Source organism: Electrophorus electricus, chromosome 12 (assembly GCF_013358815.1).
Source record: "Electrophorus electricus isolate fEleEle1 chromosome 12, fEleEle1.pri, whole genome shotgun sequence".
Lineage (NCBI taxonomy): Eukaryota > Metazoa > Chordata > Actinopteri > Gymnotiformes > Gymnotidae > Electrophorus > Electrophorus electricus.
Genome location: NC_049546.1, coordinates 4,427,213 through 4,654,712, shown reverse-complemented (window position 1 = coordinate 4,654,712; position 227,500 = coordinate 4,427,213). Strand labels below are relative to the sequence as shown.

General features: G+C 41.3%; 16 protein-coding genes and 1 non-coding gene across 41 annotated transcripts in view; 8 read left to right on the top strand and 9 right to left on the bottom strand.

Annotated features, from left to right (window-relative positions):
• The first annotated feature begins 12,710 nt into the window (after positions 1 to 12,710).
• On the top strand, positions 12,711 to 22,991 carry slu7 (SLU7 homolog, splicing factor). Of its 3 annotated transcripts, none has more exons than XM_027016686.2 (15): positions 12,711 to 12,780; positions 18,491 to 18,676; positions 18,821 to 18,974; positions 19,059 to 19,139; positions 19,291 to 19,455; positions 19,584 to 19,652; positions 20,384 to 20,515; positions 20,733 to 20,830; positions 21,041 to 21,108; positions 21,226 to 21,365; positions 21,458 to 21,619; positions 21,730 to 21,834; positions 21,979 to 22,050; positions 22,184 to 22,297; positions 22,500 to 22,991. In XM_027016686.2, exons 2-15 carry the CDS (start codon positions 18,522 to 18,524, stop codon positions 22,677 to 22,679), a joined length of 1,695 nt encoding a protein of 564 aa, XP_026872487.2. In that variant the 5' UTR covers positions 12,711 to 12,780; positions 18,491 to 18,521; the 3' UTR covers positions 22,680 to 22,991. The 3 variants fall into 3 exon arrangements, with proteins under 3 accessions (XP_026872487.2, XP_026872486.2, XP_026872488.2); XM_027016685.2 differs by lacking the exon at positions 12,711 to 12,780 and adding an exon at positions 17,827 to 18,120; XM_027016687.2 differs by lacking the exon at positions 12,711 to 12,780 and adding an exon at positions 17,827 to 18,120 and having other exon boundaries at positions 18,461 to 18,676.
• A 95-nt stretch (positions 22,992 to 23,086) lies between these two features.
• On the top strand, positions 23,087 to 34,913 carry nocta (nocturnin a). Of its 4 annotated transcripts, none has more exons than XM_027016689.2 (5): positions 23,087 to 23,645; positions 23,940 to 24,193; positions 24,452 to 24,559; positions 31,220 to 31,477; positions 31,903 to 34,913. In XM_027016689.2, exons 1-5 carry the CDS (start codon positions 23,611 to 23,613, stop codon positions 32,763 to 32,765), a joined length of 1,518 nt encoding a protein of 505 aa, XP_026872490.2. In that variant the 5' UTR covers positions 23,087 to 23,610; the 3' UTR covers positions 32,766 to 34,913. The 4 variants fall into 4 exon arrangements, with proteins under 4 accessions (XP_026872490.2, XP_026872493.2, XP_026872491.2 ...); XM_027016692.2 differs by having other exon boundaries at positions 23,497 to 23,645; positions 24,008 to 24,193; XM_027016690.2 differs by having other exon boundaries at positions 23,556 to 23,645; positions 24,049 to 24,193.
• Positions 34,603 to 44,275, bottom strand: elf2a (E74-like factor 2a (ets domain transcription factor)). 3 transcript variants are annotated; one of them, XM_027016681.2, is made up of 9 exons: positions 43,900 to 44,275; positions 41,915 to 42,048; positions 41,496 to 41,691; positions 37,572 to 37,664; positions 37,083 to 37,187; positions 36,822 to 36,902; positions 36,538 to 36,730; positions 36,102 to 36,380; positions 34,607 to 36,004 (listed from the first exon to the last, which is right to left on the bottom strand). In XM_027016681.2, the coding sequence occupies exons 2-9, from the start codon at positions 41,987 to 41,989 to the stop codon at positions 35,494 to 35,496; spliced, it is 1,533 nt and encodes a 510-aa protein (XP_026872482.1). In that variant the 5' UTR covers positions 41,990 to 42,048; positions 43,900 to 44,275; the 3' UTR covers positions 34,607 to 35,493. The 3 variants fall into 3 exon arrangements, with proteins under 3 accessions (XP_026872484.1, XP_026872482.1, XP_026872483.1); XM_027016682.2 differs by lacking the exon at positions 43,900 to 44,275 and adding an exon at positions 42,756 to 42,786; XM_027016683.2 differs by lacking the exons at positions 41,496 to 41,691; positions 41,915 to 42,048; positions 43,900 to 44,275 and adding an exon at positions 39,700 to 40,316 and having other exon boundaries at positions 34,603 to 36,004.
• Positions 44,276 to 48,351: 4,076 nt separating this feature from the next.
• Positions 48,352 to 54,290, bottom strand: si:ch211-235e9.8 (uncharacterized protein LOC100002196 homolog). Of its 2 annotated transcripts, none has more exons than XM_027016717.2 (4): positions 54,155 to 54,290; positions 51,926 to 52,026; positions 51,721 to 51,826; positions 48,352 to 48,847 (listed from the first exon to the last, which is right to left on the bottom strand). In XM_027016717.2, the coding sequence occupies exons 1-4, from the start codon at positions 54,237 to 54,239 to the stop codon at positions 48,444 to 48,446; spliced, it is 696 nt and encodes a 231-aa protein (XP_026872518.2). In that variant the 5' UTR covers positions 54,240 to 54,290; the 3' UTR covers positions 48,352 to 48,443. The 2 variants fall into 2 exon arrangements, with proteins under 2 accessions (XP_026872518.2, XP_026872519.2); XM_027016718.2 differs by having other exon boundaries at positions 51,926 to 52,023.
• A 1,073-nt stretch (positions 54,291 to 55,363) lies between these two features.
• ndufc1 (NADH:ubiquinone oxidoreductase subunit C1) lies at positions 55,364 to 57,085 on the bottom strand. The gene is made up of 4 exons (XM_027016713.2): positions 56,920 to 57,085; positions 55,885 to 55,988; positions 55,716 to 55,788; positions 55,364 to 55,482 (listed from the first exon to the last, which is right to left on the bottom strand). The coding sequence occupies exons 1-3, from the start codon at positions 56,963 to 56,965 to the stop codon at positions 55,729 to 55,731; spliced, it is 210 nt and encodes a 69-aa protein (XP_026872514.1). The 5' UTR covers positions 56,966 to 57,085; the 3' UTR covers positions 55,364 to 55,482; positions 55,716 to 55,728.
• A 406-nt stretch (positions 57,086 to 57,491) lies between these two features.
• naa15a (N-alpha-acetyltransferase 15, NatA auxiliary subunit a) lies at positions 57,492 to 65,251 on the top strand. 3 transcript variants are annotated; one of them, XM_027016673.2, is made up of 20 exons: positions 57,492 to 57,701; positions 59,807 to 59,891; positions 59,995 to 60,099; positions 60,319 to 60,476; positions 60,584 to 60,718; positions 60,910 to 61,063; positions 61,157 to 61,276; positions 61,370 to 61,465; positions 61,581 to 61,687; positions 61,801 to 61,873; positions 62,186 to 62,355; positions 62,507 to 62,659; positions 62,768 to 62,896; positions 63,075 to 63,288; positions 63,437 to 63,630; positions 63,825 to 63,933; positions 64,026 to 64,124; positions 64,329 to 64,469; positions 64,720 to 64,817; positions 64,982 to 65,251. In XM_027016673.2, the coding sequence occupies exons 1-20, from the start codon at positions 57,648 to 57,650 to the stop codon at positions 65,186 to 65,188; spliced, it is 2,601 nt and encodes an 866-aa protein (XP_026872474.2). In that variant the 5' UTR covers positions 57,492 to 57,647; the 3' UTR covers positions 65,189 to 65,251. The 3 variants fall into 3 exon arrangements, with proteins under 3 accessions (XP_026872474.2, XP_026872473.2, XP_026872475.2); XM_027016672.2 differs by having other exon boundaries at positions 64,326 to 64,469; XM_027016674.2 differs by lacking the exons at positions 57,492 to 57,701; positions 59,807 to 59,891; positions 59,995 to 60,099 and having other exon boundaries at positions 60,385 to 60,496; positions 64,326 to 64,469.
• A 911-nt stretch (positions 65,252 to 66,162) lies between these two features.
• Positions 66,163 to 71,557, bottom strand: mlsl (malate synthase-like). The gene is made up of 15 exons (XM_027016677.2): positions 71,304 to 71,557; positions 70,878 to 71,015; positions 70,280 to 70,498; positions 70,036 to 70,126; positions 69,814 to 69,890; positions 69,566 to 69,676; positions 69,287 to 69,346; positions 69,042 to 69,198; positions 68,742 to 68,940; positions 68,294 to 68,372; positions 68,007 to 68,099; positions 67,565 to 67,637; positions 67,040 to 67,107; positions 66,827 to 66,957; positions 66,163 to 66,703 (listed from the first exon to the last, which is right to left on the bottom strand). Exons 1-15 carry the CDS (start codon positions 71,307 to 71,309, stop codon positions 66,535 to 66,537), a joined length of 1,671 nt encoding a protein of 556 aa, XP_026872478.2. The 5' UTR covers positions 71,310 to 71,557; the 3' UTR covers positions 66,163 to 66,534.
• A 164-nt stretch (positions 71,558 to 71,721) lies between these two features.
• rab33ba (RAB33B, member RAS oncogene family a) lies at positions 71,722 to 75,414 on the top strand. 2 transcript variants are annotated; one of them, XM_027016679.2, is made up of 3 exons: positions 71,722 to 71,840; positions 72,100 to 72,295; positions 73,063 to 75,414. In XM_027016679.2, exons 1-3 carry the CDS (start codon positions 71,818 to 71,820, stop codon positions 73,552 to 73,554), a joined length of 711 nt encoding a protein of 236 aa, XP_026872480.1. In that variant the 5' UTR covers positions 71,722 to 71,817; the 3' UTR covers positions 73,555 to 75,414. The 2 variants fall into 2 exon arrangements, with proteins under 2 accessions (XP_026872480.1, XP_026872479.1); XM_027016678.2 differs by having other exon boundaries at positions 71,743 to 72,295.
• Positions 75,415 to 75,698: 284 nt separating this feature from the next.
• Positions 75,699 to 78,528, bottom strand: zgc:113425 (uncharacterized protein LOC541425 homolog). The gene is made up of 7 exons (XM_027016680.2): positions 78,437 to 78,528; positions 77,930 to 78,128; positions 77,693 to 77,752; positions 77,335 to 77,466; positions 76,539 to 76,685; positions 76,399 to 76,459; positions 75,699 to 76,122 (listed from the first exon to the last, which is right to left on the bottom strand). Exons 2-7 carry the CDS (start codon positions 78,092 to 78,094, stop codon positions 76,013 to 76,015), a joined length of 675 nt encoding a protein of 224 aa, XP_026872481.2. The 5' UTR covers positions 78,095 to 78,128; positions 78,437 to 78,528; the 3' UTR covers positions 75,699 to 76,012.
• A 780-nt stretch (positions 78,529 to 79,308) lies between these two features.
• On the bottom strand, positions 79,309 to 85,033 carry setd7 (SET domain containing 7, histone lysine methyltransferase). Of its 7 annotated transcripts, none has more exons than XM_027016733.2 (9): positions 84,769 to 85,033; positions 83,708 to 83,812; positions 83,547 to 83,605; positions 82,962 to 83,163; positions 82,651 to 82,840; positions 82,306 to 82,387; positions 81,473 to 81,590; positions 80,524 to 80,681; positions 79,309 to 79,779 (listed from the first exon to the last, which is right to left on the bottom strand). In XM_027016733.2, the coding sequence occupies exons 1-9, from the start codon at positions 84,844 to 84,846 to the stop codon at positions 79,575 to 79,577; spliced, it is 1,197 nt and encodes a 398-aa protein (XP_026872534.2). In that variant the 5' UTR covers positions 84,847 to 85,033; the 3' UTR covers positions 79,309 to 79,574. The 7 variants fall into 7 exon arrangements, with proteins under 7 accessions (XP_026872534.2, XP_026872535.2, XP_026872536.2 ...); XM_027016734.2 differs by having other exon boundaries at positions 84,773 to 85,032; XM_027016735.2 differs by having other exon boundaries at positions 84,807 to 85,031.
• A 3,079-nt stretch (positions 85,034 to 88,112) lies between these two features.
• Positions 88,113 to 90,252, top strand: scocb (short coiled-coil protein b). 2 transcript variants are annotated; one of them, XM_027016714.2, is made up of 4 exons: positions 88,113 to 88,205; positions 88,996 to 89,065; positions 89,199 to 89,276; positions 89,400 to 90,252. In XM_027016714.2, exons 2-4 carry the CDS (start codon positions 89,047 to 89,049, stop codon positions 89,540 to 89,542), a joined length of 240 nt encoding a protein of 79 aa, XP_026872515.1. In that variant the 5' UTR covers positions 88,113 to 88,205; positions 88,996 to 89,046; the 3' UTR covers positions 89,543 to 90,252. The 2 variants fall into 2 exon arrangements, with proteins under 2 accessions (XP_026872515.1, XP_026872517.1); XM_027016716.2 differs by having other exon boundaries at positions 88,196 to 88,285.
• A 299-nt stretch (positions 90,253 to 90,551) lies between these two features.
• On the bottom strand, positions 90,552 to 108,317 carry zgc:154054 (Glyco_transf_54 domain-containing protein). Its single transcript, XM_027016671.2, has 16 exons — positions 108,253 to 108,317; positions 107,377 to 108,067; positions 105,076 to 105,240; positions 104,885 to 105,007; positions 103,947 to 104,080; positions 101,795 to 101,841; positions 101,259 to 101,372; positions 100,677 to 100,752; positions 100,474 to 100,588; positions 99,708 to 99,838; positions 99,420 to 99,527; positions 98,906 to 99,099; positions 95,318 to 95,396; positions 94,691 to 94,766; positions 93,886 to 93,998; positions 90,552 to 91,763 (listed from the first exon to the last, which is right to left on the bottom strand). The coding sequence occupies exons 2-16, from the start codon at positions 107,462 to 107,464 to the stop codon at positions 91,746 to 91,748; spliced, it is 1,581 nt and encodes a 526-aa protein (XP_026872472.2). The 5' UTR covers positions 107,465 to 108,067; positions 108,253 to 108,317; the 3' UTR covers positions 90,552 to 91,745.
• A 3,887-nt stretch (positions 108,318 to 112,204) lies between these two features.
• On the bottom strand, positions 112,205 to 118,657 carry mmp17b (matrix metallopeptidase 17b). 2 transcript variants are annotated; one of them, XM_035532404.1, is made up of 12 exons: positions 118,620 to 118,654; positions 117,371 to 117,662; positions 116,616 to 116,748; positions 116,332 to 116,485; positions 115,908 to 116,016; positions 115,550 to 115,727; positions 115,290 to 115,466; positions 114,712 to 114,820; positions 114,406 to 114,479; positions 114,079 to 114,228; positions 113,559 to 113,801; positions 112,205 to 113,375 (listed from the first exon to the last, which is right to left on the bottom strand). In XM_035532404.1, the coding sequence occupies exons 2-12, from the start codon at positions 117,518 to 117,520 to the stop codon at positions 113,023 to 113,025; spliced, it is 1,830 nt and encodes a 609-aa protein (XP_035388297.1). In that variant the 5' UTR covers positions 117,521 to 117,662; positions 118,620 to 118,654; the 3' UTR covers positions 112,205 to 113,022. The 2 variants fall into 2 exon arrangements, with proteins under 2 accessions (XP_035388297.1, XP_035388296.1); XM_035532403.1 differs by having other exon boundaries at positions 117,371 to 118,657.
• Positions 118,658 to 120,234: 1,577 nt separating this feature from the next.
• trnaa-ugc lies at positions 120,235 to 120,306 on the bottom strand. Its single transcript has one exon. It is a non-coding gene; the product is annotated as a tRNA-Ala (tRNA).
• A 131-nt stretch (positions 120,307 to 120,437) lies between these two features.
• Positions 120,438 to 127,606, top strand: simc1 (SUMO interacting motifs containing 1). Of its 3 annotated transcripts, XM_027016666.2 has the most exons (10): positions 120,438 to 120,927; positions 121,885 to 123,267; positions 123,977 to 124,230; positions 124,525 to 124,594; positions 124,722 to 124,879; positions 124,998 to 125,093; positions 125,354 to 125,485; positions 126,779 to 126,935; positions 127,103 to 127,187; positions 127,348 to 127,606. In XM_027016666.2, the coding sequence occupies exons 1-10, from the start codon at positions 120,802 to 120,804 to the stop codon at positions 127,557 to 127,559; spliced, it is 2,673 nt and encodes an 890-aa protein (XP_026872467.2). In that variant the 5' UTR covers positions 120,438 to 120,801; the 3' UTR covers positions 127,560 to 127,606. The 3 variants fall into 3 exon arrangements, with proteins under 3 accessions (XP_026872467.2, XP_026872469.2, XP_026872468.2); XM_027016668.2 differs by lacking the exon at positions 120,438 to 120,927 and having other exon boundaries at positions 122,029 to 122,078; XM_027016667.2 differs by lacking the exon at positions 120,438 to 120,927 and having other exon boundaries at positions 122,219 to 122,294.
• Positions 127,607 to 128,005: 399 nt separating this feature from the next.
• cnot6b (CCR4-NOT transcription complex, subunit 6b) lies at positions 128,006 to 135,937 on the top strand. Of its 2 annotated transcripts, none has more exons than XM_027016732.2 (12): positions 128,006 to 128,216; positions 129,689 to 129,810; positions 129,999 to 130,185; positions 130,547 to 130,632; positions 130,712 to 130,816; positions 131,108 to 131,176; positions 131,349 to 131,506; positions 131,798 to 131,952; positions 132,139 to 132,293; positions 132,546 to 132,779; positions 133,461 to 133,663; positions 134,155 to 135,937. In XM_027016732.2, exons 2-12 carry the CDS (start codon positions 129,699 to 129,701, stop codon positions 134,365 to 134,367), a joined length of 1,677 nt encoding a protein of 558 aa, XP_026872533.2. In that variant the 5' UTR covers positions 128,006 to 128,216; positions 129,689 to 129,698; the 3' UTR covers positions 134,368 to 135,937. The 2 variants fall into 2 exon arrangements, with proteins under 2 accessions (XP_026872533.2, XP_026872532.2); XM_027016731.2 differs by lacking the exon at positions 128,006 to 128,216 and adding an exon at positions 128,241 to 128,520.
• Positions 135,938 to 178,120: 42,183 nt separating this feature from the next.
• Positions 178,121 to 227,500, top strand: part of LOC113581513 (A disintegrin and metalloproteinase with thrombospondin motifs 2-like) — a 122,305-nt gene continuing 72,925 nt past the window's right edge. For all 3 annotated transcript variants that reach the window (XM_035532142.1, XM_035532143.1, XM_027016711.2), the window contains exons 1-2: positions 178,121 to 178,381; positions 179,917 to 180,305. In XM_035532142.1, coding sequence (XP_035388035.1) covers positions 178,297 to 178,381; positions 179,917 to 180,305 — 474 coding nt within the window. In that variant the 5' untranslated portion in view covers positions 178,121 to 178,296. The remainder of the gene's footprint in view (positions 178,382 to 179,916; positions 180,306 to 227,500) is intronic.

Genomic DNA, 227,500 nt, shown 5'->3' with positions numbered 1-227,500 from the left:
AGACTATTGCAAGAAACGGCACTTTATCCTTGGCCATCAGGGTCAACGTAAGAGGTTGATAATTTGGTCTAGATATACAGTATATGTTCCAGTGAACCTGTGGTCATAAAGGCGAAGTTAAAAATAAACTATTCATTAGCTGACCACTGTAGAAAAGAAAGGTTTTTTCCTCAATTGATACTCCATAATCCATTGATTTCTTAATCAGATTTGGTACATCTCTGGTACAGCAGACAACATAAAAAGGTGAAGACAAATGTTGCAAGGCACACCACTTTCCTGAAGATGTTGCTGGGTGGAGCAGTGGACTAGCCTGGGCACATTAGGTTTGAGACATGGCTCACAGCTGTGGAATGCCATATAAAATCCCCCCAAGTCTGGGTCCAGTCTCCATATAACACATGTTCCCAAAACACTTAGATGTTGTTAATTATTACATCCTGTTCAAAATCCTCTTAGCTTTTCGAACTAGATCACAAAACCAAGGATTGACTGATGTGAGCTGTCAAATTAAATGATCATTTCGAGTCTTCCTTTCATTGCCCACATCTTAAAGAACATTCAGAACTTAAGATGATATGCAAATCATGATCATATACATGCAAAGCTAAAGAATTGTCCTTATCACATCTTCACAGGAAGTGCACTAATTAAGATAATAAGTGTAGTACTGTCCACTAACCAGGCCTGCCATCTCTGTTAATGTGCAACTAGACCAAAATATTAATTTACCTAAAATAGAAAATCTAGCTGGTGTGAAGGATTTAGCAACCTGTTCTAATAACTTACTTAACTAATCGTCACTACCTTTTAAACAAAAAGAGGAAATTGTTCCACACAAGTAAAGGATTGTGATTCACATAGCCTTGTGAAACACAGAAAAGATTAAATATTTTTATTTGCCCAGTGGCATTAACTTTTATTGCAATGCCGTTAGATGCAACTGTATGTCAGTGTAACAGCCAAGTCAGGTTAAATATATTAGTGCAACAAAACCGAGGACTTCAGGTTAAAAGAATGGATGTCAAGAAAAGCAAATTATAGTAAACTGTTGAATCAGATCTCTTGTTTGTAGAACTTTTTTTTTTTAATTTAAGACAATAAATAACAGTACCAAAGACATGAGGCATGAATGAATTATAATGCAGTCTGGAACAGAATGAAAACGTTGCATGTAAGTGTATTCCTAGATACAGAATTAGAGAACTGGGGTCCAGCAGCCTGATCTCTTGAAGAAATGTGCTGTTATTAGTGTGTCTACAGGATCAACATTTCAGCAGCTGGGTTGAGCAGAGAGCAGGAAAAACACCAGCATATGCTGTGCAGACCAAAGGATGGAGAACCACTAGGTGATAGTCTGGAAGCAAGACGAGAGCTGTGGGGTGTCGAAGATGATGACATCTTGTTTCAGTGCCTGTCGGAGTGATGTAAGGCTCTCCACCTGAAGAGCTCTCTTCCTTATTTCCTGTTTATGGTACAGAGGAATCAGACAGGAGATGGTGTGAGTATTATTAACAATTTCATGCTGGGTTAATAATTTCTGAGCTGATGCTTTGAATGCTCAATTATCCCCCTTCCCCAACATTATTTAAATTCATGAGTTAAAGGTTTAACTCTCTTACTGTGCCTTTAATGTTTTCTTCAGGTAACCACTGCTGATCAGTTATATAAAATTTTGTTCCATTACAGTGTTGATGAGTGACCTAAATAATCTAAAACATATTCAGCCTGGTATTTTGTTTATACAATATTGTATGGAAATTATTATTCAAAATGTGTGAATCCAAATACAGAACACATTTCTTAAGTTTCTATGCCAGCTGGTATAGTATGTTGTTCACATCCTGTCCCTCTCTCTTTCTTTCACACAGATACAGTCACACACACACACACACACACACACACACACACACACAAATACACACACATACTCACCCATACCCTCATTGTCAAACATTCTTTCTAACACCCACTAACAATCTTGGACTTACAAAGCCAGACACCAAAACCTCAATTACTGTAGCAAACCCTCCCAGACCAGTGGTACAAATATTGGCATCACTTCCCTGTGTGTTTAACTGAAGCTGTTTGTGTTGGTGTGATTCCTGTCCAGAATCTGAAATGTCCCTAGTTATATGTGCCCCTCTGTGGCTACATGGTGTGTGTCACCCTGTGTTCTGCTGTTGATGAATCCCCCCTCCTCCATGGTAAATATAGCCTCGTCCCACCTTATTATCATGGCTGGCATGGTATGACCAAGCCGTCATGGGGCTAAATATATCACTTGAATAAATACCCTCAGGCGCAATGTGAGGTCGGTGACCGTCTGTGAAAACCTGAGTTTCAATTCACTGGAAATAAAAATTATGTGGTGAGCTGGTTTGCGTAAGAGTGAAGTGAAAGGGAGAAATAAATCCAGTGCGTGTGCAGCTCTGGCTGATTTTTGGTGGGTCTGTGGTGACCAGTTATGGTACTACTGGACAGTCTACTGCTCTGGCTCAGGCAGTAGAATAGGGTAGAGGTCCCTTTAAGAAGGCGGACACAGAAAATGGTTATTAAGAAAACCACAGAACATAAGAACAGGACAGATGTCATATCTCCCCAAAGAAGGACGTTCCCAGGAAAGAGAGCAGTGATGTGATGCCTTTAGAGGAAGCAGACCTTGAAATAATGACACAAAACCTTATTCTGGGTTCTGAGTGTCTTCACTTCCTGCAGAAACAATAACAAACTGACAAAGGCCTATCTTCTTACTTTTATTTTCTTTCCAAAATTACAGAGTATGAGGGAATTTAATGAGTAAGTCTATATGAGCAACTGTACAGTGTGGTAATGTAACAGACACAGAGAGAGACACAGGAGGAAGAAAGAGAGAGACCACTGTGCCTTTGAGCTTTCAACACTTTACAGAGATAATGCAATCCTTTATGGCTGAGTGTAACGGCGTGTGCTGTTACCAGTCATATGCAGTCACGTTACAAGAATGCATGCTACTGCATCACCACTATAGGTGACTAATGTAAATCATGGCCTTTCTTCCATTCATAGTTTCCAGGCCTGTAAAACTCTTATGTCATATGTATATAAAATGTTCCATCGAAGTGTAAGATACTCAACTGCTATTTAAAGAATGGCAATCATTTATAAAAGTTACCATCCAATATGATCTGTGAGCTACAGAACAACACTGATAAATGTCTCACATACCACTGTGTAGCGCGCTGCGTTTTTGCACAGAATGTCAAGCCCTTCTCATTCTTTGTGTAGGCGCAGGTGTCATCGGTAAGATACCACACAGCATATTCAGCACTGATGGGTGATATCATCAAAGAAAGGGAGTGGACATCCAGCTTAAAAAGGCTGTTTATTTTTTCAGGAGCAAAAGGAGATACGAAGCAGAAATGGGTACATCACGCTTTCCATGCCAATGCTTTCCCCTACCAATGTTTGTTGTAAAACACTGGGTACTTATAAGAATAGCTGAGAAGCATGCCAAGCAAAGCCAGCGAATTAGCTTTTTCTCTGAGGGTGAATGTAGTTGGTGTTGATAGTTGAACTCTGCTGGAATCTGACTATAGCTGAACTGCACCATACCAGATTAGATGACAGTGGCCGATACATTATAATGTAGCAAAAACTTTTGTTAGATTTTCAGTGGTGTGGAATGAAACATGTTGCTTTTTGTTCTGTTGTCCCTGGCTAAATATGCACATGTGAAAAATGGATTTGTATATAAAAGATGTTTCATCAGACAGTTTTATGGAAGTCTTAAGGCTACTGCAAAACATAAGAAAAACATTTCCTAAAAGTATTGTACCAGGCACAGGACTTCTGACTTTTTTCACACGTTTACTTAAATTTACATTTTACACAAAGGCGTTCCTGAGGAAGTATTCTACCACTTTAGACTTCACTGTAACTGTAGGAAAATGGACAGGCCTAGCGCAGGACGTTCAGTGGAGAAACCATGAACAGTGTAAGCTAACCCAGGGATCCAAATGTGTGCCTGGGAACCCATCTCCTGTGACCACTCTCTGATGGCTTTTTCAATGGCATCTATGAACACCATTGATCTGGAAATTTGAAAAAGAGACAGTGTTTTCACACACAATGATGTCTTTGTCCACACATGGTATGTCTGCTTGACTCTGTGTTTTTATCTCATACTGTAAAAACGTTATAATGTTCGAGTGGGAGTAGCAGAGCACCGAGAGTGGCCTTGACCTTGCAGTTATGTGGGGCTGAGAGGGGAATCCCCAGCCTAAGCTGTTTCCAATGAGATGGACTCTCACTCTCCATATGTAACTGTCAAAACCTCTGTGGTCCAATAGTTATATCAGACCCCTTTGCATTTGCAAACCCAAGTATAGTAAAGTTAAGAACCCTTTGGCAGTATTTCACTATCACATGCACATCATAAATTAGAAAGAAATATAGCGCTATCTATCCCACTCTACCTTTGTCCCAAAGCGGCTGATAACACTGGGGTGATTCAAACTCTACACATGCTCTCCCTTTGGCAATGTTTCAGTCTCGGTTGACATTCTTTCCATTCCTTTCCATTCCATTCTATAATCCTGCTCTAGAGTACATCTCAGAATCTTGGTAGCTCAGACTGACAGACGTGTTTTGGTCATTGCATCACCCAGTACCACATCCAGAAATGTTCTGAATGCACTTCAGGATAGGAAACTAAGAAGCATACTGAACCTACTGCTAACAATTTCCAGTCTCAGTTGATCAGTCATTTTGATTTAGCCTAACATCAAAGATATAATAGCCAGGGTCCTGTGTGACAAATATGAGACTGTTATCTTCATAATTCATTCATTCTTATCTGAGACGTTTGATGAGATAATGAAAACCCATTGGCTGGCTAAATCTTTGGTGCGATGATGTAACCACAGCGCAACGCTCCCGGTGCCTGCGCCACCTGCTGGTTCAGCACCTATACTGCACGTCGGCGCACCTCCCCCACGTTGAGGAATGTGCATGGCCTCGCCTGACCGTTTGTTATGGCATGAGGGTTGCCTGGTGACTCAACACATCCGGAGGGGCGACATTCGTGCGTTTCCTAATGCTCGCCACGTACCAGGTGTACCTGAGACACAGGTAGACTGAGTCCGAGCTGGCTGGTTCATGTTGCTGCCTGCCAGTCACCTGCGGAACAAGACCTTATATGGTCTGTTCCCTGAAGCGTAACACGCAGCTGTGGGGTCAGGTTTCCTCCATTGAACAAATGAGGCGCGTTTGCCTGTGTATAGGCTTAGTATTGTGCGTATGTGTAAAGAAGAGTACCCCAACTAACAAAAATACGAAACAGGGACGTCGTTTGGTGCTAGGACGTGACTTCACAATTGGCAGTTGAAGCCGAGGCAGTTCTGCCTCTGTCTACGGATAAATGGATTTTCTTTAACTGATGGGCATTCTTGAATTGTTTCCTCATAGGAAAACACTGATTGCACGTTAGCTTAAACGGGCCTGCGCACCAAAAGAGAATATTAATATTTCTTTCCATTCCCTTGATTTCCCCGAGCCAAATGAAGTCATGGGTCCAAAGCGATCATTTCCACGTGTTTTCACCGTGCTATCTTCTCGATAAGGCGTAGGGGACGCAGTAGGAGTTTGTTTCCATCTGCCTCTCCCCTGCAATGTTGTCAGACGAGCCAGGAAGTCAAATGCCGGCTCCGAAGGGTGTAGCTGCGAACGCGGGCGGGCAGGAGACGAAGAGTTTGTTGGAGAAAATAAGTGTAAACTTTTCCACGACACTAGTAGGTCACACCATGCCGCTTTGCTGCATGCTGTCAGACTGTCTGCTTTCGTGTGGTGCTAAAATCAGGAAGAACAGTTCGAAATGTGTTACATTGTATTCACTATACGAAAGACATCCATCACTTATTTAAGAGAAATGTATTCCTACTAGTAAAGTAGTGACTAATCCTGATTATGCAACTACATCACATTTAATTTAGTCTGCATGTTTTAGAGTAAGATACCAAAAAATAAGTCAGAAGGATGTATTTAGAAGAAGTGTGCTGTCTGTTATTGCACAGCATGTCAAGCCTATCATCCATCAATAGCAGTGATGTTTGTATTTTAATTATTCGTTTGTGTCCACTAGGTGGCAGTCAAAGTATTTCACATCTATGTATCAGACCAGTTTGGCAAAAATCAACCTATTGGCAGCTTGAAGATTTTTTTTCGTTGAAATGTTCGTTGAAATGTTAAACAACACTTTGAAGTCAGCAATCTATCTGTAATAACACCGAAATTTAAAAATGTATACAACATGCAAACATTTTACAAATGTTCTAGATGCATGTAATGTACAAAATACCAATCAGACAGAAAAAAAACACGGTGCATGACTGTTGGTGAACAATTACCTTTAATTGGGCAAAACTGTAAAAAAAATAGCACATGGTAATCTTATTAATAGAAAATATACCTGCAGTTTGTATTTCGGGGAGTACTGGGGAATATATCTTTTCTCATTCTTGTATGTTTTAACTGCCATATGTGTATATATCGCCGTATATTGCCTTTTACTTATGTCATATTTTAACATAAGCATTTAGAGATGTCTCCAAATTCAAGAATGTCTGCATTATATGTGAAACAAAATACAACCTTACAGTAATAATAATATTGGGTGTGAATCTCAAGTGCTGATACTAATCCTGAGTTTGTATATTTCCATTTTCCCTTAATGCTGTGGGCTCATAGTGTCTTCAGACTGCAAATATACCTGTGTGTCCTAAAACTGAATATCCAACTGACATGCCTGAGTTTCATCAGAAGTTAATGAGGCAGTTAATGTTTGTGTTAAAAGAAAACAATGGTGAGCCATGCTAGCATATATCAATTAGAAACTAACACACCATAGATAAACTCAGAAATGTTTACAGAGTTAATTGGAAAAAATTGCATAATCTCTTTAGTCTTCTGCAAATTTCTTCTGCATCTCAGTAAATGTAATATTTTTCCAAATCAGAGTTTAACCCCATATTTGGATTATGTTTAATGTGTACCCTCAGGAGGTGGAACTAAAGTGAAGTTGTGTCAGACAGCTTAGAAACAAGGAAGTAAAAGCAAAGAATGTGTGTTTTATGCATTGCTGTTTTTGAATACTGATATTGGCCTCGGTGTAGGTGTTTTTGGCCTTGGTCTTTGGTATATTTTGTCTTGCAAACTTACTACCACCACAGACTACAGTGGTAAAGGAGTTATATCTACTACCATTTCATGCTCTTCTGCCCCCAGTGGGAGGCAAATTTGGTGACCGTTTGTGACAGCAGTGTGGAGCGGGAGAATTTGGGCTTGCATTCACCCCTGTGGGAATGTAATACATGCTTTCCAAATAGCTTGAATCCAGGGCTGGGAGGCTTTTTGCTTCAGATTTAAGCATCTGGTTTGCTGAATTGCTGAATCCCACGGAGGTTTGATGTAGTGATGTGGAGACAGACGGCTCCTGATGTCGCGGTTGTGGGGCAGACTGAGCATGGGGAGGCACAGCATAGGGCAGGTACTGGGGTGCATACAATCCTGGACCATGGAGGGAGGGGTATGGAGCAGCAGTTGGGGGATACATACCTGAGTGAGACATAGCATGCTGTGGTATGAGAACTTCGACGTATTGGCCCATTTCTGGATCAAACAACATCTTTCTTAAAGGCTGCACTGGTACTTCAATATAGAAATACTTTCCAGTTTCAGGATCTAGAAGCACACGACGAGGGCTTTGTCCATACCCAAGCCCACTGGCATTCTCTGGGTACAATACACCACCACCTCCAGGACCATCACCTCCATAATCATGGCCAAAAGCTGGAGGAATATCCTCTGTATTGAAGAACTGAGACCCAGCTATATTGGGTGAACGGCTGTGCTCACGATAAGGTGCACCACTTGCAGTTTGTGGTGAACGGAGATTAGCTGAACGTCTGTCCATTTGCTGGGAGGGAGGTGGCTGTTGCTCATCACCATGAGATTGTGTGACTGGGGCAGGGCAGGTATGCGAACGATGCAGGGGCTGAATCTTGGCAGGGGCCTTGGGTACGGTTGTCTTTGGTGAGACTGATGGGTAATTTAAGGGGTGTCCATCTGGTCTGCATTGATGAGGACAGACCTGAGCTTGTGGTGGCCCTCCTGGATACGAAAGCACCTGTCCTGGTGAGTGAGAGGCTGGTGGTGTTCGATTTTGTGAGCCATGGTAGGTATGACCCAGAAGTAGGTGGGAAGTTGTGCAGCAGCATGAAGAATGTTTGCTGGTGGGATGATATCTGTTCAGCCGTCTTGGGGACAAATCGGAAAGCAACAAAGGGCTAAAACTTTCTCGCTCATCATAACTTGGGGGATCATCTGATGCATAGAACTGAAAGTCATCCTTGTGCAGTTGGTTTTTAGATGATGCCATTTCAGGCTGTGCGTAGGTATGGGCTTGTGATGCTACTGCAATGACAGGCTGACTGGTTAGACAACTGGCTGCGGTCACGTGTTCTTCATTAACATTCAAGTTCTCTTGCTGCTCGTTGCTGGTGTACAGCACTGAAGTGTTAGATTCCTGCTGAATGTCTGTAGCTACTGATGATGCTGATTTCTGTACAAAAATTGATGTCAGTGGGAGAGATACAGCCGACACAGATAATTTTTTGGTATTGCTTAGTGCAGCTTCAGTTGATTGCACCTGGTGTAATCGTGTTGCAGGCATCTCATTCTTCTTATCACACTTTGGTTGCTGTTTGAAAACAGATGACGTTGGCGTAATGTCTGTTTTGGGAACGTCACTTGATATTGACCTAATTTCTGCAAATGGCTGTTTATAGCTTAGTTTAGGGGGCACAGATGGTTTTGGTCTGTCATTGGATATTGACCTCACTTGTATGGGTAACTCAACCTCTTTGGATGTGGTCACAGGTACTACTTGACTTTTTGTATTGTTAGAATGTGAGCTCACTGCTGCTTTGTTTGATGTTTCAAGTAAAGCTGAAATTTTTGTCACTGAGGTGGCATGAGTTGTCAGCTTCTTCTCTTCTTCCTTTGAAGGTGATGCTTGAGTTGCACTAGGACTCAGTCTCAGTTCCTTAGATTCTGTAGAGCTCCTACTCAGTGAAGCACCTTGGCTGATCTGTAGGGTGCTGTCAGTGGATGAATTGTGTTCACAGGACAAAGCCTCTGCATCTTTTTTAAATTTTGGCAATTTACTTGAGGTCCCCTCTGATGCACAGGTCTGCAAAGGCACTTCCAGCTTGTTAATGTGCGTAGGGGTGGCACTGGAAGCTTCGTTCGGGACATCACACACCCCAATATCAGCTTGCATTCCTTTTTCTTTCAGCAGCATGGACACAGAGTGACTACTGCTCTTCATATCAGATAAAACAGGACTTACTGGCTTCTGTGTAGACTTCGATATACTATCCTGCAGAAATACTAAAGTTGATGTTTCCTTACTTGCAGGTCTAGGAGGCATCTCTAAATTTGAACTCTGTTCGCAATGATCATAAGATTTTGATATGCTGTTGCATTTATCAGGTACAGAAGGTATATTTATTTCACAGTCTTTAGTTGTTTTTTGCTGTGACTCCAACATTGTCTTGACTTCAACATTTGGCTTGACACTTATTTCTTTTAAATCTGTATCACCGTTCATCTCTATATGCACTCGTGATATCTCTGATTTGTCAACAGAATGTGTCTCTTCTTGCTGGCTGGTTGGTTTATTGCAAGATTCTTGTTTGTTCTTCCTGCTGATAGCTTTGCATTCAATATGCAAGGCATGTGGGTTTTGTAGTTGTGTTTCTTTCTGTTGTTGAGTAACTGGATCCTCTATATTGGTAGTATTTGGGGCTGTGAAGGATAGCTTGTAGGTGTTCTTTACCAGTTTCCTTACATCCCTAACTTTATGTATAACAGATTTTGGCCTGTTTGTTTCATTATTGTCTTCATTCTCCACATCTGAAATAAGTCCCATTTGCTCTTCAGTTGTTTCTTCTATCTGAGACTCACATTTTGGGTCTCTGGACATTTCCATATCAGGGGAAAGAGAAACCTTCGGGGATAGCTTCTTTTTGTCTTGGCTGTTGCAAGGCTTTAGAGTGATTTCCGGTGTTTTTGATAAGAACATCCTTCTGCTATCCTGTTGTTTTGGGTTTTCTGTAGTCACAGGGTGCCCCTTGTCTCTGTTTGACATTCTGTTCTGCATGCTTGCAGCTTTGCTGGCATCAGAGTTTGTGTTCCTGGCAGGAGCATTTGCTGAGTCACTGCTGTACTTTTCTCCCACATTACTAGTTTTAGAACCCTTCTCACGTTTATCTAAAACGTGCTTTTTAGGAGTATTGTTTTCAAAAGGATCAGCCTTTCTGGGGGTCATCTTATCCTTCACTGACATTTTGCCCTGAAATGGCCCCACTCCAGTATTACTGTAAGTAGGTATAAAGTTGGCTTTGAAGTATGGTTTTGGGAGAACCTTGGGAGGACGGCTCTTTTTCTGAACACGGGGATTTCTTTCATCTCTTCCAGCACTGTCTCCTGAAGACAGGCTGCATTCAGAAGGTAGGCTAGAATTTAAAATTTGATTTTCTGTGTGCGTTGGTGCTCCTGCAGGGAGAGTTTCTGTCTGCTTCTTTTTATCCTCTGATGGACTTGAACTTTCACTTTTTGAGGATTCTTTGGTAGGAGTCTCCATCTTCTTTGAAAGGACACTCTTGATGATGGTGGAAGCCATTTTAGTCTTGGTTGAGGTTTCATCCAAAGATGCAGACTTCTGCAGCATTTTCCTATCTGTTTGAATTTCCATTTCACCTTCTTGCAGATCCTCCTGCACTCCTGCAGGGGTGCTATGCTGGCGAACAAGAGAGACCCTTGAGCACCTCTGTACAGTTGGTAAATTCAGAACATTGTCTGCTTTCTCAGCGGACTTCGGTTCATCAGTATTGCGTCTCTTAAGCTGGATCTGCCTTTTGGGAACTGTCCTCCTTCCTCTTCTGAATTCCTCCATACTCTCCACTGCTACATCTACACATTCAAAACTTCCCATCTCAAAACGTTTTGCTGGGTCTAGCATACCATGGGGCAAAAAAGAGGACGTATGACAGAAATCTTTCCCATGTAATGCTGAGCCATGCAAATCTGCATAGGACATCCATGTAACAGCTCCTGGACTCTCCATTGTAGATGGCTGTGAGACATTTGTAGATGACCTTTGGCTTGAGTTGTAGACATCCAAGTAATCTCCCTGAGGGCTGGGAAGGCTCCGGAGGCCAAGGTCTGTGAACCGCTTCACCTCGTTGTCCGCCTCATCTGACTCACTTCCCATACTGGAAGTCTCGCTAGTGCATTCTGAAGGAAGATTGCCAGCACTGCTATGGTTGCTCTGAAAAGCTGATTGAACCCTCCTGGCGCAACTCTTATCCTTTATTTGCAAACTCTGTGCTCTGAGAAGACTCTGCTGCGGTGTTGTCAGGGAAGACTCAAAATAACAGCGAGCTGGAATTCCAGACTTTGGGTCTGGGCTTAATGAAGCAGGGCCGTGGCTTGCAGGGCCTTTTCTATTCCTGGCACTGACTGACAGCTCAACCTGTTCCCCTCTGTAACTACACTCTGCTCCATTCTGTGCTCCCTTCTCCTTTGCTGCCTTCTCTTCACTCCACCCCTTGTTCCTTGGCTGCCTTTCGCATCCTCTGTTATTGTCACTATGGAAAACATTGGGGCTTTCCCTACATTTCACAGGCATATCGCCAAGCCTCTCTTCTCTACCTACTGATTCTCTCGCCAACATTTCTGGTGCACTACAGTTGTCCTTACCTTCCGACGAGTCTATTTCTCTATCTGCCATTTCTTTAGATGTGTGGCATGTGTTTACAGAATTTGATGCTTCATATGTAATTAAATCTGATGTGTTCGTATTTATCCTTTCCCTGCTTTCTTCCATTTGTAAGACGGATAATTTTGTGTCCGGTACTTCAGACGCAGAATTTGTTCTTGTCTGAATTTGAATAAGAGCTACTGAAGTACCATCTATAGATTTGTCCACGGCAAGGCTTTTGAAGGACTCCTTGCATTCAGTGTCCTCAAAATGGCCACCATCATCAATAGGTGAACCTGAAGGAAAATTCACCTTGGCATTCACTACAGTTGAAAGGGTACTCCTTGCCTGTTCCACTGGAATGTGGGGTTCTAGTACTGGGACGTGGTCACTAAATTGATCAGGTGATCTTTGATCTCTGATTTCAGGAGAAGACACTGAGTCTCTTGGTAAAGTAGCTGATGAGGGTCTTGACATGCTACCCGGTGTTGATGAGAGAGTTGAGGTAGGGGAGATGGAGAGATTTTTAGTCACATTTGTCAGAAGGTTAGTTAAAGTAGAAGAGGAATTCTCAGCACATCTTATTCCTTCTGCATCAGGAGATTGTGATAATTTTTGGTGAAGTGAAACCACTCTGTCTGTTATTCCTTCAATTTGAAGAGACTTTGGGTTTTGTGATGGGCTGCTGCATGATCTTGTTTTAATTTCAGGAGAACAGAAAACAGATCTGGGTCCTGGCGAAGGAGCTGTAGGCATGGATTCAAGTGTAATATTTTGTATGCTCTCTGGTGTGGCCGTAATGCTCCTTGACTCAGGTGTGAAGCATACTTTTGAATCAGACGAGGAAAGAGAACCTTGGAAGTTTGTGTGTGTTAGTGTATAATCATCTGTGATTTCAGGTGTGGACCAGTTTTCAAGTTCAGGCGAATTATTTTTTCTTCCCAAATCTGGTGAAGGGCTGATCGTGTAACCCACAGGTGAGTGCATTATTATTATTGAGGGCTCTGAGTGAACAGCCACTGAAGAATCAGCAAACGAGCTGAACTCACTAACCTTGTGTGATGCATCAGTTCTTTCTGTCATGTCCGACAAGAGGGACAGTTTTGTGTGATCAGGAGAGGCTTCTACTCTTGAATCAGGGGAATCAGTAAGGGTCTGAGGCACAGATGAGAGATTGATTTCTGTGTTATCCTCAGCAGTAAGAGTAGGTGATGGTACAGTGTAAGAGTCTTCCAAGCCTAGTAGCCTGGCCTTGTCATCAGTTTGAGCAGTTGACTGCAAGTTCATCAGTTCAGATGAAGAATCTCCTAAAGTGTCTTTTGGCTCCATTATGGCATCTGTTTCAAAAGGGATATCATTGTGTACGGGTGAAGAAAAAAATCCTCTAGAGTCAGGGGTTATGGCTGTTATTGAACAATTAGGTGTTGAAAGACATCTCTGAGCAGAAGTAAAGTCACCGTCTTCAGGGAAGAAATTAGCCAGATCTGTGGAACAGTCCCCTTTTTCTGTTTCTTGAATAAGTGAGAGGTGTTCTGTAGGTGAACAACAAATACCTCCAGTCTCAGATAAGACCTTTTCATCTTTTTCCTCAGGATAAGCTACCACATCATTATCATCACAGGAAGCTTCTGGTGTAGCAAACTCTATATCTTTCTCTTTAAGTAAGTCCTGTAAGGACCTATCTGAAGACTCAGATGTGATTGTGTGATCTTGTTTTTCTGAAAATGTGCTCTCTTGCAGTTTATATTGGGTGCTAATTTCTCTTAGCTGAGATGGGATCATGTCAGTCTCCTCTGTGATACTCCTGTTTTCAGACAAGAGATGAAGGTTCATTGACTCCTGACTTGAATCAGTTACTCTAATATTAGAGTCTCTAAATTCAGACATTGACATTATTTGCTGCTGGGCAGATGAATCTGTATTTTCAACTTTATACCCTGGGCTCATGGCCAGAGACAAATGCAATTCTTTCTGGTTCTCTGTCTGTGAGGGATCACTGTTATCTACATTGGTTGGTATGCGTGAAGGAAGTGCAGTTTTGTCATTTGACAAGATTAAGTCAGTTTGTGGTGAGCTTGGATCCTCAGACGCATCGCTTATGTCACTCCGCGGCTCCGAGCTGTGGGCAGTACGATAGGATCCTGATGAATCGTTGACATCTTCAGATGCCAAGTGCTCATCCAAATCCCTTTTCAGAAATGAGGCAGATGTCGGGCTGCTGGAGAGAGAAGGTGACTCACAGTCATCCCCAAAAATGTCACAAAGGCAAGTTGTTTCAGATATTGCACTTCGAGTGTTTGGGATACTGGTGATGTCAAAGATCTCCACGCGGTCGGGCCCGTCCCGATGCCGCAGGCTGAAGCTGTGCGGGGAGCTGCAGAGGAATGAGTAGCTGTCCCCCTCTAGAACCCAGCTTTCCATTGCTTGAATCCAAGCACACGGATGAGTTTCCTAGCTGGTGGTTGTCTGTGCCTTTGGTCTAAAAATGCAGTAATGCACCATCTTTGCCACTCAAGAGCCATAGGAGGTTTTCAGACCTGAAAAGATCATAAGCAAATAGCCTTGAAAGAAGTGTATTTGAGTTATTGCATATTTTGAGGGTGATTCAAATTAAGCTGTGTCACTGAATAGATAACGTGATTTAAGCATTAACATTCTTATAATAATAATAATAATAATAATAATAATAATATTTTCTTTAAATCATTTCGAAAGGTTCACACTTGGGTTACCATATGTTTTAAAACATTAGTAAGCAAAATATGAGTGTGTGTGTGTGTGTGTGTGTGTGTGTGTGTGTGTGTGTGTGTGTGTGTGTGTGTGTGTGTATGTGTGTATATATATATATATATATATATATATATAATATAAAAGCACGCTTTAATCCTGCATTTATTATATAAAACTAAGGTTTTTTAACACGGTAAATGACAATTTACACTGATGGTCATACATGCCAACCAATGTTCACCCCAAGAAAAGACTGGATACGATTTCATGATAAATTAAGCTGTCTATGATGAGAGTTGAGATTACCTTATTTTCTAATTCAATTTTATCAACTTATTCAGCTAACTATATTAAATACATACTTGCCTTTTGCTGCTATATTATGTAAGACCATTTTGAATGGAATAGCACACCCACCACTCCAGAGAAATTTTACAAGAGAGAGATATGTACCGTACCTTCGGGTGAACGTGAGGCTCCAACAGGGGGGTCTGCGCTCTTGTGTGGTGCAGTGATCCTTCATCAAGTCATGCCACTCAATGTGGAGATAGGTCCAGCCCCCTTAGCAAACAACCATAAAACATTATCAGAATCACCACTTCAGTGTCTGTCTGCACTGGTGGAGCCCAGCTATTTCAGACTGACACCACTTAAACCAAGTGGAACGTGGAACAGTGTTGAGGCTTCCTTCCACTGACGTGTGCACACAAAAAAAAAGGCTTGATGAACCTGACCTGATTTATTTATTTATTTATTTATTTTTTAATGGGGTTTGGCCATATCTCTCAGCCCATGCCAAGCTTAAGAGAATGTTACAGCTAGCAGCAGGTGCTTCTTCAGGCCAGATACTGCATGTTGCAGGAATCTGACACGGAGCACTAACAAAGTCACAGGGCCTTACTAATTTTAGATCCAGGCTAGCAGCAGGGCTCATTTGCTTATACTTCAAAGGGACAAGATCACACAAACAACATCTCATTAAAGGGTGAACCAGCATTTTACCATGTTTATGATTTTATATTGAGGAATCGGGTATTGGAAACTACTATATAATATGCGGGAGTGATTATTCTTTTAAATTATCCCATGGCAATAGCTTTGGCTATGCAGGTAATTTGATTCAAGACTAAAGACAACTATGCAATTTAGAAAGAGTATATACATGTGATCTAGGCTAAATGTCTGTATTCACCTCTTTTCTCTCTATCTCATCTGTATTTCTTTTAAATGTCTGTATTACAATATGTCTACAAATATAATATACTAAATGTAATAAGAGTATAAGGAAGGCATGGTAAATAATGTTATATAATGCAACTTGCACAAATAGCATTATTTAACACTACAGACTCAAACAGCTAGTAGGTAAATTATTTAAAGCTATTCAGGAATTAGTCAAGTACTTAAGGACTTCAGTCTCTTGTACACTGTTGTCTTGATAGCTGAAACATGAGAGAACCTGATCTTAAGCCACATCTAGTGTTTCTTGGCCTTGTTTGAGATGGTGTGTGTTTTTGCAGTGCTGCACTCGTTTACAGTAAGGTTTGCAACAGTGTGCTGACAAAGTTTTGGATGGCTAATAAACAGGTTGTAAAAGACAAATTATTAAAACACATTACAGGCCCCAAGTGGAGCAAAGTATATAGAGAGAATGGAAGAGGAAATCCCCAAGCCAGAAACATGAGTCCTGCGTTATCTCTATTCTGAATGCCTCTATGTACAGTATTTAGATATTCTATTTTTGACCGGTTAAAAATGCCTCACAGATAAAACAGGCCTGCATGGTAGGTTTTGTTTTTTGCTTGTTTGTGGTATAATGCCCTACCTTCATCCATCCAACACTCAAAATGTACGCTTTGTCCTTAAGCTTTACCTTTGGAGATTTATATAAAATAGAGTGAATTATACATGAATACACACAACATTAAACTTAGCATTTAGTTTCTGTGTGTGCACACTGACTTCTGGAGATTTTCTGGCTTGGTATATGTGAAAGACACATGTTTAAGACATACCAAGGTACAAAGTCTCCTTGTCTAAAAATGTCACAGCTTACCACTATCTACAAAATAAGACAGAAGTGTGGAGATCATAGATCAGTGAGGAGCAAAGTATGTGTGCTTATAATTAGCCTGCCAAAAAATATTTTATGTTGTTTAATGTGAAATGGAAGGGCATTTCCTCTGATAAAAATTCTGTATCAGTACTACTCCAGGGCATGAACATGTGTATTAGGATGGCCAGAGAGTTCAAAAACAGCAAATCACCAGCTACACACCTGACCAAAGGATTTGAGACTCGCACGAATTTTGGTTTTCACAAAGTTTGCTGTTTCTGTTTTTATGGCAGCAATTTGCATTAACTCTAGATTGTGAAAAGTGATCAGATGAATTGCAATTAATTGCAAAGTCATTCCTTGCCATGAAAATTAACTTAATCACAAAACCTACTGCATTCTAGCCACTGCATTTCAGCCCTGCCACAAAATGGCCTGCTAACATAATTTCAGTGACAACGCAAGCTGATCAACCATCTATTGAATCATCAAGAACTTCAAGGAGAGATGTTCAATTGCAGTGGAAGAAGGCTTCAGGGTACCCAAGAAAGTCCTTCTCCTAAATAGGATGCAGCTACGGGATCGGGTCACCACCAGCGCAGAGCTGGCTTGGGAATGGCAGAAGGCAGGTGTGAGTGCTGCACAGTGAGGCGAAGGCCTTTGGAGGATGGCTTGGTGTCAAGAAGGGCAGCAAAAAAGCCACTTCTCTCCAAGAAAAACCTCAAGGCCAGACTGACATTCTGCAGGAAGTATCGGGATTGGCCTGCAGAGGACTGGGGTAAAGTTCTTTTCTCTGAAGCCCCCTTCAGACTGTTTGGAAAATCTGGACAAATGATTGTCCGGAGAAGAAAAGGTGAGCACTACCACGAGTCCTGTGTCATGCCAACAGTGAGGCATCCTGAGACGATTCATGTGTGGGGTTGCTTCTCATCCAAGGGAGTGGGTTTGCTCAAAATTTTGCATAAGAACACTGCTGTGAATAAGGAATGGTATCAAAACATCCTCCAAGAGCAACTTCTTAAAAAGTCTTAAACGTCTTAAAAAGAAGGGCCAACACTGTAAATATTTAAGTCTTTGCTTAAACTGGATGTATTTGTCAATTATAAATTAAACTTGATGTGCTTATAATTGTATTTCACTATACCATATATACAGCTGACAAGGATCTAAAAAAAACTTTGTGAAAACCAACATTTCTATCAGTCTCATCTTTTGGCCACGACTGTAAAAACGCTATACTCATGTAGAAATTCCATTTTATGTCTCTGTGATAATCACGTAAGCCATGTTAATTTAGCTCCAGTGGTGTTTGCCAGTATATTTCAAAAGAAACGTTATAGCCAACCCTGGCCATTAGAGTCTAAAACCCAAGGGACTTTTATTGAAGCAAATCTAATGGTAAGGAACCTATCCGGAAGTGCGTAGAGCTTCTCAGGTATTACATGCTTGTAAACAACTAGAGTGCTAGAGTTTAAAGCGTATCGTGGTTGTTTGTTCATTACAGAAGTCAAGTCGCTAGCTACGTTTTAAGGTATGTTGTCGGCTCCAAAACCTCTCTGTCGTTAAAGGAAAACGGATGGATAGAGTCGCTATAGAAACTTAACCTAGCTAGCTAGCTTTAGCTAACGCTAGGCTTGCTGTAACGTAATGGCGAGCAGCTCCGTTTGGGTTAGCTAATCTTGTTCGTTCGCTACTTGGTAACCATATCTAGCGGTCGTCTTTACATTATAAAACAGTTCGTCTGTTTAATATTTAGCTTGTAGCAATCGGGCTAAAGTGCAAATTGTCTTCGAAATTAGCTAAATGACCAAAAGTTAAGTAGGCCCAGTTAACTCGGCTAACTAAGTAATGTTTGGTGTTTGTATTTCAAGTTTAATCGTTGCCCCCACTGTTGTGGCCAGACCTGTGTGATTCACCTGCGCCCTTAAAGCAATGTCTAACGAAGCTGAAAAGGAGACGGGTCAGGAAGGGGTGATGGACCTGGAGGAGCCCAAGAAAATGACAAGAGAAGACTGGAGGAAGAAGAAAGAGCTCGAGGAACAACGAAAATTGGGAAACGCTCCAGCTGAGGTCGACGAAGAGGGAAAGTAAGTTGATAAGAGCTAACTGACTGAAGCCAGTTTTCCCTGAAGCTAGAATCGAGTTAACATGTAGTGGAATGGAGATTTTAAAGCATTTAATCCAGATGAGCCTCATATTCATTCCTGTTCGTGCTCTCATCTTACTTTTAGGGACATCAACCCTCACATTCCGCAGTATATTGCATCTGTCCCATGGTACATTGATCCCTCAAAGAGACCTACGCTAAAGCATCAAAGACCTCAAGCAGAGAAACAGTACAACTTCTCAGCTATTGGAGAGTGGTATAAGAGGGGTGTTCAGGATGTAAGCATCTCTCTGTAATCTTTCTGTAATTCACAGCAATAAAGTCTTAGGTTAGGATTAAATGTTACATCATCTGTTCTTTAGAAACCTGTTAGCACAAAGTTCAGAAAAGGGGCCTGTGAGAATTGTGGTGCCATGACCCATAAGAAGAAGGACTGTCTTGAGGTAAAGGAAAACTTGATAATGGCATCATTGGTATCTGTTTTTACTACTGTTATTGTTTGTCCAGTTATATTGTAATTCAGGCAAGATCAGAGGAATGGACCTCAGGTGAATAGGATGACTAAATTATGTTTTCATCATGTTGAATCCTCAGCGGCCTAGAAAGGTCGGGGCCAAGTTTTCTGGTACTGAAATTGCCCAAGATGAGCACCAACAGATTCAGCTTTCTCTGGACTATGATGGCAAGAGAGACCGTTGGAATGGCTATGATCCAGACGAACACATGCGCATTGTGGAGGAGTATTCAAAAGTTGACCTGGTAAATCCCTCGATTGTATTATAATGATATCAAGACATGCCAAAGGGTTCATCTGGCCAGTGTACCATTGTGGGCTGTTGTAGAGGATCTGTTTTGATGCACTCGTTTTTGTCCTTTCTTCATCACAGGCCAAACGCACTTTAAAAGCTCAGAGGCTCCAGGAGGAGTTGGCCACAGGCAAGCTGGTGGATCAAACAGTAAGTACAGTTGAGTTTAATTTTATTTTTACTTTATTAATTTTCTTCAAATTCACTTAAATTCAAATTCAATAATAAGTTGAGATTCTGAAATCCATTTCATGAGCTATACTTCTGTCTTGTTTCTGATAATGGCATGAGATCTAATGCATTTGTATGTATGTATGATGATGACGATCATGATATTGGTAACTGATGTTCATAATTACTTAAACAACTTGTCATATTGAGTTACATTAACAATTTTTAAAGGGATATTAAAGCAGTAGTGAAAATAAAGGAGCATTAGAAAACATGAGTAACATTCCTGCAGGAGAAGTAATAGTAGTAGCTGTTTATAAAGCAACTTTTAAAAGATTTTAGCTACCACTAGCCTTGTCAAATAATTAACATATGACATGCTGTATATTATTTTTAGAATTTTTGTTGGAAACTTGAAACTTTCTTCGAAGAAGCTATAAAAATGTTTGTTTAATGTTACCACCAGGTTTCTGTCCTCTGTTAGAAGCCATTGAGAATGCTGATGAAGAAAATTGGATTTTTAATACTCGTTTATTCAACAGGAGCATTGCAGAGACAATTGTTCACCTACTTTGCTAACAGTTCGAGGTTGTCTGACCCTGATCTTGGTTATTGGTGGTGGTTATTGACCTCTGCCTCTGAGATGGAGAACAGAGCAGGGTGGGCGTGTGTTTCTCCTGAGTGAGGCTGATTCCTGTTCACTCACGCAGGAGAGAGAGCACAACAGTGAGGATGAGGATGAGGATAAATACGCGGATGATATCGACATGCCCGGCCAGAACTTTGACTCCAAGAGACGCATCACTGTGAGGAATCTGAGAATCAGGGAGGACATTGCTAAGGTAAGCACCTCTTCTGTCCTGTTTTGAAGCTCTTTAGCACAGAAAAACACATTTCACTTAATGTTTGAGTTTACTTGCTTTCTTTAGAAATTGAAAAGTCGTCATTTTAAATATTTTATAATTTCATTAAATTGTAGTCAATGTGTGACATGAAGGTCCGTATTCAGGAAGTGCTTGGTCAGAATTTCTCCTGTCTAATATGTTGCTTATATTGCAGTACCTCAGAAATCTGGACCCAAATTCAGCTTACTACGACCCAAAGACCCGAGCCATGAGAGAAAACCCTTATTCCAACACTGGCAAAAACCCAGAAGAGTAGGTTTGCCTCCTCTGCTTCATTTCCTGCATGCAAAGAAAGAGAACAGAGCCTTAGCTGTTTAACTAAATATGATCATAGTGCAAGCTGTGATATTTTGGATGTATGCATGCCTAAGCTGACACACAGGCAGCTCAGCATGGTGAAATGAACGCTTAAACACATTGCATATGCTGTGCCCATTCTGACCAGACTATTGCTTTTGGCAGGGTGGGTTATGCTGGAGACAACTTTGCCCGCTACACTGGGGACACAATCAGCATGGCACAGACACAACGTAAGTCTTTGCAGCCAAACAGCATCTGCCATAAACACACTCTTCTCTGAATTTATAATGGTTTTGCGTCATCCTGACCTTGGACCTGACCTTGGACCTTGCCTTCTCCCTCTGCAGTGTTTGCCTGGGAAGCATACGAGAGGGGCACGGACGTGCACCTGCAGGCTGACCCCACCAAACTTGAGCTGCTGCACCAGTCGTACAAGGTCAAGAAAGAGGACTTCAAGGGCCAGCAAAAAGAAAGCATCCTGGAAAAGGTACGTCCCACACGGGCCCCATCTCCCTTACTCCCTTCGATGCCCCTCTGTGGGTTTGCTGTGACCTGCTATGCGCTCTCTCCCTCCTGCAGTATGGTGGGCAGCAGCATTTGGAGGTGCCTCCACGTGAGCTACTGCTGGCACAGACGGAGGACTATGTGGAGTACTCGCGACACGGTGCGGTCATTAAGGGGCAGGAGAAAGCCATCGCCCGCTCCAAGTACGAGGAAGACGTCCTGATCAACAACCACACTGTAAGTGCCTGGAACTGAAAGGCAGTAAAATATATAATATTATTGCTGTTTTATTTTGCCTGTATGAGTAGACTGATGGATAAATTCTCTATGAATGTTTTGCTTTTTAGTGTATCTGGGGCTCTTACTGGAAAGATGGCATTTGGGGCTATAAATGCTGCCATTCACTGGTCAAACAGAGTTATTGCACTGGAGAAGCTGGCAAGAAGACAACGGTAAGGTTATTTTGAAAGCGTTTGGATAAGATGATGCAGTTAAATGTCCCTTCACTAGCTTTGTTCAGTAAAGTTTCACAGTCTGTTTTGACAATGAAGCTTTTCACCACAGGCCGAAAGCCATAACAGATATTTGCTTTTCAGAGCTCATGTGTTCCTTTCGAGGAAGGGTTAGAAGATGAGTTGAAAGAGGAGGTGCCAAAGACACTTTTAGAGGTACACACTTAATCTGGCTTACCTCTTCTGCTTCTGTTTGTTTTTGTTTTTAACTCTTTCAATTATTTCTCAATTGCACCAGCCCTGCTTTTGTATGGTGTTCTTTTTCTTGACCTGTGGCATTTTCCCGCAGTTGCACCAAGAAAAGATAAAAGAGAAGAAGAAGAAGAATAAGAAACATAAGAAGAAGGGTGGTGACAGCAGCGATGAGGAAGATGACTCTAAGAAGAAAGAGAAACTGAAGAAGGTGGTTTTCCACACCGTTGTGTCCCAAGTGTTCATCTTACTGTGCCGACTGCGTTGTATTACAATTGCTATTCATTCATGGGGTGGGAGGAGTATAACCGTCTTTGTCTTGTGATTGTTGTATTATTGACATGAAGACACCGTGTTTTATAGCTTGTGTTTGATTGATTGATAGATAAAGGTAACACTGGTCTGTTTGTCAGGCTCTGGATGCAGAGGAATATCGGCTAAAGCAGGTGGCAGAGATGATGCAGGTGGATGAGAGGAAGAGGCCATACCACAGCCTGAAGGAGGTGCGGGAGCCGACCGAGGAGGAGATGGAGGCCTTCCGTATGAAGCGCAGTCGACCCGATGACCCTATGGCCTCCTTCCTCAGCCAGTGATGGGGAGGCAGCCCAGGGCTTTAGCCTTGATTTTTCTTTCTTTTTTTTGTGACCTCTACATTCTTGGCCCTTGCTGCATAAGTTACATAAGTTAACTGGCCAATCTAGCCAGTTCATGTAAGGAAAACGTTTTGGATTTCATCCAAATTAGCTAAGTGAGCTGAGTCCTTTTTCGGTTTTAGTGTGACGGTATGTGATTAGCAGTCCTACAGAAACCTGTAAATAGTGCTTTGCTAAATGAACCGTGGTAATTTGATGTTTTCATCTCTCCTTGTATCTTTTTGTAATAATATAAAAATCTTTATCCATGTATTGCTTTTTTTGTTTGGTTTTTTTTTAGGGTTTTTTTTTTTTGTCATACTTCCAGTTTAATACAGTGGGTGTTTTATTTTAATATTAATTCATTGTTTTAGATAACGTGCTTAAAAATATTGAAAAGTATTTGACAACTATTGCAGGTCAACCATTTTAATTTTGAAAGTGCATATTTATTGTCAGGTATTTAACATGCGTATTTACGCACACATTTAAAAATAAGGGTGTGTTTGAACATATTTTCTTGGTATTAGTGCTACGTTCATCTTGAGTGGGCGTTGTGCGTTTTTCATTCATTGATGCAAAAAGTGAATACAGTAACGAGTAGCTGTCAGGCTGTCGAACCGCTTTCGCCAGAACCAGTTTTGTTTCGCAGAAGGCCGCTGGCTTACCAGCGCAAGACGGATAGATTGTAGAGCGCTGTCAGCAGAGAAATGTGAACAACTGGGATTTATGCAGTTCTACGAAACCCCTCCCCCTGAATCTGTTCTCTTACTTCATGTCTAAAGCATCTGGCAGAGGCGTCAAAACAGGGTCGATGCTGGTGCTTGTTCCGTGGGAGAGAGACAAGAGCTTGCGTACCGTTTTTGTACATTTTAAATTTTATTGAGAGTAAATGGGTTCCTTCATCGCGCCCAAAGAAAACCGATGGTGAGTTCTTTGGCCAGTACATACGCGCTATTAAGTTATTAATTGCAGCTGTTATAATTCGGTCGCTCCCTTTTTCTTCAGTTTTGGAGCCGTAGCCAAAATGACTAAAGACAGAAAATTCAAAAGTCGTTCTTGAAACAATGTACAAAAAAAATATGAAAAGTTTAAAAGATATTTTTAAAGCATGTAGTGTTCGTCGTGCTACTATATAACTCAATTAAAAACGTTTGTTCTTGCGGACTATATTCAAATACCGCAGCCTGCAGTTTCTTACATGAGGTTTTGCTGTCACAGCTGCACCATTCCTCGGGTCTTGCTGGCCATATGCTTGCTGTCTCTCTCTGTGCTAAATGTGAATTCAGCCATAAAGAAAGGACACAACTTCACCATTCATTCATCCCAGCTCACCTGCAGTTTGCCGGGGCCGCAGGGCCCTCCTGGTGGCCCCGGGCCCCCAGGGCCCTGTGGTAGCATAGGCCGGATGGGCCTACCCGGCAGTGATGGACAGGATGGCAAGGATGGGGAAAAGGGTCAGAAGGGAGAGCAAGGTAATTAACTGCTAATTTCTGTTTATCATTTAGATGGGTGACATTTCCTGCTCTACCACATCTAACTCAACTTTTACTGTAATTTTTTAATTAGTCATGATTTCATTGGGCCATGTAAGAGCATGAGCAGCATAAAAATTCCCAGTGCATGGGAATCCCAGGATTGCCATTAAGAGACCCCATAGCAAAATGAATAACTCCAGATTCCAATTCCAACAGCAAATCATCTTTTCTTTTTTTTCTTTTTTTTAATCACAGGGGAACAAGGTCAGCTGGGCAACCCTGGAAAACCTGGACCAAAGGGCCGCCAAGGAGTTGTAGGAAGGGCAGGGCCAAGGGGCCTGAAGGGTGTACGGGGGGCAGCAGGTGCACGGGGGGCAGGAGGGATGAAAGGGGAAATGGGAGACATGGGGGAGGCAGGCACCCCTGGTGGCTGTGATTGTGGGGTGCAGGCACGGTCTGCCTTCTCTGTAGCTATTACCAAGAGCTACCCAAAGGAGCGCATGCCCATACGCTTTAACCGCATCTTAATGAACGAGGGAGGGCATTACAACGCTAGCAGCGGCAAGTTTACCTGTGCAGTCCCAGGTGTATACTTCTTTACCTATGACATCACGCTGGCTAATAAACACCTGGCAATTGGGCTTGTGCACAATGGACAGTACAAGATAAGGACTTTTGATGCCAACACAGGAAACCATGACATAGCATCAGGGTCGACTGTGCTCCGGCTGCAGAGGGGAGACCAAGTCTGGCTTCAGATCTTCTACTCTGAACAGAATGGGCTGTTCTTTGATCCATTCTGGACTGACAGTCTCTTCACAGGATTCCTCATCTACGCAGACCAGGTTACGTTAAGTCAGTTGAACATAAGTACCAGTTCAGGCTCCTCCTGATCTCCTGATGGAATTCTTGGTGGAACTTTCTGTGGCCAAAGTCAAGACATAGTTTCTTTTCAAATATGGTGTTTATAATGCCGGGGCTTCTAGTTCTCTTCTTTTGAAACTATATATCTATCTATCTATATATCTGAAGAAGATTCTCGGTGAGTAACTGCAGTGTACTCTACTAAGAGATGTAGAGGTTTTCAAAATTGTACTAAAGTACATTTTCCAGAGAAACGGAATGTTTCAGACAGAGGTCCTTCATCGGCTGTGCAAGCAAAGTACTTCTGAATTAGCAGTAGAAGGAGCTAGTTTATATACAAAAAAGTAAATGTTTAAATGATAACATTCATTCTAGGGGGTTCCTAACCCTAACCACATATGGCAGCAATGAAATAAGGAAACTCAGTTGTCCTCTATACTCTTGGAACTTTAGAACCCTGTGCAATGAATGCTATGATCTTAATGACATCGGTCTCAAGAGTCATATGTGTGTCTGTCCTACTAGTCACGGTACATTGCCTGTAAGATTTTATTCCCGCGAAGATATTGTAGTTCTTCGTGGTAACTTGGTACACCGGCTGTCTTGTTCTTTGGGAGAACGGATGTAACGGATGTAAACGTCACCGATTGATGGAAGTGATTCCAACCCCCCCCAAGTGCTAAAGCGCATTCGTTGTTATTACGCCTGACGTTATTACGCCTGACGTAATAACAATGACAGGTCTCGCCACCTACACGTAAAGCATGCGGCGTCGTTATATTTGGGCTAAACCATTCACCCTTCGTGTAGAATGAGGGTATCTGTTTTTACATTTTGCATTCAGTATTCGTGTGTAAGCTTATTTGTGGCATGGCTAAAACATATATACGACAAGACGGGTCTAAATTATCAGAGGGGGAGCGGATGAGCTGATTTCTTTAGCCCTATCTTGATCGTATATTTCAATATCCGTCCGTCCTCCCCTATTCGTAAATGGTTTATCTTAACAAATGACGAATCATTGCAGGTTGGTAGTAGAAGAGTCTGTATTCATGGTCGGAATGTAACAGACGAACTTTAAATGCAGATATTTTTTCTGAGTTTTGCGTTTATTGTGGACTAACCGAACTGCCATTTGACGGTCGGGTGTTTTCTGTATCTTATAATTATGCCATGTAAGATTTTAGTTTAGTTCATCTTCGGTCTCGAACACTTTCGGATTGTGTTACAATGTATCCGGCAAGGCGCTGTTCTTCGTTGATTCAGAGGGATTTCGCCACAATTTGTCTGTCATCTCTGAAGACTTCACCAAAAAAGTCTGAACAGTGGAGGAATACAGTTGCTCCGGTTTTAAAACGCTGTCATTCTACTTGTGGAGACCTGGCGGTCTGTTCACAAATTAAGACAAGTAGTTCATCGCCAGGCCTCAACTCCGTAGAAGGTATGTCATGTCTAATGGGTGGTTCGCTGCCATTATTGTGTATTATATCAACAGTGTTCGGGTATTTCCCTAACTTTACAGCTTTGGTGGCAGTATCCAACAGTAAATAAATAGCGTCATTTGGAAATGTAAGAATGGTCTGTATTTTATTTACGAGACGTGATGACAGTATCCTGACTTCTAAACGTTGATATAAGCGAGTCATCTTTGATTAATCTATATGCCCGTCTATCACCCTAGTCACATTTTTGTTGTACGAGGTCTACATCTGCAGTTACTGAGCCTAATAATCTCGTAATGTAGCCCCATGCTTTGTTTATTTCTTATGAATTTAAGATATCACAGACGTGTCTGTGTAAAAGGCCCTCTGCAAGAAGACATAGCAGTGCTAAATAACAAATGCTGAAAACATTGTTTGATTCTGTTTTTAAACCTGTGTCTGCGCGGTAGTCTATTTCAGTGAAATTAACTGTAAACCTTTCACAACTGTCGAACTGTATTTTCTGTTGTGTCCTTCAAAGGCAATTTGGTATTGCGCAACTTTTCACCCCCAAGAACCAAAAGGTCGTTGTACCTGTGAATCAACTGTTCTATCCAACATAGATGCCCATATTTAGCTGGAGTACAGTCGTGGCCAAAGGTTTTGACTGACACTGAAATTTTGGTTTTCACAAAATGTAATGCCTTTTTTTTTTTAAATAGATCCTTTTGTCAGATGTTTATATGGTATGGTGACGTACAATTATAAGCAGGTCAAGGTTTTTGGTTTTTTTTTGTTTTGTTTTTCACTTATTATTGACAAATGCATCTAGTTTAAGACTTAATATTTGCAGTGTTGACCCTTCTTTTTTAAGACTTCTGCAATTCACCTTGGCATGCTGGATATCCGCTTCTGGTTAACATCTTGGTTAACTGATGGCAACCCATTCTTACCTAATCATTGCTTGGAGTTGCGTACAGTTTCTGTATTTGCTTGTCCTCCCTCTTTGAGGATTGGCCACAGGTTCTCATTGGGATTGAGATCTGGGGAGTTTCCTGGCCATGGACCCAAAATTTCAATATTTTGTTGACTGAGCCACTTGGTTATGACGTTTGCCTTGTGAAAGGATGCTGTGTCATGCTGGAAAAAGTATTGGTCATCACCATATTGCTCCTGGATCATTGGGAGAAGTTGCTCTTGGAGGATGTTTTGATACCATTCCTTATTCATTGCAGTGTTCTTAGGCAAAACTTTGAGCAAACCCACACATTTTCCAAACAGTCTGAAGGGGGCTTCAGAGAAAATCACTTTACCCCAGGCCTCTGCAGGCTAATCCCTATACTTCTTGCAGAATGTCAGTCTGGCCTTGAGGTTTTTCTTGGAGAGAAGTGGCTTCTTGCTGCCATTCTTGACACCAAGCCATCCTCCAAAGGCCTTCACCTGACTATGCATGGAGATGCACTCACACCTGCCTTCTGCCATTTCCAAGCAAGCTCTGCACTGGTGGTGACCCGATCCCATAGCTGAATCCTCGTTAGGAGATGGTCCTGGTGCTTGCTTGACTTTCTTGGGTGCCTTGAAGCCTTCTTCACTGCAACTGAACCTCTCTCCTTGAAGTTCTTGATGACTTGATAAGCAGTACCTAAATCAACCATCTTACAAGCAACAATTTCCTTGCCTATGACACCCTTTTGCTGCAATGATGACTGCACATGTTTCCTTGGAGGTAACCATGGTTAACAGAAGAAAACTTCCACCACCCTTTTAAAGCAACCAGTCTGCTCTTCTAATCAGCATGACAGGGTGATATCAGATGCCTTGTCCTCATTAACACTTTCTCCTGTGCTAACGAGATCACTGAAATGATGTTAACAGGCCATTTTGTGGCAGGGCTGTAACGCAGTAAGTTTTGTGATTAAGTTAATTTTCATGGCAAGGAATGACTTTGCAATTAATTGCAATTCATCTGATCAGTCCTCACAATGTAGAGTTAATGCAAATTGCCGCCATAAAACTGAAGCAGCAAACTTTAAGAAAACCAAAATTTGTGCTAGTCTCAACTTTTGGCCACGACTGTAGACATAATCCCCTGTGCTTGAGAGTGTGGTTGCTTACGGCGGGTGATCCTATACTAGGTTCTCTAGATATGGGTAGGTATTGTGAAATGCAAGCAAAGAAAAAAATAGCATTCAGTGATCAATTAGGTCTAGCAACAAGTAAGCAGCACTAATGGTAATCAATGTGCATGCACAATGGAGGAAGGCTTTAGATGGACTTCAGATCTATGAGGATCCCAGCGTGGTTGGGACCTAGCCTGAACACCCTTGACACTGCTCTCTTGTTCAGGAAGGCAGTTCAGGCCGCATCCTATGTGCAGTTAATGCTTCAGGCTTGGCGTTACACAAGTAAAGTGTAGATCTATAAGACAGATTCCTGTAGGATTTAATGTACCGATCACTTTTTAATAAATTTGATTTAGGAACGATAGTGTAATATCTGTTAATATCCCTGTAACGGTGACTGTGGTGACTGCTTCTGTTCTAGAGTATTGTCATAGTTTTCCTTTGAAAAGTCCAGATCCTGATGAATAGTAAAAAAGTAAATAAATAAAAAGTTAATAAGCTTATACCTTTGTTGAGGTTTGTATTGATGCTACTGAGTAAAAATATAGATCCAAAGCATTTTGTTTTCGCTTGTCGTGGTAGCATGTGCTGCATGTAGCTGGTGTAAAATCTTACAGTGATTAACGCGGTGTGTTAAGTGGAGAGGTCACTGTCTTGTGAAGATGGGTTTAACCCCACCCTGTAGCAGACCTGAGCATGACACACCCAGTGTGCCTCCTGAAAGGTTCATGATCAGAATCATGAAATTTTGCAGTGCTTTGCTGACTCAGTCTAGGACTGAAATCTGATCATCTTTGTTATGGACTATGATCCTTGTAACATACAACTTAACGAAATAATGAATATGAGTGAGATTTAGAGATAAAATATTTAATTCCTCCATGATTTAAGATCAGATTTAACAGATGAAACTTGACTTTCTTTCTCATAAAATAGAATTTTTATTAATTCACTCAATTGCAGAACATCTGTGTATTGACAGTGTGTTTGGGATCATAGCTTCAGTATCACACTTGAGCCACATCAACTTCAAATATGCCTTGATGCATTTTGTGGTCTGTAGGAAACCAAATATTTTTAGCTTTAGTTCTTTCATTTTGCTGATGCATCGTTTTATTCTGCTTTGCAGTGGTTAATAGTCAGTAAATTATCAGATTATTGAATTAGATTCCAGAACAGTGAAGCGCACTTTTCTCCTCATGGATTCAATTACGACAGTCATCTTCATCTAGTTTGTGTGTCTGTGTGCGCATGTGTGTATTTGAGTGAGTGTATTTGGTCCCTCGTGTTTTTTCATTTTCATAATGAGCTATTGTTCTCAGTGAATGATTATGGATGCTCACCAACAGTAGTCTATTCAGGAACCCTCTGTGTAGGAACACACATACATACATACCCATACACACACATCTGAATCTATATACACTGGAACCATTGCATGCGCTCGCTCTCTCTCTCATTATCTACCTCTCTCTCTCTGTCTCTCTGGAGCTACTACTGAACCCATTCTCACACTCAAATCCACAAATTCACTGACTAGACAACAAAGTCCAACTGGATTCGACAGGACTGGACTGAGTCTGAGAGAAGCCAGTTGTTTTCATCTTATGTTTTTTTCCTTTATACCTTCAATTGCTGACCAGCAAGGATATTTGTCCAAACAAGTACAAAGAGGTAATGTGAAAGACATGTAAAGAAAAACTGGACTGGAGGTGGGAAGGAAATCTGAAGCTCTCTCTGGTGGGAATCGGGTTCTGAATGATAAATTCCGTTGTCTCTGTTGTTTGTTTACTAAGGGATCAAAGGGAAGTGAGAGAAAGAGCACTATGAAAATGAGTGAACGAAAGTAGACAAACATTAACTCAGCAAAGTCAAAGGGTTGCAAAATAGTGCTGTGCTGGTCATTTGAGCTAGACTTGGCTGTATTAGCTATATTTAATGTAAACATGCATAATTTATATGAAATCTAAGAATTCTTGTCTTCTTGTATTGTTTCTAGGTATATATTTGATATGACATTTCTGTATCCTATTGGCATGTGCTCAGGACAAAAGCCTTGTAATTTTTGGTTGTAATTTTGCTTGCCATCAGAATGTACAAGCACCTACCACATGTGCTCGAATGCCCAAATAGTCTCAATCTCTTTCTCTCAATTATTTTTTTCTTTCTTTCTCTCAATTTTTCACTGTCTCTCATGCACTAAGGTGACTAATACTGAGTTAATCCTTTTTATCAGACTTAGCATCTGATACAGACACAATGATACAAGAGCCATGAGACGATCCCTGAGACATCACTGTCTTGCCTCACTCACACTCACTCAGTTGCTTAGACACTCACACATGTGAATTTCATTATCAGATCTACTAGAGTGTTGAGAGAAATTGTGCATCTTTTAAACCTTTTTATATTAACCCACGGAACTCTAATTTGTGTTATCCACATATACTGAATAAAGGGCCATTTGAAAATGTTACGGCAAAATGAAATCTTCACAGCAAACTGCAGAAACTACAGAAACCTCTGTATTTGAGTGTAGTCAGTGGTGTGTGTGTGTGTGTGTGTGTGTGTGTGAGAGAGAGAGTGTAGTCATTGTGCACGTGTGTGTTTTGCAGTGTGTCCAATGGGCATTGGCAGCAGTAGGCTCTTCAGCACTCTGGCTCAGTCTCTGAGCAGAACACCGCAGGAACACGCACACATGGACGCCGAGGAGTGTGAGCCTGAGCAAGCTGACCCGGACGTGCTCCTGCGTCAGTGTGGGGAGGTCCTGAGGAGCCGGCCCCCACGGCCGCACAGAGACTTCATCCAGACCAGTGCTGGAAGCCCACACCACTTGCGCGTCCGCGTCATGCAGTGGAATATTCTAGCACAAGGTATTGGAGGAGTTCCTTCTGTTCGTGGTATTAAAGTGATACGTTAGTGGTATTTTTCTGTTAGATTTGTTCCACCTGCCTGACCTAGATATTTTGTATTATAAGCTTGTATCTAGTCTGTTAAGTATTTTAATTTTGCGGTGGTTGTTCTGGTGCTGGCATTTGATTGCCTTGCACAAATGTAATGTTTTTTTTTCCTGTTCCCACCTTAATTAATAACCAAATGAACAAGCTCTTTATAAATAAGTAATGAAGAACACTAACATGTGACGTACTCCATGGCCAGGATTGGGGAAACCCAGCCCTAGGGAACAGAACTGCAGTACTGAGGGCAGTGATTTGTAAGCAGTAAGAGCAATAACAATGCTACTCTTTGTCATAGCTACTGTTACTTCAGCTTTATTCATCAACATTTGAACTTGCAGCTCTAGGTGAGGGCAAGGACGCCTTTGTGTGCTGCCCAGTGGAAGCACTGAACTGGTCTGAGAGGAAGTACCTCATCCTGGAGGAGATCCTGACCTACAGACCAGACATCCTGTGCTTGCAAGAGGTGGACCACTACTATGACACCTTCCTGCCAGTGCTGTCCAGCCTAGGCTACCAGGGCAGCTTCTGCCCCAAGCCGTGCTCACCGTGCCTGGACGTGCGTGACAACAACGGCCCAGACGGCTGTGCGCTGTTCTTCAGTCGCCGGCGCTTCCAGCTGCTCCGTGTCAGTCACCTGCGCCTCGCCGCCGTCATGATCAAGACCAACCAGGTGGCCATTGTGGCAACACTGCAGTGCAGGGCCACGGGCCGGGTTTTCTGCGTGGCCGTCACCCACCTGAAGGCACGGAGCGGCTGGGAGGCCTTCCGTGGGGCCCAGGGCTCGCACCTCCTCCAGCAGCTGAAGGCCATCAGCGAGTATGGGTGTGAGGAGCGGACAGAGGGGGCAGAAGGTGTGCCGTTGGTGGTGTGTGGGGACTTCAACGCAGAGCCTGGGGAGGAGGTGTACCAGCGGTTCATGGCCTCACCGCTGGGGCTGGATAGCGCCTACCGACGGCTAAGTGCGGATGGTAGCACGGAGCCGGCCTACACCAGCTGGAAGATCCGTCCAAGTGGAGAGAGCCGCTCCACACTCGACTACATCTGGTATTCAAGCAACAGCCTAAGTGTGGATGGCGTGCTGACCATGCCCAGTGAGGAGCAGATTGGCCCAAACCGCCTGCCCTCATACCACTACCCCTCTGACCACCTCTCATTGGTCTGTGACCTCAGCCTCATCCAGGAACCCCATAGGCTCATGTAGCTGTCAATCAATGCAGATCACTCCAGTTGGGTTTCATAGCAGCTCAGGACATTCTCTGTGTCGTTGTGTGCAAATGCTTAAATTTGCATGAAAGAATGTGAAAGTGAATGCTTCATGTTACAGCACAATTATAGCCCTTGTCCTAACAGGCATGAAAGAACCTCAGATGCATGAAGATAGAGACTGAACATGTGTCGCTGTCACTAAAGATGTGCAATATTCTATAATTTATTCAGCAAAGATGAAAGATATGATCTCAGGAAGGCAGACCTAAGAGGGGAAGCTGTTCCAGGTATCCTACCTGCTATATGTCCATTTGTTTCACTGTAATTGCTTATTGCATGTCACTCACTGGTACTGCAAAGCTGCTTCATTATTTTAGAAATATATCTTCTGTCTCTTTAATGATATCATTTTTTAAACTGGTCCATAATGCCTTCTAAAATTACACATGGCCCATGGTAGGCATCTAGGGTCTGTTTACCATCACATATCTTACCCGTGTTTTGTTGTTTCTGGCCCCTTATAATAAGCCACCAGCTTGGCAAGGTGCATGTGAAGCAGAACCCTGTGGGGGGGGTAATCTCTGCAGTAGTCCGCATCCTTATGTCCAGGCAAACCGCAAAGTTGTACTCGTGTTCCTGTCTGGCGGCAGGGTTCGATCCAGACATTGCAAAATTGTTTAAAGCTCTGTTAAATCTACAGCACTAAAACAAACAACTACTACTAATCTGTTTAATTAGACATGCAGTTTGATCATGCTACATTCATTTATCAAACAATATCGCATTGTTAAAATCCAGATTTTTCTGCATATTCCTTTAGCCCATGTCCTTCATGCTGTTCTGAACACATGCCCTCTGAAAGAGACAGGAATCTTCATTCTGCAGATTAGCAATGTGAATTGCTGACCCCATAATCCAGTTATGGACTCACTCACTCTGAGCTCTCAGTGTTTCTTGGAGAGATGTCTTGTGTACAGTACCTCTGTAGATTTACACAAATTTACGAAGGAAACCCCCAAGCAATAATATAAGCAGCCAGATCTGTTGCTGAGTGGAAGTGGGCTTCTTGTATTAGGTGCTCAAGTACTGCACAGCCAATAGTACTGAATGCAGTCCCATACATAATGGTAAGGTGGAGCTCATTTTGACGTGACGACACACTGCGCTGTTAGCGCACCGTGAAAGGACAGGAGCTCCAGTAGCTGTGGCCCTGCTCCTCCTTGTATGGACCTACCTGTGCAATTAGCCGTAGGCATTAAAAGCTGAAGGTAGCCAGACAGCAAAAAAGCAAATTTCTGTGAGAACAGAACCTCCTAAAAACATGCTTGTGGCAAAACTGTGAGTTTCCTGGCCTCTAGGGAGAGCACATGGATATGACAGTGGCTGGTGAGTGAAGGATGTGGAGGCACCAGCAATCTGTGAGTCTGTCCCCAACTATTAATTTCCATAAATACAAATCACGTCTATGAACACATCTGCATAATGGAGTTTCCTAAATGATGATGAATATGGCATAACCAAGAACTGGTTACCTAGTTCATGGATCTGGACAAGATCCACTCCTATAGCTTTTATGTCTGCTAATACAAAGAAAATTGTTACATCTATGCACATGATTACAAAAGGTATGAGAAAACACAACTTTGTCATCTGGGGGCATTAGTCAGATGCACAGATAAAATGCCAAACTTTGGTTGGTTGTTAAATGGCAGGGTTTAGGAACCCCAAGAACGGATGAGCAGCAGCACGGCCTGAGGAGGGTTGGCCACTGGCAGGTTTCACACGAGACGTTCAGTTAGGGAGGGGAACAAAACAAAAAACCAGAAAGTCCATCTGTTTGCATAATCATGTCCTCTATATTTAAATCTACTTGAGTACAAGTTTGGATAGGAGTACAACAAAATATATGCTTCAAATATTGAATATTCAATATAGCTTAATCCAAACAGAGACACGCTTTATCTCCCTTTTGTTTTTTTACACAAGGGTGAAATAACGAGAAAGACATGGGTAACAGGTGCAGTGAGGGTAAATGCACCAAAAAGGAAAGGCATCTAAGTGCAGACAGTGAAATGATTAAGGGCTGTGACATTTTATCAGCCTTCTAACGACACGGCTGCTTTTCAAACTGTAAAAAAAAAAACAAAACACTGCTGGGTAGAAAATATCAAAACAAGTTATTTTTCATATTTACACAAGGAAAAAAGTACAATCAGATTCCTACAATTTTGAATCTGGGGATGAATAATCTTGTCTGACGTTTTGTTCGGGATGAATATCCAGTCGGCTTATGTACAGAGTCCCCTCCACTGCTGAGGCTGAACTGATGAAGGCTGGAGCGCTCTCCCTGCACGCTCAGTTTCAGTCCGTACGTAGCACCAGATATAGCACACTGCCATAACCTCACAGTTCAGGTGGTCTGCCGCATTTACAAAGAGGTGAAGGGAAAAAAAAAACAAAACCTACAAGTATTTAAAAAAACCAAAACAAAACATATTCAGGCAGAAGACTGATTAATATCACTCATAGTGTTGTGGCATGTAATCTGTAGTGCTGGTATCATCACTGAAGTCTTCAACCTGATGACCAGATTTGCAATGATAAAAGGCCACCTGGACTTTCTGTGGTGCATATCTCCAAATACAAAAAGAGAACTCACAATCTCCCCCTAATTTTCATGCATTACTGAAGAGAGGAAGCTGTTTGCTCGTGTGAATGACATCTCAGCTCTGCGTGGTAGCCAGATCTGCATGTACACAGTTGAGCGAGTATTCAGCTGGGACCTCCATCCTCTTGACCACACCAGTCTCAGAAGACTCCATTGTGATGATCTTCACGTCCTGTATGGACGTGGCTGGCTTCCTGTCCTGAATAGGGGTGGCCGTGGAGGTGCTCACGCCGGCGGGCATGGCTAGCTGGAGCACCTGGGTGCTAGTGGCAGGGCCCGTGAGGGGTGTGAGTGTGCGGAGCGTGATGGGGGTGCCCGGTTTGGCCGAGCCCGCTGGGAGGGTGATGAGCTGCAGGGTGATCCGCTCGCCGTTCTGCCCCTGTGCAGGCACTAGTGTGGGCACAGCCTGCAGCAGGAGTTTCCCCGTGCTGGAGCCACCGGCAACCGTACTGGCCGTGGTCAGCAAGGGAGACGTACCAGTGGGTGAGTTTATGGTTACCGTTGAGACCTTTTGACCCTGGGGTGTTGTCATGAGGACCGGAACCTGCATAGCCAGCCTCACCGTCCTGAGAGCGAGAGAGAGATGCACATTCACTGTTGGAATGTTTAACTGAATACGTTACCCAGGTCAATTCCAACAGACAACAGCTGTAGTGTCCTCACCTGGTGGCTGATGCCGTGGTAACAGGTGACTGTTGCACTGATATGACGCCTTCAGATCCTGAGGAGATACTGATGACTGGAGGTGAGGGTAACACAGGAGACACTCTGCCCTTCCTCTTTTTTGGAGTCGAGCTGTCAGCTGCTGCAGGTCTCTTCCCCTTATCTACACCATCATCAACCTCATCGTCAATGAACACAATGTCTTTGGGCATCTCCTTGAACTGGTACACCAGTCGCTGGCCTTCAACCTTGGAAAGAATACCACGCTGGTAGTAATACCTACATGCGTGCGCACACACACACACACGCACGCACACACACGCACACACACATCTTTTATCAACTTGATATCAGAATATAATTGTGCTCAAAAATGAGGGTTTCATCATATCAAAGCAAGCTGAGAGGAGGATGTAGCACTACACAGCATGCTTGCCTGAGGGCTCTTCCCATAGTCTCATAGTTCATGTCCGGTTTATTCTTATGCTTGCCCCATAGTTTGGATACAGCTTTTGAGTCCACCAGCTTGAATATGCCCTTCTCTTTCTCTGTCCATTTGATGTACTTAGGGCAGGTTTCCTTATCCTGCAGGAGGTCCAGCAGAAACTCCCACAGGTATGTGGTGGTGCCTGCAACACACATCATACATGCATGAAAAAACAGTGCAGACACTAAATCCTGACAGCATTTCTCACCTACAGGTGGACAGGTCACACTCACCCCTGCTCTCTTTTGATTTCCTCTTGTAAATAAGATCCAGGGAGCCATCGCAGCACTCTCGTGGCATTTTGGATTTCCGACCTGTAAAAAAAAAAAAAAAAAAAAAAAAAAAAAAAAAAAAAAAAAGTCCAAAATGAACACTGTCAGAAAATGGTGATAATGTTATTATTCACTGAGCTGAAGGAAGACACCAGGCCCTAGACAGGCAGGAGTGACACCAGTGAGAGTGAGGTGGATCAGAGTAAGGCAGGTGCGTGATACCTCTTTTTCTTTTTTGCAGGTCTGCTTGCTGCAATGTGGTCACGGAATCCTCCTCAACTGGTGCAATGTCCTCAGTACTAACCTCCACCTCTGACAGAAACTCCTCTGCATATGGAGAGAGAGAGAGAGAGAGAGAGAGAGAGAGATCCATCAGGACAATACAGCAAACTCTCGAAAAGCAACGGTAAACACTGGAGAAAGCAAATCTTCTCCAGAGTAAAAACAACCAACCAACCAAACAAAAAACCATTCCCAGGCACTAGTTTAGTGTCTTTTCCTCCAACAAGCACAAACCAGCCCCTGAAGGACTCCATAATTATCCACATCAAGAGAACCACTACGTTTGAGCTACTTCCTCATACCAGAGTACCCCCCACCCCCACCCCACCAGCCCATCCCATGTGGGCATGTATGTCAGGACTGGAATTGAGAAGCAACTGAATAACGAGTAGAGTGCAGACAAAAGAGAAAGAGACACTGACTGACTACCTGGGCTGTGGTCACCATGCAGGCTGGCTGGAGAGTCCATATGTAGGAGTGCTTCGGCCGCCTCAATGGTCTTGTCTTGAACCGAGACCTCCACTGCAAAAGAGAGGAGTGATGCATCCCATTACTCCTACTTCATCCGCACTTCAAGTGTCTCTTAGAACTCGCCTGTATTACCCAACCACAACCAACATTTTACTTTTTCTGTTGTTTAAAGTTCTTTAACTTTCACATTACATAGGAACATATGGAAATTCCTAAAAATAATGAACTCGCAAGTTCTTCCATGTTACTGCTGCTTTTTTTCTCCCACGCCTGCCCATTCCATTGTGCTCGTGCAGGGCCATCAAATGTGCAACCCCTCCAATCTCAGCTTTGCTTTACAGTAAAACACATTTGATTAAGCCATCAAATATCTTTAGCAATAAACATTCACCACCCACTTTATCAGAAACATTTGTTTACCAAAATACCTTGTACAGGTACAGTTAGAGACTGCAGGCTAAGTGAGGTCACACACAATTTACAAAGGCATCCTCCAACTCTAGTACTGTTTTTGACCAAAAGAGAGCTTGTGAGTGGATACTTTCAAACCATCAGTGACACTGACACATGAAATCTTAGTAATGCTGATCTTATGTACTCATACTAGTGCAACACCCACAACCACACAACTACCATGTCAGTGCTGAGATGAGAAGGAACTGCTACCCAGATAATTCCTGGTCAGCAGTGGTCCTGTGAAACTCACCAATGATGGATGAATTGGGTAGAGAACAGCACAAAAAAAGGAATAATTAATTATAACAGGTCAAAGCAAAGTATAGCATAGTAATTAATAATTATTACTATTATTGCTGTATTGGTAAAAATTAAAGCAAAAATTAATGGCACTGAAAAAAACCACAGATTTGGAGAAATTTCATGGGCAGAACACAGCATTTTTCTTTGAAAAGTACTCTTCTGACTACAAATGGAAGACTATAAAACTCATGTTAACGCTGGCAATGTGAGAAATTACTTGCTTATGTTAATGTAAAAGCTTGAGAACTCAGCCTTGTGACAAACAAACAAAGCCTCTTCCGTATTTACAAACTCACCACCCCTCTCCGGACATAGGATCGTGTTAACGTCAATCAACACCCGCCCTTCACTCTTACTGGCGGTGTAATGACGCAATATCTGGACTTTAAGATGTTCATTGGCTACTCGACAAATTCGGAAGAAAAGGAGTTCAGCGGTCGGTCACGGGCCGCCGTCACTCACCTAAAAACACCCCCCAGTTCACTTTTAATACTTCCGCCATCAACATTAAACGAAAACTGAAACTGCTAATAATTCCTCATTAAATGATAACCCAAACATTCGTCTTAATATGACTGGCAATAATGGAAAAATAAATTGATTGTCTGCAACAAAAAATCGGAAAAATAATGTTATTGGTATAGTGTTTATTCAGAGTGCAGAACGTTGCACTTCATCGTCACGTAAGAAATCATTTTTAAAAAATCAAAAAGCAAGAATGCATTTTACTTTATTCTATTGTTTATGTGAAAGTACGCATTTCAATGCGCCGTGCTGTGTTGTTCAGTGAATCATTTGTTTCGCCGTAAATACCTGACAACCGCTATTGTTCACATGGACACCAAAACTAACCCAGATAAGGAACATAAATAAAATAAACTCCCCACAGATACGGATCGGTTTTTAAAAGTAAACATCAAAGCGATTACCTTAATAAGTACCAGACAGCAAGTTAAACACTAGATAACACATACACAAACTTCCTGGTTTCCACGAGAACTCGCATCAGTCCATAACAGTAGATAAAACGTACGCATGAAACAAAACGCTGCAAAGCACCTTTAAGCATAATGTGCTGCAAAGCACATTTCTTATACATGTCTATAAAATATACACTGCTTCTGGCAAACTGAAATGCCAGTCTTATATCATCATAGCCAGGCGCCGCAGAACCAAGTTATTTAACCTACTTCCTGATTCAAAATTAAGTATCGTTGCAGCCTCACTACAACTACCGTTGGCAACGGACCTTCGCGATGAATCACAGGCACGGCGAGGCACTTTCCCCTAATGCATGGCTAATGATATTTTTGTGCTTGTCTATTACCGGCTTTGATGAGTAAATCTAGCTGATTCTCGGAACCTTCTTGAAATAGAGTCGCCATATTCCCCGTTACAAGGACCGAGGTGGGACTTCTTTCTGTAGTAAGGCACCATGAGCCTTCATAGCTGTATCACTCCGCCACCAATGAGTGCGGTACGAACACGGAGTAGCGCGACACGGTTCTTCCGCTAGTGAGTTGATCAGCGTCTTTCTCTCCCGCGTTCTCCAATTCGTATTTGACTTTAGAAATTCCACAATGCATTGGCCAAAGTCAATAATTTGTCTACGTACAGCTTTAATTAACATTAATTGTCTTATGTTTTCTTTCGAAACCAGATTTGTATTAAATTCCAAGTCAGCGTTTCAATCTCCCTCCTGACTCTACGACGGAAGTATGGCATTATTTGTTCACTATCGTCTGTAAACATGCCACAAGATGTCGCTGTTTAGCTGTTCATTTATGATGCCGCGTCAATAATTTATACGTGTTGTGCAGTCAAATTACTTCAGAGTACAATACTGCTGCCAGAAAGGAACTGTCAAATTATGTACATATATAAAAGTAGGTGTACTTATAATAACATGATAACACAGTGAATGTAGGCAGGTCCAACAAATCATGGCCCAATCAAATGTACTTGCATTAATAAGACTCGTTTAGGAGTTTGCCATTGCTTCAACACAATACAAAGGGTAAATCAAACAACTAAAAAATAAAGGCATTTATGATATTAAATTTCCCAAATTAATAAATTACTGCCTACAGGAAAGTCACATGTCTATATGTCAGAAATCCTGTAGTACTTGAATTAAAAGCCTGGAAGGCCACATAAACCTTAAACTAATGTGTGAAATAAGGTGTGCCAAAACGGGGGACAACATAACTGCACTTCTCAAGCAATGAAACACAGCTACAAATATCCTATACCCTGAATATGGGCATCATACTGGTGCTTTCAAATAAATTAAAGTACAGCTGGTGGACTAAGCAGACAGTTGTTAAGTAAGCACAGTAATTGTACTTTTTGTTTATTCTGATGCATATTGTTACATACCAATTATTGCTCATCACAATATATAAGAGCTAGCTGTCAATATACAGTCTATACAAAAACGTGACCTTCAGATATCCCACACAACTGACCATTCTTGTGACCACAAATCATTACTTAACAAGCAATGTTACTTTTTCTTTATCCTCTGTAAAATTGTACAGACCATTCTACTTGATAGATCTTTGGGTGGTATGTTTGTTTAATAAGCAGGATTTATAAGACAAGATTTGTTCGATTGCATGAATCTACAAGAATCAGCACAACCAGTTAAACTAGTCCAAGTTTAAATGTAAGACCTTGCAACGAAAACCAAGCATATCCATATACTCTTCTGCACTCTACAAAATAAAAACAATATAAAGCACTATTGCAAGTTTTATTTTTAAATGCCCACATGAATGAAGGCAAGTCTATATAAAGCATATTTAGCATTTGAATGTACAAAACATTGTACAAAATCAAAAACTAAAAGAACTGATGACACAAAAAGAGCAAATGGCTGAGATGGTTTTTTGGTGCAAGGGCTCATTTATCAGAGTCAGTTATTAGCATGACTAAAAGGAGCATGCACTTCATCAGGTTACCTAAACAATGAAACCTGTCAGCTCTGCCCCATCTTACAGCCAAACATCCATCTATTGCTCAGAAGTGATTTCGGATCTCTTTCGGTGCCACTTCTCCACAGTGCCCAAGCTGAGGGAAAGCTTCAAATGCACTCTCTCTAATTGTTCAAGCGCTGCTCACCTGTTCCGACGTCTTGCAGTTCTGTCTCCACCACCTGCTCCTCAGCAACATCCTGCATGAGGTAGGTGTTCTCATCATCACAGACGAGCACCTGAGCAGCGTAGCACTGCTCCACCTCTGCACTGTTCACTTGCTCCACTATGACTGCGGGACACTCCGCATCCTCCCCAGGTACTGCCACATCAGAACACACCTCCTAATGATGTAAACAGCAGGTACATTCAGGTCAAAGTCTCCAGTGGCTGGACATCACAGAAGCAAACACCCATGAAGAGTACTTTTAAAGAATGGTTAATGTCTAATGGGTGGAGTATATACCACTATAACAGGTAATGCCACCTCATTAAGAAGCATGTCCCAGAAATGTCAGAACAGGCATGCTGTTCAAATAGCAGGTGTGATATAGACACGGGTCTTACCTGCTGTGCTTCCTCTTCTCCGGTGACATACTCCAGTATGTTCCCCCCACCATCTATTACCACGACAGAGGTCATAACTCATTCCTCTGTGCTACACAGCAAAGCTGCAGGTCAGAAGCAGTACTCCAACCACCCTGAGAGGGAACAACCGACTGTCAGTTCAGTGGGCTACAGTTGGTCTTGTAAATCAAAATTACTCTCTGTTTACTCTCTGTTTTCTCAATTACTCAAAATTACTCTGTTTGTTGGAAACATATTTAAACTGAACAAAACTCTGTTTAGACTTATTCAAACCCAGATCTGCTAAAGCCCATACAGGTAAATATAGTAGCTTGTTTAATTTAAAAACATAATAATAAAATGAACAAAAAAATATGTCAGTTTCGCAACTTGCCCCATTCAGGACCTGACACTGAAAGGCAGAACTTATGAAAGCATTTAGTGTCTGTGCATGAGTAACAGAGACAAGCAGATAGGTGGAGCCCAGAGCAAAGCTCTGACTCATGTTTTAAATAGAGGATTCCTGTCGCCTCAATGGTAAAGTTAGAAAACTGTCCCACAAAGCATGAACACAATGTAATCCTTTTACTCAAATACATGCTTCCTGTACAAATGAATGAATGATTATATGAGAAATATATTTCACATCAAGATTGTGTATCAATTAATCTGTCTGTTCAGTAAAATGTTGCATGCCTTTTTTCCAGTGGCTTTATTGATCCCGTTTCTCCAACGACCTCTGCCATATAGCCTGCCTGCCCATCTAGCTATCTAAATAGATATACACATTCACCCTCTAACATTTTTCCAGAATAATGAACAAAGTCAAATGTATACTTACACACAGCTACATGCGTGTGTGTACAAAGGAAAAGAGAAAAGAGGAAGAGACTGGCTTCCTGTCAGGCCAGTCACATGGGCTGTACTGGAGTTGTTTTTTTTAATCCAAATGCCCTAAAGGCTGAATTTGGAAAGGGCTCTGCATTACTCCTTTAGACTCATTTCCTCCAGAACTCTCCAAGTAATGCTACCCACGTTTTTCATAAAAAACTAAAACGATCAAATTGGTTAGCTGACTGGATTCATTAAGCCTGAATATGAATGAACACAACAATATCCACGCATCACACATTAACCAAACGCTGGTGACGTTCAAGTGATCCCGATCTACACACACACGCTGCATACGACTTCTAATTGCAAGGAGGAACTGAAAGCAAAGAAATGCCGCGGTAGAGGGATAAGCACATAAAGCTAGGATATTTCGACTTAATTTCCTGTTCAGTCTGTTTACGAAGCGTTTGTTTGAGCTAACGTTAACATAATATTGGCTGAATGCCATATGGCAGTGTTTCCTGCAACCAGTTTGGACAGACGCGGGGACACAGCATCTGTCTGAAAAGCCAACAGGGTTAATACACAAGCGTTATCTGTCTTAAACGCTAACCCGGTCTGCAACTTTAAGGAGAGCGGTGAACACATGAGAAATAACTCGACTTCTTTTGTTACACAATACCTAAAATCACGTCCCTCCTCCAGACTAAACCTTACAAATACTCCGAGTGCGTGTTCTAGACATGACCTTAAACACAGAAGTGAACTTTTTATACGATGGGCAGTTTTTTTTTCCAGACTAGCTAGAATGTCCAGTAAGGGCTGTCATTATACTGAAAGCGGTTACAATCTGAAGTTTGATCTATGGATTTACCTTGCTAGTTAGCCAACTCTCTCGCTGTCTGGATTTTTTCCCCCAATCAAAGCCATCTAGCCAACAACCTCGGCAATGCTACAAATGAAGCAGCTCACTTGTAATCAAAATGCAGCTATTTCTTTTAAATACAACTCTGCGAAACTGCACTGCCACAAACATAAACATAAACAATACATCCTAACTGAAGGCCCGAGCAGGCCGGCAGCAACTAACGCTAGCAAGGCAGCTAAACCGAGGCGAGCTATAGCTTCATTCCGTCCAGACGAGTTCTCACCCCTTTTGTGGTTCCTGTATATGCGGGTTCCTTGTTTACTCCAAGATGAGTCCAAGCTGCGTTTTGTTCAGATTTAAAAATTGTCTCCACGAGGACAACAGCTAGCCAGTAACGCCAGCCTGGTAACGACAACGTAGGTAAATAAGCTAAGCTAAACTAAGCTAAGCTAGTTTAAACGTAGCAAGCTTTTTACTACACCAGATCGCTGCTAACGGTTTAGACTTTTCACTAACACAGATAGGTTGCAAACGAAATACAAATCAAATCGCGCATAAAGTGGGATTTTATGCGTACGCTACGCTATTTTTTCACTCAGTTCTCTCATTTGCAGAATCGAGTGAACCTCTTCCGACCCGCAGTGCTGACAAACACTGCTGCTGACGTCATATCGACTCATTTTGCTCAAAGATACATTTCTGTTATTTACAATAAATAATCGGTGTTTTCTCTCATCTTGGTTAACTAAATGTCTTGAAATTGTTTTAAATATAGGTGTAATAATAATAATAATAACTTATTTCCAATTAGTCACCAGTTAGATCTATGCTCAAAACGTAACATAGTCCACCAAGATTGGTTGAGCTATTAAGTTATTAACAACTGGTGATTATATGATACCGTTTTTGAGATTGAACTGATTTTGGTAGTTTACTGGCTATAGTGGCAATGCGTTTTTTAAGGTTTAAAGTGTCTCTTGTGCCAATGAATGATATAAATGTGAATAAATGGTGATTTGGTGAGTTAATAAAGTAGAAATGAAATGCCACTTTTTATACATCAGAGAAATTCATGTAGTAACTTCCACTTAAAGCTCTTGTAATACTAAGCCCACCGACCCACCCCCACACACAAACACACACAAACACACATGGTATAATTTGTTAGTGATTTCCATTTATGCCAGTAAAGATAAATGTTGTGTTACAGCCATCAGTCACAGTATGAAAAGGGTTTTCAAAAGAAGTTTGCATATGGAATATTTGTGCAAGCTGAGGGCAAAATTGAAACGTTCTTTGCTTTTTGTGTATCTGTGGCAGCAATCTACCAGAAGTTTGGAAGTGTGTATCGTGCTGGCACAGCAATCCTTGGGCTGAGCCCAAAGAGTAGGAGGAGAAGGTGGAGCATAGTGCTAGTAAGACTAAACTCATGAGTTTGATTCCCAGAGAGGACACACATAGTCATACTGACAAGTATGCTCTATATAAGAACATCTGCCAAATGATATAAATATACACAAGGCAATGAGAAAACAGCTCTGTTGTTACTGTTATCTTCTTTGTAGTGGTTAGGAAATAACAGAAAAATACAGAGTATAAACATGTGAAACCCGGGAGTTAGGCAAATTTAATTATCCGTCACTGTAACAAGTGTACAAAAAACGAGAAATAAGTTGTGTAATTTCTTTTGGTGTAAACATGTTCAGTAACTAACAAAAATGTAATGACATTTCATGTCATCTGCACTGGCTGATAAGGTGTACGCAGTGGTGCAGTCTAAAGGTCAAAGTGACAGACGGGACATGGAAAGGATGGCACATCCATCACTCTTTATTAGGGAACAGGTGCACCATCACGGTACTTCTAATTACATCAAATATACTTTCAAATTCTAGTGACAGAAGGCTTACCTACTCAGATACCTTGCCTTACATTTTACAATAATAACTTGGGTATATGTGTTTAATACAAATACTTATTTTTCATAAAATATTCATATTTCACATCAAATTAGAACATTGCTCTAGAATTGCAATGTCAACTGATTACCTGTTACCTTCTGTATTGACTCATGATTATCACGGGCTGGGATGATGCTCTGAGTTATGGGGGAGACATCCAGAACATTAGGCTTCTTGTCTGCTTTGAGGCCTCGCTCCAAAACAACCGTTATATATTCAGGTTTGGGGTCTACAGCTGGGTCCTCCATACCAGCAGGGAGTACTACTGTTTTGGCTGGAGTAGGTGCTTCTGCCACTGCCTGACTTTGCACTGCTAGCAAATGCTCTGTGACCAATAGCAGCTCCTCAGCCAGAACAATTGGAATAACTTCTGTTACAAGCAGAATGGCTTATTTGACAATTGCTACTGGGTAACTGGTTCAACAGAAGCTTTATCTGTTACTGGAGTAACTTAAGCCTCTTTAGCAGCTAGGACATTAGTAGCGTTCTCTTCTGTTGTTATGGTAACTGGCACTTCTTCAACAACAGTGATAACAGTAACTTCCGCTGTTGCTATTTTAACTGGTGCCTCTTTAGCAACTGTGACAACAGTAGCTTCCTTTGTTGACAGGGTAACTGGTACCTCTTCACCATCTAGGGCAACTGGAGGTTTTCATTAGCTTTTGAACATCAACCTTAATTGGCACTGCAGGCTCTATGACTGGAATGACCTCTCCAACACAAACTCTCAATGGATCTTCCAACATGGAAGTAGCAGCGAGCTCTGTATTTCCCTGGACCACTGCAGAAAGACAGAGCCAACCCACACCAGAACATAGGTCACCATCATTCATGCTGAGAAGTGAAAAGGGTCACACACTGATTCCTTCACAATGGTAAAGGCAATTCAACATATGGTAAAATTATTGCATGAAGTACACGATAAAAAGAACTCCCTTTAAACTGCACCACTTGGTAAGCTATTATCAATTAATATATAAAGTGTACGCTACAGAGCAGGTGGTTTGAGGTTGTCGTTCTGGTATTAAAATGTCATCAAGGACGGTAACCGTGAATGGCCCATTTAAGGTCCACCAGTTTACAGATAACATATGGAAGAATATGGACAGCACAAAGCCAACATGTGCAGTTTCTTTCAGTTCAAGAAAGCTAATTAAGACAACTGAAAGGAGTAAGTTATGTCCATGCTTTTATTCATACAGTCTCCCCTCTGAATCTGTAAAACTCAGTGATCTCTTAATTTGGACATTTTTGTAAAAGCCCCACATTGTTTCTAGAGAAACCATGAACCCCAGACCTTAACCAAGGCCACTTTTGTAAGGAAATCATACTGGTAGTGTGGTCATCACACTAGCCATATTGCTTTATATCATATATTATATCACCGATGTATTATTCATTAAAGTTGTTTCAAGACATGGTAAAAATGGGATATTTTTTGCAAAAAGTGTCACTTCAAAACAAGGCTTTGAGGTCTGTGGGATGTCATGTTTCAATTAGCAAAAAAGACGAAAGAGAGAAACGTAACATATAATTGTGTTATCAACACTTTTATTAATGGCTTGAATCTTGTTGAGCACTTTGATTATATGACTATTTAAGCATGTAAAAGAAGCTATTTAAAATGACCAATTTAGATCCATTTTAAAGTCATAAGTTCCCTTTAAGGTTGATTACACAAAAGGGCTGTTAAAAAAGAAGAGAAAGAAAAGCCCACCATTATAGACACAGGGGTGATAAATCTATTTGTCATGGCTCATAATAGCTAAAGACCAAGAGTTAATTTAGGGTACAATATTTTACAGTGCACCGGCATCCGAGTGATATATGGACAATACAACAACATAAATCCCAACATGACTCTCCACGTATGTGTATTTGCATGCATTTGAGAGGAGGTAAGGAAGGTTGAAGGTTAGCACTTTTCAAGGCTGGCTCAGGTGTGGAAAGAGTGAGGGTGACCAGAAGTGCCTAAGAGTGAATATGTGTGAGAGGGACAGGAAAGAAGTTGATATGAGGAATAATGAGGACTATTTGCTGAGAGGGAGTTTTTGGTCACATTTTACAAAAAGCAGCAAGTTCACAGTGGTTTCTAAGTTTAACAATGTCAGTAATAACCTTTCACCAATGGCATGTGCTGACAGTTGTCTCTGAATTAATTCAGAGGCAATAACAACAAAGCACCTGCTCCACTAATGGAGGAATTATACCCAAATAGGAACCATACATATATATTAATCCACCTTTATTAATTTGAGTAGTTTAAACATTTTAAAGAAAAATTATACTCATTTTATGAACAGAGGAACTTAAGAACTAAAGAATAACCTCCTTACAAATGAACATCATTTGAAACAAGCATATATGAAAGAATGCAACTTTATAAAACCCTAGTCTGTTAAAGCACCCTTTTACATTTGTCCAGTGTCTCTCTAGCACTAATAATTGCACAGTACACAGACACAGAGCCTGTGGTAGCCTATGGAAAGCTACCACTAGCAGCCAAGGCAAGCAGCCAAGGATGTGCTTGCTGCATCAGAGTCTACAGCACACGTTTGCCGTGTGTCAAGGTGTGACAGTAGTATACCAAGGCATAAGTTATTTCAGTATGCTATAGATGCATTTACTGTACGACGTGCCTTTTTGTGCGTATATGTATGTGTGTGTGCGTGCACATGAACTTGTATGTGCGTATATGTATGTGTGTGCGTGCACGTGAACATGTACATGCATGTGCGTGCACGTAAACATGTACATGTATGTGCGTATGTATGTGTGTGTGCGTGCACGTGAACATGTACATGTATGTATGTGTGTGTGCGTGCACGTGAACATGCACATGCATGTGTCTGCCCGACTGGCTACTTTAGCACTCTGCATTAGCCTCTGCTGACTCCGCCTTCACAGGTGAGGCTGCAGGTGTACCACTGCTCTTGCCTGTAGGCTCCTCCAGAGCAGCAGTGTCTACTTCCTCCACAACAATGGTCTCCTCAGCAAGGAGCTTGGGAGCTTCGAAAGCCTCTGCCGCCATTTCCACTTTCTCCGCTATCCCCTCCACTTCCTGAGCCACTGCTGCCACCTCTTCGGCTACTTCCTCAACGACTGTAGCCACCTCGGCAACCACCTCTGCTGCCTCAGTAATGGCTTCAGCAACCACCTCCACTGGAGTCTCTACCTCCTCTATAGCATCTTCTGCAGCTAGTTCAACAAGCCCGGCCTCCTCTCCGACAGCCCTGGCTGCAGCCTCTACCACCTGTGCCTCGTCACCTCCTTCATGTGCATGTATACAGTAACAGAAAGACACACAAAGAGCACAGTCACATTTTTCATTGTATACACTCATGTCATACACAATGACTCCATCATTCCCACCTTTATATCCTCACAACCTTCATTTCTTGTCTTTTTTTAGAACACAAATATCACACTAATATATATATATATATATATATATATATATATATATATATATATATATATATATATATATATATATGTGTGTGTGTATATATATATATATATATGTGTGTGTGTGTGTGTGTGTATGTATATATATGTGTGTATATATGTATATGCATATATGTATTATATATATATATATATATATATATATATATATATATATATATATACACACACATATACATACATATATACATATACATATATACACACACACACACACACACACACACACACACACACACACACACACACACACACACACCTCTAATAACCACTCAGCAAATCAAATCAGACCAACCAAAACCCCCTCACTTCAGACAGCATGCAAACACACAGAATAAAGTGTGAGGAAAGAGAAGAAGGAGAAATAAACCACATTGACTAAGCTGCACAAGTGGAGTTAAAGAGGTGGGGGCTTGTTGTGCGGGACAGGAAAATTAAGACGGTTTACCTTTCCCACCTCTCCAAACTCTTTAGCACACCACAGAGACTAAATTGAATTTGTTGTGCACATTTAAATGAATCCTATAAAAAACTTGAAAGCAGATACAGCAGATACAATATTCAAGGTGTTCATTTAAAAAAAAAGAATAATTAAATAAACAAGCTATGCAACAGTAGAAAAAGAGCAAAGTACTTTGAGGGGAAGGCAGAGAACATTAGAGGGGCTGGACTGAGTTAGCAGTACTGTGGCAGACAGAAGACAGAAATCTAAAGCAGCCTGACAGATGATTATAGGCGCAGAGTTGCAGCTGCCCCGGTAAACTCTGGAATGAGTAAGAACTCTGGAATGAGTAAGAACACAGAAACAGTTAAAAAAAATAAGTAGAACAGTGCACAGAACAATTTCAGATACATATATTAGGGATTATCAATTGTTTCTGAGTTTAATGTCTACTCTTAAGTTGATTTCCTGAGCTGACTGAATGCACACCACTTATTTTAACCGTACATCTGGAGGTGCACTTTGGTAATTATGACAAATAGGATCAACAACATTCATTGCTTACATTCTGGCTCCTTGCACACAGGCAAGCCTTCAGATTTCTCTAAAAGGGTCCTGTTGTTGGCACTGCATGAAATGTAGGCAACATTTCTGAACACATCTTCTGCAATGTAAGACTAACTGATGGGTAATTAGGTGGGAATGTGAAGGGGTGCGAGGATGCAGAAAACAGGAAAAGATTAGAGTATAGATAGAAAGAGCCAAAAGGAGAATGAGAGAGTAAAGATGGAGGCATGTTCTGATTAACAGTAGCACTGACCAACAGGATAAAGTTTACTTAAAGATAGGACAAGTGAGACATTAGGGTATTAGTAGTGTAAACACAAACACAGACGACTGCAGAAAAACATGCAATATGACAAAATTCCGATCAACCTTGCAAACCTTTTTTTCTTCAAAGGTTGCAGAAGCAGTGTATCCTATATACCAACATGCTACCTATTCCGACTGATGATGGACTTGGCTGAACGACGTGTTGGAGTAAGAAAGCCCTAGATAGCGCATCACTACTGTTTACCAGGCCTGGAAGGAAACACTACTCCACAGGCCTCTGAAATGGTATGGCTTTAACCATAGCATATGTATGAGAACCAAGAGCATGTCATTGTCTCCTATATTTGTTTTCGGTACTGTCAAACAATGAAGCTTTATTATTAAGAGAAGTAAATAAATATTTAACATTGATCACCATTGTGCTCTAGTAGTTTGACATAATTACTGACAGTGTTCTACAATAAAGTCTAACGGAATTGGAGAAGCCACCACGGAGTGACACAGAGTTCATGTGAGTATTTGTGGTTATAAAAAATACCACACACTTTAGAAAAGGGGCATTTCCACTTTATGATGCAGGCTAAACTGCCTAACAAATTCAAAACTATTATTTAGTATGATTCAATTTCCATTTGGCCAGAGCTGTCCAGTAAGTGGGCCAACATACACCCATCTGGTCATTACTGCAAAATAATCCTCACACAGCGATCAGGACCATGATACCAAGTGGACCTGAATTTCTACATAAATACCTGAATGCCTTAATGAAGGAAGACTGACACTGCTAAATGGCTTTCTTCTGTAAAGCGATCCATATTGCATGCAAGACTATATGTTTTAGTGCCTCAACAGTAAAGCATTTCCTAATTTGTATAAAAGAGTGTAGCCACAGTGTTGCTGAGGTTTGGACTGCTAGAGTGGTTTGTCAGTGATATGTTATAAAGTAAATATGCTACGAGGAGTCCTATTAGCACAGCCATAACTACAAGAAAATAAAACATAAGAGAAGGGTGGAATAAAAGGTTTGGATAAGGCCTTGTTTGGATGACTACTATATCCAAGCCTAGCACGACGCTGTCTATAAAACTTGGTTGCATACCATTGTAGGCCGGACAGAAGCTTAAAAATACGTTCTTTGCTGCTTTTAAAAGTGAGCTTTTATGCACCAAAAGTGAGCTTTTATGTGATCACTCAAGTTTGTCACTGTAGTAACTAATTAGCTAGCTCACCGGTTTCAGAACCACCATGTAATCTACCTTGAAGAAAAGGCCATAAAGAATTCCATGAAACATTGCTGACCCTGTTTCAATATAGAACTGACCAGTGGGAAGGGAAATCATGTTATTGCCAAATAAATGTGCAAATTTAACAATCTGATTAGGAAGAGGCGCAGACTCACTTTTGGGCCGCCAGGGTTTCGGCTGCCACTCGCTCTTAGGCCTTGTCTGGATCTCGCTGATCCTGTCAGCAAAGCGGGCACTGTCTGAAGACACCGTGCTATAGGTCTAGAAAATCAGAAGCAGCAAACAAGTCAGTTACATTCTCTTCGCCCCACCAGATCCAAGTCATGTGACCTGAAATCCTGAGGCGGCAGCAGAACTCACGTAAGCCATGGCGCCAGTGAACGCTCCACCACACAGGATTGCATAAACCCAGTTCTTGCCTGAGCCACCAGGAACTGACGACATAAGTCTCCAAGGAACTACTGTGGAGGGAGGGAGAGAGTAAAGAAATAAGTGAGACAGTCCAGCTTTTTAAGGGGTGTAAATCAGTGTTCCTCACTCACACTTATATCTGGCCAGTGATGTGTTTCTACAGAACACAGACTGGAACGTACTGATAAAGTCTTATGAAACACTGGTACATCATCAGCTAAGGCTTGTCTGTTATTTTTAGTGTATAAATACATTAATTTGAGCCAAACCCCAGTAAAATGCAGCAAATCATACGCTGCATATGATATATCATATTTCACCCTTTGATCTTTAAGGGGACACAGCCACATTTACACTTGGTGGGTACTTGCCACCAAATGCTTCAGATATTAAATGTGGTGTCAATGGAGTATAACTGTGCAGCCAAATTTCTCTACCTTTACTTTTAAGATGTTACCATCAGTATCTGTGGAATCTTCAAAAAACACACAACATAAGTTATTTTAATGCATTATGTATTGGCAAATAAAAATCATACTCTTAAAATGCATATATGAATTTTAAAGTTAGCCATGCCTCAGATCACAAGATTAACTACAAAGACCACAAGGGAATATTCTTGTTCTCCTTTACTTGTCCACTCAGATTATGATTACATCAGCAGTAACTGAGGCCAAACGTTGTGTTTACTATGGCGCAACTTGGACTCGTCTCAAAACTGTAGCTCAGTGTCCCAGCCAGTGCCCTTAATAGTCACAAATATTAATCACACCCTGCTACAGAAAAGGGTTCTAGACACCAGAGTGTAATTTAGACAAGATAATATGTTAATCTGTCTCTTCCAAATGGGTACAATTCACAAAGAGAGGATGAGCATGTTGGGGGGATTAGAGATGACATGCTAGTCCAGGTTTTGTAGGAAGTCCAAGTCACACATATTCCCATAAAATATGCAATTTCCACCCTGACATGGATATGAGAATAGAGCAGACAAAGTTACAAGGCCCTGTCTGTGCAGTGCCCACTACCAACAGAGGTATTTCCCACTACCAACAGAGCTTGCCTTTAGGCTCCTCCTTGTCTTTAGGCTAACCTTTTTAATTGGATGAGAACAGTTTTTAAAAACCTTTTTAATACTGGAAAACATACCACTTGTTTGTTTTTTTTTTAACTTCCATCAGCCTAGACAATTTCTGTGCCTCCTGAATATTGAAAGCCAACCAGTGTTGGGGAAATTGCTATGTACCCACTTTTTAAAATATACAGAGAATTCTTTTGTCATTTTAAACCTATTTCTGATGTTTTCTGCCCCTGAACTTCAGACATTTACCATGAATGCTGGGTGCACGCAAGGCTACTCAATGACCTTATCAAATTTCAAACGCTCTTGCTCAGAATATTTTCCTGCTCGATACGCTATAATAGTGATTTATTTTCAAAGACATATGAACTACTGATTTTCCAAGGAATCTGTGCAGATCAGATTTATTGGGAAGATGGGTTCTCTGTGCCTTCAGAGTTAAAGAATTTCAGATAATGAACCCTCGCAATACTGAAACTTTCTTATTTGTAGCTAGCCGTCTATACATTGAATTAATGCTTCACAAGTAAATGAACATGTCCCTAAAATCAATGAATGCAATGAATAATCGTGGTCTCAATATCTATCTGTCTGTCATCTATTTTTCTTTGCTCTAAAAAGTCCAGGGTACAGTAGCATGCATTCGTTATTAGCTATCTAGCTCCATTTTGGGTTTAATTTATTTGCTCGTTCCGTACACTGTATTCTAATGTTAACCAACATAGCAAAGTAGATAATTCGTTTAAACTGCGTTACGTCTTACGAGTTATGTAGGATTACAGGTAGCTAGATGTAGCAAATTTCGCCCAATCAAAAACCAGGCATATGTTAGCTAACTTTAGTAAAATGACCTTCATTTCCAATACGGATGTCATGTAAAAATTTCAAAGTGACATTTATAATAATTCCGATCGACATGTTCGGTCTTCAATGAAGAAACATGATGGGCTTTTCTATTTGAATCAACTTTAAAAAGAAAAAAAAACTATTTTCATAAAGTACAAGGACCCTGCTGCCTTATACAATGTGTCAATCTCAGATATTAGAATAGCAAGATAGCCAAGTTTACAACCGACGCATAAATAAATTCCACTCACCACCTCTGCGGAGGTTTTCAAGGCGTGTAAGGGACTTTGCAGCCAGAGGCGCACACCTTTGCCCGGCCACTCTGCACAGAAACATGGCCTCGCGCGTCCGTACCGGCCAGGTCGTAACACCGCGCGAGCGATTGACCGAAAGTCGACCAAAAAAAGGGGCGTGTACGTTAGGGGAGGAGAAAAAAACGCAAAACTCTCTCCCGAACTACAACTTCAACGACACTTACTTTCACACGTCTCTTTCTGACTGTATGCACGTCAGAGATCATATTACATTTTTAAATCTCTGATACATTAGTGGGCGAAATTATATTAGCAGTGCATTGTGCATCTTCCCGTTCGCATGTTACGAAATATATTACAGCATGTATCACAAATCACGCATGATATTACTGTTATCCAACAACAGATGTTCTGTCAAATCCAGTAGTTTACAAATATTGGTTTTAATTTATGTCAATGAATTTACATATTTTACATCCACTACAATGATTATATCTGTTATACAGCTGTCTTTTTCCTTCACACCTTCATAACTGTAGCTGTAATGTGTGTGAAAGCTGTTGCTCTGTAATATTTAACACAGGGTGTTTGAACTCCAGTCCTGGGGTCGTTTTCTGTGCTCTGAAACACCCAATTCCAATAAAGTGAAATATGATGCTTTAGAGCACAGAAAACCTGAAACTATGCAGGGCAGTGGTTCTCCAGGACTGAAACTGAAAATCTCTGTATGAGGATACAAAGATCTTGGACTTTGAACGAGCCGAGTTCAACGTACAGTATAGCCAACATGACCTATTGTCCCTTAACTGTGCAAACTATCCACACTCAGTATGCATTACAATGGTACAGTGGCAGAATTCCATTATGCTCTCATTTTCTTGGACAATTGCTTTTTCACTTATCTTGCAGAAGACTTATACAGATTATTATTTTAATTTCATGCCAATCAACGTTCTCAATTGTATGTGGCAAATCTTTATGCTTGAGTCAGCAGTTTCTGCTTCAATGTCATGTAAGACCATTTTGAACATGTAATGTATCATCTAGCCAATAGCAGTATTGTTAATCATGTCATGTTCATAATCACCTGCTAAATAGGTACTGCACTGAGATATTGTGATAGATAACTTGGTCATGTTTTAACCCGGTTTTACACAAAGCTGAAAATATCTGTCATGGTGACTAAAGAAATATGTCAAAAATGTGTGGGGGTAATAGTTAATACATAAACATCTTTATTACATATTACTCATGATCATCAAAGACCACTGTACACATACAGGAGGAAAAACTGACATCCTGTCTGAAGAGGCATGAACCAGGCCCTGTGGAAAGACAAACAGGAGGGAACACTATATCAGGTATATTTCAATACTGATTATACCATCCACAAAGTTTACTGTTTTAAATAGTTACTTAACATAAAGCAAATGTTATACTTTTACAACAACCCTTGTGAAAATACATGTCACCCAATTTTCAGCTGGTTAGTGCCAACAATGATCACAGAGTTTATGTGCCATTTGATGGTGATAGTGGGATAGAGAGTGCTGCTTACAGGTTTCCATGAATTACAAAAGTCCATTTCTTGTTTTATATTCCTGCACATCCATGCTGTGCTGCTTGAAGAGCTAATTAGACACAGACAGCATGAGTTTTTGCTGTGATTTTCTATACACATTATATCAAAATATAAAAAATGTTGACAAAATTAGTTGTAGCATTACCAGTGCCCACAAAAGAGCTGTGCTCCCAAATGTTAGTCCCACTCGAAGCATATTTGGCCTGAAGGGATCTGGTTTAGTGGCAGTGAAGGCATTTCTGCTAATAACTGTAAAACAAGAGAGGTACATTCTATACATTGAAGAAAAGAAGTCTCTCCTATCTAGACCTGCACCACATGACTAAAAATAGCATTTTGCAATTATGTTGCTACTTACTGTAATTGACAAACGATAGAATGCAATATATCAGGAAACGGAGGCATTCACTTACACAGTCCTCTTGTACACAAATATAAATCCATGAAAAAATTTAAAAAACAAAAAAGTTACATATTTGACGATTCAAACATTTCCTTTGTTTTTTTTGTTTGTTTGTTGTTGTTGTTTTGTTTTTTTTTTGCTGTTGAGACCATTAAAAACTATTTATAGGGGTAAATATTGTATAATGCTTCCAACCTTGCAGTAACGTTTCATAAAGGTGTTCGTCCTTACCTTAGGTATATTAAAGATTAAAAACAAATAGCTTACATTACAAAAATACAGAACTTCCCCTTTTATCTGTGTATGACTAAGTACAGCACTTTTGTTTTCAGTCCATCCACTTTAAGGAGTTGGAAAACAAACTTGATAAAAAAAGTTACAGCATGCATTTAGTTGGGAAAATAACAATAACAAACCACACCATTTTGATACGAGCTAACCTAGCATATTAACATGTCTAATATAAACAATTACCAGCCGATTAGGTTAACAATGTCAAAGTAGCTAGCCTGCTATCATATGCCTACACATGCCAAGATGCATTGTGAAGTGAAACAGCTAGTTATGTATTACTTACGTGCAACAGTGACGATACGAATACTACTTGCCACACAGGCTAGAATAAAGTAAGGTCAGTAACACAGTCCTAAACTGAAGGCGCTAGCATTGCTAGCTAGTCGCGATAGCCAAATCGTAGTCATTATCATTCGAAAAATGGAAGATTTAGAAACTCATCAAATCACGTATGTCCAAATGTAAACAATGTTTAATACTTACTCGTATTCAGGTGTGAAGTCCGTAATAAAAAGCGACCGACAGACATTTTCGTTTAGTAATAGGACGTACAGTCCTAGTTTATCGTTCAGTAATAGAACGTACAGTCAAAGATTGCTAGCACCAATGTTTGAGCTAACCTGGAAGCACACAGAGCAATCGATTATGCACGTTAACCTTGACGCACACAGAGCAATCGATTATGCGCGTTAACCTTGAAACACACAGAGCAATCGATTATGCGAGTGAACCTCTCGATTATTAGTAGTGTTGTTCGATTATGAGTAAAGTTGATCTTGAGTCAAATGAAAAAGACCCACATCGCTTAATGACGATTGAATTCATTTTAATGTTACAACACAAGTAATTATGTTTCAAAGTCTATTTAGCACTACTAAAAGAGTCAAACTAAAGCTGAAACATGGAAGAGACAAGAGTTCTAAAAGTTGACAGTTTACCCAACTTTAGATAACACAAATATACAATTACCTAATAAAAATCGTATTGAGATAGATTTGAAGAAAAAAAATATGCGCGTTCTGGTTTGCTCACGCATGCGCAGATGGTCGTTATTCCAGCGAGAAGCTGAGTCGCCATTTTGATTGTGAAGGTTTCTGTCACCACGTGAAGACGAGAAGCCCAAGACTTTACTACTAGACAATCCAAGAGAGGATTGATTCAGGACCTCGACAGTTCTGATTAATGTTATAGCAAAGTGACACACAGCAACAATGCCCTCAATAACACTGCCGCCTAAAGAGAACGCTCTCTTTAAGAGAATATTGGTAAGTTGTGAGATATTTGCAAACGGGCAGGTAAAGCTGGCCAGCAGCATAGCAGTACATTCTTGATTTAGACCTGCAGGCAGGTGGTTTGAGATGTTCTGGCTTGTGCGTTTGTTTTAATAGTTGCCAGGAATATCCATGCTCACTAAGATGGATAAGTAGCTAAGCTAACTCACTTGCCTCCCTCGGAAAGTTGGTGTCGCTCAAGTTGCGAAATTACCAGCTAATTCGCCTGATAGCTAGCTAGTAGACTTGAAGTTGTTGTTTTATCCAAAACCCATCGATTGTATGTTTTAGAAGCCATAAACCAACACTTCAGTGCAACTAGGTAACACTATACATCATTAAGACGCAGCCTGCGACTGTCACAAGCTAGCAGCGTGTAAAATTACCATGGGGGAGTTTTATTAATGTAGCGTTAGTTTGCTAAACTAGCTAACTTGTCCTAACGTAGAGCATACGTATTAGCTGGATAGGTATTAATGGAAAGAAAGCAAATAGCACTTTGTCTGTTATTAGCTGGCTGGTTAACATGGCGATGTTGCTGAGGCGCTACATAGCTTGGGTGACAGCTTGATGGTAGCTGCAATCTGCAGAAGTTAGCTAGGTTAGCTAACAGTTCGCTCCTTAATAGTCTGAGATTGGGTGACACCTGGCTAAATTAAAACGTGTTGTTACTTGGTGAAAAGGTCGACTAACGAACTTGTGCAGACTTCTCTATCTAGATATATTGCTGTCTTGCTGGTTCTCACGAAGTAGTTTTTCTGCACACAGGTAGACTTGGGCCTGTTTTCAGTATCTTAAAGCCACGCCTCTAATTTGCTGAGAAATATATCGAGATATTTTCAAGCTAAAGAAATTTTTGAATGAGCGTTTTAGTCATGGAAAGAAACTGGTTGTGATTTTTAAATGAGTTGTATTGGAGAGCAACTTTTTACATTTTAGTCCTCTGGATATAAAGCAGTGAGACTTTAACACTATGCACCAGATTGTGCTTGATAACAGTTTTAGAACTCAGGCTTTTGCTGTGGCAAGAATTTGGTTATGGGGTGTTTTCTGAGAGAACTGGATAGTAGTTGGACTATTGCCATTATTCTCTACTCAAGATTTGATAGAAAGATAACGTAGAGGTCCTTTATTGTTTCCCAAGGGAAAATTGATGTGCTACGGTATCTAACAGCGCACAAGTCACACATGCATGAAGTGCAAAGATGCAAGTGTGAAATATCACAAAGTGCCAGAGATGATCGGGGTGGGAAGCAGACAGAACACAGTATGAATTAGGTGGTGTGCATGTAAAAATCTACAAAGATGACGAGACAGTCAGTGTAATATGAGTACATAGCCTAAATAAGATATGTTGTATACTGTGTTTATTGGTCTGGGGATAATGTGCATATGCAGATTCAGTCCCATTAAACACTTTGAACACTAATTTGTTACACATTCTGAGAGGCTTGGGTCAAGGATGTACTGAACTTTTATGTGATAACTGAAGCAGATAAAGAGTCAGGTCATAATAAGGCCAAAGGATATTTCTATCTGTCTGTTTTTCTTTTTAGGAGAGAGAATTATCTAGCATGAGGGCCTGCTTGCCCCATGATGTTAGTGTAGCAGCTTTTGCTGGACCGGGCTGCTGTTCTCCCTATGATAAGCCTGTGCCGGGGGGGGGGGGGCATTCCTGCATGTTACTCTTATGTGAACATTTGGCAGACAGCTCCTTGGTCGCCTTCGCACTGCTGACCAACATGAATGGAAATCTGTAATCCGCATCTGTCTGTGCTAGCCAGCCTTCTGGGTTTGGACTGGTGTTTTTAGAAGACATACTGACGATGTTCCAATGTTGTTGTAATAAGGCCTGCATGATAAACATCAAAGAGAGTATGAGAAGCAACTCCATTCACATTGAGGGGCATTCTTCATGTTTAGATGTATGACTGCGAAGTCTTAGAGTTGATGAATTAACTCCCTGTCTGAGTGGCTTAGAAAGGGACCAGTTTATTGTGCACCTCATATGCATTTTGGTTTGCTGTGGACCTGTGGTTCAGAAAAGCATTGGTTAAGTTATCTCTCTCACCCCACCCCTTCCTTTATATATATATCAGAGGTGCTATGAACACAAGCAATACAGAAACGGGCTGAAGTTCTGCAAGCAGATCCTTTCCAACCCCAAATTTTCAGAGCATGGAGGTAACGCTTCCTTGCCCTATCGCTGTTTAATTACATAAATCTGATTTTGACCCAGTGCATATTTTTATGGCTACACCCACCTTTGTGTGTGTCCCCCCTGCAGAGACACTGGCTATGAAGGGACTGACTCTGAACTGTCTGGGGAGGAAAGAAGAGGCATATGATCTGGTCAGGAGAGGCCTTCGCAACGACCTGAAGAGTCACGTCTGTATCCTCCACAAAGCTTGCAGTAGCCTTGGATGAAGAATCCATGAGTTATCACGTTATTAAATGTCAAGTTATTACACATTATTAAATAGAATTGTTTTAATATGGTATGGCAAAGCACAAGTCTGTATTTACTGTAGCCTCCTGATGAATGTCTCTTTGTAACTCGGCAACAGTGGGCTTGGCGTACCATTTCCTGTCCTTGACTCCTCACTCTCAGGTTGGCACGTATACGGTTTGTTGCAACGGTCAGATAAGAAGTATGACGAAGCTATCAAGTGCTACAGGAATGCCCTTAAATGGGACAAAGACAATCTGCAAATCTTGAGGGACCTCTCTCTACTGCAAATCCAGATGAGGGACCTCGAGGGCTATAGGGCGAGTGAAAAGAAATGCCTGTGTGTTTTAGAGAGAAGCGTGTCGAGAGGTGCAAGGCTCTGTACTGAAATGTGAATCCCTCTCGCTCTTTTTGTAACCCCTGTTAGGAGACCAGGTATCAGCTGCTGCAGCTGAGGCCCGCTCAGAGAGCATCTTGGATTGGTTATGCCATTGCTTACCACCTTCTACAGGACTATGAGATGGCAGCAAAGATAGTGGAGGAGTTTCGCAAAACCCAGCAGGTATAAAATCACTCCTGGCTTCTCTCTTGTTGGCCTCGTTCCTGCCATACCATTGCTAGACAGATGTAAACAAATAAATTTGTTCGCTGTCAGTTATGAGTATTGGTAATAAAGGTGTGTGTGTGTGTGTGTGTGTGTGTGTGTGTGTGTGTGTGTGTGTGTGTGCGCACGCGCGTGCGCGCTCTTGTCAGACCTCCCCAGATAAGGTTGACTATGAGTACAGTGAGCTCTTGCTGTATCAGAATCAGGTGTTGAGAGAGGCAGGCCTTTTCAGAGAGGCTCTTGATCACCTGAGCAGCTATGAGAAACAGATCTGTGACAAACTGGCCGTGGAGGAGGTGAAAGGTGCGTAAGTATGTTGAGTTACTGACACTGATGTACAATGGGATTTTTTTCCAGTAAAATAATGTGTGTGTGTGTGTGTGTGTGTGTGTGTAGGGGAGCTCTTACTAAAATTGGATCGGGCTGATGAAGCTACAGAAGTGTATCGCAGACTGCAGGAGAGAAACCCAGAGAACTGGAGCTACTACCAGGGACTGGAGAGAGCACTGAAACCAAGTATACGAACCCAAACACACACAGATAGATATTTTTTTGTACATGTCCTGTGCATTGTCACTCTATGCTGCTTAAATCTGTGTGTGTGTTTAGGGAATGTGGAAGAGACACAGAAGATATATGAAGATGCATGTGTGAAGTTCCCTAAAGGCTTAGTCCCCCTTAGAATGCCACTCAACTTCCTCACAGGTCAGTTCCATTTAGGCATGGCAGTCCTTCCAGTTTGGGGGTTTTGGTTGGGTTAAGTCGGTTGTCACTCACTCACTAGTTTTTGATGAAAGCTCATTGCTTTGGCTCTGCTCAGGAGAGAAGTTCAGGGAGTGTCTGGACCGTTACCTGAGGATAACTTTCAGTAAGGGATGCCCGCCGCTCTTCACCACACTCAAGTCTCTCTACCATGACGAGGAGAAGGTGAGACAGGAAGAACTCGGGGATGCTTAGGCTTACGGTCAGGGAACGGAGGGTGAGTGTCGCATTGAAGCCCTTGGTGATGAAGGTCACTTTGAAAATCTCTCTCTGGGCAGGTGTCAATCATTGAGGAATTGGTAGTCAGCTACGAGAAGAGTCTGAAGAGCTGCAGAATGTTCAGTCAGAATGGTGAGTAAATTGTCCACCTGAAATGGCAGCAACCAATAGCTTTAATAGTGCATGTGCTAATAAATGCATGAGTAAATAAAGCATTATCTACCGCTGAAGGCGTCGTTCAGGCAAGTATCTGTACTGTGGCTGGACAAAGCCTGGTGTTCTCCACCTTAGGGATGTGTAGCAAACGGGATACCTCCACCCCTCCCTGTCATGGTGCTGTCATGTAGTATAGGCAGAGACATGAAAGGGTTTGGGCACACTTTAAATGAATTGTGGCAGATGCATATTTGTAATACTGTGTGCTGGTGCGTGTGTTTTGTGCAGATGATGGGAAGACAGAGCCTCCAACCACTCTGCTGTGGGTCCAGTATTTCCTGGCTCAGCACTTTGACCACATGGGCCAGCACGCCATCGCCCTGGACTACATCAACACTGCCATCGAGAGCACCCCCACACTTATAGAGCTCTTCCTCATCAAGGCTAAGATATACAAGGTACAGGCACACAGCCAGCTGCAGTGACCTGGGCAGACCATTAAAGGTGTTCTCTGTGTGGCACGCTGTCATGCCGCTGAATAGAGTGGGGTTGGGGGGAGGTAAACCTTTCTCTCCATCTTTCTTTCTCTCTCTCCCCTTCTCTTTATAGCACGCCGGCAACATCCGGGAGGCAGCGCGCTGGATGGATGAGGCTCAGGCTCTGGACACTGCTGACCGCTTCATCAACTCCAAATGCGCCAAGTACCTGCTGAAGGCTGGGCTGGTGAAAGAGGGAGAGGAGATGTGCTCCAAGTTCACACGGGTGAGTGCGTGTGCGTGCGTGTGTGTGCGTGCGTGTGTCCGCGCGCACATGTGGTGAGCGCGCGTGTCTCTCTATTTGGAAATGTAAGCATGTGTGTTTGTTTTACAGGAAGGCACTTCAGCCGTGGAGAATCTGAATGAGATGCAGTGTATGTGGTTTCAGACTGAATGTGCCTTGTCTTACAAGGCCATGAACAAATACGGAGAGGCGCTTAAGAAATGCCATGAAATCGAGAGAGTGAGTGGTTCCGTATTCTTCCTGAAAGACAGTGCCAGCTGTGACACCAGGGAAGGAAAATCGAACTCTGGTTTTATCCTTCATCCTAATCTCTCTATTTTCTCTCACTTTAATTTGCTTTCTCTCTGATTTTATTTATTTTTTTTCTGTGCTCCCTCCTGCCCCTGGTCCCCTGCAGCATTTTGTAGAAATAACAGACGACCAGTTCGACTTCCACACGTATTGCATGCGGAAGATGACTCTCCGATCCTACGTGGCTCTGCTTAAGCTGGAGGACGTTCTACGCATGCACCCCTTCTACTTCAAGGCTGCACACACAGCCATTCAGATCTACCTCGACCTGCACGACAACCCACTCTGCGACGACAACAAGGAGTCCCAGGCAGACAGTAGTAATGATGTCCGCACACATGCACCCACCAAAAGCCATTAACCACTACATGGACAGGCAGGGTGGATTTTGTATAAAGGAAGGCAGAAACTGTGTTTTCCCCCCTGTGGTGTTTTTGTAACGGTGCTAATTGTTTTTATTTTCTTAAGTAAACCTGACGGATAAGGAGCTGAAGAAGCTGAGGAACAAGCAGCGGCGAGCACAGAAGAAAGCCCAGCTAGAAGAGGAGAAGAAAAATGCAGAGAAAGAGAAACAGCTGAAGAACCAGAAGAAAAAAAAAGAGGAGGATGAGGAGGAGATCGGGGGTCCTAAAGAAGAGCTCATTCCTGAGAAGCTGGTGAAGGTGAGGCGATGGAGGGGCAGATAAAGCTCTGCTGTTGGGTCCCTTAGGTTTTTTCCGGTACAGTTTGTAAAGACTGGGTTCTTCTTTATAGGTTGGAGCTACCAGCGTTGAGTTCTGTAGGCTGTATGGGAGTTCTGAGTTGGGTTCTGTGGGTTTTGTCCTGTGTGGCTGGAACTGTCTGTTTGATTCCACAGGTGGAAAATCCCCTGGAGGAAGCTGTGAAGTTCCTGACACCTCTGAAGAACCTGGCACGCAATAAGATAGACACGCACCTCCTGGCCTTCGAGATCTACCTCCGCAAAGGTGAGCAGAGGAGCTTTGAGCACAGGAGCCATTTAAAGAGCCCCAGAAGCCTCTTAGCTGCAGTGATGGGTGCTGCATGTGCATGTTTACAGAGAAGCACCTGCTGATGCTGCAGTCGGTAAAGAGAGCCTACATCTTGGAACCTGACCACCCCTGGCTCCACCAGTGCCTCATCCGCTTCCTCAAAGGGGGTACACACACCCTCACAGATGTACACGCATGATTATACATTTTTGTAAAATAGATGTCAATTGCAAAACACACACACTTTAATATCCCATATTATGGTCAACACAGTGCATTTGAAGGACTCTTCTCCCACTAGTACACCTGTAATTCCTTAGGTGTGTGTGTGTGTGTGTGTGTGTGTGTGTGTGTGTGTGTGTTCACAGTAGCTGACAATAAGGGTCTTGCCCCACCTGTGCAGACTGTTCTGAAGAAGGAGATTACACGCCTGTTTGGCGACTGTGACCCCAAGACCTATAACAAAAACTTCTTGAGCAAGCATGCCAGCTCTATACCTCACAGAGTAGCAGGTACTGCACACAAACTAACACCAGACTGCTGGGCCACTCCCTGAAACCACCACTACTGAAACACTGGGATGACTGGGGGAGACATGGAAGCAGTAGCTTCATGTTTCTTTCAACATATGAAACCACTTCTGATTATACAGACAGTATCTCATTCTGGTTGATGATTTCACATTCCTTTTCAAACATATTGTACTTGCAATTATGAGTACACCTGTTTTTATAGTGAAGCTACATTTGTGTGTGTGTGTAGCTGCTAAGATGATGGTTTATCTGGACCCCTCCTCTGAGAGTATGGCTGCAGAGTTGGCCTCCGCTCTAGACGATTCCCTTAGTGGCAGAAGCATAAAGGTACTAGTGCTAGTATGAACAGTATGTTAGTCATGAATAACTTGGTTTACTACTGTTTAGGCTGAGGTTTCATAATTGCATTATTTATAATTACATAATTTTCTACCATTGTGTGTGTGTGTGTGTGTGTGTGTGTGTGTGTGTGTGTGTGTGTGACGTGATAGACGTGCACAGAGGTTTTGCAGGCTCTACGGGATGGTAGCCTGGGATCAGGACAGCAGAAAATTTTGGAGTCATACCGTATGTCCTGCCATGCCCTCTACCCCTACTGTCTTGCCTTCATGCCCCCTGGATACCAGGACAATGCTGTCATAACAACGAATGGAGACCTGTCGTCTGGTGACCATGAGGACATGACCAATGAGATATGATGGAGAGGCTTTGTTTTTTTTTTCTTCTTTGTATGTGGCTGACTGCCATTTCCAGACCGGAAGTCTAACAGAGGTTGTGACTCTACTGTGGCAAACGCAAGCAGGACTGACGCTTCTGACAGTCAGTGCAACAGATGTCCAAGCCACAGGGTGATATGGGGGGGGGGGGGGGGGGGGGGAAAGAATATCTTTTATGTTAGAATTTTGTTTCTCATTTCTTTTTCTCTTTTTTTAATATGGCTAATGACTACTCCTAAACAAATAACCAATAAGTGGCATGTTCGCGGAGAATGGATCGTGGATGAAGATGGCTAATGATGAACTTGATGCCAGACATGCACCTTCTTCTCGTGTTTTTAAGAATAATTTATATAATAGGATATTAAAAAGGAAAAAAAAAAAAAAAAATGCTGTGGACGAGCAATACTCTTGGTCCTGATTTGACTTGAGTGGTTGTGTGCCAAAGCTGTAGGATGGAGCTTAAGATGGTGGTGGCAACTGTTGCTAGGGAGCTTGGGCAGATGGAGAGAGTAGGGAGTGTTTATAATAAAGATTTGCACACATTGGAACTGCTTTGCGTTCAGCAATAGACAGCCCTGGGAGGGAGAGTGGGGGGTTGGGAGACATGCTGCTCTTGCCCCCTACTTAGTTCCTCTCATTTTCTCTTCCGTCATCTGAATTTGGTTATCCCGGGAATGTCTGAGTGGTGGTAGCAGCTTTTCAAGGACTGGCACAGAAAATGTTTTACTTTGACCACAATTCTTTGCCATGTTGCTGTTTTTCCCCCTATCCTGTTTTTTTTTTTTTAAATTTAATTTTTCTCCGTGAAGGTTTAAAAAAAACTTACTTTCCATAAAACGAGCCTTTTGATCACACCACTGTCTAAATTCCCTTCATTTGTCACTCACAAAACAGTTACAAATAAAACGTGAACTGAATTTAAATGGCTATAAACATACATGATCTACATGTTTATTGTTTTTTGGGAGGGATGGGTGGGGGGGGCTTGTCTAATGCAGTCAGTTGCAGCATTACAAAATCATGGCCTTGATCATGAGGTATCATTTAAGAAATGGTTCTCTATGTAACATCAAAGCAATTATGAGGGGTAGATAAAGCGACTGTTGGACAAAAGGCTTGTTGTCTGTTCTGAAATCAAGTGCCAGGTATACTTCACTTAGTTTCACACTATGTAAGCATTCTGGGTTGCCCCATAGTTCTATGTGGAGGTCTTGATCTACTTTATCTAGATCAATAGTAGCTGATGTACTATTAGCCATAGTAGGTCTGACCCTTCATCTGTGTTGCACATCAGGTTAGTCTGAATTATGGAGCTGGGTTTGTAGCTAAAGCCGGGCTCTGTGACCTCCATCTCGTACTCTCTCCTCATGCAGACACTGAGAGCTCAGGAAGGTGTGGTCCAGGTATAGGTAGGTAGTGAGGAACTCTGGGAAATCACTCTTTTTCACTACCTCCAGGAACATGGTAATGGCTGTCATCAATCTCTCTTCATCTCTGCATACAAAGAGAGGGGGACTATTGATTGATTAATTGCACCTGAGAGTAAGGCACCATACTTGTTCACAGATTTATTTTACTGAAGTATCTTTAACAGCTGTTACATAATGGCTATTGTACCGTTGCGTCTGACAGTGTGTTGCTGCCCTCAGATCAGCTACCAGGTCTTGTGCCAAGCTCCTCACCATCCCACAAGACACTGTTCTCCCATCATCCTCCAGTTTCACCTGGTGCCGGATCCACTGCCACACCTGAGCCAATTAGACAAAGTCATTTAGTTGGTGGTGCTTTTAGTTGTTCCGGTGCTTTTTGTTGGGTTTCACGCAAACCCACCTGAGATCGTGAGATCTCTGCAGTAGCTGAGTCCTCTACCTGGCCCCTATAGAAAAAGTGCCCTCTTCCTGCAAGACATAATATATACAAACGTTTTACATCAGGATGTATAGTTAATAAATTGCCATTTTATTAGGTCACCCTATCTTATAGGTACAATAGGTTATAATGTAGTTACACACTGCAACCTGTTTTTTGGCAATTTGCCAGCCTTTACACATCAACAAATGATGAATAGTTAACAGATAGCTAACACATATTATACATCAGATGGGTTGACTGTACACCTTCAAAGAAGTTTTTTTTTTTTTAATGAAGAGTGCAGCTGAAGAGGCTGAAACTAACGGGGTTTCAGTTTAAAGTGATAGTTAAGATAGTAATCACTGAGATTATTACTACACTGTTTAGTATTACCTCATTTACATATTGCTCATCAGCCACCTCTAAGCCAATATCCATTAGCAGCAGCATAAGGATTTGTGTGTAAACACTCCCCATTGTTTTGTTTTGGGGTTTTTTCCTCACCTGAAAGCCAAGCTTCGATGAACAGCACACCCACAGCAATGTTGTACATCAACCCATTCAACGTCACTCCACCCTGCAGAGAGACACTCTTATGAGTCATGATGTGATTAGTTATGCAGAAAGTGCAAATCACAGGCTTATATGCTAAATGGCATCATGTGACTGTATTTGTCTTATGGTAGTTTTTCCTGAGCCAGTTTGTCCTTGCTTCTAGAGCAAGTGTACAAGAATTCAGCGTTCTTGAGTGATCGGTTCAGGTGCACTGAAATGTGGAACAACATTCTGCATGAACTGCATAAACCGTTTGTCGCATCAGAAAATGCCCCTTTAACCATATCAGCATGGGTTTGCTCGGTGCCACACAACTCTCTTTCGCAACATGCACTTTTTTTTTTTATCTGTAGCATCACTCTTGGACCAGGCCTGCAGGAGCTCCACTGACCGCTGGCATAGTCAGGAGGTCTTCAGGGGTCACAGTGAGGCCAGCCCGCAGCTGGTGGAGTTGGCTCTGGCTCTTGGAGTGCTGCTGGAACAACTGAGTTGGGGGGGTTGGCACAACACACATATGAGCATATATCAGTGCTGACACACCCAAAACTAACTGGGAGTAATCATGCAATTAAATGCAATTAAATAAATAAATAAGTAAAACTAAGTGCAGAACCATGTCTGGCTCAGAGAAGCAAGACGCATTGTGCTGACTTGTGGAGATATCAGCGTGGCACTTACTCTTTGCATGGGTTCAATCAGGTTCACATCATACACCATGAAACCATCAACTCCAGCTTTAATTTCCAGCAGCTTCAGCCTGAAGAAACAGAAATGTAGATGAGATTAAATGGTACATAACTGCACTTGACTATCTTGAGTGGTAGTTTATTGATTACTTGCTAATGCTGATGGTAATTATTGTAAATATTATTAAGAAAACCAGAGAGCAAAGAGTTTAGAAGAAAAATAAAATGAAGAAAAACCCAGTTGCATATATTGTGATCATTGTGGTTTTATGAAATGTTATTGTTTAAAAGGTGGTTTAAATATTTTTTTAAACAATAAATAAGATCTTATTCCAAGCACTGAGTAGATAGAATTATTCTTAACAGACTAAGATTACACCTTGTTGCAAAGGTAGGTCAATTCTGCACTGTAATCTGGCATCATATTTACTGTTTCTTGCCTGGTGACTGTATTCACTACAGTCTTGTAAAGGGCACTCTTGCTGTCTCTGGGCAACAGCAGTGCTGCCATGCCGCCTGTTGCCAAGGCACCCCTGCGGTGACACGTCTGCACCAGCAGGTCCATGTAGCTGCGTAGGAAATGCTTCTCCATGTTCACGTACTTGCTGCGGTCAGGGAGCAGGAAATCTGGCCGGTGACCTGGAGGAGACAGGAGTGCAGCTTCGACGCAACTGTTTCAGGCAATCTTACATGCTTATAACCTTAAGTCATGTCTGGAGTCATTAAACCTATAGGCTGACCGAATTTGTTTACAAAGGAAGCCGAGTAATCCCAGATGCCGCAGTTCAGACCCGCAGAGTGTTCCCGCAGTTCATACAGAATCTCTTCCATTTCAAACGAGGCCAGGACACACTCTATTAGAACGGTTGCCTTGGTGCTGCCCACTGGCAAGCCGAGCTATCACAGATATATACACACGGTAAATCACAGGTTTGAAATATCATGAAGTGCAGACAAAAACTTGAACAAAAGCACACTTCTTTACCCTGTCCTCCGTCCAGACAAAAACCCGATTCCACAGATTTGCCTCCAGATAGCTCTCAACCTAAAGATGACAAATTATTTTAGAAAAAATATCGACAGCGACTGCTTCTGGAGAGCCAATCTAATTCGAACCAATACACCAAGATCAGTGATTATATCTCTGTAAATTTCTCTTGTTTCTACTATAGTGAATTTCATTTCCCTTTGCAGATTTATTGTCTGCTTTAAAGGATAAATGTAGCCCTTAGCTTAGATGATCACATTGTGATTAGGCACTGACCTTGGACAGGTAGAAAAAAGGCCCACTTTCAGTCTCGAACAAATGCTTTGCGTTGTGGAACATGAGCAGGCCAAAATCAAAGAGTGGACCAGGGACCTCCCGACCCTTCACCTATGTATACATAGACATACACACACCCTGTTTGAACCTAGACAAGACAATGCAATTCTATAAATCAATATGAAACTACATTAGCATTCATGTACACTTTAAGTTTTATCAAACCAGTCAATCTTATAAATCAGTACCAGCATGTGGTGCTCCACCATGTTCCAGGCACGGGGACGGAGCATAAGAACTGGAGCTTGAGATATGGGTGGTGCATCTGTTTGAGGGGCAGAAACAAAATGTAGCAGGTTTTATTTAATCTGTCAGAAAACCAGGAATAATTCATTAAATTCTGATTCTTATGGGCTCCATATGGTTCAGTTTATAAAAAACATTCTAGAAAGATGTGCAGGAAAACTTGCCATCAAACTGGTTGTGTACAGCCATGTAAACATTATAGATGCCTTTTATCTGATTGTAGTATGTTGGACAATTGCCATCATCAAAATCTACCTACAGAACAAAACAAATTAGAAGCATTGGAACAGATCTCCAGTTTTAAATTAAATATGGGCAAGACTTTTTCAATGTAGAGTAGCTGCACTTGTGTGATATCTGAGAGCAGCGCTTTGTATCAGTGTCCTTACTTGATTGTTTATTACTTACTTGTATTCCTTGGGCTGGAGATCTGAGGCCCTGCGTCAGACGCTTTGTGTCACAAGGTGAGAGATCACCGATGTCCACATGTCTACACTGCAGTCGGGAAGGGACAGGGCTGACTCTCCAGGAGGGGTCGTTGCGAATGTGGGCTGTGTCCTTTCTGAAGTCTGGCAGCTCTCCAGTCAAATCTAGCTGAACCTTCCGGAGGGTTCTCATCTTAAGGACCTTAGGCATAAAACGGGAAAATGTCCCTGTAACTCTCTTGGACAGCTATAGACACTCTATGAGCTTATAAACATATTAACCATATCAGTGGGACTTTCATGATTAGTGCCTCATCGTTTACAGTTGCAGTTATCATTTTGCTGTAACATCTTAAAAGTTACATCATATAAAGGAGACTCGGATACTGTATGATTTTCAGATCTTTTGTAATCTTTTCCACAATCTTTAATGTCTGTATTTTTAAGAATTTTATTCTGATAGAGCAACCAGTTATTAAGACCCTAATCTTCATAGATTAGGATACAAACATTTATAAACATGAATATGACCCATAAATTGCTGTCACTGCAGACAATGCATTTTTTTCTTTGTTATATACCTTGTCAACCTCTGGTTGGAATGTGGAGCACAAATCAGACAGAAATTGCAGAGCCTCACTAGTGAAGAGTGTCTGAAACTCCGTGGAAAGCCCTGGAGGAGGTGGCTCCAGGTCAACACCTTCCACACTTTTAGGTTCCTGTTTGCCAAAGTGTGGAACTCAGAAGGGTTTTGCATTTTCATGGTTGTTCCCAGAATGCTTCGGTAATAGTATTTCAGCATTAAGACGCTCAATTAACATGAACAAAGGTCTAACTGTATTACATTACTTTTCTCCCTCTCTAATTCAGAGCACAAACTAATAGCATACTTTGTCGTTTTTCAAATTAAAATGCTAAACGGAAGGTTTAATGTTCGTTTTGCTTTAAAATGGTAATAAGATTAAAGATATTACGTCTTTACAAGACAACAAATTGAGAAGACTTGCCAGCATTCTCCTCGGACGCTAGGTTGCTCCTAAGGTGAACTTTGGTATGGGTCATTTCCCTTTTGTCAAGCGAAACATGGTGCAGTTGTTTGTTTGTTTTTGTTTTGTTTAATTTTTTTTCATCTTTGCGGTAATGTTTTTTTTTCTGATTTTAAGTTAATGGTGAAGTTTGGGAAATTTATAGAATCTGAAATTGTTGATTAAATGTATTTAATCTGAAATGAATGCAAATCTGTAAAATGTATATAGTCGCTCAAATTAAACGATTTACGATTTACATGGCTCAAAAAACAATGGAAAGTGCTACTACTAATAAAATAATCTTCTACGAAAGCTTTTCAGTGAAAAATAAGATTTACTACAGACGGGATGTTCCTCCGCGTGCAAAGTCTCGCGAGATTGTGTTATGTAAATATCGTACGTGGCTAAAAACCAAAACAGTGCAGTGTAAGTCCGGACGCCGACACCGATGAGGATTTACTCTTATCAGGTCAAATAGTGCCAATGTTCTTTAATGGCGCTTTACTTTGAATTCGAGTAGGTACTAATTGCAGCTCAGTTATTTATGTCCAGTTATATTTCCCGAGGTTGTCATCATTGGTTGGCTAACTTGCAGAGCTAGCTAGCGGTTAGCAGTTAACAGTGACTCAGCTAGCTGGCTGGCTATCGTAAAGCCTAGCTGGCGTTTGATCACACACATAAATGGTCACCACATCACGGTGAAACATTCGTAATTACAGCGAGTAAACACATAGACAATCAAGATGACAGATGCTGAATCTTCTCTCGAATTTAGTACGTCCCTGACGAGCTCTTTGCTGCCGCCTCCCCGAACTCGGATCTTCAAGATCATTGTAATTGGAGACTCCGGGGTCGGTAAGACCTGTCTTACGTACCGGTTCTGTGCAGGCAAATTCCCAGACAAAACCGAGGCCACGATCGGGGTTGATTTTCGGGAAAAGGTAATTGAAATCGATGGAGAGAAAATTAAGGTAAGCAGTGAGATCTAAATAATGATCTAAACTTGCTGGTTACATATGACGTAACGTTTAGCGTGTGAGGTAATCTAACAACATTTTATTTTTGGAGGTGACGCGTCATTTAGCTAGCTTATTGATTTCAGCATTTTGTTTCCATATCTATGGCGAACGACATTATTTGTCACAGTTTAAAGAAATACTGCCCGAGGACTGTGGCCCTCCAGGACCGTACTGCTCAGCCTTGCTCTGTCATGTGCAGATATTAAGATGCTCGCTGTGTCTATCAGAAGCTTCCATCGTCAGCTCTGTTTTTGTCATGCTGCTACACACTGACACTAAATCTCTGTGATCCTTCTCTGTTACACCTTAAAACACCCACACGCCCTCTGAAGTGGACAATCTTTCTGTCAGCATGAGTACTCTCCGTGTTTCTCTTTTGCTGTTACAAGGACAAATGTTATTCAACAATGTAAGGGGAAAATAATTGTTTTCTTTGCAAAGCCCTCTCACAAAATTCTTTCTGTGTCCCTTCTTATCCCACATTATTAATTTAATTAAAATCTCTTCAGATCACTAAGCTTTACTGGCATGGGCATGTTTGTTACAGAATTGCAAAAAGCATCACTAAAATGATCAAATGAAATGAATTAAAAGATTAAATAAGTATTATGAAAAGATAAAGTGTGAAAGACACGAGAGAGAGAGAGTAATAGGAGAAATTGAAGAGAAGAAGGAAAAAAACCTACATGAAGGTATTACTGTCCTTGTCTGTCTTTCAGGTGCAGCTTTGGGACACTGCGGGTCAGGAGCGCTTCCGTAAGAGCATGGTGCAACATTACTACCGCAACGTGCATGCCGTCGTGTTCGTCTATGATGTTACCAGTGCTGCCAGTTTCCGTAGTCTTCCGGCGTGGATCGAGGAATGCCGGCAGCACGCCCTGGGCCAGGAAGTGCCCCGGATCCTTGTGGGCAACAAATGTGACCTGCGCCATGCTGCCCAGGTGAGCACAGAGCTGGCGCAGCAGTTCGCCGATGCCCATTCCATGCCCCTGTTTGAGACGTCGGCCAAGAATCCGCATGGGGCTGAGGATGGCAGTCACAACCACAGCGACCATGTGGAGGCCATCTTCATGACAGTGGCACACAAGCTGAAGTCACAGAAGCCGCTGGTGCTGAGCCAGCCAGCCGTGGGCAACACAGTCACTCTGAGGAGGCAGGATGAGGGGGAGGAACCACGTGCCAACTGGGGCTGCAACTGCTGGAGGAGTTAGCAAGAAGCAGGGCTAAATCTCTGTGCATTTACTATACAACTGAAGGGTGAGGGGTCCCTGCTTTAAAGTCAGGAGTCAACCAGGAGGGAATTGGAGGAAAGGAGGTGGACTCAGACACTCCTTGGTCTTTTTTTTTTTTTTTTACGGCAAAGACGTCAACAGTGGTTGTAAACTGGATGAATCGGTTAGGCTGAGGGATTAGATTTAACAGAATGTTTTATGGAAGCAGGTAAACTGCTTTCTTGGCATTATAGCGATACTTTACTATGTACACACAACAATCTTTACTTGAAGTTAAGCCTGCAGGGATTCTCTGCTCTGTTTGCGTTGGAAATGATTAAAATTCTTTAGAATTAAAAGCATACCGCACTTAGGACGTGTTGAGGACATATTCCATCAAGGCAGTGTCACTTGACAGACAGTTGCTTACAATGTTGACATCAAACTTTCTAGCTTTGAGTTATGCTCAAGGCATGTCACATTACACCACTGGATCATCTAGACTCTGGACTCCTTTTTTTTAAACATTCATTGAGCATTGAACATTGGCTGGTTATGAAGGGAAATTCAGGAGCTGGGTTCCAGGGAGCGCACTAATCTTCTCTTGTTGGAACAGCGTAAGTCGCTGTTGCAAACTTGGAAGTCTTTTTCTTTCCTTTGTCTTTTACTACAACTGTCACTATGAAACTCCACTGGTCAGTAAAAGTTGAAATGAGCTCACCAAGTCCTTAGCACAGTCCTTAGTGTTTTAAGCTATGACGTGTGTAGGTTAGACTGCTCATTAAGGAAGGTGTGGAAGAAAACCTCACTGTCAACACATGTTCCTATAACCAGTGTTAAGCTTTGTATGTCATACTCAATAGTAACATTACGTGGCCTTGTGCTTTTCCAAAGACCCTAACAAAAAAAATTAGGAATGGTTGCTTATAATGTGCAGCACAGTTCCAAATAGAACAAGCATTTCATATAATGCACTGCATTTACTCTGTGCATGGCCCTATTATATCACTAGAGCAGCAGTATGAAGCTTCGGTCTTTCTCCCAGCCAGTAACCCATTACTAGATAAATAGATGTGCATGGCTTTGGGGCAGCTAAAATGGCTAAGGTCTTAGAAATATGTACCCTCCGTGTGAGCGTGTTACCACAGCAGGCCCTGTGGTGGGCATGTTCAAGCATCCCTGCACGGTGGTGTGTGGTTTTGTTTATTGTTTTGGGGAGATTGTTCATCTAAAAGAGCTTGCAGAATGCTACAGGAGCTCATGACTTATAGAACAGTTCCATCTCTAATGTCATCATTCAGCATCCCTGTTTGTTTTGCAAAGAAGAATAGTGGGTCTGAGGTTGTGGTGGTCTTTATAGAGTCAGAGTATTTCAAAGCTAGCTACTATGTACTTGTAATATCACAGATCATCATAGGATTCTAGAGTGTCACCTATTTTGCAGTTAAGATGTATTTTTTGGATGCTGGATTGGTTGGCTGGTGAACATTTTGCTTTTTTTTGTTTGCTTTACGAAAGTAGTAGTAGTCCATGTTCTTTTCATTTGAAGTCAGCATGTACATTGCTGTGAAATAGACCAGGCCCTGTCCAAAAACCAAGATGTATGCAGTGGGTTTAACTTTATGCCAAAATATGTTGATTTAAAGCACACTGGGTCAGCCAAGCATTGTCTACACACATCACTTTCAGTGCCCATGAACGAGTCATGCACTTCAGACTTCCTACGCCACATGGACTACATCAGGACATCTTTTAGTCACTGACAGGACAAAATGGAGCCAAATCAGATCTTGGTTAATTGGTGTTTGACACACAGTATCTGCCTGTTTCAATGGGCTTGGAAATAAAGCGTCCAATACATGCATTCTGACTTGTTTCATTTTTGTTAGGAGTTTGTAAAGAATCATTGAAGGCTAGTCATCTAGTGAAAGAAAAAAAATCAGAGTGTGCTAAGAGGTCCAGCAGAATACACCATGCTGTGTTTTTCTGATGATCTTACATTACCTTTAAAAAAGTTTGCAACCTGTCCTGAAAGCAGTTTCATAGGACACACAAAGTAGATAACACACTGTTCAGCAGATGGAAATTATGATTAGACTTACATGAACTGCAGGATGTTTTTCTTGGATTAAAATTGTCCCAGGTAAAAGCAAAATTGTTTATTTCAAAAGTATATACACACAGTACCGATGCTGTATAAATTAGTTACATTAAAAGCATTAACAAGCAAATCTATATACACCATAGTCTGTAAAAAGGAACAAGTCAAAACAAATCAAATGAATCAGGAAGTAGACTGCAGTGTAAAAAATAAAACCCCAGAAAAATGTAAGTGACATTTCTCTTACTCTCAGGGATCATGTGGATCTGCATAGGGTCCCTTAGGGAAAGTATGTCTTTACAAACCAAACAGAAAATAACAAATGGTAATTCTTCCCAGGAGCGCAGATTATAGTTCTTAAGACAGTCTGCTATAAGGAGGAAGTGCAAAACCCTTGTCCTGGTCCTGCTCAGGGCAGTGCTCCTTGAATGATGATGATAGCGAGTTAAACATACGCTCCTCTCCTCCTGCAAGAGATTCAGCAGGGTCTTATTACACTCAGTCACTACACAGCCTGGATTACCATGGTGGCACAGAATAATAAAGTGATTGAATATAACATCAGCCACTTCTCATTGCATTATCCCCTGCTCCTAGTGATTTACTACCCCACATGGTTCTAAACCAAACCAAAAATGCCCGACTCAAATATCCAGTTCCTCATGAATAACTGGAGCATGAATACATCTCCAGGAGCAGGGTTGATGCTCCTTTTTTAAAACCACAACATGCATCAGCCTCACCATGCCAGGAGCAGACAAGATCAGCTGAAGCAGTCTGGTCACTCTGAGGAAAGAGAGCTTCCTGTAAGGCACATGGACACATTAAGTCAGACCAAGAGTTTTGTTGTGCCATGGAACAAGGTGGTGCAGTGGGTACTCACCATACCAGTGGCTGCGTCATAGCAGCCACAGAGAGGAAGACTGCGGCAGCCCACAAGTGTGATGAAGGAGGAGAACATCAGTGAGCCGACTCCAGCTAGCACCATGGTGCTGTTAGCCGCCTTCACCATGCGGCTCAACACGAACTTCTGCATGGGACACGGGGTGGTGAAGAAACCAACCTGCCATTACAAATGTACTGCTGCAGAAGTGGGGAGATGGTCTTTAGCTTTAGAGCATGGCCAAGAGGTAGTTCCGTTTCTGAGATCCATAAGTGTCATATTGCAGCAATGAATGTAGCCCTGAAATTGTAGTATACATTAATGGAGGAGTTGTGCGAGTACTTAAGCACTTTGAGGAGATATCAATTGGTTGAGTGCTAGGGACATTTCCTCCACAAACATACTTCATATGATGTAGGGACCAATATTCTACTTGATCAAGCTCACTGTATCATGACCAGAATGGGGACAATTAGAGCAGAGGTATTCAACTCTGGACCTTTTATCCACTTTCCAGGCTGGGATTTTATAACTACTGATATTAAATTGTATATTTAATGTAATTATTTGGCCACTGTGATCACATCTGGCTGCTTGGTAAAGAAAATATAGAAACCTGTAGTACCATAACTTCAAGGGCCGTTTTGAATAACTGGTCTAAGACAAAACGAGCACTAGTGACTGCAAAATCCATAACCTGCTTTTGGAATTGTCCAAATTTGAACACCTCTGAATTTATGTAATGCGGAACAGATGAATGGAGGTAAGGAGTCAGAATGGCCCGGCAAAACTGTACCACTTCAGGGATGTAATGGGGCTGGAAGAGTTCATCATCCTCCTCCCCATAGTTGAGCGTCACACCAGCATACACAAATACAATCACTGTTGCAGCGTGGGACACCACAGAGGACACGATCATGGCATTCACCTGAGTGTATGAAAACAAATATGACTTTAGGTTAATTGTAACCAGCAGGTTCACTAAACACTTCAGCATAACTATCAAAAGTGTTTCTTTATAGATAAGATACCAACTTTTCATGTTAGGGATGTTGTCAAAATATAGATGATTATTAATATTTTCTATATATAATCATTTCACAGTACATTTTTAGATTTTAGTGCATACATCAGTGACGAAAACAGAAACTAACCAGGACTGGATTTTTCTTTTGGGAGGCAAAAAGCGCAAGCACGCCAGGAATAGCCATGATCTAAGCCAGCGAGGAGGAGATGTACAGGTTAATTTCAAACAGGAAACGAAACATGTTTCTTTGCCTGGACTAACACCAAAATAATAATAATAATAATAAAAACAAAAACAAAAACAAAAAAACACGAATAACTTGAGGGCAAAACCAGATAAACTAGTGAGGTAGGAGTTTACTCACCATTCCAGCCCATAGAGGGGCCCTTGTTTTACTCAGTGTGGTACTCTTGCGGAAAACTGCGTCCAAAAATCCGCATACCACACAAAGTCCGGCACAAGCCACCTGAAGGATGCCCCATACAACCACAATCTTCTGGTTGAAGGTAAAATACCTGTAGCGGTCCATTCTGGAGTGCAGGCCGTCTTTTAAAAACTCTGGACTAAACAAACACATAAAAAGCGTTTTGTTCCCTCAGGCTTCATTCTAGGATGTTTTATTTTCTGTAGAACCACGCCAAAAATATTTTCACCACGGCAAAGTGATAATGTGAATATAAATAACATGAATATAACATTTCAATCTTGATTTATCATTACCTTGAATTGAGGAACTATACTACAAACTTTGGCTACCGTGGATCGTCTGAAATAACTTCACCTTTTTATGCGCTTCAAGCGAAATTAAGAGAGACGGGTGAACATTTTGAACGCCAAACAGAAAATGTTTTGTTTTATTTTAAGGAGTTACCTGTATTATTCTCTCCGCGATGCTTTACCACTTCCTGTCCGCTTTCTTTGGAGCATGAGCGAAAGGTCAATTGCAGTTGCTGTCACTTATTTACCTGCCCGCGCATGTGCAGTGTACACGCCCCCTTGGTACGGTTAAAGGTGGGTGGAGAATTATTTGATGAATGATATTAGTCATGTGATAAACCCACATTTAGCCTTAAGGGATACATTTTTATCTGAATGGCGTAGATTTTAATATCAGAGCAACACAGCAAGGCAATTTATGATGTTTTATTTTTTTATTGATAAATCTTGGTTTAGAGATATTGCATATCAAAGGCCTTGAATTAAGTCCATATAAAGTTTTTCCATAATCATCTGCCAAATACCAATTCATACACTGCTCTTTCCCACACAAACACAACGTGCTTGGCCACATCTCCTCATTGATTTTCCAGCTAATGCAGAAAATCTAAATATTTACAATGTGTAAGTAATTATAATACTGTCTTTCCCCAACACCCTTAGTTTCTGATTTAAGGTTAACTAGCAGTGCAAGTAACCATAAGATTAACAGCCAATGAAAACTGTGCCACAAGAGTTTAAACTACTCGTTACTCATAATGGGTGCACAAATGATTGTTGGAGTCATCATAAACCATGTATTTAACTATGGATATATGAGTTTCTTAACAGCCAAGGACTCATCCACATACTAAAGATCTTGCTGTCAGAGGTTAGCAGAGCAGCAAAGAGCACCTGTTTGGCTCATAGTGCATAGTTCTCACTACACGTTATGGAGCAAAGTCACACCACCTTGGGCTTCAGTCAGTCTTTACAGTCTGCAATCTTACACACAGGTCGCAGGTGTTGGGACCACACATCATAGCACCTCCACAATGAAGAAGATAGTCTCTCAGGTTGATCAGAAGGTAGGTGGGAAGAGGACTTGCAAGCAGCCTAGCGGCTTAGCTTCTGAATCAAAGAAAGTAAACAAAACTGCACAGTTCTAAGATAGTGATAAAGTATTAAAAACACAGTTGTTTGTTAGCACTAGCTAACATCAACAAAGGAAAAGGGCAGATTTGGAGAGTCGTGTAGTAGCAGTGTTTGGCATGATGTGAGAGGTTTTTGGACGCGTGCCAGGGGGAGGCTTTTTAACAAGTGTCCAGCACTCCTCCCCTTTCCATCTGTCTCTCCTGAAACTCACGCAGTTCCTGTTTGTACCAGTCTGGAGCCTCTGGAGCCGAATTCCCAGAAGGCCCATGGTCATAACCATAAGCAACCGTGAGTTCCTCATCTTTCTGAACTGCGCAGATTGTACGAATGCACTTTATTGGCCCAAAGCGTGGATGCACAAACCTGACAAACAATAAAAAGAAAATCCTTCAGTTGTATACATTCAAATGAACATGACACAGACATACTCCAGGGGACTGGGGGAAATGATGGGAGGCTCTGCAGTTGTTTATGTTTTCCTCACTCTCTCACACCAGTCTGACCTTGTCAGCTGATTATCAAGCTTCCACATGTTGAGTTTGGGCAGGGAAAATGCAAAATATGCAGCAAACTGCCTCCTCAGGATTGAGGATTAGATCCACTAAATCTGGCCTACACAACACCTATGGAGATGCATTTGTACAGATAAAAGAAGAATGTGCCTATGTGGCAAAGTGGAGTGGTTTCTGGTTGAGCCCCTAACCTTTTTTTTTTTTTTTACTTTATTAAACGCACATAAATCCCTGCTTGTACCCCAGATCCATTTCTGATCATACTTTTAGGGCTTGTGATTTGCTATAAAAAGTGATTGATATCCCTCAAGTAATTGCGATCATTCCATACAATATCATTTGGAAATAAAGGCTTGGAATTTCCCTTCTGTGATCAACAACAGTAAACCAGTCTGCTCCCTCCAACTCCTTCATCCAAATACAGGCAAGTCCACCATAACCAGTAACATAAAAAATGCTATGACGATTATAACGTTTCTTTTGTGGGTCACATCGAGACAAATAAGTAAACATAAGTCTTTTGAATATCTGGGAAATGGTATTTAACCTAATTTGGTACATTATATAATGCTTGGAATGAGACTTCCACACTCACGGGTCGTATTTGCAGTTTGGGGTAAAGGAGTGATTGGCCTTGTGTCCAAGTGATGCACAGTAATTTGTTGTGAGGTTGAATGGTTCAGGAACATCAATCACTGTGTCTTCATCCAATGAAATGGTGTTACCATTCAGGGACCAATCCCGACGATCCACCTGTCAATTTAACCCATAATCTCAAATTATTATTATCATCATCATCATGTATTTATTTTTTTTCCCACCAAATTTAGTAATTTAATGTTTCTAATACTGTGTGTACTATTCTCTCTGCATCTCCCAATAGTCAGATTTCCCCCAAAACATCTTGACACTTTTTGTAAGCCATCTTTGGTTGGTCATGACATATATTCAAGTCAAAGATTATCAGACTAATAGATCAGTTACAGCCTTAAATGACTAATCTTATTGCTCAGAATACAGTCATGTCATTACTAAATAATGCCCATTCCCATCTACACATGTAGAGGAAAATATTGTTAAATAACTGAACAGCAATGTGACATTCTGCATTTGAATATGTGAGACACATGTACTGGTTAATCATTCACCATTTTTAACATGCAAACATTTTCAAACAAACAAAGAATTATTCATATATGCATCCAAGTATTTAGTTTGCAAAACTGCATTCTGATGTGACAGCCACAGCAATTTAAGTAAATCCTGGTTTTAAATTTCACAAGATAATTTTAAATAAGATTTATTTTGCCCTTCATGTATTATTTATGGTGCTGGAACAAAAAATACTATTTATTCTTTATAAAGAATACAGGCATCCATTATTAATCACTGCTCTCAACTAATATAGGTAAAGACACTAAAGCAGAAATTATGGACAAAACCAAGAATGTTTTTGCAGACAAACATTTACCCTTTTAGAAATTTTAGAAATTCAGGTTTACATGTTTTGCCACATAGTGTTGATATAAACCACACAAACACACCTCTGAGTGTGTGATGCGCACTCCATTGTAAAAGGCCATTACAGTGTTTGCATCTGCCTCAGTTTTGGCAAACAGCCCTTCTCCTGCTCCTGAGATCAACGACTGGCCCACATACACCCTGTTAGAAAGACACATATGGTAATGGTTCAGAACTTTCTGTTGCACGGTACGGTCTTTCTTTTTATGCAATTTAAAGTATTGTTAATGTATTTTAAGTATCATAACTAGTTTCCTAGTTCCCCAGCACCACCAAACAGACAAATCTCAAATATGTCACTCAATTTTTTAAACCTGTGGCACCTTCTTCTGGTGCTAAAGGGATAGAGACCACTACACTTTGATTCCTGCTTTAAAAGACTTGATTCAACATATGAGCTGATTATCAGGTTTAGTATGTATATTAGTCCAAGCAAATCATCCACCTGCACAAAATTCCCACCCTTCATGACTGGAGGTGGGCACTTTATATTGAGCCATGGTCCAAGAAGAAAGAACATGACTGGATGTTAAGAACAAAGAAGAGGCTGGTGCGTTGCTAAGATAGAAGACACCTTGTCATCCTTGTTCCGCTTGAAATCCATAGCCTATTGTTTTCTTGGAGACCTGTAGTCATGGTTGGCACATGGCACGACTGTAGAGAAGGAATCCCAATGGCTGTACTCCCCTCCTCACTGCTAAGTGATACTTTTGTGGGTGTGCCTCTCAAGGGCACTCACAAATGCTACAGTCACTTTCTGAAATAATCTGAAATTCACTACAAGCCAGTGTGTTAAAGTTGAAGCTGCTACAGACATAGAGAGTCTAGATTGTAGAAAATCTTGGTGTATACCAACCGCTGGCTCTCATAGGGGTCTGGTAGCATTTTGTGCCCAGCAATACAGGAGGAAGTGGATTTGTCATAGGAATAAACAGGACCTGAGAGAAACACACAGAAATAATCACAGCAGTTATCATGAGATGCCTCCTTAAAAAAACAAAAATATTCAAACATGTCACATATTTTTAACCTGACACACAAGATAAAAACAAAGAAAGGAAATTTAGGGCTCTGAAGAGTCTGCGTGAAGAAAACATTACTGAAGTTAGGTTTGCCATTACTGAATGATTCAACACTGAAGTGAGGTTTGACATTACTGACTGTCCAAGTCAACAGTGAAGTGGGGTTTGCAATTACTGACTGTCTGAGTCAACAGTGAAGTGAGGTCTGCCATTCTCCTGACTGGTGAGGGTGGCTAATCGAGCCTCGATGAGTTCTCCATCCACGAAACTGCCATACAGAGCCATGCGTCCATCAGGGTAAATGTAAGCCACTGTTTTGCCCGTCAACTCCCCATCCTCATTGACTTCCCCTACCACACAGCCCCGATCCTACACAGAGGAGGGAACCTTTATGTAATGTTCTGCATTGATGTCTTTTGCAATGCGTCTGTGTGTCTACTGGTTATCTGTGTACTTTATACTCAGCATTCGCTGCTGTAGCGAGACCTACCAGGTAGTAGACCCAGCAGATACCGCAGCGAATGTTGTCCTTGTATTGGCCCCTGAAGACAAGGTGGCCTTCTGGATCGAACTCCTGAGCAGGCCCATTGAGCTCACCATCCACATATGTCCCATGCAACGTGCCGCCATCCTCGTATGTGTACACTCCCAGCCCGTGGAGGGCATCGTCCACGTAGAAACCCTCTAGCATACTGCATTGGGAAACAGAGCAAAAAGGTAAAGAAGGATGAGATGTTCTGAACTACACTGCTTCCATCCACAACAAACCTTTTCTTACATGCAGGCCTACATGTTTTCAACAATTTTTTATACATCAAGATACTGTTACAAATGCAAAGAAATCGAAAAACTAAAACCAGCATCTATAAAGAGATTGATTCTACAATGAACATCAATTTCAATGACAATTTAAAGTTATCAACTGTTTCTAAGAAGAAATAATGAAGACCAAAGAAAGATTAATTTGGCCAGATTGTCAGTACCCATTTCATATGACTCACAACAAGCCAGTTACAGCTACACTGCCCCTGATAGTGTGTGTATGTGTGCGCGTGTGTGTGTGTAAGACACTGACTCATCTAAACATGATTCATAATCACGTCTGAGACACCAGGGCAGCCATATCTTGGATAACTGTAAAAAATAACACAAAGTAGCTGGAAATTATCAGTGAACACCATGTTAACGGCGTTGTCCATACGGTCTCATACCTGCCATCAAAAAAGAAGAATTTGCCTTTTCCATTCTTTTCCCCATGAACAAAGTGTCCCTCAAAACGGTCACTGGATGAGTAGGTGACGGTGCAGAGACCATGGGGAAGCTCATCTTGGTCCATTGGCCCTGAGAAGACAGGACATGATCAGTCATCACAGTAAACACAAGCCCACCTACCTGCTAACACACTCACAGCTACAGCTACATTTTGTACCTGTCATAGCACTAACATCCCCCCCCACATACACACACAATTGCCTGTAAAATTTGGCCATGAACAAAAAGAAAAAAATTGCACAACTAATCAACCTAAACTGTCGCAGACATGGTCATTAACCATCACATTCATAGACAATGAAATGAAGAGCCGTTTGTCATCCAACAATCCACTTATTCTCAAGGCCTGCTCAATATTATATTTTTGTACATCATAAGAAGGGCCAACACAATTATTATTATTTTTCGATTGAATTTCAGGGCTAGTGCACTCATGTTGGGTATCGGGTTGTCTTCGCATCAATAGTCCCAACATCAGAAAGTATAAATAGATTCCGAGAGCACATGGGAAGACGTCATCCCTATTACTGCATTAGTTAAGCCCAAACAGTTTATAGATACTTTAAAACATTGACATGATCACTTAAACAATGTTACTTTAATATCGTGTAACCTGAAATTTAAAATACGAAAAACTGTTTTCATGCAAATATGATGAAATAAAAATGAAAGTTGCAAATGAAGTCCTTAAAATCGACGTGTAAATGAACAATCCAAGTATGAACAGACAGTTAAATCTTAAAAGTAATTTGGGATTGAGGCAACCAGAGTAGGTTTGGCTCCGTCGTTTTTTTTTTAACCCATTAAAATTAAGCTCGTAAAATCAGGCGTGTGAACCGTCTCTCGGAGATCCTTTGCTGGATCTCGCACTGAAATAAATCTCGGTGTCGACCGAGGAGGGACTCCGTTAACGCGGGCCTCCCGGCTGGGCAGAGGTTCGCCACACACGCACGAGATAGCATTATAAAGTTGTTAATACACCCTATCTTTAAAAGTACGGAAAGTATGAAAATTCCTTAACTTACGCACATGTGTTTTGTGAATAGGGATCTGCATGTCGTACCTTCTACGACCTCTTCTACATTGTCGTCATCGCTGTCCATTTTTTTCCGTTTGGACTGAAGCAGTTTCTCCAAAGAGAGCCGTCGTTATTGCCCTCGTATTTGCTTGGTCATAGCAAGTAACTTGCGAGAGAGTACAGCTCCCGGCGTGAGCGGGCTGACACCACACACACACCACTCCGACAGGAAGGGAGCGTATGAAAAACCCAGACGCGGCGCCGACCCTCTGATCTACACATCACTTACACTAGCCACATTCGCACACTAATGCCATGAAAATCGGATATCCTGAGCAGCTTTTTTATAAGACCAACGCACAGGGTTGTACAAAGACCCTTAAAGGGAACATTGCCGATTTAAAAATCTTTCATCGATATTAACATGTCGATTCACGATACTTCCGTATTTATCTCGCCATTACACAAACTCCATAAACCACGTTTTCTCCTTTATTCGAAAAACTTAAGAATCCAAAAGCAACACATCTAAATGTAGATAGACAGACAGCTAGCTAGATACGTTTGTTGATCCCTGAGGGTAATTGTGACAGTAGAAAGAAATGCATGTTAAGCACAGAGAATACTACAAACACCATAAAGTCAAGCTGCCATATAATAAGTGATAATCAGGTAAATGATAGGCATGTCAAGTGATTAAAGTGTCATTGACCAGAATAGAAAAAAAAATGACACTTCAAAGAAACTGCTGAACAGCAATGGCTAGTAGAAAGATGAACCTATTCATCTTTATTTACATAGCAGTTTTAAAACCAGGTTTACATTGTGCATTGCAGATAAATATGGTAGTTATACATTCTGAAATAAATAATGAAGTGCAGAAGTTACATAGAACATGCAATCACTGGTTGTTTAAAAGCTTTTTTGAACAGACAGGTCTTAACCTTAAAGCACTGTTGAAAGGATCACCAAGATTTGAGTTTTTAGCACCTGTGCAAAACTCCAGTTTCAGTTTGCCGTTTCAAATAACCAGGAATTAGGTTGTCTTTATTCAGATGTAGTCTATAGTGACACATACAGGCCAACAATTTTTGTAGCAGATTAAGTGTCTTGTAGTCAGCTGTATCAAAAGCAGTACTGAGGTAGAACCAGGTTAGTTCTCTCACCACCAGAACCTCCCCCGCCCCGCCCCTTAAATCTAGTGCAAATGCCTAACATTTCTCATGTAGAGACTGTTGCAAGAATATTAAGATTATTTAAATGCTTTCTAGATGGATGTTTTTATGTAAAACTCTGCCACTGTACTGGCAGAGTTTTTTCCTTGTTTTAAACATTTATCTGCCAGTAAAGTGAACATTTATAGTGAGAGTTACATTCAATACGTTTTAACTTTAAGATATTCTTGCAGTGCTTCTTCTTGCATCACTCCAAGATCAGGCTTCTATGCAATGAAGAAACTAAAAGGCATACAAGAATACCCCCCATTTAAGCTATTAGAGTTTTGATCATTTCATAGTTATGATCCCACCAGGAACAGGCAGAGGTATAATGCAATTGCAGGAGGCAGTTTATTAAATGAGGACTCACGAACACAGAGAGTAAAAACCAGGCATAAGGCCATAACTTACCACAATAACCAACAGCTACAAGACAAACCCACAGGGCTTAAATAACCAAGACAATTAGACACTAAACAAATACAGGTGAACATGGGAACAGCAGAAACTAAAACAAGGAGTAGAATAGAGGAACAGATGTGGGCGGAGAAAACAAAACTAAGGCATGGAACCAGGGAGTGCAGGAAGACAGGGAAACCGTGACATCAGGGACATGAGGAGGGTGGCCATTTGTGACAATAGTTGGATAGAAATTGTCTGTACCATCCAGAATTTAGATCTGCCTAGGAAAGGAATATTTGGAGTTGATCTATAGTTGCTGTATTTTAAAAAGAAGTACATTCTCAAACCATTTCACTGCGAGTTATACTGTGTATGACTATGTATGTGACAAATAAACCGAACTTGAATAAGGGAAAGAAGGAGTGTGTCCTGTGTCTTAGATACACAAAACTGACCTTTTAGGAAATCGGAGAAAGTTTTCAGCTGGAGTTAGAACTATAATAAGAGACATATCAATAGGCATGACCACTGCAGTGCACCCTGCTGGCCTCACAGTGGCGCTGCTTTTGTTCCTAGGCCCTGGGCCTTATTTGCAGTAACACATTTTATCATCTTTTTTTTTTTTTTTTTTTTTTTTTTTAAATAAATAAGAGAGCATGAGTACAAAAACACAAAAGAAACATATATAAAATCTTTAATTACGCATGTTATAAATATAACATTTATTTTTAAATGTAACTTTGTTACCAAAATATGGTGTTGTGTTGCCTCTGTAAAATAATATTTTCTTTAAAACAAACCAACAATAAACAAATAACAATACAACGTTTGGTCTGTTTAGTTGCACAGTATTTTATGGAGAGCAGGTAGCATAACCTCAAATCAGCTTGGATTCTCTTATTAGTAAGCCCGACTAAGATATGTTTAGACTGAATTTGGGCTGCATAGTTTTCTCTTTTTGATGAAGAATACAGTGGAGCTTTATCTTCTTGGTAATGATATGTTATGTTTTGCTTAATATAAGGTTAAATATGATTATTAGCAGGGTAAGCTTAATTAAATTAATTTGATAGAACATGGTATATGTAAAACTAATTTGATGGAGTTCTGGAAATACACATATTTATACAGTATTGAGCCAACAATCGTCATTTACTGGATCATCTTAAATCATATGGCATTCTGGCAAAGTCTAATTTACATAATTAGACTTACCTTATCAGGCATTACAAACTTTTCATCTTTAGTTTTCACTGTATCTATGTAGCTAACGACAAGGCTAAAGGAAGCCTATGCCCACCAACTGTCATCAGCCTTATTTCACTATTCCGTGGGATGGTTAATTAATTTCAAACAAACTTGCTTATGTGTGTTTTACGACCGCTTGACCCATAAAAAGATGAGACCTACCTATGAAAATGGAGAAAACGTTTGTCATTTTCCCACTTTCAAGATATTGATAATTATTAAATGTTATATTTTGTATTAAGCTTAAAATATTAGACATCTGTTTTTGGGTTGAGTACATTAATATTACAATGTTATATAAAGTGTTATAAATTGTAATTATGAGTAGTCAAAAACGGTCTATAAGCTACAAGCTGTGGGTTATCATCTAATGCAGGTTATTAACAGTAAAACAACCCAGATGCTTTTTTTCAGTATTAAACTGAATCGTGATTAAGTGATCAGTTTCTAATCGAGTGAAATCGTAGCTCAGCTCATCCGCTTACACGCCGCCTGAGGCCACTGCAGTCATTCTGCACGGCCGTGGTTTTGAACTCCGTTGGGCGTAATTTCTGATCAGTTTTTCTCCGTTGTTAAGGTAATAGCTTGCTAGCTATTTAAGCTGCGCTTTACTTTAAGGTGCCCAGGAAAGAAATACATTGATAGAAACGATTGCATGTGAGTTACAAAATCATTAACCCTAGCAGTTTGGTGGGTTTGTTTACCACCTCAGCTGTTTGTCAGTCTGCTTGGCGCTACCGTTATATTCTTAAGCATAACCCAAGCTAGGTAGCTAGCGCACTACATGGCAGCCTATCAAACATTTTCGTGTTTATAACCACTGTTTGTGGAATTTTAGTCTGTCCGATCTCTGTTCTATCTTAGCTAGCTAAATTGCTGCCACTAGCTAGCTGGCTAAAAAGGCAAGTGATACTATGATGTATTAGTTTGTTCTGTAGCAAGGTAGCTAGGCTAACGTTAGCTTCCGATTAACGGGAGCTTGTTAGCGCACTATTTTAGCGCGCTAGCCAGGCAGTGAGGTTATCTGCATTATTTCGTTGACTTAGCTAACACGCTAGCTAGCTAATAAAGCTAATTATATATATATATATATATATATATATATATATATATATATATATATATATATATATATAGAGAGAGAGAGAGAGAGAGAGAGAGAGAGAGTTAGCGATATTATGTTCACATATCCATCTCTTAGCTTTCCAGTATTTGTGAAACATGAGAAGTACAGTACACTCCAGAGTGTGCACGCAAGTTATCTTAGCTACTTAGTTACGTGATTAGCGTAATCAGAAGGTTAATTAGCCAACTTAAAGTTAAGCAGAACTAGGTGCTCTGCACCATAACTTATCCTTTTATTTCAGTTTACCCGATTCGCAGCCCTGCATTCCAAAAAGGAAGACGATTTTCTCATCATGAGCTCTGAGTTGGACGGTAAGGGAGGCATTCGGGATGATTTGATTCGTTTAGGAAATCAGTTAAGCTAAGAAGTCACCAGTCACCCTATTCATGACAGACTGACTCTGACAACGTGTAAAAGAGCATTGAGACATTCCCTGTCTTTCAGGTGATATGGAAAACCAGGTGGAGTTTGAGAAGACAAGGCTCATAAACCAGGTCCTGGAGCTGCAAAATACTCTTGAGGGTAGGACAGATGTCATCGCTGGTTCCACATGGAAACAAAAACAGATGAAATGAAGAGATCTAATATTATTAGAGATTTTAGAAGTTTACAATTTTAAGGTGTAACTTGTTCCCTGTCTTTCAGACCTTTCCTCACGGGTAGATGCTGTAAAGGAAGAGAACCTTAAGCTTAAGTCAGAGAACCAGGTTCTGGGCCAGTACATAGAAAACCTGATGTCTGCGTCCAGTGTTTTTCAGACCACTGACTCCAAAGGCAAACGGAAGTAAAGGAAAATGTTTTGCCTCCTGTCTCATTTAGTGTGAGTCAGGAACTACCTGCCACCTTACTAGAGTTTACAATATTCACACTATTTAGTTTTACACACACACAGGTGAAATGTCTAATGTTGACATTTGTTTGGTGTGTTTCTGGTACCTTAGAAATTCTTGAGTATCACTGTTATTGTTAGATTTATTACGATGCTAATTGACATAGTGATTTTTGTGCTGCAAATGTCTCCTGACCTGCATCTTTCTAATTTAAAGCAATTCTGTTCCTGTTTTTTTCTATTAGATTTTTTTGCCTTATGTTAGGGCAGGGTATTGAAAATAACAATGAGAAATAGCTCCTTTCAGATTAATAAAGGAACTGCTTTCATTTAATTTCATTTTAAGAAGTTAATGCTTTTGTATTTTAGTTCTTTTCAGTAGTTTGTTTTTGTAGATGGCAACACAACTGATGAAATGACCTTTGAAATGGCTGCTGTCCTGTTTGTCATGTACACATACATCATAGATAACTGGATCAATTATATAAACTCATTCTGTTCAGGGAATGAAATTTGTGACATTTTCCTGGTGCTTTTCAGTAGAGGGTTTTACAGGCCTTCATTTCAGTTGTGTGCATGCCCTAAAACTGACCACTATTTAATATTTGTGTAGTATTTTATCATTGGTATTTTTTAGTGCCTGTTTTAATAAATCTGTTTTGATTTGCATTCGACTGATTTCTCATTTTATAAGTCCCACTGTGGACTGTGAAGTATTCGGTTCTTTTTTCCAGTCTCCTTTTCTTACTTGAGCATGAACATAGTCTCAACAAAGCTTCTAGGAGTATGGGTGTCTGCACCGTAAGGCATAAAATTCTTTCTGCCTCAACATAACTAATTTAATTTATGATGGAGCTTAGTTAATAACTGATTATTGTTTTAAAAGATGATCAACATACAAAGTGACATTTGAGCCCATTCCCAAAGATTTACCATTCTGCAAAATGTATTCAAAATCTAATTTCACAGTACTTTAATGTTTTCAGGATATTCTGATTATGAGAGGTGTTTAGGATTATGATTCCATATTCTATGTAAACAAGTTCTGTGTAACAACGGGGTTGCCACTAAATGTGAGTAGTACCATGGCTCTCCCTAGAGGAGTTTGACACAGAAGTTTAGAGCTACGTAGCACATCATGGATGAATGAGGTCAGGTGTTTGCATCTGTCTGCTAACATCAGTGACTCAAGGACTCAAGTTGCCACAGTAGCCTTTCCTACACCCCTTCCCTAACAGCAGCTAAGTGTCTCTCAATACATGTCCACTTGTATACCTGTTTCACTCTTCTGCAGGGCTTCCTGTGCTTAGCAGGACAGATAAGGAAGCATTTATCAAGAAAAGACTTGGTAAACTTGGCAAAGTAACTTTTCAGACAAGATTTGCAAGACGTCATTTACAACATCGCCTGGGAGCCTCTTAAGAGGTGTATTTCTTAACTCAGTTGTACATCTATGTTTTAAGGACATTGCACAAGAAAAAAACACTTTTGTACCAAATTAATCATAATTTAAAAAATAAATAACAAATGGTTTTCTGTGGATGTGTGTTCACTGTTAGGGTAACATTGAATATTTGAAGGTATGAAAATATGAAGTCTGTTAAAGCACATCTGTCTGTTTTCAACAACATAGAGTGGTTCAACATTCTGGGCCTGGAGCACTGTACTGTATAAAACAGCACTAAAATGGCTGACTTAACTCCTCATTCAATTCTTGAGCCCTTCATGTGCTGAGGTAGGTGAATTTGAGCAGGGAAATTAAAAAATGTGCAACACTTGGGTTCCCCTGAATCTCTGCATTACCTTTAGAGATTTGAATGGATATTCTGAGATTGAATAAATCACACAGGAGTTCACACATGGAGTTGCTATAACCAGTCACTCAATAACAGGTTCAGTCCACAGACAAAACCTTGCTGGTGTTAGCAAAATATCTGCCTATATATCATCCACACACCTTCAGGAAAAGTGAATCCACAAAAATCTTAAAAACATCAGCTGTTATATGCATTATACGGAGGAGGGCCCACAGACAGTGCACTTCTGTGCAGAGGAGTGTCCTTAACAGAGGCTTCCTGACCAGCAGGTTATGCTGTTGCATAGTAAGGAACCACAAAGTCATGATGATCGTTCTGTTGTCTTCCTTCCCACTTCACCACTCATCAAACTTTAATGTAGATCTGTCAGAGAGAGGGGAAGTAACTCTTAATCAAACCTTAGCTTTTATAAATTCTCTACTGGTATGTGCTACATCTTTGCGCCAACCAACTTGAATGCAACTAACATTTCTGAAGTTCCTTGAGTTCTACTTGAGTTCTATGCCACCTGAAGCAAACAGGGCTTAACATATGGGCTTAACAAACACAATAAAACAACAAAAAAAAAAAATTCAGTTAAACAGTAAATAGTCTACTGAATATGCAAATGATACTGCCGCCTAGAAGCATTAAGGTGTCTAAAATATCACAGGTACAATTTTTCAGTTTCCTGAACCAGTTGCTGACTGATTATGTTGCAGACTTTTCATTTGGCTTGAAAAACAAGATTTTTGTTGACAAGACAAACCCTGACTTTATTTCTTTGAAGGAGAACAATAAATACCAGTAATGACACACCCGGGTGCGACATACCAGATACTTTTTTCATTTTAAAGCAGCCGTCTGGAATTTTCATGAACTTTCAAGAAAATCATTTTAGCAAGTGCAGTGTATTTTTTTCTTTAGGATTAAAACAAACTCTATGTCTACCTCACGGCTACACACAAATATATCCACATATACTGCATGGCCAAAAAAAAGGTCACCACCTACATTTAAGTAAGCAAATAGGTAAGAGCCTCCCATTGCATAATTACTGTATGGGTGATTATGTTTCAACTGGCAACAAGTTATTTAACCCTGACTGATACAGTGAGTAGCTTCTCATTTGTTGAACAACCATGTCGAAAGACACATTCTGTGGTCGTGGAAAAGATGTTAATCTGTTTCAGAAGGGTCAAATTATTGGCATGCATCAAGCAGAGAAAACATCTAAGGAGATTGCTGAAACGACTAAAATCGGGTTAAAAACTGTCCAACGCATTATTAAAAAGTGGAAGGACAGTGGGGAAACACCATCTTCGAGGAAGGAATGTGGTCGGAAAAAAATCTTGAATGATTGTGATCGGCGATCAATTAAATGTGTGGTGAAATCAAATAATAGAAAAACAGCAGTAGAACTCAGGGATATGTTTAATAGTGAAAGTAAGAGGATTTCCACACACACAATGCGAAGGGAACTCAAGGGATTGGGACTAAACAGCTGTGTAGCCTTAAGAAAACCACTTGTCAGTGAGGCTAACCAGCAAAAACGGCTTTAATTTGCTAGGGATCATAAAGATTGGACTCTGGAGCAATGGAAGAAGGTCATGTGGTCTGAGGAGTCCAGATTTACCCTGTTCCAGAGTGATGGGAGCATCAGGGTAAGAAGAGCAGTGGCTGAAGTGATGCACCCATCATGCCTTGTGCCTACCGTACAAGCCTGTGGGAGCAGTGCTATGAGCTGGGGTTACTGCAGTTGGTCAGGTCTAGGTTCAGCAATGTTATGTGCCCAAAGAATGAGGTCAGCTGACTACCTGAATATACTGAATGACCAGGTTATTCCATTAATGGATTGTTTCTTCCCTGATGGCACAGGCATATTCCAAGATGACAATGCCAGGATTCATCAGGCTCAAATTGTGAAAGAGCGGTTCAGGGAGCATGAGACATCATTTTTACACATGGATTGGCTACCACAGTCCAGACCTGAAACCCATTGAGAATCTTTGGAATGTGCTGGAGAAGACTTTGCGCAGTGGTCCAAATCTCCCATCATCAATACAAGATCTTGTGGAAAAATAAATGCAACTCTCAACAGAAATAAATGTTGTGACATGGCAGAAGCTTGTGGAAACGATGCCATAGCGAATGCGTGCCGAAATCAAAGCTGAAGGTGGTCCAATGAAATATTAGAGCATGTGACCTTTTTTTTGGCCAGGCAGTGTATCTCAATTGTTTCTGTCTGTTTATTCTTTTCTTTCTTTGTACAATAAGTTACCCACTGTAACATCTTAAAAAAGCTGCATTGAAACTATTGTTCAATTCTATTGCTCTGGATGTCACTGAATTAACAGATACACCGGAGAAGGTGTGTAGCTCTGCATTATATCTTGGATGAAAGCCTTTACAGGGTGGAGGATGTATAAAGTGGATGAACAGGTTTGTAGATACTAGGTTCCTGCACTCCTTTATCAGAGTATTGCAGAGATGAAAAGAAGCTCACCTCACTGAGCAGGACCCAGACATCTGAATCAGAATGAACAAGAAGACGCATGGCATCTAACTCGTGCAGCGCTGTGTCGATCACTCCTTCTGCTACTCCATTCACGAAGGAGCCTGCACAAACAAACGCACACACACACACACAAACACACACACACACACACACACACACACACACACACACACACACACACACACACACACAAAACATGTCCAGACACCCATGAGCACATTTAATTACATATTTGAAAATTTGGATTTTGTTAACAGTAGGGAATATAAATTCAACCCAAATAACCTGTATATTTCTGAACCTTAATGCTTCTTAACCCTTCTTAACTCAGATCAGAAGGCCTTCAGAACAGATCTAGATTTTTGAGCTGTCCCATTTCCCAGCACACCTGGACCAAGCCATTAAGAACACTGAATACCTGGTTCAGATTTACTGAGATGTTGGTTAGAACAGAAACATGGATGTCTTGTAGACCCCGAAGACTGGGATAACACTGCTTTATATCATATATGAATTTGAGTGTAACAGTTTCATTTCTAGATTTATAGCTTTTTAAATGGGTGACAGCTGCAACATGACAAACATTTCTGATCCACTAGCACACAAGCATACATAGACACAAATGTTTACATTCCATGACCCAGCACACTGTATTTGTTTACTAGTCCTGAGTTGCATCACACTTTCTGAAAAAGACCCATTCAAATTCCCGTGCTCATGCAAATGCTTATGTGGATGTTAAAGGGAACACTAAAAGCATCAGGCAAATCTGAAAGAAAGGGTTGTGACGTACTTATCACTGCAAAGCCATCAGTGGAAGGTCTGCAGCATGGCAGCAGACGATTCTCCACCTGCTGTCTCACAGAGACCTGAAATGCACAGAGTTGGGTCAGCTGTACGTAATGATTAGGGATTCACAGATACGCCACAATGGACTGCCTGGTTATAGAGTTAATGAGGGACCAAACGATATAATATGCTGTATTAACAATGATATAGTGTTAACAATGACAAAATCTTAACAGTGTGTCTTAAAGCTGCAGCAGAGAGACAGTGGAAATGGAGGCAGACGAAGAAATCACTAAAAGCCGGAAAAGTGTAGGATTGTGGCTTTGTGCTGGGAATCACAAAGTCCGCTCGCTGAACCAGACAGCAAGGACAACACTGTGCAAAGTATACCAAGTCACAAAGCATACACTGCATACTAAGTTGCACACACTTCTTTGCACACAAAGAAGCTATCTAGGAATAAAGGTCACTGACAGAGATGGTGTAAGTGGTAAAAATAGCAAGAGGTTGCACCCCCCCCACACACACACACAACGCTAGCGGTCAGACCTGTGTCACTGGATACAATGTGTTAGTCATTCTGAAAGGTGCTGTGGTAATCTGAGCACTAAACGGTTCCTATGGCACTTACGTCACTAGGCAGCACCTCCACTGTGGTATTGTAAAACTTATCTCCATTCGTCTCAATATTTCCACTTCGAAATAGGTAGCTAGGCAGACAGGAAGGAGTAGGGAGGGGGAGGAGGAAGTATTAAAAAAACAAAAACGAAGCACAAATATACTATCTGCATTTGTGTTTTGAGATGTGCAAGAACTATGCAGTGATTTAAAAATAATTTTGTCTGTGCCATAATGATTTTGTAAACAGCTTTAATAAATTAATGATAAATTATGATAAATTAATGTTACAGGGGTAATGCTTATGCAAGTCATGTAACACATTCACTTAAAATCAACAAGCAAAAAAACAAAAAAACCCCAACCAATCAACCAAACAAACAAACAACTCCCACCCCCCAAACCCAACAACCCTAAACCCCCCACCCACTCACAGTAGCAGTAGGAAGAAAACTTACAATGGAAAGCTTAAGTTGGAGTTTTAAGTTTTTAAACTGAAATGAAAGAATTCTCTCAGAGAGACTGAGATAAGACGTTCCAAGCTTTAGGGGCTATGACCACTGATTGAACCCCAATGGACATCATAGTAGCCCTGAAATGGAAGATGACTAGGAGCCCAGTGCCAGAGGATACAAGCATATGTACAAGAGTGTAGGGATGGAGACACTCTACAATGAAAAGAGGAAGTCTGGAAATATAAGACGTTAAAAGTCATAGGTGACTTTTAGAGAATGGGCTATGATGTCATAAGTCAGGGGAAGTGAGACAGAATTGAGATTATATGAGGTTTTATATACAAGAATTCAGGCAACTGCGTTTTCAGTGCATTTAAGACTTTGTGAGATGCTAACAAGAACATTAATGAAAAGGTAACCATGATGATTGAATTATTATAAAGGCATAGACCAATGGTTCAGCATCCTCCTTGTTTGCTAAATGGTAAAGGTGAACTGTATTACAAAGATGGAAGAAGGCAAATTAGTTTGAGTGTCTGAGACAGGGACTAAAGGTTATACCAAGGTTTACTATTACATGGGAGGGTTTGATAATCACTCCATCAACATTAATAGCAAGATTAGACAGTCTAAAAACTACAGGCTTATGGGCAATAATTAAAACAGTAAGTGTTCAGTTACCGTGAACTGGAACTGGAACTGGAGTTCATCTTTACAATTTCCTATCATGAACATATAAAAGAAGTGACCCACAAGGGTGCAAACCTCTTAAAATCCCAAATTCTAGCTTCTACTCTGAGAGATCCAATGCTGATTTGGGCTGTTTGTTAATGTGCAGTCAATTCTCTGAAAGCTCCAACCTTCAGGTCGCCTGCATGTTTGTATACTTTTCTCACTACCGCAAGGTTACTGTTACCCACCGCCCTTCCGTGGTTTCAGTAGGCTGATGCTGGGAATGATTGTCTTCCATTGTTAGGCCACGCTACCTCATTATGGTCTCTTGGTTTTGGGTGAAACTTTCATAACAATAGTGTTATATCCAGTTAATGGGAGTTGACTTAACCTACGCAGTGGACAAAAGCCGTGTACAAGGTAGTATGTATGCTCACAATGTGATACCTAAGCAGAATATCCAGCTTAGGAGTTTTTAAATACAAGATACACAAGCACACACACACACACACGCACACACGCACACACACACACACACACACGCACACACGCACGCACACACGCGCGCGCGCACACACACACACACACTCTTACAGTATTAAATGGCAGTAGTTGGCTGAGTAAAGCTATGCTGTCACTTCGCTTTACTGTACTGCATCTCTGTGGGATTTCTTCAAGCATGATGGTCAGGTTTCTGTCGGTTTTATAGCAGTCAGCTCTAGAGAAATACCTTTTAGCTGAATTTTGCTTCACCGCAAAACATCTGATCTGATTTAACCCTTTAGAGTTTTCCTAGTTCCTTTGGTGTCGGAATTGGTAGAAGGGTTGGAAAGCCCTGCTTTATAGACAAGTGGATCAAAAACGAGGCACTGTAGTCTCAGCTGCTTAAAGACAATTGTTGAAAATCCACTTGAATGAAAACCCTGTAACAATGTACTGAAACACAGCTCATGAACCAAAATTCACTTCTTCAAAATAGTTGACCTGAACTCAAAAACACTCCCTGTAATCTTACTGTTAATCTTATATTCTACACTTCTAAAACAAACCTAACTGAGACATGCTTATTGAAATCTTCTGTAAAGCACCAGGCACCTAGCCCAACACGCCCACTGAGAACACACACACACACACACACACACACACACACACACACACACACACACACACACACACACACACACACACACACACACACACACACACACACACACACAGACACAGACACCTTGCACCTGCCCCGCTCCCAATCTCCTGCGTACTAATCACGCGCACCTGTGTCTTTTTTTGCTCTTTGCTTCTTCCCTCTGTTTAAGCCCACACTGAGTCCAGTGCTGTACATTGCTCGTCAGCACCTTGCCAACTGCGATGCTCTGTGTGTAGCCTGCTTATCAGCGTCTCTGTGCTTCGACTTCTTACTGCAAGTGTGTTTACCTTTTCTTGTATATGTTTTGCCAGCTTGATGCTGTGCTTTCTGTTATCTTTATCCTTGCTTGCACTGGCATCTTGCTCTTGCCCTGCTGCTATCACTAAAACCTTTGCCTTAAAATATTAAAAGTTCTAAAATAATGTTATCCATTTGTTTGGTACTGTTGGATAACACCACTGGTCTGTGTTTATAAAGCACCACTAAATAAAATTTTGAAAATATACCCTAAAACAATACAAGTTTGCAAAAGGTTCAAGAGTGTATTAGTGAGCCCTAGCCCATGAAAAGAAATGGACTGAGCATTTTCAAACACAGCTGCAACACAGTCATATACACCAGCTCATTTAAGTAGGGTGTGTATAAAACAAAGTTGATTCATTCTAAATATTTGGGTATCAAAGTGATACACTTTAAAAGTGACTACACTCAAAACCTTTCATATCTGACAACGGTATTTGTCAGAAAGACAAGCATTTAGCAGCAGACCTTCATCCTGTGCATATAGTCAGCACATGATGGATGGTATTTGGGTCATTTCCTGGGTGGGAACTAATACCTACTTCAGCTAGCAGCAGAGAACATTACAGTAAGTTATAAGTGCTTTCCCTCTGATATCTCCCACTGTAGCCTTGAGCAAGACACTCAATCCCATGTTCTGAAGAAGCTCCGACATTCAATCTTCCTTTCCCCACCCTCTAAGACTGGGCTAGTAAATGAGAAGTTGCTCTTTTTAGGCTTAGGCTTAATCTAGGCCTGGGAAAATGATGCTTGGCGTTAATTAATATTCTCATTAATATATGCTAAAATATATATATATATTCTTTGCTTTCAGTTCTGGGGCAACAGTAAGGCATGTTTTGCTGTATAACACAAACCATGCCATTGTATTGCCCAGCTCAAACCATTATCTCTGGCTTCCTTAATTCAACTTGCAAATGGATTGATGAAGATTGGGTGTTTTAGAGCTGCTCTTTCACAACAGCACTAAGCAGTGTTTCACCCCCTCTTGCATCTAGACGGAGGAGCCATGTCCACATCCTCTCACCTTTTGACAGTCTGAGGCTTGGTGAAGGTAATGAGGATATAGTCTCCTCTGACTGGAGTGAGAGCCCAGAAGAAGCCTTTCCCCATGTATGCACTGTCCAGCGAGTACTTCTGGTAATGGATCAGACTGCTCTTCAGCAGAGCTGCAGGGTTTGAATGGGCTTTGTATAGAACTTGCTTTCCAAAGTCTTTATCCTAAGTCACACACACACACACACACACACACACACACACACACACACGCACACACGCACACACGCACGCACGCACGCGCGCGCATGCACGCACGCACGCACGCACACACACACACACACACAGACACACACAGGTTGGTCTGGATGTGTGAGATTCCAATAAAGTAAATCATGATTAAATGATTAGTAAACCCTCACAACTTATATTTAGTAAGATCACACAGAGCTTTACAGTTTGAGAGGTGCACAAGACACATTTGTAACTAACCAAAACACAAAGATATCTTGGGAGTGAGCAATGAAGAGAAAAATATGGCTAACTTTTAGCTTCTGTATTTTGCCAGGAAGAGAGGAGTGCAGCCCCACATGCTGGAACAGGGAAGGTTTGAAAGTACGCTTCAGTCTGGCTTTCTCATCACTACAGTGTTTCTGCAAACAGGACCACAGGACGAAACTGATAAAACAATGCTCCCCAGTTTGAGGGTTTACCACTAAACTATTCTCATAAAATAGCCTATTTGCAATTGAAAATCACAGACATAAAAATAATATGAAATAACATTGCTCTAAGTTTTTGATTGGAATTGGAACAGAAAAAATACAACTCACACCATCCTTTTCTGGGTTACACACTTTGACCCAGAGGAAATGATCCAGCAGCCAGTCAATGGGCTTGTCTTTGTGGAACATCAGGAAAAATTCTACAATAGTGGGCAGATCTGATGCTCGGAACAGCTTACCTGTAAGGAATGGCAAAATTAACAAGAAGAAAGAAGAAACAAGACATAGCAGTGTTTCCAGGCAAAGCTCACGAGTCTCATCCAGGGTGTGCACTCCTCTCCATTCATCTCCATTTTTCCTGCATTCATTTCAAAATGCAGCAGGCCACAGCAGTGCTGACGGTGCTTGGAGCACCAGCATGTTTGGAAGAGGACCACTGCGGCTGCGGGTTTGTATCAGCAGATAACAGAGGATTCCTTACCCCGTGTCATCTTACGCTGCTGTGCCATCTGCCACCCATGCTCTGTGGAAACTGGGTTGGAAGTTAACTGTGTGCTAGTGTGATTTTGTCTATAACCTGAAGTTGTAGGACACCTGAGAACAACTGAGACAAAGGCTTCCTGTTCCTATGTTCCTGTTTTTCTTTTCTTTCTAACCTAAACACACCCTTGAACTGATGAGACATGGCAGCCAACATAATGAGCTGAAGCAAATAAAAGATACACTCCCTGGTGAGACTAATATGGCCTCTGTTGTTTAATCTGCATCTCAGTCAAGGTTGTGAGCTTTGTATGAAGTGAAGAGAAGTAGGGAGGAGATTAGGATTAGAACACAGGAGAGAAGATGAGACTAGATGAAATGAAAGGAGACCTACCAATAAATCCCAGTTGAGAGAACTCCAGGTAAAGCCATTGCTCTCCGATCACCCTTTGGACATACGCCTTTATAGATTCAGAGTACCCTGACTTTGCCACAATATCATCTTCCATCTGAAATTGACATACAATGTGAGAAATGAACTACAAAACATGGTTTAAGATGTTGGTATCTCTTCAAAACAAATGTTTAGGATCTTACCTGAATGTAGTATGTTCCCTTGTGTTGGGCATAGAGCATAAGGAAACTGTAGTCCAGGTTTTGCTTGGTCCTCCATCTATAACCACAATGAGACATGTAACTATTTCTTGCAAACAATTTTATAAAGTTTTATTGAAGCAGGTTCTTGTAGGTTTGTTGTTAGATACTTTACCCTATGCACGAGGTTTGTTAGTCACCCACCCATTTCTCATTAGGTACTGGGTAGCAGACCTTTCTAAACTCAGTAGTGACAAGGACATGTTTAAAATCTTCACAACATTGCTGTGTCTGCTGTAGTCATATCAGTGACGACCAGTCACCAACTACTAGCCCACTACAATGTCTGCCACTACAGTGTTGAGAATGGTTTTCCATACAAGAAATATCTGCTCAACAATTATCCTGTGGTCAGAAACTGACCAGAAATGCATGGGGTACAGAGTGGCTGACAAACTGAACATTTTATACATATACAGACAGGACTACAGTGGAAATGTGAAAAATGTGGCAGCTAAATATTTCTTATTAAATGAGTGGTAAGTGTACACATTCAGAAAAATTAAAAAAGAGAATAACTCTCACTTGACTCTCTCTTTTGAGTCACCAAATGTTTCCTTCAGATTAGTGAGGTTTGGATAGTAGTAGGGAGATGGAGAGATTACTTCAATTAACCCAGATGTCACATCATCTGGAAAACTATAGACACACACACACACACACACACACACACACACACACACACACAGATGTAAAAACAAAAGAACAAAAGTATGATCTGAAATCAAACTAAAGCAGATTTAATATGCAAAGTAAAAAATACTACCTAAAGACATACTAATATGAGCAAAAAAGTGATTGTTTCTGGATGTAAAGGAACGGTACATAACTATTGAGGAGACTCCAAGTGAAAGGCTAATCATATACAAACGTACATACATACACACACACAGCATTTTTTATTATTGATTTTTGTGCAGCAGTGAACAGCGCCATACAAGCAGGGCATAGCTAGAACAAGCATGGTCACCTGCTGATTTTCACTGCTAATAAAAAACAAACAAACAAACAACAAAAACCCAAAAACCACTTTAAAAACAAAAAGTGAAACCATCACTTACTTTTTGTGAATTTTCTCAGCCACACTTCTCACAAAGGCACTGTCTGTCTGTAAAGAGGGAAAAACAATTCAGCCTCAGTCTCCATGAAGAGTGACTGACAGACATAAAAAGAAAAAAGAAATTAAGAGAAATGACAGAGTAAGACAGTTGTTCAGAATAATAATATCAGATATGCTCTGTCAGGGTTTGCACCACACCGTTCATATGAATTGTGCTGCCTCAATCAGTACTTGTACCTGGAAACACATGGTAGTAGAATCCTTATAGTCTCTGGCCAAAGGGGACAGAGTTTAAGAGTTTAAGACCAGACTTTTGCAAACTAGACTTAGGAGCTGATGACCACAGCCTTCCTATCACTTCCAAATTGTTCACACAGCTTGGACTATGTAATGAATCTTTACGTTGTTGACTAACTGGAAGGGAGCAATACTGATTAATTACTCTTCTACTGAGCTATTATTGTGTTATTCTAATAATTGGATGCAGACCCTTGGTTCAATGAACCTTGGGGCTATATCATCTGAAGTTAAATATTTCCCATAACATTATCTTTGAACTCGTCCAGTATGAGAAGTCAGCGGTTTCTCATAGGAAGCATTTCTGCAAATAATGGAGTTTTTCCACTGGGCAGTGCGATATGGCTTGCTACAGTTTCAAATCTGTCACTTTTATGGCTGACAACAAACCCATGATATGGTTAACCACGCTGGGGTAATAAACGTGCAGTGCTGGAACATATGGGGAGAGCTAGAAGCAGATCACTCATTGGTTAAACACAATCATCAATCGAGTGACACAAACACAACTGCCATTTTAAAAAAACACACTGGCTACAATAGATGTTATTCGAAATAGCCTACTACATAGTGTATACTGCATACTGATCCCTGCAGTAGCATGCAGTGTACTGTCCAGTATGCGACAAACACAAGCCATACTACAAGGTCACTTGGACATATGAAGGTTCCACCCACTTTTGAAAGATTTTCTGCCACCACTGCATGACAGGATGCAGTGCATCATGAAGATAGCTTTGATCATGTACTGGAATATTTGGCTGGTTTGTTTAATGCCACCTGCATACTGGGATTTCATAACTTTGAGACCTCGTCAAATCTTTGTGCAAGGACAAATGTCCATCAACCTGATAATGAACAATGATATGAAACTAGTTGTTTTTGTTCTTTTTTTCTGGCTCTGGACACAATAGAAGAGTCAACCTTTATAAACTGTCTTATAAAATAGTAAGATGGCTTATATGAATTCATGGGGCATTTAACAAAAAAGAAATCAACAGTACAACAGCATATGTTAAAATATATTAATATATACTATATGTTAAGATATATGTATATTCAGTATGTGTTAATAAAGCTATTGTAAATCAAATCACACTTTTATTTAAAAATATGTTCACAACATTAGAAATCAGAACGTGTGTGAAATGTGGGTCACTGATCTTACTCAAAGGTTTTAAAGTGAGTGCTTGTGTTATTTGAGAGACACAAGTCACTTAATTAATGACTCAATTACTTGACTTAATTAACGTCTTACTGTCATGATTGGCCACTCCCTGGCATCCTGTCATCATGGCTACCCTGTCTCATGTGTTTATTTTGCTTTGCTTCTTTGTTGTTCTGCCCATAGTTTGAGTGTCCCTGCCTGTCATTTGTATCACTTGTCTTGTTAACTCTCATTGGTACACGTATTTAAACCCTGTGTTTGTTCAGCATTGTTGCGGATCATTGTGAATCCACGCCTTGTTTGCGTCACTGTTTATCATTGTAAGTACAAGCCTATTAGTCCCAGCCTCTGCTTGTGTAAGTTGTGTTCCTTATTGTAGCCTTTCCCCCTTCTGTTATTGTGTGTTTTTTGTTTCTTTTTTTTTTTGCTATGTTTTCCTGGACTCTCCATGTCGGCTTGTTGACCCTGGACTGTTTAAATAACTCCGATTTTGGATTTGCTCCTAATAATAAATCTCGCTGCTACTCAGTATATGCACCTGCCTCATGATCACTCCAAATTACACTTACTGTCTGTAACAGTCTGTATTTAATTCCACACTTGATGACAAATAGCCAGAAACAGACTTGGAGAGTTGTAGAGAAGTACAGAAAGTCTATTCAACATTTAGACCATCTATTCTATTTACCTCAGCAACAAAGATGATGATGATAATATCACTCTTCTGTTCAGGCGTGAGGTCATAGAGGAGAGAGTTCACTGTATTCACCAGGTAACTTTCCTTCTGTCTTTGCACTGTGGGTATCCCTAAAACTAAGGACACTACACACACACAAAGGGAGTGAGGGAGGAATAAATGATAGATAAAGATGAACTCCAGTTAATGAAAGCATGCAGTGAACTATTGGCCATCAACGTTTTACCTGTGGGTGGTAGTAACCCTATAGTTTCTGACTATTTGGCTCATCTGACTTGTTTGGCCTCATTAGTGACTCCTGCTATTGTTCTATATGCATGCTTCTGAAATCAGTAGTTCAGACTGATGAAACGTGAATGTCACATTACAGGGCAGTGGAAGAAGCTGAATAGATAATGTCACAGGGTGCCAGGACCTAGACAGACAGACACACCCACTGACACACACCACACATGCCCCGTTCCAAATCACCTGATTATTGAACATTATTGAACATGTTCCTTATTTGTTCATGCACATGTTCCTTATTTGTTCATTCCCTTATTTAAAGTCCACAGGAATTCTCCAGTATGGTGCATTCCTGGTTTACAGTGCCTTAGAAGCCTGCTATTCCATGTCACCACGCCACTGTCCTACTGGCAGTGTGTTTATATTACTTTTTTATTGTCAGCTTGACATAGTTCTTTTGTTTCTAAATTGAATGGAGAATAAAGACTCTCCCTACTGGCCCTCATGTCTCACTCCCTCCCTCCTTTCTACTGTCACAGATAACGGTAAACCTTTTTATCTGAAATATTCTGCATATTCTCTAAAACGAATGGCATAGGTTTAATGTGGTGATACATCTTAAGGCAAAAACTCCTACCAATCAAGCACCTACTGACTAAAATAAGCAATAGGAGGTCCACTAGTGAGAGACAGGTGCTAACCTTCACTGCGTCCCTGGCTGAGGTAAATGTTGGGCTTCAGGCTGTCTTCCTGCTCCTTCAAGTGTGGAAGGTACAGGAAAACACTGGGCTGTGGAGACAAAAAGTGCAACACAGAGCGTCTTTCTGGGAAAGGAAAAGAGAGAGTGTTAGTGAGTGTGTGTGTCTCCAAGGGGAGGGAGAGCATAAAGAACTGGTCTGCATGCATATGTGTGGGGACCCACCCGAAGAGTTCATGGAGGTATTCAAGTTCTGCAGGTGTTCCAACACCTGAAGCAGTTTGTATGTTAAGGCCTCACCACGTCTCTCAGCTCTCATCAGCCTCTCATACATCTCTATAAGTACTTCTTGTCCCTTTTCTAGATGGCAGAACCCAACAAAAAATGACTCTCTCATGCCCAAAAACCTTTAACAAATTACCCTCTTGTAAACTAGTGCTGTACTGTATTGTAATTCATGCAATTTTGCTCAACTATATTGATCTCTTTAAAGTTGAAAGAAGAAGGAAGATATTATGGAGGAGAGTGCTAGGATGAACATAGAAACCGACAAGCACAATAAATCCAGACTTCCAGCAGAGTACTACTTGCAAGACACAAGGTATTATTCTCACTAATGTGATGTCATTATTGGATCTTCTACAAGTTTGACAGAGTTTGTAAGAATGCATGTTCCATCTGGAGGAGGCTGAGAAGCAGAGCAATAATGGCATTCATAGCACTGCCACGACCGCAGGCAAAGGTATGATATCCAACAAAACAGTAGCAGCATAGAAAGCATAGAAAGCAGGTGATATAGAAAAACAAGTTAGTTTATGAACATACAGTCTTTATCAATGGATAGTTTCTCACTACAGGCCTTTTGCAGGCTGAATATTTTGAGTGGTTAACCTGTCTCTATCCAGTAGTGACACTGATCCAAGTAAATAACACTGCTTTGGCTGACAGATTCATACTAGAAAACTGATTTTACTGTGGTCAGTGTCACTGCTGGATTGAGACAGGTGGGTCACCCAAAATACTTGGCCAGAAAAACACCTGTAGTCAGAAACTGACTGTTGAGAGCAACACCCACTACCATACCACTACCTTCTTAATGTCAGTGCTTTGATCGGAATGATGCATCATCCAAATAATATCTAGTCGTAGCGGTCTGGTGGTCAGAAAACTGACCAGTGAAGAGGACAGAGGGGGGCTGAAAAACTGCATGACAACAGATGGCCTACAGTCTGTAATTGTCCATCTATAAAATGCACATACTAGACAGACATACTTAATAAAGTGGACAGTGAGTAGAGATTCAAGGTAGGTGTTCGTAATAAAGTGACAGTGCTTTTATTTGATCTACATTTAATTACTTTGGCAGTGAATAAACTGCTTTGGATTATTATTCCTGGTTTGTCTAAATGTCACCATCATTTTAAACATGGTGAATCATTGTCATCTGATGAAAACACACATGATTCCTTAAGATGGTGCCGTACTCATTTTCTTTTTAATAAAAAATGTTTGATTTGATGGTTCGGCCATTCTTGTTACCACAAAAACACATCACATTTAATTTCAATACACCGATTTCCCTCAAAATGGGAGACTTCTAGAACCACTTTCCACTGTGTTTTACAGTGTAGAAATGGATATATGAAGGAGTTACAGTTACCTTTTAAATTAAAATATTTTAATGAACAGATTTTTGGTAAAAATTAACCAAAATAAATCATACTGCTTTACAATTACATATTTGTAATTACAATTACAAATACATGTCATGAAGATCAAATATACATTTATTTTCTAAACATGTAGGTCTTTAAAAGGCTTTATCTAAGTATATGCAACTACCACTTTGTAAAATTGTTGTGCAAATCAAGTATAAAAGCAAAACCTTTAATAACATAAGCAGTATGTCTTTTTATAGATATATGTATGAAAAGCCTTCTAATCTACTGGTTAATGGAAATGATTCTGATCATAAAGTTGCAGTTCTCGTTATCTGTCTTAACGACATTAATTAGGGCTTATCTTCTGATAAATATTATTGTACTGGGTACAAAGGCCAAGGCGTGGTTAGATACTCCTTTAAACGTTCAAACTTGTATGCGTCCTTTTTCACCAAACTTGGTGACTGGGTCCCGGTTAGTGCAGAACTCACCGAGCGACAGGTAGTCTTTAACTTACCACACAATAAAAACACATTTGTTACGGATTTCTCCTAAACTTGTTTACTTATTAGAACAACAACAAGACAGCTTTGAGTATCTGCTACTAAAATATATAATCGGGCACTTGTTGCGCTTATTAAAATAATTTACCGAAGGCTGCAATATCCTTTTCCATTACTGTTGGGTTGCTTCTGTGCCCGCATGATGTAATTTGTGATGCTTAAAATCGTGTCGCCGGTCCCCAAATTCAAAACTGAATTTATACTGACCACGATGAGTTCCTTTGATTAACATTAACATAGACAAAAAAAGAAAATTCGGTTAAAGGGCTTACCCTGTTTCGTGATGTTCCAGGAGGAAAAAGCGAGCATACATACGGCTATAAGAAACAAAACTAAACATTTATCATAGTGCCTCCTCATCTCATTCCGAAGTTGTATTGGTACAGATAGTACTCCACTTTAAAAAAAACAAACTACAAAAATTAAACGTTAAATTGTTGTAATTTCGTCTCGCGGACACTGTTGTGTTAAAGCACCGCGTCGATTCTCATCTTCAACAAGCGAACTCGATCGCTGGAAGTCAACACTTGTCTTGAAACGAATGTCACCACTTCACGTCAACTTACTTAACGAGTTCTATCTACTAAGGCGATCGCCACCTCCCTTTACCTGTGGGTGTGTTTCTCTTACATGACCGCTGTTATTCCAAAGAAGCACACGGACAGTATAAACAAAACACCAGTGTCAGGTAAAATGTGTGTATAGTCACTCTACGTACAGAAAGGAACAGGGACACTTTATATTGAGTTTTAGCATACAAACAAAGAAAAAACAAAACAAAACACATACAATTAAATCAGCGTTGACAAATTCATAGAAAGATTCCGGGCAAAAAAAAAAGTTAATGAAAATAATCAAAGTACTGACTGATAACGAGATGATAAGCGTATGAGATTCATTCATCATTTTTTTCAGGTTTAGTCTTGCATTGAAATGAATCATTCTTGTCCCTCTGACAGAAATCTAAAAATGGAGAGCGAAAGAACACAAAATGACCAGGAGATAACATGTCCTGCTATGTCTGCTATTACGCATGTCAAAGCCTCATAAAAACCCCTTAACAATAGAGCGAAACATTTTAGGAACGTGTTACAGTTCTCTACATTACGCCTTGAATTTCCATGTATTGCAAACCACGGGTTACTGACCTGTAACACCATCATAGGAGAACTGTATCTCTTTTTTAAATCCAAGACACTCGGCTTGATTCCAGTACATATCCAACTGCGATGCCGATGGTTTCCCCGCCCTTTCTGCAATATTTCATTATTATTATTATTATTATTATTATTTTAGAAAAGTGGCGTACATTATTTGAGTTCTATTGATACGATATGTTTACTCATGATATAGGCAATTTTAGAATAATTAATGGGGAAAAGTTTTAATCGTAATCACGTAAGGGAAATGATGTTTGTGGGAAGTCGCGGCCCTTTGCGTTCCGAAAGGACTAAAGTGTGACCTTTCAGCGACCCCGCGTGACCCATAAATCTATTAATTCATCATCCGGCATTATTCAGGCTGAGATCCCAGTACTTTCAGTGTTTCTTTGTCCTAGGTCAGCTGCATTACTTTTTTTTGTTTGTTTGTTTTCCTGCTCCAGCCCAGCATATATAGCCTGAATCAGCCTTTCTGAAGCAGGAAAAGCAGCAAAATCCTATTGCATGGTACACCTAGCATTAACAACTACACTAACAATCTTAGCTTAATGTGCATGTTTGGTGGAAGTTTCTGGCAACATTAGGTGTTCTTCAACTGTAAGCCCATCAAAGGACCACTTTATGAATCCCCTGAGGAAAAAACATTCTGACCAGTAGACGTATACCTTCTCTTGATCTACATGAATGAATCCAAACTTATACCACATTTATCATCTTTGGGTGAACTCACTTTAATTTTGGGGTGGAAATGGGTGATCCACTGGAATATTTATAGTTAGAATTATATGAATTTCAATTATTTATTGCAACCATAAATTATTTTAACAATTAAAAGTATAATTAAACGTTTTGTCATTCCTTCTTCTACACCGTGGGGGTCTATGGACTCCAAACATGAGAACCACTGTGTGGTATGATTGTTGGAGGATTTGTCTGATCATTTATCTGACCCTGAAGTTGAACCTTATGCTTAAAACTTGCTCACTGGTTTATAACTATAAAAGTTTCTAAATAGCTGATAAAAGAGCTACATCAGAAAAGAGCAAAGTGACTTACTGAACGTGTAGAGGGAGATGGAGGTCTCATTTTCCCTCTGAGTAGTAAATTTCATGGTTAGACACTCAGAACAAGATGGCAGGAAATGACCCTTTGAGCTCATGTTACTTTCTGTGAAGACAAGGCAACCAGCTAAATTGCGGTTATCTATACATTTCAAATCATACTGATTAACACTGACAGACATAATAATACCAAAACAATTAGATTCAACATCACGCTTTCCTTTACCTACACTGAAATGCACAGTGGGATTAACTGAGAGGTAGCATTTTTACTCAAAGACCATTCATGGCTACGCAAATGCATGCAACAGGCACCACTTGCGTCAACACATAATCCGCTGGCCATAGGTTGGATTGGGAGCTGCTCCAAACCTTACCATTGACATGTAAAACACTGCTTTCCAAAGTTATGTTCATAGTGGTACATTGACATGTTCCATTCCTTAGGGGGAAAAGCACACATGGATGATTAGGCGTAAACATGGCACCTTTAGGATCTTATCTTGGGAAGAATGAGATTGAGTTGAGATGCAAAAATAATAGAAACACTTACATCATGTTCCCTTCACTGAGAGAGAAAGTGTCATTGTAGGGGGTGGGAGCAAATTCTATCCAAGAGCTGTTAAATACTTTTAAGATATTTGTGATCAAGGGATCATTAGAAATTCCTTCAATGACGATCCACTTCCCCATGACCTAAAAAATGAAAATACTTCACCAAAAGAACATGAACATTTGGAAGAAAATGAAATCCCGAATGAAATCTTTGTACAAGGCATTTGGGAAGGCTTGTTTTCTAAAAAGATAGGTTAGATACTTTTACAAACATTCAGGTAAATGTTGCTATCAGGTTTATATATATAAAAAATCACTGCCAAATGTGTGTCAGTTACAAGAATCATTATGTGATAACATAAATACAGAAAATACAGATTCTTTTTTGAATTATTATTTTTCCTGTAATATTTGACAGCATTGTTTGTAATATAAGTGAATATTAAAACATCTCCTGTAAGCATCTCAGCTAATGGACTAATAAAATCACTTACTGAACTATAGTTTTCTTTCAGCACCAGTGGATTTATGAAGGTCTCACAGTCGAGGTCGGCAGCTTGGCTTGCAGCAAGGAAGCTGAGAAAACCCAGAAGACTGATGAGAACAGCCATGTCAGGAACTCAGGAACTCCTGCTCACCTGTCTACTGGACACCAACACTTCACGTGGCTTTATACTCTGTGACCTTGTGGCAGTGTGGCAGGGGGAGTTTGTTCTGGAACAGCTACATGGTCCTTTCAAAGTGTCACAACAGCACCAGAGGCAGGCCCCCTTCCAGTAAATTGAGCTCTGGATATTAGAATTTTGTAGATTTGGAAAATCCTCTATATCTTCCTGTCTGCCAGCTTTTTATAGGACATCTACGCATTTATTTGATGTGTACAAATGTTTTTTAATGTTTTGTTTGATATTAAATGCTTTCAAAATACATTATAAAGCAATAAATAAAATATAAAAAATACAATAAAGTTAAAATAAATTACAATTAGAAATGAAGACAATATTTAATACTGAAAACAGAAGTATAGTATAATTTGCGTATATATGTGTGCACACATGTAAAGAGCTATAGCTGTCTGCCAATTGTGAGACGTTTAACGCTAATGTTATCAAAGAAATATCCCTGTCCTGATATGTAAACAATAATTGATTGTTGTCCCATAGATGAAATCATTGCTTAAATGTGCTAAATTTAAACCGATATCTCCCACATCTTAAGCCATGGCACTATATGTTCAGAATCACATTCTTCACTTGTGTGCAGGCCTATAGTGAACCCAACTAAAGTCAGTCCTGATGGGTTTAGGACTTGCATAATATCCAGAGGCTGGGTGAAACTATACTTATAGTAAGACTATATTTATGCATCTGCACTTTCAGAGACTTTTTGGAGAACTTTTACCTCATAATTAAAACATAAATATCTGGCCTTCAACACCATTGAATTTTATTGAGTTCATAAAGTGAACATCATAAAGTCTGAGGGAAAACATGAAATACTTTTTCATACTTAATTAAATTTAAATGGAATTATGATTCTTAAAAGCTAAAACTTAATTGTCTCCTGTCTAATTTGAAGAAAATAATGGGTTACTACACATGTAATTTAGTGTAAATTCTTCTATACCTTAACTAAAGTGAATTTTTAGGTGTTTTACCTATAGCTATTTCATTTGGTTAAAATTACCCTACAGAAATGCTCTTATTTTCAACATATACATTCATCAGTGGGGTCCATCATCTGCCTGTATGTTGGATTGTATATGAAGTGCTGTGCATGTTGTAGCCAGTGAAGCCTATAAATGTTTTTTACAGACTGCAGCAAACGCAACTCTAAACTGCGTACTGAATGTGGCTACAAAATAGCTTTACCACATTAAGCTAAATGTTGCTTGTCAGAAAGGGGAAAAGAACGTCACAGTTCAGATAATTGGCTAAAACAGATTTTGAGCTTTTTGGTTTTCTCTAATTTTTTGACAAAATATTACTGTTCATGGGAATGCATGCAACCAGGAAAAAAAAAAGATAACACAGCTTTCAGGATTAGTGGCTTTAGGAAGTCTGTCTCTGCTCACCCTCCACATACTCAGACCTGTTGGTGAAGACATTAGAACATGAAAACCATTTAAAGTGACACAGAGAGAGAGAGAGAGAGAGAGAGAGAGAGAGAGAGAGTGGTGGAGAAGGAAGGAATGCTGTAAATTTCTAATCTAGTGACTCTCGCATTTGTAGCCATGTCTAGTTGAGCCTGCTAAAACAGCTTAGAACTATACCTTTGAAGAAGTCTTTTCTACCCAGCAGAATGATTAGACTAAGAAAACGGTGTGGTATGCAAACAACATAGGCAAGTATTTATTACTTATTGGCTCCCCCCCATGAAAAAGATTAAAAAATTAACCTGTAAGCATATATTTAGAAGCACATACTTGCCAGTCTCTAGTGTTGTGGTGATAACTGACATACACTGTAAATCATTCACTTTTACCAGTCATTAATGTTTGTTGTTCAGTGCTTGGTATTGCATTACATTGGTTCAATGGGCTCTCCTTCTCAGTATGGAGAATATGCCAGATTTGAATAATGTTTGGATACATTTATCTGGCTGTCTGTCCATCCATAGAGTCATATCTCTGTCTATCGGCTTACCTACCATGGACTCTATCCACAGCCACGAGTTTGGAACTGCCCTCAATAAACATTTCTCACTGTTGCATTTGTGTCCTGCCTCAACTTGGTTGACATAATTAAGTAACATTACTTTCAATAAATATATCATGACTATAAAATGTAATACATATACAGTGTACAATAGTTTTATGAAGTTGTGAGCTATACTGCCTCAGTTTCAGATAAGACTATTTACAACAGCTTACTGTTCTTGAACAGTGTTATACAATTATATTCCTAAACTGAAAAGATGCAGATTTGTTTTTCTGTTAATAATTAAAGCATCCTTTGAATGGTATTTCATCGTAAAATAAATAGGTAGTAAAGATAGATTATATTTAACATTTGTTTGATCATTTAAGAATTTGTGATAGTAATTATTTTGCTATTTGCCACTGCAAAAATGTCTGGAGGTGTAGGGTGTGTGTGTGTGTGTGTGTTTGTGTGTGTGTGTGTGTGGGGGGGGGGTGTGTAGGTTATAAAGTGACAGGGACCCTTGTGAACGTGAGTGACAGCAGGGTAAATATTAGTAAACGGAGTCCTGCATTAGACTGTGTTGCTCTGTTGAGACAGGGGCAGTCCCAGTAAGGCTGAGTGTTCACGACTTTGTCCCTGTGTCTGATCTGGTCTACTGTTGCTTGATCTTTCCTCTTTTGTTGCTCCTGTTGACCAATGGCTGATATTAGCGAGACATCGCTGGGTTGAAAGGGGGAGGGATGAGGACAGTCTAGCCAATCAGTGGCCAAGGGCCTGGGGTATCCCTCCTCAGGGGCTGAGCCTGGGTATGGAAATTTCCAATAGGAATGACCCTTGAAAAGGTAGATGGAACCTGATGGACAAAGGGTGATAGAGAAAAACAAACTGATAAACACACATGTATACAGACGCATGAAACAAAGCAGTCCTACATGTTATCACATGTGCATACACACACACACACAAACGACCCAAGACCATACCTTGAGTTTGACACAACTTAGAACACACGGTGCAACATCACCCCCCACCTCACCGTCATTCTCCACGAGCATCCCGTTTACTCCTCCTTCGATGAGTTCCTTCCAAACCCGACTTTCCTCCTCATCTCCCTCCCTCTTGTCTGCGCGCTCTCTCAGAGGACCCCACACCACTCCGCGCTCAGGCTCCCAGTGCAGGCCCTGCCACCCTCCATCCAATCCACTGGGAGCCAGGGCAGACAGGGTCTTTGGGAAGCCCTCCTGGAGAGACAGGTCCTTAAACAGCCAGACGTGGGAGCCTGGAAAGGCATTGTGGTACTGCATATGTGAGAAGGCTTGTCTGACACCTCAACTACTGCAACTGTACTGTAAATGATGGTTTACATGGTTCAGATGCAATGGTGGAAATTTGTGATGTGCATTTACTTTAATAATGACCCAATGCTCCTTTAAATATCAGTAATAGCCACTTCACCAGCTGTCGATGTAACATTTAGGGCCACTGTCCTAATTTAGTAACTGCTTGGGATTTTTATGCCATGTATGTAGATGAACAGGATGTTCTGAGGGACTGACCGCTAATGAAGATGATAGCATGATCTGTATTTCTCTCCAGAACAGCCCTCAAGGGGGGTAATGAGGATGGTAGAGCCCCCCAAAGTCTGCGCACAGACACAGCTTTCTTTGAGATAAGACCGTCTCTGCTCACCCTCCACATACGCAGACCTGTTGGTGAAGACGTTAGAACATGAAAACCATTTAAAGTGACATAGAGAGAGAGAGAGAGAGAGAGAGAGAGAGAGAGTGTTGGAGAAGGAAGGAATGCTGTAAATTTCTAATCTAGTGACTCTCGCATTCATAGCCATGTCTAGTTGAACCTGCTAAAACAGCTCGGAACTATACCTTTGAAGAAAAATGTCTCTCCTCGGATCTTAGCAACTGCATCGAAAGTGGTGTTGCAGCGATCCACAGAATAACTTCAGAGAGAGAACAGAGAAAACCCATACTTTTGTTTTTAGGAAGTTTCTTTTGTCTTCTGTTCTGACAATTTTAACCATTTTTAAAAATCATCCATTTCTAATTTCTCACTTTTTACACTATTTTAAACAGGCTTTGCATTGTGACAAAACAACAATAACAAACAATAACGTATCAGTTGTGTAAATAAGGCCTACAATATTCCAGGTACTGCATGAGTCTTGTTCTTACCTGAAAGTATGTTTGTGCCTGTTTGTGAGTGTGTCTCCTTGTTGACGTCTCAGTTGAGCTTCAGCCTCGAGGGGATGGCTGTCTGTGTGTAGATGTTGACCCCTTTTCCCTGAACACACATATTTTTGCCAGTTTGTCTCTCAACTTAAAAACAACTGTGCTTGCATTAAAGAAAATAGCTTTTAACCACCCATGTCCACACACACACACACACACACACACACACACACACACACTCACTCACACACACACACACACACACACACACACACACACACACACACACTCACACACACACACACACACACACACACACACTCACACACATACACACACACACACATACACACTCACGCACACACACTCACACTCACACACACACACACACACACACACACTCACTCACACACACACACACACACACACACACATACACTCACACACTCACACTCACACTCACAGTAGTACATCAGCTATCTTTTTAAGATTCTCTTTAGGTTTTTGTGATTCATAGACAAAAAAATAGCATGCTACTGGCATAGATTAATTGTTGAGAAGAATGAGCTAATAACACATACCATAGAGAGCTGTGATGTGCTGTCTGTCGGGAGGGTCAAGGCTGAAGTTTAGAGGGTCCCCCAGGGGTCCTTGGTAATATGGGCGCATCACAGATCGTCGTGTTGATGAGTGTGAGAGTCCAAGGGCATGGCCAAGCTCATGCACCAGCACTGTGAACAGGTCTGTGCCTTCTGAGGCTGATGGAAGACAAACTAGTTTTTGATCACAGATGGTTTCAATAGGTTCTGTTAACCATCTTGTGCACATGCTTTTGAGCTACCTGGCTGTCTGAAAGCCCAATCCTCCTCTGCATCCAAATGAACTTCTCCCGCTCTGTCAGGGTCAGAGGGAAAGAAGGCGTGGCCAACAGCTCCACCAGCCCCATCAAATGGGTATCCATCACCATGAAAGCCATATAAAAAATCAATCTGAAGATCTGTCCCCTTTGGCCCTCCAACCTATCGCAATTCAGATAGAGTGTGACATGTCCTTAAGTGGAAAAAACAAATAGGAATGCTTTTTATGATTGCTCATATCTATCTTCAGTAATGTGAATATGATCTTTTCAGTCTGAAACATATGCCTGTTAGCTGCAGATCACATTATATCTTCTTGAACTAATAAAGATGAAACTCAACCTCATGAAACTCAAGAAGTGTAGGCTCCGCCCACACCCGGAGTGCATAGAAGACCAGAGTGCGAATCATCTCACGGGACAGACCTGAGGAGGCAGGGTATGACTGTAACCTGAAGAAAGATGGCAAGAATGTTACATGTATTACAGTTACTAATTTTAGCCAGTGTATTTCAAAACAGGTATGGTTTTAGCTAATGAGTTTCTTCAGCCCATCAACAGGACATCTTTTTCATGTAACATTATCTAAAAAATTCGCACATTTAGTTCTCGACTGAGCAGCCTTTTTTACTTAGTGAAACTCATGGACTGCACGCTGCATGGGATCATTTGAACACACAAAATTGGCTATCAAAGTTAGTGAAAGAAAAGAGAAATTAGACAACATGATCCTCCATTGGAGGATCAAGAAACACTGTCACTCAAACCTCCAATTGATGTTTCGCTGAGTCCAGGGTGATGCTGCCCTTTTCATTCTTTGGCCATGACCCTCGGTGTCTGAAGCTGACAGAGCACTGACCTCACTGCCTTTATCAGGAAGTGAACAGCGCGGTGTCTGCATTAGCCTTAGTGTCTCCTCATCTGAGAGAGAGAGAGAGAGAGAGAGAGAGAGAGAGAGAGAGAGAGAGAGAGACAGAGACATGGAGAGAGATGGGTGGTTGATTGATATACTAGGTATAGCAGGGTGAGACACTGAGCTCAGTTCTCCTACCTAAGGCTCCTGTGTCGTCCAAACCTGCAAACCTCTGCATAGCCTTCACAGCTTGTGTGACAGCTGACCAGACCTGAAGCTGGCCAGTAGAAGGATCAGGTGGAGGCAGGTAGCCATACTTTGTGAGCCAATCCTATCAAAACACCAAGAGATTTGGTTAGTGCTGGTGTCAGTATTTCTGCTGTTGTTAATGTGTTAAGCTTCGGACTGTTCTGATGTGTTTAACTTCAGGCAGTGGGATAACATTAAGTTTTTTTTATTTTTTATTTTTTTTAGTTTACTCGGTTTATTACTTTATTTAGTTTTAATAATTTAATGTAAGTCTTCTGTTGTATACTGTAGATAGTGATAGGAATGTGATGTGGAAATGTCTGATTCAGTCCTTTCACTATTTTTTGCACTTCAATTATATGCAACTATGTTTAATTCTGAATTTCAAACGTTGAATGTTATACTTTTATGCATGACATTCAGTTTCAGATTTTATACTTCTTGTTTATGAACTTTGAAAATTATTTCAAACTTCAGTTTCAAATATTGTGATGCAATTTAAATAATAGCATTTAGTCTCAGTGTTTAAATTTCTAATGGCATAGTTCTGTGTAAGCCAAACAGGGCTAATTGTCACCCTCTCTTAATGAAAAATCAACACCATTCAGTGCATCTAAACCCCTGTCTACAACAATATGATGCAGTTGAACAATTGTTGATACTTCCAACCTACAGCCATACTGGTACATAATGGGGAAATTTACCACTAGGCGTGCACTCTCATCCTCTGTGGGTGGGGCAGAGGAAGGAGCTGTAGAGGTCCCTGGGTTAGTGTGAAGGTCTACTGGTACAGAGATTGCCCCCTGGTATACACACAGGCTAAGTGCAAGCACTGTCCACAGCACCACCTTCATGCTGAGAGCTTGCACGACCTCTGGAAGGACCAGTTGAGTGATAATAGCCTTCCTATAAATTCATATTAATAACTGCCAGTTCCACAGCAAGAAGAGGATTCCACAGCTTTGTGACACCGGGCTGAGAGGCCGCGCTCCGCAACTGCAGAATCAGTGGATCATGGAGAAATGATGCACGTGTATATGTTAGGAAAAGAGAATTACAGACACTACAGAGGAAAAATCTCAACTGATGCCATTACACCACACCCCCTTCTTTTATTTTACAAAAGAATAAAACACATTGCACATTAATAATTAAGCTTATCAAATAAAAGGGGCTCATAAATAAATTGATACTAGATTTAACGATGGTGGTTTTTTCACTTGCAAAGAGGAAAACAGTATCAAAGAGAGACCAGGATTTGCATAACTGAAAAGGTGACGCTTCAAAGATGATGAAAGTGTGGGGCCTAGGTGACCGATTTCATTTAGTAGGGAAAATATGGAATGAGGGGCGCTGGCCCGGCTTGCAGGATGCAAGTATTTAATTAAATTAGCGGGTGTAAATTTATTATGGGAGACAACAATACAAGACAGGGTAGACGGATGGGAAAGGGTGGGCAGAGGGGGAGCAGCAGGATTATGCAGTAATGGAATTAAAGTAAAGCATCTAATCTCATGGGGTGGTGACAGGGGACAAAATCAAAAGCTCAGTGTGGAGGGACTGAGTGAAAGGGAAAGCTCGAAAGACATTTATGAACAGTAGATGATATGGAAAATGTGCCTGTGTATGAATGAGAGAGAGACTGAGCAAGAATGAGCCTCTGACCCTAAGAGAAAATGATATCAGACTATAACGTACTACTATCAGACTAACAACAGAAAAGTCACGTAACGTGTACATAGACCTGCAGATTTTCTACCCCTTTGTGTCATAGTACATGATAACACAACAAAATGAAGTTGAATTAATGCCCATTTTTAAAAAATTGAGCACCCACAATATATTTGAAAACATCACAAATTAGATCTATGATTATTTTCATTTTCTCTTCATCTGAACACACCCGTTTAAAATCTAAAAAGTACAAAAAGTTAAAGAAATAATGGAACTCACAATTTGCAAAATACACAAGACATCTTACCGTCCTTCTGTCCCAAGAACTTCTGTGTCGTTTCACTTTTCCACACCCACCCTATCACTCAACCTTTCCTGCTCTCTCCCTCTCTGAACAGATGTGACCCTCCCCTCTTCACTTCTCCTCCCCTCCCCTCCCTTCTTCTCTCAGTCTCTTGCTTCTCTTCCCTCACGCTTCCCCAGCCACACAGTGGTGTCATTGTGTGTGTATGTGTCTCTCTGTCTAGGATATTATTAGTAAAAATCCCTCATTCTGCCTTGTGAGATTTAGAGCCCCTATTTATTTGAATGCACTGGCATGACTGCCTGCTTTAAGAGTATTGTGATTATCTTGCTGCTTTGTTTGAAGTGCACGCGGGTGTGTGTGTGTGTATGCATGATTTGATGAGTGGTAGTGTCTGAACCAAATCTTAAAAAGCATGCTTTGATGATTTAAATGTATCTTTCTCTCTAAATTCATCGTTGTGATATGACTTGGGAAACACTTACTTCTTAACCTGTTACTGCTTAGTTTCTGTATATTCCAAACTTGACAAACATCAGCAAGCATACGGGTTTTGTTCCAAAAAAGCAGATGCTGATAGAAGAAACACTATGGATGACTGGGGAAGGAATGCATTTAGACATGCTGGACTGTTACATGGTACCTTGTAAGAGTTTATGATTATAACAGAAAGAGAGGGTGAGAGATAGAGGGACCAAGTGAGGGTGAAAAATTCCAGATGTGCGGTCATTCTTTTTTGCAGGGTGTACTGTATGAGTTCTAGGGGAACGACTTAACAAGAAAAGCATACAAAAGACACTCCGGCCAGTTGCTGAATGTTTACAAAGCAACTTCACCTATTTATCTGTATGTCTTTTGATAGAACATGTCAACAAGGGTACCTTAAAATACTTTATATAATACACAACAGCCTAAAACAAACAGCTTCCAGAAAATGTTAATGACGTATATTTTTTTTCTGCAACGGAAATAACCTTTTCAGGATCAGGAAAGTATCAGGGAAAAGCAGAGGATGCATTGTTGCTGTGGTTGTCCTGGTGATGAGCCTGACCCACACAAATTCTGTGCAAAGTATAGGTCAAAGGTTACTGCTGGCTAGAGGGTCAGAAGGTTAGTGAGCACTGTATTTTAGGACAGTGAGAAAAAAGCAGGGTGCCTGTGTGTGAATAGAGTTGTGTGTTAGAAACAGAATGATCGAAAGCCACAAAGAACCATGTGAACTCTTGTGTCCCTAACAACTGAAATCCCTCTTTGAGGAACTCTGCAGTCAAATAGATGCCCATTGTGAGCACCACAAACAGGCTCATGAGAGCACATTTAGGGTGATCTGAAAATAAAGAATAGTCAGGAACTATAAGGCATCTTAGAATTGCAGTTTAGGAGTCAAGGCTGTGTAAATGCATTCTACATTTATTAGATTTAATACATTTTGAAAGATTTGTATCAGAGAAAGAAGGAAAAAAGAAAGTAATGGTTAAGGTTTGAGCTGAAAACAAAGAAATTTGTGAAATAAAACATAACGTTTCTGTGGATTCAGTTAGATTTAATACGAGGCTCTTTGTACTAGATAGCAGCATTTAAAAAACAAATTGGAGATGCCGGGGATTGAACCCGGGGCCTCATACATGCAAAGCATGCGCTCTACCACTGAGCTACATCCCCTTCCGTAACGTGCTCCTACATAGTCTCTTACAGCAGTCCTAGATTAACAAACCTAGTCTACTATCAGTTAATTTGGCTATCTTGTTTACGTGTTGGCCACTTCCGTATAAACTGAAGTTACCTAACTAGCTAGACTGCAGTCCCACAACCCACTTGCTTCTGTATTTTGAAATTCTTCCTAGTAAAGATTGGTTACGTTAATTTAGCTAGCATTAGCCACATCCACTTTCAATTTCGTTTTCCACACATTGTCGATCATTCTCTTGCTTAGATAGCAAGACCTTCCCTCTTGACCAGCAATTAAGTCTATTTTAAGATAGTTAGCTAGAAATCTTAACATGCTAGCTATGATTATTCTGATTGTTAGTCTAGGTTAGCTTTAGTTCTTAAGACAAGATGCGAAATAAACTTAGCTAAGTTAGCTAGCTATCGTTTAAGCAGTATCATCTCAATGGTTAGCTAGCTAGCTAACAACTGGCAACGCAAATTGTGGTAATGGATATTATTTCACTCAGCTCTGGTAGCGATGAGGACTCTGATGTAGAATTTGTTGGAAGTTATAATGACGACAAAGAAGATGCAACCCCATTTATTAGAGCTGAACTGCTCGCCGTTACACCTGTAAGTTAAGCTTGGTTTTGGCAAACTATGCTATATAGCTATCGCATATTAGTTAAAACGTTCATTGAGTTCAAAACATAGAGAGCATTAAAGCTAACTAGTCTAATGAGTGTTTGTGCAATTTCTATCATAGCTATCTAAAATATCGTAGTCCTAGCCAACTGGTCTAGCTGATGTACAGAAATGTATCTTAGCTTAGGTAACTTTCGCCTAAGCACAGGTATCGCTAATTAACTGCTTTACTCGGTTTATTCTTTCCATTGTCATGTACTCTTTTGATTGAGCTAGTTACGTTTATCTAGCTATGTTGCTGGTCTTGAAGTTACAATATATACTTCAAAACATCATATACGGTTCGTCAACGACTTTGGTCAAACTTTATAAGCAGCTATAGTTAGCTAACCACTGGCTAACCTAATTAGCGTTAGGTTAGCTATGTAGCTAGCTAACTTCATAAACAAAGACACGCGTGTAACACATATTTGCATCTGCTATTCCAGAACGTGAAGTAGCTAAGATAAGAATGCTAGCTAGGTTAGTGAAATAAGCGGAAGAGAGTAATGTATAATATATTAATAATACAGTGTATATATATGAATAAATTAATATATTATATTATATTATATTATATATAGAAAATAGTGTAGATTATTCCCTGCGGTAACGTACAGTTACTAATTTTAACAACTGAGAGGACACATTTACTTACAAATAAGTCAGCTAGCTACATAACTATCATGTAGTGGTTAGAGTATAGATTAGTTTTGTTACTATACCTTACTTATTTATTATTCATTGTTAATCTGTTGCTAGAGTAAATAAGATGCAGAAATGTACCTTAACCTAGCTAATGCTAGCAGAATCTAATAAAATCAGTTACCCTTTACTTGGTCTGATTATGTTAAATTCTACAAATGAACTCTGTCAGTTTTACATCTGTGTTCCTGTTTATTTCAGGTTCTTATTGATATCACAGCACACCGGCTTGCCACTGTGAAGCACAGGCACCCGCGAAGACCAAGAAAAAGACTAAGCTCCACTGAAGATGTCATAGATCTAAATAATGACAGTTTTTCCACAAACTTTTCTAATTCTGATTCACAGCTTCAAATAATGACACCGGATGATCTACCAAGAGAGGTAGAAAATCGGTGTGTGGAATCATCTGTTAGTACTGTAACAAAGTCCTGTGGAAAAATTCTGCATTTGTCATATACCAAAAACCTTGAAAAGGATGTGATTTGCTTGGACTCTCACGATGAGGATGGTGGTCAATCTCCTCTCTCAGTGTCATCTGTACAAGAAACGTCTTCTATAGATAAGCATGATGCAGTTCCCTTACATTTAGAGGAAACAAGTATTCAAAAGTCAGTAAACATTTGTCTTGAAAAACCATGTCTTTTAAACCCATGTACTTCTGACCAGTTGGACACTGAAACTGAGGTGCCAGAACAATCAAACACTTTTGATATTTCACATAACCGTCCATTATCATCTAAATCCACACCCACAGAGAAGCTAGAGCACAAAACGGGTATGGAGCAAGTAGAGAACACTAATTACTCATACCAGAAATCCTCATCAGCAGATGATAGCAGTGCAGAACTAGACAGAGAACACAATAAAAATGTGGAATCTCCGCAAAACCAGCTTGACAAAGACAATTCTCATTTTAGCCTGGACAGTCCATACTATTGTCCAAGCGAAATAGATGCTGTTATTTTTTCAGATGAATCCATTATGGAAGATAATAAGTGCCAGCTGTACACAGCATCTGGCTTCTCGGACTACCTCTCTGGTATCCATTGGGCAGAATCACGACCCAATGCAGTTGAGGAAACAGCGGGTCTGCATGAAAAAGAGCACACACACAAGTTACCTTCCCCTCAAGCTCACTCACCCCTCTCCCTGGAGACATTACAAAGCTTAAGTGGACTTTCTCCCATTTGCAGTCTGTCCTGTGGACAGGACCAGCCTGCCAGCCCTACATCCACAGAAATCCTTGCTGGTGACTCTCCAGACACAGTAACCAACTTGCCTGATCTGGTCATGGAGAGTCCACCCAGCAGTCCTCTACAAGCTTGCAGCTGTAGCCTCCCCTCCAATCCTCCAGCACATTTGCCCTTCCCTTCACAAACAGCATTGTCAGGTAGTAAAAACTCTGGTCTAGTTTCGGCACAACGCCCTCCTCATAGCCAGTGGATAAGATGTGACGTGGAGGATACAAAAGCTATTGTTGCTTCTGATCTTTTTGAGCCCTCCACACAAACCAGACAGCATGTTTCTCTGGTGCAGTTTAAAAAGCTGAAACACCTGATTGGGAAAGGATTTCAAGATGTGGTAAAGATTTCTATTGGTCTCTCTCTTTAACGTCACAGGGACTGTAAATCTGTGATTGTATTCTAGGTTATGTTAATGTTGATTTTGTGGTATTAATAATTTATGATTTTCTAGTCAGTAAATGTACTTTGCTTGAATTTATCCTCCTTTGATGTAAATTTGTTTGTCATAATCTTGGATGAAACTTGCATAAACATTTCACCATGCTGCCACAAGGCCAAAGTCATTCATCACTCTCACACTGAGTCTTGAATCCCAGCGAGTCAAAGCTAACCCAGCAAATTCTTTAGACCAGTATTTTCAATTCAACAATCCAACTGTGCGAATTTCTGTGTGAGGGGCATAGCAGGCTGGAAGTTGGACAGAAAGAGATGTCAGTCATGGGTGGTCATTACAATATTATGTACACACCCCAGCAGTTCTCAGATAGATTTGATACGTTAGCTAATGGAACAGCTTTTAAGCCACGAATTTGCATATTTCTTTTTTTTTTTGTTTTCTTTGTAAAATGTTTGCTATCATGCAGGCAGTTTAAATGTTATACACTGTGTTCCCTGGAATGGTCTGGAGTGCTGTCCCCACTCACTTAAATGCTTTTAAAATGAATGTATTTCACAAATGTTATAAAGAATTGCCACAAAGGTAGCAGTTTATTCTACCACTCACACTCCTCTTTAACTTTGACCAATCGACCTCTTGCCTTTGACAGCCTCAGGGTAATGAGGAAGGTGAAGACTACGGCCCAGCTGAGCCACTGTGCAGACAGAGCATGAGTCTGGTTTGCAGCACGATTGAAGAGAACTACGCAGAGGGCACAGTGCAGCTGCTGTCTGATCTAATACAGCCTCGTTTCTACCCACCACCTTACATCACAGCTAACCTTCTACGAGGAATCCTCTTGGACCCGCAGTGTGCTGATTTTCTGGCCCTCGAGGCCTACAACCTGCTGATGAGGGCACAGAAGTGAGTGGAAATCCACCTTCATGGTGATTAACCATGAATCCCTTTAAGTGCAGATGCACTCATACCAGCCAGTTCTGATTATAAGGACCGAATGTCAAGTATCTGACAATACTGAGTACAAGGTGTTAATTTTTCAGTAAAACCTTTACTGATAAAATGGCCTGATTGAAAGTAATTTAATTATCACCTGTCTTTATTATGTAAGCATTTTCCTTTACTACAACGGAGTATTTTAAGAAATCAATGTAGAAGCATAATCAGAGAAAATGAAAAAAACATTTTGTCCTCATTCAGATATCATCCTGCAGACATACGAACTGTCCCATGGGACTGGGAGTTGTTATCGTCAGTAATGGCTGAACAGGTGGGAACCACATTATACGATCTATTTCAAACACTTGATATTTTTATTATCGTCTTTTTCTGTTAAATGCATGGAGAAGGGTTGCAGTCTTTGGCCTCATGGTTGTTTGTTGTTGGGTGTTTGGAAGAATGCCAGGAAGCTGCCCTGGGAGGTTCGCTGCCTCTTCATGCACTACGTGCTGCAGGTATTGGAGGATGACTTTCAGTTCAAGCTGCCCTTGCGTCTGCTAAACCACTCTATTGTTAAAGCAGTGCTCTCCTGTGATGAGAAGTTCAGACACGTCAGGTGAGGCACAGTGTCGTAAGTGAAAGGAAGCAATGGTCACTTATATACAGTATATTGCAATTTACTGTGCAGCTCGTGCTTATGTGCAACTCCAGCGGTGTGACTTTTTCCCTCTTAGGGATGTCATCAACTGGTTATTAGATGGAGCCAAGCAGTCGTTCTGTAATTCAGAGGATGAAGATATGCCAAACAAGGAACAGAACTACTGTTTTAAGTAAGTTTATTGACATCAGTGAATTTCACCTTTGTCATAAGAGCTATGTGGCATAACCTACCTGATAGTGAGAAGTGATAAATAAATTTGCTGTTGCAATGTTTAGACTTTCCATAAAAAACATCAGGTTTGCCTTCACAAACTCTCTATTAGTTAAGCCTTAAAATAATGTAGTATGTGAATTTCACTTACAGTACACTATTGGCTTTGGGAATAAACATACACCACAGTGTTTAATATCACTTTTATTTTCTTCACAGGATGTTGCTGTTTCTCCAGAGGATGTTGTTATTAGCCATGGAGGTAGACCGCACACCTACCTGCAGCTCAAATAAGATATCTCAGGAGCTGTTTAACAGCCTCATGACCACAACCCCATGTAGGCAGCTCAGGTGAGACTCAATACACCCCATCAGTTGCCATGTCAATTTTGTGTTAGACATTCTCCAGTCTTTTCATGACTGGCCAGTTTCTGACCACAGGGTCACTGCTGGTTGTATATATTTGGGTGGCAGACATTTCTCAGCCTGGTTGTGGTATTGACATGTCTGTATGATACACTGAAACCTTTCCAATACCATGGCAATGTCACTGTTGCGCTGAAGAAAATGATCTACAACCTAAAAAAATGTCTGGTCATCAGTGGTCCTATGGTCAGAAACAGACCCGTGATCAGAGTTGGGTATTAAGAGAATACAGGGAAATGTGTTGCGTAATGAGGACAGAAAAATACAGTAACTATATTGCATTACAGAAAAAGGAAATAATTATATTACTGCTACATTTTAAAAATATGGTAAGGATCTAATTACTGCCCTTTTTAAATTTCATATGACATTTTATTTGTTAAGTAAAAGTTATCTTGATACATTTTCTTTTGTGTTAATTGATGGTAAATTGCAGCTTAGGCTAGTGGAGGTCAAACAGCCAGTCACTGATCCTGAATTTTTCTTATGTTATATCTCGCAATTGTTATCAGGTGATAATCTCCTGTTGACACTCTAGCTATAAGGTGTCAGAGTGATGAACTCGGATTAGGATCCAGTTTTCAAGATATGACAATTGTATAAACCAAGAAAGTAATGGTCACTTAAATACAGTGTATTGCAATTTATTGTACAGTTTATGCTTATATACCTTAAATCCATCAGTGTCTTTGGGGAAAAAAAATTAAATGAAACACTTCTATATGATTTCGCGGAAGAGTGTTTTTAATGTGTATATTCTAGCCAGGTATATTACAACCACAAGTTCGATATGACTGATTCCAAAACATTCCATACCTATTCTATACACTGGTGGAGCCAATTTGACAGGAGTGTAGAGATTAAGCATTTTGTAGTCTGCACAGAGAAAATACAGGTGCTTGTGAATCAGAATGACTTTATTCTGCTAAGTATGTGTATACACATACAATGAATTTGCCTTGGTGAGTGCCCACATGTATGATATAACCTACTAAAACAACTGGACAGCACATATACTACCACAATGGCCATACTGCCTGGTACTGGTGTTCTGAAACTCTTTGGCAATTAAACGTAATGCAAAGGTAATGGAAAATCTTTAGATTATATTACTTTAATTCAGTAAACATTTGGATTAGGTTATACATTTTAATAAGTAATCAGTAACCTGTAACAATAAATTTTTACACTGTGTGTGTGTGTGTGTGTGCGCGTTAGACTGTTGTTGTTAAACACTCTAGAGAGCAGTCTTCTGAAGTGTAAGATGCTAGAGCTGTTATTGGATGAGGCCTGCTGTAAAAAGAGACCACTGCCCATGTCCTTCAAACTACTGCTACACTTCTTGAAGACCTCCACGCTGGCACTAGACCCGTCGGTGAGACTGCAAGGCCATGCTGATTTCAGGGCATCGCTGTCACTTTTTCAATTTGTTTTTGTTCTTTGATTGAAATCGTGAATGGATGTTATAAACTACATGACTGTTTGAAATGCACTGGACTTAAGTTGTGTTCAGCACTGTTTTTTTTTTTTTTTAAACACCAGGATGGTATAGAGAGATGGAGAAGGTGGGATGAACTTCTGAAGCTTGTGTGGATGCTGATGCTTAGCTATGAAGAAGTGATGACAGGTGAAAAACTGCATGTGACCACTCTCTTAAAAATCGTGTGGGTTGTCTTTAGACTTCTGGGTTCACTTAACCTATTATCACTCTGGCATAAACTACATATTTGAACAATAACAAGGTATTGTTTTTTAATTTGACCTACACCGTTATCTACCTTTGCTAGGTCACCTCCGTTACTCAATTACAGACCGGGAGTCCTCGACTCGACGTCCTATGTGGACCCAGAACGACACGGTTACCCAAGCAACAGTGCAGGAGGCAGCTGAGGTCTTCTTATCTCGCGCAGTAGAGGACCTTGGTCATGTTGTTCCCCCACAAATACAAGAGTCATTATCCCAGCTACAGGAACACTTACTAAGTATCAGTTTACATTAATGGTCCAAAAATGATACTTTTTGAAAATTATATTAAAATGTGTGTGTGTGTGTATTATGTATGTGTGTGTGTGTGTGTGTGTGTGTGTGTGTGTGTGTGTGTATGTATATATATATATATATATATATATATATATATATATATATATATATTTTACTGCATGTGTGTTTTCGAATTTATTTATTTATTTTGATAGACTGAAGATTGACCAAGGTTTATGCAAATCTGAAGATTGTGCAGTGAGTGGGATTTTTATGTTTGGAAATAAACTAACTGGAGAATTCCTACCACTCAATCACAAATTGTTAATCTAAACAGCACATTGAATTTAAAATGAATACACAATTATCAAAGGTCCAACTTGGGTATCCCTTACCATAGTACATTTACTTCGTTATAGTTGTGGAAAACATACAATATGCAACTTGTTTGCCACATGAGTTTAATAGTTCTCAGGCCAACTTGCAGCTCACAGGGTATTTTGCACACAACTTGAAACCTTTATTTAGCAATGCCCCCCCGCCGCTTATGGTGGGGAATAAGGTCACGACTTTAGTTTTAATTTAGATTTTCAGTGCAAAAGCCTTCACACTAGTTTGATAACATTTGTAATGACTTGCGTACCTTGAAAGCTGAAGTTGTATGAGCAAAAAGGGCGTAAGTATTGAAAAATACTTGAACACAAATATTTATTTAAGCAGTAAAAATTTTGCCAGAAAATGATATATCAATAGCTTCAAATGCTACAGAATGATTATGGCACACCCAGACAATTCAGCTCAATTAAAACAAGCTTCCTTCATGTCCCCAGTGCCATGTAGGCAGTTAACAATACCGAAACGCATAGCACCTCCGCTATGTTTGTTTGCTTACCGTAACATTAATTCAGTATCTGAAACTAGTGAACTTAAACTCAAATAGGACACAAAAGTGACTTCATGGGTTGGTATGCTTTTTAAAGGTAAATGAAGAAAACATTCGCTACTATTTATAATTTATCAATAACTTGCATAGGCTAGACATTACAGGCTATTGTTTTGCTAGCAAGCTAGTACCGGTTCTTTCATGTCCTAACGGGATTAAGCAATTTAAGATCACTTATTACTGGACAACAAATATACACACGATCACGAACAGAATAAACTGTCTCGCTGACTAATCGAGTGAATATTTTTGATTATCCAAAAACGAGCTCTCCAGAAAGCTAGCTTGCTAACGCTAGCATGTTCGCTATGTCTAGCTCGATACGCATCGTTTACACAGGCTAGGTTAACTCACTTTACAGCTGGCCAACTAGCTACTTACCAAAGGCCAAATTTATATTTTGATAAATTAAATAGGTCAGTTCCGAAAGTAACAGCACAAGGTGGACTTAATAAACACAATAGCACATTCTACTAAAACTGGTATCCCATTCGTTCAGAAATGTCAGCCAACGTATTTGTTTCCTTAGGAAGTTGCAGATTATTAGCTCGCAGGTTTCATACATAATAATGTATAGATATCTGGGTTAGCTTGCTAGCTAAATTAGGTAAACAACTGATGGTGTCCGGAGTCAGTTGCACTGTCCATTTTGCTGGCTAGCTAGATTACTTCAAGGGTGGCTTTTTTTTGTTTAAGAAACGCTAGCTACTGAATATGTCTGTCTCTTGTAACAGCTAGCCTGTTGCTGAGAGGTGCAAGTTTGAACTGCTGTCTTATCTAGCTGGGTAAACAGCTGGCTAACATCATCACTTGCTATCCATTTACATCCAGTTACCTTGTAGCAACTAGTAGTTATCTAGCGTTAGCTAACAAGGCATCGAAGAAAACCTTGCAAAGATAGTAAGGTATTCTGATTCCTTGGACGTTCCTCAGATTAGTTAGTAAAATGTAAGGAGACAAATTGAAAGTGTATTGGCAGCCACTAGCCAATATTAGACAAACGGGCCTGCATGTAAACAGTTAGCTAGCTAGATAGCTAACCTAGCTAGCTAATTGGATAAAATCATTTTCCATAACCGCTAGTACACTCTGACTGCCCATGACCCAGTCACATAGTTACTACAGAGATAAAGGAAAGACTAGTTCATATGAGATGTTACGTGATTTTTAAAACTTTAGAGTAAACAAATGATTTTGTCTTGCAGTGGCCTAGGGATGCCCAAAGAGAAATATGAGCCGCCGGATCCCAGGCGAATGTACACTATAATGTCCAGTGAAGAAGCTGCAAGCGGGAAAAAATCATACTGGGCTGAGCTTGAAATAAATGGTGAGAGGTTAACATGTTTGTTTGTTCAGCCTGCTGGGAGTATGGTACGTCTGTCTGGGCCTGTTCCTTTAATCCATATAAATTGTTCTTTTTGTTTCTTAGACCATACCTTGTGGGAGCAGGCCTTGTTTATTAAATCTGTCGTTTCAGTAATTTTTTTCCCCATCCTCTTGTGTCTTATGCCTTAGGTAAAGTGCGGAGTCTTAGCTCAGCCCTGTGGTCACTCACTCACCTCACCGCTTTGCATCTCAGTGACAACTCGCTGTCACGCGTCCCACCTGACATTGCCAAGCTACACAACCTTGTGTATTTGGACCTGTCATCCAATAAGATCAGGAGTCTGCCAGCAGAACTTGGCAATATGGTGTCTCTCAGGTGAGATGGTCAGCAGGAGGAATGCATCACAACCTTTAGCAATTATGTGACTGCTGCCATGTGACTTTGTCATGAAAAAGGGGGTTTCATTGTGAATTTTGCATGTTTTTGTATCAATAGATTTTGAGATGTTTAAGTGTGATGGTCATAAAGTTTCATAAACAAAATACCCCAAAGAAATCAGAAATTCTCAATGATCCACCCAAATGATAGAAAGTCACACTGATCTTTTATATAAATATCTTGTAATTCATAGCAGTTTTCCATAAAATTAAGAACCAGCGTGAATTAGTAGTTTCGGTATAACAGCTGTAAGTGGATGGCTTGTCCTAATATGAGTATTTCTCTGCATCCTCCACAGGGAACTGCTTTTAAATAACAACCAGTTGCGGGTTCTGCCATTTGAATTGGGGAAACTGTTTCAGTTGCAGACACTGGGGCTAAAAGGTAAGTGCCTAAATACCCCATTATGTTTTGAAAGACCGATTAGGAGTAAAGCGCATAATTTTGGTTCCTATTCCCACAGGAAATCCACTTGCACAAGATCTCATGAGCCTCTACCAGGAACCAGATGGCACTCGACGGCTGCTGAGCTACCTTTTAGACAATCTTGCCGGTGCTATCAAACGCAGTGGGTTTCTCACGTTTCCTCATGTATGCTGCATTGTTTGTCCTGAAGCATTTTGCATTTATGCAAATCCATCCTGAGCCACATCTGCCAGCTTTTCCATTTAATTGTTTGTTTACTTACTTTCTTCATCCAAATAGGATCACTGAATTGGTGTGAATCGGTGTTTTTGTTTGTTGTTTTTTGTTTGCTTTGCAAGAATAAAATCTCAAATACACTTAAATGAGCTAAGTAGTTATTGGAAAGTTAACAGTACATTTTAGTCAGATTTATTGACTTCTCCTTCTTGTTCAGTGCCAGCAGAACAGCCCCCGTCCAGGTCATGGATTGTACTGCAGGAGCCTGACAGAGCCGGGCCTTCAGGTTATCATTACTCAACTACACTTCTGTGTGCTCTGTTCACTTGCCTACAGACTGTTTACATTAGCTCCATTTGTTGATTTTGCATATTTGGGGCCTGTGGTAAAATCCTCTGTGAACTGGTGGATTAGTGCATGTTATTTACTTGCTGTCTTTCCTCCCCTACCTCATGCAGCCCTCTTCTCAGTAATGTGCTACAATGTGCTGTGTGCTAAGTATGCTACGCGTCAGCTCTATGGCTACTGCCCACCATGGGCCCTGAGCTGGGAGTACAGGAAAAAGGCCATTATGCAGGAGATTCTTAGCTGCAATGCTGACATCATCAGCCTACAGGTACCTACACAAGATTCCTGACAAAGGATAATGTTGAGTTCTCATAGATGTAGAAAATCAGATTTTTTGTGTCACTGGTAACAGGACGAGTGTTCTGGCTCTTTCAAGATTTCATATATAAATGGTGTTTTTATTTAGATCTGTTTTTTTTTTTTGCACAATAATTATCTTGGTATGCTTGTTGAACCATGTAAGGGAACAGACTTGCTGAGAAACTGAAGAACTAAAATGTCTCTTTGGTCAAACATAAGTAATTGTCCTGTAATAACCCTGTTGAATTCTTTTGTATAGGAAGTGGAGATGGAGCAGTATTACAGCTACTTCCTGGTAGAACTGAAAGGACAGGGATATGATGGATTTTTTAGCCCGAAATCCCGAGCCAGAACCATGTCTGAATCGGACAGGAAACACGTGGATGGATGTGCAATATTCTACAAGACTGAAAAGTGGGTACCGCTGACCTCACAGTTGCATTTTCCATATGGTCCTGTTTATAGTAACAACTTTATATAAGCTAATATTAACACACCAGGCTCAGAGAGTAATGTTTAGCAGGGTGCTCTGTGATATAAAGCTGACTTCAACTGTTTTTGTGATGTAGCAGAAGTGTTAACCTGAGCCTGTCCTTCTAGGTTCAGCGTAGTGCAGAAACACACAGTGGAGTTCAACCAGTTAGCCATGGCCAACTCGGAGGGCTCTGAGCTCATGCTCAACAGGGTTATGACCAAGGACAACATTGGCGTGGCTGTGCTACTGGAATTTCGCAGGGAAGTGATGGAGATGACATGTGAGTGATGAAATAGCCTGTCAAATGAATACCTCCATCAGATACTTGGCACACATGTTTACAAAAAATGCCTTGTTTACATAATGAAGGCATTTGTGTGTTTATTTTTGCTGTTGGTCTCTGGGTAACTGTAGTATTTCTGAAGGCAGGAAAAGCAGCATGCCCTCTCATCTGCAACCAGCAGCACTGTTGTTGCTATGAAATCTCTTACCATGGCTTTTTGGCTTTTTTTTATTTTTTTTGCATGTGTAGCAAGTAAGATTTTCCATGGCATGGATAAACAGCTTCTCCTAGTGGCCAATGCTCATATGCACTGGGACCCGGAGTTCTCAGATGTGAAACTGGTGCAGACCATGATGTTCCTGTCGGAGGTGAAGAACATCTTGGATAAGGCCTCGCGCAGCCTCAAAGTCCCTCCCCTTTCTGGGGACAGCAGCACCATTCCTCTGGTGCTCTGTGCCGATCTCAACTCACTGCCGGATTCAGGTTGGCTTTCTTCAGCTGAATTCTTAACCTCCTATACTGTGAATAATGATAAAAATGTGGTGACTATTTAGCATAATGGTTAATTTGAGCTAGTGTGCCGGTGCTGGCTTATATTTACTCTCAAGTGCGTTTGTGTGAAGTGCTCTTTAACCAGGACTCATAGATGCACTGTGGCAAGCACTGCTTGTGGTTGATATAAATGATTGTAAGTTTTTCCCCGGGAGTAGAGAGTAAATGCTGTCTTCTGAAGCAGTGTCTGAGTGTGGAGAGAAATGTGTAAAGATTGTTGTTGTGAGTTTTAACATGTTGTCAAACAAGCTGTCATAGCCAGGCCTCCTGAAATCGTTACTTTAACTGCCTGCACGCAGAACTTAATTAGCACCACATCCTTGACTGGCAGACTGAAATAGTGAGCTTCTTTCATTTCATAGGGATTTCAACAAGCGCAAATTGGACTGATTCTATATGCTTTCCTCAGATGTGAATTTCAAAAGCATGTCTGGCTTCTAGGTCAGTTGGAGCAGATGTTGCTCAAACAGTAAAGTAAAACAACAGAGCTCTGCATCTTTGAGACAAATGACTGTTTTCTGAGGAAGCAGGCACTGTTTGTCAGCATTGCGGTTGACACAGGAGGGCTCAGGCTGAGCCAAGGTGCGAGTTGACGTGGCACTCTGTTCGCAGGCGTGGTGGAGTTCCTGAGCACAGGTGGTGTAGACTGCACACACAAGGACTTCAAAGAGCTGCGCTATAGTGAGAGCCTGACCAACTTCAACTGCAACGGCAAGAACGGCGTGCCCAGTGGTCGCATCACGCACGCCTTCAAGCTGAAGAGCGCCTACTGCAGTGGACTCATGCCTTACACCCACTACACATTGGACTTCAAGGTCAGAACCAACAGCTCTCTGCAGCTCAGAGAGTTTTTCCCTCTTCTGTTGTTTTTTGGATGGGCCTTACAGAATAGGGAAATTAAACTGCTTCTCTGTATATTATAGTAATAATAGAGTGGAATCAAGTGCTTTGTCCTGGTAATATGAAGTTTCATAAAAATTGCAGTATGACATTTGTCATGTCTTATAGGAGTCAACAGCTGAAAATGTAGCAATGGTCACATGGCACACACTGTAGTCATATGGATAAATGGTTTTGTTTATATCCTAATGATGCAAAAAAAAGTCCTTTGCTTAAACATTTGTTTGCACTCCATGATGAGTACCATCATCCTTGTTGTTGTATATTGCCTGGTGTTTTCTGTTGCATAAATAGATTAATAATGTGCTTTGTTTGCGTAAACATGGTTGCTTAATGTACCCCAGAGCATAATTTCCTCTTCAGCAAATGAATCACTGTGGTCATTTTTGACTTCCCTTTTGTGCAGGGTGTCATCGATTACATTTTCTACTCTGAGCCACAGCTCAAAGTGTTGGGGGTCTTGGGGCCACTGGATCCTGACTGGATGTTAGAGAACAACATCACTGGCTGCCCACATCCTCACATCCCCTCCGATCACTTCTCTTTGTTTGCACAACTGGAGCTGGTCCTGCCTCACATTCCCGCTGTCAATGGAGTCCATCTGCCTGGACGCAGGTAGTGAGACTGTCCTGCCACCGGGGGACAATGCAGAATCCCCACCGCTGACACTTTTTTCTGGAAACTTATTGAAAACGACCGAACCTCTAAACTACACTTTTTTTCGATTATTGTTTTATGTGCATTTTAAATTCTCTTTATCGTGCATTTGCATTCTTTAATCCTGACAGAGCCAAATTTGCTCATAGATGCTGGGAGGACCTGGTTCCTCTTGATGAGTTCAGCTATGTTTTAATGTTGCGCATTGCATGGACTTCTGTTGAACCACTTTATCCCATTTTGGTATTTGGTTGTCATAAAGGCATTAGATGTTCTTAGGAGTTTGTGCTGGGATGCAGAAGCCTGTATGTGTAGGTCACTTACACGTGTCAGGTTTGTGATGTGGTGAGCCAGTGCTTGGCCACACACTGGAGGATGGTTTGGACTAAAGGAAGTTTAGGAGGTCGTAATGCCACCAGATAGTCAGGTCTTCATCAAAAGCCAGCAATGATTTCTCTGAGTATTCAACCAAGTGCATTTATACCTCCTCTTTCCTAAGTCCTGAATGGATTCAAAGACTAGCTTAAAGATGAGTGCAATTACCTGTATGAAATCTGACAAGCAATAGCTCACTCAGCATCTTGAATTTGTGTGGTGGTGGTGGTGTTTTGTTTTGTTTTTTTAATTTATTTTATAGCTATTACCTGATTTTAGTGAAATGCTCATTTTGACTGTAAGATGTCTCTTGGTGTTGCTTACATGGGTGCCAGTCTTGATGTGCTCCAGCCCTGGAAGCTGTAGGAGGGTGGAGAGCTGATCAGCTCGCGTGGTGCTGCGACTCCTGTCTGTTATCTCCATATTAACTCCATAATGGTGCAATATCCCAAACAGCATAATCATGCAAGACATTTGCAGTTAAGAAACTGGCAGAATGTTTTTAAGCTAACGTGAATGTAAAAGACCTCGAATGCACTATTCTTTCGTTCCTTACTTTTTCTTCTTCCCTATCTCCCCACATTACCTGAGAGGGTTCACAAAATAATTGGGTGAATCCCTCACCACTCCCTTTTGCACGTTTTTATTCATGCCCTTGAAACATGTTCTCCTTTTTGCTTTTCTGTGTGATTGACCTATGCACCTGTGTTTGTTTATCTAAAAACAAAATATACACACACACACACAATGGCTGTGACTTCACTGTGGAATCTTCCACCTAGTACAGGGGTTGCATGTAGGTAGAATCACCTAGTTTATGGGAAGGGAAGGCTGGTGGGTAATACGAGAATACTTCAGCCAGAGAGTCTGGATTCAACCAGCATCCGTTCACTGTGTTGGGTGTAGAAGGGGGTACTGTTCCTCTTTTGCAAGCCCAGCATATACATGCTCATACTCTCAAGGTCTGTAGCACTGTCGTTTGTGGCCAGTAGTTTTTTGCCCTGCCATGAATCCCCTTTTATTGTCCTGGTGAGGTTTTCTCTAAGTGTTTTTACAGATGGAGACAATGTATACGCATTTAATCTATACTTGATCCACATGTAAGGAACGTGTTTTTTTTTTTTGTTGTTGTTGTTTTTTTTGTTAGTGTGTGTTTTTTTTTTTGTATCAAAGATAAATTATGATCTGAATTTAAGGAAAAAAAAGATTATATAAGTATGACTGCATTTTTTAATCAAAAGGAATCAAATTTACCAGCTTGTGTAAAAAAAAAAAAAAAAAAAAAATGTGGAGGTTGTATCCAGGTGTCACTGCCGCTCTTTTGCACTCTCCAAGATTATTCCTCTTCAATGTTTTTTGTTTCCCTTGTTTCAATATTGTAACTGCTGTACTGAAGTTAGGCTCTTATCTGTCTGTTAAGTGCTTTTTCCATGCATCCTGCGCTTGTGTTGGGGGTGGGGGGAGCGATTGCTTGCTGGCTTTTTGCTTGACTCTGCCTATTCTGCCCCCTGTAGAAGTGTTGTGCCTGTGTGGGACTTGTTTCTTGCACTATCAGTGAATACCTGTGCAACCTCTCATCCTTTAAAAAATACTGTTAGATATTTTGGGGAAGTTTGTATGTGTGGTTGTTTGTCTCTCTCCCACCCCCCCAGCTTTCTCCTTCTTTATTTTGTGATAGCAATGTCATTATATCACCTGTACACTCGTAACACTTTTTTTCTGAACTACTGCACTGAACTAAGCAAGGAATCAGGTCTGTAATGTCACATGAAAATTTTTATTTTTGTAGTTACGGAATCTGTGCTTGGGCTCTGACACCCCCCCTCTCCCTCTTCTCATATATATTTTTTTAAATTCGGAAACCACTCACTCCTCATTAATCTTTTGTTTAGTTGAAAGCATGTTCTGTAGACCCTTTTCCCTCCCATGTACAATCCCACCTAACTTTATAATCCTGTAATCACTAGTATGGCCATACTCTTCCCTGTGCAGTGCCATGTGCTGCGTTCTTCTATGAAGCTTGGTAGATTAGATTTCCCTCTTGAGATGCTTCCTTTTGTTGAAGTTGGAGAGGGACAGGGCACTTTTTTGTTTGTAGTTTTGTTTCCAGAATTACCTCTGTCTTTCAAAAAAATTGAGTTCAGAGCTTTAGGACCAAAATTCAGACTGTAAACCATGATAATCAATGGCACTTCAAGGTCAGATTTTATGCTTTAGAAGGCTGATGAAATGTGCTGGTTGGCACTTAATGTGATGAGTTTTCTGTATCCCTCCCACATAAAAACTGATTACTAACACCTTTTAGCTTGGATTAGCCTATTTGCACTATGCAGAAATAAATTTTAAATAATTTTTAACAGCAAGGATGAAGCTAAACCAAAACAGTTAAATTGAGATTGGGATTTTCTGTACCCTTTTTTTTTCTTGTACTGTAAATCATACTTTTTTGCCCTGTTTAATGACTGAATTGCTGAAGGTATTGTACAAAAGTAGCTTTTCGTAAATTGTGAATAAATTGTGTATTGCATATTTCCTTTCTACAAAATGAATTGTGAATTCCTTTTCTACCTCCTAAAGATCCAGGGTATACAATGTAGGCCCTCCAATAGTGTCATTAAAGTAAGAGCCCACATTTCAAATGCATGATCACTAAGACCACGTTACCGTGCTTTGGTGAAAAATTCTTAGGTTTCTTGCATATTGCCCTATTAGCATATTAGCTGTGGGATGACCTCCACTCTAAGGTTTCCACTTTTACTCTCATTTTAAATGAATCAACAATGTTTAGACAGATGATAAATTCTGGAATTCTATTTCAGTTTCTTAGGTTTTAAATGGCTATGTTCTCTTGAAGCTGGCATATACTCAGTTCCACAAGGTGGAGTTATGGTACCAGAAAAGACTGAATAAACACAAAAAATGGCATATGGACATGCCGGTTTCCCAGTGGCTCCGAGGAGTGATATTGTTTTCAATCTGTCAGATACTTTTATCTCAGTACAAATTTAAAATGTGGTAAAAACAAACAAAAAAAACAACAACCCACAAACAAAAACCATTAGTGTTTCTAACTACAAATAATATTCCTAATGTCTGAGGGCCTATAACCAAACTTTTTTTTTTCTGGCACAGGTGTAAGATAGTCAGGAAACAACATGGTTAAGTTAAACACAAACAAACCTAGGCATGTGAAGAATCTGCATTTCGTTATGAAATGATCATTCTCCAATAAAATTAGATTTACTAGGGAGTTTTTTGAATTGGGTTCAGTTCTATAAATGGAGTACAAGTGTTTTTGTTTTGATAGCTGGGATTGAAGCCCAACCTCTTTGATGAAAGAGTAAATGTTAAAGCACTTCCATTTGGTAAGAATGGATTTATGATATTGTTTACTTCATGTGAGAGTCCAGTGGTACTCTTTGACAGATGCAAGGTTCTTTAAGCTTATTTCAATAGAGGGATGAGCAGTACATAACAGACAATTCTCCCTCTCCATCTCCCTCCCTCCTTTCTCACCAGTTTGTTGGGTTTTTTTTAAGCCTCTTTATGGACTGTGCTCTGGTTGGACTGTCCATTGTTGTTCACTGACGTGGCAATGCAAGCTCAAAGTCTCAGTAAGTGTTTGCAGATGTTCCTCTCTCTCTTTCACATGTGCTCTCTGACTCTCCAATTACTGCAGCCTTTACTGTTACACCAGACCGCAGTTCATGCCGGGACCTGTGGAAAACATGAGCGTGTCTCCTAGTGGATGATTTACAGTGAGCTCCGTCCTTAGAGACACCTTGTGCTCTTAAGCGTGGCAGAGAGAGCCAAAGGAAACTAGGCCAAGCAGTGGGAAGCCCCAACCAGCTCCCGTTTCTCGCTGAGAAATAAACACACAAGCTGACAGTGAGAGTTTTTCTTGACATGATCCATTGTTACTATTTCTTTTTGCTCATAACAAAAAGTACATATTACTGTAAAAGGAGTAAGGCAGTGAACATGTTTACATACTCATGCCTGTCGTTGTAAATTGATGGAGAGTGAGCATCAAGTCACAACCTTTGAGCAGTACCAATACAGTACAAAAGTTATCTGTGAGCTTATTATATAATGGGTCTACATTAAATCCTATTCCCTAGAGTAACAGGCTAATTACTAATGATCTGAGATGAGACATGACTATAGTACTGTAAGTGACCTCTCCAGGGCTAAATGTGGCATTTTGTCTGTGAAGACAATGAAACAGTGTCATGTTTAATTATCAGTGTCAAGGATGCTGCCTTAGACATGATGACTGTGGCATGCCATTGTCTCGGTGCAGAGCACCACCTGAACTTTCAGGGATTAGCTGTCGCCATGGGTGCGGGGGATGGGGGCTGGATGGGAACCACGGCAACCATGAAATTTAGCCGGGAAACACAAGGGACGAGGCAGCCTTAATGACCACAACCAACAGTTGGGGTCTTAAGGAGCTTCTGTCAGCATGAGAGCTTAAATGTCTCGTCTCCATGGTGGACTATCTTTGTATGGTCAGAATGACAAGATGAGTATCCACCTTTCACCTCATGCTACCTGCCTCAATTTCTTTCTGCTTCTGTTTATTGCTAATCGCCCCATCAGATATTTCTCTGGATCAGTCACTCCCTTGCCCTTTCCTGTCACTAGTTTTCCTACCTCCCCTCTGCTTCTGTCCTCTGCTGTTATGGTTGCCTGTGGTAATTGCCACTGAAGACTGGTGTTAAGGGCATGAGTGCTGAAGCATGTATGTGGGTCAGAAGCACCGGAGTCTTGGTCTTAATGGCTCGCCTGTTTCTTCTAGACTAATGAACGCCCGGGGATCCACGGGTTGCAGCAGACCTGCTGCTGCTGTGCGGGCAACAGAAGATGGGTATGGTGTTGCATTTCTATGTGGCTGAGAACACCTAGATCATTTAGGATCCTTTTACCTCAAGCCCCTATCAGGAATGTGGTAGTATAATTTTTTTAAACTTCATGATGTCTTTATGTGCTTTTATCTAGTGTGCATCATGACAGGTTATCTCTCATTTACTTGTATAGGTGCTCATGAATAAACCCTCTTTGGAACTTTGCTCTGATGATCTCATATCAGCAAAGGCAGATTTACATAAAAAGATGAGCCAAATAAAGCCACCACATTTATTTCTACCGTTATTATCAGTTATTGAACCTGTCTACATTTAGAAAGCACACACAGTCTGTTGCTCGTTGACACTGCTTCAGCTGGATATCAGTAGCCTGAGCTCCGGCAACAGCATCTCCATGACTTTGGTTTGTTATTACCAGCTTCAAGGCAGTTGAGTGGTATTTGGGGAAAACTGTGCACCTGTGTGCGGTGTAGTCCAGGTAAAATGCAGGAACTGGAATGTTACATCTATATCCACTACCATCTTCTTTGTTTGCCTAGACAAGTGTTTGATAGCACTTTTATTTCTTAAATTCTAATAAACTTTATATACCTACTCTTACAATGCTTCCTGTCACTATTTTCCGGTCTTGTAACAAGCTGGCTGTAGCAGCTGTTTTCTGTCTATTTTCTGCACTTGGAAGGAACTGGTTCAGTTTTGCATTGACTGTCTTAACTGGATTTATTATATCTGCATCTTTACCATAGAGGTCACACCTGAGGCTGTTAGGGTTGGTGGTCACATCTGTGAGAAAAGTCAGCTATGTAGAGTCAGAGAGCAGAGGTGTCTTCCTCTTTTGATTGCATTTCTAGTAATTTAATTTTTGCCAATTGACAGATGTTTTCTGCAGAACTACCTTCTTTCTTATGAAAGCTCTTGCCAGGAATAGTTTATGATTTTTCATTGTTTGGTTTTTGCATAAATGGAGTTGACTGTCCTTATGACTATGTCATGACACTGTTGAATTTAGCGCTTTGGCCTGTTGATCGATGATATAGCAATAGTTAAAAAAAAAAATTCAGATTTGCAATGAGCAATGAAACCTGCACGAGGTATAGGCTATGCTGGGGCTCCATCAGTAGTCATGGTAACCAACTTCTCTTGTGGCACATTCTTCTTTGTGAAATAGTTCTTTATTGCATTAAGAATGTCAACACTTCTGTTTTTTCAGTGATGATAAAAATATTCATATTGGAAAATAAAAGATCAATAAAGATTTTATTTTTCCTGTTAGATGATAAATCTGATGGAAAAAAAAAGTTCAATCTTCAGTATCAGAATTCACTAATTGACTAATCACACTGTATTGACAATAATTTTGGTATAGCTGGTCATGTTTTATATGTAGTATCCTGAAGCCTCATTATGTCATATATGCTTCTTGCTTAAGTATTATGATCTTATAAAAGCTGAGGTCAGTTTTACCACAACATAATATATTTTTGTAATTATTTTTCAGAATTAATTTCTAACATACTGTTATCTAACACAGAAATTCAGTATGTAACTTGTTAATAATAATAGTAATATTTGTTTAAGACCCCCTATAGACCCCAAAAGAAACATCTGGTAGATGTTTACTTTTAAATGTTAAAGGATATTACTCTGATCTCTTTATTATGTAGTCTAGTTCTTAGCTATACTACTGCCTTTGATCACCTTTGATCATATTTGATATATTTTGAATTTTGAAAAATGTTCAGGATATGCATTTCTATGTAGCTTAGGGTCCTAGGCATGTTTCTCACTAAACAACCAACAGGCTACAATATACGGTTTTCACTCATTTACAACATTAGAAATAAATACTTTTAGGCCCAAAAAAGCGGACAAGAATTCACAAGATGCCATTTCTCAATGTAAATCAGTAAACTGATTATTCAAAAGAATAATAAACAACTGAGTCTGTAGGGGAAGATTGGGGGGGAGGGCTATTTAAACACAATCACATCCTGAAAATGGTAGCTAAACCAATTAAATAATAGAATACAAAATAACGCAACCCCAACCAAGTACACACATACATCAGAACTAGCCAACAACACTCCAGATTAAACTGCTGTGGGAAGGTACACAACATAATGGGGGTTCTGGTTGTGCCTTCCCTATCTCTTTCTCCTTCAGTTATGGCCTGCCAGCACATAAGGTTTTGCCAAGCCTGGCAGCTCACACAAAGTCCCTTAGGTGTGCGGGTACTTGCCGCTCCCTCTGGCCTCTCCACAGTCAGTCTGCCTACCACTCTGGGTAGTCACAGTGTCACGGGTCTCCTGCACCACAGCAGCAAGGTTTCTCTTTCACAGTGCTGGTATGGGGTGGGTTGGCCCAGACTGATACACAAACTTGCCCAGGTGTCTAAACACCACACAAGGTCCCATACTGAGTCAAGCTTAGGGCAGAGTCCTTTTTTGCTGCATGGGTAAAACGGCCACATTTGCACGTCTGGTGAGAGTGGCTGCCCCTTCTGCTGAGTGCTAGCGTTGCCCTGGTGGCCCCTTTGACAGTCCCAGTTATGCTGGTGTTTGGCGCTGATGATAACCAGTTGATTAGAATCACTCCACAAGGCTGTTTCTCTGGCAGGTGCAGACCCCACACGAAGTACAGCAGCCCATCATACAAGACTCTCCCAGCCAGCATGGAGTGACTTAGCTCTGGGCTCGTGTGGTGTAATCTCTGTCCAGCTGAGCTTTCTCCATGCATGGAGCCACCTGTGTGCCAAAAAAAGCTTGACATCTTCCTCCTGGACATGTTGGAATTCCTCACATCTCACAGGTTCTCTCCTCTGATATGTGCACAGTACCAACATTCCTCAGAGGCATGTGGGTGGTGTGACAGAGTATTGGTGTTACCATGCAGGGATCCACTTAGACCTATGGCCCTAGAGAGAATGCAGTGATCAGTTTGCAGGACAAAGAGTATACCATAGAGATAAAGGCAGAAATGGTAGACCCTGTTAGCTAACAGCTAACAGTTCTCTTCTTATCATGTCATCGTCATATTTGGCCCTGCTTTCTCAACCACCTACTTAATAGGCTACCATGCTCAAAACCCCATTTTGTACATAGGAAAAGATGGTGCCAGTGCCTCTGGCATCTGTGTTCATGATGAACCTGCCACCTGCCCTGGGGAATGCTAGCAGCAGTGCTTCATATAGCTGAGCACAGAGTGTAGCGCACTCATTCTCAGCCTCTTCGTCTCATTGAAACGTGGCTCCTGTTTGCTGTGTAGCGGTGTTGGCAAACTCATACAGGAATCGGCAGTAATATGAAGCCAAATCCAGGAAGCTCTACAACTCTCTGGCATTCTGCGGTTGCTGTTGCACCATGCTCACTCTGGCAGAGTCTGTCTCCACCCAAGCTCTGCTCATGATGTGCTCGAGGAAGCTCACATAGTGTTGGAGGAGGTTGAACTCATTTGGACACAGCTGGAGGCTTGCTGTCTTTATAGCCTGGAATACTTGTTCCAGGTTCACGAGCGCACCATTGAAAATTGGATGCGTGAGCTATCATCATTTAAATAAACAATGCACTGATCTACCAAAGCAAATTCTCTCTAACAAACATTCAAACATAGCTGGTACATTACAAAGCCTAAAAGCCAAAACTCTGAACAGTAGGAGTCCGGTGCTTAGCGTGAATGCTGTCTTCTCTTTAACATCAAGGGATAATGCTATCTGCCAGTACCTGCAATGCTGATCCTGCAAGCTGAACCATGATCAGCCAGGGCATTGATCCAGAACATTGTCAATGTGTAGGAGTGGATACGAGTTGGGCTTAGTGACAGTGTTGAGTTGCCAATAGTCAAAGCAGAAATGCTAGTTATTTATTTTATTTTTTTGCCAAGACCACCGGTGCTGCTCAGGGGCTGTTTGACGGCTCAGCGATCTGCACAGCTGCCATCTCTTTTCCTTTCTGTTCTGCAGCTTTTTCTTATCTAATGGGAGCTGGTGGAGACAGAGTCGAATTGGTGCAGCAGTGTTACTACTGCCCTCAGTGCTTTCCACCAACCAGCACTGCCATTGAATATTCAGCTCCTCTGATGCTGGCAATCTCACCAGCCCAAAACCATGATGCCTATGAAAACTATGGTGTTGCAGACTGTGCACCCTGTCCCCGGACTTCAATAAACCGACTCCGGCACTGTATTGTTAGCTCCTCCAGAGTCAATTGTTTCCCCCACAGATGGCAACGGCCATGCTGCCAGGGAGCCCTGACTCTCTGCAGTGTGGGTAGCTGCCACAGACAAGTTTAACCCACTCTGTGTTGAAGCTGAGAGTTTGCATCTTGAGATCGAATATCACTCTGGCTGCTGCTAGCAAATCTAGACCAAGCATGTCCTGTATAGGGGCGATCTAGGTGCTCTTTGTTCAGATCCTCATCCAAAACCAGGAGCCACTTCTTCCCACACATTGGCTCTGCTGCTGTGACACTTATGTGCTGGTGTCAAGGAGAGCTGATCTTCCTGCCTGTAGCATTGATGTTAAGGGTTGCCTTTCGTGGAGGCTGCCAACCCCCCACTGAGCAGCCCTGCTCTCGGTTTTCACTGGATCTGGTTCACTGCATCAACTAGCACCTTGTACCCTCTCTACCGACACTCACTCAAGGGCTGCTCAACGTGTAGCCTCTTCCCCAAGCTCCTCTGCTTGCGTAGCACTGTATTGCTTGCCACATTGCTTTTGGCCTAAGTTCTGCCCTCTCTGCTTCAGCAGGCTAGTAAGTTGAATATGCTGACTCAGCTCTAATGGTAATAATGCATTCAGGACATATTCCAATACTAATTCCTCTTGTGGGTATGCCTGCCAAACCATCATGCTCAGTCCCACCATCAGCAGGCTTATCTGCTCTTCCTGTAAGATCCTTCTTCTTTATGGGAACAGCTGCTGGGCTGATAATGGTGCTGGTACCTGTCCAAAAGGTCTCTGTAAGGCTGATGTCAATGCTACTAGGTCATCATGCTGCTCCAATAGCAGAGCCACAAATGCATGAATTGCTTTTCCCTCATGTGCCAGGCACAGTGGCGTTGTGGAGATAGCCGCTGTCAAGCCATAATGCTATGTATCCACTCTTTTGACCTATGCAACATTTGGCTCCCAAGCACCTTCGCTGTTGTAGTATGGTAGGTAGATGCATGCCATCTACGTAATTTCTGTCATGGAGGGCACCAGCTGAGCTCCACTGTTGCGCCCTGGCATGTTACAGCCAACTGCCTCTTCCTTAGCCAGCTGGACTTGTCAGGCAGAGAGCAGACATACCGCTTGGTACTTTCTTCCTCCTGGCTGTCTTCTCTGCTATACGCTTTTGAATCCTGTGATGTATTGCTCAATGTTTTTCAGCTTATCAGCATTATCTAATTTCTGACAGTGTAGGATTGGCGGAGAAAAATTTGCCCCCAGCACATTGCAGCAGCCATGTTCATACAGACGAACAGGAAGTGTGCAGATGTCAGTGGGGACCAGGGTCAGGGAGAGTTGGATGAAGGTGTGGAAGAATGGATCTCGTCAATGAAGTCTTATTTTACAGTGTGTAGAGATCCTGATGAGGAGCAGGATGACATACTTAAACAGCACTTGAAGGGGGAAGCGAAATCGACAATCAGATTCAGGCTGGAGGATGGCACCGCAGATACTGCGACGGTCCTCAAGGCCCTTGAAGAGATGTATGGGGATACGGTCCCATTCGGCATGAGGTTGAAAAATCTCTAAAATCTCCAGGAGAAGCTTCACGTTAAGTGCTGTGAGCCTGCATGTGTTCCAGATGCAGATGCTGAGCTAAAGAGGCAGTTTGTGCTTGGCTTGAGGGATAACTCTTCAGTGAGAGATGAGGAGGAGCTTTCTCCGGTCACCCCAGACAAGGGATGTGGGGCCATACATGCGACCACCACAGAGGACATGCAGTCAGCGCTATCTCTGTAATTGCTCCAAGAGTCAAGAGTGGGCTAGGCAGGCTGCTGCCAATGGACTGGACCTTCCTGTCACTGGGTGTCTCAACAGTGATACTGAATGTTATGGAAGAAGCTAGCAGGAAAGTACATATTTGTACTAAGATATAACATGGTCAATGAAGGAGGGAGTGGGGGCATGTCTGGCATATTATGAATGAATATGCTTGGAGTTGCCAGTGTCCTGGTTGCCAGTATCCTGATACACTCCATAGGACAGAAAGTATCAAAAAGAATGCTGAACTCAAGCTAGGAGCCCGTCGTCTTAAGCCCATGATCAAGGAATTCTGAACTGATCCTGCAGTGATTGTGATGAAAAGTATGGGTCAGTACACTTTTGCTGTGCCTGGCCTGATAACAGATGATGGCATGCCTCATCTCCTCACTGCAGGCTACTTCCAAGTGTCAGTTTAAGAGAGTGAACAGATACATGGTTCAGCCTATTTCAGTGGACTCTGCAATACCACAGCAACATCCCAGCACCTTATGGAAGTAGTGCTGGGGGATCTGACATTTGATGTTTTATTAATCTACTTGAATGATGTCCACGTGTTGTACTTGGAGAGCCACTATGAAAAGTTGGATTTGATATTCAGGCACCTGCAAGTGCATGGTCTTAAACTGAAACTCAAGAAGTGTTTCCTGTTTAAGACAGAGGTCAAGTTTCTGGAGCATATTGTGTCTGCTGCAGGGTTACAGGTGAATATGGAGAAGGTGAAGGTTTTGGAGCACTGGCCTGTTCCGCATTCAGTGAAGCAGGTTCGACAAGTGGGCTTCATATCTTACTATTGACAGTTTGTACCTGGCTTTGCACAGTTGGCAAGACTGTTGCATGTGCTCATGGGTGCTCATGAAGCTAAAAAAGGGTGCAATAAGACATTGCCATGGCCATTTGTGTGGAGCAAGGGGTGCCAGGCTGCTTTTGATGAGCTAAAGAAGTGCCTGATGGTCCCCCTGGTTGTTACTTACTCTGATTTCCAGTTTCCATTCATTGTGACCATGGACAGAAGTCACTTAGCACTTGGGGCAGTGTTGATCCAATGACAGGAAGGGGTAGAATGGGTGATAGTGTTTTCAAGCCATGTTTTGCAGGGGTCTGAGAAAAACAATAGGAACTATAGCATGTTTAAATTTGAGCTCCTTGCCCTTAAATGGGTGGCCACAGAAAGGTTCAGAGACCTGCTCCTGTATTTAAAACTCATGGTCATCACTGACTACAATCCCCTGTGGTACTTGGATACTGCAAACCTGGGGGCAGTGGAGCAAAGATGGGTAGCACAATTGGCAGAATTCAGTTTTGAGGAACAATATAGGCTAGGGACACTCAACCAGAATGCAGATGTGCTGTCCCATATCCCAGTCATGTTGAAGGCTGAGGCTGAGGAAGAGGGGAAAGATTTATTGGTGATAAAATAGGAGGAAGTGTGTGCCTGCCTAGGGCAAGTTCATAAGTTTGGCACTGAGGAACCTGAGGTGCACTGTGCCACACAGGTTGGACTGAAGAGAAAGGTCTGTGAATACACAGGTCTGGTGGACACACAATTTCAAGATTTGCAGGCTCAAGTTCCCAGCATTGGTCCAGTGTCAGCGGCAGTGATAGTGGGGAGTTAGCTTGGTAAGCAGCAGCTGCAAGAGGTGAATAATGTCTAGGCAGTGGGAACATATAAAATTGTAGCATGATGTTTACTTTCGAGGTTTGTGTGACCCTCAAGATGGTGAAGAGGTATATCAGCTGGTGGTGCCAACTTCTTTACAGCGAAATGTTTTGTGAGATTCAGTAGGATCACAGAGGATATTTTAGGGACCAAATGACTCTGTATTTATTGAGGCGTGGTTACTACTTGCCCACCATGGCCAAAGATTATGATGTTGGGTGTAACAGGGCACACAGTACATTTTGGCGAGAGATGTGTTTCCAAAGGCACAAGCTCAGATGATGTGCTCAAGAATTATGGATCCCTTTGAGGGTCTCGCTATGGACTATACAACAGCCATCAACTGGAGGCTATGAACATGTCCTGGTGCTCACGATTGCAGTGCTCACTAAGACTGTGCAAACTTTGGCAGCAGCCCTAATCAAATACTGGTTTGTGTATTGGTTCCAAGCCAATCAGTGTCAAAATTTTGAGGCAAATGTAATTAAAGAACATTGTAGAATATATGGGATTGCCAAGAGTAGGATGAGCCCTTATCACCCCCAAGGCAATGCTCAATGTGAGAAATTCAATTGCACCATGCAAAAAGAGAAATTGGAAGGACTATCTACCAGAGCTGGTCATGGCATATAATAATCATATTCATTCATCTACTGCCTACTCTTTGTTCTACCTACATTTTGGGAGAGACACCTGGCAGCCTAGGGACAAAGATCTTGAATTCAGTGATGCTAACAAACAGGATGATTGGGTTCTGAGTCAGCATCAGTGACTGCAGGTAGTGGCCAATGCAGCAGGAGCATTAGCAGAGGGGGCCTCTCGGCAGCATAAGAGAACTTCCAACTGGAAATACCATGGGGCAATTTTTAGGCCTAGTGCTGTTGTAGAATCATCACCCATGTAGCTAAAGCAAGATTCAAGATAAGTGGGAATCCGACTCGTACCTAGTGATAGCTCAAAACCATAGAGACAAGTGATTGGTGGACTGATACGGGCGAGCAGCAGAGGAGGAAATAAAGAGAGAGAACAGTGGAGAATGTGGTGAACGAAATCTAAAAAACGCATCTCAGGTGAATAAATGCAGATTAATTTTGTTTTGTCATCAGAGCGAGACAGAGAAAACCATGCTACCCCTAGTGCAGCGCTGCTCATTACAGTATCATGGGAGATGCTCAGCATCATGGGAGTTCTGGCTGTTCCCCATTGCCTTTCTCTCGCTCCTTCAGGTATGACCTGACACCCAGTCACGCTTTTTTACCATTGCACAAACCATGCAAATGCGTGGGGCCCATAGACTTGTATATATAATCCATGGTGGGGTCCCAGAGGTCAAAGGGCCCCCTGCTGGCCACAAGCGTTTGAAAAAACAAAAAAACCCAAATAAATACATTCATTCTTTCATTGTTCAACACCAAAGAGATACAGTAACATGTTAGCTAACTAATCAGGACTCTTGATCTCAATCTTGAAAAGCTCATATCCCAGCGGCACCCAAAAAAGAAAGAAAATTAAGGAAAAGAAACCAGGAGGTTCAGTTCTGCCTGTAGTAAGAAGAAGGTTGTACAATGTAGGCAAATATTGTATTTTGCAGCAAAAAATAAAAATGTTTTTGATTAGAGCCCCCAGACATAACTTTGCTTCGGGCTCCAGAAATGTCAAATCCACCCTTGCTGACACCACAGTAGTTTTGACATGCTTGTTTACAGCAGTGCTGAAATATGAATGTAAAACTACAGGTTATGCCAGGAACTAGAATGGATGCTACAGTATCATCAACACTGGGTTTGGTTAGCACCTCATTCTGAACAGGTCTCTACATCAACAGCTGAAGGACACTACATTATGCAGAGAGCACTGAAGTGATCATATTGTACTTGTATGCACAGTTAATGAGTGTTTCCTATATTTTATGATTTGATATGAAACCCACTCACATTTTAAGACACCAGTAATCTTCACTACTATTTCCACCAATGTCCTTTAAGTGTGTTTGTTATCCAATGCAAAACGACATCTGGATAACTCTGAAGCACTATATGTACACAAATGGATCAGTATATTCTCAGGGCATTGGTCCACCTTCTTTCAATTAGATCTGTATTTGTTTATCTTCAATGCTGCTGTTGTGCTCTGGCATACAGCTTTACGCGAAATCCACTGTTGTTTTGCAAAGCCTTGTGTGCAACAGATGTAACTGTTTTGGTTCCTTCACACACGTGACTAATATCTTGTGTGTGTCTTGTGTTTCTATGTGAACTAAGATCACTTTGCCAGAATTAACCTGTTCTAGCCCGTCATAGCTCAGTGCACAGAACTGACCACTCAGCACTTCTTACCAAGCCTGTTCAGGTGCCCTACAATGATTCAAAAGAGATGCGCTGGCTGGCTTCACCTGTCTGGGAGGAGGCACGTGCTTACCCTCTCTCTTCCAGACAGATCAGTGCCTCACAATAGTGAAGATTCAGACATTGGGTGGGAACTGGTTACAACTACCACTGGGGAGATAATTAGGAACTCCTCCCAAGGAAAGCAAATAAACTAAACAACAAAAAACACAACCTCCATAATGATCGCATATGCCATTATACATAATATAAAGGTCTTGTGTTAGTATTGTGCCATTCTTGGTTCAAATATAAAACACAGCTTTAAGAATAGAAAAACCAACACAGCTGGTTTTGAATTAGGGAAAAGATGACTGCAGAAAGGATCTGTTGTGTAATGGCAAAGGTCTTTGAACTAAGTTTTGTCCCAGCAGTTCTCTGAGAACAACAACCAACCCCCAAACTAAGGTTACAAAGCAAGTATGTTCAATTAACTTAGACTATACAGAGATGCTTTGTGTGGCTTGAACTCATATTCGAGCATCTGTGACCCTGCAGATTGGAGTGGGCTGAGAAAATGTCAGTGAACATTGTAATAACTCCTTCACCTCTCCCTGTCTCAGTCATCCTGACCTTGGAAAAAGATGAACTTGTGACACTAAGAGAATTCTCTGCTTGATTTGATATTTAATTTTCTTTAACATTCTTTTGCCAGGTTGCTCTAGAGAAAGCAGTTTCATTTCTGTGCTCACTTTAAACGATGCAAAATACACAAAATTGAAGTTTCTTTCTTATTTTCTTAAATCCCATGGCCATAAATTACAATTTTTTTTGGTTGCTTTGGAAATGGTACTTCTCGTAACCACATATGTAAACCTGCACATCATTAAGACTATGTTTCTCACAACAAAATATCATTTCTCATTGCTTTTTTTAATTGTCAAATGATTAAGTTTTGGTTATTATGGGACTAGCTATGTTCTCTTTAAAATTGTCCTAAAATCAGTTGTATTTATCACGGTGTCAAAATGTATAATTTGCTGCTCATTTGTTTAATTCTACTCAGCAAAACATTTAGACGTGTATATGTCAAGTTTTGCACTGCAATAAACCTTTTCATCAGTGTGTATTTACTATGTGTTTAGGACTGCACAGCATCCAAATGTTGGCGGTTAAAGAGCATTGTTCACACCTCAACAAGAGCAAGAGCTCTTCCACAGTGTCAGTGAATAATGCCATTAGACAAAAAGTTAGAGTGCCATCATAGCAGGCAAAGGCATCTTCCAATATATCAGTTCTGATTCAATAATGGACACTGAGTACTCAAGAGAAATCTGATGTCAATGAAACAACTGTATAGGATTCTGTTTGAAAGGAACAGCAACAGAGTGAAGGATCTGAGGCACTGGTATGTACAGGTATTTAAATGTGATGTACGTATTTCATATATATCACCTGTATTTCAAATTATATTAGTTGTAGAGGTGGACTTGTACAATAACATATACATTGTTGATTTAAAATTTGATCTTTGATGTTCACTTCAGAGAGTCATGGAACTGGGCTCAAACTAAACACCTCACGTACTCATGTTTGTGGATGAGGCTGGATTCAAACTGTCCGAATGTAGGAGGCGTGGTTGGAATAAGAAAGGAAAGAGAGCTACAGTGGATGTCCTTGAGCAGTATGGGGAGACTATAACTGTGTGCCACACTATCTGGGAATGGTGTGAGTAAACACATTCCTGTAATTGGGTCCTACAACACCCAGTATCTACTGGCCTTCTGGAACTCTCTCTTCAGGCATCTTATTCCTGAAAATGAGGGGTTTAGTATGATCTGACTCACGCAATTATGTTGTAGTATGGGATAATGTAAGCTTCAACTCCTCAACTGCAATAGGTGAATGGTGGCACCCTTCAGAGGATGCAGATGGTGTGTCTTCCACCTTATGCTCCATTCCTGGATCCTATAGAAGGTTTCTTTTCAGCATGGAGGTGGAAAATATATGATCACCAACCACACCACCACCATGTTTCCATGCAGTTATTTACTGCAATGGATGCTGCCAGTGATTACATCCAAGCAGATTCTTGAAGTGGGAAGCTGAGGCACACAAGAGGATTTTTTCCATGATATACTGCAAGGGAGAATATCAGATGTGATGAAGATGAATATGTGACCAGACCAGCAGGAGCAACAACAGCTTCCTGATTTCTGTCTCCATGTGTAGTTCTGTCATTTCTGTTGTACTGAATAAAAAGATTTCCACCTTACTAATGTTGCAGTATTCCTGTCTTCTGGAAAATGCCAACCATGTAAGGGTTTCTAGAACATAAATATATGTGGTTTGGCACATAAACAAATTGCTATAGGCAAATGATAGTGAAGTAAACTGATACAGTTTCATTCTTGAAGTAATTCCATGGTATATTGTGATTTTGACAACATGAATAAGCATTTTGACTGGTATGTCTTCAGGCAAATATTCAGAGATTTCACATTTTGGTAGCAAATGGCAGACAAGAAAATTGTATTATAAATCATGAAAATGTTTTGAATTAATTCCTTCATTTTCCTCGTTACCCAAACTATTGTGCTTCAGAATCTTAAATATTTTGCGGAATGAACAAGTAGTTGAGAGGACTTTGACACAGCAGTTATGCCAAAGCAATTGACCAAAGTAAGGGAAAAAACAGTAAATGGAAACTTTCAAACCACATGTATGGGTTGAGATCTTGGTTTTTTAAAATAAACTTATTGTAAAGTAAATCCTTTGCTGTCACTTTCTCAATGTAATTTAAGCGTCCCTAATCATGAAGGTACCTACCACAAAAGCATCTGAATGTGAATTTGGTCTTGCTGTGGCAAAGCCCACTGTGTAACGGTAAAGACTTGGAACCAGATTCCCACCTGCAGGACACTCTCCTTCACCACAGGGCAGACCTTCCCACCTGCAGGATGCTCTCCTTCACCACTATGCAGACCTTCCCACCTGCAGGACGCTCTCCTTCACCACTAGGTAGACCTTCCCACCTGCAGGATGCTCTCCTTCACCACTATGCAGACCTTCCCACCTGCAGGATGCTCTCCTTCACCACTATGCAGACCTTCCCACCTGCAGGACACTCTCCTTCACCACTATGCAGACCTTACCTGGTCTCACTGGAGGAAAATTATGCATATCTACATGTCACTGAAACTTTGCTGAATCTCCACAGTTCATTTAAACGGTATGACTGAGACTGTGACAATGACTTACTAAAATTAAGATCCTCAATTAGGTGACAAAGACCTACCTGAAGAATACACACACCGGAGCTTACTCTCTGTGTTTCTATGGAAACGCCTGAAGAAAATGAGGCAGATTCAAGGACAGAAATGTTTGTAAACTGGAACATCAGGTCACTTTTGTGTACATGCACACACACCAATCAAGGTCAAGTTGATAGTGCTGGAATGTTGTACATAAATAATTTTTATTTTTAAAGATCTCTTCTTCATTTTCTGTGCTAAACCCAGTGACAGCTGTTGAGTTTTACCCCAATAATTAATATGTGAATGGTCACACCAGTATTACAACCAGTAATACTGGATATAAGTTCTTGCAATTACTGTATGTATGCTAATTCCAATCAGTATGATTGTACAAGTAAGTTCATCCTTCTTTTTTTCTGGTAGGTTCATCCTTAGTGCCTGCATGTTTGCATTATGAAACATGGCTCACCTCTTAAAAGCATGTTGACTGTGTAATGACCAAAGTTTGGCTCTTAAATTCAGACAGCAATACAAAGATAGGTTTAATGCCCCAAAATGGCACAGATTCAGAAACACTTCATTCCTCTCACATTTTCTAACAGGAGTCAAGCAATTGTGTGTCTATAATACAAAGTTTTTTTACTCTTACTCTCAAGTTGCATATGTCAAACTGTCAAAATCCCAAAGTTAAACTTCTGGCAAAACTGATTCTTCAAGTGTTTGTAGACTATCTCATCCAAACTGGAGCGACTTGTGTGCATGCTGTTTTGCAGTGTCAGTTTCTCATCAGTTGCTGTGTCGTTTTGTTGTCTTGTTTTCTTTCCTCCAGGATTCTAATTATTTAATTGGTCTTTTTTGTCTGGTTTCTCCTTCTATTTTACACAGGATTCCTCCTATACCCTAATAATGTTGAAAAGCAATTCTTATGAAATCTATGTGCAGGCATGACATTTGTAAATGTGTGTGTGCAGGTAATTGCATGTGTGTGGTGTATAAGTGTTTGCATTTGTGTGTATATTTGCATATACATTTATCCATGTATGTGTGCGTGTGCTTCTGTGTACTGAGCCTCGTCTCCGGTGTTCCTCATCTCTTTCTGTTGATACGAGTTCATTATGAAAATGTCAGCAAGGTTCTGTGTGGATTCTATGGTCCAGCCTGCACCCTTTCTCCTGCATCTTCATCCTGCTCTCTCTCTCATCTTCTTCACCACATCCATATGGTGAAAGTTTACTGAGTTTTAGCTGACAGGCAGGGGAGGTGTTAGGTGTGCTAGGATCCCAGACAAAAACACACTATTTCACCCATCCTCAGTAAGGTGCACTCAGTATAAAGAAAACCAAACTACAACATATAGCACTAAATTACTGCCTTACAGGCAATGATTTTGTCTTGTCTTTAGCAGGAACCAGTTGCCAACCTATGTAGTATGTTTACAAAACTGGATGAATGTGTATTCCATTTGTATTCCATTTAACATCTATTGGGGAAAACCGTTTGCAAATATATAGTTGTGCGTAATCATTTAAATTTTTAAAATTTTTTTTTACATATGCTAAAATGTACTCATATGAGTTTTATGTTTGTATGATGAGATGGACCCTGGGTTTTCCGAAAATCCCTTTTGCCAAGGGACAACAGCACCTTCTCCTCACAGTCTCCATGGCTTGGCCAGACTGAGGGGACTTTGTATGGTCATACTGGCAGACCAGAGTTCCAAAAATAGGCCTGAGCCCTGTAATTACAGCAGTAGCAACGAGGCTGTATTATATGTAACAGTACAAAATTCGCTACGCCATTGAGCGTGGTGGACAGCACAGGCTGGGAGAACATTCCAGAGGTTGCCGTTCTGCGTTCCACAGATGTTTGCAGCTGTTGCTACTGCTGCAGCGTCTGCCTTTGTCAACAGAAGCAGCCAGAGTGACAGAAGGCGCACGGAACACAGGCATGCTTGCCTGAGTTTGTGTGGCAACCCGGCCCAGACTGACTCCTGCACATACGGAACCACTCAGGAGATGATCTACAACATATGTGAGCTCGGCAGCTCCATGGAGCAAGAAAGAGCAGACTTGGAGGTGGAAGGGATATGAATAGGACAGGGCCACAGACAGATGCTGTGTGGTATAAGATTCATACATATAGAGAGAGACTGACAAGAATAGGGAAGGAGAGTGGGGTAATGGTTATGTCTTTTAGTGCCTCACAACCCTCTGGAGGTGTTCCTTGCTATGATCTGAGACAGAAGCCAAAAGCATTTTAGAAGTAGAATCTAAAATAAATTTAGAAATATAACAGAGAAGGTAGCAGATAAAAAACAAAGAATGAAAACAAGCAAGAAATAACAAAAAAGACAAAATGAGAGAAAGGAACAATAGAATGTAAATGAATATGTTAAATATGTGCCATATGTTCATGTACTAAGTTAGTAATTAAAGGGAATCTTTTTTTAATGAGGTGATTTTTGTTTAAAAAAAAAAAACCAGTTTTCGTATGAGCTTGCTCTATTTCTGTCCAGCCGTGGCTTGTCTGAATAAATTGCTAAACTTGCTGTCAGTTGAATGTCAAGGCATTGAAGTAGTGTTGCAAGAATACAACCCATACATCTGCTTTAATTATGGTCTGGTTTGTCTGGAAAGTCATGTGTGAATATAATGGACAACAAATCACCACAGTAAAGGGTTGAGGAGAAACGACAACCGGAATCTGGAGCGGTAGGATGAGAGGGTGTAGAAGCTTTATTAGGCCTGTTTCTAAAAACAAGGTCTACACAGGAACATCAGTTCACGGCACAGGGAGACAAGGTTAGCCATGCTGCAAGCATAATCGAGAACAAAGGTGCAACCAGGAAATGTCCTACACATGACAACTATGTGCAAGGTGAACCAGCAAACAGGGACGGCAGCTATGAATTGTGAGGAGAACAAAGCCTACAAAACACCAGGAAGCATATAAATGCCTCTTAATGAGTCTGTGAACAAATAACAGGTGTAGGAGTTGCTGGTGTTAGACCTGTCATGCTCCCCGCAAGCCCTCATGCTAGGAGATGCACCTCAGACTGCATCTCCCAGCATCCACCTGCCAGTAGCCCAGCCCTCCATGCCTTTCCACCAATCCCAGCTCTCGTCTCTGCTCCACCTTCCCTGATGATTAATGATTCTCACCTGTACCTCATTTACTTACCTACAAAGTCTGTTTCCTCAATATAATGTGCGTGCCTGTGTGCATATGGAGTGGGTTCGTCTGTGCTGGCTTGTCTGCTATCGTTTTGTTTCGACTGCTATTCGTTTGTGCCCTTTGGTATAATTAAAATGCAAACAGCTTTTAGACTAGAACCACTCTGGTGATATTCAAGAAAAATTTGTCCAATTAAAAAAGACTTCCATAATGAAATCAGATTTAATGTTCTGTGAGATGGAGCAGCCATTGTTGCCTTGTTCAGCTGAAGCCTCTGGTCAAGTTAATAGGACATGGAACCCTTGTTTAGCTGCTGTTGCTTGGCAGTGGGGTGACTGGCATGAGAAAGAAAAATGAAGTTATCCGGAAAATAAGGTATCATCGATCTGGGATGAATTATTGAAACAAAGTTGAACAGAGTCCCTCGTGGTGGGCTAGGTGTGTGAGCCAAGGGAGGTACATGACAGGAAAGTGCCAGAGAGAATATGAGACGAGTGAAAACGGCGGAGCTTGTTTGTTCAGACATCGATCCGAAGCCCCCTGGGTAGACGGCTGCCGTTTACCAATTTGAGTCTTCCACTCTTCTAGGCATCGCTCGAAGGGAACAAACAGCCGTGCTCTCCAACACCAGACCACATGTTGCTTGGCAACAGCACACCAGTCAGAGGGAGGGTGGTTGCAGGAGAAGCGTGATTGGTCAGATAACCATGAAGAGGGAACCAGGGCTTTTATTAGGCGCTGGCAAAAAGCTCAGATCCAGGGGTGTCCTCCCCCTTTGACCCCTCCAACTCTCACAGCACTAATGGCAATGTTAGGAAATTTGTAGGGGCTCAGCATGTCATGTGCATATTATTCAAAACGTAAAAAGCAAAAAAGTAAATAGTGTGTAGTTCTAGGTTATATCATATTTATTAAATTGGGGCTAATGCTTCATGTGTGATTTTTTTTATCATTTCTCTGGCCTGCGTATGACGGACTGGTGCACGTCTTGCGCACCATTTTTTCTTTTTCTAATCTGGAAAAACAGCCACTTTTGTGCAGTGCTTGCAGGAGCAAAGGCATGCAGACCTCCACGGCTCAGCTGCCTTCCGTGTTCGTTCTCCACAGTTGCCTATGGATCTGGGCTCGACAGTGCTCAGGAGCTGCTTACACAGCAGCATCCTGGCTCGTATGTGGACAGGAACCTGCAGTACAGTGGGACACCAGCAGGTCTGATGGCATGAGAGGAGAACATACCGATGTTCTCTGTGAAGGACGTATATTCTGGCTTTCTCGCATATTTTTACTGATATGCAGATTTTGTCTCTTCATACATTGTCTTCCCAGGCTTGTCACAGACAGACAGACAGACAGACAGACAGACAGACAGACAGACAGACAGACAGACAGACAGACAGATAGATAGATAGATAGATAGATAGATAGATAGATAGATAGATAGATACCCACATAAACAAGAGCACACATCTGCAGTTGTTACATTTCCTGTCGTTGTCTCCACTAGAGTTTAACATACTGCATTTCCACTAGCATCACTTATTACATTGGCAAAATGTGTCCTTGCAGGTTTCATTGTTATATTATTTGTAAAGCCCTTTTCAAACATCACACATGTGCTCCCAAGATGACACTGTTCTGTCAGAAAACGTTAAGGAGCAGAACTTTTACTCAAAGTAAAAGCATACCTACTGCACATGTCAGTATGTATATGTAATTTAAACAAAAGAATTCCAAGCTTTCCAAACAATTCAAAAGTCACCAATATAAGCAGTCAGCCACCTATCTATTGTATCTTTAATGGCAGTCATTAGATCAAAGTGGTAGACATCATCCAAAACAATGCATTCCTCTGAGAGTAATATAAATCTACTTACATTTACATTTACATTTACATTTACGGTATTTAGCAGACGCTCTTATACAGAGCGACTTACAAAAGTGCTTTGTCATTTACTCATAGAATACTTATATTTAAATGAACCTGCCTGATTCTACGAGCTGTAAGGTCAGCTTGGATTGTATGTGATCTGCTCCTCTGTATCTTATGGGCTATCAACAACATGTGCTAAAGCTTCCTGGACCAATGAAAAAACAGGATTATTGGATTTAAGAGGCAGAGACAGAGCGATGAGATTGCCTTACCTTTTAGCTCTGCTATACAGTCTCTATAGTCCATTCTTTCATCACAAAATACTAATTCAGTCTTAAATGGTAATAAATCAAATTATACATAAGATAGCATTGTTATGCAAACATGAGATGGAAGAGAAAGTGCGTTACAAATGCTGAATTAATTATCTTAGGTGAACTTGATATTACATTTGCATATTAGCTGATATTACATCACCCAAGACACATAAATTACCCCTTAAATTCCTCAGCGTAACCCCCTAATATTGTCTATTGAGCAATTTTATGTGATTTCATGATAATACTTTCTATTTATAAATGAAACTAACAGCATTGTATGACATAGTTATGGTTGAGTAGGGCTGAGGATGGTATTTCTTGAGCACATTTTGAATAGCTATACCACTGACATAAATTCATTGCACACTTAAATTCTTATTACATTTCTATTAAATTTTATAGTTCTACACATTCCATGTGAGATGGGGGTAAAGTTGTATAGAAATGTCCCAAACCTGCAACAGTAACCTCCAGATGCAGGTAATAGTTAAGTCATTCTAGGCTAATTTGCTCATGTGTCAATTTTGATGACAGAATCACATTTTAATGATGTTAACGTTAGTGGGTCTCTGGGCTTGACTTGCCCCTGGAGCACCCTCTGCTGGATTACCTGCAAAGCTTGCGAGTCCCCTTCATCTAAACCGCACTACCACCACTACATCAGCATGCTCAGCATTTCCTCATGGGCAAACAAAACAACAAAAAAGCAAAACATTCTGACATTTTTTTTCTGGTGTTGCAATGCCAAGGCTGAAATGGAGGAGGGTGTGGTGGGCTGGTCTATGGTTTGGCAGGGTTAACGATGATCACATACTCCAAGCTTTAAAAAAGGTTTCCCAAAGGCCTTGGAACTCCCAGCACCAAAACCACAACCTTCCAGTCCAGCAGGAAATATAAAAGCTGACTTTTATATTTGACCTATAACCACTGGCTCTATTTAAGCTATACCAGAATGCATAAAATCACGTGTAGGTCAGGCCAGGGAAATGGGCTGTCTGTCACCCAGCTGTACTAGAAGGTTGTTTGCTGAACTCTATGGCACTACTGTACGAGTCGGTCTGTACGGTTACACACGAGTCTGCAGCCACCTATGTAAAGCAGCTGAGCTTATTAGAAAGTGCAGGGACACACGTATGTGTTCAGAAGAAGGAAACCAGCATGGCTATAGTTGCTGCAGGTTTAGAGTTTTCCACAGGACTCTAACAATAATGGCCATATGCTCTGTCATTATAGACAATGTGAGGGGCCATTTCAGGCCTGCAGTTAGTTCAGCCCCATAGGACACTCCTAGAATCTGGCCCTGGTACAGAAACAAATAAGGGCGTGCTGCTTTTATTTTACTGCTTGTCTGCTACTGACATATTTATATTCATTCCGAATGCTGGGATCCTTGTGGGCTCTGTCACTGAAAATCATGGATGGATGGAAACAATGCATAAGCTCACCAAGACCATAAAGAGTGAAAGAAGAAACACTATGATTTAGCTGGGAAGATTTTCCTATCATTAAAGCCTATTTGAACCTGAAAGCAATGTGAATAGGTTTTAAAGTAAAATCAAAGAGCTGTTAGTGTTATTATTGGGAGATTTGTTCTCATGCCTGTATGCCTGTGTCCCTGTTGTATGAAGGGATTGGCCAATAACATCTTTCATGAAAAAAGCAACATGACTTTATGAATGTTTTAACCCCAATGTGGGTTGGCATTCAAGAATCCAATGCTGTCTGCATTCTAATCCCTCTGCGTGCTGCACAGTGTTAAACATTTAGCATTCGCGTCAGTTGCTAATGGAAATAATGTCAAGCCCACAGCCTACCGCAAGCGTTCCTTATGAGATCCAGCTCAAACTGTGCAGTTCTCTCCCTCCCTTAGTTGGGAACATCCATAGACATCTCGCACTGACAGCCATGGAAAGACATACCAGTCGGCTTAACGAGGATCTAAACAGAGCTAGTATAATTGGCAGATTCATTATGCCTGTACCTGAAGTTTCTGGCTCAGGGCACATGCCCTGTGTCTCGGCCATTTTAGATAATGGTGAGAAGTCACATGAACTGTGGTCAGCAGTCAGGCTTGTGACGGTGAATCTTATGCGTGTGGAGGGCAGATGGATATGAGAATGACTTGGACACAAGCTGTCCATGTTTATTTTGACCTCTAATGGATTGTAATAATTGTTTCCCAATCATTCTTTGATTCCACATATTGTCGCTGTGCCTGCCTCTGTTCTCTTTTTTCCAGGGACGCATGCTGAAAACGGGGCAGCTTTACGAAACGCCACCTGCAGAAAAATGATCAGGAAATACTGGAGGCATGCTTCAGAATACATCAGCATGCTGTGTGTCTCTGTCTGAGGCCTGGTATGTGCAAGCATATTTCCATAGGTTATTTGAACATAAAGCCTGTGTTGTATGTATACGGTATATGAAGCAAAAGTGAATATGTGAATGGTAAGGGTGTGTGTGTGTGTGTGCGTGTGTGTGTGTGCGTGTGTGTGTGCATGTGTGCGTGTGTGCGTGTTTGTGTGCGTGAAACGAGAGAGAGAGAGAAAGCGAGAGAGAGAGAAGGACATATTTGAAAGTCCATCACCCTGATAATGTGAATATAATTACTGAACTTAATGTGTTATGCTGTTGAAACTACTATGTTCACTCCCCTCAGTAAACAGAGTTTAAGTACTGTCAGAAATATAATCACCATTTTGCACAGGTGGATTTGCTCTCAAATATCCCATGTTCTGTCTTAAGCATTCACATCTTTTGATTTTGGTCCAGATTACAATTATACAACAAATACTGTAAGGCTTTGTTGGTTTACACCAGAGAAAAGCAAATCAAGATCAGACTTGATCCAAAGGGTAAAATTGTTGGAGGTGTGTGTGTGTGTGTGTGTGTGTGTGTATAGGTGTGTCTGTGTGTGTGTGTGTGTGTGTGTGTGTAGGTGTGTGTGTGTGTGTGTGTGTGTGTGTGTGTGTGTGTGTGTGAGCGAGAGAAAGAGAGAGAGAGAGAGAGAGAGAGAGAGAGAGAGAGAGAGAGAATGAATTTCTTAGCAACTGAGTATTCATGTGAAGTGGAAAGGAAACCGTTCCTATTATTGAAGCTGGATCATGTTGCTGCATTGCATTGCTGAGAGATGGAACATGTTTTCAGGCATAATGCTTCTTATGAGCCTCTTAATTAGTTCTGTGAGTGATATATCAAAGCCACGTGTGTTTTCTGAGAGGACAGTTTCCTGTGGTAGGCCTGGGTGCCGAGTGAGAGAGAAGAATGATCAGAATGGAGCACATACTCTTGCTAAGTGCAATCATACATGTTTTTGAGAAGCTGAGCTCTGGGACTTCTCCTTTATTTTTTCCAGTCCTTCTACCCACAGTGTCAAAATCATTCTTGCCTTCCCAGGCAAGAGTAAACAGTCAGTCAGTTTCTGTGAAATCTTTTATTTTATTGCTGTTAACCAATGTACTTAACAACTATAAAGCTTAATTTGGTTTAAAAGTCCAATTTAGATGAGTTTAGTTTAGCTCTTCATGAGAACATTGAGATCTGGACTGAATTACAAGCTTATTTATTACCTTTTTTAATGCTCAGGTTTCTGCAGAAATAATTGTTCTGCACAGAGCAGGAGTGGTTCTGGCTTCTACCCTGCTACTCTTGAGACTGACTTTGTTCTAAAAGAAAAGCCAAACAAACCCACAATTATTTCATTGCTGATTCATATCCAGAGGCAGCAGGAAGTGCAGTGATGCAGTGGGATATGAACGCTACCCCACTACTCAGCACATCAAACGCAGCCTCGTCCTGGATTCAGCTAGCGCTCTTCCCCTGTGCTTGCCGGAGCTCGAGCTGGGCTCTCCTGCGGATCAGCAGTGCTGTGGCCTGCCAAAGCGCAGCGTGTCGGGAGGGGAGAAAGCCAGCCAGAGCCCCCAGGAAGCAGGACGTATAAGTCCGCTCGGGAGAGGTGGGGAGAAGCAGCTGGCTCTTAGCCAAAGGCAACCATGTCTGGGACTAACATCTGGCCAATCTGGTGTGAGAGCTGCTCAGCAGAATTAAGGAGCAGGACCACCTTGAAACTTTGGCCATGCAAATGTAGCCTCAAGTATGTATCTGTGGATAAAAGTGAGGAATAGCTTCCATGCAGAGCAACATCATGCTTGAGAGAGATTAAAATACACACACGTGCCACACACACTCACACATACAGGCACACATGTATGGCAAGTCAGGAAACCTTTACCATCTGTCACTGAATTCACAGAAAAGCTATAATATTTCTGTGTCTACTAAGATAAGAGTTTGGTATGAGAACGTATTATTCCTGTCCCTGGGAGACCTGTTTTGCCATGTCTGTACCATGCTGTGTTACTGCACATTTGTCCAAACGTGCTGATGCATGTAACACACCCAACCCCATTATAAAGCTACAGAGGCCTTTTATATACACTTGGATGTTTACATGTGTGATGGATTGAGGTTTGCAGTGACAGTAAGGTAGAGATGCCCCACACCCCTGACACACCTGAAGTGATTCATCAGCTAATCATCAAGCCTTCCACAAATCATATCTGAGAACAGGGCAAAACGAACAGTGCTGGAGTTAGACAAGGTTGGGTCTTACACAACGCCCCCACTTGAACACACATAATGCCACAACATATACGTAAGCCGGCGACTCGCAGAATGGCGCATTTATAGAGTCCTTCCTGGTGCTCAACGTGTACCCTGTATGAGTGCCAGTGGTGAAACACTCCAGCGCATGCTGCTGTGTTTACCTTTTGCATCCTCACTTGTTGATGCCACAAAGAAAAAAGTGAGGAATATCATAATTATATGGTGATGAAGTGCGTCTGGAGTCTCCTAATTAAGTTCCCAGTCTGGAAGGCAATGCACTTCTCTGTGACTCTGTAGGCATGCACAGACTGACAGAGACTTTGGCAACTAGTATGACTGTGTGTGTGTGTGTGTATGTGTGTGTGTGTGCTTTTCTCTGCCTCCCTCTCTATTTCTTTTAATTAGAGCAAAAGATCAGTGAAATGCCAGATGTCAGTAGCAGAGAGGGTTAGAATACAGCACAAACGACCTTTTAAACTCTGCTGATCTTAATAAGGCCAGAGCTGGAGTAGTTCGTTGCTGGGGGAGGATAGCAGCTTACGATGGGAATATGTTGTCCTGGCTCATAAACAAGTTAAGACCAAAGTGCAGGACTGCATGCAAGTAAATGGATCAACAGCAGCAAGTGTCTTTTGCACTCCCAGTGTCCCATGTCCTTTATCAAAGGTACCTTTGGCATCTTCACCATTTTGCACCATTGCAAACCATCTTTCGCTCCTGTGACTTCTAAGCCGTGCCATTCTGCCTTGTTTTTTTCCTGTTGGTCTGTTCGTGTCCCAACGCATCTCAAATCTTTTCTCTCTAGCATCATCACTTTATTCCTCTCTTTATGTCTGTTCCTTGCGTGTTCTCCTTCTCCTCTGCTCTGTGCCGAACTATCGTTTCCCCCTGTGTAGCAATTAAATTCTTCTCTAGTTGTGTTGCCAAATATCTAAACTTTGTATGACACTGCTGGTCTCCCTCTGTAGCTCTGCAGAATCACTTGCCTTTGACAGGGACATCAAACCAGTGGGCCGGCGGGTTGCTATTGGACGGCACGGTGATGTTATGATGGGAGTACTATTCCTTTACTACTACTCCACTCTCAGATCTTTACTTTCAGATCTTTACTCAGATAACATCTACAGAAACTCCTGATTTGCTTGCGTTACTGTGCAAATGCACATGAGTACTTTCAAATTCAGTAAAAAAACAAAACCTAAGTAAAACAAAAAATAATGGCAACAATAAAAACTGGAAGATCTACCAACTGTGACACACTTTCACTACAAGATTGCAAGAATGCAATAGATTTTTCTTCACCCATGTGCTCAAATGCTCATACTGTTTTTCAGGAAAGAAGCACCACAGCACCATATTATTATTATTATTATTATTATTATTATTATTTTATGTATGTAATATTGGTGTAATGATGAAGAGTTAGGGTTTGATAGTTACCCAGCTAGCTATCTGCCTCTATCCTGATGTCCCTTTTATGTCTAATTTAATTATGCTTGTTCTTCTTACACACCTGCAAAACAGAGAGACAACTTGGGAATGGGTTCTGGTATTTTCATAAAACAGCAACCCCTGATATGTTTTCAGCTGTCATGGTCTGTTTAGTGAATAAAATGGCTGTATATAAATGGTCACAATGCTCAATTTTGACAGTACCTCTGCCATTAATCTAACAAAGCATGCCACAACAACAACAACAACAACAATAATAACAACAACAACAATAACACAATCAGCTGTTTTCTAAAAGACCTCAGATTGATAAGATCCATTGTAAGACAATGGGTTATACGAACATAATAAAGACACTTAGACTGATCAACCTAACTCTGTCAATAAATCAGAAAGCACAACTCTAGTATCAGCGTTTCAGTGGTAATTGGCTTGTTTATATTCATGTCTTTAGACCAAATTTTTGTAACCAATAGCACACCTGTGCTATTCCACTGGTAGAATTACACCAAAATAAATAAATATACTGAGGGCTTGGTACTGACATAATTTTTGGCAATTACGCAGGCAATATTTACTCATTTGTTGTAAGTATGTAATGATTTGATGATAAAGATAATGACCCTAACTCTTGGCTACAACCAGTCAAAGGGTAGGTGCATAGAAAGTGCTCAACATTTTATCACAAATGATTCTTGTGAGATTACATTAAGTGTTGTGAATAGTGCAAATGAAGTGTTGTGAACAGTATTATCTTCAGGGACTTGGCCCTATCAGACAAGACTGTGCAGTGTTCACCATCTAAATTTCAGATAGGCCTTGAAATTAAAATTCAACAAGAAAAAAAAAATCCCAAATACAACCCCAGTCAAATGTGAAATGCTTTTTTAGGTGGGAGAAGAGAGCTTTAGAGTAAACTTGTTAAGGTTCTTTAGATTGCAATAAAATAAAAAAGAAAATGGTAAAAAAGTGGTTAAAAAGTGGTTAAAAAAAAAAAAGAATAAATTGGAGACAAGAAAAATGATGAAAGAGAACGAGATAGCGGGTAAATAAAACGATGGTGAGCTTTCACAGAACCGTGACAGACAGAGAGAAAACAAGGGCGAGATGTGCGTTGGGTCTGGCTTGTGGGTCACGTTTATTTAGCTGTGAATCCTTCTTCCTCATCCAGTAACATGCAAGCTGCACAGAGGTCGTCTGCCAAGAGAGAGGGACGGACCAAAGTCAAGCGAGACTGTTGAAAGACCATCCCAGCACTGCGCAGCTCACTCTGCGCGACTGCGCTGTGCTAACCATTCACTCATCCTCTCAGCAGGCACTGGTTTACAACAACACACACAGACACAAACACACAGTGACATCTGTATACAGAGAACGTGTGGAAACAATGATCAACAAATATCAGACACAGACTAGTATGTTAGGAGTCTGTCAACAGACTATGAATGCCTCATTTCAAAAAGCATTTTTCTTTCGTGAGTTTCTCAATTTACTTTCTCCAGGCTAAACATTTGACTTAATTGCATATTACCATTTTTTTGATGTTTCTCTTAAGCTATGTCCTGCTTATATAAACAGTGGATAACCAGAAATGTTTTCCATGTTGCATGAAACTGAAAGCAGCTAGATTGTTTCAGCCATGGGATACCATCCACCCCCCCCCCCCCAGCACACTTTTCTCCTGCTTCCCCACCACATGGCTCCATCAACTGAGAGTGCAGAAAAGCCTTTAAAAAATCCCTTTCAACACCTCCTAGACATATGCAGTAACAAAAACCTTGCTTTATGAGGCTTTTTGGATAGTGGGCTTTCCATTGACTTCATTGCATATCTGTAGAGAAAAGTGTAGAGTGTATTTTAGAGAGCATGTCTGTGTGTAGGCCCATTCTTAAGCTTTAGTTGACTGTAGCTATTCTCTCCCCTCAAGTGTAAGAATGGTCTCTGATCTAATTGCTGTGTTTACATGCTTTCACACATGTGGTTGTCAGACTTGCACTCTGGACTGGGTTGTGTGCACTTTGGGGTTTCCGAAGTTAACTGCAATGATCGTTGCATTTATTGTATTGTCGCACTGAATGACCGCCAACATAGTATTGAGAATCCAGTTCACTGTCTATGCTGTGATTGCGTCAGGTGACGTAGGAACGATTATGTGTTAATGTCTTAGAATTCTGCATGGTTTGGAGGGCAGCTCTGGACATTATTGTGGCAGGCAAGTTTGTGCAAGAGAGTGTGGGTGGATTTGCACAAGATGCGGTGTGTGTGCGTGTCTGTGTGCGTGTGTGAGAGAGTGTGTGTATGAAAGTATGAGGAGTGCTGGCGTTCTGTAAGGGCGACAAGAGGAGAGAGAGGGACACAGATGGCCTGCGGTATTGAGCTGAAGCAAAGAGATGTTTAAAAATACCTACTTCCATGATCTTACATCACAACTATACGGTCCACACAGTCCTGAAAAAAGGGTGATAATATTGTTTTTGACTAAAACTACAAAAAACCCCTCCCCCACCCCTCCTTCTCTGTCTGCTTCCCTTTCTCTTGGATGCTGAGGGTCAGGACAAGATTGTTCAAACCATAAAACCATGGCTTTTCTGGGAAGTAAAGATGGGATCTGTTCTCGGTCAGGGCTGACCGCATCTCCCACGACTCTTATGATCCACTTTTAATGGGCCTGCAGACATGGCCTTCCCAGCCAATCACTGCCTGTCTTATGAAGCATACTTTCCCACATTTGACAAATCAACCAAGCAAATAGTTCGTGCTAGGAGTATTCTCAGCAAGAATGCAGATCTCTGGGCCAAGCATAGTTGCGCAACACCGCCAGACGGTGATGGAGTCATGTTCAGATTCAGCGCAACAGGAAGGACAGAATAAAGAGAATCAATCCAATAAAAATAGGTCAGGAGTAACATGAAGGAGACAGAGGAGAGGTCTCAGAAGGTTGGCGCTGTTCCAGGATGCAACAGAACATCCTGACAAACGTCTGCTGCATTGAAGGCAACATGTGGAGACTGTCTGAGAAGAATCTGTCTGGGTGGGATATGGGTTTAGCGTGGAACCCTGCCACACGTGCTTACATGATGGACACTCAAATCCATGCTACATATCACTGCTCTTTTGGAATAAATGGAAGCTTAAATTAGGGAGCTGAAATAACTGATCTGAAAATATTGCAATAATGCTGTCTACATCATTACCAAGTGAGAGCATGCACATGGTCATTGTAAACATTTATGTGTAGAGTTCCAATCCAAACTGTCTGGAGACTGTGTTCAACAGAAATGGGCTCTCAGTAGCTAGAAATTCTGTTGTTGTGTTTTTTCCAGACGTTTCCCCAGCATGGGAAGAGTTACGTGAATGTCTAAAAGCACACACTTGTTCACCTTATGGTGCTGCTCCTGCTTGAACACCATCAGAAATTATATGGCAGCTCACTCACATTAGAACTGGGTTTTGTTGAAAGTACATTTATAAATATCATCTATGAAATGTATAAATAATCTATCTATAAATATTGCATTACTTGGGTTCAGAATGTGTGCATGCATATCATCCATGTTAAACATTTTCTTTTTCTCCCTTAAGGGGGACATTTCCAAGTATTTTACTCCTTATAATGTATTTGATTTTACAGAATAATAACAAACATTACATGATATTCTATACATCATCTATATGACAAAATTAGATACACAATAATATATAGTATATGATTCCACATATTATACAGCCAGGGGAATAACTGGCAATATACAGTAAATAGAGAGAAGAGCACAGGCTATACACAGACAACACACATGGGTAAACATGGTGAAAACATACCCCAAAACTCTTGGCTAACAGCACCAAATCTTGCCTTCTGTTTAGCACCACCAGATATTTGTCCCTTTAACTGGATGAGAAGAAATATTTGACTCACAGAGACCCAGTTGGAATAGAATATGTGTTTAACACAGGTGCTGCTGTGCCAGAGTAATGACCCCATCTTTCCCCATCACCTGTAGCAAGCTACTGCCTGGATAGCAAAAGAGCGATGGCTCAGTTCTGGCCCACATTTACTACTTTCATCTGGCCCACATAGCACCTTGGAGTGACGTTGATGACTTTGTCCAAATCCGGATACTGGAACACTGGAACAGTAAGATAGAGATGCCCCACACCCCTGACACACCTGAAGTGATTCATCAGCTAATCATCAAGCCTTCCACAAATCATATCTGAGAACAGGGCAAAACGCAGCCACTTGAACGTGGCGGTCTACAGTTGGGCCAGGTTTGGCCTAAAATAGAAATGCCATGCAAACCTTTTTACATGGTGGGCAACATGTGGGCGACATGTGGGAGACGTGGGTGAAATGTGGGCGACATGTGGGAGACGTGGGTGAAATGTGGGTGACATGCCCCAAATGCCACAATATACCTTAAGTTTGGCTACTACAGCCAGTTTTGGCCCATAGAACACTTGCTATGGCCATAACAAGCTCTTTTTTGACTGACATAACAGACTAATTACTGTAAGTGAATCATATTTGGCCCAGAATTATCTGAATAATCCAATAAATTTGAGGAGGCAATGCGATAGTCATACTTCAGACATAAGGCAAAAGGGATTTTGAGGCAGGAGTTTCGTAAAATATAAACTCACAGTTCAGATGCACGTACAGTAAGATTTGTCCAATATTTATGCCTCCCTGTATCTACTGGACAAAGGGCATTGAAAAATGGTTTGTGAAGCATTTTGTATTTAATAAATGGGTAATCGTGTGCATAATTTGCACTGTATTAAATGTGAATAAATCAAACAATTTTTATTACCACCTTGCTGCTGAATTTGAATTTCAAATAACTGCTTGTAATTGTTACACCTTTAATAATTCTGTGAAATTGAAATGATATTAAAGTGCAGTTATCTACCACTGAGCATGAAGGGTGTGTGTGTGTGTGTGTTCATTGTGCCAGACTGCTGTCTGTCTTTGAGAGTGCTTCTGCATGTGACACGTCGCTATTTTGCATTAGCTGCAGGACAATCCCATAAAGTTTAATTATACTTCACTCCTGGTGGAATGGAGAAGATTAGAACTAAATTAAAATGTGTTGGTGCATAAGCATCTTTGTGCAGATGTGCAGGAGGAACTCCTATTCATCTCTGCTGAATATCTGCGGGTTCTGTGGGTGGTTCTTTCACTGGCAGCAGAAACTAAGTGATTTTTATAGGTGAGTATTAAGCATTCATAAGCATCAATCCCCAACTGAATTGCTATATATAAACATACTTTGGGGAGAATGTGTATGTGCTGGGAAATCAAAGTTGATGTTTAAGCAGAGATGCTTCACCAAGGGTAGCAGTTCTGAATGCAGCCATTTAAACATAAAAATATTTTTGCCAATATGTGTTTAAGGTTCAACTAGAGTCTGGTGTTGTCTGAGATATTAATCATTGATAAACATAATGGCTCAAACAGGGTCTCTGGTGTGAGCAGTAATGCACAGCTGTGATATAGTAACTCAAGTCCATGTGACTTGGTCTAGGTTCAAATCCCTTCACACACACAGTAAGAAATAATCTGAAATGTCAGAAAGCTGCTTGTTTTAATATCTCTGTTTCTCTGCTGTACCCTGTCACTGCACTCTTTAATAAAAATGTCCACAAGTTGTAATGGAAAGATAACATAAAAGTCTTCACTTTTGGGTTTAGAGAATCATTTCCTGCCCCAACCTTGGTGAAATCTTACTTCTGACCAAAAAGGGTTTCTCTTTAAACGATTTCAGAATAGATCTGCCTGAAGACTTTTAACAGTGCAGCACAAATGTTTGTATGGAGAATTGTCATTTGGGCTCTTTTAACCTCATATATCATTAATATGCAACAGATATAATGCTATGATCACCCCCAAAGCTTGATCTATACATTTATGCACTAGAAGGCTGGAACAAAACTGTTGCTGATTTAATAACTGCATAGATCCTATTTGACTATGCAACTGAGCAATAACTTAAGACTAAAAATTGGATGCATTAGTTCTTGTTTCATGATTGGTTAGATATAGTATCATTACTAAAAACAGAATTTCACATTTTTAAATATGCTTGTAATTAGAATGCATGATTTTTCTCCATTAAAATAAACATTTATTCATGTAATTTTAAAGCAAACCATAAGAGACAATTTTTTAAATATGATATGCCAAAGCTAAATCATGTTAGAAGTTAAATCATGATATTCTTATGAACCACACTAAAAATTGCACTGGCCTTTCTGGAACTGCTTTGAAGTGGTTTGACACATATCTTAAATGCAGAAAGTACTTTGTTAGTTTAGCGTAGCATTATGTCAATGAACATGATATATTTATGGTGTTCCACAAGATTCTGTGTTGGATCTGCTTTTATTTACTGTGTACATGTTTCCATTAGGTCACATTATAAAAAAACATGGAGTTATCACTGTTATGTTGACAATACACAATTATATATTTCTGTAGAGCCAAATGAAATAAGTGTTAAATAAACTAACAACCTGTTTGTCCAGTATTGATAGCTGTATGAATAGTATTTTTTTTATAAAATGGAAAGCCCCCATTATTGGTAATGAAGTAAAGAGAACAAACATTTTAAATGAGTTAGGAAGTTTGGCTTCACAAGCCAAAGAAGAAATTAGAAATATATGCATAATCTTAGATTCCATTTAAATGTTTAAATCTGTGCATAATCTTAGACATCACTTAAACGTTTTAAATAACATGTTGATAGTGTTACTCTTTTTTCATTAAATAACTACTTGAATACCAAAAAACCATAGTTGACAGACTGCAACTTACATAGAGTGCTGTAGCCCAAGTACTGACACAGGCAAAAAAGAGAACATATAACGCTATTTTAGCCTCATTACACTGGCTGCCTGTCTCATTTAGAATTTATTTATTAAAAAAAAATGTTAAATGTCATAATGGATTAGCATCTACATACATTTGGTAATGCTTTACAGAATATATTCCAGCTTGTCCTCTGAGATCATCAAGTGTTGCTTTATTGAATGTTCCCATGATGAAGTACAAAAGACCAGTGAAGCAGCTTTCTTTTTTTACATGCCTAAAATTTGAAACTCTTTGCCAGTTCATATTCTTCAAGCACCTACTCTTTAAATCAATTATTTAGATGATATATTATTATTCCTGTATTTATTTATTTGTTGATCCTATTTATTTTGTTTTCATTATCAATCTGTTTTTTCTTTTTCTGTTTTTATTTGTTTATTATTTTATATACATTTATTTAATGTTTTATTTGCCATGAAGTTACATTTTTTTGTGTGTGTATGAAATGTGTTAATAAATTAAATTAATTATTGTTGAAGTTAAATATTTTCCTGTGTGGTGAAGAGGCATGAGCTCTTTACTCCAGTGTGTAGGCTTTCACCGTTCATCTGTATCTTGCAGACAGCAATATGCTCTGTTAGGGAGCATGCTGGAGCTCTCTGGCAAGACACGGTCTGACCTAACTGGAATTCAAAGAGACTTTTTGATATTCTGGCCTCATCTCATGTTCTAAAAGTAATCTCGAATTCTCTTCAGTTTTTTTCTCAAGGAGCCGTGTCATGGCGTTCAACCAAACCATTTCCGTAGGGTAACTCTTCATAAATAGAGCACTTTGATTTAATAATTACCAAATAATATTTGGAGTACAAGGAACAAAAGCAAAAGAAAACCCCAAAAAACAATCACCTCCCCACCCTCCACAAAAGCCCCTCACAATTCATTCCAAAGATCATACTGCAATAAAATGATTTTACCTTTAGCAAACCTCATCTTTATATTATTTTCCTCTAATGGCTTAGATCTCTAGCTTACCCTTGTACCTGACAACTAAAGAAAACTTAAATGGAGCAACTGGCGGAAGAGCCTGGGGCGCAGCTGGAATCTGTTCTATTCTGAGATCTGAGGAGGGGTGAGTTTGCTAATTAAATCCTGACGTGGATCCTTGAGCTGCCCTGATCTTTCCCCCATGTGGCACAAAAATAACTATTAACCCTGTCCCACTCTATAAATATCTAATGCATGATGCAAACAATCGCTCCGAGGTTATGGCGCACCACGGATTGTTTAAAAAGGACAGAAAAGGATGGCAAAAAAGAAAATAATTTTTAAATAACAATTTGCAAATATCTAATATCTTCAATTTTAATTCCATATTATTAACTGATGTCTTTCTGTTATTTAGTGTAGCGGCAAATATGCTAAATGCTAAAGCAGAGACAAAGTCCTCTATGTGTGTTAATAAAACCACAAAGCCACACAAGGCTTTATAGATAATATCATTCATAATTGGACACATAAACATGAATGCATTACAATGAGCTATTAAAAATAGTAATAAAAATAACAGTAGGAATGTTGTCCGAGATCCCCACTGGATGGATGTACATCCGTGCGCCAACACACACACAACTCCTGTGTCCTTGGATAATGCTTCACTCCTTGAGGTTCAATTTATCTTCCTCTGCCTTGTTGTGCACTGTGCGTAAAGCTTCCTTACATCTCACCACACCTTCCTCTCCTAATTTGTTGTTTGTTTTGACATTGGTACATGTCAAACAGAGGGTCTGGTGGGACAGGTCACAAAACTGATGCCAGCAGGAGCTTTAGTGGACGCACACTTCCGTGGATGAATATGATTTAGTTTTCATGCCTGAAACTGCCACATTCATGGCGTTTTGTTGGTTGACAAACTGCTGAATCAGTATACCTTTCAGATTCCGTTAAAAAATAGGAAACAACATCCTAAAGCAATCAGAGGAATAATTTTAAACACTTTTTAAGGTCAGTGAGACATGCTTAACAATTATTTCCACAAATATACTTAACATAGTAGCACTCTATAAAAAACACTCTATAAGAACAGAGTGCATGCATGTTGCAGAGTCACATTTTCTAAAAGGCAGTTTCACAAATGTACTTGTCAGATATTTTGGTTAAAGAATAATTGTTTCTGCCTGTGTGTAGTTATAATACTAAAGATTTTTCCTGTGGCTTTTGCTGCAATCATTGATTCATCCCTTTGTTTTTAAACATGGACACATTTTTGCTGGGTTCTGTGCAGTCTAAAGACAGAAGCTGAGCACAGAGACAATAATAAAGTTACATGCTCATCTATGCATGTTTTATACATGTTTGTGAATATGTAAGATAAATATTTCACTAAGATCTGTGTGCTAAATTTCCTTTTGTTTTTGATAGACACTATTATTCATTTCCTAATTAGACACTACACTTACATTACTTTGATATCTCGTGATATGATAAATAAAGCTTACAAAATCATGTTGTTGAATGTGACGTGTTTAAGAAGAAGAGATGTAATATTCCTCTCTGTACTCAGGCTGCAAATATAATCAACCAATATCAGTCTGATCGATTCCTTCAAAGCCTTCTGAACTTTCACACACAAAACCTCCCAGAAGGGACATTTTCAGAGTTATTTTGCTGGAACAAAACCAGGGCTCCACTTTCCCTATACAGGCTGCGTCAGGATGTTCCGGAATGGTGACAGGGTGTTTTCCTGTCTCTCACTGCCTGAGATTTGGAATAATTATACAGTGCCCTTAAGGTCATGTCCTGTGCAGAGCGATCTGAGGTATGAGAGCGACAGTGTGGGTGTGTTCCATGCCACTCAGCATCCACGGAGATTTTAGGATTACACCAGCTCCACTCCACAAGTCCGGCCTGGCTGGGGTGATGTCACAAAAAAAGTCGTTGACCATTTCGAGGCGTGTTTAAATGCACTATGACAGTAGCCCATGGCTTCTGCTTATCTTGAGAAAGGACCTTTTGGTGTTGTACTGTGTAAACTGTGATGGAGATTGTAAAGCTCTCAGGCATCATTATGGTAGACTACATGCATGCCACATACATGCATGGTTGCTGCTATTGTTTTATTTCATGTTCAGTCATACATTTGCAGTATGCATACGCTATGTTTGGTAATGCATCTCTCTTTAGACATACTGAACATGTCACTTTGCAGTAATTTATTATGCAGGAAAGATTATGCATTTATTATGCAATGCTTGAAACAGTCTCTTGAGTATTATTACATGGTAACCTTTTTTTTTTTTTTTAATCCTGAAAATCCAGTCACTCTCTAATCTGCACTCACAGAATACATGTTCATCTTAGCATTTATCCTGTGCTTGCCTGCCGTAGAGCCACAAAGGGGCACGTTTAATGAATGCATCAGATTCATTCTGACACTTTCCAAACCTGATGCTTCAGAATCTAACCTTTCAAGAGCACAATTAAAATCTGTCCCTGTGCTCATCAGTTATGCTAATGCATGCAAGCAAATGGATGCCATGTGTTTGACCCCACCAAGGACAGGCCCTGTCTACCTCTGAGAAAGCCTCTTTGGTTATGTGTCTTCTAAGAATAATTTTAACTGAACATAAATGTTGGAAATTATAGACCTTCATAATCAATTCATCAATCTATGACTGACTATTTAGAACTGGACAATAATATAAAAATATTATGCAGAGTACAAGCAATGTAAATGTTATGACCATACCATATGTACCATATGTCATATTTTGCTTACATGATACATTGTTCTTTCAGTACATATATAAAGTGATCCAGTTTTATATTAATCTGCAAAGGTTAATATTTTGACAAATTTTTATATTTATTCACTTTTACTGTAATTGGATAATTTTCACAATGCACAGTCATTACACAGCACATAAGTTTACATTTTGTTTTAAAGTTACAAATGCTTTAACAAATGCTGGGCCATGGGTTAAATTATCTGTTTTACATGATTTAGAATATTAAAGATACTGTACTGTTCACATGACTGATTTTTTAAAGAACCTATTAGCTAAACTGTCTTTATATCCTGATAGCTACTGCTAAATGAGTGTCTCTGTAGGCTCTTCAGTCAAAGACTAAGAATTTAAACACAGTCTGGCTGTATTTAAGGAATCAGAAAATGCCCTTCCTGCCTGTCAATTATTTTACAAACAGTCCTTGCACTTATAATGGTAGACCAAGCGCTGTGTATGTATATATTTGGAGGGTGGGTCTTTGGCGATAAGCTCTGATTGGGGGTTTGAGGCTGAAGGGAGGGGTGGACACCTTTGGCTCTTAGCAATGCAGTTAATTCTTGTTACAGTAACCGTAGCCAAACTGTTAAAGTACTGTAACCAGGGTTGGAATTGGGGCGCCTCCCAAGCCCCCAATAAGGCTGGGGGTGTCCCAAACACCCCATAAGAGCAAACACCTGATAAGTGAAAAAAGATTTAATGGGGCTTGGGGGTATTGGGAAGCTGGGGAGTCCCTTGTTCCCTTGCTATTTTCTTCATTAATATTAGGATTTTAATGCAAAACATGAGTAACCAAATTGTCACCATCCTCAAACAGCTCTGCATTTTTAGTGGTCCAAAAGAGAGACATGGCCATGGGGCACTGGGCCATAGATGCTGATCACTGTACACTGGACCATAGGTGTTGACCCTGGGACACTGGACCATAGGTGTTGACCCTGGGACACTGGACCATAGGTGTTGACCTTGGGACACTGGGTCATGGGTGTTGACCATGGGACACTGGGCGGTAGGTGTTGACCCTGGGACACTGGGCTGTAGGTGTTGACCTTGGGACACTGGGTCATGGGTGTTGACCATGGGACACTGGACCATAGGTGTTGACCTTGGGACACTGGACCATAGGTGTTGACCCTGGGACACTGGGCGGTAGGTATTGACTCTGGGACACTGGGTCTTGGGTGTTGACTCTGGGACACTGGACCATAGGTGTTGACCTTGGGACACTGGACCATAGGTGTTGACCCTGGGACACTGGGCGGTAGGTGTTGACCCTGGGACACTGGACCATAGGTGTTGACCCTGGGACACTGGGCTGTAGGTGCTGACCATGGCAAGTAGTTCTTATGAAAAAACTACTGGTGTATAGCAATGTTACTGGCATAAACTGGCATGAAAATAGTTTATTTGACAAACTGTTTCCCACATATGTTGTTTGTATTGTGTAACAAGTACTAAATTAATGCAAAATACCTATGGCCAGGTCATAGTGAGACCCTCCACCAAGGGACCCTCCAAGACCTTTGCTAATTCAAACCCTGACTGTAACCATGATCACAGCAGCTGTAAAATAAGCTGTTTTATATATCCATTCTCACACACTCATTTACAATCAAGGTTTCTTACAGCCAACTATTTGCCTCTTAGGGAACACAGAGCTGACAATGATGCAGATATTGATTAGTGTGCATGCCACAAGTACAGAATGCATGTAATCATTGATGCAGTTACTTTTTAGATGATTATTCATAATGTATTACCTGAAATTAGGTGACTAAAATATTTGTGGACAAATTCCTTTCACTACCCAAATAGTCCTCTGAAAAACATATAAGCACATAAATATAACATCAGTTCAAAAGTTAAGCAAGATGCAAGAACAATATTTCCTTAAATGGTGGTTTACATTAGTCCTTCAAATTACTTACATTTTCCAAATAGACATGTACATCAATATTTATGTATGTCTATGGCAGATATGTGCATAAATATATTCCAAAGCATTGCAGATCCAAATACATTCCAAACTCATCCCTCTCCTCTGAAAACAAAGGCAACATTCAGAAAGCCCCTCTTATTCCAGCATAAACATCTAGCAAACGCTCTGAATCTGTGTGTTGGATGGTCATACAGGGCCACAGTAGCGTATGAAATCAGGTCTTTTTCTCTGTACCAATATAAACAAGCAAGCTTTGGCTGGAAGGTGTGGATATTAAGAGTCTCCGAGGCTTTAGGAGTTTACTTTTCAAGGTGCAGGGCTTGGTATCACCATGGTTACGGTGGGGAAACGGAGGGAGTAGGCAGAGGGCAGCACACTCTGCAGGAACAGAAATGGCATTTATTACAAGGCAGAGTGGGTGATAGGTAAAAAAACCTATCTGAAGCATCTCCATCTAATAAACAGTGCAGACAGGACATGGAGACAATACATGCAATTGCTCATACTCAGTGGACATGCAATTTATGGTTTTGGTGGTGTTGAACTGGTACAGGTAAAATGGCAAAACTATTGTCCATTATACATCTGAATGTTAATTTTCTACATAGTTGAATACTGTTATAAGGCACTGCTAAGAAAACATAACTCGTTAGTATAAATGTGAGGTGTGGAAATGTGGGCGTGTATTAGATTGCATCTTCAGAAAGAAAGATGCACACTCATACTTCAAAAAATGTCAAAAAGTTAATGTATTATTTTTCTTCCTTGATTTTTAATCGAATAACAGAGTATTTTGATAAACAGTATGCCCTCGGCGCTATTGAAAATTGAGATTACAGGGGGCGCTCGTGTTCTTGCTGATGTACCATAAGCATGTGATGGGGTCGGCTGCAGAAAGTTTGTGCGGGTCATGCAGATTTCTACTCAGTGCACATAACTAGAGTACAAAACGTTCCGCAGGCAAATGGCCATTCGTTCCTGAGCCTAAAACTGATAGTTAATACAAGGATTAATAGGAATTAACCATGCGATTTGTGGGAGAGACTGACTCTGCTTGTGCGTGCCTATTGAAAAGCCAATTGAAGTCATTGTCATCTCTCCAGCCGCTTCGTACGGTGAAGTGCAAGGATGTGTGGGCGCGCTTGAGCACGCGCGAGTTTGGTGCGTACTCAGGTGTTGACAGAAAGCGAGTAAGAGTCGGCGAGAGGGAGAGACTGAGTGTACGGCACCGCGCGAGTGTGTATGTGTGTGAGGAGAGAGAGAGAGAGAGAGAGAGAGAGAGAGAGAGAGAGAGAGAGAGAGAGAGAGAGAGAGAGAGAGAGAGTGAGAGTGAGCGAGAGAGAGAGAGAGAGACACGCTCTGTCTTAGTGCACTTTGCAGTAAGTTGCGGGCGGCTGTTGCTGGCGTGGCGGTTGCTGGTCGCGGGGAACTTTAACACGCTGGATCCCAAAGTCCGTCTCTCTTACCTGTGCAGTTCGGAGCTGCCATGGATCTCACGCCAGGATTTACATTCTTAATCTTGCTGACGGTTTTTCTGCAAACGAACGGCCTTTATATCGCCAGTAGCATAGGTATGTTGGACTATATTTTACCTTTTTTACACTTTCATCCCAATGATGTCTTGTTCTTTCGGCGAGTGTCCGACCCCCACCCAAGTCCTCCTCAAGCCTGTATTATAATGCCCCCACGCTCCAGATTGCTTACTTCCCCGTTACAACTTAATGCGCAGAGGTCTGGTTCTGTTAAAAAGGACTTTGTTCGCCTGACACTCTTGTATGCTGTGTCATCACTCTTTGTTGTTAAAATGTGCGTGTTATACCTCGGGGAGCGAAGGACACATTTCTTAGTTTATTCTGGAGGTCTCAGGTTTGCAGAAAATTTGGAGGCATTAGTACTCGCATTTTAGAGATGTTAACGAATTTCAAATCGCATCTGTATTCAGTTCTGCGTTCATTCAGCTATAAGGTACTCAGAGCATCTCCACATGTCACTGCGCACAGCCGTGCACTGGCGGCGTGAACTGAGGAGCCTGTCCTTAGGTGGTGAAAAAGGTTTTTAAGACGAATACGTATTTCCTAGAGCAAAAGTATGCAATCTGTGCTATTTCACCATGCGTTTGGTCCCACGGTGATCTTTATAATGATAAATAAACCGATGGAATGTTCAATGCAGTTCACTAATTGTAATGAAATCAACACGGACAAACTGTACTTCTGGTCATAGGTGTGGCTAGTCACCTCGGACCGCCTGTGCTGGATGTGGGGAAGTGAAAATTTGTCAAGTCTTGTCTTCCAGTGAAAACAAACGCTTAAAAAAAATACAAAATATGCGAAAACGCTTCACACGGATGAATGGTTTTAAACGTGAAGATCTAGCAGGTGGCTCTTCCACTGAAATCTCGACACGCGAAAGCGCACAGGCAGCATCAGTGAGAAAGCATCATATAAGCGCAATTATCACCTTGACCTCGGAGGTTCCTCTGGGCGCCGCTCGGGTAGAAATAGACAAGAAAATGCGCTAAATCGTTATTAATCGAACATTCAGGGTTGCAGCCGGGACATATTGTGGCAAAAGTATGTACAGTACAAAAAACTTTTTGCAAATATTAAATGAATGCAACCGCAGGATTATTATTAACTACCCAATCTCCCAAGGGCCAGATACGCATGTCTAAATCGTATTTAAATATAATTCACATTAGTTTTATTAGCTTCATCACTGATTCTACTTCACTTTTTCTTTTTTTTTCTTTTTTCTTTTTTTTTTTTTTTACCGAAGAACCTGCTTTGGCTTATTCTTCCATATCTCCATATTAGTCAACTGCATTTGCCCAGTCACCACTGAAATGGATGCACAGTCGTTAGCTGCATTAACATAGCTCTGTAATAAATAGCTCCTTACCTATGTACCTAAGTTTCCTTCCAGCAATGCAAGTAGGAAAGCTCCCTTCATTTACTGTGACTATATATATATATATATATATATATATATATATATATATATATATATATATATATATATATATATATATGCAGTACAGTAAGTGAAGGGAGCTTTCCTACTTGTGTGTGTGTGTGTGTGTGTGTGTGTGCGTGTGTTTTTCTAGAATCCCTGCAGCATGTGCTGGGGGACTATGGACTGGTGAGGCCTGTTCTCACTGACGCAGAGGGCCGCTTCCTGTCGCATGCTGTGTCGGCCAGTGCGGCAGGCGGGCAGTTCCGTAGGCGCTGGCGAAGAGAGGCGGAGACAGCCGACGACGCCCACGCTGACGCCGGGGGGGACGGCGAGAGGCTCTACTACAACGTCACCGTCTTCGGCCGGGAGTTCCACCTGCGCCTGCGCCCCAATCGGCGCCTGGTGGCTCCCGGAGCCAAGATGGAGTGGCAGACGTCGGGCAGCACGCACTCGCAGCCCCTGAATGGTAACTGCATGTACGTGGGCGACATTACGGACATAGAGGGAGCCTCGGTGGCTGTCAGCAACTGTGATGGCTTGGTGAGTTCACACAGGCCATAGTCATGTACTTGTAATAGTTGTTTTATTTAGGTATACAACTGTTACTTTTAAGTGTTACCTAAATGTCTAGGGCTTTTTACCCTATACTGGTTTATTCAGTTATTAGACATCAGTAAGTCATGAGCCCAGAGTCATTAGCTGTGCTGGGCAACATCAACTAAAACTAGTGCTGAGATGGTTTCCCGGAGTTCTGATTATATTGAAATCCACCACGATATGAATACTACCACAAAAACAAAAACAATCTGAGAGCACTACTCCTTAACACTTTATTTATTGTTGTTTTATCCAAATGTACCTAACCTGCTGCAGGGCAAAGGCATGGCTAATACACCTTTGGAATTTGGTTCATATGAAACAGGGAAGCTTTAATGACCATCTATAGGCATTATACCACAACAAGAGGTTAACAGGTTATGCCACAATAAGACAACATTCAGAACTGCTAACATGTCGGGATTACAGGTCAGATGTTTCACTATGATATATTAAATGGACTGCTTCATTGCTCTATCCTAGACATAAGTGAAGTTCCACCAAGGCTGCAGTAGGTATTTGGCTCTAATGATTTGTACTGTACCTCTGTGTGTGCCTGTGTGTGTGTATGTGTGCTGATGTTTGCTCAGAGCATTTTTCACTCAAATAACCTTGTGACTGTAAGGTCATGGGGTCAAGAAGTCATGTGAGACAGAGCCTGAGTCTGTCCTCTGTTGTTCACGCTGTAGGTGCTTATGATGAGATGTCTGCATGTGTTCTGGCCTTGTTTGATTGGCATATCAGATTCTAAACCATGCTTGTAGTGTGTGAAACAAGTGCGTGTGTGTGTCTATGTGTGTGTGTATGTGTGTGTGACATTTTTTGAAACAAGGACAAGTATGATACATCAGGGCAGTTGATGCATCATTCTTTAGAGTTAGCATCATAGATACAGCTGTCCCTTAGTGTTGCCTTTTCCCATCTTAGACAGGATATTGCAGAATATTTTGGAATACCTGTTATTTTAGTAAAACTTTTATTGGTTGTATTACATAAAATATGAACAATTTCACTAATAGTAATTTTGAGAGTCCAGAGTAAAGCCATAGTGGTGACAAATTTTACACTGCCACTGTTACATTATATGTATATGTATGTTATGTACTGTAGTAAAATGACTGACTTGCTTGGTATAGATGCTGTGTGTATCGTATGTGTATCGTGTCTTTGTGTGTGTGTGTGTGTGTGTGTGTGTGTGTGTGTGTGTGTGTGTGTGTACAGCAGACTTGCATGCATATTCACTAATACTTCATAGTTCTTGTCAAACATATGACAAGCTTCAAAGAAAGGTATTAAATCACGGCGGTCAATTAGACAGTTTCTTCAGTAGGTGAGAGAAATGCAAAAAAAGAGGAGAGACCAACATCCCTTAGCATGGTTCTGGCTGGTATTGTGTGGTATAGATCTTCACAAGTCTACAGATCTTGAAACACATACATTTTACCATAGTGCTGTTTTCTTCGAAACAGTACGGTGAGATCATTACAGGCTTTTGCCCGCTGGGATTACAGCTTTTCTCAATTGCTTACATGCATTTAAGGAAACAGTATCTCTGTTCCAAAATACCAGAACACATATAAAAAACTTTGCACACATTTTGCAAATCCCTGTATATTGTGAGCAAAATGAAAGATCCAAAACTTCAAAACCATGAACATTCTCCTCAAAATGAAATATTCACATCACAATTCCAGAAATACTTAACATATGAATTTCTGTACGCCCCCCCGCCCCCCTCCAAAAAACCCCCAAACAAACAACAACAAACCTCCCCCCCCACATTTTACATATTGCACCAATAATTTGAGAAATTTATGCTGTTGTCTTTGCCGCATCCATGGAGTAGAGATAATGAACAAACATTATTTGATGGATTATATATCAATGTTTTGTGAATTCTTCATATTTTACACACTGACTAAATTCACTACACTGTGCATAGTTATTGTCTATGCCTGAATGTACAGTCTTATGGAGTATACTGGCTGTGACAGACATAGCATCTTAATTTGGCAGTAGCATGTATGGAAGTCAGAGATGGTAACCCGTTGACATTATGATAAAATATAGTTGCAACCACTTTGGATGGTTACAGTCATTTACCATGAACAAATTGAAAGACTTTGTGTCTTAACTGGAGTCCTGCAGTGTTCACTAACGTTCTGAACACATTTACTTGTCTCTCATACTCAAACCATAGGTGATGACATTTTCAAGTTTTGTAGCTGAAACATTGTTTAAAGCTGTTCACCTTCTTGGTTGAGGCCTTCCTACTGCACATTTGTGCAGATTGACAGTACTTGTGCTCCCTGAGACACAAACCCATGACCTTGGTATTCTAGGACCTTATTCTGCCTGCACTACCATGTGAGTTACAGGAGAGCAGGAGAAATCCTAAAAAGATGATACTTTCTTGGACAGTTTACCTCTGCCTCTTTGCATTATGCTTTCTGTGGGAAAAGCATTTTGCCCTCACTTCTCCAATGACCTAGCACTGACACATAAGTATAGAGAAAAACTCTTTGGTATTTGCCCTGCTGAGGTCAGATTTCTGTCACTGATTCCCAAATATATGCATTTTCTGTCTTAATCTTATCATGATATGGCATAAGAGTTGAAAGATTTCGCTTGAAGACTGAGGCCTGTTTGCAGTATTTTGTAAAAAGCATTTAATGAGTATATAATGGAAGTCAAGTCTTCTAAAATGTGTTTTAGACAACTGACACATGCAAAAGATGCCTGAGCTTCAGTGACTCAGAATTGTGTTCCAGTGTTCAATAACAGTGTGTAAGCAACTGAGAAAAACAATATTATCTGCATAGCTTTCGGTACTGATGTATCACTGCAGACATGAAATAGTATCAGACCACCAGGAAACAAGCTCCAAAATTCATACCTATCTTTTAATTAGGCCTAACATTTCCCTGTCTTAGCTAATTAACTTCATTATGGTGTAATAATCGTTTCATTGTCTTTTCAGTATGTAGGTTTGTGGGTGTTGAATTATGGCCGTACCTGCTGAGTGGACAGTTCTGTGCTGTTGAGTGTTAATGTGTGGGTTCATGTGCAGCAATGTATGTGCGTATGCCCTGCATTTGTTAGAATAACCATACATGATATGGTTTATGTTTGATTTGGAAAAAAATATGCTAACATGGAATGTATATGTTTCTCAGGGGACATGCTTTACAACATTTATATACTACTTATAGTCTGTGTTTGTTTGTGTATAGATTTGTTTATATGCATGTATGTATGTGTGTGTGTGTGTGTGTGTGTGTGTGTGTGTGTGTGTCTGTGGTTGTGAGCATATATAAATGCATCCATGCAAGAATGTGTTTGTATTAAAGTTGTGTGTGTATGTGTGTAAATGTATGTGTATGTATATATGTGTGAGATGTAAAATGTTTGCACTTGTTTGAGCTTGCATGCTTGTGTGTGAATGTATGTAAATTTGTGTGCGTGTGTGTGTGCATGTGAGTGTGAGAGAGGGAGTGTGTGTGTGTGTGTGTGTGTGTGTGTGCGTGCATGTGTGAGCGAGAGAGAGTGAGAGAGAGTGAGAGAGAGAGAGAGTGTGTGTGTGTGTGGAGCTCTAGTGCTCTAGTCTACAGACTTACGTCCCATTCTCCACACTGTCCTTCAGCTTCAAACACTCAGGGTCATATAGACCTACTGCTGAGGACCTGGTTGCATATAGAGCAGATTCAGACCTCAGCTCACTCTCACACCATGAGGCCTGTCAGGAGAAGAATGTCCTGCTGACCCACTCTCGACACACATGCCCTTACACACACACATTTCAGTTCTGTTATTTTATTTAATTTATTTTTGCTAAACATTTGGGCAGTAAGAAACCAGAGATGATAGCATATGAAAGAAAACATGTTATTATGTGGCCAAATAAGGTTAAGCATTCTTCAGTGTGAGACAGGATATTTAGCAAATGCAAGAATGCTGAGTGTCTAAGAAAGTCTTTAGAAAACAGCTGGTTCTAACATTCACCAAATCTGTTGTTTTCCTCAAGGCAAAAGTAAATTTATTTTTTTGACTTATTTGCTTGATTGCTTATTTTCTGAAGTTTTCCATGGTAATTCATTAACAAGCTCAATTAGTTTCATCATAACAAAATACCTGTTTAAAAAGTGCAAACTGTTGAGTAGACTAACTCAGAGAGATTGGGGTTAGTAGAGGTGGGTAACTCAGACCATAGACAGTACAGCAGTGTGAAAGGGCCTGGTTTTATAGTGGAGTCTCACACTTCAGGGCTGAGAGGTGATCTCTCTATAGTCCAGTGAACGCCTCCATAAGAAACAGCACACTTGTACTGTTTGACTGTGCCTGGAACAGGAGGACACCTACCATTAAACAGAGCAGCATGTAAGTTAGATTATTCAGTATCATTAAGTTATTAAGAGCAGAAACTACTTATATAGACAATGTAAAAGATCTATGGTGCACTGCAGAGTGGTGTAATGAGGAGGCTGAGCAGAATGCGGGGACGAGTCGAGTAAAACAAAGACATACGTTTATTAACACGTATAACACGGAAACATAGCATGCAGGCTATGAGGGTTAAACACAGACAACCATAACACGTAAACGATAGACTTTTATACACACATACTAATGACACACAACGAGGAGCAGCTGTGGAACACAGGGAGGGTGTGGCCACATAGACGAACATACACACACACAAACACACATGGGGAGATGTTTGGGAGGAGAGGCCATAAAGTGACAGCCCTTCCCCAATGGAGCGACTCCCGGCGTGCCAGCCTATCGGGCTATGGCCCTGAAGCCAACGCCCAATGGTGAAGCCGGAGGACCCAGCGAACTGACACAGGCCAACGTGAGCAAGACAGAGGGGGAAGGACAGAGACCAAGATGACAACAGACACAGGGACAGACAAACAGACAGGTACAGGCACTGATACAAAGGGGGATAAAGACTGACACAGTGATGGGTACAAAATTACATAAAGGACTGTTAAAGAGTCCAGAGAAGCCAGCAGGGGCCCTGGCCTGTCCTCTAGTCGTTGGCTGCGTTGGAGTCCCACCTGCTTGTGGGGGATCGCCCCTCGCCGATTTGGGGGGAGGTGACTTCCGCACACCCATCTCAGGAGGCGCACCAGTTACTTTACCTGTCTTTGGGGTGAGCACTAGTGACACTTCATCCTTGCCTCTACGAGGCTTAGGTACAGGTGCATGAGTTCCAGGACTGTGTGCCCTATTAGAGGGAGTTTCTTCCTTGAACGAGGTCACCTCTCTTTGCGCTGCACGGAATGGTTTGCTTGCTCCTGAGCAGCACCTCCTAGGCGGAGCCTTGGGCGGTCTCTTACGTGCCGGAGGCTCGTCGCTCCTGGAGTCTGCAGAGTCAGCGTCAATGACGTTGGAAGGATCCCCATAGAGGACCTCCTCCATCTCCATAGACGGATCTTCCACATAGTCGAACCTCAAGTCCGACCGCAGACTAACGTTGCTGCACTCCCCGTTCCCTCCGTAATCTGCGTAACCCTCACAATAGTCCATGTAGGGGTCGTAGGACCCGGCAGAGTCGACTTCCGAGTACTGATCCTTGTAGTCCGGCTGGGGTCTGTCGGACTCCGCAGAGTCCGACCCTGGACCATACTCAGGGCCCCCCCAAAATCCTCCAGTGGCCTCCTCCCCTGTTGTGGGAGTATGGAGTGAGGCCAGGATGATGGAAGGTCTCTCTGCGTGGGTTGTAGAAGGGCATTTGATTACTTTCTTCCTCTTCCTTCTTTTGCTCCCCTTCCCAGGCATCCTTCATCGGTCGGTGTTTCTGTAACGAGGAGGCTGAGCAGAATGCGGGGACGAGTGGCGTAAAACAAAGACATACGTTTATTAACACGTATAACACGGAAACATAGCATGCAGGCTGTGAGGGTTAAACACTGACAACTATAACACGTAAACGCTAGACTTTTATACACACATACTAATGACACACAACGAGGAGCAGCTGTGGAACAGAGAGGGTGTGGCCACATGGACGAACATACACACACACAACCACACATGGGAAGACATTTGGGAGGAGGGGCCGTACTGTGACAAGTGGAATGTTTGAATAGTTATTCATTTAAAATATAAGCCAATTATGTCCATAATCTTGTGTTATAAAGTTGCATGCACTGAAACACTGGGTAAAGTTCATGTCCGATCTCTCCATGTTTCTGATCAAATGGGAAGTTGGAACAGTGTGCCTTGGTTTCAGTTTGTGAGCAGGTCTGCTGTGGATAGCAACACTTCGCTCTTGTAACTCACGGGACAATGCGTCATACTTTTATGACCAAAGGTGCGATAGTAATGTCAGTAGCAATGACTGATTCAGATTATACTTTAAAAAAGATGGAACAGTAGGATATTAAATGTTACTCATTCTCATAGTTTGGATATCACTTTTTAAATGATTGCATAGAACTGTATGTTGCTTCTAAAACAGTTTTCAGTTTTTATTTCATATTTCATTATCGTGTTTTTCATAAATCTAACCGTGGTTAACCGTGGTTTTTTTTTCTGTTCAAGTTTTGCAAGAGGACATCCATGTAAATAAGATTTGTTGGCGTAATAAAGAATAAATGTAAAATGTCAGCAAGGTTTAGTATTTCTACATGACACAATAGCTTGCATCAGGCTTTCTCTACAGCCAGTGTCTCTCATGCTGTCACCTTTAAAAATGGTATAAATTCTTGTTTTGAGTATTTAATCGGCATCCAGGAGATTCTGGAGAGACAAGAACAGAAAGCATCGCCTCACAGATGCCCAGGGCAGCCTGCCTGGTAATATCACCAGAGTAATAAAGACAGAGACTGCATGGAGCATAGTTGTCTCCCAGACACAGCGATGACAGGCTGGACAAAATAAAACACGGCCAAGGGGGTGCCAGTGAGCAGGTGAGGTGGATGGGAGCCCCTATGATGAGTGGCTTCTGCTGTCTCTGTCAGTACACAACCAGGCAGAGTGCCCTGCTTTCTCTGGGATGAAACCTCTTTTAGGCAGCCATGGTGAGAACCAACCAAGGCCCGATCCTTTCCGCATCCTCCGCGGCCGCTCTCAGACTCGCCCTTCTCCTCGCCTGCCATTGGCCAGGCTGTTCATTGCTCAGCGGTAGAGGGCACGAAGGGCGCCGTTCTGCTGCGGCCTCGCTGACCGCCAGCCGTTGCAGCCCCAGACCTTGCAGGAGCCCTGTAACTGAACCAGGCATTATGGTGACCTTTGCAGCTGCTGTGCAGCTGGCAATACTGTTTAGTGGCAATAGCAGTGTGGTGGATGGTGGTGGAGGACCTCGTCCATGGCAAAGCATGGACAGGTTTACCAGTCAGATGAGCGGCACAGCTGCACAGCTGTGGTGTGTGGTATGCTCATCAGTAAAAAGTGATGTAGGTACTGTCTGCTGAAGATGACAGTCAGCATCACAAGAGTACCAAAGCCTTTCTTAGCCCGCAACTACTGAAGTGTCTGGCTCAGCTGCCTTCACTTTGACTCTCGTCAGGCATGCGGTTTCCAGGAGCTCAGAGGCCCTCCTACAATATGAAGGGGGACCAGAAGAGATGGCCCCTTTTCTCGTCCTCCAGTTTGTCCAAGCAAACTGACAGATCGCAGAGCAAAGAAGAGAGTACAGAGAGCATTTCCAGCCAGTGTGTAAGAAAACATTACTGTATGGATAAATGTAGGTCAGCTGCTTGCTTAATTACCCTCAGAGGTCAGAATTTAGTCACAACAATGACTGTGTAGCGCAGCTAACTTTTATTGTCATTCTGGCTGTTAAGTATATTGTAGACAGACAGACCGTAGCTCTGATTCAAAAGGCACTTACGCCTCTGTGGGTTTAACTGCTGTAGTGAGTCAGAGCGAGGGCTGTTCAAGTACTATTACCTTTGAGTGTAGTTATTATATCCATTTTGTACTGAGCGGCTGTTACTGACCTCCTTTGGTGGGATTTACGTCAACTAGCTGGTACTGGGCATGAATGAACGAGAGATCAGGCTGTCATTATGGACTCCGCCCATCAGTGTGGCCCCTCAAACCCACAATTACTCAATCAAGGCCCTATTATCAACCAGCCAGTGGTTCAGCCAACTCCGTGCTCCAGACCTATAATTACTGCCTCTTCTTTGCAGCAGTCCTACAGCCATGGCTCAGGCTGTGCCGAATCCACAACAGCGAGCAGGATTTTCCCTTCAAGGGAAAAATTGCACTCAGCTCAGAAGAAATGCTTGTGTGATTTCATATAGGCAAGCATTTTGGCATTTTTACATCAGAACTGACTAAGACAAAGTGATGCCATAGTGCAGCCAGATCAAATGTGTGGTGATTTATTTATTTATTTTTTGTGATTCACACACTGCTGGGAAAACACATTGGTTGTAGAGTCAAACAACTGTTGATTACAGACTTAAGAGAAACTCAAAAATGAAAGCAACTGTAACGTTGAGCGGTAAAGAGGCGGACGCATATGCGGAGAAGAGCGAGATTTAGTAGAGGCAAATCCAGAATCAGAGTCGTTAAGGCAGTCCAGGGTCATAGAGCTGATGGAAAGTACGGGGATACATGACTAACAAACAAAAACACACGAAGGCAAATGGGAAAGCAGGCTATAACTAAGGCTAGGAAAACACTCAGGGTTAAACAAGACAGGCTAACAAAATTGAAGGCTTTGGAACACAGACTCGAGAAGCAACCACAGCGAAACACATTCACAAATTCAATGAACAGCCAAAAACACTGGGATCCAGACAAGGTTTAAATACATGAACTTAATACTAGAAACGAGGGACAGGTGTGGAAAATCAAATGAGGAGAGGAGAAAATGAAACCATGGAACAGAACTAAAAAACACAAGACAGGGAAAACACAGAACATGGAACCTGGGAGGGACTGATCGTGACAGCAACACAGTATAGATTTGTGTGCAAAATGCATAATTACATGTGTTTCTAGACAGAGAAATGAATTAGTACTTAAACAGCTGACAGTACATTTATTAACTGTTATCAATTATCAATAAAAACCAGTGATTCATCAGGCAGCATAGTAGCTTGCTAACTATTTATAGCATTTTGCACTAATGTAATCAAAAGCATATTCCTATTATATCTAACTTTTGTACCAATGTAATAAAAAGCATATAGCTGTAAATGTTTCTTTGGTGCACAATGCTGTTGCTGAAGAAAAAGCATAAGCTTGATCATTTAGTGTCCTTCAGCATTCTCTACCTTGGAGAATCTTTTCGTTGCCTTTGGCTTTGTTGCTGGAGCTGCAGACAGAAAAAAGTTTGCTGCCTTCAGCTTCTGTCACAGTTGATAACGCAAGCTAAAATGTTCTTTTGTGAATCCTTACTTTCATACAGTCATGGTGACAGGAGCTTTAGGAATGAATACAAGAGTGTGTGGTGGTAGCAGTAGTCACAGAATCTGCCTCAAACTTTTAAAGGTTAAGGGTCCATCCATCCATCCATCCATCCATCCATCCATCTCTTTCATGGTTGATTAATTTTTTTCAAGCTACTTTAACAAGACCAGAATGGTATGCCTGAAAAATGTGGGGTAATTGAAAGGGCTAGATGGTTAGTGTGAGAAGTCTGCACATCTACAATTCCTCATGAACCAGCTTGCAGAAACCAGTGGCTATCACATCAGGTTCATCAGTCTTGGGGTTAAAAAGTCATATTCACAGACCACCCACATGTCTGAGGACCTCCATATTTTGATCTGTATCTGTCAAGCAGATGAGGGTCACAGCTTTTTGGCGAAGTACCTAGACAGGACATATACAGTTCATCAGTCACTTTATTAGGGACCTCTATTTTGTACCTATACTAATCAGCTACTTTATTAGGTACCTGATCCGATCAGTGTAATTTAACGCGCACATGCAGACTGTTGACCTGCATAATTCATCAGTCACCTTACACCCCATTCAGCACTGGTTAGTTTCTGACCATAGGACCACTGACTAACAAATATTATTTGGGTGGTAGACTGTTCTTAATACAACATTAACCTGGCATGATAGTGCAGCCTGAGCTGATAAAAGTTTATCAAGCATGGCAGTGTTGCTGGGGAAATCTTGGTAAATATTTTAGTGCATGGACAAATGGCAACAGTAATAAAATTTAGTTGCTGATTTATTTGCTGATGAGAGTAATGATGTACACAGAGTAAAGTTATCTTAAAGGGGAATCAGGGCAGACTGTGTGTTGCGGCTCTGTTGCTCTGAGTCTGCGTTACTAATCAGGGTTGCTGGTTTATCTCCTCTGAGTTGAGAATCTCACTGCATAGCACCCCGGTGAGGTGTGATATGATGCCTCTCCGAGCCTTCTACTAAACAGTCACTATCTCCTCAGCTTAATGTGGCTTCAATGGACTCATATAATCCCGTCACAACACTCAGGCTGATTCTAGGAAGCTGGCACTTCAACATCAGCTCACTGTATCTGGAATCTCATCTGGTTTTGTTATCGTTTTTGAAATGGAGTCTGCACAAAGGATGTCACATACCACTGAAGTTCTATGACTGCTTCTGTGCTCTGATTGTGAGGTTGAATTACACTGGCCATAAATTAATGTACTCTCACGAAGACCATTCTGGATTTAATCATTCCCATATTAAAATGTTACTGAAATACTCCTGAAACAAGAAATATGCAAAAATAAGGGAAAAAATATTATAAGGAGCTGCTGAGTTATTCCCCCTGGTGTGTGTGTGTGTGTGTGTGAGAGGTAGCAGTAGGGGTTGTTGTTCATGCTGGAACTAGTGTCTTTGAAGGAGATGGGATGTGACAAGACCCTCTTGATTGTGTTTTCGTCATGTGGGTGACAGCATGGTGCCTGTGTTCAACTTGTTTTCTAAGCAGAGAGCATTTTGCAGCTTCTATCTTCCGCTCTTTCTCTCTCCCTCATTCATTCTCTCTTTTCCACCTCTCTGCTCTTCCCTGGTAACCCCAAGTATTCCTGTAGTATGGCTGGTAGGCTGCAGTGAGTTGGAAATTGTGACTGCTGCTGTCTGGAGTGATTGTATTGGAGTACCTAGCCATGCCTTCGCCATGGTTACCCAGCTTTGCTGATTCCTGCCCGTCTGGGCTTCTAATGTGCCGCCTAAGAGGAAAATGGCACATTCGCCACAAATTAGGTTCTTAATTGTTATGGCACAGCCCAAAGTAATTTAATTTAACGGAGTGTTGAGGTGTTAAACCCACATGTTCTCTGTGTAACTCATGTTTAAAGGGTTTTGCAGCCTAACAGATTCTTTATTAAAAGGCAGCTATAGCACAGAGTTATAGCACAACTTTACCAGAGGTCATGCGACTAGACTCAAACACAGGGTATAGCTGTGAGAGGCTGAGCCGACATCTCACATCTATCAACAAGCTTAAAAGAGACAACATTTGTCTCTTTTGACAATCTTGGGTAAATTACCTTGTGCATGTATGACAGCGTGTCTTTCTTAAATATGACTAGCTTTCACTGGATCAGAGGATCGACACAGAGAGAGGGCGGCAAGGGTGTGTTCAGCAGCAGTGTCGCTGAGGGCAAAACTGCAGTGGAGAGGTCAAACACCCGGCTGAGATGCAAGCTGCTGCTGCTGTGTCCCCTGCAGGAGTACTGCATTATGGGGTTTGTAGGCTATATCACACGCTCATTTCCAGAGACAAAGAGTGTGCTAAGAAGAGCCAAACCCTCACATTAATGCAGCATGTTCTGCTGTGAAGAGTTGAGCTGAATTTATGTATCAGTCGCCAAAAGCTCTGACTCTCATGTCAAGATGGCGTTAATTTGTTTGACAATCTGCTAGCGAGCTTTGGTCCAAAATAACAGGGATGCTGTCATGACAAGATGAGGCAGTCCTGTAATGCAGCTGATTCTATGTCCTAGGAGAGTAAAAGTGACCTGAAAATGCGCTGCCACTCTCGTAAGAGACCTGATGTGACTTGGTGTCAAAGTTGGACAAAAGAGGAGACATTGATTGTTCAGTTTATATAGAGCCTTTCACAAACCACAAAAAGATACTTTGCATTTGTGAGGAAAAAAACAACTAGGAAAAATAATGAGCATTAAAGACGAAAGTTAGAACAGTTACAAGGAGACTGTGGCAAAGAGTCCCAAAATGTAGGAGCAGTAGCACTGAAGGATCTGCCACCCATAGTTGCATGATGAGTCTAAATTTGCAAGAGGGATAATATAAATTAATGAACTTAATAAGACATGTAGGCGCAAGACTATGAAGAACTTTAAAAGTTAGATGAAGGATGTTATATTTAAGCCAGGACATAACAGATAGTCAGTGAAGATGCTAAGGGACAGATGTGATGTGTGCAGTATGTTTGGTAGATGTAAGGACTCTAGCTGCCGAGTTTTGGATGTCATGGAGATGGTTGATCAATTAAGCAGGGAGACCATAAAAGAGAGAGTTAAAGTAATCAAGGTGAGAAAAACTGAAGGCATTGATCAACTCTCTTGCATCATTGTCACTGAGCATAGGGTGAAGGCATGCGATATTGTGCAGATGATGAAATGCAGTTTTGATGATTGACAATATGGGACTCAAAGGTGAGTGATAAATCAGACAACTAAGGTTTTTAATAACTTGAACTGAACTAATAGGAACACCATCAACACTGAGGTTTGAGAAACCAGAAATTAACAATTCGGGCCCTTCTAGTAAAACTTCAGTTTTATCAGCATTACGTTTCAAGTAGTTATTATGCAACCAGTTTTAAATCTGTGATACATGAACTCAGTGCCACTGCAGAAGCTGTGGGGGAAGCAGTACTAATAAAAATCTGAATGTTGTCAGCATAACAGTGGAATTTAAGGCCATGATTATGAATGATCTGGCCTAAGGAGAAATATATAAAATAAAAAGAATTGATCAGAGGACAGATCTCTGGGGGTAGTCCTTGAACAACAGAGGCAATAGATAATTTGTATGTACCCATTAATATTAATTCCCTTTTAATAAGATATGACCACAACCATTTAAGAGATAAGACTATAATACCAAAAAATGAGTGTAGAAATGTGTATGTCATGGTTTGCAGTGTCAAAGCTGCTGTGAGATCCAGCAGGCTAAAATTTCAACATCAGTTTAAAGCAGCAGATCATTTGCAACTCTTAAAAGTGCAGGCTCAATACTGTGCAGAGTGCAAAAGCCAGACCATAAGGATTCATACAGAAAGAAATGTTGGTTCACCTTTCACTTGGATTCTGACTAGGCCATGTATCTCAACTCATGGCCTGTTGAGGCCGACCTCGTGCAAGATTCGTCTGACAGCATGTCTTTCCGTAGCAAGATGTTCCCCTCCGCCTGGCTCGTTACCACTGCCCATGAGCAGGCAGGCTGCTTCTGACCCTTCCCTTGCTGATGGATCCGGCGGCAGCGCGGGGAGCCGCTGTGGCGTCCGCAGGGGGTAATCCGGTTGAGGAGGTTAACTATGAGAAATGGTTTGGCCTGCCGCGCTGTTGTGACACTCCGCCCGGGCTGCGGCTCAGCTGTGATGTATCACGGCAATTCAGCACTGCAGAGGTGGAGCATGGCTGCACCGTTCCAGCACAGCTCATCCACACCGGGGCTGCAGGAGTAATGGGCAAAGTGGCCTTTTCCTTTATCGCGACGAGAGCGATTTTTGTGACACTGAAATTAGAGCTAAAAGTGTTCTGCCTTTCTGTAATGATTGATCACATGCTCTTTATTCAAGACCTGACTTTTTTCTGGCACCATCAGAGATTATTTAATTTTGGAACTGGGATAAAGTGGAAATGTGTGCTCGCTTGCTAGAGCTCTATAGCACAGTAATTGGGTGCACAAGAGAACCCTGCTCCAAACCCTGAAATTTATCAATGCAAAATATGTAACCTTTTATATTGTCTGAGATAATACCACAGTGTACTTTTCTAAAAGGCAACTCACATTACAGTGGCATCTGGGCATAACATCACACATGGACTCTCAGTTGCTTAAAGGAAACTGCAAACATTTTATGTGAATAAGTACTTAATGTAGAAGCTGGACAGTTTACACTAGCGCTGTTTACACTGAAAAACTGATGCCATTGAATACATTTTACTTGACATTCTCTATAAGTTCTCCAAGTTTAACTTTCGTTGTGACTAGCCCACAGCTAACAATGTGTTTATGTCTAAAAAAGATTAGCTTAAATGAAGATTCCATACAAAAGCAATGTGACTATGTTTTCATATGCCCAACATCTTATACACAGCATCTGAAACAGTCAAATGTTTATATATACCTAGGCTAAAGATATTCAAACTAAATTCTTGTACATATTTCATGTTACCATATGTTTCTTTTGACACATCAACTGGGGCATTTAATTTATTCACAGCATAGGTCACAACATATTGTAACTTTAGTTCGCTATATCAAATTTCTAGTGAGTTAAAAGTTTGCATACATCAAGTTGAATATCACTTTAACAGTGTGGAAGATTTGCGAAGTTGATGTAGTCAGTAATGAGTAATGACTTTTAAAAGATTTTGATTGGCCTGTTGACTTAATTAGAATTTTTGGTTAATTGCTAGCGCCATGCGGCTGTATTTAAGGGCCTATATTTAGAGCCAGTGTCTATTGGCCAGTGACACTATAGGACAATCCAAGCAGCTTGTTCTGGAAGAAGGCACAAATTGCCTTCATAAATTGTTGGGGCTGAATGAACTTTTGTTCTGAAAGATTCAACTGGACCCAGAGTGGTGAAAGAGATGGAGGCATCAGGTACAGATGTATGTACATCCACCATTAAGACATTCCTACATCACAATGGCCTAAATGTGTGTGCAAGACAGCAGACCCTACACCAAGATTGGCATAAAGAAGCCCTACTGAAATGTGCAGGTGGTTGCCAGGAGAATGATCAGCCTCTTAGATGAGTTACATAAAGTTACATAAAGCAAAAGTGGAACAGTTTAGCTGTGATGATCGGCATTATGCATGGAGAAAAACGGATAAGGCCCATCTGTGAAGTATACAGTAGATAGCATCTTGTTGTAGGGATGTTTTGCTGGAAATGGGACTATTAAGCTCTGGAAAATGCCATCATGAGGAATAATCAAGAGAATTATCTGGAAATACTGAAGCAACACCTGAAGATATCATACACAAAGTTAAAACTTGGTCATGACTAGGTCCTCCAGCAGTACTGTGATCCTAATACTGCATTCATGACCAAGCCGGAAATTTTGAACTACCAAGTAGGAAAATCTACCTGAACAGCCAGCCATTTCATAATTCCTTCTCAAAGTTGGAATTTTCTTTGAGATTGTGAGGTCAGTTCAGTATGGCAACACTCATTGTGAAAAGACTAACAAATAACAGTGATTTTTCACTTTTAAGAACTTGTGGCGTGACGAGGCACTCAGGATGCGGAGAAGGGGCACGATTAAACATCGGCTTTATTTTCACGCACAGAAAACACATCTATCATTGCACGTATGCTGTGCACACCTCAAACACCAGCAAAACACACTACGACACAGGAGACATATATACTAAAGACGATTACACATAATACCAAACAGGTGGACGGCACGAGGGTGTGGCAACACAGACGAACGCAGACACACCAAGACGTTTGAGGAGGGGGCAGGGTCATAACGTGACAGAACTCAAGATATGCAATTGTTTAGATATAAAATTGCTAAATACTGGTTAATACTTTGATAATTTAAATGTGAATTCATTTTTTTCAAGACCAAACTGATTTGCTACATTATTGGCACTGTTAAAAATGGATTATCACATCCTCTTTAAAAATAAAAAAGCATGAATGACTGACGACTTCAGATGGCTGAACTTGTTGAATGTTTTAATGTGGAAAGCAGGAGGCTCCAAGTGGGAAAAATCCAAGTTTCCAGTTGTCATGAAGGCAGCATATGCTTTCCTCCAAAGTTGTGACAAAATGGTTTAAAGACAACAGGGAGAATATTGGAGTGGCCAAAGACATGACCAGAAATCCATGGAATATTTTTGGATTGAACGGAAAAAGTGTGTCTGACCAAGGAGGCCCGCAAACCTGACTGAGTTACCCCGGTTTTATCAGGAGGAATCAACAAGTATTCCAGCAGAGTGTTGTGATGGCTGCCCCAAGTTAAGCAACCAAAAGGCCACCAAATATTAATTAATGTCTTCTGACTTATTTTGAAAATAGTTCTTGTGGGAATAACTTACATAACTGACATAAATGTATGGTAACATAAAATGTGTGGAGTTTAAATGTCTTCAGTCTAGGTGAATGTAACATTTTGGCCTCAATTGTAGTTGTACCCAACCTACACAATTTAAACTTCAGATGGTAAAGGAGAAAGGGTGGAGCTGGCAGCTTGTTAAGAAGATTATATGCAGACATATTCCAGTACTCTATATTCTTTATATACTCAATCTACTGTATGTGCATCTCACAGCCTCCTTTTGCTACAAAGCCAGTGGCAGCAAAAGGCTCACATTCAGAAACATTTTCTCCATATGGGCTCCATTCATTCTCAGCACAAGAAGACCCCATCTTCATCCTTGCCTTCACCTCAGTGTGCCCTCCTCTACCATTACAGTTGCTCCTACTTCATAGGGTTCACACACCTGTTTTTTTTACTGCCTTCTGTGATGTTAGTGTCTGGTATGCTTGTGGTAACACCTTTATTGAAGGTCCACCTTATAGTTTTCTAAGCGCTGCAGCCTTGTTCTCCACCATGCCTGCTGTGCCACTGGGCCTCATTGTAAAATTCATGGTTTGTCTTCCCACAGTTGTCAGGTGATGCTCCGTATTCTGTGCTTCAAGGCCAAAGTTTGTGGCATTCAGCAAAGGATAACTTTGGTCGCTTCTTCATGCATTTGAGCATGCGAATATGTGTGTGTGTGTGTGTGTGTGTGTGTGTCTGTGTGTGTGTACGCGTGTGTGCTGGGATAAGAGATGAAAGGGCAGCTTGTTCCAGGTGCGTTTCCATGGAGTCTCAGGCTCTTGAATGAAGCCCTATCTTGATGGGTGCTTTGATGATGTCATTAAAATTCCACAAGACACTCGGGAGAGACACAAGGAATGCTGAAATTCATTTTTTGCCCTTTCCAAAAAAAGTGATAGTACTGTTAAATTAGTGCATGTAAAAATGTGGATAAATGTGGGTTTTGGGAACACGAGAGATGGATGAATGCATAAATTATTTTTAAATGAGTGAATACATTAATATGTGTGTGTTTTATGTGTGTGTGTGTGTGTGTGTTTGCGTGTGTGTGCGCATGCGTGCCTGTGTCTTTATGGGTGGAGAGTGCTACTATGTATGTGCAGGCTATGTTCTCAATGTAAAGCACTAGTGTATCTGACTGCAAATGTGTGTGTGTGTGTGTGTGTGTGTGTGTGTGTGTGTGTGTGTGTGTGTGTGTGTGTGTGTGTGTGTGTGTGTGTGTTTGTAAGTGTGTGAGAGGACTTGCCCCAGGGAATTCTGCCAGGTTGGAGTCAGTGTTAACGTCACCTGGGTTGATTTATTATAGTAATTGTGCTTCATCAACATTAATAGAGAACGGCGTGGCAGTAACAAGCATTAGCAGTTCCGTTCTAAACTGCCAGCGCTAGGGTAATCAATGAACAGTCAAGAGCAAAACACTGGGCAGGATCTCAACTGCTTATCACCTGGAAATTAAGTGGCTAATTTCCCTCAGTTTTTACAATCAAGCATATTACTGTATGACATTTATGCATTTTTCTCATACAAAAACAGCAATTGCAACATTTTCTCATAATGTGCAGCCACAGTGCTGAACTGTCTTAGTAGCAAAGTGTAAATGTAGTCTATTCACCTATAGACTCATGCACTGAGCTGTCCAGTAGCAGACGTAACTGCAAACACATGTATACACAGGAGCAGGTGCTTTGATATTATTGAGGACAACCAGAATGCTGTGTGACACAAAAAAAGAGGAGCAGACCTTATTCCATAATGCACAATATAAGTGGAATAGTGTAGTCAGGGCTAAGAAATGTTTGCTCTGTTAAAAGAGCCACATCATTTAGTGCTTCAGTCATGCCATATCGTGATGCCACATATGTCATGAAATTGAAATTAATGTTATTGATCATTACCTATTGTCAGTGTCAGAAATCAGATGTATTTGAAAGCATGTCTATTTGAAATGATATGTTTGAAAGCGTGTCTATTTAAAATGACAACTGCTAATGCAGGATAGGACAAGTCTGTAATAGTTTTGACATACAGTTTGCAAGATGCTAGTTGGTAGGCTTCCCTTACTTAGATATTTTAGCCTAGTAGTAACTGTATGAAACAAACAAAAAAAAAAGCCAAATTTGGACAACAAATCAATGGGTTTCACCACTAACTTTGGTACAGGAGTTCAGGGTTTCAAATCCCAACCAGGCCATCTCTGTTGTGGTCCCTTAGGCAAGGTCCTTAATGCTACCCATCGAACCCACTAACACTGTAAGTTCAAAACAAGAGAATCACACCAGCTCGGACGTTGCCTGGGGCAACAAGGTCCACGTCAGATGCTGGGCGACCAGTGCAATCTGTTGAAAAGTGTGCTATTGGAACAAATACAAGACACCCATGGACAGCAGTGGAGACAACTGTTGGAATGGTACTACACAAGCAACCCAGTGTGAAGGGGTATATTGAGAGAATGTGAAAACTATGGATACTTTGAAATGATAGTAGCTCAGTGTTCCAACATCCACAAGTGGCAACTGCTGTCCAGAGGTGGGTAGAGTAGCCAAAAACTGTGTTCAAGTAAAAGTACTGTTACTTTAAAAATAATAGTTACTGCCGTAGAAGTAAATTTAGTAAAAGTAATTAAATTTAGCAAAAGTGAGAAAGTATGTGTTAAAAAGACTTCTCAAGTAGCAAGTTACTTCATTTGAACTCATTAATAACACAAGGCAACAATGTGTGTGTGTCTCACAAACTAAAATATGAGGTCCTCATAGTTTTTTTTATGTTGAGTTCAAATCTGTTTTAAATATGTTTCTGTCAGGGATGATTTTTAAGTAAATTTTACATGAAGTATAAGTTACTTATTCATAAATAAGGCTGTTATTGCACTTAAAATATGTACAATCTTTAACATCCCTCTTGTCTAATATCCAATGTGATAATGATATGTGAGTATAATCGGTTGTAAAATCGTATCTTTGAAATAGCACTTTGGTTGATATCTGCTAAATTCCATACATGTAGATGTAAATATAATGGGACAAAAAAAAACCAACCTATGGCTGACAGAGAAATTCTAAAAACATATTTGGATTCAGCGTTCAAACATACTTCATAAACGGCTGTTTTTCTTTGCTCTGGCTCTTTGTCCTACTTAGTTTATGTGTTTAAGCTGCAAGTGTTTTTTCATAAATATTGTGCATATAACATCAGTCACCAGCATCGTATTCGATTTGGTGATCACTTTGTAATTAATACAGTTTCTGGGAATATTTTTGAGCTCTTGCCCAGTCTCTTATTAGACATTATACTTTTCGTTGTGTTCACATTGCAATTAGCTAACCGATTAGCCAGACCGGCTGGTTAGCTACATATCCTATGTTGCCTAGCTAACAACTGCACTTTCTTTCAAAAGAAATATAAACATATAAAATCAATAACAAACCTTAATTTTTAAAACCTTGAAACCTTTAGAATCTTTATAATCTCGAAAATATGCCTCCATATGGGGCGTGCGTTCCTGCATGCCAGTTCAGTAGAGCTGCTGCATATATTTTTATGCTGCTTGTATTTTATAGTTAGCTACATCGCCAGCTAGCCATTTTTTCTTGGAATATTAAAGATATCAGACCACAGTTTACTTTTATATTAATAATGAGAGAGCATTATGAGAGCGCACTGATTTCACACACATTACAATATGTGAGCCTTAAAGAATCTATATTACAAGATACTTTTCATAAATGTAATAATTTGAGATTCATGCCAAAAAATGTGCCTGCTGTTCCTTATGTCAGTCTTATGTCCAGTTTTGTAACTTACTAATGCAACTTGGTGGCACTCAGTGATAAACTTTAGGGATTTCACTAACCTTCCCTATTCATAAGTAAATGTAACAGAGTAAATGTAATGTGTTATTACCTACCTCTGCTGCTGTCACAGCTAGAATGACGAGGTACAACACAAATGCAAGGGGGAGCCAGGATGACATGTCAGAGAGGAGATATCATCACTAAGACCCAATGAGTCCATGCACCATGGAAGATCATGGGTAAGGTAGGACAGACTATCAAGCCATAGTAAGCTACCATGACCTAGTGAAGTACCTGCTGGAAGATGTGACCCTCACTAAAGACCTGAGACACAGCAACAAGATGAACTACAATGGAGTAAGGTTAGCTAGCTATCAGAAATGCAAAAAGGTAGGATGGTGTACCTGAGAGAGCAACAAGCTGTCCTTTAAGAGTGCCAGGCTCTGGCTGCTTTCCTGAAGAGGTACCCAAGAGAAGTAGAAGTTCTTCCAGGAGCCAAAGTGCACACCAAAGCTGGGGACTGAACAATAATGCAAAGGCTTATGGGAGAAGAATGCGTCACACAACAACAATGCCCAGTAGTTGGAAAGAAAGGGCCTCAAGTGTGAAGGACCTGAACAGAACAGATATTAGGACAAATACCTAAAATTGGCAGATATCCAAGAGACTGAACAACACTGAAGACTTGCAACACAAGTGAACCAGCTCTTATAGGATAGAACCCACCCTGAATGGTTATACCAGCCAATAACCTGCCACTGCATAATGTTGAAGTACCATTGCCATCATTGTCAGGCATCATTGCAGCTAAGATGAGTATGCACTAGAGGAACCAAGCACCAGCTACTGATGGACAAAACAGTCAATCGAGACTGTAAGATCAGACAGAACAACATGTGCACAACCTAGATTGATTACAAGAAAGCTTATAATTCAATGCCCAACACATAGATTCTGGAATTCTTGAGGCTGTATAACATCAACAGGACTCTTAAGATGACCCCAGAGGCCAACATTAAACCAATAGTATGAGTCACCACCAAGTGGGGGGTTTACCAAGGAGATGCCCTCTCCCTGCAGCTGTTCTGTATAGGCCTAAACCCAGTCAGTGAGATCATCCTCACTGATGATTAGAGTGGCTATGGATACCAGCTACAGAATGGGGCAGCCATCAGCCACTTGCTCTACATGGATGACATCAAGCTGTGAAATCAATAGAGGCTGCGATTAACCACACCAGGCAGGACCCCGGATACGGGCTGTGCAAAGATGCCCCAGAGACAATCCAGCACATAACAATGGGATGCAAGATGCTAGCAAGCAGAAAGTACTTGGAACACCATAACCAAGTAGCTGGCATAGCATACAGAAGCATGTGTGCCAAGTAAGGGCTAGAATTTCCAGAGTGGGATATACCCCCAAAGGATGTGGAAATCATCTTGTCTGTATCCGGAAGTCCCTCAGGATACCGGCTAACCAAGTGGACATAGTAGCGGTGGATAAACAGCAGAAGAGGGCCATAGTGATAGATGTGGCGATCCTAAGTGATAGCAACATCAGGACCAAGGAACACAAAAGGCTTGCAAAATACCAAAGGCTGAGAGAAGAGCTGGAAAACATGTGGAATGTGAAAGCAATGGTGGTTCCCGTGATAATTGGAGCACTAGGGGCTGTGACCCCAAAACTGGGCGAATGGCTCCACCAGATCCCAGGAACAACATCTGAGAGTCCATCTCCGTTCAGAAGAGTTCAGTCCTGGCAACAGATACTACACAGGACCCTGAAGCTCCCAGGCCAGTATATTGCTCATTTATATGAGTAATATTATGTCAAGCCTGATATCCTGGGATGGATAAGCATATTGACATAATATATATTTGAATCACGACCTGTAAAAATACTTTACTTTACAAATCTTGGTTGATTGATGTAAAATGTCTATTCTTCTTAGATATTTTTATGTTCTTCAACATTCCTTCTGTTACATTTTAAATAAAAATTTTGCTTCTTCCCAAACCAAATGTGGTTTGGTTTTCGTTTCCTTGCATTGCACTGGATATACTCACATGACTTTCTGTCTTCTTTTTTATTACAAAAGATGATAAAAGTTAAATAAAGGACTTGGGGCAAATAACCTATTATTCACCCTTGTGCTAAACCATCCGTGACTAGCATGATGACTCCAGCCAAAGGAAACTCTCGTGGATTTAAAATCAGCTGTGTGTCAGCTGTCAGTGGATGGAGCCTCCCCTGAGTGTGCTCTTTAGAAAGGAAGGCTTCCTAGCAGTAGTGTGATGAGCCTCCCACTGCCTCTTGCTGACACCTCGGCTACGTGACACTGGTATCATCACCCCTTTACCTCCGTCCTCTCACGCCTTCAGAAGGGACAGTGCTGGAGACACAGAGAGGAATAAATGAAGACGTTGCCAAGCCAACGGCCAGGAGGGACTACTCTGCTGTCCTGCTCTTGATGCCTCTGCGTGAGGCTGCACAATCAATTGTATATAAATCATAACAGTGGTTCTGGCATCTGCAGTCAGCTCGCCGCAATTAACGCATCTCATGTTGCGCCTGTGGAAGGGGAAGCTGGAGGGCAGAATTGGTTTTATAAGCTTTTTGGAGAAGAGGGCTCTACTTGGCCCAAAGGGTTCTCCAAATTTTTCATCATCACAAGGTGACGTGTCTTATTCCGGGGTGCAGTAACGGAATGCACCGAAAATGCATTCCCCCACCACCTTGCTCACTTACTGAGTCATTGACTTACTCACTGACACACTCGCACGTCCACAAATGCCCCCCCCCCCCCCCCCCCCCCCCCCCCACACACACACACAGTGGTTGTCTTTCTTGTCTCCCTGTCATTGCTGGAGCAGGGCCCGGTAGACCAGGAAGGGTGCTACACAGGCCATTTGCATTGACATATTGACACCCTTGTCAGGATTTATAAGTACAGGACAGCAATGTGGCTGAATATGAGATAGAGAGATAGAGAGAGAGAAGGGAAGAGAGAGACCTCCAAATTTAGTGTTTCTCTCTGCCTTTCCTCTAAAAAGCTCATTGCTCTAGAGAGCAGGTCCCTCTGTAAGATGGAAATGCAGAGTAATCGACCCCCAGCTTTGCAGAGAGAAGCGGGACAGATGCGCCTGTCCAGCCAGGCCGTGCTTGGTAAGAATTTAAAGATTTAAAGTTATTTATAGAACAAAACAGCATGCTTCTTTTCCTAAGGTTTCCATCCACTGTTTTCTTCATTTTCTTTATGTTAATACATTACACCAGTCAAAAAGCTAATCTAATGAAATTGCTGACCTAATGAAACTTTGTTAATTGTTAATTCATTTCTGCCCACTTGATGGGCTTCCTCATTCATTTTTACCGCCATTTGTCACGAGGCTGGTAATGTTTATGGTTCCCTCCCACGGTATAAGTGGAGAGCCAGGGTGGATGGATCCCTCCCAGGGTGTGTGTGGAGATCCAACTTGGTGCAGGTCAAATGACATGATGCCCTGCCCAGCCGAAGTGTTGTGACCTGTTACGGGTCTGAATTTGAGCTAAATGTGAAAAATGTTTGTGAATTCCAGTGGTTAGTTCTAAAATATAAAGTGGCAACATAACCCAGCTGTTTCTGGTTTGGTTGAATTAAGAGTGGCTATACCAATAATAATAATAATAATAATAATAATAATAATAATAATAATAAGAAGAAGAAGAAGAAGAAGAAGAAGAAGAAGAAGAAGAAGTCATTTTGCATTAAATGTGCAGGTCAGGTAGATGGTGAAAAGTGTTGGTAAAATGCTAATAGTATTATTCAGATCATTATTATTCATGGATCAAATAGGTTTGATTTGCCATTAAAATGATGTCTGGTTTATCATGTAAAGAACTACATACTACTAACAGGTTTCCCAGGCTGTCCTACTACCATTTAATGGATCTCCTCAGATGTGTTATAATAAGATGGCTAACCCTTCTCTTTAGCTAGTCCCTGGAAAGTGTGCTTGCTGGAGAAACTGGGGAGGTACATGAGGCTGCCCTGGAGCAGCTCAGGGGCTGGCCAGCCGTCTGGACCATTTACTTTTAACTATGAATTGGTAATATCAGATTGAACAAGAGAAAGACCTGGGGACCTGGTGCGCTGAAATTACTGTCATCTCTGAAATATATTTGCCATTGTTGTGTTCTATTTTTGAACCAGGTGCAGATGTTGTCAGGGTTATTGGTTGAGCATACTTATGTGAAATATTTAAGAGCTTTGGAGAGGATCGTCCATTTTTCATTCATTTTAGTATAAAATATGAAAGTTATCTATTTATTGATTTTAGAAAGATTTGTATTTGTATGTGCATTTATTGAAACATACAATCGAACAAAGCAAAAATATCACAGAGGACTGAACTGAAACTGAAAAGAAGCCTTTTCACAAATGCAGTGCAGTAGTTAAATAGACAGGCTGTGTTTGGGGTGGCTGTTTCTGCTGGGCTCTCCTCCAGTGCTCCTGGAGTGCCCTACAGGAGCCAAGGACCAACCCCCCAGCCACCACCATGGAGACAGAAGACGAGGGAGGCATGTGGCAGCATTTCCAGGGTGTTTCTATGGCTAACTCCAGCATTTCTAATACTAATCATATAAATAACTAGCAGGTCTTTCTGCATGAAGTATATGTTGCAGTCCCTATGTTCATAACTCCTACATTCATTTACGAGTGATAAAATAGTTTTGGTTCAAAGCCACATAAGATGTTATAGCATAAAGGAGGAGCTGGGTCTGTGTGCTGTACCGGTAATAGAAGTAGCTCGGTGGGACAGACGCCCAGCTTTTCCCTGTCTGCCATTCCGGAGAATAATCCAGAGAACGGCGTGAACTCTTTGTGTGGAGGGTCTGAAAGGGCCCCTGCAGTGGCGGTGGGCGTTAGGAGATTCGGCGTGTTTGGAGCATTTGTGTGCACACGCCACCCCTGGCTCTGCTTTGTGGCCTCGCCACTGGCGCTAACAAAAGCCCATAGCAGAGCTCTCGAAGGAGGCCTCTCCTTACCCCCAAGCCTCGTTTTGTTAACATGTCCCCATCGGCAGAGATAAAAGTAAGCCCTTCTCCGATGGCTGAAACTGAAAGAGAGGGGGGAGAAAAAGAAACCCTGTGTGGATCCTGCTCAGGCAAAGAAGGCATTACTAAACAATCCAGAGTGTGCTTGGCTATTTTGGCTCATTAAAAAGAAGGGTGGTACATGAGAGAGAGAGAGCGTGAGAGAAAGAGACGGAGGGAGGGAAAGAGAGAGGGAGAGAAGGAGAAATATAAAGAGAGAACTAATCAGGAGCATAACCTTGGCTTTAGGGTATCTCGGATTAAGACAAAGGGTCAGGGAAAGGCCTGAGTGCCCCACCAAATGTCAGTGAGCTGAATAGAGTTAAATGACTGGATAACAATATCACTGACATCCTACATAATGACAGCAATGGATACAGGGCAAGGAAGGGATCTTATCCTGTAAAGTGGTCACACTGAGACAGAGAGGGAGAGGAAGAGAGATTCCGAACACCCTTGTGACCTGTTGCTTCAGAGTTACCAAGGCAACATTGTTTTGTTGTAATCGCGGTGTGAAACGGTTTGTATGGCAGGCTTGAGAACTGTGAACATTAGCTCTTAGATGATGACACTTTCTGTTCATTCCATTATAATGTACTTATGAAATATCACACTGCATATGCAAGGGAGATAAACAACGCATGTGCAAAAAAGGTAAATCATAAGTGAGCATTTTATAATTATAAGATTCTTTGTTTGATTTTGAAACAGTGATAGCACTGGTAATGATGACATTTCACTCAAGTCAGAGTTCATATTAGCTAATGCACAAATGCTGTTGGCTATAACCTAGTGGACTCTCATGAGCAGTGCCGATCAATAGTTTAGAAATCCTGATAAATAATAGTACATTAGTATTGAAAGTGCATGAGTGTCTCTTTGCTGCTACATGTACTATGACTCCTGGGTGTGTAGCTGCTCTACATAGGATAGTTCTCATTCACAGGGAAGAGGGTGGGGAAATCTGATGGAGCCACACCCACAGCCCCTGCAGCAGGCCACGCCCAAGGTCACATGATTGGCTACAGAAGCCAACTATCTCATGCTGTCAAGGTTACATGCCCCCTGAAACATTACAGATCATTTTACGCTGCAGTCGTAGATCACCCAGAATTCCACTTGCTCTTCAACATCATTTACTTTCATTGTAGTAAATGTGCCAGGCTGTAACCCCATTATCTGCAGCAGCATGAGTCCACTGACCACTGCCAGTAGAGGCTGTTTTGGCTTGTTGTGTTCCTTCCTCCGAAGCCTGGCTACGCTTGCAACATTTGTGGCAGAGCTCATCATCAGGCTCCAGTAAGCTCCTGAGGCCCCAGTCTTTAAGCCAGGGCTAGGGGTAGCTAACAGAATGGAGAGAGGAAGATAGAGCGAGAGAGAATCAAAGACAGAAGGAGCTCTTTAATGGATAACTACTAAGCTGAAGTTGTTCTTTTCATCCCTTCTGTGTGCATGTCCTTCTGTTGCGGTTTTTTTCCCTTTCATGCGCATATTTCGCCTATGTCCACACCTGTGTATGTTTTGCGCTCGTTTACAGGTCTGCACCAGTCATGCTTGTGACAATGGGTGCGATAGACTTTGAGATGCTGGAGAACAGAAGTTAGGACATATGGAAAGACAGACACCGACAGACAGACAGTGTGTAAAAAAGACAATAAAGGCCGACAGATGGAGAGGGAGAGAACAGATCAGACAGTGTTGTGTAAACTAGTGTGTCTGTCTGGCCACTAGAGGAGACAGCAGGTAATTAAAGAGAAAGAAGCAGAGGTTGGGGAGGGGGGAATTAAGAGAGAGAAGAGGAAGAGCGAAGATCCAGAGCAGTCTAGTGAAGGCCAAGCTGGCATGGTAAACATGGCCAGAACACACTGATTTATTCCTGAAGGTCTAGCACTGCAAGGCTCTTTGGGAACTAATCGATCCAAAGGCTCGCTGCTGAATATGATGTGTTTTATTCCTTCCCCAGTGCTTGGTTTGTTGTGTCTGGTCTCTGGTGCCCTTTAAGAGTGCGTCTGTTTCCCTGTCCTTTCTCGCTCTGGTTGCGAAGCACCTGTAGTGGTATTTCAGATGGTGTCATTAAGTTCCTGTCATTCAGAGATGCTTGGCTGTGCAATGAATCTCTTTCTATCACAATGTATGGTCATTTACTTATGTATCTTAATGAAAATGCAAAAAAGAGAGAGTATACATTAAGAGAAAGAGGAAGAAAGCAATACTAGGGGAACTGGAGCAGAAATGAGTGTAAGCTGTTCTACGGTTACAAATGATTGGATTATGAGTCCTGAATGGGAAAAAAATGGAATAGATTTGTGTACCATAAACTGGGTGCAGTGCGTGATTATTTACTGAATGCCCAGCTGTACCCATGTGCGTCTGTCCAGAGCTTAAATATTTAGACGTACCTGTCAGCTGAACTCAGGCAGGACTTCTAAACTTCTAGCTTAGGCACTTTTGGTTCAGGGAGAGGAAGGGAGGAAGAGAAAGAGAGAGACATGAATAGGTAGATGAAGACTCTGGAGAACCTCACTATAAATGTAATGGGAGTGTGGGCTCTGCAGACAGCTGCTAAGAAAGTCAGATTATTCAAAAACAAAAGCAAGAGGAAATGAGAGTACCATGTAACCAAAAGAGAGTGTCCTTTCATCACCTTCTCTGGAACACATTCAACAAAGTGTTCCCCACCATCCTGCAGAACACCTCATATTGTTGGTTTGTGATGGTTAATTTTGTTTTCATTTGCTGTTGCTAAGGAAATAGTGACTGAGTCCATCGATGAGCCAGATGCTTTCGGTTCATCTGGCCTGACCTGGTGAGGTGGTCTGAGAAGCTAGGCTACAGCTAGTCATACCAACACTATATGTGCTTTAAGTTCAAGGCTCCAGGTCCAATTCAGGTAGTCATGGCACTGCAAGACTTCTTCCAGAGTGATGACCTGGATCACCCGTTATCTCCGACACACCTGATAGATAGTGCTAGACATAGGCCCAGCTCTGACTCAGATGCCCACGAAGTTCCTTGACTAACTTGCAGCTCTTTCACTCATAGCCATTTGTGTCAAAGCGACTGGAATACATTGGCCTTCCAAGTCAAGTGGAACCCGGGAATCTGTCCGAGGGTGCTGCAATGGAACCACAATGGCCTTTTCCCCCTGATGCTCTCGATTCTCCATACAAATCTGGGGTCACGCTGAGGCAGTCAGATCTGCAGCCAGGAGAGATGCTGAATGCCAAACAGAGCTCTCCCCAGTGGCTCGTGGCCGTTGGCCGTGCGGCTGTCTCTCTAATGCAGATAAGCTGAAAAGCAAGGAGGGGAATAAAGGAGGGGAATGAAGGATGGGAATGAAGGATGCTCACTGTGTGTTGCAGGGCCAAAGACCCACAATGCTTTGCATCACGAGGAAGACGCTGGCTGCCCCAAAAGGCTCAACTTAACACTTAACACACGCCCCAATCATATCGTGTGCGCGACCCTGGTGTCCCACTACAGCAAACATATTTTTGTCCACCAAGTCATGATAGGAATGAATCTTTTCACATGTTTGTATTTTCATACACTGCGAGGATGGAAAACATTTAGAGAATGCCAAATAAACGCTGCCATTTTGAAAGGGTGTGCAAGCCTGAAGGAAGCCTGAAAATCATTTAAAATGAATAAGAATTGAATCCATTGATGATTATGGGTTGTTCAGCACAAATTCAATGAAGAGAATCTGTTGTGATGGCACCAAATAGTCAGTCTGTAACTACCATAATGACTAACTGTATACATAATATTGTATATAACATTATATAATATCTTATTACTATTTGGGAGTACCAGTCTATTGCAGTGCAGATCATTACTTTTGTGCTTAACCACAGACTGAATTTTTTTTTTCACAGAACGCCACACTTTGCCCTCTGTTTGAGCTTTATGTAACTTAATCATCTTAATTTAATACCACATATTTAAATCTTGGTAACACAACGAAACCATTACATTCACTAGCGTGGACATTTACTACAAAAGCCTTCTTTGGAAGGAACTGTAACATATAGTTCTTGTTGAAAGAAAAGAATCTTTCAAATTCAAAGCAGGCACATTTTGTTTTGGTGTGATTTAGATAAACAATATGAAATGTAGGTCACATTTAACCATTCAGGCTTCCCTAAGTCTAGACTAAAAAGAATGTTCGATGGGGATTCACCATCGGCTCTGCAGTTTAGTTTGATACTAGGCTAAATCCAAGTCCCGGAAACTGGCCCTTGGTGTTTATGAGGCCCAATCAGTTTTCATTTAATCTTATATCAGGAAAGCAATCTTGTTTATGTATTTTTTACCATACACTGAAAAAATATGTTGTAGGCCAACATCTGGCATATTTAGTATTTACACATAATATTCTTTAGTGGATGTACATTTATGACAGTGTTTTTAACCACAGATTACCCTAATACTCTCTAATACGCTCTAATACTTTAGAGACCGATAGTGTCTGTTCCTCAGACCAGAGCAGGTGACCAAGCCATGTCTCTTTGTAATGGCCTCGCTGTGTGTTTGGCTGTCTCTGTGTAAGATGTGAAATGGAGGGAGGTGGGCTAGGCGTGATCTCACGTCTCCCCTTGGCAGCGTGTCTCTCCACATTAGGAGCAGGAATGATTCACCTGTGGTAAGGCTGCTTAATTTTTCACGAGCAGCGCTGGCGGCCACTCTGTGTCACTGGGCATTAATGTTAACCTCTGCTCTTGCCTCATTTCCCTCTCTCTCTCCATCTCTCTCCATTTCACCCTCTCTTTCTCTCTCTCCCTCTGTCTATCATGCCCCCTCAGATTTTGCTGCTCATCCCTTCAGTCCTTTTGCCACAGAACGACACCCTTTCTTGCTTGCTTTGTTAAGGTGGAACATTCGGTCTATAGCTGGATTTAGCTCAGTTTCTGTTCTTGGCCTGTAACTTAAAAATATTCCACTAAAATGCAGGTGCAAGTTCTATACTTGATCTTTATGTTGATGGCTAAAGGTGGTCTTGTAAATGTGGCTAAGAACTTCCTGACGCTAAGTATGTCTCTCTGTGTGTGTCTGGCTGGGAATCTTTCCCGTCTGATCTTATCTGCGCACGTCCCGACTCATAGCTTGAAGGCCACCTCTTCACACTCTCCTTAAGGGATGTGCTTTGCCCATGTAATTCCCTTATCTGATGTCTCTGTGAGATTGTGAATAGGCTTTCACAGAACCACCCTCCTAGTGGCTGTGCAGCCATTTTGCACTATCATGTTCCTTTTTATTGCACCTTTAATGCAGCAACTTTCCCTCTGTATTTGCAGTGGTGTTCAGAGACCTTTTTGACTCCTAGTTAAGGCATTCATAGTGTATGAATGTCAGCAGTTTATCATAATCACCAACCATTGCATGAAAAGCTACTATTTTGTGAATTTGCCATTAGTGTTGTGAATGTCATCCGGGTAGAGAACTCTACTTTTGCGGCTCACCCGGTCCGGATTGTGCCCATTTTCCTTGATTCAGTGCTGCTGCTGATCGGCATGGCTCTGCTCCAGGAGCCCCATGCGTGCAGCAGGATCCTTAATGCAGACAGTGTAACTAAAGCTAATTAAAGCTGCATTATTGATAGATCTTTGAATAATTCAGAGCCGATACTAAAAAGAAGCCCACTGATAAACACAGTGTTAAATGTTTATCAGACCTATAGAGGGGAAAGATTTAGCATGGTTGTTGTTTTTTTCCACTGAATCTTCTGAGTAGACACTCTGTCTCATTCTCTTCATCTGTCATTTGCGCTCTCTCTCTCTCTCTCTCTCTCTCTCTCTCACACACACACACACACACACACACACACATCACTTGGTGAAGACCGTGGTAGTGTTATCCAGGCCAAAGTCATGCCAGGATGTAAATGCCCACTCCAGACATACACATTTCACAGCGGTTGAACAGGCCGGGAACAGCACCACAGTGCTAAGAGCTTCACTCGCTTGCCTCTTCTTCCTCCTCAGTGGCAGGTCCTCCTCCAAATGCCACCGCTGCAAGAGGATTTTGATACAAGCCAGTACATCCATCAGAGACCCTGAAAGCCTCAAATCCAAACCTGGCCCTCTGGATCCCACGTGGATCAGTCATCATAGCCAAGGCCCTGTTAAAGGGAGCCTGGAATGCCGCATTGGGAATTTTAGTTTTTTTCTGCTTCAATCCCCATCTTTTTCTGTCCGGTAGCATGTATGTCTAGTAGGGCTGCTTACAATGGCAGGACTGAGAAGTTGCTTTTGGTCTAATTACTTGCTGTTCTAAGGTGGCATTACTCATTGTCTCACCATGGGAACAACACAACCAAAACAATAAAATAGCCAAAACAACAACTAAAAAACCCTCCTAAAAGTTTGACAAAATTTTGCCTAAATGTTTTCCCGTTTGGGAAACTAGAAACAATTGGCACGTACAAAACCAAGAATGCATCAGATGTGTAAAAAATGTGTCTGTGTGTCCTCTACTTTGACCTCTTTTACCTGTGATGCGTGTGGAGATTGGTCTTTTGAGAGAGGCCTGTGCGGATGTCTCTGGTCAAGCCCTGTAATGAGCATGGGGCACAACTCTGCTTGATCATTCAGGCACCTGTGCTGTGCAGCTCACAGCTTCCCCTCATGGATGCATCCATGCATCCATCCATGCATCCATCCATCAATCCATCCACCCACCCATCATCTCTGATCTGTCTGCTGTTTTTATCCTTCTTTGAGCTTCTCACATTATGTTTATATCTCACCAGATATCAGACTGAGGATCAACACTACTATGTTCCTTGTCTAAATGATCCATTTACCTTTCCTTACATTTTTATTTTAGAGTGAACAGGAGTCATTTTATCCTTTTTGATCTGTTTCCCTTTGCCTCCTTACACTCTCTGGTCCTGATTCCGTCTCACACTCCAGTGCAAACTGTGCTCCAACAGGCTAGAATTCCACTCCACATATTTTTCACACAACTGGAATTCCCAGATTAATATCAGAGAGCAGATTAGAGGGCAGGTGGGAAGGGCTTGGATTAATCTGTTTCACAGCATATTTTCTGAGCTTACAAGAAGTACAGCAAAACAAGTAGTTGAAAGGGGCTCAAAAATAACACAACAATACGACCAGCTTGTTAAAATTCAGACAGGATTTTCAGGTCCTTTTCCGCGACCCTTGACTTCCCGTTACACCTGGTTTAGTGGAGCTATAGGTGTTCTCAACAGAACAAACTTCAACAGAAGCCAACTCACAGATCCCCCCCCCCCCTTATCATGGTTGCCATTTGAAGAGATGTATTCTCTTTTGCGCTTTCTTTTCAACAGACGCGCTTCCTCACTTTCTCACTCCATACCCCACAACTGACTCATTTATTTGTTTAACTGCTTTGATCTGTTGTTTAAGAAACCGCAAAAACAGAAGTGCGTGTGTGACACCTCTCTGCTTCAATTCTGTGAAAGCCTGGCAGATCCAAGAGAAGAGTAGGGAAGAGGTGACAGGAGCCGAAGGAGAAAAACACTCCGGCTCTGTTGGAGGAAAGATGGTCTTTGGGGATTTTTCTCATCTGCAGATCACAGGCTTTGAGCTGAAAAAGGGGGTGAAACTCTGGCTTGGGTTTCAGTCTTTGCTTGAGTTCCTGAAGAGTGAATTTAAAGGTGTAGTTATAACATTAATTGAATGTGCACCTCTCATCTTGTTGAGAATAATAAAGAGAGGATGAAAGGAGAAGATTTATCTTTTGGTTTCGGAGCTGTCACCCAAATTCACACTAGCCTGTGTCTGCAGGGGAGCGATGGTAGCATTTATAGTAAATTAGTGTTATATTTACTGAGTTTGAAACAGGAAGTAAGTAGAGCATAGACAAGCAGAGCTTCTGATATGAGATAAATCTAACGCCATGTATAACCAGTGTACACAAAAACACATTATATAGGACAAGCTCAATGTTTGCATCTTTCATGTGCATTTGTCCTTGCTGAATAGATTAGCTCATGCTGTTAGCTGGCTGGTATAACTCTGACAATGGAAAACAGGAGCAAAGGTCATCAGAGAAACTGAGAAATCGGGACACTGCTAATAGATACATTATTTCCTAGCCTTCCTTTATCCTTTTTGATTGTTTTGAATCCTGTCCTTTTTTGACCTATTGAGTAATATACCAGATACCACTTACTATGGCTACTGTAGAAACCTTTACCTCCATGGAGGTAAAGGTTTCTACAGTAGCCAGAGTATCCTCCATGGAGACGTTGGAGGCAACACGGTGATAAGAGCAACACGGAGAGAAGTCAGCCAGCTATCAGAAATGCAGAAAGGCATGATGAAGGTACCTGAGAAGTACAACAAGCTGTCCATACCTGAGGCCTTGGAGAATGCCAAGCAAAGATTAACAGCTCTGGCTCATTGGAGAAATAGAAGCCAGGAGAATAAACAGGATGTTCTCCTATGAGCCATCCAAAGTGTTCTCTTGGTGGAAGGCATAAGAACAGCATAAGAACAGACCCACAAAAGCTGGAAACTGAAAAATACTGGAAAGGCATATGGGAGAAGAAACACTGATGTCCAGTGGTTAATGAACCTGAGAGCAGACCACAGCATCCTCCCTGAACAGGATCCAGTAACCATCAGATGTCCAAGAAAGAGTCTCAGGTATGGACAGCTCCAGGCCCTAACATTGTCCATGCCTACAGGCTGAAGAAACTGCACTCCATGAGCACCTGGCAGCAAAAATGAACAGAATGGTTCAGAACATGGTTCAGAAAAATGAACAGAATTCACCCTGAATGCTTAACTGAAGACCAGACAGTCCAGATCCTGAAAGAACCCCAGAAAGGGGCAATTCCATCCAACTAGCAGCTGATAACCTGTCTCTGTACAACATGGAAGCTCCTGTCAGTTGTCATTGTGGCTAAGATGAGTAGGTACTTGGCTCAAGCATGAGTGGAGCCCAGAAAGGCATTGGCAAGTACATCAGAAGAACCAAGCACCAGCTACTGGTGGAAAAAATAGTTACTTGACACTGTAAGAGCTGACAGACCAACCTGTGCACTAGCTGGACTGACTTCAAGAAAGCTTATATTTCAATGCCCCACACATGGATCCTGGACTGCTTGATGCTGTGTAACATCTACAGGACTCCAAGAGCCTTCATCAAGAACTCAGTGGGACTGTGGAAGACGAACCTAGAGGCCACCTTCAAACCAATAGCATGAGTCACCATCAAGTGTGGGGTTTATCAAGTAGATACCCTGTCCCCACTGCTATTCTGCATAGGCCTGAACCGTGTCAGTGAAATCATGGGGCAATGGGGCAACCATCAGCCACCTCCTCTACATGGATGATATCAAGCTGTATATAAAGCAACCACATCAGAATGTCATTCAGACTGCATTCAATGTGGTCGGATGGTTACAAGGGGCGGGAAAGTAGCTAGAAAAGTGGGTACCATGTACCATGGAATTCCACAGGAAAATTGTAATAATGAAGATGCCACTAGGTAAGCAGCTACTGCCAAATACCTACAAAGAGTGAGGCAAGTCCTGAGAAGTCAGCTGAATGGGAGGAACAAGATCTGGGCTATCAATACCTATGCTCTGCCAGTTATCAGGTAAGTTGGCCTAAGAAGAAGACAGAAGCCACTGACATCAAGACAATGAAACTGTACACAATGCACAGAGGGTTTCATCCCAAATCCAGCACTCTGAGACTGTACATTATGGGGAAGGAAGGGGGTCAAGGACTAGTGAGCATCAGAGCCACTATCCAGGATGAAATAACCGAAATCCAGGAGTACAGCAGGATGATGGCTCCAAGTGATGAAGTTCTTTATACCTCAGACAACAGAAACCCGAGGAGGATAGAAATGAGGAGGAGCAGGGTCCATAATGGAAGGAAAAACGCTCGCACAGCATGTACCACCGGCAAATAGTAGAAGTGGCTGATAAGGAGAAATCCTTCCAATGGCTTGAAATGGCTGGATTGAAAGACAGGACAGAGGCACTAATCATGGCAGCACAGGAACAAGCTTGGAAAGCAAGTCTCAGAGTGCTGGATTTTAGGCCAGGATCTACCACACCAGGCAGGACTCCAGATGCAGGCTGTGCAAAGATGCCTCGAGACAATCCAGCACATAACAATGGGATACAAGATGCTACAGTCTACATGGAATGCCATAACCAAGTAGCTGTCATAGTATACATAAGCATCCGTGCTAAGTACAGACTGGAAGTTCCAAGTTCAAAGTAGGATACACCCCCAAAGGAGGTGAAAAATGATCATGCTAAGATCCTGTGGGACTTCCAGATACAGACAGACAAATTGGTAATGGCTAACCAAGTGGACATAGTAGTGGTGGGTAAACTGCAGAAGAGGGCCATAGTGATAGATGTGGCGATCCTAAGTGATAGCAACATCAGGACCAAGGAACACAAAAGGCTTGAAAAATACCAAAGGCTGAGAGAAGAGCTGGAAAAGATGTGGAAGATGAAGGCAATGGTGGTTCCCGTGATAATCGGAGCTCTAGGGGCTGTGACCCCCAGACTGGGAGAGTGGCTCCAGCAGATCCCATCTGAGATCTCTGTCCAGAAAATTGCAGTCCTGGGAACAGCTAAGCTCCGAGGCCTCTGGTAGTGGACCCGGGCTTGAATGAAAAAAAGACATATATATGCATGAGTGCCTTGCCATTACAGAAGGCTTGTTGGAGTGTGGGGCTTGGTGCATGGAGCTTGGTGTGTGTGGCTGGGAGGGTGGGGCTGGGAGTGTTGAGTGGGCAATGTGGCATTTGCCTGGGGTGGAGAGGGAAAGGAAGATTCAGAGGGATTGGGAGCTAATGAAACAACCAGAGGAGGCGTGACTGGCCATGGTATTGGTTCGATTAGGATCCTGGAGGACGGCAGATACCCGCTCTGTGTTGTGCTACACTATGAGCTAATTGGTTGTGGCATTCAAGGCAAATGTGTGTTAGGCTGATGGAGCGCTAGAGGACCATTGTGCAAGGCTCAGAGGGATGACAGAATAGATGAATGTCAATATGCTGTTCGTGAAAGTGATAGGCAGTTTATACCTGTGTTCCATGATCTGCTGGTATCTGAGAAGAGAGTATAGGGCTGAGGAAAGATATATAGCCGTATTAAAGTTTCAATCTTTCCATCTTTATTGATATAATGTGACAATAGATGGCTGGTTATATTGCAAGATCTTTTTTTTTTTTGCCTGCAGCTGTTATACCTTCAACTCTTGAAGTGATAGAAATTATTTTAATGAGATTGATGATTGAGGAGGGATGGATACCAGGGAGGTGTAAATGTGTGCATGGGTGTGTGTGCATGCGTTTGTATGCTATGTAGGGGCTGATCTTGTGATCTCTTCCTCTAGCTTGTGGGGTGGGGCTTGGTGCCTGCGTGTAAGAGACCGGGGAGAGGGGGAAGGTATGCATCTCAACAGGTCCTATGGAACTCAATAATTGGTTGGTTGGATGCCCTGGGAGATGAAGTTCTTTGTGTTCCATTGGCTGTCAGTGTGCAGCTGTCACTACAAGGGGAGGTTGAGGGCGGGATGATGTCTTGGCCTGTTGCTAGGTTACAGGTGTACCTAATAGGGGCGTTGGAGATAGGGCGGAAAAAGAATAAGTATAAGACTGAGTAAAGGAATTCCTCAAACTTTTAGTTAGTATGAGCTGTACTGTTTTCTCTGTTTTTTTTATTCCCATGGCCAGCTTTGGTGCTTGAACAGAGTGAAAACATTGATCACTAGTTATTTTGTGTAAATATATGTTGATTGTTGTGAATGATGTTGTCATGGTGACATTTGGGCGTGGGCAGTGACATTTGTCTTCGTTTTGACTGATGTGGGCCAGGCAGGTTAATGGGATGGGGCGGTGTCCTTATGAGCTGGACATGAGCTGCCTGTACAGGCATTAGCGAGCATGTTAACCATTCATCACAGCTCCGCTTAAACATAACTAGCTCATTGTCACTTTACGCCTCCTGGATTACCGCTCTGGGTTGAGTGAACCAATCAATCCCCAGCCTCCTGCTCAGTGGGCATTGATGAGTGGACTGTGGAGTTGCGTCCACTTCAGGTGTGGTGTGGCAACCAAGCTGCCAAAGTTGTCATCGTGCTCAACTTTTGCCTAATGTAGAAGTTATGTGGTTGTTCAAAAAGCACTAGTTTATATGTTTGACACAATTGTTGGCCTTTAAGAAAAACAATGATAATACCTAATAACTGTTCATAAGCTTTTGCTTGGAGTTCTGAGGTGGAGAGGAAAGAAACAAGTCACTGTTAGTTGTTGCTAGTGTTGAAATGATGTAAACGCAGTGTTTTCTAATCGTGGTCCGAAATCTTCATGCTGTTCATGCGACCATTAAATAATAGTTTACATTTCCTTGTCACACTTCCTTTTCATCACAACCTTTGTTAGTGGTAATGCAAACTATAGCGCCCCCTGGCTGCCATACCCAGGTGTACAGGGTTGCGTAAAAGACAGTCTCTGCTTTCTCTCTACCGCCAGCGTATTGGTGATGTCGCACTTCCATTTCCCACTTCTCTGCAGACAGGAGCTGGAGCAGCCAAATTGACCTTTAGGAGAGCAATTTACATTTGCTGGCAGGACTGGGCCGTTCTTCAGCAAGGTCATTGGCCCACGCACAAAAGCCAGTCAGTCTTGCCCAGTGTCAGGCTGCTTGCTGTAAACTAGCCTGCTCCAGCACCAGGACTCATCTTAAGAGGCTTCGGCTGAATAGAACTGGTTGAATTGAATTACAATGGTTACTGACTCAAAGTGGGTCAGGACAGGTTATTAACCAAAAGAATTTTTATTTAAAATTTTTTTTATAGAATTTTTATACAAATCTGCTTTTATTTAAGAAGGTCATTGCATTGCAGATAACAATCCTGTGCAGTATGCACATGTATGCGTTAGGTGTGGGCAGAGCTCTGGACTGTACACATGCATTCTCTCCCATCACAAGCAGGCAGCTGTGCACACCAGCAGGAAGATTTTCCGATGTCAATACTTTAGAAGCTTTTAATTCTGGTTTCAGGTTTGCAACCACGCATGAACCACCTAGAACCACCCATGATTCCTTACAGATAAAGATACTGAACAAAGGCTTGTTTCTAGTTTCTCACTCCAGGTACCAGTTAAATGTGATTTCTGATTTGTTATAAACAAAAATATGTGCATATACATAAAAAGATTTAATTTTAATTTGAATTAAATATGTAGCTCTATTCATTAAATAATGAATGGTAAAGCAGCCAGAGAACATTCGTTAAAAGGTGTTTTTTCTGACTGACTCGGACTATGCTACTCTCATTGGCTCTGTTCTTTTTTAGTCATTGAATCAGTCTTCCTTACAGCCACCACTTCTGCCGTTTCTCTGTTCCTGCCCCTTTTTACCTCCATCCCTCTGTCAGTTTCATGTCTCACTCCTTACAGTTAAGCTTTAAGGGTAACACCAATTACAGGAGAAGTGCACCCCCCCCACCCCCCCACAAGTATAAAACTAGTTAATTTTCCTAGTTCATCACACACTAATGCAATTATTCTTGGAAAAAATATTCTTTGAGCACTTCTTAATTTGTAGTGAGAGGAAAGGCAGATATCTTTGCAATAGAGGATAATAGTTTCTGCTTTATTTTCACACTGCTAATTTGGAGCTAGCGCTGTGTGATTTCCATTTTGGTTTCTGCATTTAAAGGGGAGGTTCACCCTTTTTCACATTTGATCTTTTGAACACATATACTGTGATGTCTAGACACCTCTCTCTCTCTCTCTCTCTCTCTCTCTCTCTCTATATATATATATATATATATATATATATATATATATAGAGAGAGAGAGAGAGAGAGATAGGTAGATAGGTAGATAGTTGGTGAGTTGGTGCTAACTGTGGTTCCCATGGTAATCGGAGCACTAGGGGCTGTGACCCCTAAACTTGGAGAATGGTCTCCAACAGATCCCATCTCCGAGAGCCTCCATCTAGAAGAGTGCAGTCCAGGGAACAGCTAAGATACTACGCAGGACTCTCAGGCTCCCAGGCCTCTGGAAGAAGAGCTGAGTTTGAAGGAAAAAGCAGGGTGAGTGGGGAATATATATAATGTTGGACCAGTCACAGAATCAGTCTTGGAAACAAAAGCTGAAAACATGATAACAAAACAAGACACAGAAGCTAAAACACAAAACAGGAAAACTGTAACAAAGAACTCAATAAGTCTGATACATAACATAGAACAATGTCCTGTAACACAACAGAGAAAACACAGGGCTTAAATACACAAGATACACCTGGGGCAAATTACACAGGCGAGGGACGAAAAAGCAGATACAGGTGGAAGGTCTGGCTAAGGTGGGGCAAAGAACCAATACAGACAGGAAGCACATAGCTAGATAAGAAACCAAAAGAACCTCCAAAGATGTTGCTCCGTTTCTTGCCATGCCTCAATCCATGGAAAAACAGTATGTAAACTCCAGGTTTCAGATGGCCCCATCTGTAGTCTGCGGCCTTGAAGTGGTCACCGCAGTTTTCCTTATTAGCTCTGTATTTATATCATTGTTATATTCCAGGTGTTGTATCGGTTATAGGCATACTTTGCTCAAGGCTCTATTTACTAAGGAAAATGTGTGGAAATGATCGTTGATTTCCACAGCCCACATCTCATATTACTATTATCGACTGAGACGAAAACAAAGTCGGCTTCCAGTGTGTTCCAGTGATGTAATTTTTTTTTTTTTTTCACTAATCAAAAACTGGAGCTGTTTATCTCTCCTCCAGCACGCCAAATTATGAACCACCAAGAAGAGACTGAATCAGTACTGGATTTTATTGACCATCTCAAAGAAAAGTAGGTCTTGTTTTATGTCTTTAAAAATGTTTTGAAGAAATCAATGTCAACCAATCAATTAACTAGCTTAATAAGAGTCGTAAATATATCTGAATATATTTTGATTCACAAAACAATCATTTGTTTAGAAAAAAAGAGAGAAAAAAATCTTAAAACTGCATGTACTGAGATGACTAGAAATCCTCCTCCATGTGTTTAGGCTCTAATATGAAAAAAAGATGTACTTCCCCTTTAATTCTTTATCAAAAGCCATTAAATTGGATGCCTAAAACAGAGATGTGTCTGAGCTTTGTCTGACCAGTCATGGGCATTTCTGTTTACTGTGTTAAAACTAAGTGACACCGAATATATTAATTTTATTCTGCACCTTCTCTGTTACTACTACACTGTATGCTACAATGGATCTGTTAATATCACTGGATATCTCCTTATTTCCCCTCTTTAAGAGGCAATTTAGTGCCCTCATTAATCAGCATTCACAGATTTCTATGCTGTCACAGCTAAAACTGCACTGGCTATAGTGTTAAATGCACTGGCCGCAATCTTAAATTAAAAGTTGATGTTGGAACAGAACTGTAAGATGAAGAGAACAGTGACTCTAGAGAGAGTGGCAGTCATTAAGGAAGACCCATACATATGACTCTCACAGGCTTTCGAGCAGTAGGGTGTATGCTCAAATCTGTGTGGATAGTGGAGGTAGTGTCTCGGTCTAACCTTTTCTGCAGTTCACCTGTACAGTGCATTCAGGCCCTTCTAACAGGTAACAAAAAAGTGGATGGAAAAAATAATATAAACATATTTCATAAAGTAAAATTTAAAAACAAATCAATATATTCAAATTATATTCACATGTACTCACTCAAATCCATATAGGCTACCTTGTAAATTCTTTGTTGCTATAGGACACATTTCTATCCGAGAGTGGTACTAATCAAAACTGCTCATTAGTATGGATGCAGGGTGTATGTGCCCATGTGCCCCTTCTGGTGAGATTTGGTAGCATTCTGTCATGTAAGTCTGCCATATATGTCACGATATATGCTCCTCCTCCCAAACGTCTCCTTGTGTGTGTGTGTTCGTCTGTATGGCCACATCCTCCTTGTGTTTCACACCTGCTCCTTGTTGTGTATCATTAGTGTACTTGTCTTTTGTCTAAATCTGAATGTTGTCGATGTTTGACTATGATAGCCTGCGAGCTACGTCTTCGTTGTTTTGTGAGAAAATAAACGTATGTTTCAGTTTTACGTGACTCGTCCCTGCATCCTGCTCTAACTCCTCATCGTGACAATATGCAAACAGGGGTGGTCGCTTTATGCACTGCACAACACTAACATTGACAGAATACAGTGAAGAACTTAATGAGAATTCCCAAGCACGCATCCACATACCCTCATACACTAGCAAAACTATTCAACGACAACTTTATTAGGTATACATACCTTTATAGGTATACCTAATAGGCTGCTATTCTTTTTACAGTCATCTTCACATTTATTAATAAGTCATAATCCATGTCATGTAGCTGCTTTATTATAATTTCCAATAGTGGACAAATTCAGGTGAAATGATCTGTGAATTCAAGTGAATTAAGTTAAACAAGTCGGTGGCATTACTGGATCCTCTATGAAACTCAGCCAGTACATACTGACAAAGATCCAAAACTATCAGAAAACAGTACACCTCATTGCTGTGCAATTTCTCCTACATCCCAAGTATATTTGTAAAAAGCCACACTCAGGCAGCAGAGGCAGTGGTAGCGCAGTGGTTAAGGTGCTCGACTAGTAATCAGAAGGTTGCCGCTGTTGCGCCCATAAGCCAGGCCCTTACTGCTCAAATTGTACTCAGTCATAATTGTAAGTCACTTTGGTTAAAAGTGTCAGCTCAGTGCTGTAAATGTTAAATGCGATGTTGAAGTGAGGGCTGTGCAGATGTATCTATTAGCTGGCAATCAGGCTTTAAAACGCTTGTCTGTTACACAGGAAACCCCCCAAATACTGTCAGTGAGGACTGAGTTGTGTTGCATTTACTGACTATCTCTCTTTTTTGCTTCCCTTTCCACACTCTCTTGATCTCTCAGTGAGGTGGATGTCTGTCAGAGTTATTGCTCAATGAAAACGAGCTGCAAGCAGAATATATGAAGTGTCTGACCCTCTATCTTTGTGTAAATGTGAAAAATGGAAATATTTTTCTGTCTCTTTCTCTCTCTGTCACTCCTTCTCTCTTTCTCTCTCTCTCCCACCCACCTAGCTTTTAGTCATCTGTCCCACCATCCAAAGAACAGTTTCCTGGCCTGAGCTTGGTCAGAATTACACCTCATACCACAGAGGTCTGGCTGTGTGTGTGTGTGTGTGTGTGTGTGTTTGTGTGTGTGTGTAACTTCTCTCCAGAGTGTATCATTTAAAATTTAAAAGATGAATTCATGAGACATAGATACAATATTCTTTTCCCTCTGTTGAGGAGAATTGTTGACAGGTTTTCCTTGGCCCTGGATGGGAGGTAGCCAGCAGGTCAGTGAAGCAGGCATGAGGGAAAGCGTCTGGGGATTGGGAGGTCAAGCTCTGGCTTGGGATCAGTGTGTCTGGGGGAGTGGCTCTGGGTCATGGTCAGATGCAAACCACAGAATCTCTTGTGCTAGAAATCACTGACATCTGCTGCCCTGGGTGAGAAATTACGAGACAAGGGGTGAAAAAAGGATAGCGAGTGTCAGAGTTTGCTGTGTGCAAGTGTGAGGTGTGTCTACATGAGAAGTGTGTGTGTGAAAAAGAGAAAGAGAAAAATTGAGGTCAAATGGGCCCGAGCTGCACTGACAAGCACATGCACACATACCCAAAGATACCAAGCAGATCTACGCACACACACACACACACACACACACACACACACACACACACACACACACACACACACTCACAGGTTTTACCTCCGTTTATATGTGCTGCGCTGGATGCTAAATATTCCTTTACTTGCTACCCAGCGCTGTTTATTACACTCTCTCCCTGTATGTGGTGTGTGTGTGTGCGTGTCTGTGTGCGTGTGTGTGTGTGTGCGTGCGTGTGTGTGTGCGTGTGCGCGTGTGTGTGCGTGTGTGTGCGTGTGTGTGTGTGTGTGCGTGTGCGCGTGTATGCGTGTGTGTGCATGTGTGTGTTTGTGTGCATGTGCGTGTGTGTTGTGATTGGGTATGTGTGTGTGTGTGTGTATGCATGTGTGTGCGCGTGTGTGTGCATGTGTGTGTGTGTTTGTGTGCGTGTGTGTTGTGATTGGGTATGTGTGTGTGCATGCCTGTGTGTGTGTGTGTGTGTGTGTGTGTGTGTGCGTGCGTGTGTGCGCGTGTGTGCGCGCGTGTGTGCGCGTGCGCGCGCGTGTGTGTGTGTGCGCGTGTGTATGTGTGTGTGTGTGTGTGTGTGTGTGTGCGCGTGTGTGTGTGTGCGTGTGTGTGTGTGTGTGTGCGTGTGTGTGTGTGTGTGTGCGCGTGTGTGTGTGTGTGTGTGTGTGTCTTGGCCTGTTCATTTAGAAAGAGCTTTGCTTTCTGGCTCACACAAGGCGATATTCTCTTTCGCCGGATAATTACTGCAGGCACAGGAGTGTGTGTTTTCAATTAAATCTCCCTAAATGAATTCTTGCCTTTCTGCAGTGCAGCCTCTCCCTGTTGCCTCTGCCTGTCTGTGAGCAGGCCAGAAGGGCCCTTAAATCAAACAGGTTCTGGCAGCAAGAGAAGCCAACAGAAAGGCATTAGCCCCCTTCAAAGCCGAGCATGACGTTTCTCCCACTGACCGCTATTGATCGGCCACTCCATCGTCTTCTGCACTCGTTAGACTGGACACGCCCGTACCCGCGCACAAACACTGAGCAGTTGTAGTTCTGATCAACTACACGAAGCCCCAGTTCACATTAAGAGGTCGCGGAAACCACGTGCTTGATGTGACACTGATGGCGCCTCCTCCTCATATGCGTCGCTGATAAATAACTGAGGCGAACGGCCTACAAACAAGTCATGATGTATCCACTGTAGGAATGGCCAGTGGAGGACCACTGGATACAGTGCATGCCATCCATTTCAGGGCCGCTGCACAGCAGTGTGATGCGATAACCTGCTGGAGACTGTAGCTGTTGTATCCCCCCGCCGCCTTGAACACATAGGCGGTGCTATGGAAACCGCTACAATGCAGGAAGGCCTTACACCTCACACACATGCTAACTGGCTCTTTCATTAAGCAGAGAAGAGTTTCACTCTAATAAGGCTACAAGCCAGCACTCTTGAGTGACTTAAAATAACCAATCATCTCCTAGCGTGAGTTCTTGTGTTTGCTCGTATATATGGGCACATACTGTATCCAGGCACATGTAGCACCAAGTAATTGGCAGGGTTAGGGAGAAGCAATTGATTCCCTTTGAAAGGTTATGTGATGTTATGTCTTAAAGCATGTCAGGTATGGATGTCATACAGCATCAGTAGACCGTGGAGGGAGTAGGCATCGTAGTGGACGGCTTTAATGAGAACCTGCACCCATTCCTGTTGCTCACAAGTTGAGACGGGTATTGTATAGTGTTTGGAACGCAAAACATCTGTCTAGAAACACATGAAAACCAAACGAGATAAGAGGGTGTTAATGACAGCTAAATAAGACATTTTGTGTAGTTAGCTCCAAAATTCTAAATTAAATTTCCAATTACTCTCTGATAGAAGTACTTAAGATACAGCATAGATGCCAACTCCATGCAAAAGAAAAGTGTGAAAAAGTAGCTACTTTAGCATGTTGTAGCTTTTTCAAAGACAGACAGGCTACTGAATTACACTGAGCACAGGCACTATAATCCAGCAGTCATGGCTCCCAGCAGTTCCGGGCAATGGAAAGAGGATCTCCTCTTGTTTTTTGGCTGTGTAATAAAGTGGTAATAATAATAAGAGCTTAGAAATCTTATTTGTGCCCTCTAAGATCTTTAGAATTAACACATATTCTTACAGTGGGTTTTTTCTCCTTTTTTTTGGGATTTAACCTATAAACATTGTGGATGTCCAGGGATTCTGCTCTATACAAAGCATTTCTAACAATACATGAGCTATAGCAACTGCAGAATAAATACCTAGAGCCAGCATGAGGTCAAATTTCCATTCTGCACACTTTCCATTATAAAGAGCGTTATTTCCTCATACTCATCTTTGTTGCTGTTTGTTATTTCTTTAAATAAAAATGTAAAAAGCGTTTTTGTCGTACAGTCACAAACATTGACATTCCTTATTAGATTTCTTTACATTTTCATGATGCCAAGATTGTGTTATGCCAAACACTACAGCCAAAGACCATTAAGTCTCCCTACATGATGTCAATGTTCAAAGCCCGATCTGTACCTTGAGTACGTCCAGCCTCAAGTTTCAGCTTGAAACACCATGCTTCAAGTCTCATGGAAAACAAGCATTGAGACTATTCTTTGCCTACTTCTCTACCAGAGTCCCTTGCAGTCTTCAAACGCAGACTGAAGACTTGTCTATTTGTGAAATATTTTAAATGACCATTGATCCTGCACCCATGAAATTCATACTACTTGGGTAACTGAAACTCTTGCTTGTTTGATATCATTTGTTACTGTGCTTATCGTTGTCTGTTATAGAGCTTATATTTATTTCGCACTTCAATGTAGCAGCATTGATTCCTGTATTTCAGCAGTATTCTACTTCAATGGTATCTTGAACTGGCTAGGAAATGTAAATATAGGCCTAATAAAAGTCTTTATTACAGATCAGTGGCTAAACTGAGAAGGGCATTTCCAAAAACCTTGTGCTGATTTCATGCATGTGCATCCAGGAGCAAAATGAGTGAAAAAGTCATACGCAATGAAATGGCACTTTTAGGGTGAACATTGACGTTGGTGGTTCTAGTGGTAGTGGTGCATCTCAAACACAGATACTACAAGGTTATGTGAGATAGACACATCACTAGCTAAAGCTGCCAGACTGAGATTAGCAGCAGAACAAGCCTTGGTGGTCATGGTTTTCATCTGACCTCCAGTGATCATAATACTCTAGTTCATTTACAGACACAGCTGAGGGCTTTGCTGCCTCAGAAGACCATATCTGCTGGCCATCCTTCAGTACTACACTACATAAAGCTGTAAAACGTATTTTAAGCTTATAATTGTACATTTTTTGATGACATTTAAAATTTGCTTCCTTTAACTTATTGAAAAGAGGTCAGCCTGCTATGAACTCTGACCTGCTAAGAGACTTACTTGGTATTGTTGACCAAACATATAAATGCCAGTTATTTAAGTGGATAGGGACATGTCCCTGAGCCGTCTCAACCTGTCTGGTCTCAGTCTCCTTGGAAATGTGTGTGTGTTGGTGGGGGGGGGGTTGGTGATGGTGGTGATGTTTTATTCAGTGGTTTCTCTAAAGGCTGAGGGGACAGCACAGGACTGTCCAGTCCTGTCACCCCGCCCACCCCTGCCCTTCCTGGGATCAATATGTCCGTGTCTCAGAGGCCCTCACGTCATCTCTCCAGGCTGACATGTGCTTCCTGCAGTGTGTTGCTTGGTATTCTGGAGTGAGAGGGCCTTGTGTGCTGCAGCATTCATCCATCAGGCTGGCCCAAGATCGGCAGGGGCTGGCGGTCTTTCCTGAACACTCAGGACTCTTATTTTGTCTCTCTGAAACTTGACAATTCTACGTATACGTGCTGAAATACATTTGAGTGGCAGCGCTGATCATAAGTTACAGCTGAATTACAGTTAATCACAGGCCAAGCGACAGGCCTCCACGGTGTCCTATCGAGTAACCTAATTAGTAATTGCTCAAAGCTATTACTAATTAAAACTGTAGGACTAAAATTGCCAGCGTGTGTGTATTCTACCCTGGCATTTTCCATGAACATCAGTGTAAGTGCATTATTTAAAAGGCACAGATGTATAGAGCATCAGACATATTCAGCAGTTCAAAAGGCTTAAAAGCTGATGGATGTAACTTCCAACATTAGCCTCTCTTTGAAAAAACACACTCTGCTGCACATCTTTTGTGGTAATGAACATGTAATCTCCCATGGAATAGACTCACTCCGAATGACCTGCCATAGCAGGCCTGTAAACTCTGAAATATAAGGTAATGGCAAGGAAGCAATCTGACAGTAAGCCTGCAGTTAACAAAAGGCACATGTATTACACTTGCCCTGCTCCTATACCAGGAGAGTGACAACTCGTGGAGCATGTCACTGTTTGTGTGTGTGTGTGTATGT

Bases quoted from the DNA above. Each gene is read 5' to 3' on its own strand.
- slu7 (XM_027016686.2), top strand. From the start codon at position 18,522: ATGTCTAACGAAGCTGAAAAGGAGACGGGTCAGGAAGGGGTGATGGAC. The intron at 18,677-18,820 runs GTAAGTTGATAA...TCTTACTTTTAG, and splicing joins GAGGTCGACGAAGAGGGAAA to GGACATCAACCCTCACATTC. The intron at 21,835-21,978 runs GTAAGGTTATTT...TTTGCTTTTCAG, and splicing joins AAGCTGGCAAGAAGACAACG to AGCTCATGTGTTCCTTTCGA.
- nocta (XM_027016689.2), top strand. From the start codon at position 23,611: ATGGGTTCCTTCATCGCGCCCAAAGAAAACCGATG. The intron at 24,194-24,451 runs GTAATTAACTGC...TTTTAATCACAG, and splicing joins GGGTCAGAAGGGAGAGCAAG to GGGAACAAGGTCAGCTGGGC. The intron at 31,478-31,902 runs GTATTGGAGGAG...TTGAACTTGCAG, and splicing joins GTGGAATATTCTAGCACAAG to CTCTAGGTGAGGGCAAGGAC.
- elf2a (XM_027016681.2), bottom strand. From the start codon at position 41,989: ATGACCTCTGTCGTGGTAATAGATGGTGGGGGGAACATACTGGAGTAT. The intron at 37,665-41,495 runs GTGAGCAGCGCT...TCTCTTTTGCAG, and splicing joins ACTGCAAGACGTCGGAACAG to TGGAGGTCTCGGTTCAAGAC. The intron at 36,381-36,537 runs GCAAGCATGCTG...GCACGCATGTAG, and splicing joins ACTATGGGAAGAGCCCTCAG to GTATTACTACCAGCGTGGTA.
- si:ch211-235e9.8 (XM_027016717.2), bottom strand. From the start codon at position 54,239: ATGTTTCTGTGCAGAGTGGCCGGGCAAAGGTGTGCGCCTCTGGCTGCA. The intron at 52,027-54,154 runs GTGAGTGGAATT...CTCCCTCCACAG, and splicing joins TGAAAACCTCCGCAGAGGTG to TAGTTCCTTGGAGACTTATG. The intron at 51,827-51,925 runs GTGAGTTCTGCT...CTGATTTTCTAG, and splicing joins TCACTGGCGCCATGGCTTAC to ACCTATAGCACGGTGTCTTC.
- ndufc1 (XM_027016713.2), bottom strand. From the start codon at position 56,965: ATGTCTGTCGGTCGCTTTTTATTACGGACTTCACACCTGAATACGA. The intron at 55,989-56,919 runs GTAAGTATTAAA...CTTGTTTTACAG, and splicing joins GACTTCACACCTGAATACGA to TTATTAGCAGAAATGCCTTC. The intron at 55,789-55,884 runs GTAATGCTACAA...GTGTCTAATTAG, and splicing joins CAGCTCTTTTGTGGGCACTG to CTCTTCAAGCAGCACAGCAT.
- naa15a (XM_027016672.2), top strand. From the start codon at position 57,648: ATGCCCTCAATAACACTGCCGCCTAAAGAGAACGCTCTCTTTAAGAGA. The intron at 61,064-61,156 runs GTGCGTAAGTAT...GTGTGTGTGTAG, and splicing joins GGCCGTGGAGGAGGTGAAAG to GGGAGCTCTTACTAAAATTG. The intron at 61,277-61,369 runs GTATACGAACCC...GTGTGTGTTTAG, and splicing joins GGAGAGAGCACTGAAACCAA to GGAATGTGGAAGAGACACAG.
- mlsl (XM_027016677.2), bottom strand. The intron at 68,100-68,293 runs GTAAGTGCCACG...CCCCCAACTCAG, and splicing joins TGATTGAACCCATGCAAAGA to TTGTTCCAGCAGCACTCCAA. The intron at 66,958-67,039 runs GTGGGTTTGCGT...TAATTGGCTCAG, and splicing joins CAGAGATCTCACGATCTCAG to GTGTGGCAGTGGATCCGGCA.
- rab33ba (XM_027016678.2), top strand. From the start codon at position 72,068: ATGACAGATGCTGAATCTTCTCTCGAATTTAGTACGTCCCTGACGAGC. The intron at 72,296-73,062 runs GTAAGCAGTGAG...TCTGTCTTTCAG, and splicing joins TCGATGGAGAGAAAATTAAG to GTGCAGCTTTGGGACACTGC.
- zgc:113425 (XM_027016680.2), bottom strand. From the start codon at position 78,094: ATGGACCGCTACAGGTATTTTACCTTCAACCAGAAGATTGTGGTTGTA. The intron at 77,753-77,929 runs GTGAGTAAACTC...TCGCTGGCTTAG, and splicing joins CCCCTCTATGGGCTGGAATG to ATCATGGCTATTCCTGGCGT. The intron at 76,686-77,334 runs GTACAGTTTTGC...TGTCCCATGCAG, and splicing joins CCCATTACATCCCTGAAGTG to AAGTTCGTGTTGAGCCGCAT.
- setd7 (XM_027016733.2), bottom strand. From the start codon at position 84,846: ATGGACAGCGATGACGACAATGTAGAAGAGGTCGTAGAAGGTACGACA. The intron at 83,164-83,546 runs GTCAGTGTCTTA...TTCCCAATGCAG, and splicing joins TATGAATCATGTTTAGATGA to TATGCTAGAGGGTTTCTACG. The intron at 81,591-82,305 runs GTTGGTATACAC...TCTTTCTAACAG, and splicing joins GACCCCTATGAGAGCCAGCG to GGTGTATGTGGGCCAGTCGT.
- scocb (XM_027016714.2), top strand. The intron at 89,277-89,399 runs GTAGGACAGATG...CCTGTCTTTCAG, and splicing joins GCTGCAAAATACTCTTGAGG to ACCTTTCCTCACGGGTAGAT.
- zgc:154054 (XM_027016671.2), bottom strand. From the start codon at position 107,464: ATGAGGAGGCACTATGATAAATGTTTAGTTTTGTTTCTTATAGCCGTA. The intron at 104,081-104,884 runs GTTAGCACCTGT...GTGTGTGTGTAG, and splicing joins CAGCCAGGGACGCAGTGAAG to TGTCCTTAGTTTTAGGGATA. The intron at 93,999-94,690 runs GTACGTCACAAC...TTGTTTGTGCAG, and splicing joins TGATGGCTTTGCAGTGATAA to GCTCCTTCGTGAATGGAGTA.
- mmp17b (XM_035532403.1), bottom strand. From the start codon at position 117,520: ATGAAGGTGGTGCTGTGGACAGTGCTTGCACTTAGCCTGTGTGTATAC. The intron at 116,486-116,615 runs GTAGGAGAACTG...TCTCTCTCTCAG, and splicing joins GGACGACACAGGAGCCTTAG to ATGAGGAGACACTAAGGCTA. The intron at 113,802-114,078 runs GTCAGTCCCTCA...ATGCCTTTCCAG, and splicing joins TGCTATCATCTTCATTAGCG to GCTCCCACGTCTGGCTGTTT.
- simc1 (XM_027016666.2), top strand. From the start codon at position 120,802: ATGGATATTATTTCACTCAGCTCTGGTAGCGATGAGGACTCTGATGTA. The intron at 123,268-123,976 runs GTAAAGATTTCT...TGCCTTTGACAG, and splicing joins GGAAAGGATTTCAAGATGTG to CCTCAGGGTAATGAGGAAGG. The intron at 125,486-126,778 runs GTGAGACTCAAT...TGTGCGCGTTAG, and splicing joins ACCCCATGTAGGCAGCTCAG to ACTGTTGTTGTTAAACACTC.
- cnot6b (XM_027016732.2), top strand. From the start codon at position 129,699: ATGCCCAAAGAGAAATATGAGCCGCCGGATCCCAGGCGAATGTACACT. The intron at 130,186-130,546 runs GTGAGATGGTCA...CATCCTCCACAG, and splicing joins GGCAATATGGTGTCTCTCAG to GGAACTGCTTTTAAATAACA. The intron at 133,664-134,154 runs GTCAGAACCAAC...CCTTTTGTGCAG, and splicing joins ACTACACATTGGACTTCAAG to GGTGTCATCGATTACATTTT.